Consider the following 266,541-nt stretch of genomic DNA (forward strand, 5'->3'; position numbering starts at 1 on the left):
GTGTTACCATGCAGATTCGAATTGAGAGACCTAATAAGCAGCTCATACACCAGCCTCTGGATATTCTTCTTTGTTTGGTCATTCATTTTGCGCATAGTGCTATTGATATGTGCCGCGAAGTCATCTATGTTGTCAGGCTGTTTTTGGAGGATTCATTCCGCCTGCTGCAGGAATATGTTTTCCGACTCCTTTGGGGAGGTGCGGAAGATGTTGGGGGGTTGGGGGGTTTTGAATGGTCAGTGGGCATGGGGATGATGTATCCACCTCGCTGTCTCAGATCAGACTGATGTCCGGAGTTGAGGACAAATCTGGTTCTTGGGTGGGAGTCTATATAAAGGAAAAAAGGAGAAAAAATATTATGTCATGTTTTAACCCATTTTTTACTAGTTTCCAAACACTATGATGAGTGGAAGAGCATCGCTGAAGAGTTTGAACAACGTTGGAATTTCCCTAACTGCAGAGGAGCCATCGATGGAAAACATATACGCATCAACCCACCTGCCAACACCGGATCATATTACTACAACTATAAAGGCTTCTTCAGCATCTTTCTCATGGCAGTGGTGAATGCCAACTACGAATTTTTGTTTGTGGATGTTGGCAAGAATGGCCGTGCTTCAGATTGGGTGGGTCCTTCAAACAGATGGCATTCTACCAGAGACTCACCAACAAAACCCTCAACTTGCCGTCACTGGACGAGACAAAGCACGGCCTAAATGACGTTTTCGTCACAGACGAGGTTTTAGCTTTACATGAACATGTGATGAAGCCATTTGCCAGAGGATCTACAACTATCGTCTATCCAGGGCACGGCGCATTGTGGAAAATGCGTTTGGAATACTGAGTAACCGGTTTCGCATTTTCCACACCACCATAAACCTACATGTGGACAAGATAGACTGGGTCGTGATGGCGTGCTGTGTACTGCATTACTTTTTGCAAAGAAAAACAACACAACGGGGACCAGTCACAGCTAGACCTGAAGATGCAGGACATCCGGAGGAGATTGCCCAGTTTAAACCAGTGTCTACACCACCAATTCAAACAACATCGACAGCACGTGCTAAAGAAGTCAGGGGGGAGTATATGGCCTATTTCAACAGACCAGGTGCGGTGCCATGGCAGGAGGACTGTCTGTGAGAATTATTGTAAAAGGTTTTGGTGTATGAACTGTGGGCCTGATTCAGACCCGCTCATTAAGATACATACTCTTGCTGCTGCCGATGGTATGCAGTGTGTATGCATTGTGCACATGCATACCTTAGCGAAAGTTCACAATGCATTCGCTCGCTACACATAGACAGCCCAGCAGAGTGAGTGACAGGTGAAGCCGTTTGTAGGTGGTAACAGGGCCTGGCCATTAAAACCGGGGAGTGGATTTGCAAACGCAGGCGTGCCTGAGCATCTCAACAGCGTTTTAGAGGTATGCATAATTATAAGACAGCATCAAAGTACACGTCACCTGGCTTATTTTTACACTAAAGTGCTCGCAGTGCTTGTGGCAGGGTATGGTCAACCTCAAGCGCTGCGATAGCATCCGATGTACCGATGGTTGCATACACTTTCTGGACATGACATGCACAAGTGGGCATCTTAAAACAGGCTGGTGGGTTTCTACATACACTATGTGATCGCTCTCTAAGAAATACTGGGCGTGCTAATGCATTGCTGTGTGATAGCACTGCCTATGCAATTTGCATACATATCGTGCGAGCAATTGCATCTAGCGAGTGGCTTTGAATCAGGCCCTGCGTCTCTACTTACCAAAATCTCCTCAGATGGTCCACTCACTTCTGCTGCCTCTTGTCCCTCTCACTCGTCCCAGATTGGCAAATCTGCTCTACAGCACGGTAGATCTGAAGATGCGATGTACGACCAGCGGGTACGCGCATCGGCATCATGAGTGGAAACTCACAATTTGGCCATATTTTACACGATTCATCTAAATAGTGTAAAAAATCGCCAAGTGTGTAGGCTCCTTTAGGGGTAGATGTAATAGCATGCAACTTGCAGGCTTCAATGAGTCTGTCTGATGTTTTAAAGGAGCAATCATTTAAAAGGCAAAATCAGGTTGATTAATACATTTACTCTTAAGTCTGCTCAGTAGGGATTGTCGAAGCTGGATAATTGGCTGAGACAAGATCAGTTTAAAATTGGATCGCAGCGAAGCCATCTTGCGACTGGCCACAAGAAGCCATCTTGGAAATGAGATTGCAAGACGCCATTTTGTGAATGGCCGCCTAAGCGCCATTTTAGATAAACTCACAGTTTAGTACATGTGGCGATATTACTATTAGCATCATGCGATTGCATCTTTCACCATTTCTCATACACACATTAATATGCACAATTGCGCTGTTAACTAGTCGCATATTAGCGAATGCATAAGATCCTGTATGAAAACGCTGAATATTAGCTTCATGCACACGCATCTGCCCCAAGTTAACTAGCGTCTTTACATCAAACCCCACATACTCACACATTACATATTCACATACAAGGTTCCATAAGCTTTAAGGTATAAGATTCAAGTATGCACATTTACTATAATTGTTAGGAAATAAAGATTATTTCTTAACTAAGGTTTTATACATGATAAGTAAGCCATGTTTGGTATTGTACTGATGCGTATACTCTCTCAACAGTATTCCGGTAATATCGATGGAGAGATCGCAACATGCATTCTCAACTTATGGACCGCAGAGACTTCAAGCAACAAAATGTACATTATGTGAACAACTGTTAGGATTTGCATGAGGCGGGAAACCAGAGACCACCAGTTATTAGAGGCTGGACTGTGTCTATTTGAACCAACCTGTTAAATGCCTTGTAACATATGCCCTCTCCTTTAGGACCAATGGTATTAGCAACAAACTTCTCTATTGTGTTGTTTATTTCTGGGGGGTATAAATATGTGTGTTCTGACCCTGGGTTCCTAGTCTTCGTGCTGAATGCTGATTGACGAGGGGTTTCTTGCTGATGCCTACATCTGGACCAGAGAGCGCTGCGTATGAATAACTGTACTTGGGTCTGTATAATTTCTTTGCGCTAAGATTATATGAGGATCATAGTGTGTAACTGCTGTACTTTTTACTTGAATAATACTTTGTGCTTTGGAACCACAGGTTCTAGGTCTGGAGTCTTTATTTACTGTATGACTGCGTACGCAAAATAGCATCATCCTTAGAGGTTTATAGGAAGGATATTAGAAGGTATAGGCAGGGGTATTCATAAGGTTCAAAGGCAGTATCTTTAGTTGGGGGCTCGTAGTGAAGTCACTTACCCACTCACACGGCACTTACGGTTATCGATTTCTCACCAAAGGGTGGAGTGGCCACATGCAGGGTTTACCTGCAACCGCTCGGTGCTGAGAGATCGCTACCCATTTTCATGTGAGCCAGGGACGCTGACTAGAATCCAGGGACAAGAGAGGAAAAAGTTTGTTTTCCTTTGTTGATAGAACCTAACATTTAAAGGGGTGCTGCAGTATTGAACACATGGCTGATTCGCAGTTTTGCGCACAGTAAAGACGCACTTTTGTGTACGCAGCTAAAGGTTGTCATACGGTTGTGTGGTAGTCGCATTATTGTGTATGCGACTGGTCGCACAATACCGTATACGTACTTCCGGTTGTGCTGCCACGTGTTTAAACAAAGTCGTTGAGGTTTACATTCTTTTCAATTGTTGTCAATATCTGGGTTAACATGTATTTTTCTGCGCAGGAAAAAAGTGTGTAACAGTGAGTATTTATTGGTAGGGGTAACTTGTTCCCTAAAGTTAGAGGTACCATATGACCTTTAAGGGCTAAGTGCTAGCCGCTCAGTAAGCAGCTTACCATTCTATACACACTAACAGGTGTACATGTTGTCTCTGTTGTAGAGAGGTGCATAGAAGTAGCCGACTTAAACTTCCATAGGTGTGGCAGTTGCCTTCTTAAATCTTATCCGGGTGTGTGGAGTAGCCTCCTTCAAACCTTCACAGGTGTGTGGGCGCTGCCGTTTAAATCGTCCACAGGTAAGTGAAAGTATCTTGACTATCTTTCACCAGTTTAAATCTTTATTGAAAAGCATAGGAGTTGTTTCAGAATGGGAGCCATGCAAACAATAGAGATGTTAGACAATGATGTAGCTGCTAATGGAAGCGCCGTTTGGATCGGCCCGTCGTATTATGCATACTAAGTATGGTACTTATGCAATAAGGTATTGTGATGTATGGTTTAAAATGACGATGAAGAGTGTTAGACCGTTTCCCAGAATTGGTAGTTTTGATAAAGATGTATTAGATAATGTCCGGGATCACATCAGTTTGATGCACTCCCGAGAGAAAAAGGTCAAATATTATGAATGTTTAAAGTTGTGGCAGCATGAAGGGGATGCGTGGCTTAAAAATGTGCAAGTGACGCAAACTAGCATTGCGAGCGCATTGCCAGAGAATACATCCGCGAACCTGAATTGCAATGCGGGCGAGCCGCATAATGGCGCGCACGTGCAGCAAGGTAGCGTTGCGGAAGGTATTGCAAGCAGTTCACGCGCACCACCCCCACCTTATGTGGATGGAGGTGCAAGCACAGTTATCAAAAATACCCATAAAAATGTAACAAGCAATTTGTACCCTCTCTTAAGCAACTATAAAGAAAATGTTCATGATGTGGATGATGAGCCTATTGTAATGTCTGCCATTTCCCATGCTGTACAAATGGTAGATGCTACGCCACGACAATCACGAGTGGTGCCGCCATCTCCATCAGTAACATCAAGGGAAGTGCTAACACCCTCTGCACCCGTAGAGGAAGTTGTTAATACCATACGTATCAGCAACAGATTAAACCCCCAGCCAGGTAACAAGGTCAAAGGTAGCAGCGCTACCGGTCTGCATCCCATTCGGACAATAACTTTTCCGAATGGAAATGCAGATACGAACGGTGTAGTGCCCACGAGGGAAGTGGTAATGCATTGTCCTTGGACAAGAGCAGAACTAAATTCCATCATAAATAAATGATTTCCCCGATCCCAAAAAGGAACTAGCCAAGTGTCAGAGATTTCTGAGGAATTTGGTTAGTTATCATGAGCCAACTAATAAAGATTGGTGTGTGGTGTTAAGGGCCTGTCTACCACGCAATACCGACATGACAAAATTTATCAAGGATTGTGTATTGGATGGTGACGTTCCCTTAATGGACCAAGTAAACCAAGGTAACATTTCCCGCATTGTAACTCAATTGGGTATATATTTTCCGGTAGTAGTTAACTGGAACAAAATTTTCACCATAAAGCAAAAGGAGAGTGAATCTGCAGAAGAGTATTGCGACCGAGCTCTGCAGGCTATCACCCAGTACACTGGGATAGAAGATATTAAAGATAGCACTCACCACAGGGGAATGATAGTCACGGTACCCATGGACGGTCTTAAGGAAAACTTAAAGACTCGGGTTCAGACCTCACAACCTGGCTGGAGGGGAGTCACAATAGATACATTCATAGAATCTACCATAGAACATGATAAGAACATCTCAAAGAAGAGAGAGACCCAGAGCGGAAAACTAATGGCTGTCAGTATTCAAGCTCTGGAAGGAATGACGGTAACATCACAGCCAACAGACACACTTGCATCTACACACACACCTACACCTGAACAGTTATATGTCCTCACTAATCCCATGCAACAGCAAACACAGCTCTATTCTACTAACCCTACACAACCACAGGTCCCACACTACTCACAAGCTTCATATCCCCCACAATACCGTTATCCTCCATGGACCTCATTCAGAGTCGGTCGAAGCGGCCGCACGGTCGTAAGGGAAAAGGGGCCGGATATTCAAATGATTCCCTCGCAAGTTGCGTCCCTAAGTTCGGATCGGTAGCTGGCCGACCAAGGGGAGGAAGCGGCCAGAATTCAAAAAAATACGCCCCCTTCTCGTACGCATTGCATGTCATCTCCGGGCATATAAGGATTTATCGAGACCATCCGGAACCATCGAAACTGGTCATAGAGCTTAAGGTTGACCATACCCTCTCTTAAGCTCTACGATCATGTCAGTGTAAAAACCTCCCATGTCACATGTGCCATGACGCTACTTTGTTAATTATGCACTCCCATAAACCGTATGCACTCCCATAAAACGCTGTTCGCATAATTAGGCACGCCTGCGTTCGGCTCTCCACTCCCCCGTTTTCAAGCACCTTCCCCTGTTACCACCCACAAACGCCTCATTCTGTCACTCAAACTACCAACCTGGCTGTGTTCAAGGAGAGAGAAATTTCTGATCGTAGCGGCTAGTTTGCGCACGCGCATTGCGAACTTTACGCATGCGCAGTATAGTGAACATCGGTGGCGTACAACCGTGCGGCCGATTCGACCGACTCCGAATGAGGTCCTATATCCCTACCCATATCCACCACCTTTTCCCCCAGCTCAAACCTCACAACAACCCGTGTCTTCATCCGATCCATGAATGTTTTAATTGTAACTTGCCAGGACATTTAAGTAGAACCTGCAGAGTAAAAAGGGTAGGACCCCCAAACCAGAGAGTACCTGGATATCCATAAGGGATATGCACAGAGACCAGAAATTTCCAGCAAGCACCAGCTCCAATTGTGGCCGTTAATGCTTTATTGGAGAATGGTAGCCAACGCTAGGGGTCAGGTCATACCTGTAGTCTACAGATAGTCAGGTTAACGGGAAGTACTACGGAAGAACCGGTCATGATGGTTGATGTAGCTGGTACTGAATATCCTTTTCTTGTAGACACAGGGGCGACCAGGTCAGTGATAAAATCTCCCGTTAATTTACAGGTGACCAACGAGACAGTACCAACAATGGGCGTAACAGGTAAAGTGCAACATTATCCTTTAACAAAGTCCACAGAGGTTACTATTGGGCCGTTGCATACCAGGCATTCTTTCCTTCTGGCCGCTGTGGCTCCTACTAACCTGCTGGGTAGAGATTTGTTATGTAAGATGGGATGTGTCATATATTGCACCCCTGATGGTGTATTTCTAGATATCCCAGAGAGAGTTATGCATGAGGTGCGGGATATGTTGGACACTCCCCAAAGGATAATGTATCACTCTACAAGTTTAAATGAAAATCCATCTCAGGTAGATCAAATTTTGTCCCAATTTCCAGATTCCCTTTGGACTAAGGATGGACAGGACACTGGATTAATGGCAAACCTAAGCCCCGTAATGGTAAATTTAAAAGGCGGTAGGCAAGCTCCAAAAATTCCCCAGTACCCACTAAAACAGGAGGTAGAATTAGGGTTTTTTCCAATAATTGAGCGATTATTGCAACAGGGAATTTTAATTCGTACAGCTAGTGTAGCCAACAGTCCCATATATCCAGTGAAGAAGAGTGGTGGGAGGGGTTACAGGCTGGTACAGGACCTTAGAGGTGTTAATAAGGTAGCAGAGAGCCAATTCCCCGTAGTGCCAAATCCAGCTGTCATTCTTATGCAGATCCCTCCAAACGCAACCCATTTCACTGTCATTGACCTCTGTTCTGCTTTCTTCTCTGTGCCTCTCCACCCTGACTTTCAGTATCTATTCGCATTTACATACAGAGGTGTGCAATATACATGGACACGGTTGCCACAAGGTTTCATAGACAGCCCCAGTATCTTTTCCCAGGCATTGCACAACTGTTTACAATCTTTTCAACCTGCAAATGAAGCTGTTCTGATTCAATATGTGGACAATTTATTGCTGTGTTCTGATTTGTTTATGTCATGTTTAAATGATACTAAACTTTTGTTGCTTCATCTCTCACATACAGGACACAAGGTGGCTAAGGACAAACTACAGCAGTGCCATCCAGAGTAAAATATTTGGGACACTGCCTAACCCAGGGGTTAAGACATCTCACAAATGATAGAATCCAGGCCATACAGAACATGACACTGCCGCAGAATCAACAGCAAATTCGTACCTTCTTGGGAATGTGTGAATACTGTAGAATGTGGATCCCAGGTTTTTCTATTTTGGTCTTGCCTTTACAGGACTTAATCTCGTCCTCAAAGCCCGATCGTGTCATACACACAGAGGAATCAGAGCAGGCTTTCCTTAATCTTAAGGATAGTCTGACCAAAGCACCTGCATTGGGAATACCTGATTATGAGAAACCTTTTGATTTGTATTGTACGGAAGCCGATGGTTGTGCTGCAGGTGTCCTTACACAAAAACATGGTGATGCCAGTAGGCCCGTAGCATACTACAGTGCCCAATTGGACACTGTGGCAAGATCACTCCCCACCTGTTTGAGAAGTGTAGCAGCTACCGCTTTATTGGTGAGTAAAAGTGAGGACATAGTATTGGGTCATGATATGATTGTATACACTCCCCATGTGGTATCTGCTCTGCTGAACTCTGCTCAAACCAGACACGTCTCTTCGGCTAGGTTTACCAAATGGGAACTAGCTCTAATCGCACCTGCGAACATCACTGTTAAACGTTGCAGCACGCTGAACCGAGCAACGTATTTACCATATGTACAACATGATGTACAAAGGGTGGAAGGAGGCGAGTTGCTGGCGGAGGGTGAGTTCAGCGGACATAATGATACACACGATTGTATGGAATATCTGAATCAGACCTTTACTGCTAGACCTGACATACACGACACACCTTTAGAGAATGTAGATGTGACTTTTTACACGGATGGGAGTTGTCATAGACAAACAGACACTGGTGAATTATGTACAGGTTATGCTGTTGTAAATGACATAGACATCATAGAAGCCAAACCTCTTGGTCCTCCTCACTCAGCCCAAGTGGCAGAGTTAGTGTCATGCTGGGAGGCGGTTTTCTGGAAGCTGCGGGAGGAAATGGAGGCGAGGGGCCTGAATGTACGACCTCCGCATCCACGGGTCTTGGTCGTTGGCGAGACCTAGTCAAAGGTGTGGAATCTAACCCACGAGATGGTGTTCGCCAGTGACCCCACCAATCGGGATATGGGCTTGAGCTGCACCTCCTAAGCAGGTCGCGGTCCTTTGACTAGGTGACCAAACCTACGGGAAAAAGGAGAGATGAACAGTCATGGCCCAAAGGGTCTGTGCCAGTAAGGGGCACGTAGGGACACTGTACTTGAGGTACAAGGAAGTGTGCACTGCGGACACACATTACCGGGTTGCTGGTTAGAAAGAGTGCACCATGGTGCAATACTGTAACATGTAGGTAGGGACCACAGAGTCCAGTAACGAGGTGGGTCGTGGTACTGGAGCCAGCCAGAGATTATGACGCTGGAGAGGTGGGTACGTATAACTACACTCAGGCTGTGATGGTAAAGCACTGGTGAAATGGATAGTATACTGCACACAGGCGGCGGTGGTAACGCACTGGTGGAATGGAGGTATACTGCACACAGGCGAGGTGGTAACGCACTGATGAGATGAATGATATAGCTGCACACAGGCTGAGGTGGTAAAGCACTGGTGAGATGAATGATATAGCTGTACACAGGCTGAGATAGTAGAGCACTGATGAGATGAAATATATAGCTGCTCACAGGCTGAGATGGTAAAGCACTGATGAGATGAATGGTATAGCTGCACACAGGCTGAGATGGTAGAGCACTGATGAGATGAATGATATAGCTGTACACAGGCTGAGATGGTAAAGCACTGATGAGATGAATGACATAGCTGCTCACAGGCTGAGATGTTAAAGCACTGATGAGATGAATGGTATACCTGCACACAGGAATAGATCACTGGAAGCAAGGGAACCTGGAACGAGAGACCACTAGTAACACTAGCAGCGACAATGGTTGTTCAGGCAACTACCTGATACACAGGAGCTGGATATATACCCCTGGAAGCCCACTGATTGGTCCACAGCGTCAGCTGACTGGCCAGACTGTCAGGGAAGGAAGGATAGTCAGAGAAGGAAGTGTCATTGCGGCGCCCATGACAGGAACTCCGATCCCCGCGCACCAGGCTGCCCGAGACACCAGCATCAGGGAGAATGCTCAGCACCTCCCACGTCGCCGCACCAGCCGCCCGACTGCCCGGGAAGTCAGAGGAAGCCAGCGGGACGGTAAGGGATGGTCGATCCCCGGCTGAACTCTGACAGTACCCCCCCCTTTCAGGGTGGACACCGGACACCCACCAGGTTTTCCAGGAAATCTAATATGGAAGGCTCGAACCATTTGAGGCGCGTGAACGTCTGTGGCTCTGATCCATGCCCTTTCTTCCGGACCGTACCCTTTCCAGTCAATGAGATATTGGAGGTTGTTAGATTTGGTAAATCGAGAGTCCAAAATCCTCCCTACCTCGAACTCTGTACCTTGAGAAGTTTGCACTTGAGGTAACTTGGGAGCAGAAGTTTGAAAACGATTCAGCACTAGACAACGCAGCAAAGAAATATGAAAGGTATTGGATATTCTTATTTGAGGAGGGAGTTCCAACTTATACGCGACTGGGTTGATGACCTTGCGAACACAGTAAGGACCAATGAAGCGTGGGGCTAGCTTCGTACTGGGTACTTTCAATCGGATGTTCCTGGAGGATACCCAGACTTTATCTCCAACTCTTAGCAGTGGAACAGCAACACATCGTCTATCCGCAAATTTTTTGTAGTTCTTGGACGACTGCTTCAGAGAGGAATGAACCCTCTTCCAAACGGTTGCAAAAGACTCCACCAATTCAGAAACTGCAGGGACCTCTACTGTAGGCAAATTTTGAAAATCTGGGACTCGAGGATGTCTCCCAAACACCGTAAAAAAAGGAGTGGCTTTGGAGGAAGTGTGATATTTGAAGTTGTGTGAAAATTCTGCCCAAGGTAATAGATCCAGCCAGTTATCTTGTGAGGAGGAAACGGAGAGTCTTATGAAAGTCTCCAGCTCTTGGTTAACTCTTTCGGTTTGCCCATTAGTTTGTGGATGGTAGGCTGAAGAAAATTTTAACTTGGTTCCACAAGTGCTACATAAGGCTCTCCAAAATTTAGCTACGAATTGAACTCCGCGGTCGGAAATTATCTCTTTAGGAAGTCCATGCAACCTGAATATTTCCTTAACAAAGACTCTTGCCAACTGAGGAGCAGAAGGGAGACCCATCAATGGAATAAACTGTGCCATCTTAGAAAAGCGATCCACCACTACCCATATGGTATTGTATCCTTGGGAGCATGGTAGTTCAGAGATGAAAGCCATGGATATATGGGTCCAAGGAGTATTAGGTATGGACAGGGGTCGCAGGAGACCTGCTGCCTTCTTGCGGGGAGTCTTATGCTGAGCGCATTTTACACATGAAAGAATAAATTCTCGAATATCCCCTTTCATTGTGGGCCACCAATAGGAACGCTGAAGGAACTTGTAAGTCTTGAGGATACCAGAATGGCCAGCAAACAGAGAGCCCAAGTTAGTAATTTTCCCTGTAGTTCTGGGGTCACAAAAATTTTCCCTGGGGGAGGAGTCACTCAACATTTGAGTAGAGGCGAAGACTACAGGATCTAAAATTGGTCGGGAAAGTTGATGATCCTCTTCCTGAGTGCTGGACAAGAAAGACCGTGAGAGGGCGTCAGCTTTTCTGTTTAGACTGCCAGGACGAAATTGAAGTTTTAAATTAAATCTTGAAAAGAACAAGGACCAACGGGCCTGTCTAGCATTTAGACGGTGAGCCGTTTGGAGGTAGATTAAGTTTTTATGATCTGTGATCACGGTAACTGGAAAGTTGGCTCCTTCCAACAAATGCCGCCATTCCATTAAAGCTAACCGCATTGCTAGTAGTTCCTGGTCACCAATTCCGTAGTTCTTTTCGGCAATGGAAAACTTACGAGAAAAAACCCCACAGGGATGGTACTTTCCATCACTTGAGATTTGAGACAGTACTGCCCCTACCCCTACTGAAGAAGCATCTACCTCAACTGTGAATGGTTTGTCCAATTGGGGTTGGCACAGGATAGGTGCAGTGGAGAAGGCTTCTTTTAATTTTTGGAAGGCTAGGATGACAGTATCTGGCCAGCGAATGGGATTGGCACCCTTCTTTGTGAGATTTGTGATAGGAGACACCAGTGTGGAGAAATTTGGTATAAACCGCCGGTAATAATTTGAAAAACCCAAGAAGCGTTGAGTAGCCTTCAAGGATTTTGGTAACGGCCAGTCAGAAATGGCTTTTAACTTCTCTGGATCCATCCGGAGGGTCTTTCCAGAAATTATGTGCCCTTGGAAGGGTACCGAGGTTTGTTCGAAAAGGCACTTGGATATTTTTCCATAAAGACGATGCTTCCGGAGGCGTGACAAGACTTCGCGGACATGCTGGCGATGATCTTGCAAATTTTTGGAAAAAATTAGAATATCATCCAAATAGACTATAACAAAACTGTAGAGGACATCCCGGAAGATCTCGTTCACATAACCCTGAAATATCACTGGGGCGTTGCAGAGTCCGAAGGGCATTACGAGATATTCGAAGTGGCCGTCACTGGTGTTAAAAGCGGTCTTCCACTCATCTCCAGCTTTAATACGTATTAAATTATACGCACCCCGCAGATCAAGTTTGGTGAACCGTGAACTTTATCAAAAAGCTCCGGAATCAGAGGCAGAGGATATCGATTCTTTACAGTAATCTGGTTGAGACCCCGGTAGTCAATACAAGGCCGAAGCCCGCCGTCCTTCTTGCTAACAAAACAAAACCCCGCCCCTGCTGGAGAAGTGGAGGGCCGGATAAACCCCTTAGCTAGATTCTCCTTTATATATGCCGCCATAGCGGCTGTTTCAGGAACTGATAATGGGTAGGTTCGACCCCGAGGAGGGTTCTTCCCTGGCAGGAGCTCAATACCACAGTCCCAGGAACGTTGAGGTGGAAGTTTATCCGCAGCCTGTTCGCAAAATACAACGGCAAAATCTTGATAAGCTGCTGGTAGACCGGGAACAGAGGAACACTTGGGCTTGTCAGACGGGGGGGAAGCTTATATTTCCTCTGGAGGACACCGCGTTAGTGCGGACAGGGAGTACTTGGATGAGACATCCATGGAAACAACTTGGACCCCACGATAAAATCTGCATACTGGACCACTCAAACGTAGGATTGTGCTTTTGTAGCCAGGGGAGGCCTAAAACTAGTTCATAGGCTGAGTCGGGAAGAACAAAAAATTCAAGAGTCTCCTGGTGCAGACATCCAATCCGGAGGAACACTGGCAGGGTTTTTGAGGTAATGGATCTCCCTAGCAAGGTCTTGCCATCTACACCAGAGAGCAGTAATCTGTTTGGCAATGGAACCACCGGAATGCCTAGGGTCTGAACCAGTGACTTAGAAATAAAACTGCCAGCAGCCCCAGAATCCACAAGGGCTTTAACCATCCTTGTCCTGGACTGGTAGGAGAGCGACATAGGCAATAAACTGCCATTTATTTGGGAGTAGTCAGAAATAACCCCCAATTGCATGCTCCCAACATCAATTAGGGTTTCGCGTTTCCCGTCAACACAGGACAATTCCTTAATGTGTGCTCCGGAGCAGCACAATACAAGCATAATTTATTTTGAAAACGCTGGTTCCGTTCGGCGGTACTTAACCGGGATCTGTTAATTTGCATCGGCTCCTCACTGCTAGAGAAGGAAGGAGAGGAATGACCTCCCAAGGATGGGCGATCTCGAGGACGATCTTCACGCCCCCTATTTCCCCACCGCTCTCTATGGCGAAGGTCACTTTTTATACAGAGGGATATAACATCCGAGAAGGTGGGAGGTAAATCCCTAGATGCCAATTCATCCTTCATCCTCTCAGATAAGCCATGTAGGAAGGCTGCCTTAAGTGCTTCCTCGTTCCATTTTAGTTCGGACGCCAGGGTTTGAAATTGTACTACATATTGCCCAACGGACCGGGTACCCTGACGGACACGAAGCAAATCTGAAGAAGCAGAGACAGATCTCCCGGGTTCATCGAAGATCCTTTTGAAAGCTGCCATGAACTCTTCATATCTAGATACGAGCGGATCTGCTCATTCCCACAAGGGGGAGACCCAATCCAGAGCTGCCCCGGTTAGTAATGAAATTACATAGGCCACCTTAGACCGGGAGGTAGGGAAATTCTGGGGTAGGCATTCGAACTGAATCTCACACTGGTTTATGAAACCACGACATCGTTGAGGAGTACCATCGAACCTCTCGGGAGTAGCCAAGTGCAAATGGGATTTTTGAGGAACGACCCCCGAAGGTAATACAGGAGAAACCGTAGGAGCGACAGAAGGTGGAACATGAGACATAGCTGCCAGAGTGTTCTGAATAGACAGGAGCTGACCAGATAATTCCTGTAGGTACTGGGCCACATGCTGCTGTGCCGCCTCTTGGTTATCCATGCGAGTCGTTAGCTCCTGGAGATTCCCAGTACCTGGGGAGACTGTAGCTTCCATTTGGGCCTGAACAAACTGTCACGCTGGGAGGCGGTTTTCTGGAAGCTGCGGGAGGAAGGCGAGGGGCCTGAATGTACGACCTCCGCATCCACGGGTCTTGGTCGTTGGCGAGACCTAGTCAAAGGTGCGGAATCTAACCCACGAGATGGTGTTCGCCAGTGACCGCACCAATCGGGATATGGGCTTGAGCTGCACCTCGTAAGCAGGTCGCGGTCCTTTGACTAGGTGACCAAAGCCTACGGGAAAAAGGAGAGATGAACACTCATGGCCCAAAGGGTCTGTGCCAGTAAGGGGCACGTAGGGACACTGTACTTGAGGTACAAGGAAGTGTGCACTGCGGACACACTCTACCAGGTTGCCGGTTAGAAAGAGTGCACCACGGTGCAATACTGTAACACGTAGGTAGGGACCACAGAGTCCAGTAACGAGGTGGGTCGTGGTACTGGAGCCAGCCAGAGATTATGACGCTGGAGAGGTGGGTACGTATAACTACACTCAGGCTGTGATGGTAAAGCACAGGTGAAATGGATAGTATACTGCACACAGGCGGCGGTGGTAACGCACTGGTGGAATGGAGGTATACTGCACACAGGCGAGGTGGTAACGCACTGATGAGATGAATGATATAGCTGCACACAGGCTGAGGTGGTAAAGCACTGGTGAGATGAATGATATAGCTGTACACAGGCTGAGATGGTAGAGCACTGATGAGATGAATGATATAGCTGCTCACAGGCTGAGATGGTAAAGCACTGATGAGATGAATGGTATAGCTGCACACAGGCTGAGATGGTAGAGCACTGATGAGATGAATGATATAGCTGTACACAGGCTGAGATGGTAAAGCACTGATGAGATGAATGATATAGCTGCTCACAGGCTGAGATGGTAAAGCACTGATGAGATGAATGGTATAGCTGCACACAGGAATAGATCACTGGAAGCAAGGGAACCTGGAATGAGAGACCACTAGTAACACTAGCAGCGACAATGGTTGTTCAGGCAACTACCTGATACACAGGAACCGGATATATACCCCTGGAAGCCCACTGATTGGTCCACAGCGTCAGCTGACTGGCCAGACTGTCAGGGAAGGAAAGATAGTCAGAGAAGGAAGTGTCATTGCGGCGCCCATGACAGGAACTCCGATCCCCGCGCACCAGGCTGCCCGAGACACCAGCATCAGGGAGAATGCTCAGCACCTCCCATGTCGCCGCACCAGCCGCCCGACTGCCCGGGAAGTCAGAGGAAGCCGGCGGGACGGTAAGGGACGGCCAAACCCCGGCTGAACTCTGACAGTTAGTAGCACTAACTAGAGCGTGTGAACTGGCAGCAGGCAAATCTGCTAACATTTACACTGACTCGAGGTACGCGTTCGGGGTGGTGCACGATTTTGGGGCTCTACGGCGTCTGAGAAATTTTATGACAGCAGCAGGCACACCAGTTGCACATTCCCGACAATAAAACATCTTTTAGAAGCAATCCAACTGCCCAAAGCGGAGGCAGTAATCAAGTGTAAAGCTCATACATGTGAAGATGACCCGGTGTCACTGGGCAACAACAGAGCCGATGAAGCTGCAAAATGGGCAGCAGGGTTAAAAATGTTTTCTCCCATTGAAAAAATTATGTCTTTCCAAACAATTGATATGCTGAAATTAATTGAGATGCAAAATGTGTGTTCAATTCAGGAAAAGTCCATTTGGAAGTCCAAGGGATGTGGGCAAGAGTTCTCCGGGCTATGGAGGGACGGACAAGGTAAGCCAGTAGCCCCCAAGGCATATTACTCCAGCCTGGCTGAGGCAGCACACGGTCTGACTCATCTGGGAAAGCAAAGTATGTGCAAGTTGGTGAGAGCATACTGGTGCGCACCAGGTTTTTCATCACAAGCAGAAAAGATAGCAATGTCCTGTCTGACCTGCTTGAGAAAGAACATAGGGAAAGCGATCCCTACCGAACCGTCCCACATACCACCGACTGATGGACCTTTCCAGTTGATACAAATTGATTTCATCCAATTACCACCCTGCAGTAATCTTAAGTATTTATTAGTGTGCACTGATGTATTTTCTAATTGGGTTGAGGCCTACCCAGCGGCCACTAATACTGCTGCATTTACTGCCAAGAAAATAGTTCAGGGATTTGTATGCAGATACGGTATCCCTAAAATCATCGAGAGTGACAGGGGTACTCATTTCACAGGTGATGTTTTTCAAAATATGTGTAAGCTGATGGGTATTAATAGTCGACTTCACACCCCCTACCAACCGAAAGCCAGTGCCAAGGTAGAGAAGATGAACGGGACTATTAAAAATAAGTTAAGTAAAATCATGGCAGAGACTGGACTAGGTTGGCCAGATGCATTACCGTTGGTCCTGCATAGTATAAGGACCACTCCCAGACCCCCTCTAAATCTGTCTCCCATTGAAATACTGTTTGGTAGACAACCTCATTTGATTATAAGTCCACAGGAAGACTTGAAAGGTAACAACGAGGTAACTGTAAAGTATCTTATATCAATGAGTAAGCAGTTAAAACAACAACAGCAGAAACTGAAATTGTTGTCCAATGATATGCCTGAAACTAACTATCATCATGTTGAACCAGGAGAATATGTTATGATCAGAAATTTCTTGCGTTCAGGTTGTTTGACTGATCGGCGGGTTGGTCCGTACCAGGTGCTGCTGACAAATACTACATCTTTGAAGGTGGCTGAGAGAGATACCTGGGTCCATTCCACTCACTGCAAAAAGGTCAACCAACCGGTGGAGAAACGAGTCGGAGACAAGGCTGATAGCGTGAACCTGTCGCTCGTGAGCTTGGTCCGGGAGGATTGAAAAGGTCGTAGTGAGATACCTGAACTAAAAGAAATCTGCAGGTCTTGTTGTCGCAATGGATGGGCCTGCTGTGTTCATTTTCATATTCTCTTTTAGAGTGTTCACCATCCTGGTCGGTTCAGAAATGTCCGGTTTCTGTGAAGGGGGACCGATTTTGGAGAGGGGAGTTGATGGCAGTGCTGATGGAGTGGAGTCAGAAGGAGTGCAATGCCAATCAGGGGAGTGTCTGACCAATCTTAGTACTGTTATTGTTAAGAAAGCTGTTATTCTGGATACTCTGGGACAGTGTGGAGGTTTATCGTCTGAAGATTCCTGTGTTTGTGAACTTTGTGGGTCCCTAGTTGATGAGAATTGTATCCAACGGTGCCAGCCTAAATATAACCCATACTGGGGTGGGTATCCTTTAGAGGATTATCATAGCATGGTAGGCAAAGTGTTAAATCAAACTGATTGCTGGGTGTGTTCACATGTGCCACAGGGACAGCATAATGTAGGGTTGGTGCCATTTCTGCTGAATATCACAGAAATTTTAGAATTACAGAAAGGGAAAACATTAGATGGAAAATTCCTCTCATCCAAACCACCTCATTTCAAACTCTATTAATTCCAAGTAGATAGATCACTTTTGTGTTTAAACATAACCAACCCCAATAAACCCAGGAGTTGGGAAGTGACAGGGAATAATCAGACGATGACCTTCTCACAAAGAGCTGATAATGAGTCCATAAACCATGATCTGTTACGCTCAATTAAATCTAGTGGGAGACATTTTAGGTACCGGTATGCATTGAGTTCCACCAAAGAAATTATTGGTAAGGTGCCAGATGGTTATTGTGCTAAAATAATACAGCAAGAAACTTGCATGTACCAGATGGAAGACCCAGAAATAGGATTGTTTGCAAGGGAAATGTGCTTAATGATAATGATGCATACCATTCCTTATGTTCTCCCTGATAATGTATATTTTATATGTGGAAGAAAAGCGTATAAGTGGCTCTCCCCGAGTTCCGAAGGTTTGTGTTACCTGGGAAGAGTAGTCCCTGAAGTTATGACCCTCACACATGTTGAAATGCTTGGTATACATAAAAACACACCGTCACCATATCTTCACACACAATATGAACACAGAGGCAAACAAAATATGATACCTGGTGACGTGTACAAAGCCACTCAGTTAATTAGTGAGACAACTGGCTTTCAAGTTTTAGTCGCATTGGATCCCACCAGGATCGCTCGGGGTACATTAAACTTTAGATATATTCAGGAACTTGCTAAATTGATAGATAATATCACCGAGATGTACGATGACACATTCAGGTATACAGGGAGAGAATTGCAAGCGTACAAGAAAGAACTGGTGCAACACAGGCTAGTGTTAAATTATTTAACTGCTGTTATTGGAGAGTATTGCATAACGTTGGCCACTCAATTTGGAGTAAAATGTTGCACCTATGTCACCAATGATACCAGCGACCCCAAGGAGGTGATAGACCGAAAGATGGATGAAATTCTGCAGCTAAAATGGGAATTTCGTAAGAACCATAATGCTTTAGTGGTGGAAGTAGGGGAGAAGATAGAAGGATGGGTTTCATGGCTGAACCCAGAGAAATGGTTCTCAGGTCTAGGGGAATGGGTCCAGGAAGTGATCACCAGCATAGGCAAATTCTTAATCCTTATACTGATGGTCATCATAATAATTGGTATATGTGTCCGGTGTGTTCCTATTGTGTTGAAGTGTGAAAAATGTAAAAACAGAGTAAAATGAAATTATGATGGTGGTCAGTATGAATACCGAGGTAAATACAGAACTGCATTACAACCCTGAACTAGGAAATACCATCATTTAATGTATTATATTTAGACCTGCATAGAATGTATTACTGAAATGTTATTTTAAAATACCTCAGATAATGTAAAGTCTCAAATTTCCACTTCAAGGCTGCCTTTATAGGACTGGTGTATCCCCACACCTTTCACATGATCTTCCAAGATCCGCGGTGTGCGTATAATAGTAGTTTTATGTCCCCACTCAGAGACACTTTATTGATGGATTAAGAATCACCTTGTGCCATCCCATAATAACACTAAATAGTATATAAATGTAAGCCTAAATTATATTTTAAAAATCAGATTGTGATAGCGTGTTGTTCGCTATCAAAGGGTGGACTGTCGAAGCTGGATAATTGGCTGAGACAAGATCAGTTTAAAATTGGATCACAGCGACGCCATCTTGCGACTGGCCACAAAACGCCATCTTGGAAATGAGATCGCAAGACGCCATTTTGCGAATGGCCGCCTAAGCACCATTTTAGATAAACTCACACTTTAGTACATGTGGCGATATTACTATCAACATAATGCGATTGCACCTTTCACCATTTCTCATACACACATTAATACGCACAATTGCGCTGTTAACTAGTCGCATATTAGCGAATGCATAAGATCCTGTATGAAAACGCTGAATATTAGCTTCATGCACACGCATTTGCCCCAAGTTAACTAGCGTCTTTACATCAAACCCCACATACTCACACATTACATATTCACATACAAGGTTCCATAAGCTTTAAGGTATAAGATTCACGTATGCACATTTACTATAATTGTTAGGAAATAAAGATTATTTCGTAACTAAGGTTTTATAAGTGATAAGTAAGCCATGTTTGGTATTGTACTGATGCGTATACTCTCTCAACAGTATTCCGGTAATATCGATGGAGAGATTGCAACATGCATTCTCAACTTATGGACCGCAGAGACTTCAAGCAACAAAATGTACATTATGTGAACAACTGTTAGGATTTGCATGAGGCGGGAAACCAGAGACCACCAGTTGTTAGAGGCTGGACTGTGTCTATTTGAACCAACCTGTTAAATACCTTGTAACATATGCCCTCTCCTTTAGGACCAATGGTATTAGCAACAAACTTCTCTATTGTGTTGTTTATTTCTGGGGGGTATAAATATGTGTGCTCTGATCCTGGGTTTCTAGTCTTCGTGCTGAATGCTGATTGACGAGGGGTTTCTTGCTGATGCCTACATCTGGACCAGAGAGCGCTGCGTATGTATAAACTGTACTTGGGTCTGTATAATATCTTTGCGCTAAGATTATACGAGGATCATAGCGTGTAACTGCTGTACTTTTTACTTGAATAATACTTTGTGCTTTGGAACCACAGGTTCTAGGTCTGGAGTCTTTATTTACTGTATGACTGCGTACGCAAAATAGCGTCATCCTTAGAGGTTTATAGGAAGGATATTAGAAGGTATAGGCAGGGGTATTCATAAGGTTCAAAGGCAGTATCGTTAGGATGGCCAATGGTCATTGATAGTTAGCAACTAATGATGATTTGCTACCGATGGTCAATGGTTTTGCAATAGATGGCAGATATATGATAGTTTGCCATCATTGATGTCGGAGGAAAGACGGTGACGTGGTAATTTTTTTTCCCCACAGCACGTCGCTTAGCCCTGCCATCCTTTTCTGGTTGGCCCACTGCTGTCACATGTCCCCATCCCATTGATGGTTTTCTGTAATTCCCCCCAAGCTGCTCCAACCCAACTCTGGGGCTGCTGTCTGGTGACGATTCTGCTCGCCTCCAGCCTCCACTGCCAGCAGCAGTAAGTGTGAGTACATACTTGGACGATATCGGCCCAACTTGGCCAAATCGGAAAAACTTGGGCATCTTGTGCAGTGTGTATGCCCAACTGCATGCCCCCGCAGATCCAATGCAATATCGTATGATTGGCCGTGCTGCACAGCCAATCACACGATATTGCATGCAGTGCAGTGCATATTAATGAAGGATGGAATGACACATAGTTCCGTTGTTCATTATATCTTCTTAATGTGTACCGGCAATCTTGCATGGTCCAGGTAATGGTAAATCACCCTTACCATCGGCAGTATTGCCGACCGTACAAATATCCGGCCTAAGGCCAGTTACACACCTATCGGTTTGGGCCGGCCGGCCACCCAAGAAACAGGTAGAAGCCGGACGGGTTTTTTCAGGCACTCAGTGCCTTTCACAAGCAGTGGCTTTGAGACGCTTTTAATGTGCTTGCACAAGCCGGGCGGTGTGCGTGTAAGGAAACATTGTTTCCTAAACACCACTGGCGTGCAGGGACGGCACGGGCACAGCACGGCAGCCGTCCTGCTCAGTGGATACTCCCGGCTGTTACACGGCAACCGTGCATTTCCCGGGCTATGTGAAAGGACCCACCTGCTTCCTTGCTTAACTATATTTCACACCGAGCAAAAAAACGGGCGGCTTTTTGACGCCCGGTCAAAACCGGAAAGTGTAAAACAGGCCTAAGGCAGGCAGAATGGAATTAACTATCTTGCCTGGTTACAATTATGCTAACCCAAAGCTTTTGTAGTTCCTATGCATCATTACTGAGGGTAATCCTAAGAGAAGCATCAAAATGAGAATGAAACTAATGTATAATGATGACATTTTCAGGTGACAGAAAAACATCAATCAAATCCAGTGACGGTTCTAGGTGCGGGCTAACAGGGCCGTCGCCCAGAGCGCCGACACCTAGAGGGCGCCACTGAGTCCCCCCCCCCCGAAAAAAAAACCTAGAAGGAAAAAAAGAAATACGTCGGTCCCAAAACTCCCCCCCAGCGGCGGCCGCATTTGCCGGGTGCCCGCTGGTATTTGTTATCAGCAGGCACCAGGCTCCCTCCCTGCAGCGGCAGCCGAAAGCCGGAGCTCACTCCTGAGCTCCGGCTTCCGGCAGAGAGAGTACTATGGGAGGGAGCACCAGCACTGGGGGCACGATTATAGGGGCATTACTACCGGGGGGCGTTACTACTGGAGGACGACTTTAGGGGGCATTACTACTAGTGGGCACAACTACAGGTGGGCACAACTACAGGGGGCATTATTTCTGGGGGCATTACTACAGTGGGTACTACTATAGGGGGCATTACTACTGGGGAGCATTACTAATGGGGGCACAATAGGGGGCATTATTTATGGGGGGATTACTACTGGGGAGCATTACTAATGGGGGGCATTACTACTGGGGGAACTACTATAAGGGACATTACTACTGTGGGCACTACTAATGGGGGCATTATTACTGTGGGGACTACTATAGGGGGCATTACTAATTGTGGGATTACTGGCATTACCACATGCAGTAATACATGGCATTACTGCATGTGGCATAATGTGTTATACAGGTTATTACTGCATATAGCATAATGTGTTATACAGGGCATTACTGCGTGTGGCATAATGTGTTATAAAGGGCATTACTGCATGTGGTATAATGTGTTATAAAGGCAGCGGCGGAATGGGTCACCGGGAGGCCGGGCCAGTTCCCGCTGGGCCAGTCCCCTTGCTGGCCAGTGGCCGCCCAGCCCACTCTTCATTGACTGGCCCCCGTCCTGCGGCCCGCATCCTTCGATCGGGCAGCTGCACAGCGCAGGAGCTTAGTGGCGGCGGCCCCCCCCAGCCCAACCCAATAGTCTAACCCCCCTCCCCGGGCCTCCGCTCCCCAGTCCCGCTGCCGCGATCGGAGCTTAACTTCGATCGGGCAGCTCAGTGCACAACTTAAAAAAAAAAAGGGCGACGGGGGAGCTGCTGGCTGCGCATGCTCAGCCGCTGCAGCTCCTTCCATAACCTTTTGCTGAGCACGGGGCCGTCAGTCAACACTGACGGCCCCGCCTCCAGCCCCTACGAGGCTTGCCTTCAGCCTCCTACACAGGCAGCGCAGCACAGCAGACGCAAACCAGAAGTTTCGGATCCATGATGTGCGGTGGCCCTTCCTTACCTCACCCTCCGTCGCCTGCCATCAGCCCCTCTTATTTTTTGTGCCATGCCGTCCTGTTCCCTGGGGCTGCAGGAGATGATGAAGTGGATTACGCAGGGGGTGAGGTGCAGCTGTGCCTCGGACGGAGAGGAGCGGGCACGGATGGCAGGCTCTCCCAACACACTGTGGCTGTCAGCGCTGAGAAAATGATGTCAGTGAGCTGAGGTGACCCTGGAGAGGAGGTATTTCATGTTCAGTTTCTTTCACTCCTGTCCAGCCCGCTTATTCCCACCACTACTCCTATCCTGCCCCTGCTTCCCACCATTACTCCTATCCTGCCCCTGCTTCCCACCATTACTCCTATCCTGCCCCTGCTTCCCACCACTACTCCTATCCTGCCCCTGCTTCCCACCATTACTCCTATCCTGCCCTTGCTTCCCACTATTACTCCTTATCCTGCCTCTGCTTCCCACCATTACTCCTTATCCTGCCTCTGCTTCCCACCATTACTCCTATCCTGCCCCTGCTTCCCACCACTACTCCTATCCTGCCCCTGCTTCCCACCATTACTCCTATCCTGCCCCTGCTTCCCACTATTACTCCTTATCCTGCCCCTGCTTCCCACTATTACTCCTTATCCTGCCCCTGCTTCCCACCATTACTCCTATCCTGCCCCTGCTTCCCACCATTACTCCTTATCCTGCCCCTGCTTCCCACCACTACTCCTATCCTGCCCCTGCTTCCCACCATTACTCCTTATCCTGCATCGAGCTTCCCACCACTACTCCTATCCTGCCCCTGCTTCCCACTATAACTCATATCCTGCCCCCGTTCTGAACTACTACTCCGCCTGCCCCACACCATTATTACTCCAAGCCTGCACCAGCTCTGCCATTACTACTACTCCCATCCTACCCTCAAATCCACACTACTACTCCCATTCAACCCCCTCCTTCCCACTACTACTATTTTCATCCTGCTCCTTGCTTCCCACTACTATTACTACTCCCATCCTGCTTCCCACTACTGCTACTCCCATCCCGACCCCAGCGGTGGTGGAGTTTGTGAAGTTTGTGCTCCAGCTGCTATTTCTGGTGGGGACGCACCCTATTTTTTTTTTCCTGCGGTGGCCAATGTGTTTTTTCTTCTTGTGGAGTCCAATGAGTTTGTATTTTTACCTGTGGAGGCCAATGTATTTGTTTGGGGCCGGTATGTTTTATTTTCTTCTAGTTGAAGATAATGTGTTTTTATTTTTTTCATGTGTGGACCAATGTGTTTTTTTTTTTTTTCCTGTGGTGGATAATATGTTTTTATTTTTTTCATGTGTGGACCAATGTGTTTTTTTTTTTTTTTCCCTGTGGGGGATGTTTTTTTTTTATTTTTCATGTGTGGACCAATGTGTTTTTATTTTTTTCATGTGTGGACCAATGTGTTTTTATTTTTTTCCTGTGGGGGATAATGTGTTTTATTTTTATCTTGTACGTTGTTTTTGTGTTGGGTGTTCCTAGGCGGTAACAGGGGTTTGGCTACAGAGACACTGAATTGCTCACACTGGAGGCCATACTTAGACGGATGATCTGCACCTAGCATAGGGCTGTTGAAAGTTCCAATGGTGCGACCGATGGTGGTGTCTAAAGTCTTCAGGGTCTATTCACTAATTCTTAGAGATATAAGTGGAGAAAAATAAGTCTCAACCAATCAGCAAGCAACTGTCATTTTTCAAACACAGCCTGTAAACTGAAAGGAGCTGATTGTCTGAGACTTATCTTTCTCTCTCTCCATGGATTAGCAAATAGACCCCTTAGACATTGAAAGTGGGCCTCTCAGTCCTTGCATATTTGCTTAAAGTCACAGACGAAACTGTAGCAAAAGAAGCACGGACGGCTGCAACTATGTCCACCTCAGAATCGGGCCCTATGAGAAGGGATCCCGCCCCCTAGACAAACCCCGCCCCCATGAGGGCTGCTTCCATAAATTTCCCGATGCTGGTTTTCCGTCCCAATCCGCCCCTGTATAAAGGGCATTACTGAGTGTGGTATAATGTGTTATAAAGGGCATTACTGTGTGTGGCATAATGTTATGTTATCTAGAAAAAAGTTGTTTTTTTTTGGGGGGGGGGTCGCAACTGGGAACTTTCGCTCTGAGCTCCACAATGTCTAGAACAGGCCCTGATCACAACCAGTATTCTCAGTGTGACATTAATGCAGAGGAAATGCGGCTACTCTCCCCCTGGCTATCTGGCGGCTGGCTGAGCGCTGCTGGGTGTACGGGTACAGACCGGCGAAGGGGAGTGGACAGATGCGACATTTGCATACAGGTGTCACAGGAATCACGTGACTGACAGGCGTTACCTGGAATCGGCTATCACGCCCCGCCCCCTCCGCTGCAGCCTGGAGGCGGGGATGCAACGCGTCACAGTGACGTCGGTGACCGTGTGCCACACAAGCTCCGCCCAGTCCCGTTTAACCTTTCCGTTGCCGTTTCTGTATCCCGTTCCCGGGATCTCTGTGTATGGGTCGGTGTAACCGCTCACAACACACCGACCGTCACCCGGGACAGGGAAAATAGTAATAAGGCAGTGAAGCACTACGCCCGCACCGCCGGCCCCAGGCGGGATACTCAGGCGCCCCTTCACCCGCCTCCCACATTGCCCCGTCTTAGTGACGTAGGGTGAACGGCGACCAATCAGCGCCGTGGCGGACTGGGGTTTGGCGGCGGCTGTGAGCTGTGTGAGGAAGGAGACGGTAGAGCCAGCAGGAGGCGGAGTGCGTACTGCTCCCCCCCACCCCACCGCTCACCCCTCGGGCACAGGCCGGTCGCCCTCACCCTCCCCGAATCCTGGAGGAGCTGCATGCAGGGGGCGGAGGAGGAAGCCTGACCCCCGTCACCGCTCTGCGCACCATGGTGTTCCTCAAGCTGCGGGAGCAGGTGAGAGAGGGGCGGCCCCAGTTACCCGCTGTGTGCCGTACTGACACCCGGGCCCTGCACTCTGCCTGCACTGTCACCCTGCAGTCCCGCCTTCCGCACACCTGTGTGTACATGTTTCTCATCCGGCTGTTACATACTGCCCACATGTGTGTGTAATATATGCGTACATCATCCGCCTGTCACATACTGTCCATACTTGTGCTGTATGTGTCTGTACATATATGTATATCATCTGGCTGTCACATGCTGTCCATACATGTACATCATCTGCCTGTTATATAGTGTCTTAATTGTGCTCTGTGTACATACATTATCATCTACCTGTCACATACTGTCCATACTTGTGCTGTATGTGTCTGTACATATATGTATATCATCTGGCTGTCACATGCTGTCCATACATGTACATCATCTGCCTGTTATATAGTGTCTTAATTGTGCTCTGTGTACATACATTATCATCTACCTGTCACATACTGTCCGTATGTATACATGTATGTTATCTGCCTGTCACATAATATCCACATGTGTACATGTATAATCTGCCTGTCACATCCTTTCCAAATGTGTTTCCTCTGCCTGTCACATACTATCCACATGTGTGTACATATATACATTATCACTCTCACATACTGTTGTGTATGTACATATATTTATCATCTGCCTATCACACTCCATACATGTGTTGTCTACATATATGTATCGGCCTCCTGCTACATATTGTACGTATGCATACATATATTAAAACCTCATCCCTATATCAATGTACATGTTCTAACCAAGTGTGCTTCGTGTGTCTAATTATAACATCATACTCATCTGTATAAGATCTGTTGCTGCTCATTTCTCTACGTATGTATAGAGATATATTCATCTGTCACTGCATGTACTTTGTGTACGCATGAAAACATGACCCGTTTGTTACATGTTATCAATATATATGTGTATATATACATGATCTGTCTGCCACTGCACATACTCAACCCGTGTGTGTGTGTGTACTTATGTAAATATTTAATCTATTCCTGCACATACTGTTATTGTGTGATATACAGTATATTATAACCTACTGTTCTCCATAGTCTCACTTAATTCTACATTTACAATATTACAATTGGTCAAATTGGTCTATTGAATTTATATTTATTGAAATGTCTGAGTTATAAGATATTACATGCTGTACAATATACACTATAACCAGAATTGGTAGTAAAGAGCTGCTACCTTTCTGAGAAATATTCTAATGGAGTGCAGTCACTCCATTCAGTTTTTTTTTTTTTTTTTTTTTTTTTTTTTTTAGGGTAGAGCTTATTTCCCCTTCATGCTAGGGACCAGGAAGTGATGTGAGTGAGGGCGGAAGTGCAGTTCTATGCACATTAAGGCCACCTAAAGAAGAAAGTTGGCCACTTGCGGTCTTGGTGTGCTAGCCTCATGATTATATTCCCCCTTCTATGCCCACTTGGATGGTAGGGAATGACACTGGACACTGACTGATGATGTCAGGGTCCTGTAAGTGAAGGGGATTTAGACATTACCCTTTTTTTAGTGGTTTCAGTCACCGCATATGTATGGTAGGTCTTGCTGATAAAATTTCACATTTATTTTACGATAGTAATTGAAAGTATGAAGCAATACATATTTATTTTCCCTCTGTTTGGATACATAATCATAACATGGAATGTATGCTGCTTGTGTGTATGAAACAATAGTTACTATTTATTTACAACTGTCAAACAAAATGGTGTGTACATATTTATATATCACTGCTACAGTTCTGTACATCTCATATCTACTTTTATTAAGGTTTCACAGAGTGCTTCATAATTATCTTATGTAATCCACCTTCTACGTATTGCCCTTGTAGTACCGGTTCCTACACATTTGGTTTGCTTGTGGCCTACAGGTGCCGTTTCCACTCTAGGACAACAGAGCACCTGAGTTCAGGCTACTGGCCTCGGTTTCAGACCTGCCTGACTGCTTTCATCTCCATTATTTACTAACTTGATCCATGCACATTACATTGGTTTATATTTAGCTTTCCTACAATCCAGTCAGCAGTACTCTCTCTAGTGGGAGCAGTTTCCGAATTTGTACACAGTCTAATGCTGTGTGTTGATACATATTACTTTTAATGCTTTGCTGACTTTTCTGGTAACGAGTCTATCAGAAAGTGGTTGCATCTGTACATGCCGGTGTAATTGTCATGCAGATATTTAGTATTTCTCTTTAATTTGTAGCTATTCAAATTGTGAAGTGGCAAAACATTTTTTGTTTTTGGAGTTGCTTATGTTTGTAGCCACTCATAGTGTTAAAAGTTGTTGTGTATGATAAACTTGTTGATAAATGGGACCCTTAATCCTCAAAAGAGATCTTAGACTACTGGACCCATTTTAACAGTATTCCCCAAACTCAGTACTCACAGCCCCCTTGCATTCACATTTTAAGGATATCCTTTGATGAGCACATATGGTTAAAGCATATGTGGTTATGGAACTAATTAAGTAATCTGTGCTCAAATATGGACATCCTTAACCACTTACATCAGGGCTTGACACATTTTTTGAAAATCTAGGAGCCAGGGTGGAAGTGTAGGAGCCAGACCACTGCCTCCCTCTCCCCCACCCCCCAGGATTAAGGAGCACATCTCTGTGTTATGCAGCTGTTACACACACTATACTAGTCCACAAAATGGCCACTGTTGTATCGATGTATTAAACGGGAGACCCCCCTCGCCCTACGCAGCTCCACCCTCCCCTCCAGATATAACAGACCATATTTGTACATAAACAATAGTTCCAGAAAGTACTACCCTTGCCAAACCCCGCGGGGCCACATCACTGATTACGTACCCCCTGGGCATCTAACTCCACAGCCACACCACTAAGTGGGTACCCCCAAGTAAACCACACCTCTGCAACCACATTGCTGTGCAGATACCCCCAGGCAAACAACCGCTTCCCCCACCCACCCACGTCCACATTATTCAGCAGCTAAGCCCCCCACCGGGCAACCAACCCCCACGGCCACACAACTAAGGGGGTACGCTCAGGCAAAACATCCCTCCGCACCATCCCCCCTTGGTCCACACCAATACCCCTTCAAAGCCACAATCCCCGGCCACGCATAGACCCTCTTACCGGAGAGCTCTGTGCAGCCGGAATTGGGTGACAGCAGCCGGCCGGAGCGGGCGGCAGGAGTCGGCGCCAGCCGGTACATCCAGGCACAGCAGTCACCACAGGTGACACTCAGCACATACACTCCAGTAGTGTTCACTCTAGCTCCGGCGGCAGGCAGGGCGCCGGAGCCAGAGAGGGCACCTTTGTGTGTGCGTCCGAAAAGGGGGCATGGCTATTGAAAAGGGGGCGTGTCTATAAGACGCGTCCCCTTTCCGTCACTCTTGGGGGCGTGCCCGGCACTTACGGACACGCCTGGCAGCCCCCAAGCGCTGCAGACAGGGAGAATAGATGCCGAGCGCATGCACCCGGTGTCTATTCTCCGGCAGTGACCAAGTCACCGCACATTTCTCCACCCGTGGGACACTGCGACCCGCGGGTGAAGACGGCACCCGCAGGCTGTGAGGGCAGGGTGCTTATTGCCCTCCAGAAGGAGGGCAGGGTGCGAGCCCTGCTAAAACAGCCTAGCGGCAACGCTACTCCAGTGCATGAAATGCCCGCCGCAATCTACAGGCATGCTCACAAATCTCCACTGGGGCTGACAAAGATCCACTTCCTCCCTTCCTGTAAAATCTGGTCGCCAGGCAGCAAAATTTGGTCGCCATGGCGACCTGGCCCCCGGGATTTGTCCAGCCCTAACTTACATAATGACTTTTTTATTTACAAAAAGGCCTCCAAATTGTCTTAAATTAAGAATATATTTTTTAAAATGTACAGTATTTAAATATTTTATTTAAAAAAAAAATTGCATACGAGGTGCCTCATATACCACTTCCTCTGCTTTCATGCCCATAGGACACTGTAACATTACCTCCTAATTCCCAATAGCAATAGATTTCCCCAATGGCATTACACCCCATTCCCCTACTAATAATATATCCCCAGTGGCATTAACCCCACACCCACCAGTGTCCATATTCACACAACATTCTGGTGGAGAAATCATCAGAGAACGCTTCATCACTGTCATGGGTACTGGATGAGAAGGAGAAATCATTTATTTGACTGTGTTTTAAAATCTGTCACGTAAACTGTGCTTATAGTAGCCATGCACCGTTTTATTTATTTTAAATAGCATATTCCTTTTTTAAGTAGATCTTAGCGTTTCTGCTTCACATCCTCTCAGCATGTCATGTGGTGGCAAAGCTGGGAGGATGTCACATTGCAGACGGAGCTCAAAGGAACATGCCAAAGCTTCTCTGCTCAATATATCATGCCATCCTGCTGCGATTAAATGTACAGATTTATCCCTCGTTAATAACAATCTTAAGAAACAAACCCAGGAACAAAGGTCATAGCCAGGCTTCTGCTGATAGCCTGCCACCGTGATTTAAGTTAAAAACAGACCAAAAATATTTTCATGGCATTGCCACTTTAATTTAATTTGAAGTGTTTTTCCTCCTCCAGATTAAAGTATTGTTTTGTACATGGCTACTGTAACATTACTGAATATATTGTTTTATGTTAGGGATTACCTAGCATTGTAGTTATGAAAATAGACTGAGGTTTTCCCTTGGTTGTGGCACAAATATTGCATCTAGATGTTATTTTTTTAATTCAATTAGAACAGCTGGCTATTCCTTTAGCCAAAGAAATGTCTCTGCCTTTAAAGACTCTTCTGGAGACATGTACATGTATTTAGCAGAAATTGCATGAGGGCACTTAAAACCTATTACGCCTTCATTGTGAGAGATGCAGTCAGGAAGCCGACTGTCGAAATGCTGACCGCCGACTTTCCGACTGTCTAATCCCGGCAGGGGTCTAACGGCAGGCACCAAAATCCCGACACCTGTCATTTTACCTATGTCGGGAGCCTGACGCCCGGCATACCGAGCGAAGGTAAGCCGGGGGGGGGACTTAGGCTAGGGTAAGGGGGAGGGGTTAGGCACCTTCGGGGTTGGGTTAGGCACAGCACCCCCACCCCCCTGGGAGACTTGGGTTTAAGCTGCGGGGAAGGTGGTTTAGGCACTTGGGGGGGGAGGTTAGGCACCCCTAAGGGAGGGTTGGGGGTAAGTTTAGTGAATACTTAAAATACTTACCTGTTGGGATCTACACTGCCAGTCTTCGTACCGATCCCCATTCAAAGGTGGACAACCTGCTTAAGTGAAAACTGAGAACTTATCCTCTGGTACTGTTTGGATCACCATTGACAGAGATATCGGAACCATTATATAATTTTGTTTGGTAGAGCATCAATAAAATTAGTATAACTTTTTTTTATCTTCGTTTTATATATTATGACTGTTTTCTGGACTAGGTAAATGGATATGTTTTTTTTTCATAGGGAATCTCTCAAGTGAAAATAACTAGTTGCTTATTGTTGGACTGTGCAAATTCCAGGAGGCAGGTAGCCTAAATGTTGGAAGTGGGGGAAAAACTGAAATGGTGTTAAATTATGCACCGTACATTGTTTACAAAAAAATATTATATGGGTTTAAAATCTTTAGGATAATTCAAAATAGAGTATACATCATGGCTATAATGATAAATCACAAAATGTCTTTTATTAAGATCGATTTCATTTTTTTTGCAGGGTAAAAGTTCATATTGTTGGATGTAAAAGTTGAGACACTGTTGCATAAACTGCTTGTAAAACCACAACCAACTGTAGTAGTTGTAAGAATGGGGAACATGAACGCTATATAAATCATCATTAATATATTAAAGACTTAAAATATAGGTGTACAGACACTATCAATATGAATAGTTCTTGGTTCCATGTGTTTAAAAAAACAACACTATTCATGAACGGCTGAGGCTGTGAGTGGGATAATGCCTTGAATAAAAGTGTGCCAAGTACAGTTTCACAAAAGTATAGTAACTATTTGTTAAAAGCATACAACATTCAGGAAGCAAATAAATAATTGCATTCAATTAGTAGTCCACCGGAATACTGCATAGTACATTTTTAAAGAAAATATTTTGGTATACTATACATGATAAAAAACACACTTTGGATACAATATTATTATATACCCATCAGCCATAACATAAAAACCTCCTGATGAACATGCATTTTGCATCTGGAACTCTCCTGTCCATGTCCTAAAAACTGTAGAGTAACTGGTAGTTAGATTTCAGTTTCTCAATGCTGGTCTGTTTTTTCAGGCATAAATATTACAAAATGAGCTATGGTATGCAGCCGGGAAGCCGGCGGACATAATCCCGACGGCCGGCTTCACAACTGCTTTATCCCGGGGAGGGATAAACAGGCGTCTAAATCTAGACGCCTGTCATTTTACCAGCGCCCAGCATCCCGATCGAAGTGATGCACTGGGTTGGAAGGTTAGAGTTAGGCACCCCTAAGGAGGGTTAGGCTTAGAGGGGAGGTTAGGTTAGTAAATACATGGGGAAGATCGGGATTTTCACCCATGTCGGGCAGCCGCTGTAATCATACAGATTCCTGAGCTGTAGTGTAACAGGTACTTCTAGAGGCTATTCTTTTTAGGAGTTGCATTGTCTACTTCATTTTAGGCATTATTGATGTCATGATCTGGTTTCCTCTCCTGTTCCTAAGGTAGGTACACACTGGCCGACATATCGGCTGTTCAATTGAACAGCTGATATATCGTGTATGCATCAGCGAGTCTGTACGAGCGATAGGTCTGGGAACGACGTTCAGACATATCGCTTTGGCTGTGTTGCACAGCCGATGCCCAGGCCGGCAGTGATTGACAGCTCAACTGGGCGGGAGCATGTAAATGCCCGCCCAGTTGTGTCCGTCAAGACGAATCGGGCAGTCTGTATGCAGAACATATGTTCTAAAGTAGAGAGACTGCAGATATATTGGTGAGGTGTGTACCCACATTTAGTTTGAAGTATGTATATATAAATAAGACATATGATGGGTTCTTCCTCTTGTGCTGTACAAAAATTGCACGTGTAGGTACATTCTTTGAACTTTGTCTTATATTTTCTTTTCTTGGAAAAGTCAGGCTTTTGTATATGGCATTACATAACATTTTCTATCTAGAAACTTGTAATTCTTGTCTGCTAACATATAACTTGACCTGCTATAATCCTAATCCAAACTATTGCATTCAGCATGGCCTTCTTTACATGTTTACTTTTGTAATTTCAAAGCAGTAATTACTGTATGGATGACTATTCCCTGTTCTATGCAGATTTTACTATTCCTTTACATATAAATCCTATGAACAGAACTACATTCAGTCCTTTTAAACTCATAATTATAGGGGTGGTGCTACGCAGTCTCTTTTCACACTGGCACTTTTCCAGCTCCCAAAGTGCTCATGCGTAACTTTTTTTAGATTGTTTTTGTGTATCTGAAAAAGTGCTGTGCTCTTAAATCTTGCAGCTTGTAGTGAATGCATGCTTAAAAAGCTCTGGTTGACCGAGTCAACTCAAATATAATGGATTTCAGTTATAGAACATCCTTACTGAACACTTTGGTCATTTGTTGTCAGAATTTTGAAAGTTGTTGGAGCAGGTCAAGCGCTAACGTGACATTCTTTGCACATTGAAAAAAAATGTATGTTTTCAGTTTGGCGCTATTACATGCTATGTTTTGTGAGGTGAAAATCGCCTGGGTGACGCTACCCTTTAATGTCTGTATTTATAGGTAGGTTTTAAAAGTAATTAATGTTTGTATTTAAATGCCTGTAATGTCCCTACCGTTTTCGTCTAAAATAAGGATTTTCCTTGTATAACACCTTTCTCAGATGGCGTCATAGAAGGGAAGTCTCTTGGATTTTTTTAGCATATTCCTGCAACCTGTATAGCAGAAAACTTTAAATGGCTTGCTCTCTACAGTACGAAATGTAGGATTCTGGGCTTTTTACGGAGAAGGTAATTGCGTTATCTTCTCCGTTAGTTCTTTCCCGCATAGCTGGGGTACTTAAATCATGCGTTTCCTCATTATTTCAGTACAATTTTGCTTGCTGAATAGACACCAGAGGAAAAAAAAAAAGACAAGTGGATGTGTCCATTGTAGAACAATGTCTGTTCACTATAAATCCATGAGGCAAGCGGACTTCACGAAACACCTGGTCACTCTTTGCTACTACTGGTCTGCAGTAAAACATATACAGGTTGAGTCTCCGATATCCAAAATGCTTAGGACCAGGGGTATTTTGGATAACTGAATATTCCGTATTTTGGAATATTTGCATACCATAATGAAATCTATTGGGAATGGACCCAAATATACACACAATGCATTTATGTGTTATATACACCTTATACACACAGCTTTATACAATATTTTCAATCATTTTGTGACTCAAACAAAGTTTGTGTACATACATAATATTCAGTTATTTTAATAATTTGTGCCTTAGACAAAGTTTGTGTACATTGAACCATCAAAAATCATAGGTTTCATTATCTCAGTCAAGCCAAAAAATTCCGTATTTCGGGAAATTCCCTATTTCAGAATATTTGGATATGGGAGACTCAACCTGTAGCTGTAAAAACGGAAATTAGCTCAATAGTTCCAGTCCAGAAAATGTCAGAATTTGTTCAATTGCACTCAATAAAAATAGAAAAACAAAATAACTTTTTTTTAATGGAAAAAACGTCCCACCGTGTGCTGCGATAGTGCTGATGTTAATTTGGACTATTTACAGAGTACCAGTCTTTAATGTTACAGATGGCCATCTGAATAGTATAAATCATCCCTGCCAGTTTAACATTATGAGCAGTGTCTGTAAATAATACCGAGTAGCGATGTATTTTAGAATCCCTTTAGAATGTAAGCTCTCACAAGCAGGGCCCTCCTCCCTCATTCTCCTTTCCTTACTCATAGGATTGTCTACTCCTAACACCCCACAAGGGCACCTAACTCTTGGTTGTTGATGCCTTGCTGCTTATTTGAGTGTTATGATCGCTACAAAAATGTTTATAAACTATGTACTTTTCCTGCATTGTTTTGAATGTCGCTGTTGTCCTGTTTGCTCATTTGTTTATGTACTTTGTAAGGCGCTGCAGAACCCTTGTGGCGCCATATAAATTAAAGTATGATAATAATGTATTTAATATGGCTCCTGCACTATAGGATCAACATCGTCACTGTCTACATAGGTAGTTGAATGCAGCAAGCTTTTATATTCTATTGGTCCTTTAGGATTACACAATAATCACTTTTCACCTGCGTTGCCAGTCACTTAACTAACTGTTGTTTAGGGACCTGTAGCCTTAGTTTCATTGCCTATATGCAAAAAATGTGCTTTGTTTTAGAATCTCTCTAATATATAAAGTTTGCAATAATAGATTATACAGTAATCTTCTATTGGCATGTATTTGTGACATTAATTGTTGACCTGTAATGATTGTAGACTGGCACGTGCTACTGTTAAGAATGTCAGGGGAGATTTATCAAGCCTTGAAGAGCGATAAAGAGGAGAGCAATAAAGTACCAACCAAAACAAACACACCGCCGGCAATTGTTATAGTGTAGTGTGGACCGCACTCAGGGCCTGATTCAGAGCCGGACGCTCTTTCAGAGCGCTCGCTCTGAATCAGTGCCCGCCTATTGTATTTTTAGAGCGGCCTCCTGGCCGCTCGCATAGCTGTGGGTGACCACCCACAGCTAGTGCGAGCGGCCAGGATGATGGTTGCGATGGTCAAGACCATCGCGACCATCGGACTTGCGACAAGACCCTTGTGGTAGGGTCTCGTTGCCGCAAGTCCCAGTGGACTTCTTGCTCTTACAGACTTGTGATGTCAGTGGGGCTGGCCCTAGACGGTAGGCGTTCCTATGGGAACGCCTCCGTCTGGGCAGCCACGCCCCGGCATGCCCGCCAAAGGGGGCAAGCTGTCACTCAACATCGACAGCACGCCCCCTTTGTAGCGAGACCCGGAGCGACGGCTTGCCCGTCGCTATCCGGGTCTTGCGCATGCGCACGACGGAGCCGCCTCCGTCGTGCGCATGCGCACTGGGCCAACATTGACCCGCTTGTGAGCGCTCAGCACTCCCGAGCGGGTCTGAATCGGGCCCTCACTGCAGTCCACACACTTAATGAAATGGACCTGGAGGGTGTGACATTAGGGTTTGCCTGCATACCATAGGTGGGCCACAGGTTGAAGACCCCTGCTTTATAGTATACCTTCACTAATCGGAGGCCCGTATTGAGTCTTGATTGTACAGGACCGTCATAATAAAAATAAAAATTCCCTACAACATCAATGTTAAAAATAATAAAACTGGAATATTTTGAATGGGACGTGTCATGATGTCTGTGTCACTGTCCAATGACTGTTGGCGTGGGAGTGGCTTTACAGCCCTTCTCTCGCCAGCTACTTCTGTTCCACAGCGCCGAAGCCCCCTGCGGACACCACTGGACCCTCCCACAGCCCTGCTGGACCCCCGCACTCTGCCATGGACGCTGCTGAACCCCCTCAACACAAGCCAGACCCCCATGCACCCCCGCCTACACTGCCGGACCCCCAGGTATTCATATTAAAATAATTCCATATCCGAATAAGCTCCATGTCCTGAGCATTTCGGATATGGGAAACTCTCTACCTGTATGTGTGTGTGTGTATGTAATATATATATATATATATATATATTATACACGCAAAAAAGTATTTGGACAGCCACCGATTGTGCAAGTTGTTGCATTTTAAAAGATGAGAGAGGGCTGTAATATCCATCATAGGTACACTGCAACTGTGAGAGACAGAATCAGAACAAAAAATTCCGGAAATGACATTTGTATGATTTTTAAACAATTTATTTGTATTTTCTTGCGGAAAAAAAATATTTGGACACCTACCAACCAGCAAGAATTCTGCCTTTCACAGACCTGTTACTTCTTCTTTAGGAAGCTTATCTACCCTCCACTCGTTACCTGTATTAATGGCACCTGTTTGAACTGGTTAACTGTATAAAAGACACCTGTTCACACACCCTCAAACAGTCAGACTGCAACCTCTCCACCATGGCCAAGACCAGAGAGCTGTCTAAGGACACCAGGGACAAAATTGTAGACCTGCACAAGGCTGGGATGAGCTATTCGACAATGGGCAAGCAGCTTGGTGAGAAGAGATCAACTGTTGGTGCAATTATTATGGAAGAAATACAAGATCACTGACAATCTTCCTCGACCAGGGGCTCCATGTAAGATCTCACCTCGTGGGGTATCAATGATCTTGAGAACGGTGAGGGATCAGCCCAGAACTACACGGGGGGACCTGGTCAATGACCTCAAGAGAGCTGGGACCACAGTCACAAAGGTAACGCACTACGTCGTCATGGATTCAAATCCTGCAGCGCTTGAAAGGTCCCTCTGCTTAAGCCAGCACATGTCCAGGCCCGTCTAAAGTTTGCCCGTGACCATCTGGATTATCCAGAGGAGGATTGGGAGAATGTCATGTGGTCAGATGAAACCAAAATAGAACTTTTTGGTATAAACTCCACATGCCGTGTTTGGAGGGAGAAGAATGATGAGTGGCATCCCAAAAACACCATACTCACTGTGAAGCATGGGGATGCTTTTCTGCAAAAGGGACAGGACGACTGATCCGTATTAGGGAGAGGATCAATGGGGCCATATATCGTGATATTTTGGGGAAAAATCTCCTTCCCTCAGTAAGAGCATTGAAGATGCAATGTGGCTGGGTCTTCCAGCATGACAATGACCCCAAACACACCACCCGGGCAACTAAGGAGTGGCTGCGTAAGAAGCATTTCAAGGTCCTGGATTGGCCTAGCCGGTCTCCAGACCTCAACCCAATAGAAAATCTGTGGAGGGAGTTGAAAGTCCGTGTTGCCCGGCGACAGTCCCAAAACATGACACATCTAGAGAAGATCTGCATTGAAAAGTGGGCCAAAATACCTGCTGCAGTGTGTGCAAACCTGGTCAAGAACTACAGGAAACGTTTGACCTCTGTAACTGCCAACTGAGGTTACTTTACAAAGTATTGAGTTAAACTTTTTGATTGTCCAAGTATTTATTTTCCGCAAGAAAATACAAATAAATTGTTTAAAAATCATACAATGTGATTTCCGGAATTTTTTGTTCTGATTCTGTCTCTCACAGATGAAGTGTACCTATGATGGAAATTACAGACCTCTCATCTTTTAAAGTGCAACAACTTGCACAGTCGGTGGCTTGCCAAATACTTTTTTGCCCCACTGTAGATGTGTGTGTGTGTATTGGCAAATGAAATGGAGAGTGCATTTGCATTCCTAGAAACTGTGTTCCCTGTGGCGAGGGAATCCTGGAGATTTAGCGGCAATACACTTGGAAAAAATATCTGGACACTTTGGGACTTCATGGCGCTGAAGTATACTCTCTATACACCTGAAAAAGAAAAAAGAAAAAAAAAAATATATATATATATATATAAAATAAACAAAAATCTGCGGTCCGACTCTCCTCTATCAAAGATCCAATGGCTCCGATGCCCTAAGCAAAATGTCAATTCAAAGTGTGGAAAAAGGCTGTGGCACTCAGAGACTGATATCAAATAAATATATTAAAGGTGCCCACACATATACCGATCTGCCCACGATCAGCCGATGTTTACGATTTGTGTACGGTTTCCCTTGAAACTCTCCCCAGCAGCTCAGCACACGATCTCCACACGATTTGGTGTCCAATCTTCAAATGATCTCTCCTGCATCCAGACTTTTTACAATGCATCGCCTCCTAGATTGTTAGATCTGCCCTGCTGCACGGCAGATCTGAAGATGCGATGTGCGACCAGCGGGGACACGCATCACATCGTGATCGTGAGTGGGGACTCATGATTTCCTCACGATTTGGCCATATTTTACACTATCTGTCATTCCAATGCGTCGGAATCGGCCAGATCGTGTAAAATATCGCTATGTGTGTGGGCACTTTAACAAGTGTCACAAAGAATACCAACTTTTCGGAGCTCTAAGCTCCTTTTTCAAGGTGTGAACAAATGAATGTGTGTGAAACCTACCTTTTTAAATAGTGAAGAGTGACCACCAGCGGTGCATGGAAACGAAACCAGCTTCTCCGTCTAGGTCCGTTCCCCGGGGCTTCCGGAGTCACAGACTGATCACGTCACGCGTCGCTGGGTTGCCTTGGCTACACCAGACGCCGTCAGACGCGGTGGAGCTGGTTCTGTGGAAATAAGAAAAGTGAATAAAGTATGTAAAAAAAGTGAAAATAGTCCACGTTTAATAAAATCCTCCACGAGGGTACAGGATAGAGGGTTAATTAAAGGATGGTAAAGAACGAGAATAAACAATGTATGCATGTCGTTTTGGTGTTGTGCTGGACTCTGTGGGGATTAATACTGATGGAAACGAGGAGGATCTCTATGTAGAAAAGTGGCCTGAACCTGAGGTGTGGACGTAATATACATTAAGTATAGGGAGAATGTAAGTACTGAAATGAGGATAGAAAAAAAGGTGTGACCTACATTTAACTGAACAGGTTGTGGTATGTGTAAAATACATCAATCATATACGTGAAATAGTGCACATTAGGTATGGTAAAGACCTTTTCAAAGAAAAGGTAAAAAGTGAGAAAATACAGAGTGAAGATGTTAGTGTTTGAAAATAATAGAATAAGTGAGACTAAAACAGCTAAAAAAAGAAAAAGGGAAAGAAAGACTGAAAAGAGAGAATGGGGACAAAAAAAAAAGGAACCTCCATAAGTGGAATGTGTTCGAGAAAAAATTTGTTTAAAGGTGTTCCAAGAAATCTTCTCATTCAATCCATGGGGTTGTATGGTGTTTAGTTTGTACATCCAACAGGCTTCCAGTTGTATTCATTTGTTTCCTCCTCTGATGGTAGATGGTATGTGATCTATTGCCATATATTTTAAAGACGTGAGCGGATTATTTTTTTTCAGCAAAATGTCTAGCCACAGGTTGGTCTGATGTTTTGCCTGCTAATGTTGCTTTGATCGCCAAACGGTGAAGAGCCATTAGTTCTTTCATGGTCCTGGTGGTTTTACCCAAATAATTCAAGCTGCAGGGACATGTGACGATATAGATGACATGATTGGGCATGCAGTTCAGAACGTGGTTGATACAGATAGTGCGTCCTGTGTGTGGATGATGAAAAGATGGTCCTGTAGACATATATATTGACATGTTACACATCCTAAACACTTATAGCACCCCACTGCTTTAGTGAGAAAATTGATGTTTGGTTTAGCTTCAAAATACCATGGTCACATTGGCGCGTACGATGGTATCTCTCTTATATTTTTGCTCTGGCCATGGGTCTTTTATTTTTGAAGCAGGGTAGCTCTTTATCGGTTGCTACTATGGGCTATAGCACTCTGGTTGCTCTTTGGATAACCGGACTGGATGTGTTTTTATATTTATTTTTCAAAGGAATGATTTGTTATTGGTCTCTCACCTTCGGTTGTAACAACGAGTCTCTCGAGAGGGACATGACTTCTTCTTTTGTGTTTTCAACTGTTTCGGATTATATCCCCATTGTAGAAATGTATTCACTATTTTTTCCTGTTCTGTACCTAAAGTGGAAGGATTACTGTTGATCCAAGCTACACGTATCATTTGGGATTTTGGGGGTCATTCAGACCCACTCGCGAGCGGCAGTACGCTCGCATGTGGGTCGATGGTCCCCACTGCGCATGCGCACGACGGAGGGAGCTCCGTCGTGCGTATGCGCGAGACCCGGCGAGCGAAGGACTTTCCATCGCTCCGGGTCTCGCACCAAAGGGGGCGTGCTGTCGATGTTGATTGACAGCACGCCCCCTTTGGTGGGCGTGCCTTCCAGATGGAGGCGTGGGGCCGTCTGGCAGTCAGTGTGGTCAGTGGGGCCGTCTGAAGCCGGCCCCACTGATATCACTAGTGATGTCAGTGGGAGTGATTTTGGCTCTGATAGAGCCAAAATCACTCCTGGCCTTGCGGTTGAGAAACCCGACCACAGGGTTTCACTCTCAAGTCCGATGGTCGCGTTGGTCAAGACCATCGCGACCATCTTGTTGCACGCTCGTATATGCTGTGGGTGTTGACCCACAGCTATACGAGCGTCCTGGAGGACGCTCCATATTAATGGAGGAGGGCCCTGATTCAGAGCGAGCGCTTTGGTCAGAGCGTCCGGCTCTGAATCAGGGCCTTTGTTAGGCCCTTGATTAAAGCTTTGGGATGATGGCTGTTAGCTCGCAGGCGAGTGTTCTTATCTGTTTTGGAATATGGCGCTGTATGTAATCTGTTATTTTTAAGTGAATCATGTACGTCAAGATAATTAATGGACTCCGCACTACATTGGTTGGTGAATTTAATGGATGATATAATTATTGCCCTTATAAACACACTGCCCGGTCACTGTGGCCAGCAGTGATTGGGACACATGGGGAGGCGGAGCTGAGGCCGAAAGGAGTGGGCTGGGTGCGCCGCTAGGCTGCCCGGCTACATATAGCAGCAGCTGTAGCTACTACTTCTAGTCAGTGATCACTGTTGCTCAGGAACCATAGCGGGAGGGTGTCCCGCTGGCGGCCTGGGTACATAGCAGCCATGGTTACTGCATCCTACTGAAGGGGTAGATGCCAGCTGCCCGATCACTGCTAGCCATGGCGACTGCTTCTATGGAAATCATGGTTGCCCTTGCAGCCGTGCTGGGAGGGGGGTGCCGCTGGGTGCCCGATCACTGTAGCCAGCAGTGATCAGGACATGCAGAAGGTGGGGTCGCGGTTGTAAAGGGACTTCTAGGCTGCTTCCCGCAACCACCTAGTGAGCATTTCTGAGTGGTCGTATCAGATGCGACCTTGTCAGGGAAGCCCAGCCTGGTGTGGTCGCGACCGTGCCAGGTAAGTGGTTAACAATGAAAATTGTAAAATAGTCTGATTCACCCAAAGGTCCGGTTGGCTTCTATGCGGCCTATGTTAAAAATTTCTCAGTTATTATTCCCCCACTTGCCCTCATTATTCCGTATGGTTCTTCAGCGATCTTTCTTATTCACGCAGCAATATTTTGATTGCTCTTTCTTTGTCTTAGTTAAAGATGAAAACTTGTAAATATAATTGGATAAAGCTCACTCTTAATTTAAACTATTTACCAGTAGACGTAATCTAACATTGCTAGATCTGAGTTTGTAAAAATAGATTTCCTGTGGGAATCTGGACTTGTAGTTTCAAATTACCAGTCTCCCAGGACATGGAATGTGATTATCCTACATCTAAGCATTTAGAAAAATACCTATTTTCTACTTTAATTGCAAAAAAGAGAAAAACTGGTTAAAACCATGTATGTTAAGACTAATGTTAGCGAAGCAGCTGTAAATATTAATACCAATAAGTTCTGATTTAGTAACTCTGCTGCTTTACTATGTCGAGTACTAGTATGCCCGTGGCTAGATCATATGTTAACACGACGGAATCGGGTAGTAAAAGAGGTGTGTGTGAAACATAATCGACTAAGCCATGCCCTTTTATGGTTTTTGGTAATTTTTTTTTTTTTTTTTTAACATTTCGCCAATTTCTAAGTGCGATGATATATTTGCCCATGGACTCCGAAGCAAAATGGACCGTTTCCAGGGGGTATTGCAAGTTGAGACTCTGTAGATGCAAATTAGAATGCACTGTCACTGCACCTCAGTCACCCAGCCTCCTGCAAATCAGCGGCTGCCGGCAGCTCTCTTGGAAAGCAGAGAAAAGAGGTGTTGTTTACGAGGCGCAAACCCGGTGCTGAATGGCTGGGAGTTGCGAGCGTGGAATGAACGTGTTTGAGAAAGTATATAAGGGAAGAGCGCCCCCCTACGGCAGCAGCCTCATGTGTTGTGCTGGCCGCGTGTCCTCCCTCATTATGTATTAGCGCAACGCAGCCAGTCGCCCAATCAGGAGCTGAACTGGGCAGAACGTAAACAGTGTCTGCACATGGCTAGGGCGCTGAGGTGGTCCATGTGAGAGCACAGACCAAAAGTAGAGTGTGTGTGTGATTTAATTTTTTTTTTTTCTTAGATTTATCTTTTAATGCGATAGCACTTCAATTTTAAATACTAAGGGGGAGATTGTAGCAAAGCTTTGGAAGAGGTAAAGTACCAACCAATCAGCTACTAACTATAATTTTTCTAGCACAGCCTGTAAAATCTCAGTTTTACACTGAGATGATGTTAGCACAATATGTCGTTTCTGGACGAATCGGAACATCTTATCAGCTGCATCGCTCGGTGTGTACAGCCAATATGCGCGCTCCTGCGGTTGCACATTGTATCGTTTGGTTGGCTGTGCTGCAAGTTCAACTGGACTATATAGCATGCGGGCCCATTGCAGGTAGTGAAGGACGGAACAAGGGATCGTTCCGTCGTTCATTACCTCGTTCTTATGTGTACCCATGACCCGATATGTCAGCCCGTTGGGCCAACATATCGGCTGGGTACACATTGCTCAGAGTGTACCCTGATAAGAGGCTGATTGGTTGATACTTTCTCTGATAAATCTGTTCCTAAGTGCTAAAGCGATCTTTTCATATTATGTTTGTGAACGTAATTGTTGGCCTGTAATGGTTACAGAGTGATGTGTGACTTTTTGAGATGCCCATATTTTTTTAGGCTTTTCTGTGCTCATTTGATTTAATAATAGAACATTTTTATATCCACCAGTAAAAATAGCAAGTGGGACTAAAATTGGGGTTTCCCTCCCTTTTGACAGCTGCCTCCTTCTCTAGTGGTTGTAGTCATGCGTGTACCCCCTTTTTTCTTTGCATATCATGGGATGAGAGAAATAAAAATTGCCTAACTTTAACATCCAAATGCCAACTACACTATTATGAGGTAGTTTAAATGTTTCCCTGTGGGTCCAATCCCCCACCATTCTCTATTCAGTCCCATTTTTTAAGACAACGCTACTTTTTTGAAGGGCGCAAACCCCTTCTCACTTCAATACAAGACCGCTGCTGGTAGGAAATGTATTGGGTTGACTATAATAGGGTGTATTTGAAATTATTGTTTAGGTCCCACTTAAATATAATAGGTTGCTTTATCTAGCTAAAAAAATTTTTTTAAAATTTCTGACTGTAAACTTAACCCCCTTTTATTGTTTTTTTTATATAAATCGCCACAACTGGTTTCATTTTTCGACCAACTATCATCTTCTGTTAATCATATGAAGACCACCCCAAACTTGGCATACTGCTGTCAGAATATGTTCTGGTCTTTTCCAAGGCTAGAAATATTTTTTAATGTTGTGGCTTTTTTTTTTAATATATGTTAGGATTACCAGGCAACTATGGTTCCTGATTCATAGGTTAACTACACAATTAAACAACATTTGGTAACATTTCCTGATTTATAATACACCTTTGATCAGGGTACTACTGCCTGGCAACTGCCACAGTGAAGTCAAAATGGATACTACGAGCATTAAAATTATTAATAAAAATATTATGAATATCATACTTTATATGGCCCCACAAGTGTTCCTCTGTGCCTTACATAGTATATAAATAAGTGAACAAGAAACCAGTGACGTACAGTACAATGCAGGACAAGGTTTATATACAGTGCTGCATTAGCGATCATAACACTCAAATAAGCAACAGGGCATAAGTAACCAAGTGACAGCTGCCCAAGTAAGGAGTAGATGCAGGTATAAGTAAGGAGAAGCACAAGAGTGTAGAGGGCCCTGCTCGTGAGATCTTACATTCTAATGGGGAGGAGCAGAAAAACAGGTGTGACACAGATGGGGTAGACTGGGAGGAAGGCACATGTAGCAGCAGGTTAGGATGACGACTGGAAGGCTTTGATAAAGTAGTGGGTCTTGAGAGCCCGTTTGAAGATTTGTAGAGAAGTGGAGAGTCTAATGGGGAGATGGAGAGAGCTTCAAAGGTAGTGATCAACGTGGAAAAATGGTGGAGGTGGCAGTGGGAGGAAGTAATCAGGCAGGAGAGGCGGTGTGCTTTTGGTGAGCAAGGAGAGTGAAGGGAGATGAGGTCAGAGATGTAAATGGGAGAGGGCTTTGTAAGTGAGTGTAAGAACCTCGATTTGGGTTCTGAAGGTCAAGGGGAGCCAGTGTAGGGCTTGTAAGAGAGAGGAGGCAAATGTAGAACAATGTTTGGAGAGGAAGATGAGCAGCAGCATTGAGGACAGATTGGAGTGGGGGAGAGATGGGAGGTTACAGTAGTCCAATCTGGAGATGAGTGAGTGGATGAGTGTTTTAGTAGCATCCAGGATGAGAGAGGGTCTGATCTTGGCAATATTTTGAGATTCAAATGGCAAAACTGTGAGAGGTGCTGAATGTGTGGTTTGAAGGAGAGGGAAGAGTCCAGGATAATTCCAAGACAGATCACTTTGGGGTTAGAGGAGATAGTTGTTCCGTCAATTGATAAAGAAATAGTGGGAAGTTGGGTTATTCGGGAGGGTGGGAAGATGATCAGCTTAGTCTTAAGGCCGGTACACACTAGACTAGGCCCGGCCAAAAGGTCGATCGCGATCTATCGGTTACTCGCGGATCTCCTACTGGTACATCACGACCATCTTAATCACAGCAACTTGGAATGCTGGCCTCTGAAGCGATGATCACTTCAAAGGCCAGTGTTCCCAGTGGTGCGTGGGTAATGTCATGATGTCACCCGTGATGTGAGGAGCCCGCGCGCCTACTGGATCCAGTTAGATCCAGCAGGCAGCGAGACTCTGGAGCCCTGACGGCGTGGAGCGGTGCCAGCATGAATACATGTTGTTTCTTCACAGGGGTGTGGGTGGGCTGTTCTGCACTGGGAGGGGGAGCAAGTACTGGGGGCATTGTATAAGGGGCACAACTACCGTGGGCATTGCATAAGGGGCACTGCTACTGGGGGCATTGCTTACGGGGCACTGCTACTGGGGGCGTTGCCTACGGGGCACTGCTACTGGGGGCGTTGCTTACGGGGCACTGCTACTGGGGGCGTTGCTTACGGGGCACTGCTACTGGGGGCGTTGCTTACGGGGCACTGCTACTGGGGGCGTTGCTTACGGGGCACTGCTACTGGGGGCGTTGCTTACGGGGCACTACTGTGTGTCGTAGTGTGAATAAGCTTGTGCTGCTGTGTGGCGTATTTTGAATTGGGGGTACTATGTGTGATTTCAGCAGGACAGACCCCACGTCCCCTTGCTGCGAGGTCACGCCCCTTTTTGTTCATACCACGCCCTACGCTTTCCGGGCCCTGTTTTTCGGGCTCCGTAGATCACAAAAGATTTTTTTATTTAAAAGTGGATCAGAGTCCAAAAGTTTGGCCACCCCTGCACTCGACTATGTCTAGTGTGCACCGACCTTGGTAACGACGGGACCCAGCGGGGTTCCGGTATTGGCAAGTGCGTACACACTTGCCGGGAGCGACGGCTGGAGCAGTGCTGCATTCAGCAGCATGGCCCACGCTTACAATATCGCCCTTAGGACTTGCATGTAGTCCGATGGGTGATGTTGCTGACTATGTACACTAGCCGATGCGCCCGATTTGTCATCCGCCGGATCGGACAACATATCGTCTAGTGTGTACCTGCCAATAGATATGTTAAGTTTGAGGAAGTGTTGGGACATCCAGGAAAATATAGCAAAGACACAGTTGGAGACATGAGTTAGGAGAGAGGTCAGGGGAGTAAAAGTAGATCTGACTATCATCAGCATAGAGATGATGATGATGGAGGTCAAAAGAGCGGAGTTCACCTAGAGAGGACTTAGGCTGCAGCATGAATTATCAAAAACCTTGTGCAGTCTGCATTTCTCATGCAGGTGATGTGGCAATCTGCTATATTGTATACCCTTGGATATATCGCTGCCTCTTGACACATTGTTGCCAACCTGTTGTCACATTTTCTAAACACCACAATGCCCAGCTTAGTGTTTGTGAAGTAAAAAGTTGTACTAAATGACAAAGAAAAAAAAAAAAAGACTAATTCCTTTCATTGGCTAACTGATAAGTTGCATGTCAAGACATGGGTCTCTTAATCAAATACGACCAAGTCCTTATAATGTACTAACTTTTTCCTGTTTCTTTCAATGGCTGACACTTCTATGCTACTAAATTTAATTTACAAAATGTGAGCGGAATACACTGTCAGCTGAAAGGATTTGCTTCATTCATTGCCCCGTATGACTTCACTTTACACAATATTGTTGCTGACGTGTTAATATACATTATATTTCCACTTTCTAAAAGCTGGTTCCGTTGTGTAAAAGAAGGCACAACAACTAATACTTCATATTTGTATCAATAAACACCATGCTTGTGTAATGTGTGCTTCTTGTTACTGCTGGGAATAAAGAAGTAGATGATGGGGGCGATTCAATCTTTCCGATGTATAACGACTGGAGGAAGCTCTCTGAGCTATTCAATTCACTGCTGTGTTTAACTTTTTCGGGAAGCAGTTAAGTCAGAGAATGCCGGTTTTCGCGACATAACCTGAGTGTTTAGTCGTGAGTACCGGCATTCTCCGACTGAAGTGCCGGCTGCGAGGCTGTTAGTGCCGCGCTAAGCCTGAAAACAGCCTTCTGGCCGGCACTTTAATCGGATTTCTCCTCGCACCATCAGAAGGGTGAAAAAAAATCCTTTAGTCAGACTAAACAGTGCACTGAATTGAATAGCTCTAGGAGCTCCCTTATGGGGCTATTCAGTATCACGCTGAATTGAATCGCCCCCTATGTGGTAGAAACCTATTGCTCAAAGCAGAGGTTCCAAAACTCTATATCCTCAAGGCACCTTAAAGCTGGACACACACTAGACCATCTTACATTCAACCAGCCAACTAGTTGATTGGTTGGAATGAAAATGTGGTAAGGTATGAAAGCAAATGACAGAAATTTTCTCACAAACGCCGGAAAATGGACAAAAACTGTTGTTTGAACAAATTGTTTAGATCAAACATTAAACAAACTTGTCTGACGACCATTTTCATCTGTTTTCTAGCATTTAGGAGCAAATTGCTGATCATCATTTACTCCCATTCCTTACCAGATTTTCACTCCAACCAATCAACTAGTTGGATGGTTGGATGAAAGTTGGTCTAGTGCAGGGGTTCCCAACCACGGTCCTCAAGGCACACTAACAGTCCAGGTTTTAAGGATAGCCATAGTTGAGCACAGGTGACTTAATTAGTACCTCAGTTATTTTGATTTAACCATCTGTGCTTTAGCATGGATATCACTAAAACCAGGACTGTTAGTGTGCCTTGAGGACTGAGGTTGGGAATCACTGGTCTAGTGTGTGGCCAGCTTAACACTCCAGGTTTTAAAGACATCCATGCTTGACCACAGGTGGATAATTATTACCTCAGTCAATTTGATTTAACCACCTGTGCTCAGCCATGGCTATCTCTAAAAACCTGAACTGTTGGGGTGCCTTGATGACCGTGTTTGGGAACCTCTGGCCCAAAGTATTCTCGTTACATAGACCATTCATTACACCGTTTCATGTATTGATAAACTATAATACAATTTTGTACAATGTTGTTTTACCTCTACCTCTTTAAATTTGAAGTTACTGTTTTTGTTTCTTCCTGGTTACTCTTCCTGCATTCTGGATGTGGTGGTGATGTTTCTTTTGCTCCTCCATTGTAATACAATGTCAACAACAGAGGAGAGGGACATCATTTCAGCTAGTATTAAGCTTTGCAAGCATTATTAGATGATGTACAATTAGTGTTTATATTGCACCTTGACTAGTTAATGCTGCCTTTGTTTGTAAAAAGGCATTGAAATACCTGAATAAACAGTTCAGATGACCATAAGTGCAAAAGTGACTTTCACAACAAAGCTCACGAACATAATGTAACTAGGTGAAAATGAACAGAGGATATGCAGTAGAAACATGCACAGTGTATATTGTTCAGAATCTTTGGATTCATTTGGTGCAAGGGTACCCTGTTATTGGCTCAGTGCATAAGGCTGGCCTTTCATGAACCATCCTCCTGCTGGACACTATTGGATTGATACATTTAACTTGTACAGAAAAAAGTACACCTGGTTAATACATTTTTACACTGGAGCATACAATCCAGTTCATGGAGTCTGTTTTTGCAAGCACATCTCCTATCCTATTTGCGTGTCAAGAGCAAATGAGTTTTTGAATGTCAAAGTTTAATTGTTATGAGTGTTGGTAGTTAATATGTAATCTTAGGGAGTGTGGGAATATTTTGGCATTTAGGACTCATTATCGACTATCCGTTATTAATGTATTTTTCAGTAACTCATTCCTGAAAAATAATTTGCTACCATTAAAAAACATTGTATTGGAAAAATCACTAAAGCATGTGCTTGCTTTTTTAAGTGATTTTGACTATTTAACAGAGGGTAGCTGCCCTGAAATTGGTGTAGTAGGTATTACCGCCGGCCGCATCCGACAGCGGTAGCCCGGCAAGGGTGAAAATCCCGATCGTCCCTAAGGTAAGTATCACTAACCTAATTCTAACCCCTAACCCTCCCTCTAAGTGCCTAAACTTAAAACACCCCTTCCCCGCTGCCTAAACCTAAGTCCCCCCCCGGGGGTTCCTAACCCTAACCTCCCGGGGGGTGCCTAACCCTAAGTCCCCCTGGGCAGCTCTAAACCTAAGCCTTCCCGCCCATCCCTGTCCGCGCCCAGCTTACCTTCGTTCGGTATGCCGGGCGTCGGTCTTCCGGTGTATGGTTAATGACAGGCGTCGAGTATTTGACGCATGTCATTAGTACCACGCCGGGATTACAAAGTCTGGAAGCCGGCGGTCGGCATTTAGACCGTCTGCTTCCAGACTATATCCCCCTGAAGTAGATACTTTGTAAAGTGGTTTGATCGATCTTTTATTTCTCCAGAAACAAAGCTATATATAATATATTCCTGCAAATTTAACATTTAAATGCATATATTTGGTATGTAAAATAGAACATTAGCATTAAAAAATGCAAGTATATACTAAAAATCACACTATTTGTAATATACAGTGACTGACCCTGTTTTTGTAACTGCTTGGTTATTCATTGTGTGCAGCCTCAGTGGGTCTATTGTGTTTGCATTATGTGTTTCGATGCATGTGGTATTCATAGCCCAAAGGTAAGTAAGAAATGACGTATTCAGTCTAAAATCAGTCAACATGAGTTTAACATCTTAGGTTGTCATTTATCCTATTGTCGAACAGTTTGAAATAATTATTGGAGAGCTGGGTAATAAGATGATCCTCCTTCATATACACTATTGCTCTGACCCTGAAAATCTAGATTTACATTTAAATGTATCCTTCAGAAGCATAGAGTTGATAGCCAATTGCTGTGATAAAGTTTTGCAAATGGTCTCCTATTAATGGTTTTATTATTGCCCCTATTAACTGTTTTTTGTTTATTTTCTGCAAGGTCATTAACCCCTAAACTGCTGAGGGTTTTCTCACTCTTGTGCTGAGGTTATATTTTCACATTTGCGCTCGTCACATTTCAATATCACTGATTTTATGTATGCTGTACCTACACAAATTATATCCTTATTTTTTTTTTTTTTTTCGAAACTTTGTATTTTCAGAAATTGCCATTTTTCTTTTTAATCATTGTAACACTTAGTTTTTTTTTTTAGCTCAAATGGCCAAAAAGTGATTCTTGTTGAAAGGGAACCAAGAGCAAACCTAATTTATTTTCTCGTCTTAGAAGCTTTGTGAATCTTGTTTTGCCTACAAGTAACCACAAAGCAATACGTACTAAGGGTCCCCAACATTTGAAAGGGGGGCCCACCCTTGTTGTAAAATGGCTGCCCCTTAATTATTTGTAACAAGTTTGAGGGAGATCTGAAACCCCCACCCAATTTGCATTATCTGCATTGCTTTTCTGTAATGCTGGAGGATAATGTTTGGTGATCAGTATCGTGACCAGTAATTGTTTATCTTGAGGATGATCCCCACTCGTCCTCTGCAGTGAAAGGGTAAAATAAGAACTTGCTGGCATGGCATTTGCAACAAATAAAGTGCAATACTATGCTGTAGTGCCTGTATCAGATTTGTTTGATTAACATGCAGTTCATTTGCGGTGGATATGCCCTTGATGTGTTTTCGTCAGACACACTGATATGAATCTCCATTCATTTTAATTACGTATGTGATTAAGGATTCCATCTCATATACTACATGTAGAGACACCAATTAATTAAATATATAAAATATGATTTATTCTATGTATAGATAGATATAGATATATGTTCGTTTCAAGAAAAAAAGCCGCACTCACTTCATCAATATTTGAATGCTTAGGTGCATTATCCCAGAGCCAACAAGGAAATTCAAGTTGCCACAATGTACAGTCTACAAAAGAGAGCACTCACCAGACTTGCATAGCGTAGAAAAAAAGTGGTTCTTCAATTCTTCACATCATAGTTGAACTATGATGTGAATAATTTAAGAACCGCATGTTTTCTATGCCATGCAAGTCTGGTGAGTGCTCTCTTTTATATATAACAGTTTAGCCTCTTAATGAAAAGAAGAAAAAACACTCCAGGTTTTCAGCAAAATGATTCAGTTTTAATGATTAGACCAATATAATTTGCCAATGTTTCGGTCCAACACGGACCTTTGTAAAGGCAAATAGCTTCTGAACATCAATAGGTTACTAAGGAGTACATATAAACAACGTAAGCATTCAGAGTCTGACAGGCCGCTCCAAAACACATAAGTTCAAATGCCGTGATCCATAATTTATGTGCAAACATGCCGGATGGAGCAGTAGCATAATATGTAAATCAGCCCAAATGTGAAAACTATCCACACTAGTAAGTATTAGTGCCAAACCTCAGTATCATAGTTGTCATTAGAGAAAAATGGTCTATATGTAGTCGTCATATAATAAGCAGAACTTGACCAAAAATATCATTGGTACACGGGTGTTATAAAGTTACCATGTATACGGGAGTCTCCTAGTGTGCCTGTAGCTCCAGTGTGTATATTAGGGCTATCATAGCCTCAGAGGGGAACAGGTCTCAGGTGTATGATCAACATATAGTGAGCAACACTGATAAAAATATCCTGTGCACAAGGGTATTATATATAAAGAATATAGAGTACAGTCCCCTAGTGTGTGTCACACCAGTGTGTATGTGGGGGCTGTTAAAGCCTAAGGTGGGAAACAAAGTTAAATGGGAAGGGGATGCTGTGTCTTACCTCAGCGCAGGTCAGTTGGGGAAATGGGCTGCTTCTGTGAAATAATCAGAGCTCAGGGTTTAAATGCCCCGCGACCGGAAGGGCGTCACCTCCGCTATATATATATATATATATATATATATATATATATATATGTATATATGTATATATATATATATTTCCACAAAACCGGCACTCAATTCCTTACAAATACAGCTCGCCCTGGTGCCATCCCTCCCGGGTGGTGTCACGAGTTCACAACACGGTAGTACAGAAAGGTATCATGGGCGGCACTCAAAGGACTTCAATGTGTAAGTAGTAAAACAGGAGACACTACTTCAAGCGTAGCTTTTAACTTTTCAGTTACTTTATCAACTTTCGTCAGAAACGTTAAAAGCTACGCATGGAGTAGTGTCTCCTGTTTTACTACTTACACATTGAAGTCCTTTGAGTGCTGCCCATGATACCTTTCTAATATATATATATATATATATATATATGTATATATATATATATATATATATATATATAATCACACTTCCTTAACCAACTCCAGTTCTAGACAGTCTAGGTTAATTTCAACTAAGGTGGCAGTTCTGTCATATTGGGAGCTTGTCAGCCAGCGAGGGTTAAAGCCTCTGGAAAACAGGGTTCCGACTTCACTCCAACTTTTTTAATAGTTCCTTTTTTGGAAAGCGATGGAGTTTTGTCTTTTTTACTTTTACTGATGTGATTATTGAGCCGTTTGAAATTCTTATGTGAACTTCATGTCTCTTTCAAGGGTATTTTTATGTCCTATTCTCAAGCTAGATTGTGGAATTGATGTGTTAGTGGCTCTGGCGCTAGAATTGTGTGGTAACGGAGGGAGACTCTGCTCCTGTACACACAATAAAAAGACAATCTCTTAAGACGCCCATTTCTTTATTACCAGCTTTAAATGGCGGTGGAGGGATGTGTGGTTGGTAGGGTCAATTGTAAGCGGCAATCTCTAGTGTAGCTTTGCAGATGTTCAATTGAAAACTCATATAAGCTTAATTGAAGTCCACATAAAGTAACCATGTGTGAATAATGCAACTCTTACTACTGCCACTTCAGAAAATATATTTTCTTCTAACTTAGTATTCTCTTTGGACAACGCCAAACCTGTCGCACACCCATATATGAAGCAGGCAGTCGTTAACATTTAGAGTTTAGACAAAGCAAAGTATGTAGGGGGATGCATCAAAAATTATGAACAGCACAAGTGGAGAATTTTCCTGTAGCTACCAATTGGCTTCTAGCTATCTTGTCTAGCGCATTCTATAAAATGATAGCGAGAAGCTGATTGGTTGTTATGGGCACTTTCTCCAGTAGGCCTTATTAGAAGATTTGACCCATCTGCCCCTTAATCCGCCATCTAAAGCTAGGTACACAATATTTGATTATCTTTCCAATCTGGCTGGTTGGAGCAAAAATCTGATAAATTATGGGAGCAAATGACATTCAATCATTCGTTCCCAAACGCCAGAAAGCGGACAAAAACCATTGTTCAAACCAATTGGTTAGATCAAACGGGTTTAACCAATTTGTCTGAACAACCATTTTTGTTTGTTTTCCAGTGTTTGGGAATAAATGTTCGATTGTTATTTGCTCACATAGATTACCAGATTTTCATTCCAACCAGCCATCTTGCACAGATAATTTAATAGTGTGTACCTAGCTATACTCTATTGTTTTATGACCAAATGGATTGAGGTTCTGGAGCTTTTCTAATCTAAATGATGCCCCACAGCTCCCACCTGCAATTAATTGCTGATTACTTGGAGGGGCAGCACCACTGTTTGTTTTGTGGAGGATACACCATATATTGTACATAAAGAGGTTTCTTTCCCCAGTCCATCTAAATGCACAGTAAAGAATGCCACCTTCACGCTTATGTTCTATTTTTCCCCAGTAGTCTGCAGAGCTAACTGCTTATTACATTTACAAGTTAACATTTTGTCATTGGGTGCTAGGAAAAATATTATCTGTACCAACCCTGGTATTGCATTCGAAAGATTGTCCTACCCCGTTGGCCTTCTATGTATGAGGTCTTGAAGTGCCCTGGCAGGAAGACTTCCTGTTAGGCAGGCTGTTTTGATAACATATTGCAGCTATAACCGAACCCTTTTCCTTTACTCATGAAAGGTCTTTGACTCCTATTGTTCTTGTCATGATACTGTTCAGTTTGTATTTGTTTCTAAACTAATTAATTCCTCATCTGCAAGTAAAAATGCTATAAATAGTTTGTCTTAATAGAAGTGCGAAGGTTATTCATGAGAGAAGCCTGTGGCAAGAATATTTGATGACATGACTTGGAGTAACCATATTCATTGCCATAAGATTAAATACAAACAACATATGCATGTATATGTGTAAGAACCGCAAAGTATTTTCCAGGTAGTAGTTATATTAAACAAAAACATAATTTTAGATCGCCTTCTTGCATTGTAGTTAAATAAACAAAACTATATATATATATATTTTTTTTTTATTTGGAGTGCGAAAGTGGTTAATGGAATTTAAACAATGTTAAATTAATCAATATTTATAGATAATTTCAATAACATGTGAAAAACGAAGGGTTGGATACTGGGTGTCAGAATACAGACAGCGGCATCCCGACAGTCAGAATCCCAACGCCCAAAGTTGAGTACCCCTACTCTACCCCTAACCCTCCCTTCCTGCAGCCTAACCCTAACTCTCCCCTCATACTTTCCCGTTGGGATTCTGGCGCCGGGATCACAACTTCATCTAAAAAAAGAAAAAAAAAAAAATCTGAAATACCAAATCAAAAAAGCTTTTTGGATGAGCCTTAAATAAGCTAGTAAACTTAAATAAAAGACAATGAAAATTTAAGTCGCAATCTAGTTCCATTAAAGCCCTCTGAATGTCCTGTTGTGCATCCAGAATATTTTCTTCTCTTAATGTGTGTTCTGTATAACTAATATCCACATTTTGGGAGGAGGGAGTATATTTAATATCAGCGATGATTATTTCAAATTGCTCATTGCTGTGATGGGAGATACTATTATTGGTAACTTTATTCATCATGTTACATCTTTGTTCTGAGAAACCTATTTTTGTAGTGAATTACAGGTGCATTGCAGCAAATAAATTGTATATTTCTATTTTAATAGAGGACAACATTTTTACATTTCCCATAGTAGTAGAATCCTAGTGGGCTGACCGTAGTGTAGAAAAATAGCAAAGGTACTGGGTACCACCACACATCAAACAGCCCAGGGGGGTGGGGCTACTCTCTGATTGTCCTGATGGTCAGTCTGATAAGACTTGGATCCAAATTATGTAGCCTTTTTCTTTTTTTGAAAATGATTAAAGGAACAGGATTTAGACTAGGTTCCAATATTGGACCTAGTATAAGAGGGGTGTGTGTGTCGGCACTCACATAATTCAAGTAGATGGTCCCTGGTGCCCCTCGTAGGTGATCTTGTAGTAAGATCCCAATATAAGATAACAATGTACGACGGTACTCAGGTGTATAAAAGAATCACGTCTGCAGGTTTAATGCCAACGTTTCGATGCTAATTTAATGCATCGTCTTCAGGGTATATAATACATTTACAAATGCACTAACCTTATAACTTCCACCAACACCACATGTAGCCACGACAAACGAGGCCGGAAGTCAAGCGCCAGGAAATTACGTCAGACCTACGACACGCTGCCATGGTTACCAACATAAATAAAACAAACATATATTTCTCTTTCATCCACTAGGGGACACTGGAGGTGCTTACACTGGGGTATAGAGGCATGGTTAACTGGAGCCGGAACTTTAAATAATTTAGAAGTGTGAAGCTCCTCCCCCTCTATGCCCCATCAGCCCTCAGTTTAGAAAATGTGCCTACTAGGAGCTGGTCACAATCCGTGTGCTCCAGCGACACATCTATTTTATTTATTTAGGTTTTTTATTTTATAGCATCTGTTTGACACTTTTTGGTACCCTTCGCCACCTCTCTAAAGGTGGGGTCCGGGTACCTGTCCTTTATAGAAGGCAGGAAGAAGTGCACAGAGCTTTATACTAAAAGCACTGACAGCTCCTTACCGCCACAGCACATTCTCAACAAGGAAGAAGAGAAGTGCTGACTGCAGAGATACTTCTATGGGGGACCACGCAGTGAGTAACCACCTGCGCATCCCCCGGCTCCCAGCCCCACCGCTGCCCAGCGTTGTTACAAACTTAGTGTGCTGGGCAGCTTATGCAGAGCGTTACAACAGCGTGGCTCCCTGCTGTCCCTCCACCCGCTGTTCAGCGCGGCTCCCTGCACTCCCTCCACCCGCTGTTCAGCGCGGCTCCCTGCTGTCCCTCCTGCCGCTGATTAGCACGTCACTCGGCTCTCCCTCTCCCTGCTGTTACAGTGGCGTGGGGCAGCTTATGCAGAGTGCTGCTCAGCGCGGCTCCCTCAATCCCTCTCCCCGCTGTTACAGTGGCGCGGGGCAGCAGGTTAGGTGCGCTACAAGCGCGGCCACCTGCTGTAATTCTGCCCGCTGTACACGCGGTGTGAGACGCGCGTGGGGGGAGGTTAATGGCCACAGAAGCCATCTTGTAAAGCCCTTTAGGGCATAAAGGAGGGGGCGGAGCTTAAAGGCAGCGCGGGTCTCTATGCGGCAAGCGGCTGTATAACAGCAGCTCATACTGCATCTCTATACAGGAGATTGCAGTGTAGAGACACAGAAGGCTGGATTCCTCTGCGGCCATTCCTGTGCTGCAGGACAAGTACATCCCCTGACTACATCCCTGGTAAAGAGGCTGTAAGTAACTGAGGTGTAAGTGCAGGGGAATCTGATCTGTGGGAGGGGGGTTTCTCCTCCTCTGTGTCCCACAGCCTTCTTGTTTTATCTTGTCTGTGACTATTCTGTTTTATGCTGTGTTTCTCTGGATGACTCTGTGTACCATGTCCAACAGAACCAAGGCTTCTCAATAGCTGTTTGACTGTTCCAAGTGTAACAACAAACAGACCAAGCCACATGCCACTCGGTCCACGTTATGTGATGCTTGTATAACAACGGATTCACAGATGGCGATTACTAGCTCTTATGCTCTGCCATGGGCCGCTGACATGGTAGGAGGTATGTCAGACTTATCATCGAAGTGCCCAAACCGAATGGTGCGGTCAGACCCAGCTTAAACCTCAAGTCCTTAAAACCTGTCTCTGAAGATGTTTCGTTTCAAAATGGAACATCTGCAGTCCGACATTGCGAGCTTGGAACCAGGGGGGTTCTTATTATCCCTGGATATCAAGGATGCTTATCTCCATGTTCCCATTGGGAACCACACCAAGCTTTTCTGCGTTTTGCCATATTGAAAGTTTCGGGCATTGCCGTTCGGGTTATCCTCGGCTCCCCCCATATTCACCAAAATCATGTCACTCATGATCGTTCTCCTTCGGTCATCAGGAGTGAAACTAATCCCTTATTTGGACAATCTGTTGCTCAAGGCTCCATCGGTATCTCTTCTATCAGATCATGTCTTACTGACCTATCACACTCTAACCCAACACGGTTGGATAATCAACTTCAAGAAGTCAAATCTCAATCCGTCCCAGAAGCTTCTATTTCTGGGCATGATATTGGATACAGAATCACAGAGAATTTTTCTTCCAACAGACAAGGCCAGGGATATCCGGTTGTTAGTTCAGCTGGTCCTCAGTCCAAAGAAGGTGTCAATGCTTCTTTGTCTGCGTCTCTTAGGAAAGAGGGTAGCTTCTTTCGAGGTACTACAGTTCGGCCGGTTTCACTCCAAGGTCTTTCAGCTGGACCTGTTAGCACAGGGGCAGGGTCTCATCTGCTTCTACATCGACAGATCTGTCTGAGCCCGATTACCAGAATGGCCCTTCTCTGGTGGACGCAATCCACAAATCTTTTAGCGGGCTGGCGATTCGGAGTGTGGGACTGGATCGTTGTAACAACGGATGCCAGCCTCCGAGGATGGGGAGCAGTAGTCCTCGATTACCACTTTCAGAGGGTCCCCTCTAGAACAGAAGTGGCCCATAAATGCGATTTACGATGCTCTGATAGAGGCAACAGAGTTTCTAATGGCTCATCCGGTAAGAGTTCATTCCGACAACGCGACGGCCGTTGCTTTCATCAACCACCAAGGAGGAACTCTGAGTCGCCTGGCTATGCGAGAAGTAACTCTGATCCTCTGGTGGGCCGAGAACCAGTTAGTAATCCTGTCGGCGGTGTTCATCCCGGGTGTGGACAACTGGGAAGCAATTTACCTAAGTAGACAGGATATCCATCCCGGGGAATGGAAGCTTCATCCAGACGTGTTCAACGTGCTGATACGTCGATGAGGATGTCCTCAGGTTGACCTCATGGCGTCACGGCTGAATTGTCAGCTACCAGTATACGTGTCACGAACTCGAGATCCGCAGGCAGAAGCAGTAGACGCTCTGACGAGTCCCTGGACCTACGACTTCGTTTACCTTTTTTTCCTCCGATTCCGCTTCTTCCATGTCTTCTAAAAAGGGATAAGACAAGCGACAGCCTCTGTAATTCTCGTGGCTCCGAACTGGCCTCGGAGAAGTTGGTTCTCGGACCTTCGATCCCTATTGTCAGACGATCCGTGGTCCCTTCCTCTGCGCCCGGATCTTCTACAGCAGGGCCCTTTCACACACCCCAACCTAGCGCAACTGATTTTACCGGGGTGGCTCTTGAAACCGATATCCTAAGACGCAGAGGCATCCCAGACGCGCCAGGAAGCCAGTTTCGGCTGCGCATTATCCCATCTGGCGTGCTTATATCTCACCCGGTTTCTGCTTTTCCTTCAGACAGGTCTGGCTTCTGGCCTTCGTCGGGGAACCTTAAGGGTGCAGGTCTCTGCCTTTTCCATTTTCTTTCAAAGGGAATTGGAAATTTGCCCTCATTCCTGAGGTGCTGACGTTTCTTCAAGGGGTCTTGCGCGTGCAGCCCACTTTTGTACCTCCAATAGCTCCCTGGGATCTAAACTTAGTGCTTCTGTTTCTTCAGTCGTTTGAATCTTTTGGAGGAGGTTGTTCTTAAGTACCTGTCTTGAAAGGCGGTCGTCTTCCTGGCTCTTGCTTCGGCTTGTAGAGTTTCAGAATTGGGTGCTCTGTCTTATAAGCCACCTTACCTTGTGTTTCATGCTGATAGGACGGAACTCCGGACGGCAGCCGCTTTCCTTGCCAGGGTTGTGTCGGCTTTTCATATCAATCAGCCTATTGTGGTACCGTTGTTGGTGAAGGACTCTGGTGTTTCTTCTACCTTGGATGTGGTTGGGGCTCTCCGCATCTATGTTGCCAGGACAGTGTCCCTCCGTAAGTCTGAGTCGTTTTTTGTCCTCTATGATGCTGTTCAGAGGGTTTGGCCATCGTCTAAGCAGACTTTGGCACGTTGAATTCGGCTGACTATTCGTCAGGCTTATGTTAGTGTCGACCGTCTGCCTCCTTCGTCCATTAGGCTCATTCCACACGTTGAGCCTCCACGTCACAATTGTGCCGTGCGTCCACTTGGTCTTCAGTTCACAGGTTTGTCAAGTTTTATAACTTTGATACGTTTGCTACTTCGGCATCCCGTTTTGGCCGCCTAGTTCTGCAGGTGCTGCAGAGCGCTCCCGCCCGTGGGGAAAACTTTGGGACGTCCCCAGCGTAAGCACCTCCAGTGTCCCCTAGTGGATGAAAGAGAAAATGGGATTTTGGTACCTACCGGTAAATCCTTTTCTCTGATTCCACAGGGGACACTGGACACCTACCTCTGCACTCTTAGCCTGCCTGTTCGGCTTGTTCTGTATGTTGTATGATATATTGTGTGTTCTTCTCTCCTTTTCTTGCTCCGCTTGTTCTCCATCTCCTCTCGGTCTTCATTTTCTAAACTGAGGGCTGATGGGGCATAGAGGGGGAGGAGCTTCACACTTCTAAATTATTTAAAGTGCCGGCTCCAGTTAACCACGCCTCTATACCCCAGAGTAAGCACCTCCAGTGTCCCCTTTGGAATCAGAGAAAAGGATTTACCGGTAGGTACCAAAATCCCATTTTCTACATATCACTGGTCAGAAACACAGATCTCACATAGATACTAATATAAAAAACATGAGAGCAATAATAAAGCATGCATCATTACCTCAGAATCATGGCAATATTTGTCAAAATGCATTTTAGTCAACAACTTGACGCCTTTTAGAAGATGCAAGATCAAATATTAAATATTTAAACATTAAATCTAAAGAAATGTTCAGAGTCATAAACAAGATAGCATAATATCCCCGATAGCAGTCGGTGGACACAATCACATCAAAACAAGAGCAAACCCAGCTTCAACCATATCTATAATGAAGACTAACTGGAAACTTCAAACAAAACAGCACAAATACAGTACCTTTTTTTTTTTTTCTAAATGTATTGAAGTTTTTTCTTAAGTAGTGACTCCATTCTGTCGATCACATTGAATCAGTAATATTACTGGTATGGCCACCTCTGTATTCTGTCAGAAGTTTGTCTGAGAATTACTTGTACACAAAGGACTCAGTGTGAGTTTACAGTCAGAAATGGTACTTGGTTACTTCTCATGCTCTGATTGCTGCCCAGTGCTCTGGCCTGGGGCACTGTCAGCGCAGCTCTGCCCGTTCTTTCCCTCTCATTTCCTTGCTTTTGTTCCATCTCCTGCCACAGACCACTATGGTGTCATGCAACCTATCCCCCTGCCAACCAGCACAGCCTAACTTTGGCAATTCACCAACACTTATTTGGCCCCTACTCAGAGCGAGGGCTCTGGTCCATCACGCCTCCACAATACAGGTTAGAGTCGTCGGGACTACAATGACCTTATGAATTTTTTTTTGCAGAGAAAGTGTTGTTAATGGCTGTGAATAATATAGCTTGTTTTGCATATAGTTTATGGGATATTTTCACCAGTGCATTAACTGCTTTAAGTAAAACGTTTTATAAGCTTCACAAGAAGCCGCTGTTTTATGTGAACTAGTTGTTGACTTTCACAGAAAACAGCATTGCTTGAACCTTGGGCTTCGGACTATACTAATCTTGTCTCTGTTTTCCTTTTGACATTAATCCCTCCTGTTAAGTGTTAAGACGATGTGCTTCCAAAACATGTCTTCCGGTGCTGCTTATTGCAGAAAGCCAGTGTTTGGATTCTGTGCAGCTATATGTAAACTGTGTTCTCCTTTAACTAAAAGTCCCATGACTGCAGCCATGGAAATTAAGTATGAGAAGTTTGACTTGTATATTTCCTGAATGCAGTTACGTAGAGTTCTTGTATTTTGTTCTCCAGTACAGCAATGCTGGTTGCAGCTGTTTGTATATCTGTTTTCCAGCCAGTCCTGATCTTGTGTTGTCTCCCAGCAACATTTGTTCTATCTTGGATTATAACCAAATTTTAACAAAACATACATACATTTGTTGCATTCTTCTGCCCCATTAAAATAACCCTATTAATATCATCCAAATAACCTCTTCTTTTGTACTAATTAATTGGCCTGTTGAATGAGTTAATCTTTTTTAGTTCACTAAATACACATGGTAATTCCAGTCTTCTCTATTTTAGTCTCTGATCTAAATAAAAGTTGATTTTACAGCTATGTGCATCATAGTAGAATGAGCTTTACTGTTCAAACTTACCAGAGACATGTCAGTTCGACTCCCTCCTGCCCCCTGATGGCATAATAAATGCCACAGGTCATTTCATCACATTATATGATATACTACCATAAGCTGGTGTACTCCTGCATGTGAGAATGTACCTGAGGTACAACAGTAATGTTTTACCTCAGGAGCATTAAGCTGCATTTATAATGGATGATGGACCCTGCTAGAAATTCTATAAACAATGTTAAATGCATCCTTTGTACACAGTTGAAGCTCTATGTACACCAACATATTTAAAACATACTGTATTCCAGAAGCACTCATTAGTGGACATGGATCATTACCAGTTCAGTCTAGCTGGTTAATGCGCACAGCCAGCCAGCAGACCACGCATGAATTACACAGGCTGTTTAACATGTCGCATGTGTTCATGGTACACAGCATGCATGTGAATAATTTGCATCTCACCACTACTGTATATGAAGATAACATGGCTGTTGTGAAACAGCTTTTTATGCTTACACGTTGAGTATTGTACATTTTTACCATTTCCCCTTTATAAAAGAAAAAAAAAAGACCGTTTTTGAAGCAGGATGAAATAACAAATCAATGTTTTGGAATCTGGACCTTTTGTGATCATTCAATGTAGATTTGTTTAGCAATATGTTTTAATAGGCAATGACGCAAGCGCCATGCACCTACTCATTAATGCAAGTGTTAAGAAAGTAACACTGACTCATCCATACACTGAGCTATATATATATATCTAACTGAGAGAAGCCTGTGCAGCTTCTGATCTGTCTCTAAAGAGGTTTTTTTTGTCCGTAGAGTCATCTTTCCAACTGAAGCCTGTGATATTTGAGTTAAGTATTAAATATGTCTAGTTGTTCCATCCTCCAAAAAACATAAAACCCAGTGGTGAGCGTACATCTCTGATGTTTGTGGGTCAGTGCAGGACCCGTTCTGCGTATGTGCTCGCTCGCAGATCCCACTTAGCTGCCGCATGATTGACATATTGCGGCGTTTGGGGGAGAGGAGCAGAGGCGACATAGACGTGCCAAGCCCAGGGTCTGTGACGAACACAGACTGTATGGACCCGGCTGTCCTTGTTCATCTGCCAGGCTGAGTAAACCTCAGCTTACGCAGCAGCCTGGCCGACCGCCGAAGAGCAACCATCGCGACTGATGTTTGCAATGGTGATCAGAGGCAGCATCTATGGACACTGCACTTGGATCGCAAATGCAAAAATGCAGAAGGTGTCTTATTTCCTATAGACACCTCCTGCTGCTTTTACATTTTGTTGGATGGTATTGCACAGCCACTTCCTTGTGGCTGTGCAATACCGTCTATCTCTGATTCAGGACCTTAGTGTTTAAGTATAGCTTATAATATAATAATACACTATATGGACAGAAGTATTTGGCCACACCCGTTCATTTTTGAATTGAGTTTCAATCAGACCCGTTTCCACAGGTGTATAAAATCAAGCACCTAGCCATGCAGTTTCCACTTGCAAACATTTGTGATATAAAATTGGTTCTGAAGAGCTCAGTGACTTCAAGCATGGTACTGTGATAGGATGCGCGGTTCTGTGATAGGATGCCACCTTTGCAATAAGACAGTTCATGAAATTTCATCCCTGCTGGATATTACTCGGTCAATTGTAAATGATATTATTAGAAAGTGGAAGCTTTTGGTAACAACAGCAACTCAGCCACAAAGCGGAAGACCAAGTGAAATCACAGAGCGGGGTCAACGACTGCTAAGGCGCATGGTGCGGAAATGTTGCCAATGCTCTGCTGTTTCCATAGATGAAGAGTTCCAAACTTCCACTGGCATTAATGTAAGCCCAGAAACTGCGCGACGGGAGCTTAATGGAATGGGTTTCCATGGCCGAGCAGGTGCATGCAAGCCTCCTATCACCAAGTCAAATACCAAGCATCGGATGGAGAGATGTAAGGCACACCGACACTGGACTGCTGGGCAGTGGAAACCTGTTCTGTGGAGTGAAAAATCACTTCTCTGGCAGTCAGTTGAGCGAGTCTGGGTTTGTCGGATGCCGGGAGAATGTTACCTGCCTGACTGCTTTGTGCCAACTGTGAAGTTTGGTGGAGGAGGGAGAATGGTATGGGGCTGTTTTTCAAGGTTTGGGCTAGGCCCCTTTATCTCCAGTGAAGGGCAATCTTAATGCTTCAGCATACCAAGACATTTTGGACAATTCTATGCTTCCAACTTTGTGGCAGAAGTTTGGGGAAGACCCTTTTTCTATTCCTACATGACTGTGACCCAGTGCACAAAGCAAGGACTATTAAAGCATGGTTTGATAAGTTCGGTGTGAAAGAATTTGACTGGTGCCTGCAATGGGCAGAACTGGACTATGGAGCAATGGAAGAAGTTGGCCTGGTCTAAAGTATCACATTTTCTTTTACATTATGTGAGCAGCCGACTGTGTGCATCGTTTATCTGGCGAAGAGATGGTACCAGGATACAGTAAGGGAAGAAGGCAAGCTGGTGGAAGCAGTGTAATGCTTTGGGCAATGTCCTGCTGGCAAAACTTGTGTTTTGGCGTTCATGTGTGTTACTTTGACAAGTATCCCCTACCTCAACATTGTTTCAGACAAAGTACATCCCTTCATGCAACAGGAATCCCTGATGGCAGTGGCTTCTTGCAGCAGTTTAATGTTCCCTGCCACATTGCAAATATTGTTCAGGAATGGTTTAAGGAACAATGAGTTCAAGGTGTTGACTTGGCCTCCAAATTTCCCAGGTCTCAATCCGATCGAGCATCAGTGGGATGTGCTGGAAAAACAAGTCCAAGCTATGGAGGCCCCACCTTGCAACTTAAAGGATCTGTTACTAACTTCTTGGTGCCAGATACCACAGGACATCCTCAGTGATCTTTTGGAATCCATGCCTCGAAGGGTAAGAGCTGTTTTGGTGGCACGAAGAGGACATACAAAATATTAGGTTTTAATGTTATGGCTGATGTGTGTTTGTATGTAATGAGTGATTATGCACATGTATATGGGTGAATGTGACTTATCTTATGTTACCAATGCCTCTAAAGCGCTTATTTATGGTTTATATTTCCAGGTTGCCTTGACAAGCAATTGGCTGTTTCCTCTTCATAAGCCCATTTACCTTTTATACACCATTTTAAAGAAAGTGAGTTGCACTTTGTGGAATGCGCTTCCCGGTGGTGGAACATATTGGTCATGTGACCACTGTTGCAGAAACTCTATAAAAGCACAATTTAGGTGCTGGATGGCAATTTCTGTATATATCCGGCTGGCACCATCTTGGATGCAGGTGCCAGGTAGCATCATTATAACTACAGAGTTTATTGCTGTTTAGGGTAAGCCTCTTATCCTTTTCATTCAAGTATGTGATCTGCCAAGATTATGGTCCTCAATAGAACAAAAACATCTGCACATTTGTGATATGGTATTTATAAATGAAAGATGTTTGTTTTGATTAGTGCAAATCAGTTTCTCCTATACTTACATACAATTTTATGCTGGAGATTTGGTCCTTTTTTTTTTTTTTTTTTTTTTCCCCCTGCTGCTACATTAGGAAATCCAAGTAGAAAAACTTGCATACTGTACATAGCCAAGGTGTTCAGTTGTTGTTCACACCAAATACCACAAGATTGAAGTTGCTTTGACCATGGAATGATTGGTGCGAGGTGGTATGGTTTAAGTATCTCAGAAACTGCTGACCTCCTGGGGCTTTTGCACAGAATAGTCTCTACAGTTTACAGAGAATGGTTATCAAAACTCTAAACCTCAGCGAGCACCAATACTCTGGGAGAAAATGCCTTATAAATGAGAGGTCAGAAACGTCACATTAAAACTGACCTATTACATTAAACTTTGTAGAGAGATCTGTTTCTTTGTAGATGGTTACTATGAGAACATACTTATGGATCCTAATCTGTACACTCCACCTAAGAAGTTTAATAGGCAGTGGTGAGAACTTGATGTGGTGAGCAGCAATCTTTTCTATACGCTTGATTGTGTTGTGGCATTTGTACATTGTACATCTTCATTGCTTTCTACCTGCCTTAGAGTGAGTGTGTGTATGTATATTTGTGTGTGTGTGTGTATATATATATATATATATATGTATATATATATATATATATATATATTATAATATATTTTTATTATGGCTTTGTAGAATAAAGTTGAGGCTGTGGGTTCAGGTGTATTGTGATTATATACTTACCATTGTGAGTTTGGTACATAACATAATGAGCTTTTGATCTAAGTTGCAATCCTCTAAAATATTGACACTTTTATTATTGGCACCAATAGAACGAGAGAATAGCAGTAATACTGTACTTTGGTGATTTAGCTATTTTCTATATTGTGGCAAAAATGCTAGGGGCATTAAATAATAAGAAGCGACTAAATAAACAAAATCTTATGTAGACGTAGGGGCGGATTCAATTAGCTGCGAAAAGCGCAATGATTTTGCCTCATTCGCCTGTTTGGACGTGATGTTTTCGCCATGTGCGTCCCTGCTTATCTCCGTATTCAATTTCAAAACAGGCGAAAATGCAGATGGATGAATATATTTAATAATGAAACTAGTGAAAAGGACAGCATATTTTGGGGAAATCAGTCTGTACCCCCCAAAAAAAGCCTCACTGACTTTGGAAATCAATATAGAAGAGTATTAATAGCCCTAATAAAAATATTTACTGATCTTAAAATGAGTCAAATGGCTGTTATATGCATATTTGCATAAGTGTGAAAAAATTATATAAAGCAATGTTATTTGAGAAAACTAAGTACCGCAGTTAAATTCGGGGTACATGTAAATGGGTACTAGTATATTTTGGTGTCTCTAAAGTGAAGATTTAAAAAATCTCAAAAATACACCTGCTGCAGCTTCCTGCAATCTTAAAAACCTCTGTCTCAACCTTATAGCCCCCAAAATACCTGGCCCCATACTTTTACCCATTTTCCCACACTTTTTACATTTTCACCCCATACATGACGAGTCTTTCTTGGGGTGAATTGAGATAATTAAAAAAAAAAAAAAAGTTGTATGCCTAATTAATTATTAGGGGGGGTGTCCTTTAGGGTTCTGAACAAAGTCCTCATATTTGTACCCTAAAATATAGATCTTGCACTTCCTTTCTCCTGACATTTGCTGGAGAAACTTTTTCGCCTGCGTTTGCCTATGGATGTGCGAAAACTCCTAGGAATTAAATATGGAGATACTTTGAAAACAGGCGAAAAGTGCAAATCGGTGAAAACTTTTCGCCGATGGCGGCTTTTCTCCCCTTAATTGTAGCTTCTTCTGACGGAGGGCCTGATTCAGAGATGGATGAAATTGGAGTGACGCACACAAGCAGCTCTGCAATTCTGTCCACCTTAATGCAAAAGCAGGAGGAGGTGTCAGACAGCTCTTTGCTGCATTTGCGAGCGCCATAACAAGTATCGCGACCGATGGCTACTCTTTTAGTCCAGCTGCGGGAGCTGACCGGGTGCTGGCCACTTCAGAAGCCAGGAATATGCGCCATCATCGTATGAACGTACATCTCTGGCTAAGGCCCTGAGTTACATAGTATGAGAGATAAAACTGCATATATTTTTTTTCTTCACTTTTATGTAACATGACAAATCCATGTCCTTCATGCATATTAGGTTTTAGTATTAAATATCTAACATACTTAAGATGTTAAAAGGAGTTTAAGTAGATAGAAAGTTAAATGCAAAAATAGATGTTTGTTTATCCTGTATTTTTTGGCGGGCTTTGTTTTTACTTTATAGTGGAGAAAAGGTTGAAGCTAAAATGTTGTTTTCCACAAGGTGGCAGCAGAAACCAAATTCTAAATGAATTAATTGTGATCTTTTGCATGGCGAATCACTTAAAAACAAGCATTCAGGGGCTGGTTGAGTTGAGAGCAAAGTAAAGAAGAAGCAGAAGCAGATTTGTACCTGGACAAAACCATGTTACTCTGCAGGTCTGGCAAATTTAAAAATAATAAATTTGTTTGCACCCCATGGCATGGCACCTGGGCAAACCATGTTGCAAAGTTGCACTTTTTTCTGATCCCAACTCTGAATCTATGTAATTTTATTTATTTATTTATTACCAGTTATTTATATAGCGCACACCTATTCCCGCAGCGCTTTACAGAGAATATTTGGCCATTCACATCAGTCCCTGCCCCAGTGGAGCTTACAATCTATGTTCCCTATCACATGCGCACACACATACACTCTAGGGTTAATTTTTGTTGGGAGCCAATTAACCTACTAGTATATTTATTTTGGGAATGTGGGAGGAAAATGGAGCACCCGGAGGAAACCCACGCAAGCACAGGGAGAATATACTTATGGTGCATACACACGGTCAGATATGGCAGATCAACGATTTGAACGATTTTTACCTGTATTAAAATTAATAGAATCGTCCAAATCTGACTGCAAACACATCAAATATCAGATATCGTTATCTGACAAACGGGAACGCGCATCGTTCATCTGACAAACATGTCAGATATGTCAGATTTTCCTTCAGATATTTATTAACAGTTTCTTATATAGCGCAGCATATTCCGTTGCGCCTTACAATTGGAAACATAAATAGAACAAGACTGGGTAGTAACACACAGATATATAGGTAGGAAGGCCCTGCTCGAAAGCTTACAATCTATGAACAATTTAATTATTTTTAAAATCGTTACTGTAAAAAATCTGACCATGTGTATGCCCCATTACTCCACACAGTTAAAGCCGTGGTGGGAATCGAACCCACGACCTCAGTGCTGTGAGGCAGTAATGCTAACCATTAGCTAATTTAGTTGTCTGTATGATCTCTCGTCTAGTTTTGGATTAAACGCAGAGCGTTCTCCTTACTGCCCTATCCCCCACAATGAAAAGAAGACTGAGCATGAGAGGATGTCAGCTGGGAACCATTAGCATCGCTTCCATGGGCTCCCATGAACACACTGCTTTTACTATGGAGAAAATCACACCCACATTTGTTTGAAGCCTTGGTTATGTGAAATCCATGCTTTCTTCATAGGAGTGTGGCTTATGCCTCAAAACACTGCTTAGGAACTCTAAATGCAGGGAACAATGATTGTTTTAATGTACTAGTTTGGCGTGGAAAATGTGATTTAATAGAAATGCTATGCTGGGTTACCATTAAGTAGAATTCAGCGGTATACTTAGGTTCACGTTTTTTTTATACATATATTTTTGTCCTAGGACATACTTGGTGTTCTTTAGGTTATAATATTAAAATAGCACTTTGTTTTATAAACCTGAATTTTGGAAGATTAGTAACATCACATTTAAATGCACTTTTCATTACTTATTCCTGTCTTTTTCCTTTTAAGTAATCACAGAAAAGGTTGCTCTGTTTCCTTACAGTGCTGTGGCCTTGTTTTAACTACTGATACACCAAACATGTAGACTGACATTATGCTTGGTAAAACCCACTAATTAGTTTTTTTTTATATGCTGTACCAGCTCCTGTGGTAGGGCTCCCACAAAATAATCTCTAATGGATCAAATGCAATATAGATCTGTTGCTAAAATAATTTAGTAATAATTCAATCTATACTGAGATCGCTTTTAACTTGCACCTTCTTTGGAAAAACCAACGCCTATGCCTACCGATCAGTATGAAGTATCTACTGACATTACCCCATCTATGTAATAATGGTATGCAGTCAGAATGCCAACCGCTGGGATTCTGGCGGTTAGATTGCCGATGCTGTTGTCCCGACTGCTGAAGGTAAGTACTGGGGTTAGGGGTAGGATTATGGTTAGGGTTAGGCTGTGGGGGGTGGTGGGGGTTAAGGTTTAGGGTGCGGGGAGGGTTAGGTAAAGGCACTAGGGGGGAAGTTAGGATTAAGCACCAGGCAGGGTTAGGGTTAGAGGTTAGGCTAGGCTTACTCACCTGGGCGGTGTCTGCATCCCGTATCCAACCCGTAATAATGTAGCAAGTACAAAGGAGGGCTGCTGGCTGTAGTATGACTTTCCTGAAAGTGAAAAATCCCATTGTGTGTCTTGATCTGTTTATTATTATTATTATTATTATTATTATTATTATTATTATTATTGCGCTTCAAAGGGCTGCTCACTTTTTAGTTTTCTTCCCTAATGGGTGATATTGTTGCTCTGTTTAACTTGGTCAAATCTTTTATATACGGTTTGTAGTTTGCAAAGTGAAATTAGTTCACTGTCCTAGGGGTTCTTGGCTAGCAAAAAGTTATTTGCAAGATTTTCAGGATCCAAGTGCCTCTGGAGAGTCTAGATTCATTGCACAAAAACTTTTTTTTTTTTTTGGAAACCTAAGAACCCTGGGCCTGATTCAGAGCCGGACGCTATTTGCGCTCGCTCGTTCAGAAAAAGGGGCCGGCTATTTAAATTGATGCCTCGCTCTTTGCGGTCTGTTGACGCCTCTATGTCTGAGCGAGCGAACGAAACATGCGCTCGCTATTTTGTAAAGACGCCCCGTGGCCACTCGCATCATACGTCATCTCCTCTATTTATTAGATTAATTGAGTACATCGAAAGGCGTCTGAACTGCTCGCAGTGCTTGTGGTTGGATTTTCCTACCGCAATCATGCGAGCAGTTCAGGCTAAGAGACAACCAAGTGACGTAGCCGATGACGCTGCTTTGTTAATTATGCACACCCTTAAAACGCCCCTTTTGACCGTTTGGCACGCCTGCGTACGGATCTCCACTCCCCGTTTTCAAGCACCTTCCCCTGTTACCACCCACAAACGCCTCATCCTGTCACTCAAATTAGCAGGCACTCGCAATTTTGCGAACACACGATTTCCGACCGCACTGACTGGTTGACGCGTGCACATTACGACCCATGCGCAGATGTGCGAACATCGCTCGGAGCGAACAATCGGCCGCTTACGAGCTGCTCTCAATCAGGCCCCCTGTGCACAGTAAACCACTAATTTTTTTTACATTTTCAAAGTCAAAGCAGATTCATGTAGTGTTATATTATATTCACTGCTTACTATAACCATTTACTGTATAAGTAAAGAATCCAATATATACGGAATGCCAGCAGTATTTAGTAAATACCAATTTAAACATGGTATAAACTAGATCCAAGTTTGCACTGTGTCCCACTATGGGCCGTATTCAATTAGCCGGCTAAAAACCCGTTATCGGCTATAATTTATCGCCGGTTACGTCATTTTCACCCGTTTCATTTATCCCCATATTCATTTACAAAGACTTTTCGCGGGTGTGAAAAAACGGGGATAAGTTTTCACCACTGTTTAGGTGGTGAAAAAAAGTGCAGAATTGGGGTTTAGGGGTGCAGGTTTAAAAAAATGGCCTGTAGCCCTGGGAGTGTCCCCTAAAATTAATTCTGTGTAAAAAAATAATAAAGAAATCCTCAGGACACCCCAAAAACTTGACTTTCCTTTTTGGGGTGAAAAAAAATAATGGGGAACAAAGTTTTAAACTAGCGAAATTGATTCGGGGGGGGGGGTTCCCATATATGCGGCAGGTGTTTTCTAGAAAGCGGCAGGTGCATTTTTGAAGAATTTAAAAAAATAATTTTAGGGACTTAAATATATGCTTGCACCCATTTTCATGTACCCCAAATTTGGTAGGCATAGTTGTTTAAAAAAAAAATAAATAAAAAAAAAATGTTTTTCACCCCTTCTTCACAGGCGCATTTATGCACCTTCCGCGGCTATTTAAAAACCCAACTTACCTTCCGCAGGCCAAAACAGGGGTACCCATAGTGATCCCACATGTCAGGACATCTTTAGGGGGGGTGCCAGGATGATTTTCTGAAAATTGACAGGACTTTTCGCTACTTATCTTTCCACCGGGTCCCGTTTTCGCTGGATCCTAATTGTATGCGGGGATAAGCAGGCACGCGCCCCATACTTTATACCTGCAAAAAACGGCTATGAGGGCGACAAGTCAGACCTTGGACTTTTAGCGCCATATTGAATACGCCTAAGTGTTCATGTTTACAAAGTGATACTTGATAAACATTTACTATCATTAGAAGAAAGTTTGTTTAAAAAGAAAAATAAATGGCTGAAAAAAGTCTTCTTTTGGGGATCTATTGTTTGAACTTTTCACCAGGGACCACACTTGTATAGCTGTGTGCAAGTCAGTCTAATCATTGAAGTGCTACGATGCAGTGGCCACCGCTTTTATTCACGCCAAATTCCATTGTAGTTTGTATGCAGACTCAGACATGTACAGGTATACAAGTGTCCCACATCAAATTAGTGCAGTCTCGTGAAGCATCTTGTCACATCCGATTGCGTCGAAGACTTATTTTCGTCAGAAAAAATGCTCGGTTTGAGCCAAGTCTCACTGGTCCAGGGCAGGGTTGCATGATTTAAATCAAACTATTTAAATCAAATGATGTAGCTGTAGATCTGGATCGTGCACAAAGACGAAACTGCATAATCAGTGATGTCGTACAAGTGTGGAGATGATCTTGAAGAAATTGGACACCACAGCAATGTAGTAAAGATGGCAAAGGCAAGAGCTAAAATTGCACTCATAGATGCCCACTTCCTGGCTAATCTACTTGATCCTAGGTACAGGGGAAAAAAAGCTTAGTCCTGCTGAAATTGAGATTGCTATAGAGTTTGCTCATGCCAATAATCGTCAAATTATGCCGGTCATTATCAACTTTCGTGCATCTATGAAACCATTTGTAATATACATGTTTGAAGTGGGATGCTAAGTATCTCCTTTAGCCTGATGGATGTCCTACGCAGCTCAACTTCAGTTAGACACTTCTGTAGTAAATCTTCTGAAGCAGATATTCACCGCAGTTTCATCAAGTGCAGGAATTGAAAGGATTTTTTCAACATACGGTTTTTTGCAATCCAGAACACGCAACAGATTGTAGAATGCAACCAGCTTAGCTGCTTTTTCATTTCCCAGAGTCTTTTCTGTTGAGGACAAATGTTAGGACCTGGACAAAGACATGTACATGTTTGACTCAGACTCAAACAACTGAGTGAAATTCAGAGCCTAATTGTACTTCTTGATGCAACTATTTAGTGTGTATTTATTCTATTACTGTGTTCATTTTGTTACTGTTCTCACTTCAAAGCTTGTTAATTTATTACTTAAACAAGGTTTAAACATCTAAAATTAAACAGTTTACTAAAAAAATATATAATATATTTTTAAATCCAAAAAATCTTATTTAAATCAAATAAATCCAATTTTTTTTAAATTTTTATTAAAAAAAAAATCAGAATTTTATGCAACCCTGGTCCAGGGGGGGGGTCACCAGCGACAGGTGTCCCACGCCGCTTTGTGTATTCAGTGTATGAAGACTGATCTGTAGTGCCCAAAATTCACATACCACACATTAGTGTCACCAATTCACTTGCTCCACACAGTAGTGCCCCTTATTCACATTATACCAAATAGTAGTGCCCACAATTCACATTATGCCACACAGTAGTTCCTACAATTCGTTATTCCACACAGTAGTGCCCCTTATTCACATGGTGTCACAGTAGTGCCCCTTATTCACATTATGCCACAGCAGTACATTCTTTATAAAAGAGAGCATTAGAATGGGAACTACAGTAATTGACACACTGTATCAGAGACTGTGACTGCCGACTTGATACTTCAAAACAGTGAGAGGATAAAGTGACCATTTACCAGTAGCACGAAGTATAAATAGGAGAGGGACCAGTAATTACATCGGGTCTTTTAGGAGAATGTTGCTATCAACACTGCATCCAACCAATGCTTTTCTCCACAAGTCCAGAGCTCACTAGTAAAATACATACTGCGAATAGCTGGGTCCCAGCAGGATGAGCTGGTCCCAGTCTCAATTGTGTAAATGGATCATGTGAAGCTGGACCTGACAAGGAGGGTACTCACTGGCGTCTCCTCTTATATCTGGAGACAGACAGGAGGGCTGGATTTGCCTCGGCGAGAAGGGGATTAGGTCAGAATGCCGACCGCTGGGATTCTGGCAGTCAGAATACAGACGCCAGAAACCTGACCATTGTCAGAATACCAGCGCCGGCATCCTGTCCTCCGGAATCCCGGAGGTAAGTACTGGGGTTAGGGTTAGGCACTAGGGGGAGAGGGTTAGGGTTGGGCTCCCGGGGGGTGAGGGGAGAGTTAGGATTACGCACTAAGGGAAAAGGTTAGGTTTAGGCACTGGGGAGGGGTTGGATTAGGCTTACTTACCTGGGGTCGTAGACATTTTAACATGGTCGGGATGCTGTCGTCGGGATTCTGACCGCCGGGATCCCGAGCGCCGGCATCCTGTATCCAACCCGCAAGAAGAGGCACACACAGCCCTTCTGTCTCTCACCAGATACTGCAGCATCCTATCGCAGGTGGAGTTTAACCAGAGGGGAGCAAGGCAGCCAGAAAGAGCAGAGCGGATATAGCAGGGTTGGAGTAGAAATGTTTACCGGGAAGTCAGCTCAGCGGGGCGCCGCCAGCCTGCTGAGTTCAGCAGGAAATTACTGAGGCGCCTCCATAAGGGTATGGCACATTTTACAACTATTAACTCAGTGTAGATAGGACACCCTGCAAATAAAGCCTAGCAGAACACTACCAGTAAGGGGGCTTACAATATCACTGTATAAAGATCAGGGGTGACATTTTTGAATCAGTATGTATGACCGGCAGCTGCATGTGAAGATCCCAACAGGGGATTTAGGTAAGTAAAACTAACCCTAACCTCTCCCCCCCAGTGCCTAAACCTAACCTCACCCCCCCCCCCTGTCCCTGCAGCTTAAACTGAAGTCTCCCGGGGGGATGCATAACCCTAAGTCCCCCCCCCAAAAGGGGAGCCCCGGACCTTCCCCTCCCTTCCCCCGATTGGTATGCCGGGCTCCCGGTGTAAGGATAATGATAGGCGTCAGGATTTCGACACCTATCGTTAGACCCCTTAGACACTCGGGAAGCCGGCAGTCGGCATTTCAACCGTCTGCTCCCTGACTGCATCCCGAAATTTCTAACCTGGGCAGCCACCAAGAGTAAAATGTCAACACAACATGGCTTAACAAGACCGAAAGTAGCCTTTTAGACTTGATTGTTACTGGCGTTAAATTCTGTTCTATGAAAATGATATTTATAGTTGCTTACAGTGCATTCACAGAAGCTAATTGTGGAGCATACATTAACATGTAAATGTAATGCAGAATACTTTGCCTGCTTTTCTGTAAATGTTGTTCACAGGGAAACCTTACTAAGTTAGGTTTTATTTCTAGACTTTTCCTGCCATTGTCTTGTGTCTCACTGATTGGTGGTCTTCATAAACAGGGATTGGAGTGTTCATTGCACAGTTAGTTTTCTGTGCCATATATACGATACTTAAAGGCACGTATAATTTTTGTAAATGTTGTAGTGTATGTTCTTATAAAGCAATTTTTCTACTGTGTTAATTGGAGTATCCTATTAATGCTGCCTACAAATGCCCCAAAAATGCAAAAGTGTATGATGATCTGTTTATTGGGCATGTTGATAAATGTGATTTGCTATTGACCTGTGTATGCAATTCTGTTGCGACCTCACATAAGTACCACTGAAACTGGATGCGATTCAGAGGCCTGGTCTATTTGCAGAATAATCAAATATTTCCATTCAGCTTTTGTCTTTGGCTAAGAAGCAGGATCAGCCAGTGTGTGGCTGGCATTAGGCTTGATCACTTGCTATATATGAGCAGGTTTTGCAGCTGTCATGTTTTTTCATAGACCATTGGATGTGTGGTGACTTGTGCCAGGAAGGAACAGTTTATGAGGAGGCAGAAATTCAAACAGGACTGTTGAGAGCTGGTCAATATAGGTCTTGTTTACAGTATATGGAATAGCGATTGAATTCCAGTGCTTCTCTGATCCTTGTGACTGGTAATGGTACCATTCATCAATGGACAATGGTGTGAAATTGTCCAATGCTTGATTACTACTGAATAAAGGTAAGTGCCATTACACATACAATAAATTTATCTTCACAATTGTACATAGTGTACATTATTTGTCTCTCTCTTCTGGGTACTCATGGAAGTACACTACTCAAGGTCATTGATGTCAGTCAGAAAAAGACTTTCATAAGGATAAGAAAAGCATAGCAATTCAATCCCTTCTCCATATTCTCATTAATAGCCCATACTAGTTGCAGTGATCTCTCTTCTGTTAAGGACACACTCACACGCACAACATACTTAAACCCATTGCTCCTGCAGAAGACTGTATCCCAAAGCTGGATGACGAAGACAGCGTTTTGGAAGGTGAGTAATTATGCTAATTGGAAGCTTCCAATTGTTTCATCATAAGGGGGGCCACAGGGACTCAGAGCATTTCTTTCCTAAAAATATGGATTTTAGGAAAAATCAGTCGTGCTCTGGGGCTGTGAGAAAATTAAACCTCCCGCCGCTCAATAAATGAAAACTCTGCACTTAATTGAATACCAAAAATTCTGCACCTGCTGGAAATACCCCACAGGTCCGTGATTTTTGCTATTCTCGAACCTAATTGATTGTTGACGTGTTCTTAATGGCAACATGTGACATGTCGGATTGCGCTTCAGAGTGAAGCTTAATAAAATTTACTACAGTGTATTAACCATTTGACTTTGACATGCAATATTTAGACAAGGCTTCTCTAAGTAAAATATAACAAATTTAATATACATCAAAATTTAGCTATTTTGACACATGAAATATAACAAATCTACCACATAATAAAACATACATGTATAAAATAGTGTCCCTTGGACATAAATCGGTCCTTGTATAAAACAATGTAAAATATGAAACCAGGTATAAATCCTCACTAATGAAATGCAATTAGTCACAGTCTCCTGTATAGTTTAGTTGCGTACATATAGTGTGCAATGCTCGTCTTGATAAAGCTCCCTGAAGGAAGCGAAATCGGTCGACAAAAGGATAATAGTGCCTTGAAACTGCATCCAGGCAATACAGATATACCTGCTCTGTCACGTTGTGTGGACCTGTACTATTTGATGGACTTTATTTTTACCAAGGTCCATGAGCGTGCATCCAATATCAAGTGGCTATTACCGGCTGTAACCAGAGGCAAATGATCCCCACGGGGAGGACTCTGTGTGATCAGTGCTGGGATACCACACCAGCCGCTATAAACACACACTGTGGTTCCCCAGACTCGGGAGGCGAGCCATACAGCGGAGACACACTGCCGCCATCCTCCACAAGTTATACGGGGAGGCAGACACTAATATTGAGTGAAAGCATTTCCTCTGAATCCCATACACTCAAGCTAAAGGAATCCCGATTTGTGCTTTTCAACTTGCTGGTGAGCATTGCACACTATATGTATGCAACTAAACTATACAGGAGACACTGACTAATTGCATTTCATTAGTGAGGATTTATACTCAAGTTACCTGATTTCATATTTTACAACATTTTATACAAGGACCGATCGAAGTCCAAGGGACACTATTTTATACATGTATGTTTTATTATGTGGCAGATTTGTTCTATCTCATATGTGTCAAAATTGCTAAATTTTGATTATGTATATTACATTTGTTATATTTTACTAAGAGAAGCCTTGTCTAAATATTTTGTCTCAAAGTCAAGTGGTTATTACGTTGTAGTAAATTTTATTAGGCTTCACTCTGAAGCGCAATCCAACAATCTTTTGGGTCTATTTGGTTTTGAGAACTAACTAGCCAGCTGGTACTGGCTGATTGGATTAGCAGCTGTGAGTGGGAAAACAAAATAATTTATTTACACTAGCGCAAGGATTTCAGCGGTCGGGAAACCGTCACGCTGTAATATAAACATGTGACATGTTGCCATACACAATGCTGAAATGGTCACTACTGTATATTGACATACACCATGCTGCAATGATCATTGCTGTATATTGATATACACCATGCTGACATGGTCATAATGTTGGCATCATGCATGTTGACTAACAATGTCAAACACATTTTAGTGCTAGATTGAAGGGTAGGGCTTAAATAGTGGGAAAAAAAATGCTATGTTGACATTGTGCAGCACACCCAGTGTTCCTTACTCCACTTACTTTGAACATAGTCTCCATGAGAAACTCTGTTTTAATACAATACTTTCAACAAACTCCAACATTATGCATTTTGATAACTTGTTGGGATCTCTGGCAAAGTAACCAAATTAATTTGCTATATTTGCTTAGTTTTGCCACAAGGAAATTAGATCTAAATATAAGAAGAAATAATAATTAAATTACTCAAAGGTAACATCCCCGGTGTGTATGCTTATCTGCAGTGGAGAAACATTTCTGCTGTAAGGTGGGGTTGTGGTGTGATGGGGGCGTGTAGGTGCACTTGCATCCAACGTGCATGTATGTTTGTTTGGATTTGAGGGCGGACATGGGGGATCCTGGTGGATGGGCATGCTCGCTTGGGGCCAGGGTTTTTGTATTGAAGGGGTGTATGTGCTCCCTGGGTTGGAATAGTGTGTATTCCAGCTCTGTTGGTGGTAGTATGCAGCTTCTAGACATGTCTTTACTATAGGAAAACTATAGAGAAGAGTATAATTGGAGCAACATGTTTACTTATATGTATATATTAAATTTCAAATGACAATAACAATAGTGTCACAGTTTTTGCTGCATTTGGCATTTTAGAAAGAGAGGGGTGTCCCAGATCACAGTAAACTTTTATGGCAATTCAATTGCTTTGGGCGCCCATAGCACTAAAGTGACGGGAGCTTGTCAGTTATTTGCGTATCGAATCCTATGCTAAGGCCCGGGTGCGCTGCGATTAAGGCACGCTCAGCACTCGCTCCCAGCTCCAAGACCCTACTTTTGACAGATTTCTGCACTCAACTCAGGAGGGCGTGATCAGAAATTTGCGGTAAGTGCAGCCTAGGGGCTGTGTCCCCAAAATAATTAAATTGATCCCGGTCACTTTAGATGGGACCTACGTGCGCCTAAAACAATGGAATCACCCTCTTTGAATTATATTCAGTCCAGCATAGGATGTGCCTTCAAACATTTTTTCTTTCATGTTCATGTAAAACAATCAATAAATAGTGGTGGTTAATGTTAGATTTGTTTAGCAACTGCCACTGAGAAATGCATAAAGGATACCACCTTTACTGAGAAACTACAAGGCAATAAATAATTTCGAAATACTATAATTTTTGTTGAAATAATTTGCAATTTTGCATTAAATTCTACAGGACATACTGAAATTAGGCTTAAACCATGTGTACTTTGTTGGCTTGGTTGCACATATTTATTCGTGGCTTGCTTTGTACATTTATATATTTTAGTTTTTTATATTAATCTTCCACGTGTACTGCTTTACCCACCGCTGTCCTGTCCAGTGCCTCTGCAAGGCTGCTGCTCAGAATGCTTATTTTCTAAGAATTCAGGCTACTGGAGAAATTTTCCATGATTTTTGAATCTTGACTTTTTAGTGCTAACATATTTTGCCTAAAACACCTCCTTGTAACTGAAATGGAACGTTTCACGCATGCCAATATTCTGCTAGAACGAGACATTTGTTTCTTTTAACAAAATCTGAAAGCTTTGCTCCTCCGCAGAAGTCTGAAAAACAGACCTGGATCTACATTTACTCTCAAATTTTATTTATTTTTTTGCTGTTTATTTTTTATTTTATTTTTTTTTATCTTTCAAATTAATAGTTTGTTTATTTTGATTTAACTTTAGAAGCCACTGGTACAATTTTACAATTTTTTGGAGAAATTCAAATAAGTATTTAAGATTCCAAAATGTATTGCATCTCCCCAAGCTTGCATTTTCAGAAAGAAGACATCTTACCGAATTGGAAACTAGAATCCATGTTTATCTACCTCACACTGCTATGCTGTTAGAATTTTTGGTGTTTTCTAAAAATTGTATGGACACATTATTTGCAGTTAAATACTTACCACGCACAAATGTTTCAAAAGTGTTCACTTTGTAAACAGTGTGGTTAGCTTTACATGCACGTGTACGTGCAAAACAACCACAACTGCAGCCAAGCAAAGTTGTGGAAATGAGAGAGGCTGTAGTCCAGGGGTATTCAATATGCAGCCCTCCAGTTGGACTACAGATCACAGCATGCCCTGCCGATTTTTCTATTAGGCCTTGCTAAAACTGGCTGGGCATGCCTGGGATGTGTAGTTCCACAATAGCTGTAATAATAATCCACAATAACAACAATAATAATAATCCACAATAACATTTTGGATACCTCTGCACTAGACTATGATGGTAATAGTCATTCTGTTTTGCGATTCCCTGACCCAGAATCACGAAGTCTATGCATGGTTTGGCACTAGTTTCCCAATGTGTAGCTGAAGAGAGGCAGCCAGCAGTGAATGCAGTTGACTGGTGCATTGTCAGTGGTGGAATTACCGTTGGTGCAGTTGTGGCCACTAATGGCTCCATATATGATGACTGTGCACTCACGAGGCTACTTTGACTGTGAGCCGTGTCTCTTCTGAGCGGTGCGTGTGCAGTGGACACACAAACTGGACACATGTTCAGAAGTGGGCCCCTCTGTGCTCTTAGCAGAGTAGGGTTCTTGGAGTCCACAATATTATTGCTGGTGCTTTACTTAAGTGTTGGCTTGTGGCCCGGGAATGCACTGCCCCATCCCCAGGCATAGTAGTTATGTGGGAATAAAAAACGGTTGCAAACAAGTTCAAACAGAGTTATTATATAGTGGAAGGAGCAGTTTGTGAACAGTAGTGCTGCAGGCTGCCTATTAAAATTTATTAGAATTGTAACCTAAAACTGTACCTCTGCGACATAGGTAATCCATCCAAGTCGTTACCTCCTATACCTATTTATAAATCGGACATTTAAAATCTTAGCTCTCCGTGTGTATATGTGTATAATGTATATACCCATTATGAGAGAGAATGTCTGTTTAGTCACCACAAGCTGTGGCTGATAGTCATGCAAATCTGTTTAAAGTGCAGGGATTTTACCATAACCCATTTTGTAAATTGCATTATCTTGTATAATTGTCTCCCCAATTGGGATTTTTTTCTATAATCTGTAAACCTCTAAGTTTTCCAGGTCATGCTGAAACATAATTGTACATGGACTGTACGACTTTTTTTTTTTTCTTCTTCTTGTGTCTTTGTGGTTAGGAAAGCCCAATGCTCATGAGTCATTGTCCTGGATTTCTGTAGTCAACGTCCACTGCCTGCCACCTCCCTTCCGCAGACTGAAAATGTTAATCATATAATATATCTGGGTTTCCCAGATGGAGCGTTGTATAAACTGACCAATCCTTTCCTCTATTTTCAAATTTTGAGCCTCCTTCTCTGAGACACTTTTAATACACATATTGGAATCCTCTGAATCTTGCACAATATTCAATTTCTTAATGTGAAATGTCTGAAGGAGAGATTTTTAATTTTGCTATATATGAAAAGATAGAACGAGTGAAAACAGTTGGAAGATTATAAACAGACCATAATTTATTGATATTTCCAAATACTGGACAATTCAAAACTAGTGTTAGTTTCTTAACCCCTCTTTTTTCATTTTTAAATTCTCTAATGGGTAGACTTTTTTTGTTTTTTTTAATTAAATCTTCCAATAATACTTTTCATACGGTCACAAGGTGGTAGGATCTGCTTACCCTCCCGTGTTATGTAAATATTTTGAGTGCAGGAACGTTCACAGAGATTTTCAGGGAACAAATTCTGACCCTCTACATAGGTGACATGGATTCCCCACTAACTGGCCTATTGAATGATCACACAACAATACGATTGTCCTTTCAGCTCCAAAAGTTAAACCAATTAATTCTGGGGCATTTAAAAGTCCTCTTACGGATGCGTGTCTCTGCAGCTCCTAGTTGTGGAAGGCTTGCAGCCCAGTTATCTATCCTCTAGAGTTGGCACATCATTCTACCCAGGCTCAAGAGATGTCTATTTTTCTCCTTTTTACCTTTTTTCTCTATTCTGTTTTGTTTCTGATCTGTTTTCTACCGCTATTTGTTGCTGTCCCTGTACTTGAACTTCTTTATTAAATTACATGTGTATTTTATTTGTGCCCCCCCTTCTTCTTGCCTGTGGCAGACTCCAAATCTGTTGTATTGATTAGCATCATTGATTCCTCCTGTGGATTTGACTGATCTTTTTTGTCATTCATCTGGTCTTTATACCTTCTGGGCCTTCTTTTGCCCCTGCCCATCGTACAGGCTCTCTCGTAGTGTCAATTGTTAAGCGACACAAATTTGCAACCCCTTGGGCCTGTTTTATGGTGACATGGACCTCTGTTCTTTTTGTTGCTTTGAAGTAATTACTTGTTTTCTTGCTTAATGTAGTTGATTTTCTGTTTTATTTTATTCCATGTGCGCAGTATTCCCACGCCCTTAAGTTTAGGCGAATTCCCCTCAATTGGGAACTTTACACAGATTTGTCTCTTGCTGTATCCACTCTCTTCTTGGAGTTTGATTAGCCTTCCCAAACATTGAGCTCCCAACGTTTGTCAGTCTTGGGATACTCTCATCCCCCCCCCATCTGGGCTTACCCTTAGTGGTCTGTCTCTAAAGCTAGTGTGACACAGTCAGGATAGGGGTCCCTCTCCTGGGGTAGATGGACTCCCTCTTTACACACACACAGCAGAAGGATTATCACCAAGTGTCTCTGAACAGGCTAGTCTGCTTGCTCTCCCAGGTGTGAGACACTCAGCCACAAGCAAACCATGCTTATATAAGCCATTTCCAACTGCAAGCCCTAATGAGCCTGATACCAGGCTGAAATGCCCAAAACCTGGAGTGGCCTGTGGATGGAGCCCTCGCTCTCCTCACATCCACACCCCCAGGACCCAAACCGGCTTTTTCAAAAGCTGACACTCTGGTCTGCGTACAAAACCCCCAGACTTCTCCTGAGTGTTTTTAGAACACATAGGCCAAAAACCTAGGACAAATGTACCTGCCAACCTAGGACAAATTATCTGCCATTGACCACTTTACCAGTGCTTCTATCACACTAGGTACAGACCTATACAATCGTCAGGCCGTTCTTTTGATTCCCGACTTGTTCATGTAATATGTTGAGTGTGTACACTCCTTCAATCATGTTTTGTTTGGAAGAATACAGGTTGCATCTGAAGATAAGGTTTTATGTGCAGTTTAAGTTTCATCAGTTTTTAAGGTGCAATATCGCAGGAAACCCTTTTCAGTTGCTGCAGATAATACATCAGTGTAGTAGTAAATGTGAGATTAATTATGTGTATTATTTTCCTTGCAAGTGTTTATTTCCTGTGTTCTACTTGTGTATCTTTAGTACGTGAGGTCACACTGGGCCCCACATTATGCTGTGGCTTGGATGTTAATGGTTGAATGAATAAAAACATGAGCCATAATCTGTATCCTTTTCTGTTGCATGAGAGATGGAAAGGGAGGAGTGACTTGAGGCCACACCCCCTCCCCCACAAGTTCACACCCTTTTTCTGGCACTTGTATGTGTGCTCTCCTTGATGATCAGCACGCTGCCCTAAAAAAAAAAAAAAAAAAAAATCCTAGCGTGAACATTATATATTATATTTCGGTCCACTGTGCCTTGAGTCCTTCGATTTTGACCATTTGCTACTGCACCCCTTTTTTCAGGCAATTCTTGTGGATTTGACTTCCTGTGGTTCTCGACATTTCTTGGGTTGGGAGGATAAATGATCACAATTAGCATTTTTCCAAGGCTGCTTTATTTCAAACACACCTGGTCGAGGTCTCTATACCTGTTTTTGGGTTGTTTTCAGAGTTTTTGTGGCTCATTTATATGGAATAGTAAGAAGCCTAGGAATCAAATATTTTGTCTTGCCAAATCTATTCATAATTGGGGCCTGGAACTCCTCTGTTATCGCGCCACCCAATTAAGTCCTATTTTCTTCTGACAAATGGCCCCAGGTATTAGAATGCGCTGTCCTTTGATCAGGGTGTTAGTTTCCTAGCCTGGCTTCCCAAGCATATTCATCCATCCTCTGCCATTCCTACCATTCATTTTTTCATTTGATATCTGGGACAATTTAAACAAACAAGTCTCACTTGCGCCATACCCATCCCCACTCATTTCACTGTGGAACCACCCATTTTCCCCGTAGGATGTTCAGTCTATTGAGCTAAACCTTGGACACTGGTGGGTGTCGAGAGATTCTTATACATTAAGGGCTTTTTGTTGCACTTTTATTTGTAGATATGCAAGACTAATATTTTCTTCCTTCAAAACTTCACATCTATTATATTCAACTGAAAAATACAAATGAAATGTAAGCTTAGACTGAGCTTTAACCCTATTTCTGAGTTAGTGTATATATAGTCCTGGGAGGCATGGTGCCATCTCATTGATTAAAAGCACTATTGTCTTCCCTTCGAAGATGGAGTTAAAATGTTTGGAGCAGACTTGGGACTGGACCTGGGAGTCTCACTGGATGGGATGGTTATTGATTTGTCAGAGGATTGTTAAACCATCAAGTAATGCAATGGTCAAAGTGATGATACATGTTTCCTAATAAATACAGTAGATGATACATGGTTCCTAATAAATTTCACAATATTTATCCACAGTCTTCTGATCTTTGGTTAATGAACTGTAGTCATAAAGAATTCTTTATGCATATATGGTGGGATTGTCCTATTTCCAGTTTTTGGGTTGTGGACCCCTAGTCTTTGTATATTGCCAATTCACAGAATCCTAGAGACCGGTTAACACTTCTTTTATCCCACCCTACTTGGTCAGGCTGATTTGTAATGTAGCTAGGCTGCAGATCGCGAGTGATTGGAAGAAGCCCTCACAACCCTCTATATACAGTTGTTTCCGGGGTATGACATGCTGCTGCCATGGAACATAATTTATAACAAGCTTCCTGCATGATACCGTGGCAAACAAACAAATATCTGTATCCTCTAGTGCGCTATATCAATGCAGCCTATACACCAAATCAACAGGAATATCACCACAATTCCAAAGTAGAAACAGTATGCCAAAAAAAGATGAGACCGGTATAATTGTGCTTTGAGAAAATACACAGTAATAATAAAAATGACTGATGATACCGTGGCAGCGTTACACAAGGTCTGGGACCCCTGGTACTTGTCTAATAGCAGCTCTCCCCCACGTACTTCTTTAATTTCACACAGTTCCTGGTTATACTTTGAGTTAGATCTCCCCTTCCTTTTTGGGTGTTTATTGGGATGCACTGTTTTGACTTTGCACTTACCAGCTACAACAACATTGCTCGGGTCTGAAGTGTACTGTTCAACCCCTGGGCATAGTCTGTTTATAGGACAGGAAATGGCTACAAACAAGTTGCCACGGATTTATATAGTGGAAGGAGTAGATTATACCAAGATTGTCTTTAATAATTTTTTGATTTTCTAGGAAAACAAATTCTCTTAATAAATACTTGGGAGAGATGTTTCTTGTAGTAGCTATCTGCATTTCTGCCTGTGCTTTTGTTTAATTTTCATTTTTATTTCCTGTTATGTCACATGCTAAAACCTAATGGACTCTACAGTAAACATTGTTTTTTTTTTTTCTAGTGCATCTGATGTGATTAGGAAAGCCCAATGCTCATGAGTCATTGACCTGGATAGTTATAGTTACGTCCACTGTCTGCTACCTCCCTTCTGCAGACCCAAAATCTTAATCATATTTCTCTGGTTTTCCCAGATGAAGAGTTGTGTAAACCGATGAGTTTTGTAATTTGCACTAGGGGCCGTATTCAATTATTCGCGATGTCAGTTTCTGCAGAAAAGTATCGCGAGTGACATTATTTCGCTATGCGAAAAGTTTCCTCCGTATTCAATTCCAAATTCTTTTCACTGGTGCGGAAACTCAATGCAATAGGACCTGCGAAAAAGATTCCCCTATGAATAGGTGTCGAAAAAAAATGCAGAATTGGGGTTTTGGAGTGCAAACCTGTGAGAACCACCCTGCACCCTTGGGACAGTCCCCCAAAGGTATTGTGTGTCAAAAAAAGTTTTAAAAAGTATTTAGATCACCCCCATAAAGTACTTTCGTTTTGGGGGTGAAAAAGTTAATAATTGGGAGACAAACTTAAAAACTACCGAAAATAGACTCCAGGAGGGTCCCTAAGTATATGCCCCAGGTGTTTTAAAGTTTGCACGTGCTTGCAGCAGGTGGATTTTTTATGAATTTTAAGAGTTCACTTAAGCAACTTAAAAATATGCTAGCACCCATTTTCATGTACCCCAATTTTGCTGGGACTACTTATTTTGAACACAATTCATTTTGTAAATGCTATTCTTCACCACTTCTGCAAAGACGCGAAATAGAAGCTATTGAGAGCATATAAGTACCCCAAATATTTTCAGTAGGGCTATTCGGGGGTATCTACAGTGATCCCCAATGTCAGACCATCTTTTGGAGGGTGTCTAGCTCATTTCCCCAAATCTGACAGTACTTTTTGCAAATTACAGTTTCACCGACTCCCGTTTTGATTTTGATTTCTAATTGAATATGGCAGAAAGCGGGCACGCGCGCGATACTTTTCCGCATTGAAAACTAGCGAAGTGGTCGAAAAGTACTGTATGTGAAAAGTACGCGATTTCTCGCCTGGAATTGAATATGGAAGTGGAAGTGAATATTTTAAATTGGTTATACTTTATTGCAATATCCGCACCATAGGATCAGAAGTGTTTTAAGTAGGTAAATTCTATGGTTCATTGTAAATCATTGTGTTTAATGTGCATGGTTGGAATGCCAATTGTGGGTGGGGCAACCTAATTTAGTAACTTTATGTCATCTGGCGAGATAGGAAAGTTATTCATTAGTGGAGTAGGGCAGATGAGAATTTATGTTGTAAAAACTGCAATTCCTTTATCTGAAATAATTTCAATAATTTTCAGTGCCGTAGTCCAGGGATGAATAAAGTGCAGCTAAAGTTTGAATACTTTGTTCGGGCAGGCCTAGATATGCAATTTGGAAAATTAGAATCTGGGGCTAAAAGTGCACCAACAAAAAATATTAAGGCTATTAAGTAATGTACATACATTGATGCTCAGTAATCCTGTATTATAGAATACTAGGGTTGGCTGGTTTAAACCAAATATTAAATAAAAAACAAAAAAAACCCCTTTTTTTTATTATGCTGTGGCTACAGGCTCGGCACAGTGACTTCTTAAAAAGAAAAAAAAAAACCCATTATGAGGGAATACCCCTGATATTATTTTACATTCTTGTTGCTTGTGGTCTTCATTTGAGTGAGCTGAACCAATACAGTAAATTCACACACAACAGAGAAACGGAGGGTGAACCAGATCAGACAGGTACTAAATCTACCTAGCATCAGCTAAGTGTCCACAAACTGCTCCCCTAACAATCCTATAGGACAGGAGGAAGCCACAACTAACATTCTCAATCTTTAAGGGTAAACAACTCTAACAGATTAAAGAGGCAATACACAGAGAAACACCTCATGGTTTAATCTCCTTCAGGTTTGTTTCAATTCAAAACCTTCAGTCCTACAGAGATGAATGGAAGGAAGAAAGACTCATTTGGGGGGTATACACTAGATGATATGTTGTCCGATTCCGCAGATAGGGCCTACATTTTGGGCACATTGTTTAGTGTGTACCCACTATGTGCGCCCCCATTGCCCGATACGACTGAGTGACCCAGCTGCTGATGCAGGCAAGTTCATTGGTGCTGGTGAACAACAGATTGGGCGGGCGGTCAACCGGATTGTACAGTGTGTACCAATATCTGGTTCATCGGCAGCATCGGACATCGCATTGGGGGGGTCACCTAATGTGTATTCTCCTTTAGTCTGGCTAGAAAAAATCCTATTAACTTTGGTTTGTTAATGTTAGAAATAATTAAAACATGGCTGATCAAGGTTTCTAATACATTTTCTTTTCCCCAACCCTGTATAATACACTTTAAAGTGACTATTCAATTGTTTTGGGCACCCAGCCCTGAAGCTGCACTTATCGCAGATTTTTGCTTGCACCCTGCTGAAGTGCAAGTAGAAATCCACCTAAAGTTGGCTTTGGAAACGGGCATGAGTGCTGGGCGTGCCTTAAATGCAGTGTACAGATTCATACATATGTACAAGTATTGCATATAAAATTAATCGGTGCAGACTTGTGAAGTGGTTTGTCGCACCTGCTTGAGACTAAGATACATTTTCGGGTGAAAACCGCTCAGCACAAGCAGAGTCCCGTGGGACCTGGTGCGCAGAGAGGGCTGTTGTCACAACTGCAGCAATAGTGTATGAGGATATATCTGTATATATACAATGTTGTACTTGGTGGCACATGTTGTGGACAGCGAACCAAATGTAGGTGATCTGGGAAGGCAAACCTAGGATTAAGACCTGGGCCACCAAGCAGGCAAAATGGCTTAATGGGTGTACAAGAAAGAGATCGGAATTGGTGCTGGCACATTTGATTCACACCCTTAAGCAGTTGAGCTTGTAACCCAACAATGCAATAAGCCCTGGCCCTTGGGTGTCCTGCAGCCATGTAGCTGGGAAGATAAGTGGTATGTAGGCCAGCATGTAACCACAGTGAGCCTGTCAATGAGTAGATGGGAAAGTAGGTATTTCAAAATATGAACACCATTATGTTGACAGGTACAATATTTAGACAACCAAAAATGTCGACATGAGCGCTATATGTCGATAATCAAAATGTCAACAGGGTCTTAGGCCCTGATTCAGAGCCGGTCGCTCTGACAGAGCGCTCGCTCTAAATCAGGGCCGGTCTTTTTTTTTTTTTTTTTTTTTTAGAACGGCCTCCTGGCCACTCGCATAGCTGTGGGTGACCACCCACAGCTATAGCGAGCGGCCAGGAAGATGGTCGCAATGGTCAAGACCATCGCGACCTTCGGGCTTGCGACGAAACCCTTATGGTAGGGTCTCGTTGCCGCAAGCCCCAGAGAGCTTTCGGCTCACACAGAGCCGAAAGCTCTCACTTGTGATGTCAGTCGGGCCGTCCCCCAGACGGTAGGCGTTCTCATGAGAACGCCTCCGTCTGGGCAGCCATCCCCCCGCCCACAAAAGGGGGCTTGCTGTCACTCAACATCGACAGCACGCCCCCTTTGGTGCGAGACCCGGAGCAACGGCTTGCCCGTCGCTATCTGGGTCTCGCGCATGCACACGACGGAGCCGGCTCTGTCATGCGCTGTGGGCCACCATCGACCCGAATGTGAGCGCTCATCGCTTGCGACCGGGTCTGAATCTTAATTGTAGACCAGAGGTTCCCAAAATCTGTCCTCAAAGCACCCTAACGGTCCAGATTTTAAGGATAACCATGCTTCAGCACAGGTGACTTAATTAGTATCTCAATCTTTATTTACCATCTGTGCTCAGCCATGCATATCCCTAAAACCTGAAATGTCAACAGGGTCAGAATGCTAAAAGCTGGCGTCTGACACCTGTGAGAGACAGCAGATTAGGTGCTGCTTGGATCAGCGAAATAGGCAGAGCGCTGGACCTAGAAAGGGGCATTCCTGCGCGCGCCCAAAAGGGGCGTGGCCATGATAAGTGTAGTGTCTTTATGCTGCGCCCCTTTTTCATCACTCTTAAGGGAATGCACGGCACATACGGACACGTCGGTCTGCCCTCAAGCATTCCTACAGATATGCCCATCTGCATCCTTATCCCGTAGCACAGAGTCTCGCGCCAAGCGTGGTGCGAGACGGACTCCCGCGATCGGAGGCGCGCATTCGCATCTCCATGGGACTGGACGGAAATGCACTTCCGCGAATGGGAACACGTCATGGCATACGGTGACGCGTGGAACGATGTGTGCGCAACCACAATGAACTTGGGTGCATCTGTATCTCAGTGAATAGATGCCGGCTATTTTCCCCTCCTGCGTGGCACTGCAGCCCGCGGGTGGGGATGGCACCCGCAGGCTGTTTTAGCTTGCCCCGCCAAGAGGGGCAGGGTGCATTCTGCCCTTAGAGATTGGGCAGGGTGCAGCGCCTCGCTAAAACAGCCTAGCGGGAACACTATATCTATACTTATAATAAAGTTGTAATGGTTGTGTCTGTACAAAGAACTTTTTTGGATGCATGTACTCCTTGGGACAGTGTATGAACTATATAGACAAGAAAAAATTCAGAATTTTTGTCTGACTGTTCATTTCGGAATGAATATATACTGTATATACAATAAATACATATATTGCACACCCTGAATGCAAACCGTAATATATATGTTTGCATATATGCACATATATAATATAAAATATATCTAAAGATCTATTTTGCAGGAAAATCCAGCAATATGTTAAGCATTAATTGGGCAGCTTATCTTGAAGTTGCAATATACTAGTCAATCCAGTAGATGGCACACCAAGACAAATACTACATATCATAGAGTGGCTGCTACATGCAATCTTTAAATGTTACTGTGGAGTAAGTAGTAATGGATTTAAGATCTACAAGATAGTGCAACTGGACTTCCAGCGCACAGCAATGCATTGAGAACTTGACTCCACCCAAGTTAGGCAACGGAAGCCAACTTAGTCACTGCTCTACAGAGGAACCTAATTGAAGCACAGATTCTAACAGATCTGGCACAGGTGAGACTGTGTTTATATCATGTATACCTCTTATCCCCAAGAATTTTCCTTTTAATTTCAAGCTCCTGCAGTTTCCTGTAAGTTTGTCTGCTTCGCTATGACGATCAACAAGTCGCAGGGACAACCACTCAGGGCTGCAGGTATAGATCTCAGGACCAGCTGCTTCTGCCATAGACAGCTTTACGTGGCTTGCTCACGAGTTAGTAGCCCCAAACATCTTTTTGTGTTAATCCCTGAAGGAAAAACTGCAAATATTGTTTGCAAAGACATTTTGTGATCAATGTCTACAATATAAAATATACATCACAATATTAGATGTTATTGCTCTGCTGAACTAATTTTACAGACATCCACGCGAGCGGTGTTGTGGGCACACTGTAGTATTTAATTCCCCAGTTTGGGCTAATCTCTTTAACCACTGAATGGATTTTGATGGGGATTTCACTATTCTGTACAGCATTGGTCGAGGAAGGTGTAGGTGTTTGAACCATTCATCTGTGAAATAAGGGAGCTGAGTAGTAACTATTTTAGTGAAACAGTCACCAAAAAAAAAATCTTGCACCAAACTGCTGTATAGGAGCTGGGCAGGGTGCTGAAATGGCAAGAGATAGTGAGAGCCAATCAGAGATAGCAATGTGCCCTGTTACTTAGCAGCAGCCTAGAGACGGGAGGTAGTCGGGGACTGAGCAGGGTCACTTCTGAGGCAGAAAGTGAGAGACTGCCTCCAACAAACCAATAAAGATGCCCTGATGCAAACACAGTAGCCAGGGGAGGCATAGCTATCAGGAATAAAAATAAATAAAAACCCATCCGAATGGAAATCATTTGATGGTGGCAAACATCGGACTCCCATCATCAAATGGTAAAAACGCTACCATCGGAACACAAACATTGATGGTTAGTAACCGTAGGATTCCAATGTCCATCCCTACGGTGAACCTGCAGACGGACTCCGGCCACCACTCCTCCACCGTGAAGTGCTCTCTCCAGCATGATATTCCCTCTGTGGACAGGAGGCACCTCACATGGAAGTCAGCACTGTTTGGAAGCCCAGGTAATACAGGGTACGTTGTGCAAAGAGGACATTGCTCATTGCCAGTTTGGCAGCTGGGGAGGGCAGTGCATGGAGACTGCGGAAATATGCACAGGTGACTCAGCCCTGGGGATATGCTGCTGATAATGCTTACAGTAGCTGTAATACAAATCTCTTATCCATGATCCTCCTGCCCTTTCCAGCACATCCCAGTGGCAGGTCCACAGCCAGCTGCAGGGTTGCAGCAGTGGGGATTGTGGTGACATTGGCGAGATGCAGGGGGGTCATTAGTGAGAAGCAGGGGGTTGTGGTGAGATGCAGGAATCTGGTGACATGGTGTAGATAGTTGAGATGTTAAAATGCTGCGGTCCTTGATAATTATGGACACTTGTGCTATTTAACCCTTACATTCTAGGTTAAGGGGCTGGAGAGCTGGACTATTTTCCACACAGTTGTGTACAGTATATGAAGTATATATAAAAATAATATAATATAATAGAAGCAGTAATGATCCGACACTCACTGTGTGAAGATACGCAATGCTTGCTCTGGTGCCCTCCTTACAGGGAACGGCGTCCCCACCACATGTAAGCATAAAGAGGCGGCACTCAGATCTTATAACGGGCTGGAAAAAATTGCAGTGATTTATTGCAAAATCATCAACGTTTTGGGGCATCATGCCCCTTCTTCAGGATGCCCCGAAACGTCGATGATGATCTTGCAATAAATCACTGCAATTTTTTTCCAGCTCGTTATAAGATCTCTGAGTGCCACCTCTTTCTGTGTGTGTATATATATATGTGTGTGTGTGTGTGTGTGTGTGTGTGTGTGTGTGTGTGTATGTATATATATATATATATATATATATATATATATATATAAAATATAATATAATTTTTCTTTGTAGACCATTAAATATTTAGTGAGTTTATTACATAACTTGTTTTTTGTTTTGTCACTATACCTTTCATATGAGCTAACTTAGACGAAAGTGCGATCTGTCATTTTAGACAGGTGCTCAGCACTGCCTTTCTTTCCTGCATAACCTCGGCGACCGTATACACCTGCTCTGGCCCCCTAAGAACAGACCTCAAAGCAGACCTGCATACAACACAATCAGCCCCATACAAAATACAACGCTCTAAGTGAGGTTGTCAAAAACAGAATAGTTAATTCCCTGTGTGTAGTCAAAGTAGCAAGACCTGAACTCTGTGTGATTGACAAGCCAGTGTGAGGAGCCATCATTTCAGTGCACAACTTTTGCATTCTTCAGCAGACACTTTCATTTTTGCTGGTGGGATATGAAAATCATGCAGCAATGGATTGGTGTAATTTATAGAAGAGTTAGTGCTTCCCAACACAAGGGCTTAAAGGGACATTACAAATAAAGTTAATGCCGGGGTTTTAGTCATTAGTTGTGTCAAGGAAAGTTATTCCCCCTCCCCCTCACCCCTGCTATTAAATCACCGCAAATGCTAAGTTTTTAATTGCATTACCTAGTATTTTAAAAACACTGCGGCTGGCACTGCATTACTGTAGGATAGTTTTTGTTTTCAACCACTGCTTACATTCTTTTTTTCCCAGATAAATAATTGTGCTGTTCAAAAGAATTATATGAAAGAAACTTTTTCATCCCTAAAAGTAATTACATTTTTCTTTAACAACTTTCATATGTGGCAGAAAAAAAGAATTTTCTTCCTAAAGCTGGAGTCAGTTATCCAAGCAACCAGCAAATGTACTATTTTCCATGTGGAAAAATGTTCAGTTCTACATGTGCCCTCTTCCTCCTAAAAGCAGATTAGTCAGCGCGTGAACCACCAGTGTTGTTGGTAACTGCTGCAGAATGGGTACTGAAACTCCTCCTCATTACAGGAAGTTACTGGTTCTCTCAGCGCAGCAGCTCAAACCTCTTGTTAACATGTGAGCATTACTAGGCATTTCAGTCTGCAGCTCTGCAGTGTGTTTGCTTCTTCCCATAACAGCTGGGATGGAATGCTACTGCTGGGGGAGTGAGATTGTCTGCTCGCTCTTACAATCGGCCTCTCAGCCTGGGGCTCTGCAGCTCTGCACAGCATCTCTTTAACAAAGGACTTATTTCGAAATTGTGAAAGGAAGCCTATTAAATAGTGTGTGATGCTTATGGGAACATCCAACTTGGCAGATCAGGAATTAAGATGTTTGCATGTTAAATTCTTGAGGGATGCCAGCTCGGGCTGAGAATTACAAAGGATGCTGTGGTTTATGGAACTACTTCCACACAAGATTCCCAACTCCTTGAAACTGAAGTGCTGGAAGAACCTTCTTGTGTTACATTGCTGTGAGATCTGAATATTAGGTGTATATTACATTGCTCCTGTGTGATTTACTTTTCGCTGCTGCTTGTTTTCCTCCTTATGAAGTCAACACATCCTGTGTAATTTCTGTGATGTGGGACGTTTGGGATATAGCCGGCTGTGTTTCACTGGGGATACACAGCTCCCTTCTGGTCTGAGTCATCACATGTTGAATGAGCTAAAGTCCAGCTCTCCTCTCAGGATCTCATTGTTGGTGGTTTTGTGGACTTTGCTGTATTTTTATGCTACATGTCAGAACTCCGTGCAGGATTAGAACACAGAAACAAAAGAATGAATGAAAACCATTTTCCAATTCGGATAACCTGGGAAATGCAGCATTGATTCAGCAGAATGCAGTTGTTTTCAGGCGCCAAACAGCTGACTAGTGTGTTTTTAGCAACCAACTGACCTTGCAGGATGCAGTGCTTATTTTTACTACTACATAAAGTACACTTTTATGGCCACGCATTCAAGTATATTAGTAAATGATTATCTGTCTTGAAGGAGAAATAACAAAGGTCTTTGGGATCTCAGTGGATTTCTTCCTGGCTCTGCATATTTTTTACATTGCAGATTATCTTAAAGATAAGGCAATGAATATTCTAGACATTGGCTATTTTTTTTTTGCTGATTGTATTTTTTATAATGTTGAATTTGTAGATCATTGAGGAATTCGAGTGGTACTAAATGTATTAGCATTGAACTTTTGGTAACACAGGGGAAAAGGAGTTATGAATGGACATTGTCCCACTTATTCACACACCCAGTAGTACTTGAAAGAGAGCTTTGGCTCAAAGCGAGAACGAATGAGCCGTGTGTGCATTGTGGTTTTGGAAGAGGGTGAAGATGATTCCCCAAATTTTCCTTCCAAGTTGCTTCGTGGAAATCATTATCGTCACCCGCCCACTGGATCTGTGACGGTAAGACTTTAGTGTTTTCTCACCATGGTAGTTTCCCAAAAATTCTAGGACTTTCTAATTTGGAACTTTCACAGTAATTTGTTAATTGGAGGTGTTCAAATCTTTGCTAAAGTTTCATTAAAAGTAATTTGTTTTCTGTATTAGAAAATAAGTCATGTTACTTTTTTATTATTCACTGTGTGCCACTTCTCAAAGGCTTTACTGAACCCTTGGGGGATAAAATGAGGAAGAAGCAGCGTGTTAGACTTGTACATCCATGGAAACCTGCTCATACTGTTAATTCTCGTGTATTTGTGATGTGGAAAAGTATTTTCCTTGAGGTCAGGGCGCTTCATAGCAAGCCACAATATAAGCCTTTGTTTCCTCTTCTCCTTATTACAAACTTTTCATTTACTATACTAATACACTTTATATCCTGACATTTAAATACAATGATATTGTAAATATACTTGGTTTCCATACATACTGCTTCATACATTAATAACTTAATTATAGTGTTCATTCTAGCAACCTGCTCCTATAACAACCTGTGCAGTTCCTCTTTCCTGTCTGGGGTGTCGCTCTCTGCTCTGGTGCTTCTAGCACACTCAGCTAATACAACAAACCATTGAGATAGACCGGAGCGCGCTAGAAGCACCAGAACGTGACACCCCAGACAGAAAAGAGGGAACTGTACGGGTTGTGAATGGTGCAGGGTGCTAGAATTAACACTATTACAAGTATATTCCTGGTAAGTATGAGCGTTACTATGTTTGATCATGTTCTTCGTACTTCTATTGTGCGTGGTGGTGTTACATTCTAGCCTATGGAGCTTTTCTAGATTGTCATTGACACTCTCCAGTATTTGCGTAAGGAGGCCAGGCTTCATACAATCTAATGGTAAAATATAACTAATTTTTAATCTGTTACCCACAGACTTTAAGAAACGTCAGTGATATCACGCTTGAAATTCCGTTTTTAAACTGCTTTCAATTCAGCGCTGATTGCAATGAACATCATACCTTGCCATGCTGCCGCCGAAGGCAGCCTCTAGGGCAAGTGGATATTAGGCAATTCGAACTAATGAAGTCCGTTCGTTTTTATTGGCTTAAATAAGAAACTAGTATAAGTATGCGTTTTAATTCCAGTTGTTGGCTGGCCTGATTGCTGTGAATCAGGATGGTTATGGAGCTTTACTGCATATATTTGTATGTATGTGATTGTTTTAAAAGGCCATAAATTGGAGTGGTTTGTTATTGTTTTGTATAAATGGAGTTGTAGCAACTATTTTATGCTTCCTTATCACACTTATCTTTTCTTTTTTTTTTTTTTTTTTAATAATAATGAATGAATGTGCATTGGTGTAAGTGAAGTTAATGAAATACTGAGGAGCACTGTAAATTGAAACTGGCCTCAGCAGCTATATGCTGTTATTCACCTAATGGTTAATTTACTAAGCTGCGTCTTCTAAATGCTTACGCTTCTCTGTGTATTTGAGCTCAAAATGTTAAAGGGCAATGCTTTTACTAACAAATCACCTGGTGTTTCGCTATTAAACACATTTCACTTTTAAATTTAGAACTTAAACACCATAGGATGTAGCTGCGTTGGTTTGTAAATAAACCACTTAATCATTAAAAGGTAAGAGCTGATGAAGAATATCTCCTAATTGTATAGGCCCTCTACATGTTCAATTCCATAAGGCGTCTTTACATTCTTCATCTCCCATATATTTGTAAAAGTTCCCATAACAGACCTTCAGATGCACAGCTGCACATTTTCCAGGATCCTGATAGCCAATGCCCTTTATTATTATTATTATTATTATTATTATTATTATCATCATCATCATCAAATTGCTATGGGCACCTAATTTTGTGCGTCATTTCTGTTTTAAATGTTTTTGTATCTTAGCTAAATTAAAGATTCTGTTGGTCGCTATTTTTGAAAATATGGCTTCTGACCCCTGTATTTATCCACCTCTGTTAATATTTCACTTTGTATGTATTCTTGCAATGTGGTAAAAGAGAAGCTATTAGCCAGTGTATAGCTACAACCTACAGCAAATATTGTACTATGGCCTCTCCACCCATCTTGTGCCAGTTTTCCCGGGGCTACTCCGTTCCACTTGCAACCCCAGCCATAAATCTGAGTTAAGAGCCCCTTGCCACATGATTATGCTTATGGTTGGTACCCAAAACTAGCCACCATTCTGCTGACATTTAAAAGTGGTGAGCTAAATTGAGTTGATGGTGAACTTGGTGGTTTTCCCTGCACTGTGACATACAAAACACACAGAATCCAGATGAGCAGGTGTTTGTGTAAATTGAACGTGATTTTCGTGTTTGGAGTGATATGGTTTTAAATTCCCAAATCCGTTTCCTATGAGGGGAATTCAATTAGCCTCTGTAATTAGCTAATTGATACCCCAGGGCTATTCAATTAGCTCTGATGGCAGCCTGCACTTGGGGGGATTCCAGGTTCTGAACAGGCCTGAAAAGAAATGCCTGATAAATAACCTGGTGATGGGTGAAAAGACCCTGTTAATGCATAGGTCCATGCCAATGTCCGTTAGCACGTTAATTTTATAGGCGTTAAAAAGGGCTTTCACCCTTTTTCACACATTTTAATGTCTCTTAAACAAGTAGGTAATCCCTATTTTGGGAATCCCACCATTAACAGGATACAGCTGGACTCCGAATTCAATTGATTTGGCTAATGGGGGAAAGAGAGCTCCAAGATCTGACAGAGTAGCTCTTGATATCTAGCATGGGCACGCCTCTCACATCTAACAGAACATTGGATACTTGCACTTATTACACCATCAATTTTCACATGTTGCTGGCTAGACTGTGCTGGTCAGCTGCATAATGAATATGAAGGCGATCTAAGCATATGAGCAATATGACATGCATTAATTTGAATATTTGAAGCACAAATATGTTGGGCAATCACAAGGAAATAATTCTATGGGAAAACACTAAGTGCCTTTTTTTACTGGACTTAAAGGGGGAATAGCCGGCATTTCTGCTCCCACCCTCCTGAGGTGGAGAGTAGAAATGTGCGATAAGTCCTGGTCTTGGTCGCCCTAACCAGGACTTTAGATTTGTTTAGCCGTTTTACGCAGATAATACCGGACTAATTAGGCGCAACAAGTTTGATAATCAGACGCCCAAAAACAATTGGATTGCAACATTGGACGCCCATTAATTTGTTCGCCTTAAAAAATGATTGAATGGCTCCCATAGCATTTTAGTTCAAGGTCTTTATTTTTATAGTTTTATTCAAAGATCCTGATAAACTTTCAATTATCTTACTCCATAACATGACTCCTAAATTAGGTTTAATGTAAAAAAAAAATTTTCTTTTCTTCTATACATTTTTTTCTATTAATATTTTTTTTTAGATTGCAAGCTTATTTGGGCAAGGCCATCTTGATTTCTGTTTTATATCTTTGTATATAATTTGTCATGTCATGATCCCCTCCATGTACCACACTGTGTAACATGCAAGCGCTTTATAAACCGAAAATATAAAATATCAATGGGACTTGAATTGATTATAAAATGTAATTTTATTTGTTTTTTATCTTCATTGTGCAGCCTCCCCTGGTCCAAGCAATTTTTAATGGTGATCCAGATGAAGTTCGAGCACTTATATTCAAGAAGGAAGATGTTAACTTTCAGGTAAGCATATTATACTATTTGTAATCTCCTAGCTATATTATTGTTTAAAACAATATAATGACACCAAAAATATGGTAACCCACCTGGTTTGTTTTCCCCTAATGGCTGAAACTTTGACATCTAAATTTACTTTGAAGAGTCATGAGTATTTCCTTGCTTTATGCATTTTAGGAAAATAGTCTGCCGACAGGTTAATCGCACTTTATTTTGGCAAGTAGATGAGGTTTGTGTTCATAAGCTTGTCCGACCTCTATAGCATTTCAGCTATTTAAAAAAAGAGAGCGCAAGGCAACTGCAAACCATTTCCCTAATGCGTCCTGACTGTAACTACAAGGTCACAGGTTTCGCCTGTTCTGTATGCTTACCATCATGTTGAGACACGTATATTGTGGTATTGTTACAATTTTTCGGTCATTTTGTCTCACTTCCTACTGCATTTTTGTTTTCTGAGATGCCAGAACGAAGTATGTAACCAGATTGGGTGACCAGACAGTAAATTTTTTTTTTTTTTTTATGGCGAGTACTGTTAAATAGGTGCAATTCCTCAGTTTAGTGAAATACTGATGTATCCCAATGTGGTAGAGTTAGTATCAATTTCAGGCTGGTTTAGCCTTGCTTGACCTTTCACGTCTACATAATTCTTTGGGCAGAGACTGGGTGAGCTGTAAAGGAAAGTTGGAAAGCAGATGGAAAATGTGTGCTCAAAAGAAAAGTCAGTGACAAATTGTGGAATCGCCTTGAAACTGACTCATTTTCTTCAACTGGGAAAAGTTTAACTGTATAAGACTTATTGTTTAAAGTAAAAAATAATTTTTACAGGAGACTGACAGCAGGAGTAGGAAGATAGAGTGGGCTTTGGTCTAGGTATTGTTTAGTGGTAGAAAACTTATTTAACAACAGATTAATCACCCAGCACCATATATACACTACATTGCTATAATTTCTAATCTTGTTTATGCAGATTTTGATAAAGTTGAAGTTTTAGTTTGTAACATGACGTTATGATAAAATATATTTCAGATATAATACTAGAATAATGACGTACCAATGAACCGCTCTATTCTACATTGTTCTGTGCATGACAGCTTGCTGATACATTTGTACAACAGCGAATACATCAGCACATGTTCACGCAATTGTATCTCCTGCAGGTAGTTGTCTGTTTTTAAAATTTGATTTGAGACCTTTTAGGCATGGTGTTCCAAATGACAGGAATACAGTAAGTCACAGACACTTTTGGATATCCACACCCATTAAAATACATTATTTACCAATTATATAGCGCACACATTCCGCAGCACTGTACAGAGAATATTTGTCCATTCACATCAGCCCCTGCCCCAGTGGAGCTTACAATTTAAATTCCATACCCCATGATTTCCTATGCTAGCATGCTCACTTACATTTTACTTGTGTTCAGTTTTGTCTTTTTTTTCTTACTAAAGCTACTTATTCCGTTCAGTATGTTTCCTGTAAGTTAAACTTTTGGAGGTCAGTGGAATATCTTCCAGTGACCTTCCAAGTATCTGGTTAACAGCCACATGTCTAACGTGTTTGCATTTGTCTCACATGTGGGTGTAGAAGATCACCAAAGCCTGTGGGACTGTCATACTTACTCACTTTACAAACTTGCAGTGCTCTTTGCCAGAGGAACTCATTGATAATTTCCAAGTGTCACAGTAGGTCTTAAACAAGTACAATTGTACTGCAACCAATTCAGTTATGAGTGCAAGTATTAATTATAAATAAATTAAATACATTTACTTTTTGGTTAGTAGTACGTTTTACAAACTCTCCCTTAGACCCCTCATATCTCTTGTTGCCATTCTTTTAACTCTTGATTGGCAGCCTCATGTTTCTCCTGTAGTCCCCATATATTCCACTCCACCTCCTCTACCCCACTAACCTTTTCACACGCCCTTCTGCTGCCGCTCCAATGCTACTCAGACAGCTGTGAGGCTATATGAGCTCCCTCCCTCTGAGGATCGCACTCTACGACATTTTGGCTGATGGGCTCTTCAGAGTCCTCTGACAATGCTCCAGGGATACAGTCCTACAGTTTTAATAGCTTCATGCATTTAAAAATGTATGAAGCTTAGAATGTAGACAGTTGATATATATATATATATATATATATATATATATTCATTCATTGGAAATTACAATCTTGACTAAATATATATTAAATCTCAGATACGTACTTTAAGGTTAGAAGATTACTAAATTATGAACACATACCTCTTCTATATGGAAGTAATAGGGCATGCATAGCGGCAGTTAATATACACCATTTGGTTAGATGGCTAGATGAGACTCCAATCATTAAACAGGAGTGCTCGTTTTTATATTTTTAAGAAATGTAGTAGAGTAATGTGGCTTATTTTTTGTCCGTATTTTTATTAAAAATGTCCTGCAGGCAGTTCTATAACGGGAAAGACCTTCTTTGAAAGAGGTGTTTACACTTCTAAGTTAGGCTTCCCCTACTGAGTGTTTGAGGGTAGGGACTACAGAGCCTTGATATAGCTTCTCCACCATTCCTTGCATTTTAACTGCTTACTTTGGGTGCGCATGCATGGACTTTGTGATGACAGATCATACACACCTATACAGTTGCAGTATTATATGAAAACCTGACAATCCTGGTGTGCAGTGATTAGTGGCTTTTCTTTTTTAAACTCCATAGCAGCCATAATGTGTGCGTTAACGCCTTAGTCAGCTGAGTATATAGACAGGGTGAAATGCTCCCAGAAGATATCTCCATATATGTATGTATGTGTGCGTGTGTGTGTGTGTATGTATGTATGTATATATATATATATATATATATATATATATATATATACATAATTAGTGTGTGTGTGTGACTCACAATTCCCTAGGTATCTTTTTCCTATATTTCAGCTGAGTAAAGCAGAAGGGTGTATGTGAGTGTAGTGTGTATTGTTATTTTATCTAAGGTAGCTTGTATGTTCTCGGGGGACCTAGGGATAGGTTGGGTATGGAATCTTGGCTGTCGGGATGCCGCTGTTCAGAATGCAGACAGCGGCATCCCGACAGCCAGGATCCCGACACCCATAGCAAGTGATGGTGAGTACTTTTGTAATCCCTACCCTAACCCACCCATCTTGGTGCCTAAGCCTAACCTTCCCCTCCCTGTACCCTAAACCTAATACCCCCCCCTAGTGCCTATACCTAACCACACCCTAATCCTAACACTCACTACCCGGTCCCTACCCCTCCCGCTAATGCCTAAAGCTAACCCCGCTACCTAACCCCATCCTAGCACCCCGATACTTATCTACTGGATGCCGGTTGTCGGGATACTGGTGCCGGGATCCCGACCTGTCGGGATTTCGGCATCAGTACTCAGATCATTGGCATCCCGCATGCCGCATGCCGGTATGCCGACAACATACACTAGGGATGCTTGGTGCAATATCCCCCTTTTCTGTGTAATGTGTCTTGTGCTGTGGTGGCACTGACACACGTGTGACATGTGCTTGGTCACCCTATGTAAAGAATGAGTTAGTTGTGTGCACAGTATTTGAAGCTGCTCTGCAGCTCGTTTACGGGGAATTGCGTGTGGCAGTCCTTGCTTCCGGAGACTCACCGGAAGCCGCTGCAGGGAAGCCGCTGCCTCGGTGGTCCGCGTCCTCACTAGTCCACCGAGGCCTTATCGTCAGACGCAGGGGATCGGCAGTAGACGCATCTACTGCCATGAGGCCACCGTACCTGGCCAGTTGATGCAGCCTCGGGGAGGTAGGCTATCCCCTGGCAGTCCCGACCCAGATCCTACAAAGTTTCCCGCGTCTGGGTTGCTCCTCCAACTCGCCTCGTGTATATGGGATGCTCACAGACCACCATTGGTGATCTGCTGAAGCTATTTTTTTCCCAAAAAGTTTGGGTTTGTCTCCCTGTATACCTTTCCCCTGGGTCAGGTATATAGGACCTCATTCAGAGGCGTTAGATGCAAGCGGTCGTACAGAATCAGGGCGGCCACTTGCGTCCTCAATGGCCGCCTCCTTATCGATAGTTAAGCTGTGGGTTACTACCCACAGCTTAACGACTGACCAGGTTGATGGTCGCGATGGTGATCACCATTGGGGCTTACGACCAGACCCTATGGCAGGATCTGGGCACTCGTAAGCCCCAGGGAGCTTTCTGCTCTGATGGAGCAGGAAGCTCCCCACTGACATCACTTCGTAAAGGAACGCCTCAGTTTTAGAAACCACACCCCCCCGGCCCACCTACCAAACGGGGGCAGCTGTCGATCAACATAGACAGCTGCCCCTTTGGTAACGAGCTCCGGAGCAACAGAGTTTCTCTGTCGCTCCAGGGCATGCGCAGTGCAGCCGCTGCGCGTGCGCAGGCCAAACCATCGAGTCGGTTACGAGCGCATCGGCGCTCGCGACCGACTCTGAATGAGGTGCATAGTGCTCTACATCCAACCAAGTGTTGGTCAGTTGATTCGGAGCCCATTGCTATTAAATTGCATGTGCATTGTATGTGACTTTTGCTAGCCACTGTATTGATACTGCCTTTTACTGTCAGTTAGAACTGTCACTGTTTCTCACCATCATCCATCTGTACAAGGTGTGTGGGGGCTTTCTGTGTACTTCACAAATACTGGTACTTGTGAAGACTCTCACTTTGCATTGCATTTATACCTTGTACCTTTTATACATTGATATGTCAAAGGTTAACGGAAACCAGGAGGTTGAGGCTCCTGTGCTGGTTTCATGTAAATCCTGTTTGGCGGGCCTGTCAGCTCAGGATTTCATGCAAGGTGGTTTGTGTGCTGGCTGTTTTAAAGAGCCACCTCTCCAGTCCGCTATACCAGCTCATGTACAAGAGCCACCCTGGGTGTCCTCTTGGTCTCAGATTATGTCTCATTTAGTGGACCGGGCAGCAGCTTCGGGACTGCCTCAGACTATGGGGTACCTGCAGCAGTTACATCCTGCTATTTATATGCCCCCCATGCATCCTTTCTGGATGGATGCCTATGCACGCTCAAGTCAGAGTATGATTAAACCCTCTACTGCAACTCATCAAGTGGTTTTCATTAAGCATGGGCATAAGAGAGTATCGCATCAGACACAGCCTGGAGATTCTAACACATCATCAGATGAGGATACAAATGGTTCCTTTTCTGGGTTTCTCTCGGCAGGGGAAGACCACCAATCCTCCGAGGATGTCCCCTCTCGGGTAAGAGCGGTTAGATAGAGGAAGAGGAGGCCCCGCCTAAATCTAAGACTCCAGTCTTTAGGCATCAGAAAGTGGTAAAGGATTACTTTCCTCAGTCTGAGCAGCTGACGGACCTCATGGCTGAAGCATGGAGCACTCCAGATAGACGTTTCCATGCTATAAGGAGGTTAACATCTCTGTACAGGTTGAGTCTCCCATATCCAAATATTCAGCAATACGGAATTTTTTTTAGCATGACTGAGATACTGAAACCTTTTCTTTTTGGGTTAAATGTAAACAAACTTCGTTTAAGGCACAAAATTATTAAAAATAAAGTATAAAATTACTTTCAGGTCTTGTCTATAAGGTATATATGAAACATAGATTAATTTCATGTATGTACACAAACTTTGTTTGAGCCACAAAATTATTGACAATATTGTATAAAATTACCTGAAGACTCTGTGTATAAGGTGTATATAAAACATAAATGCATTCTGTGTTTAGATTTGGGTCCCATTCCCAAGATCTCATTATGGTATGCAATTATTCCAAAATACGGAATATTCCGATATCCAAAATACCCCTGGTCCCGAGCATTTTGGATATGGGAGACTCAACCTGTACCCATTTTCACCTGGTGAATGTACTAAGTTGGAAGTCCCTCTGACTGTAGCTGCTCATGTGACATGGTTGATCAGGAGCTCTACATTACCTCTTCCATCCACATCCTCACTCAAGGATGTTACAGATAGAAAACTTGAATCATGTTTGAAATTAGTATTCTCATTATCTGCAGCGATTACCCGGCTGGCTATGGCCGTAGCCAAGGCTATAGAGGAATGGACAAAAGCACTGGAAGACAGTATGCCACAGGCTACCGAACAACTGTCCTATATTTCACAAATTCGAGAAGCGGCTGCTTATGTGGGAGAAGCGGTTATTGACGCAGGACTTCTGGCTTCTTGAGTGTCGGCAACTTCGGTTGTTGCTCGCAGAACACTTTGATTAAGGTCCTGGAAGGCAGATGCAGTATCCAAGAAAGCTCTCGAATCCTTGGCTTTTGCTGGAAAAATACTGTTTGGACCAGAATTGGATAACACAGTGGCTACTTTAACAGCATCAAAATCTGCCGGATTACCATTTGTGACTACCTCTAAATATAGGCAGCCTTTGTTTCGGACCTTTCGACCGCAAGGAAGGGCAAAGGGACGGTCTTTTTCCAGACAAGATAATTCCTGCAGGAAGTCCAAACTGCAAACCAAAAAATCATGGTTGGTCAGACGTCCAGCTTCCAAGCCGGTCGATGAGCCTTCTGCCTGATGAGGCGGGCCTCCCCATGCGGGCTCTCGGGGGTTGGGAAGGCATCCCATTCAAGTTTTTTTGTACAGCTCTCCCATCAGACCCGGGTCTTTGAGGATGGAGTGCGATGACAGGTCATCACACCTTTCAGGGAAGATGGACAGCTCAGGAAAGTCACCTGCTCATAAACATTTTGGAGCTTTGTGAAGTGCACAAGGTGCTCATTCTGGCACAGGGCCACTTTCAGGGCAGGCCTGTCCAGATTCAGTATGACAACGCGACCGCAGTGGCTTACATCAACAATCAGGGAGGCACCCGAAGTCCGGCAGCCATGGGGGAAGTGGGCAGGATGCCATCTTCCAGCAGTCTTGGCAATATTCATCCCAGAAGTCCTCAACTGGGAAGCGGACTTACTAAGTTGTCAGGACATTCACGCCGGAGAATGGGCTCTCCACCCGGACATCTTTCAGCTCCTGGTGGACAAGTGGGGACTACCGGACATAGTCCTCATGGCATCACATCACAACCAGAAGGTCCCCAGATACGACTCCAGGACAAGAGGCCCCTCAGCCGCCTTTGTGGACGCTCTAGCAGTGATGTAGGACTTCAGGTTGGCAAACCGGTTTCCTCCAATCTCCCTCCTACCAAGGGTCATCAGAAAATTCAAGCAAGAAGGTGGCAGGGTGATACTAATAGCTCCGGCTTGGCCCAGGCGACATTGGTTCACCGATCTGACATGTCTATCTATAGACAATCCACTTCTTCTACAGCCGGAATTGTTAGTGCAGGGTCTCTGCCTACATCCTGACCTACCTCGTCTGGCTTTGATGGCATGGCTCTTGAGTCTTCCATCCTAAAATCAAAATGTTTTTTTCTACCTCTGTGATCCAGACGAGGCTAAGGGCAAGAAAACCTTCCACTGCCCACATCCACAGGATTTGGCATTCTTTTTTTCAATGGTGTTCCCACGGAGAGTATGACCCTAAAGTTTGCAGGATCTCCCAAGTTCGTTCTTTTCGCCAGGCTGGATTAGACCTCTGTCTTCACCTGGCTACCTTGAGAGTTCAGGTTTCTGCATTGTCAGTTTGGTTGCAGCGCAGAATCACTCCCCTGCCGGATATTAGAACATTTTTGCTGGGTGTTCTCCACCTTCAACCACCGTTTGTTCCTCCGGTGGCACCGTGGGATTTATCCTTAGTTCTCATGATGCTGCAGGCTCCTCCCTTTGAGCCCGTGGACACAGTGGACCGGAAATGGTTGACAGCGAAGACACTTTTTCTCCTCGCTATCTCCTCAGCTCGCAGAGTTTCTGATTTGGCAGCGCTTTTGTGTCGCTCCCCATTTTTGATTTTTTTTTTTACCAGAATAGAGCTGTCCTCCGTACACGGGCAGGTTACCTTCCGAAGGTGGTATCCCATTTCCATATGAATTGAAAAATTGTAGTTCCGGCCCTTCAGTCTTCAGACCTTTCTGTAGGTGAAGCTTCCCTGAATGTGGTTCGGGCCTACGTAGATCGTTCCAACTCAATCAGATAAGCTTTTGTGTTAAATGGGTTTCACAAGCGAGGCTGGCCAGCTAACAAGCAGACTCTGGCTTGGTGGCTGCGTATGACTATATCTCAGGTTTATACACAAGCTGGTCTCCCTATTCATAACACGGTGACAGCACATTCAACTTGGTCTCTGGGACCATCATGGGCTTTTAGACATGGCGCCTCTGCGGGATAGTTGTGCAAGGCGGCCACTTGGTCTTCTGTCCACACTTTCATCAAATTTTATGCATTTGATACTTTTGCCTCCCAGGATGCTTCCTTTGGGTGGCGGATTCTCCTAAATGGCCAGGAGCGTCCCCACCCTTAAGGGAACTGCTTTAGGACATTCCCAAGGTAGTTTCTGTGGACCCCATGGAACTTGAATAAGAATTATACAATCCCCTTTCATGACACAAGTGACCTGTATTAATGTCACTACCGAGGAAAGTAATGGTGTAATCTGTTGCACAGCTGCTCCTTAGGGCTGATGATACAATGCAAATGTCAAAGCCCCTCCAAAATACTCAGATAAAGGCTCATTGCATGCTCTATAGCAGGGGTCTTCAAACTTGGCCCTCCAGCTGCTGTGGAACGAGACATCCCACCATGCACTGCCACCTTTTTGATATAACCGCAGGCAAAAACTATGTGCAGTGCATGCTGGGATGTGTAGTTCCACAGCATCTGGAGGGCCAAGTTTGAAGACCCCTGCTCTATAGACACGATGATCAGACTTGTTGCAAAGTACTTTTTGTTGTTTTTTCTTTTTTTTTAAGTGGGTTCAAGTTCCAAATGCAAAAATAAGAGTTATGATAGACTTGCCTTTGTTAACTTTGTTGCAACAGATTATACCATTATTTTCCTCGGTGGTGACATTAATACAGGTCATGAAAGGGGATTGTATAATATACAGTGATTGAATTTACTCTGGTCACGGACAGGTTTGAACCTACCTGGTCTTGTTGCCAGTGGCTCCCTGAGTTTGCTGATTGAGCCTGAATGGTCATCTAGTGGTGTTTCAGCAGAGGATAGGGGTGAGTCGAGGTCATTTACCTATAATGTTTTGTATGTCATACTTAAACCTATTAATAAAACAATGGCGATAGTCAATATCCCATGTTCCCTTTATCTCTGCAATCAGATTCACTATGTGGTTTGGACTTCACTTGCTAAATTTAAACTGTTTTACAATATTGTGTATATGAATAGAATCTTGGTTTCACTGATCTCTTTTCTCAATTCATTATTCCACATCGCTGTCATACCACTAACAATGTGAGCGCTGGGAATACCTTCACAATTCTAACATTAGTGGTTGGACTCCTCAGCACTTTGGGGCACTTTATAAATATGCTCATACACTCTTATGGTCATTCTTGCTACCAGAAAATCAAGGTATGTTACCAAAGACAGAACAGCTCAGGTCATGACTTTCCTACAAGATAATTGTTGCATCATCATATTCACAATACAGCAAAAAATCAACTTGTGTCTTCACAAAACTGCAGTTCTTTGAGGTGCAGAGAGACACAGAGTGAGAGAGTGCCTATGAAACAGCTAACATATCAACATCAGTCTCAACAAATGGTGGCTACAAGGGATTGCTTCAATCTCCTAGGAATGTACTCATTCTCTATAGGCATTCATTCTTGGCGTGGTGGTGTACACTGGACCTTTAGCTGGATCTATTCGCAGTTTGTAAGTTTGATGACTTGATCTAAAGACAAAGGTCAGAAGGAATTGCAGATTATCTTAGTCATTCTTAAATCCATCCAGGATAATTGGCCTTGCACAAAGTTTTTTCAACCACAGCTAATTTTCTGATACTCTCCACAAGTAAACTTGATGGCCACTTCTTCGAACACCATACTAGCTCTGTTCTATTGCAATCACAGGAACATGAGCATAGAGAAAACAGATGCTGTACCAGTGCTGATCTCAGATGGGTAAGGCTCAAATTCCAACAGGTGGTTGTGCTCATGCTTTACATGTTTTGCTGCGGAAAATTTGCAGCTTCCTCTGAAGCATATGCTTCTGAGAAAGCATCGAGTATTCTGCAGCAAAATGCACTTTGTGGGGCCCTGCTAGAACTTTGGGGATGCAATCAGGAAGCCGGCTGACATTATACCGACAGCCGGCTTCCCGACTGTCATATCCCCCAGAGGTTAGCATTAGGCTAGGGGGAGGGAGGGTTAGGGTTAAGCACCCCCGGGGGGAGGGTTAGGGGGGGTAGGCTAGGTTAGTTCATACTTACCTGGGGACGATCGGGATTTCCAGAGCTGTCGGGCTTCCGCTGCCGGGACCTGTTCCACTGTCGGCCTAACGCTGCCGGGAATCGAACAGCCGGCCATGCGGCGACCGGTATTACATACCGATTCCAAACTTTGAGCCCTACCCATCAAACACTAGCTATTTGTGCAACACTCTCCAGCCAGTTGGAGGGCCCTGTGGATTTTATAAATCTATGCAAAGACCGTTTATTATTAATTACCAGTTATTTATATTGTGTACACATATTCCGCAGCACTTTACAGAGAATGTTTTGGCCATTCACATCAGTCCCTGCCCCAGTAGAGCTTACAATCTATATTCCCTACCACGTGTGTGCACACATACACAGTAGGGTTATTTTTCTTGTTGGGAGCCAATTAACCTACCAATATATATTTGGATTGCCGGAGGAAACCAGAGTCCCTTGAAAAAACCCACGCAAGCACAGGGAGAATATACAAACTCCACACAGTTAGGACCGTAATGGGCATCAAACCCACAACCTCAGTGCTGTGAGGCAGTAATGCTAACCATTACATCGTCTGTTCTGCCCAGACCACATGGAGGACCCCATTTACATAGTCGCAAACTCTCTGAATTGTACTGGGTTTTAACTTTTCGATTATTATACTATATTTGCCTAAAAAGATTTAGAGAACATTACTACTAAAGCATGTCAGCTGGAAGCTCTGAAGCTCTGTGGTTTCCAATTGTCCTTGTTCTATAGATTTGTATTTCCAGCCATATATATTTGTATTTCCCTTTTCTTCTTTCTTGTATATCATATGGTTTTTAACATGTATTATTAAATATATATAAAACCTATCCTCAAGCAATTTTTGGAATTTTGTTACACCACTATAGTGCTGTTATCACCCCTTCTTATTGTCGTCTGCTCAAAAAGTAGTTGCGTTATGTCCTATAGTATAAGAAACCTTCTAAGAGCATCTATACATAGAGGGGTTTTGCAAACTAATCCTCTACCTAAGGAAGTTCCCACTTTTCCAATCCGTGCTTCATATTTCCATTTCTCTATACGCTACTAACCAATGACAAAGAGTGATTCCATACCCTTGATCTTGTTAGGAAAATGTAGATCTATCTTTCAAGAACAAAAACATTCCGTTTTTTGTCCTTCCTGTAGGACTTAGTCAAGAACATTGTCTGTAAAATTGTTTGGATTTTGAATTATGAATCAAGAAGGTAATTGTACAGGGCCTTCTAAGAAGTTTCACATGGAGTACAGGAAATCCTAGGGGTGCATTCTACAAAGATGGTTGCAACCTCCCGGCGCGCAGGGCTTCAGCTTCAGTAGGCAATCTATACATAGCAACAGGGTGTCACCTCTTCATAACTTTTATCAGACATCATCTCCTAGATATGTCTTCTGCTCAGTTTGGAAATAAATCCTTCATGCAGTTATTCAATAAAAATATTTTCTTTCATTTTCTATGCAAAATGACTGTTGATTATGCTTAATCCAACCATTTTCTTTATTATATTGCTTATGCACAACTCATAAATTATTGCTCTTGTGGAGTGAAAAGAGGTTCGTTCTTTTACCATTAATTCAGTTTTCTTTGAAAACTCTGTGGCAGCCCAATTTTCTTGCCAATGTTACTGGTTTATTGTTTCACTGCTTATGCTGGGCATACACGGCAAGATAAAATGTCTGTCAGACCGACAGACATTTTATCTGGCCGGCTGCCAGCCGCAGATGTCGCCGGCATACACTGTGAGAGAAATCTCACAGTGTATAGCCCGACATCTGCGCTCCGCCCCCGGGGGAGGAGACATTTCCCTGTTCCTTCCGTAGGAAAGAACACAGGAAATGTCTGTCTGTCGGCCGCGCTGGGCATACACTGCCCGATGCGGCCGACAGTTACCGGGTAAATATCGCATCGGACGGGCATGCTGGACAATTCAGCATGCCCGACCGAGCAATATTTAACCCTCGGTCGCCCCCCCCCCACGCTACCATTATTGTGACGATCCGCCGATATCGGGCGGATCGTCCCGATAATTGCAGCGTGTATGGCCAGCATTAGAAAGATTCTCAAAGACACTCTATATACCTTCAAGGGTTTTTGTTTTTTTTTTTGCCTGTGTCCAATCCACATGCTATGGCTGCTGTTGAGTATTTTCAAGAAAACCAAATGTTGTTACTTTTTCCATTTCTTAAAACATAATGGGTGAAAGTTGCTTTTCAGAGTTTGGCACTGCATGTAGTGGGTCAAATCCCACTGCCATCTACAGGCAAGGGTTAAACTTAATTAAATAGATTTAAAAATAAAAATAAAAAAAAATCAGTAGTCTTCCATACTTAAAAAAAAATATTTATAGCAGTTACAGTTCATTGAATTCATTGCTTACATGTATTGGATCCCTCAAAAGTGTGTTAAGGTTAGCTGATTCATTTATAGATTTACTTAAGTCTGAGATGTAGCAACATTTCTTCAATGGAGTGTTTTTTTGTTTGAGCATCTCTACTGTGCATTTACAGTACAATGCTCTGTAACAGAGCTGCCCTTGTACTTGTCATGCTCTGGGTCTGCTATTGCTCATGTCCAGTTGCTTATGGTAGAAATCATGCTGTTCTAATTTGGGATCATTAACAACTTAGTACTGTATGTGTTGAATGAACGTCATGTACTGATGGGGAACTCTCTTCGTGCAGCATGTTTGTAAGTTTATTCAATGGATAAAATGGCCTAACTTTGGGAGTGAGTGTCTTTTCATCCATGCTACTTGATACTTAACCTCCTCATGTGTTATGTAAGTAGTAAGAGGGCCTAGGACCCCCCCCCCCCCCCCCCCCAAAAAAAAAAAGGTTGCTGTTAAGTTCTGTTTAAAAACAAAATTAATATCGAATGCTCATTTATAGCATGTCCTTTCACTATTGGAGCAGGTTTTCTCATTACTATCTTTTCCAACTTTGCAATGTATTTAACAGAAAAGTCAGTCTTTTGACATTACAATTAATATTCTTATGGCCCAAGAATCAATAGTGTATTTTCTTATCATCACTGCCTTTCACCGGATGTGTCTTGCTTTTGCTGGCTGTGTCTCACCCTCTCTATCTGCTAAGGCTGGGTACACACGTAAAGATTTTCTGTCCAACCATCCAACTAGTTGATTGGTTGGAATGAAAATCTGGTAACGTATGGGAGTAACTGATGATCAGCAATTTGCTCCTAAATGCCAGAAAATAGATGAAAATGGTCGTTAGACAAGTTTGTTAAATGTTTGATCTAAACAATTTGTTCAAACAGCAGTTTTTGTCCATTTTCCGGCATTAGGGAGCAAATTGCAGATTGTCATTTGCTTTCATACCTTACCAGATTTTTATTCCAACCAATCAACTAGTTGGATGGTTGGAAAGAAAATCTTTACGTGTGTACCCAGCCTTAATGTAGCGGATTCTGGGTTTGATGCAGGTTTTTATTTTTTTTTTATTCTGTTTTCAAGATTGATTGCAAAACATCTGCTGATGGAGCACATAATAAAATGTAACATATGTGTTTGTGTCAGTGTTCAGTCACTGCATTGTATACATATTTGCATAGTGTGCAATATTGCTTGCTCACTGGCTTCCAAACATACTAGGCTGTCTTGAAAATTTCTGGTTAATGCATCATTCATGTAAAAATTATAGTGTTTGATTTGACAAAATGTGTAGAATACAGTAGATGGACATTAGGAGCCAGTGAACGTATGCACCCTTTGAGATCTTTAGGTACGTACTTTCATGTCATGTGCCGGCAGTAAATGTTTAGGTGTCATAGCTCCCTGGCTCATGGATTTACCCAATTGCTGGAATTGTTTTTTCATGTTGTACTTTATATATTTAAAGAGTGTTTTAGCTCTTCCTCTTCTACCCCTTACCAGGCAGATGTTCCTACTTCTTGACTTCATAATTTTGTTATTTGAGGGGTTAATCCTTGCTATATCTTCGTATGCATAGATAGTATATTATAACTCCTACTCCTGGCAGTCAGAAATGTGTAATTAAATCACACTATAATATAAATATATACAAAGCTAATATAGAGACAGTGGTAAACCTAGCAACTGCACATAACATTTACATTTCTGGAGGATGTTACTTTGAATTTTGTACTAGACCAGATCACATATGAAGGGAAAAGTAAAATGAGGCAAAATGCTTTCAAATGTTATTGAGATTAGAATACTGTATATGTTGGGTCATTGTATGTATAAGCTATAAGTAACTTTTGGTATGGTTAAAAAAAAGTGTATACTTTAAATTTTCTGCAGCAAAATTTCACACAATAATAGAAGTAAAGGCTACTCGTCTATTTACAAATCTATGCAAGAATAAGAATTGAAACCTGGGTAGTGTCCTCTTGCTAACAGTGGGAAGTACTGCTATTGTACGCTTCCACTCGGTTTACTAGTCAATTCTGGCCAGGAATCATGCAGTGATGCACACAATGACTTTGTCTCTATTGAAATATATTGAGGAAAGAAAGTCCTGTAGTGGTTCCTCTTCCTAAACTGCAATATGCTGGACAGAAGTCTTCCTACAGAAGAAATTTTGCAGCTGTAACACCCAAGGCTGGTATTGGTATACCTCCTGTGTCCACAGCACTGGTAGGCCCTTGGTTTATAATATCACTACATCTATGTTTTTTTTTTTGCTTGCCCAAACAGCATAAGGTAAGCTATTTTGAGCTTCTGTCTTTGACTGGTTTCTTGCGCAAGACTGCTGCAATTGTATTGGTTCAAGAACGGTTTAAAGTTGGCGAGTGTAAATCAATGAATTTTGATTATGGTGACCAACAGACTATGTAAAAGGGGTTATAGGAAACCTATATGTAAGACCATCTACATGGTTTGTTTTCTTAGGCAGTGCATATAAAAAGTGTAAAACCGTTTTGGGATCAAGAACAATAAGTCATATTTTAATATGTGAAGCCTCATAAGCACTGTTAGTTTGCTTTTTAATGCAATTTGTAATTAATGGCAAGAAGAGTAATTCACAAAACCATTTCAGGCAACTACAGACAAGGGGGTATCCAACTAGTAATTGAGGTCCAGACCAAGTTGGCAAAGGGTGAATGAACAGATTAAGTAGACATTGACCGAAAGACCATGTTGAGGGATTAAAAGGCTGATAAGGCAGATGCAGTGCTAGGGAACTTTGCAGGTGAGATGTATAGTTGTCAAACTCAATGAATCTCAGCCAGTCTTACAAAGTCGCAATGAATTCCAAGCTTTTGTCTGAGGCAGAAGAAATAAGATTCTCCATAGTTGTGTAGAGATTAAACCTGAACCACTTAGATAGGGTTGGCAAAGACCAGGGTTAACAACTCCAACTGCATTCATAAGGTGTCTCACAAATTACGTATTTAATTGCGCGAGAGTTCATGAAAAGCCAAAATTCAGGAGGAAGAGCCCTGTGATGTCCTGTATCTTGTGCCAGAAAACTGACAATAGGGAACACTGCTACCACATGTGGGGAGACCCAATGGCCTGAGTGCTTCTCCTACAGAAGTCAGAGATGCTATGAAAAGTCTTTTTGAGGACTGTTACCACCTGGTAAGGATTTTATATAGTGTCTGTAGAACCTGCTTGTAGGAGGAGCTAGCAATAGGTGAATTTAAAAATCCAGTGCAATTGTCTACACTGTTAACTAATTCTCTGTTCCAAGCCAGCACAAAGAAGGGGTGAGGGTAAGAGTGGACACCTAGACACAATTTATAAATATGTGAAATTGTTTCAGGGGGGTTGTCTCGTGGAATTCAATGGAGTGGAGTGTCTGTGGAGCATGCAGGGATTGTGGAGTGATAGAAAAAAGTGTCACAGTTGGAAATAGGGCCAGGACAAACTAACTGGAAGGGTAAAGCTGCCATTTTGAGTCCACAAATTGAAGAAGTGTGGCAATTAAGCCTAGGTTCAAATGTGGAGTGCGTGAGCTGGAGACGGCATAGTTTGCTCCTCAATGAAAACCCATTGTTTGGGGGCGAAGCTGGAAGAGACATTTCTGCAATGCGTGCTAAATGAGGTGTGTTGTAGTAACTAAGAAAGTGGGGTAGTTGGAGGCCACCGCTTGACTTACTCCTGACCAGAATCTACTGCTTGTGTTCTACCCCACCGACATGAATTCTGTGAATGGAATGGTTAGCTCTGATCGCTCACGCCAGTGTCTCCATGCACAGGACAAAGATAGGAGAGAGGAGCCACCCCTGTCTAGTTCCATTATGAAATGGGTCAGAGAGGGCACCAATTTTGGGAATCCTGGCTGGGTGGGCATAGAGTGCAAGGATTCTGTGGAAATATAGAGGTCCCAATCCCAGATGCGCCAACACACCTGCCATGAACTTCCAGTCCGTCCTGTCAAGTGTCTTCTATATATCTGTAAAACAGAGTATTGGGACTGGCACTGACTTACATGTTAAACTACCGCAATGAATGATTTAATTTATCTGTTGCGTTCCTATTTTAAACAAACCCTAACTAGTTGAATGCCCTTCTTTCGAGACTAGCAACTTGGCAAATACCTTAAGATCCATATCTAGCAAGGGCATTGTCCGGTAGCTTCAGCACAGTGATTGGTCCTTTACTCTCTTTGGGAATAATGGTGATGCTTAAAAGCTGGCTGCTTTTGTTTGTTTTGGCAAGTCAGGGAGTAACTGGAGACTTCCTAAGAAGGGAACCTTTTTATTAACTAAACCTTAGTGCTTGCAGTATTTTAGTTTGGCGCTTCTACACATTTAGTGTAATGCCTTCTCAGAGCAACATACAGTAATAAAATCTTCTTAGGGGTAGATTAAATTAAGCATGGAAGCTATGGAGATGTGAGCAGAATCTGCCTACACTAACTGCCAGATAAATGCGTAGCACAAGCTGCCTACAGCGCCTCACGTTGAATTTTGTCTCCCCTTTGTCACATTTACTGAACATAATTATCAACTTCTTTATATTTTAGATACAAGTCTTCAATAAATATTAAGTTCTAATGCAAATGGAGTAAAGATTTGATGACAATAGTGGAATTGTACTGTTAGATGTGTCCTCCTACATCTAGCAACAATACGCCACGCAGCGCCTGCTTGTCTGGCGTGAGTAAGCCATCCCATGCTACTCTGCTAGCGCTGAGCGTCTTTTTTTTTTGCCAAAAATGCGTCTAAGATGCAATGCAACTTTGACACACCAGCACACTCTGCTGATTAATTTGATATGGAACACTTGTGCGCCTGAGTCTGTATATGAAGCACAACAGAAGTTTGTATGAAAACAGCTGCGGCTGCTACATTGTTGCACTTCTGATACAGATTCAGAGACTCAAGGCCCCTACACACTAGACGATATCTTTAATGATTTGGCTAATTCCTACGCATCAGAACGACAAATCGTTCATATCGTCCAGTGTGTACACTCTATCACGATCCCGATGCGTTTTCCCGTGGGTCATTGGTCGCATCTTCAGATCTTCTGTACATGCAGGAAGATTTGTCAATCTCGTTAATGATTCCCCTCTTATCATGCAGTGTGTACGCACTACCGAACGACAAACGATATGTCATTCAGACCTGCACGATGCTGCTGTCACTTGATAGGCATTCCCTCTCCCATACCTGCTTCAGACACAGATGCATGCACAGATTAGTGAGATCCGTGCATGTATTTGTGTAAGCTTGTAAAGTGTAAGATAAATTTTAAAAATGACATGGTGCCCCCCCCCCCCCCCTCTAAAAAGCACAACCAGCCCAGGACTTTTTATAGTCAGTCCTGGTTGTGTAAATACGGGGGACAAAAGACGTAGGGGGTCCCCTGTACATTTAACACAATCAGCACTCATTTTGTCCCCTGTATTTCCAAAACCATCTCACCGAGCCAGTGAGCTGGTTTTGGAAATACAGGGGACAAAATGAGTAGGGGTCCCCTGTATTTTCCATAACCAGCACTGGAATCTTTTTCTAGCGGGGGTGTATTGCCACAGCCAGGGGAACACTTTCACCGGGTCCCCCGGCCAAAGCATTACGTGTGACCACTAGTCAGCCCAGGCCGGGGATCCGTGGGGAGGTGTTGGAGATATGCGGGCTATCCCCAGCACCCCTGGCCGGTGGGTGCCGAGTTGATTCGTGTAATGTGTGGTGTAAAAGATAGATGAACTAATATTGTCTTTTGCTGGAGAACCACAAATACCAGCATGCGGAGCATTAAGGACCCGCTGGTACACAACACACACACCATGACAGTATAATTTTAATAAAACATACACGTGCACTCACATTCACGCATACTCGCCTAGAAATCCAGTAGCCAATCACGTTCCCTTGTTGGTGGAGACTCTCCTCTTTCAGCCAATGAATGATCGGCCCAGGCATTTCTATAGAGAAATGCCGCTGCTGAGCTCTCATTTGGGAAGTACCGTCCATTATCTGTAAAGCGATGCGTCATATAAATAACTAAAATAAGTCTTCCCAGCAATAGACCATCTTCCAGCACTCGGCGGTCATGCTTCATTTTATATTTCCTTTGTGACACATAAACGTTACAATGTGTAAAAATGGCGAGAAGGCGTCCATTTTATCCGTTGGTAGCCCTGACGTTAGGCTAATCGTAGCTGTGTGGTTCACTGGTTCTTGCCTCTCATAACCTCTATTCACTTTTCTCAACTCGCAATGTCTTGTACTTGCTAAAACAGTAGGTAACAGTGAGAAATTGCGTTTTAAACCGTTTCGCAAAAAAATGTAATGTAAATTTTCACTTAAGCCTGGTTTACAATTCCACGTTCATGTATACAGTGATGGCGATTTGTTTTATATTGGAGAAAACAAATGACCCCAGATCGTCAATTATATTTGTTTGGTAAAGTTATTTTGTACAGCTGAAACGAAGTATGCCTTCCTACTGTTTTACTTCTTTTTATTTAATGATGCATAATTAAGCGGTTTCTAAATAAAAATGTGTTTTTATAGAAATAATATGCCTGAGTGGTTGTGATTACACATTTTAATCTCAATTGTTGGTTAAGGCCAGGTCCATCAGCTAATTTTATATATACAATATTTATATATTTTTGCATTTAGCTAAAGTTAATACCTCACTTTTAAGTTTTTGAGTGAGAATTAGAGGTATATTGTGCATGAAGTTTACTTGTGTGGTGTTTCTAAAATAATCCACAATAGTAATAGAAATGTAATTTCTTGGTTTATGTAATGTTATTTCTTGTAATTATCCAGCACTACGTTGGCTGGGTCAGCCGCTATGAAGGCAGCATGCAGCTCTTTTCTAGAATTACAGTACATCTACTGTATATTTTGTGTACAGTATCTCTTCCAACCCCCTTTTGTAATTTTCAGACCTGAAACTTGACAGTAAGAGTGAGCATGTCAGACATGGTTTTTATTTTTTCATAATTGTTCCAGATACAACATGGTGGTTATACTTCCCTTTGTGTCCTTACATTGTTATTATTGACTGATAATTGTTCAGATTTTCTAGTGTCATGGAATAGTGTGCCATCAACAGTCATATGTCACATGATGTATTGAGCAGAGAGGTTTTGGAATAGTATTCTGTGTGTTTTTCACTGCAAAATCTTTCCCTTTCTACTCCCCATCTACCTTCAGAGTACATGAGACCCTATCTGTCTAGAAGACCAAGAATTTCAGTTTTTAGCAGCTTAAATGTTTCTTTTTAGTCTGCCCTGTGCACTGATCGCTATAATCACCTCTTTCTTTTCCCTCTGCCATTACATCACTTGCTGAGATCTGTGAGCCTCTATCTATTACGTAGCAAACTAACTGTGTCTGACAGCCAGACATTGGGGATGATGCTGAGTTGGAAATAAATTGGGCCTATATCACTGGCTCCAGTAGCTGAATGGAGATGGAATTCCAGTAGAAGTCTCTTGTTGGCATGATGACACTAAATTGCACCTCCTTGTAATTTTCCACACCTTAAGTCATTCTTACCCGGCAAGCTATAGAAGGGAGACTTCCGTACAGGACAAACACGTTTTATGAAGTTTGCATAGTAAACCAACAATCAAAAGAGATAGATAGTATCCACATTATAATAACGATATAATTATGTATGTTGATGGTGCTCCCTGGAATCAAAATACATCGAATAGATATGGGGGATTTCACAGCAAGAAAATAGAGGGGGAAAAAAAACATGCGATTCCTTTGTGGGAGCACTCTTCAGGTAATTACTTTGACAGTGCCCCCACAAAGGGATCGCCTGCTTTTTTTTCCTCTATTTTCTTGCTGAGAAATCGCCCATTTCTGTCATTCTGAACTGCTTTATAATTGTGGCAAGTTTATGTGGGAGGCTAAGCACAGAGCTGATGTAAAAAGTACAGCTATCTCCAAATAATATGAAGTGCAGTCACTGATATTTATAAAAATGTGGAGATTAAAAAAAATATTGCTTCAATTTTACAATAAAATATTACTGGTGAAAGCTGCCTAAAACACCCAGTTTGATAGTCTCCTATGTGCTCAGTAATATTCTAGCGGATTTCCTTCTGATTATTGAACGTCAAGCTCTTTTTGGGGCTGCACAGTTAGCCTAATGCTTTCCACAAAGCTGCAATGCAGGGCAAAACAAAAGTTTAGTATTACTAAATTCTAAAATTACTAATGACAGATAATGCTTAATATACCAAATTATATATAGGCAGTTCATTTAAAAGCAATGCTAGCATTGTGCTGTCAGAACGATGTGGAATGTTCAGATCACCGGCACATTGTAGCACAATGTAGCTCACTCGAGCTTGTGCACAGGAAAATGAGCAGTGTTGCTCTTCTGCAGATATCCGTGAGGTGCGCAGCTGCTGCACATCGTGGATAATTGAATTACCTACATGATGTTATATATGTTTTTATCGGTATCAGGTCGACAATAAACAGGTCAACATTCTGAATGTCGACATGGTCAATAGGTCGACCACCAATATGTAGACATGTATTTTTTTTTTGTTTTGTTTTTTGTTAGGGTTAGGCTAAAATAACAAAAACCATACATCAACATGTTAACCTTTTGAATGTGTCGATTATTTAACCATGTTGGCCTAAATATATGTCTACATATTGGTGGTCGACCTAATGACCTCCTGACTCGACATTCAGAACCTGTCGACCAGTCATACCAAACCCATTTTTTCCTATGTTGATATTGCGGATAATATATAGGTGACTTGTACACTTTAATGCTGTTTACCAGGAGTATGCATCTGACCGTTCTGCAGGATCTTACTTATATTGTTCGCCTAATTGCTATATAGTATCATTTTGTATAATTATTTTAAACCATTCCTTCTGTACAACACCAACTTGTAGGGAAATGTGGTGTTCTCCTGCACTAAATCAGTATAATGGCAAATTGTAATTTTGCAATTGAAGGTCCCTTAAAAAGTCTCTATCTGGTTTTAAAATTTATTTTATATTGAAATAGTCTTCATATTTTAGCAAGATACTATTGCATTGATTTTGTGTTTTACTTTAAGTGCATTTTTTTTTTCTTCTTTTTTTACAGGACAATGAAAAGAGAACACCACTTCATGCAGCTGCCTATCTGGGAGATGCTGAAATTATAGAGCTGCTCATTTTATCTGGTATGTTCTATGATTCGTGTACATCACTGCATCTGTAAAACTTGCATCAGGAACCCCCACTTCTCCTACTTTTGTGCACCAGATCCATGGTTTGTATCGGCCTCATGATCATTGTCTGATAAACCATTACTGTCTTACATAGAGCTTCATTGAATTAATTTTGGCTGATGGAGCTTTGCTTCCATCCTACAGGGAACTCCATCATCTAGGCATGCAGCTGATTGTAGCCCTGCCTGGACCCATTTAGCATCAATATTTTCACCAGAGGCAAGAGACAAATGGGGTGATTAGAATAAAATACTACATCATCCAGGGATGCAGCTGATTGTAGCCCTGGACCTATTTAGCATCAATTTTTTCACCAGGTGCAAGAGAAAGATGGGGTGAATAGAATAAAACACAGTTTGACAGGATGGGGTCTGAATGGATGAGAGGTCAGATGGAAAAGGTCTGCATGATACACAGGAGTCCCCTTAATTAAGTTGTTGCAAGGCACAGGGGTCACCATAATGGACCCCGTAGAGTAAATTTATACAATATGCCCTCTAAACTGTATACCCCTTTGAAGTGTAAACACAACACCTATTCTGTAGGCCATCTTATCTGTGTGTGTGTGTGTGTGTGTGTATGTGTGCGCGTATGTATGAATTTGTATATATATATGTGTGTGTGTGTGTGTATGTGTATATATATATATACACACACACACACACACACACACACACACACACACACACACACACGGGAACGGCAGGCACTCAGCAGGACCAAATGACTAAACAATAATAGAGCCACACGGAGCCGGTGTATAGGTCAACGTTTCAGCAGTCAAGCTGCTTTTATCAGGACATACATAATAACAAGACAATACATACATATATAGACTCACCCAGTGTCCATCACCACCACGGAAGCCCCAGCGCCGCGCGATGACGTCACCACCTGGGAGACACCAGCGCTCGTGCATGCTGAGGGGGCGTGGTCAAACACCCGTGCCGTCACCATGGGTACAAGGATCAAAGTACATACATTGAAACAGAGAGTGTGCATAATCACACAAAGATACAAAAGTAGGCAAAGACATACAGAGTAAATGCACATGCTATAAACCAGAAAGTGCATAATAGCACCGTTACATCTAGGTAGAAAATACATCATACATCGATGGCAGATCTAATAGTGTCAACTAGGGATACATCGATGTGTATACCATCAAGTCAAAGGGTCATGTAAGCTAGAGTCATGCAGCACCACTAAAAGATGAAATGATGTAAAAACACTAAATAACAGAGGGCCAGAACTATACTAAAGATAACAGGTGAGAGATAAATTCTCATTGAGACCCATGGGATGTACAGTCTGCAGTGTATATATCCATCTGGCTTCCCTCTGCAAAAGGGTGCGACCTCTATCCCCTCCTCTAATACTAGGTGGTATCCAGTCAATCATCTTATATTTTATACTAGACAGATTATGTTGCTGTTCGCAAAACTAACGAGGATATCATTATATGACATTGATTAGAGCCAGAGATCGTGCATTGGCGGTGAGTCGCAAGGATGCACTTTCACCAGTTCCCCTCAAGACATGTGAGAATCGAGTGGTCTGGACACAAACATTTTCAATGGGCAGTTATGATCTGATGCATACCGCTAAGGCGATGTGGCCTATAGTTTCCACCGACTAAACAAATTCCAGCTCTGGTAGGATCTTCTATTTTGACATCCTACAAACGGGGGAGAAATATCAGGGACATTACAGTCCACAATGACATCAGTCACTTCTCTGAAAACAAACCTTGTCATTTCTTGACACGTAAGCCAGGCAACTTCAAATGTACAGGATGTACTACCTGTAGCTTTCTTGAAACAGGGGACTCTTTTTTTTACATCCACGATCAGGGAAAAAGTTTCCCATTAAATATCCACTGACCTGTTCAAGTAGATATGTAGTCTACTACATTAGATGTCCATGTAGTATGCTTTACATTGGCAAAACTACTCGCCAGTTTAAGGAGCGGATGGCGTTGCACCGGTCCAGTATTAGGGCTGCACTGGAGGGCAAAGGTTGTGACCAACCAGTTGCACGCCATTTTCGCGAACAGCAACATAATCTGTCTAGCATAAAATATAAGATGATTGACTGGATACCACCTAGTATTAGAGGAGGGGATAGAGGTCGCACCCTTTTGCAGAGGGAAGCCAGATGGATATATACACTGCAGACTGTACATCCCATGGGTCTCAATGAGAATTTATCTCTCACCTGTTATCTTTAATATAGTTCTGGTCCTCTGTTACTTAGTGTTTTTACATCATTTCATTTTTTAGTGGTGCTGCATGGCTCTAGCTTACATGACCCTTTGACTTGATGGTATACACATCGATGTATCCCTAGTTGACACTATTAGATCTGCCATCGATGTATGATGTATTTTCTACCTAGATGTAACGGTGCTATTATGCACTTTCTGGTTTATAGCATGTGCATTTACTCTGTATGCCTTTGCCTACTTTTGTATCTTTGTGTGATTATACACACTCTCTGTTTCAATGTATGTACTTTGATCCTTGTAGCCATGGTGATGGCACGGGTGTTTGACCACGCCCCCTCAGCATGCACGAGCGCTGGTGTGTCCCAGGTGTTGACGTCATCGCGCGGCGCAGCGGCTGGGGCTTCCGTGGTGGTGATTGACACTGGGTGAGTCTATATATGTATGTATTGTCTTGTTATTATGTATGTCTTGATAAAAGCAGCTTGACTGATGAAACGTTGACCTATACACCGGCTCCGTGTGGCTCTATTATTGTTTAGTTATTTGGTCCTGCTGAGTGCCTGCCATTCCCCTCTGTGTGTATCACCCCTCTGGCTGTGCACCCAGGCAAGCTGCATTATCTACATTGCTGAGTGCCGGACTACAATCAGTGATTATATATATATATATATATATATATATATATATATATATATATATATAAGCATGCAGCCCTTGTCAAGGGACCCCACATTACTGCAAGTCCGTACTCTATTGGTCAGAATTGTAACATGGAAATGGCTATCACATTAGTATATACAGGTTGAGTCTCCCATATCCAAAATGCTTGGGACCAGGGATATTTTGGATAACGGAATATTCCGTATTTTGGAATATTTGCATATCATAATGAAATATCTTGGGGTGGGACCCAAATATACACACAGAATGCATTTATGTGTCATATACACCTTATACATACAGCCTGAAGGTAATTGTATACAATATTTTCAATAATTTTGTGGCTCAAGCAAAGTTTGTGTACATACATGAAATTTATTTATGTTTCATATACACCTTATACACAAAGCCTGAAGGTAATTTTATACAATATTTTTAATTTGTGCCTTAAACAAAGTTTGTGTACATTGAACCATCAAAAATCAAAGGTTTCATTATCTCAGTCATGCCAAAATAATTCCATATTTCTGAATATTCCATATTTCGGAATATTTGGATATGGGAGACTCAACCTGTATATCCATAATTAGAACAAAGTGAAGCTCATAGTTGGATTCACATATACCTATCCTGAAACTGCACCAAATAGCCCTGCTTGGTGCGCCATGGACTTTGCTATTTGGGTGTGCCATATGACTTTGCTATTTAGGTGTGCCATATGACTTTTTTTTTTTTTAGTTCTAATCTTAATTCACTTCTTTCTTCAATTTTTTTTTGCTACAAAATGCTAATACATAGTACTTTAGGGCCTGATTCAGCTTGGATCACAGTTGCTAATACACGCGCAATCAGCCGATTGTTACTTTCTGCGCGATTGCATTCCCAGTTCAGTCTGCAATCGGGACTGCAGTGACTACGCAGACTCATCATAGAGTGATTGACAGGAAGTGCCATTTGTGGGTGGTGACGTGGGTGGTCGGCGAAACGCATGCTTACCAGGGCATTTGAACGCCATTGCATGGGTGTGCATAAATTATCAACTGCGATGCCCTACGCAGCCTGAGACCTGTTAGCATACGCTGAAGTTAGCAATTTCTAAGTAAGAAAGACGTTGGTCAAATGTGCGTGAGGCTGTGATGGTACTCGATTGTACCAATGTTTTTGCAGTCTTGCTAAACATTACGGATGTGTGTAATGTAATGTGGGCGTCCTTGTGTAGTGCTGTGGCGGCATAGAGATTGCAATGAATTAGCATACTATCGCAGTTGATCTGAATGTGTAATCGCAGCTGGGATCGCAATAGAGATCCAAGATGAATCAGGCCCTTAGTGCTATTAGCGAGGTAAGATGCAAAATTCAGAAAAAAAGGAATGTAAAAAGACAGAGGTCCTATACCAGTGACTTGTGTCATGTATGTTTATGCTTAATCTGCTACTGTATACTAGAGATGTGCTGGTTTTGGCTCTGATCTTCCCACCAAGTTTGGATCTCAGAACCATAAAAACTTCCTCTTTCACGGACAAAATATCTTTGTCCGTGAAAAATTATATTTTTCTTCCTGAGGTTCTGAGATCCAAACTTGGCAGACAGATACAAGCCAAAACCAAATCGGCTCATCTTTACATTATACTAATTATTTTGCAACAAAAAATAGTAAAGCTGGGTACATCCTTGTCCAGTCCTCCTGACCAGCCTGTTGATACAATCCTACTGGAGACTTACTGGGATATATTACTTAAGTGCGGGTTTTTAGAAGTGGAGTTGTTGCCCATAGTAACCAATCAGATTCTAGCTATCAACACTTTTAAAAACCCACACTTTAGTAAATATACCCTTACTGTCACTCCTCAATGTTTGTCTTTGTCAAGGCAGTGGGGAAGGTGAATTGATCGGATATTTAAAATCCTTTCGTCCAATCAGACTAGTCCTTTGTTCAATGGTAGCTCATAATCCAAAATACTATAAAAACTCCACATGCAGCTCTTTGTCTAACATATGTCCTGCTTGTTTATATACAAAGAAATTTATATTTAAGTATAATGCCTAACAAGCATTGCCACGCATCCCCGGTAATAGGAATGTGTTTACTTAATAACACCCCTATACCCTAGTTAAACATTGTCTGATGTAAATGGTGTCCCAATGAAAGTAGGGACATGGCTGATATGAGGATGCTTCATCTTAAAAATTCAGTGTTGATGGGGGATATTGTGAGAGAGTAGTGCACATACACATGCAGTACTTTGCTCCCTGATGTTTGACCTGTATTAACTGCTGTTAACCCCTGCTGTCTCCGCTGTGTATATACTGTGCACCGCTGTTACCATTGTGTTAGCAGGCTGTTACCATTAAGTTAACTCCTGCATCACCCCCTGTTACTCTGTTACCTGCTGTTTACCAATAAACCCAGCATCCTGGTTAAGTACACTGTTTGGCCTAAAAGTCACTTTCACATCTGCTGCCGCCCTATGGTGATCACCCCAAGGTACTACCCCAATATGCTTTATCAATAGATATATGCTCTGCTCCTCACCACACCCTAAACTTGTAAAGGCACTCTCTTCACACCTTGAATCTCATGTCAATATCGTTTCTCAAAACAGTCTTGTTTTTGCTTGTAGACTTAAAATGAAGCACATAAGTTCACCCAAAGGCCATACTTCCAGCGTTTTTAAACATGTAAACCCCCACACTCTCTTACCCCTAGTAAGTTTGCAATACTCCGTCTCAGACACTAGCAGTATCCTTTTCGACAGGCACCAACACCTCCAATCATCAGGAATAGACCACAGAGTGGCTGCTGCAGCTCGCCTTCCTCCTCGGTGCAGCTCCTGACCGATCAGTGATGACCGTATCCCATGCAGTCAGTTGGGCAGAGTGGTCCTAAAGGGGCCTATCTATTAGCAGATAAATTTGAACAATTTATCATTCAGTCGTTCAATTCATGTGCTAATGGATAGGCTCTGAACGATGAAAATGCGCACTCACGCGGCCGACAAATTGTCTTTTGTCTCTCCAACATGTTGGTCTATTATCGTTTATCGCTGACAGATATTAGAAATATCTGCCGCGGTAAACGACGAACGATATTTTTAATGAAAATTAATAGAAACTTAAAAAAAAAAATCCACTCCCTGAATGATGTCATGCAATATCGCTCGTCGTTTGCAAAAATCTGTTGTGTACATGACAATATCTGTCACCGCAGCCCCAGGAGTTTTCAAGGGGTAATCTTTTGTCTTTCAGAAAGATCTGCTAATGGATAGGCCCCTTAAGATAGTTAAATAGTGGGAGTGTCTCTAGATCAAGTCTGATGAGCCTGTTAATGTGAACATCTGTAACTGATAACAAATAGCCTTTCACGGTGCAATGTAACAACAAAACTGCGGTTATCCTTTCTGGTTAGTCTGCACTACACTATACTGAGCTCAGGGTTAGACATGCATTCGTAGTCATGACTTTGCAGCACAGTGCAGGTGCCATATGTCAGAAAGCATAATGATGTATTCTTAAAATGCAGTGTCTTAAAAAAACATATATAGAAATTGTGTGGGCGCTGTATTAAAAAAAATAGCGATGTTGAAATGATCCTATTGTAATACTTTTGCTAGTGTTCGATGGTGACTTTAACCACCTTGCTGCTGGTGACCAGCACAAATGTCAAAAAATGTACTTGGCAAATGACTGCGAACACCTTCAGCAGCAAGGTGGTTAAAGTCACCTTCAAACACTAGCAAAAGTATTACAATAGGATACAGCAGTCTTCCTGATGATTAAGAAGGCTGCAAACAGTCCTGCTGTGAGGAAGGAAATGTTATAGAGCCAGACTTATATGCTGAGTAACCTGGTGAAAGATTGTCAGACTTCCCAATTTGCGGGGTTTTTTTTTCTGAATCACTCTGTTTAATGTCATGGTACATATCTATGCTTGTTGCTGTGGTTACGTGTTAGTATGGTTCCTGCTATGAAATGTGAGTCATCTTTTGTGCCTCCCGTTCAAGTGACTTTATGCAGATGAAATCAAGATTACTGCAACATTGTGGTTTGATGTATTTTATAAATATTTCTTTTTCTATACAGTGCTGATTTGCTGCAAGTAACTAATACTTTACTGTAGGTACAAACAGGGCTTAGAGTTGCAACTCTGCCAACCCAGAGATTTCATTACCTGTCTCGGCCACCAACTCGTACCATTCCCCAATTCTACTAATGTAATTGTACTAACATATTTTTTATTTTCAAATAAAAAGGACATCCTTTTTGTTAAGTGTAGATAAGTGTGTTGGTCTCCCTCTCTTTGTAAGTGTAGATAAGTGTGTTGGTCTCTCTCTCTTTGTAAGTGTAGATAAGTGTGTTGGTCTCTCTCTCTCTCTCTCTCTCTCTCTCTCTCTCTCTGTGTATATATATATATATATATATATATATATATATATATAGTAGCAAAAGGCGGTACTCACGGCGACTAATGAAATAGCCAAAATCCTGTTGGCTATTTCATTAGTCGCCGTGAGTGCCGCCTTTTGCTACTATATCATTTGTGTTCACCGGTTCACGGTGTTTCATACGGAGGGCACCAGGCGCAAGTACCGTTTTTTAGCACGGGAGTGCCAGCATCAGCTACATTTTATATATATATATATATATATATATATATATATATATATATATATATATATATATATATAAATAAATATACATTTTTCAGCAATTTAAAATTACAGAGCTTGCAATCTGTAGTTATGTAGCTCAATATGTGGATCTAATTTTATTGCATTTCTGTGGTGTTTTAATAGTGCTAAATTAACATTGGCTCTACATCTGTGTATTGCAGGAGCTAGAGTAAATGCCAAAGACAGCAAATGGTTGACTCCTCTACACAGAGCTGTTGCATCCTGCAGTGAGGTAAATATAAAAGCTTTCATAAGTACTGTCCCTGCATACTATATTTACACTTCACAGTGGGTGTTAAGACATCAGATATACAAGCAAAGGACATGTAACCTATATATAATATTAGTTTATAATGTAGTCTCTAGTGGGGGAACTTGGTGTATCTTGGATGGAGTCAATTAATTTCCCACAGCACAAGACCAAAAATAGCCTGAAGTTCTGTGTGAGGTCTGAGCTATGTGAATGTGCTTTCAGTACTACAAATAGTAAGTGTTAGTGTATCCCCTACTCCTCAGCAGTTACATTGGAATGTCATCTGTGCCTTTAACAGTGATATCCCTCATTGATTTCCACTTTTTGCTTGTTCCCGCAAAGTGGGTGTGCTATACATAAAAGAAGAGAAACTAAAGGTGCCCATACACGGGGCGATTTGTATCAGATCCGATCTCTCATACGATTACCTTGAAAATTCTTCCCTTGACATTCTGTACGATTTGTATTTAGAAAAGGTACGATTGTACAAATGACCATACGATCCGATGTATTAAGATGTGTCGCATCGTACTGATCTGTCGAAATCCTTCTGCAAAACCATCTGATCTACGATGCTAATACACGACTGCTTGGACGCGCATCGTAATCGCCTAGAAAATGCAATTTTTTTCACGATTTGGTCGTTGCGATCAGTCGACAACGGCCATATCGTGCGAAAAATTGCCCCGTTTATAGGGGACTTAAGTATGGTGCATTACCCTTTTAAAAATGTTTTGTATAGTACCATGAGATACAGTTCAATAAAATAGTATGGATGTACTGGTATTATTAAAACGTAAATACAGATGTGTCCTCCCTTGTCTTTGCTGCAGTTACGCCTAGTGCCGTGAGACTTTGCTAGCGTCGGGCGTCTAGTTTGTGTCTTTTTTTTTTTTTTATTGAAAATGCGTCTGTCACAATGGTATGCAACTAGGACACATCAGGAGATGCTGCTGATTAATTTGACATGTGACACTTGTATATATGTGTATGACTGAGTCTCTGAATCTGCATGCAAAGTGCTATGATGCAACAGCCACAGCTTTTTTCCACACTACGTTCCCTTTACAGAAGTCGCACACAGTTATACAAGTGTTGCATATCAAATGAATCGGCACAGTCTTCTGCTGCATCCTAGTCGCGTCCCATTGAGACTTTGATGCTTTTTTTGGCAAAAAAGATGCCCAACGCTAGCAGAGTTGCACGGGACCTGGCAGCTCACTCACACCAGGCATATCGCGCTGTACTGCGTATTGAGGCTAGATGAGCAACAACGTTTATATGTTAAAAATGTATATGATGGATGTAATCGTCCCGGAATGCAGCATAAAATCAGTGTTGTAAATGAGAATGTGTCCCTGGATCATTTCCCTGAATAAGAGTTGGTTGCAACTCAAAATGCGTTGGAGCTTCTTTGTATTTTTGTGAACTATACACTACACAACTACTGCTCTATTTACTCGTCTGCCGGTATTCTTCAACATCCTGACAGCATCCTACAGCAGTGTTAAGTGAGCGGAGAATCCTACAGCAGTGTTAAGTGAGCGGAGAATCCTACAGCAGTGTTAAGTGAGCGGAGAATCCAGATCCACCACCTCATGTGCAATGCTGATGTTATGGTGCTGGATACTCCGCTCGCTTAGCTCTGCAGTAGGATGCTGTCAGGATGTTGAGCATGCAAATAATTGGGCAACGGTCACGCCGGGAGAGCTGGGATGATCCTATGCTCTGTGTCTCTCCTTCTTTTCTAATCATTTCTAGACGAAACTGCTACATGTACATTTTTAATTTGTGGTTACGTATTTCTAGAAAACTGTGTGTGTGTAAAGAGGACTTATTAAAATATAAATGTAACCTTTAGGATTTTGTTTGGGGATTAATTTTTATGTCCAGTGAAATCACCTTTAAGTAACATCCTTAATCTCTGTTCATGTTCTCAGGATGCTGTTCAGGTGTTATTAAAACATTCAGCAGATGTCAATGCTCGTGACAAAAACTGGCAGACCCCTTTGCACATAGCTGCAGCAAACAAAGCTGTGAAGTGTGCGGAAGCACTGGTGCCTCTTCTTAGCAATGTTAATGTATCGGACAGGGCAGGGAGAACAGCATTACACCATGCAGCCTTCAGCGGTCATGTTGAGGTATGGAGCAGAAGTATTACAAATATGTCTTATTTATATGCAATCCTGACCTGCTGTCAAGTTGTGTTGTCTGTATAAGAAAACCTTATTGCATTAGTACTTGTTGTTTGAGCAGTTATTTTGTTATGCTGCTGGGTGACTTGTATATCTAAGCAGCAGTAATATTCCAGCACAGCAATGTTCTTTAGAGACATCTGCTGTCCAAATTTAGAAGCACTGCTTGAATGTACTCAAGCTATTCAGATCGCCCCTACTTGTGACATAGGTTTTGCTATAAGTGGCATGTCCCCTGTGGCACCAAATAGAAACAAGAATCCTGCTTTTCTGTTTAATTTTAAATCTAAATTGTGCTAGTTTATGCCTTGATATTTTAACCCTCTATGGTTGCCTCCTAATTTTTTTTGTAATTGTAGCTTGTACTTTTGCTGCATACATTTGCTTTTTTAGTCAAGGCACTCACTGTGTTGTGTACCATGGAGATTATTGTACAGTGTTTTGATGCTGTGCAAGTGTAAGCACCCTACAGTATTTACCCAGTTATATCCAAATGTTATACAGGTTAGTGCTACGGTTGCAACCATTGTATTATGTCCGTTGCTCTTGTTCCCACATTGAATATATAGAGTACAGAATGTTTGTGCGTGTCCTTTTTTTTTTTGCTGGAAACGTGATGTTTTTTCTTATCTTGAAATAAATGTGGTGTACAACAGCTGCTTCTAACTTATTCAGGGTTTCCTTCCATTTATGTTGCAGATGGTCAGTTTACTTTTATCACGAGGTGCCAACATTAACGCATTTGATAAGAAAGACAGACGAGCAATACACTGGGCAGCATACATGGGTACGTTTGTCTAATCCTGTAAGAGTGATACTGATCATAATCATGCTATTGAGAAATTATTTGGACCTAGTGGATGAAAGAAAATTAGTTTTATATCAGTATGGCAAGCATTTCCATATAGAGGGATGCACTTTTATAATGAGTATGTTGGCATGCTAAATATTAGTTACAAAACGTCATCCAACTGTCTAGATCACAGGTTCTCAAACTATGTCCTAAGGACCCGGAACAGTGCATGTTTTCCAGGTCTCCCCACAGAATCACAAGTGAAATAATTAGCTCTACCTGTGGATCTTTTAAGATGTGTCAGTGAGTAATGAATACACCTGTGCACCTGCTGGGTGACCTGGAAAACTTGACCTGTGTGGGGTCCTGAGGACAGAGTTGGAGAAACACAGGTCTAGAGCTTTCAGGAAGGTTAATGACACGCAAATACTTGAGGGCCACTATTTGGACAACCCTGATCGGCATGTTGAATTGGAGTTGTGGGTGATATCACTTACAAGTCCAAATGCCTACATTCTGTAAATGAAGCAGGTACTGTTTAAATCGTAATTTGTCATTTGGCTCTCTGATTCACATGTCTTGTTTTGTTTTATTGGTATGTCAGGTCACATTGAAGTGGTTAAATTACTTGTGACTCATGGAGCAGAAGTAATGTGCAAAGACAAGAAATCCTACACACCTCTGCATGCCGCAGCCTCTAGTGGGATGATCAGTGTGGTCAAGTATCTTTTGGACTTGGGAGTTGATGTAAGTTAAAGTTTGAACTTGTCCACAACTATTAGCAGACAAGAGTGTGTATTGATTCTTCGCTTTATTATGATGTCTATTTTTAAATAAAATAAAATGGGAGAGATTACTACATTGTAAACCGAATGATCTTTTAAAATACCAGCATTAATTCTGTAATGCAGTACTGTATACATTTTATTTGTGCTCATTTAGGGGGCTCAGGCAAGTTTCCTCCGCACTGAGGGCCTGATTCAGAGCCGGACGCTCTGACCAGAGTGCTCGCTCTGAATCAGGGCCCTCCTACATGAAAATGGAGCGACCTCTTGGACGCTCGCATAGCTGTGGGTGACCACCCACAGCTATAGCGAGCGTCCATGATGATGGTCGCGATGGTCAAGACCATCGCGACCATCGGGCTTGCGACGGAGACCCTGCGGTAGGGTCTCGCTGCCGCAAGCCCTGGAGTGATTTTGGCTCTATCAGAGCCAAAATCACTCCCACTGACAAAACTAGTGATTTCAGTGGGGCTGGCTTCAGACGGTAGGCGTTCCTATGGGAACGCCTCCGTCTGGCAGGCACGCCCACCAAAGGGGGCGTGCTGTCAATCAACATCGACAGCACGCCCCCTTTGGTGCGGGACCCGGAGCGACGGCTATCCCGTCGCTGTCCAGGTCTCGCGCATGCGCACGACGGAGCCCCCTCCGTCGTGCGCATGCGCAGTAGGGCACCATCGGCCTGCGGTCGCGAGCGGGTCTGAATGACCCCCTGAGTGTGTTCTGTAGCCGAGACATAACTGGGCAGTAATAGGGTGGTCGCACATAAGCGAAGTATAGTGAGAATGCGATACTGACATGCGGATTATGCTGAGTGTAGCGTATGCAAAGATCAGTTTGATTGTAGACCAATTTCTTTCCCCTTGTATAGGGCTTTTACAAGTGCCCACTGATAATGACTGCGATGAAACCAAGCATATGGCTAGGTTCAGTGCAGTGGTGCGTGTGTGTATGTATATGTGTATGTATATATATATATGTATGTATATGTATATATATATATATATATATATATATATATATAATATACCCTGCATAAGGTACAGTATCTGTACTTAGTCACATGCTGGCGGTTGCACGCACCTCTGATACAACCCCTTAATCACCATAGTATACATTCACTCGTGTATGTGTGTGTGTATATATATATATATATACATGTAAGCCTCAAAGTAAACTATTATTGTGTGTAGCACATTGTATTGGACATTGTTGGGCTGAATCCATCTGTGTTTAAGTTTAGTAACAGTTGGCATTACTTGTAATTCTTGCTTCTTGTAAATCAGATGAATGAATCAAACGCTTACGGAAACACCCCTCTTCATGTGGCCTGCTACAATGGACAAGACGTAGTGGTGAATGAACTTTTAGATTGTGGTGCTAATGTCAACCAAGTTAATGAGCGGGGTTTTTCTCCTCTGCACTTTGCTGCTGCGTCTACACATGGAGCACTCTGCCTAGAACTCCTGGTCTGTAATGGTGCAGATGTGAATATCAAGGTAAGAAACAAATTCAATGATAAATGTTTCTTACACTTGTGACAAAACTCAACGTAAGGGAGGGTACTGAGTAGTTAGAGAGTCCGTGCAAGACTGTATGGTTATATAACTATTCATACCAACACACTTTTCTTTCATCACATTTCTCTTCTTGAACACGAATCAATGCTTATGAATACAGTTTTCCTCTGCCAGTAAACACAAGGTGCTGTGTGTATTAGTTGTTATTTTGAATTCATCGGTCATGTAATATCATTTGTGTTTTTAAATGAGGCCACTTGTGAGGCTGAACAGGTCTTGTTACAATAGCATTTTTTGTTAAACAACTGCTGTAGAAATGCTCTAAGAACATGAGGGAACACTTTCCCAGATCACTAATCAGTAAATCCAGAATAAGTACAGCGTAGAGCACCGTGTCTAAAATATATAATATATAATTATCACTTTAAGATGTAACACCCAACCTTGCCTCTGGACACTCCCGTTGGTTTTTGTTGCCCTTATCAAACTCTTTAACTTAATACTTTAATTACGAATACTGACACTAGACCTAATACTCGCTGTCCAATGCTGACTGCTAGACCAATAGTACATTTGGAGAACTGAGAGAGACACAGAATGTTCTTCTCTTTAGTAGGGTATTATACACTTTAGAGAGTGACTATCTGATGGATAGGTTTGCAATTAAAGCTTTTATTATTCCTATTCTACTATAATATTTTATAGTTGATGCTTATGGTTATATTATGTTACATTCATCAATTTAATATTTGTAAAAGTGCAGGATTGCTTTTCATAATTTATAAGGGGGATGCAATCGGGAAACCGGCTGATGTGATCCCGACAGCCGGCTTCCCTACAGCGTGGGTTAAATGACAGGCATCTATATCTAGACGCTTGTCATGTTCCCGACGCCGGGAGACAGGCGCCCGGCATCCTGATTAAAGGGATGCCGGGCTCTGCGAGCGGACAGCCGCGCGGGGGGAGGGTTAGGTTTAGCGCACCCGGAGGGTACTTAGGGTTAGGCACCCCCCCTGGAGGGTTAGGGTTAGGCTAGGGGGAGGGTTAGGGTTAGGCACCCCCCCGGGGGAGTTGGGGTTAGGCACCCCCCCGGGGGACTTGGGGTTAGGCAGCGAGGAAGGGAGGGTTAGGCACTTACAGGGGGGAGAGATAGGCACCCCCTAAGGAGGGTTAGGGGGGGTTAGGTTAGTTATTACTTACCTGAGGACGATCAGGATTTCCAGCGCTGTCGGGCTGCCGCTGCCGGGATATGTTCATCTGTCGGGCTGCCGGGAATCGGCCGGCGGTATTTGTTACCGATTCCATTACAAGGTACAGAGGGCTGACATGACTATAATACTGGGATCACCGTTCTCTAACTCTTGTCCCTCTGCTTTTCATCCAGCCTTATCCAAAATTGGAGTCTGCTCCACTAACCGAGACTGTACTTTTTTTTGAGGCTTTTATACAGAATTCTCCCTCTTATACTCACTTGTTATGTGGTGAAAGCACACCAGCTACTGCCTCTTAGGGCTACTGCTTGGCAGTTTTAATGCTTTGGTGTGGATCTCAACTATGCTGAATATTATATGGAATGAGGAAATCTGTAGAGTAAACCTCATAATTTTGTACAGACCCATATTTTGGGGTTGTCTCCCAGACTGATGGACAGCATATACGCCCTTCTCGAAGGTGGCAAGTATCCCCTGTTTACTGGATTACCATGGATTCATTTGGAACAACACAGATTATGGACCACTCTTTGGTATCCTTGCTCAGACTATAGGTTAGTCTGTCAAACACTTCTTTTTGCTCACTCACTAATACCCCTTTCAGGCATACGACCCGGGAAATTTCCTGCTCAGACCCGGGAATTTCTCCTGTGCAAATTCCCAGGTATTTGGTCGAGACCCCCCCTTTCACACTACACCGTCTACCCGGGAAATTCCCAGGTAGATCCCTTTCAGACATAAGCCAGGTGTTTTAGTTTTTAATATTACCTGCCTCTCCTCTGCCCTTCCTAGCCTATCCCCTCTCCGGCTGCCACTGATGATGTCATCATCATGCCGCAGCTAGCCAACTAAACACTGCAGGCATTTTATTATTATTATTATTATTAAATTATTTATGTTCTTACGTTTCTGCCCTTGTGGTCCAGCGGGAGTGTGGGCGGCTCGCTGTGGCAGGGACCCGCCGGCGATCTCTAGCACTGGCGCGTCTCCCCGGCATCCAGCAGGGGTTCTCTGTGCAGCAGCAGCGTTGAGCATCCTTTAGGACGCTCTGTGCTGCCAACTCAAGGCTGGAGAGCTGAGCCCGCGCTGAGCATCTTATAGGACGCTCTGCGCTGCCAACTCAAAGCAGCTTGGTGCAGCTCAGGAGTAAATTCCTGGCTACACCATTCAGACATAAGCAGGGTAATTCTCTGGTCAATGTGATGGGTCGGCTACCCGGGAATGTGTTCCAAGGTTGGTACCTTTCAGACATACGCCGCAACCCGGGAATTTGGTTGAGGTAGGCCAAATTCCCAGGATTCTCGGTATGTCTGAAAGGGGTATTAGAATGACGATATTAAAATGAACCTCTATATACCCCTGCCTGTACCTTCTAAAATCCTTCCTTTAAACTAGGGATGTGCAGGCTCGGATAGGTTCGAGTTTGCACGTGGAGTTCGGATTTTTCCCTCCAAAAAAACGGAACTCACAACGAGGCAAAACGTCATCTTACATGGACGAACATCATCATTCCTGGTCTTTTGTCCAGGAATGATGATGTTCGTCCATGTAAGATGACGTTTTGCCTCGTTCTGAGTTCCGTTTTTTTGGAGGGAAAAATCCGAACTCCACGTGCAAACTCGAACCTATCCGAGCCTGCACATCCCTACTTTAAACCTCTAAGGATGACGCTAATTTGCGTACGCAGTCGTACAATAAAGAGAGACTCCAGACTCAGAACATGTGGTTCCGAAGCACAAAGTAGTATTCAAGTAAAAGTACAGACAGTTACACGCTATGATCTGTGTACAATTTAGTGCAAAGGAATTATACAGACCCAAGTACAGTATACATACGCAGCGCCTCTGGACCAGATCCCGGCCTTCAGAAAGAAAACCTCCGTCAGTCAGCATTCAGCAAGAAGACTAAAGACCCAGTGTTTGAGCACACATGTTTATACCCCCCCAGAATAGACAGGACAATAGAGAAGTTTCTTGCTTATGAAATTGGTTCCCAGGGGAGAAGCATATGTTACAGTGCATTTAACAGGCTGGTTCAAATAGACTCGCCCAGCCTCTAACAACTGAGGGTCTTTTCCCTCCCGCCTCCCCATGCTGCATCCTAACAGTTGTTCATAAAATATACATTTTGTTGCTTGTAGTTTCTGCGGTCCATAAGTTGGGAATGCATGATGCGATCTCCACACCGATAGTACCGGAATTCTGTTAAAAGAGTACGCATCAGTTCGAAACCAAACACTGCTGTCTTAACATGTATAGAACCTTAGTTATCAAATATCTTTATTTCTCAGCATTTAAACTAACTGAACCAACTTAAATCATATACTTTAAAGCTTATTAAACCTTATGTGTGAATATGTAATGTGTGAGTATTCGGGGTTTGATTTAAAGACGTATTAATGTGTGTATGAGGAAGGGTGCACTTAACTCTCACTAAGTGAACTTCTTAGCAGTGTGACATACTGAGCCAGATAGTTCCACATGCCCACTCTGTCAGCAGTCCTCCCCCACCTGTCCCAGGCTTCAAAAGAAAAAACTCTTTATTCTCCTAGTCTCTTGTGTGAAATGCAAATAGCCCAGAGACATACCTAAGATGACACTCTAGTCTTTGAAATCATGTCATTGCAGGAAGCCTGCTAATGTAAGGTGTGTATTCGAGCCAGACCACCTGTAGTGAGAGCAGAAACTGTCCAGGAAGCTTATCTACACAAGCTAGTTGTCACGTAGCCATTTGCTTTATTCAGCTAATGCAATCAATTTTGGCATACTGTAAAGCCATTTCTGAAATATATCCTTTATAATACGTAAAGTAATGAAATAGGCTTCTGGTGAATCGCCGTAACGTATGGCGATGGTCACAGATGCATTCGCATGATGCTAATAGTATTATCGCCACATGTACTAAAGTGTGAGAGTTTATCTAAAATGGCGCTTTGGCTGCCATTTCGCAAAATGGTGTCTTGCTGCCAGTCGCAAGATGGTGTCGCTGCGATTGAATTTTAAACTGATCTTGTCTCAGCCAATCTAGTTTCGACAAGAATCTAGGATTTCTGCAACGTAAAATAATTCCAATATATTTGCTATTTTAACAACCCGTTGTCAAGTTATTATTGCCTTCAGTTCTTATGTTTTGCATATAGATTTGGTTCTGAAGTCCCTCATAGGAAATGTTTGTATACTTTTTAAAATTAAAAAAATTAAATAAATCAATAAAGGAAAATTCTACAATTTGTTCCAAGACTAAAAAATAGTACACCAACTTAAGTCATTTGTGGTGGTTACAAGTTTTATAAATTACATCCAGAAGTAAAGATTAATCATGTGCTTGCCCAGGAGGTCAACCTGTCTGTCCCTCTCCAAGATTTAGTGGTATTCACATATTTTTGGAAGCTGTCAGCAGCAAGGTGTCTATTAATGTTCAAGTAAGTGAAACCTCATATAAACTAGTTTTCCACTGGAGTATGACGTTAGAATGTTAAATTGCTGCCTTCCTTTTTGCTGTGTTCTAAAGACTCTGATGCTGTGGTTTCTCAATTCCATATATTAAGGAGCTGGCTATTAGCCAGTGTTTTCTGTCAGAGTACTCTCAATTTTATTTGGCATTTTGTTTTGTTTTTTAACACATGCACAGCTCATTTTAGTGCCCCTATGTGGAATATGTTGAAGACCTAAAACAAATTTGGCACTCTCCTTTTCTCGGCAATTAAGTGGAGTAAAATACTTTTCCGTAACTGTCCCCTTACTTTTTAAAAGTAATAATTAAAAAAAAAAACATCAACCACCAGTTTCTGATTGAGTTCAACAAATGTATGTATTTATTTTTACATCTGAACCTTCTTCTTTTGTGTGAGAATAATATTTTCAGTAACAGAATAGTAGGAAGAAAAGTTTTCTGATTAATAGCTGGGGAAGTGGATATCCAGAGATGGATGTATTGTTTTTTTTATTTGTTTTTAGTAAGTATTTGAGTTCAAACTATTTTTAGAAAGCAATTTGTTTGGACATGTAAACTGCATTGCTAATCCAATTTAGCCATGGAAAAGAAGAATAAATAAAAAATAAAAAAAAATTTTTGCTCAGAAAAATTTGAATAAATGCATCACGAAAATCATGCAAGAAAGATTTGTATTGGCATGTCTGGACATAGTTGGCAATAATCTAGTGCTCAGAAAGTTCTAAAACTTGATCATTCTAATTTAATGGTAAATAATCCATAACAGATATTCCTCTGTTTATCTGACCAAAGAATAAGCCTGTGTGTGAATGTCATAAAGACAAAAATAAGTGTCCTCCGTAAACCAACTTCAGCAGTTAATTGAAGTTTTCTGTATGTTTCAGTTTGTTACTTTGGTATTGAGGTCCTTTTTGGCTCCCATTCCTCCCTACAAGGGCATTTTATGCCGGGCTCTCAAATGATCCCACCACCACATCCCAGTGGAGCTGATATCTATCTGGATGTTGATTTGGCCATTCTAAAACTTTGATTGTCTTCTTTTTGAGTCCTTCAGTTGTAAATTTGCAGATGTATTTAGGATTATTTTCCTATTTCACAATCCTATTTCTGACAAATTTCAGTTTTAGAAGACATGAAGGTAGAGTTACTAAAACACAGAAGTGGTGGTGTTGCCAATAGTAACCAAACAGATTCGGTATATCATTTTCTTGAATGCAATAGAGAAATGATTGCTAGACTCTGGTTGCCATGGTTAACACTTACACTTTTAATTTTTAGAAGCTTTAGTAAATCTTCCCTGTGGCTTTACGTTTTCACCTAGAAATATGGGTTGGTGGTGTTTTAACTTATTGCAAGACGTCCATGTTCTGCGGCTGCAAATCCTCACCCCTGCATCACTGTTTTGCCAGTTGGTATGCACTGTTTGGTTTAACCAAAAATTGTGCATTAAGATCAAACCAAACTCCACTGTCCAATAACATTTGTTCTAGAAGCCTTGTTTCATTCAGATTAAACTTTACAAACCTCTCTCACTGTGATGTTTCTTGGCTCTTTGGGGAACTTCTTTTCTATTTGGAGACGAGGTGTTTTCTTCTTTCTACCCTTTCATAAAAGCCATATGTGTTCAATCTTTTTTTGTTTGTATGAAGTCGGGAACTATACATTTACCTAGTTGGCAGCGGCCGGTCTATCCCAGACTATATAGCTTTTGGGTTCTTCACAATTATGCATTTTGAACTTTAGGTGAATTACTTGTAGTGCTCGCTCCCGGAAAGATTGGCATCTGCCTTAATGATGTAGATGCTCAATATTCTACATTTGTATATAACCTTTCTCACTATATAATCAGACGCCAGAACAGTATATGCAAATATGCAGATTGAACTGTGCCTATATCACCTTGATTGGACCTGATACTGATAGTACAAAGCTGATTTTCATACATGGCATACCTAAATAAGGCAAAAACTTGCACTTGTATAAACCTCTTATACCTGATTATGTAAAAATATTCTTTTTCATAGTTCTCTGTATTCCTTTGCAATTCTACAAACTGTTTTTCTTTCAAATTAATATTTCTTTGCAATAAACTTGTCACTGCAAGGAAATATATAAATGTAATGGTCAATTTCAGCTTGTGGTAATGGTTCCATTCAAATGACATCTACAACTGATTGTTAATACAATTGTGTGTCGTTCAACAATGTCTACGTTTTATTACTGGTGTTCAATTGCTGGTGTTCACAAGCTTTACTACTGCTATCCTAATAACCTGCATTACGTTGAGCTAGGCTGCCATATATGTTGAAGTGTAAAAGTGCTACCTGCAGGGAAAGCTGTTCATAGTAGTGTTACCAGTAATTGTCATTTCATATGCTGCACTCTACTCATCAATTCCTCTTTAAGGGCAGAATTCAATTAGGAGCAGAAAGTTGCGTTTGTAGAAAAGCGTTCGCTCATGCGAACTTATCGCGCTATCCAATTGCCAGACTTTTCGCATGTACAAAAACACCATATGCAGGAACCGGCGAAAGCTTTTCACCATCTCAGAGCATGGCGATAAAATGTGCATAATCTCTGTTTTTGTCTAAAAATGTGGGGCTTGGTTCAGAACCTTTTGAACACCCCATAATAATGACTAATTAGGCAAAAAAATAAAAATTAGCTTAAATCCCCCCAATATGTCATTCTTTGGGGTGAAAATTTAAAAAGTGTTGGAAAATGGGTTTAAAGTACTGGGGGAGGTATTTTGGGGGGCTGTATGGATGGGACAGGTGTTTTTAGGATTGCAGGTGTATTTTTAACATATTTTAAAAGTGCACTTTATAGACACAAAAATATACTTGCACCCATTTTAACGTGCTCCCAATTTAACTACAGCAATTATTTTTTCAAAAGAAGTTGCTTTATATCATTTTTCCACACTTAAGCAAATATACATATAACAACCATTTTGACTCCATTTAAGAACCCAAAATACTTTTTATTAGGGCTATTCATACACTTCTATAAATATTTCCAGTGTCAGTTAGACTGTTTATGGGGTACAGACTGACTGAACTTTTCGCTTGTTTTGCCATGCGCAATTATCGCACACATGCGTTTTTGCGTGTGTTGCAATTGGATAGGGCGAAAAGCGGGAGTGCGCATTGACAAAGTACGCAAAAAGATTGCATCAATACTGGCGAATGCTGCGATAACTTCGCCATGCGAACGCTTTTCGCCAGATGCGACTTTCGCACCTAATTTAATTCGGCCCTAAGTCTGACAAAGCAATAAAGTAATACAGTTTTCTGGTTGATCCATGTGTTACAAATCGGCAATTGTCCAGATAAATCAATGTACTCCCTTTTAGCAATAATACGGCTCTTGAAATGAACAGACTGCATGAGATCAGTGAAGCATTTCTGGATGAACGGCACAGGGCTTATGTGCATTTTAGAGAAACATATAATCAGGCCGAAGTTGACCTACTTTCTTGACATCCTGCATGGCTGACTTAAATATGCATTGGGATAGTGCGTGAAACATACATCACATTTATTTTGGTTGAACAAGCTTCCTTGAGATGCCGAAAATATTTTTGAGGTTTGCGCTTAGCCATTAGGAGAGCTGATCCATATTGGGGAAATAGCATGTGCATGTTTTCTTTCCTAGATCACTTTTGATGATTTAAAATAAAAATGAAATAAGGAATTCACATTAAACTGCAAAGATCTGATGTAGCAGAATGAATAGCTAATCCAGTTATAATGTAACAATCTAACACTAACCTACATTTGGGTCATGTTACCATCTTTTTGTTGTATGTTTCCAATCCACAATTAAACCAAAGAAAAATAAAGCCACCAGTTAACATTGTTCTTTATGGTGAAGCTTCCTTTAGCATATAAAGTAGCTTCAATTGTCTGTGAATGAGGAAGAAAATGTTCCCTGGGGCTGCCTTCATTTTAATAGTAGTTTGTTTTTGTACAACACGATGCAGTCAAGCACACATCCGTTCTGGCTTTCACACATAGGAGCCAATTCAACTTTACACTCAAGCCCGTTCTGCAATTTTTAGTACTGCATGTACTCCATGGGAAAGTGCACACATCCACATGTGATTTAGAGTATGAGCATCCTAGTTGCAACCCCACTTGTGGCTCAGTGGGCGTAAGACCTGCAATGGGTGGATTGCATGTAGACTGTTTAGTGAGGGCGTGTAGTTGAAATTGCTTTGCGTAGTTGTGACGTACGCAGAGATCCATCTGATTTCAAACATTTATTGCAACAAGGATAGGGCCTGGGCAAATCTACGCTATTAATGATTATGGCTATTTAAAAAGGTGAATGGATAGGTGCTTACCCCACACATGAATGGTCTCAGGATGCCTTACTGTTGACATGATACAGGACGATGATTTTTGGAGGATGGCCAAGAAGGGCAGCAAAGAAGCCACTTCTCTCCAAGAAAAACATCAGGAACAGACTGATATTTTGTAAAGCGTACAGGGATTGGACTGCTGAGGACTGGGGTAAAGTTATTTTCTCTGATGAATCCCTTTTTAGATTGTTTGGGGCATCTGGAAAAACGCTTGTCCGGAGAATGAAAGGTGAGCGCTACCATCAGTCCTGTGTCATGCCAACAGTAAAGCATCCTGAGACCATTCATTTGTGGGGTTGCTTCTCAGCCAAGGGAGTGGGCTCACTCACAATTTTGCCTAAGAACACAGCCATGAATAAAAAATGGTACTAAAGCATCCTCCAAGAGCAACTTCTCCCAACCATCCAAGAACAGTTTGGTGACGAACAATGCCTTTTTCAGCATGATGGGCGCACCTTTCCATGAGGCAAAAGTGATAACTAAGTGGCACGGGGAACAAAACATCAAAATTTTGGGTCCATGGCCAGGAAACTCCCCAAACCTTATTTCTATTGAGAACTTGTGGTCAATCCTCAAGAGGCGGGTGGACAAACAAAAACCCACAAATCTGACAAACTCCAAGCATTGATTAGGCAAGAATGGGCGGCCATCAGTCAGTATGTGGCACAGAATTTGATTGACAGCATGCTGGGGGCAATTTCAGAGGTATTGAAAAAGAAGGGTCAACACTGCATATATTGACTCTTTGAATAAACTTAATGTAATTGTCGATAAAAGCCTTTGACACTTATGAAATGCTTAGTTTACTTCAGTATACCATAGTTACATCTGACAAAAAGGTCTAAAAACACTGAAACAGATAACTTTGTGAAAACCAATACTTGTCATTCTCAAAACTTTTGCCGATGGTTGTAGACCCATCTTCCAGTTTTATTGAATGTTGTTGTTCACAAGTGTTCCGCAGCACCTTACAAAGTACATTGATAAATAAGTGAACAAGCAACAAGTGACTTACAGTACAATACAATGCAGGACAAGGAGAAGGTTTATATATTTTGCTGCATTAGTGATCATAACACTCAGTTAAGCAACCAGGTGTTAGGCGCCCGAGTGAGGAGTAGATGAGCGTAAGGAGTAGCACAAGAGGGTAGAGGGCCCTGCTCGTGAAAGTTTACATTCTAAAGGGGCAGGTTCAGACAAACAGGAGGGACACAGATGGGCTAGACAGGGAGGAAGGAGCAAGTATTAACGGGTTAGGATGAGGGCTTGAAGGCTTTAATGAAGTAGTGGGTCTTGAGAGCCCGTTTGAAGATTCGTAGAGAGGTGGAGAGTCTGATAGGAAGTGGGAGAGAGTTCCAGAGGTAGGGAGCAGCACGGGCAAGATCTTGGAGGTAGGAGTGGTAGCAATCAGTTGGCAGGAGAGACGACGTGCATCTTTTGAGCGAAGAAGGCAGATGGGAGAGTGAAGGGAGATGTAAATGGGAGAGGATTGGGTGAGGGCTTTGTAATAGAGTGTAAGAACCTTGAATTGGGCTCTGAAGGGGAAAGGGAGGCAGATGTAGAATGTTTGGAGAGGAAGGTGAGCTGAGCAGCAGCATAGAGGACAGGTTGGATTAGAGAGAAGTGGGAAGCAGGTAGGTCAGATAGGAGGTGGTTACAGAAGTCCAATCTGGAGATGACCAGAGAGTGGAAGAGGGTCTTAGTAGAATCCAGGGTGAGAGAGGGTTCGATCTTGGAAATATTTTTGAAATGGAAACGGCGGCAGGATAGTTCTAGTGCTTTCTCTTCCTATGTAGGATCTTTTCTTCCTGTACCCTGTTAAAACCATTGATTTATTTGAAAGCTCCTTGTATCACCTCCAAGGCATAGGTCACCAGTACAGGAGCTACGGTGCATATACAGGTTGAATGTTGTACACCTGTTGGTTAATGCAATGCACTTTGATTTGTTAGCATATTTAAAAATATGTATACAGTATATATTGGGAAACTAAATTTTTCAAGATTATTTTTACAAAATACAAATACTCTACACCAAAGAAACTGGTGCATAAAGTTACGTTTCAGTGATGCAGATGGCACGTTCCCCAATCTGACTGTAAAGTTACAGGAGAAGTGCAGATATAACTGAATACCCTTTTTTGGAATGGTTAAGATAGAAACGTATTTATACACCTCATGCATGTACTGCTAGTAATCCAGATAATTTTATTTGTTTGCTTCATTATATCAGTTGGAGAAATAGTCATTTCAGGTTTTCATAAACCATAGGATCCTCAAGGCACCCCAACAGTACAGGTTTTGGAGACATCCATGTTTGAGCACAGGTGGTTAAATCAATTGGACTGAGGTACTAATGAAGTCGCCTGTGGTTAAGCATGGATATCCTTAAAACCTGGACTGTTAGAGTGCCTTGAGGACCGAGTTTGGGAATCTGTGGCCTTTACAGTTTCTATCAAAATACCTGAATAAGTTATAATAAATATCTCACTCTATGGCTGTAGGTTTATACATACAGGTAGGCATGTACGTATTTACACTCGTGAAAAACGAAAGTAAATCCCCTTTCAAAACTGTGGTTTTACACATAAAGACACTACTAACAATAGTATAGTTTTCGCCAAGCCCTGACATTTGGTAAATCTAATGTCATGTAACCCATAACACATTTTACTGTCCTAATTTATTCAGTATGAAGTATCCATGTGTGGAAAAGTTATTACACCCCCTTTAGTGACATGTAAAACCATCTTTAACAGCAAGAACAGTTTCAGCTTATTGATATGAGGGCATTCATTAATGCACAGCTCTCTAGAGATCCCACCACATCCTCTTAATGGAATTGCAGTCTGGACCTTAACTTGGCTATCCCAAAACAATATCAATTTTCTTTTTAAATCAATTAGTTGTATATTCACCAGTAGATCATACAACCGTTATCATTGACCTGCTGCATGATTCAATTTCTGCCAAGCTTCAGTTGTCTGACAAATGGCTTTACATTTTTCAATAGAATATTGTGGTATGTAATTGCATGGCACCCAAGTCCTGTGGCAGCAGAGCTACCCAAAATCGCTGCAGTTCTTGACAGTTGGAAATAGGTTCTAGTCATAAGACTGTGCATGATTTTCACCAAACATGGCGCATTATGCATTAGACAACTCCCCTATGGTCTTATGCTCAGAGGACAAAGTTCCTGTATTTCTGTTTCCTTCAGGTGCAACTTTTTAAAACCTGGATGTTGCTTTTAATAATAATAGTTATTTAAATAGCACTTTTCTCCTAATAGGTCTCAAAATACTTTTGTTTCTTTGTTGTTTTGCAGAGCATCATACACTCCATTCATTTAGTTAATTTGCTGGGATAACCACTCCTAAGAATATTTAAGAAAAAAAAAAAATATTATTTGTTAATAAATTTTTCTGTAGAATGATGGACTTCAAATTGTTTGGAAATGGATTTATAATCCTTTCCAGACTGATGAGCAGAAACCGTTGCTTATGTATTTGAAAGAAGGGTGTTCTTTTTGTTGTGTCTGTGTGTGTGTATAAGAAGTTTAATTTAAGTAATTTAATTTAAGTATCTCATGCAGACTAGGATCTTAGCCGCCTATTTTTTCTTAAAGAATTTGTAAGCAGTCTTGCTGAAATACTAAGTATGGCATACAGAGCATTTGTCTTATTTAAACAATTTTGTTTTTCAGAGTAAAGACGGGAAGACACCTCTACATATGACGGCTATTCATGGTCGTTTTTCCAGGTCCCAAACAATCATCCAAAATGGTATATTACCTTTATGATTGCCTATGCACTTTACATGGAAAGCACAACTTTGTAAAATGAGCATTTAATACGAAGTATATTGTATTGTATTTCTATCGGGGTGTAGTAATAATACCGACTGCCAGGTTGCCGTGTGTTCAAATCCCAACCTGGGACTAAACAACGAAGGTAAGCGTGGCGCCCTTAGCTGTAAGCCGGGGAGGGTTAGGTTTAGGCACCACGGGGGAAGGTTAAGGTTAGTCCCCACAGGGGGTTGGGGGGATTAGGGTTAGGCACCACTGGATGGGTTAGGCAGTAAGGGGGGAGGGTTATGTTTAGGCACTAACGGGGAGGTTTAAGGTGTGGGGTAGGGAGGCTTAGGTTTAGGCACCAAGAAGGGTGGGTTAGGGGGAGAAGGGAAGAGGGTTAGTGTACTTACCCTACCCCTGTTGGGATACCGAGGATCGGGATACTGCTGCCGGCATTTTGACAGAAGGCATCCCGGCTGCTGGTATTTCATACCCAACCCTTTCTATCCCTTGTCATCTAACACGTGTTTATTCTAATATAGACCCCCTCCACCGACAGCTTTGTTTTTTTGTTTTTTAAGTTACAAGTACAAATAGATGCCTATAACAACTTAAGCGTTAAACCATTACTTGTTGTCAGGTATACATTTATACACCCCCTCATCACCATTAAAATGGAGTTAGCCCTTGTTTCTTTGTAGTTTGTTTTCCTCCTGTAAAACTGCACTTATATTACCTCTCCCAGAGCATGCTAGTGTGTTAGATTTAGGAGATGCAATAGATAAATCTTTGCCTTTTTTATTGCTTTGCCCTTTTCCTATTCGACCAGCTTTTGCTCTTCCTTTTATTCTCTGCTGTTGGTATGACATAAATAATTCAGCCTTTCCTCTCCCCGCTGACCTCTGGAAATATATGGTATGACTTCTCTGAAAGATAAATTGCAGCAAGAGTGTTTCCTTTATTCTCACTGATCTAAACATTTTGGCACTGCAATACAATGACACTCGGGTGCATATGTGAATCTAGTTCTTTAACATTTGTACCAAACCATAATCATCATTGTGGATTGTTATATCATTTTAGATTCTATATATACAGTATATAACAGATCATTTGTCAATGTTATTTGGTCGACCGTATATTCAGGTAGATGTGTTTAGGAAGTAAGGCTTTAAAGGTTAGGCCAGTGATTCCCAACCTCGGTCCTCAAGGCAAACCAACAGTCCTGGTTTTAGTGATATCCATGCTTAAGCACAGAGGGTTAAATCAAAATAACTGAGGTACTAACTAAGTCACCTGTGCTCAAGTATGGCTGTCCTTAAAACCTGGACTGTTAGTGTGCCTTGAGGACCGTGGTTGGGAACCCCTGGGTTAGGCTATACAACTGACTTTTTGTTTCACTGATTTCATTGAATGAACTTGACATATTAAGAGACCTATGTTACAACCGCTACATAGAATGTTTTCTTAGTTGGTCGATTTTCATTTAATGTGAATTATATATAAACATCATATACATGTGTCGTGTTTTTTTTTTAATCATATTGAACTTTGCCATGTCTAATCATTCTTTGATCATGTCTTTATCTGTCCCTGAAATACATTATTTCTATTATACACTACTCGCTATAGTTTGTGTAGTCATACTGAAGAGCTTAGTGAATTTCTTCATATTATGCCACCATTCCATTGAGTCATTTTGTCAAATCTCTGTCCTACAAGCGCTGCCCCACTGCTGTAAGCACTGCTACTGAAGTGGCAACTTCTAGGAGCAACGAAAGCTCATCTGGGTCATTCCATGGTAATTCGCGTCACAGATTGACGTACAGTGCCTTGCAAAATTATTCACCCCCCCAATCTTAAAGTCTGACCACAGATTCTCAATTGGATTGAGATATGTGCTTTGACTTGGCTATTCCAACACATTTAAATGTTTCCCCTTAAACCAATCGAGTGTTGCTTTAGCAGTATGCTTCGGGTCATTGTCCTGCTGGAAGGTGAACCTCCGTCCCAGTCTCAAATCACAGGCAGACTGAAACAGGTTTTGCTCAAGAATATTCCTGTATTTAGCATCATCCATCTTTTCCCTCGACTCAAATCAGTTTCCCAGTCCCTGCTGCTGAAAAACATCCCCACAGCATGATGCTGCCACCACCATGTTTCACTGTGGGGATGGTGTTCTTGGGGTGATGGGATGTGTTGGGTTTGCGCCAGATACAGCGTTTTCCTTGGTGGCCGAAAAGTTAAATTTTAGTCTCATCTGACCAGAGCACCTTCCTCCATACATTTGGGCAGTCGCCCACATGCCTTTAGGCAAACTCAAATCGTGTCTTCTTATTTTTATCACTAAGTAATGGCTTTTTTCTGGCCACTCTTCCATAACGCCCAGCTCTATGGAGTGTACGGCTTATTGTGGTCACATGGTCTCTGTGCTGCCTCTCTGATTAATGCCCTCCTTGCCCGGTCTGTGAGTTTTGGTGGGTGGCCCTCTCTTGGCAGGTTTGTTGTGGTACCATGTTCTTTCCATTTGATGATGATGATGGATTTGATGGTGCCCCGGGGGATCTTCAAAGATTTGGATATTTTTTTATAACCCAACCCAGAATTGTACTTCTCAACAACTTTGTCCCTGACTTGTTTGGAGAGCTCCTTGGTCTTCATGGTATGATGCCTCTTGCTTAGTGGTGTTGCAGCCTCTGGGGCCTTTCAGAAAAGGTGTGTTTATACTGACAGATCATGTGACACTTAGATTTCACACAGGTGGACTTCACTAATTATGTGACTTCTGAAGGTAATTGGTTGCACCTTTTGAGGGGCTTCATAGCAAAGGGGGTGATTACATATGCACTTGCCAGTTTTCCGAATTTTATTTATAAAGATTCTTTTTTTATATATATTTTTCTCATTTCACTTCACCATATTAGACTATTTTATGCAGATCCATCACATAAAATTCAGATAAGAAAAATAATAAAAATTACAGGTTGTAATATAACAAAAGTAAAAGCCAAGGGGGGTGAATACTTTTGCAAGGCACTGTAGTAAATAATTAGCAATTCCTGTATACTGATTTTTAAAGCGTGACCTGTCTTACTATTTTCTCAGTAAATAAAATTTCACGTAACTACTTTTTGATTTTGATAGCATTGAAATTACTTGATATGTCACTTTGTAACGTGAGTTACTGTGGAATGACCCAGGTGCAAATTGGTAGGCCACACATACTCAAAGAACAGGGCCACCGAGGGCTGAAGTGTGTAACACACAATAATTGCCTGTCCTATGTTGTAAAACTCACTACAGAGTTATAAACTGCCTCAGGAAGCAGCGCCCACAAAAGCTGGTCATCATGAGCTTCATGGATTAAGTTTCCATGGCTGAGGAGCCGCACACCAGCAACAGATCACAAAGCCAAACCTCAGATGACCATGAGCCACTCCCACTATCAGTCTGACAGACAAAACACAGTTTGACAGATGCCCATAAAACGCTGCTGCCCAAATACATGCTTCCAACTGTATAGTTCGGTGGAGGAGGAATAATGATCTTAGGCTGTTTGGTTACAGCATACAGTGGCACTCTTGTAAATTGTGTGCTTCCAATTATGTGGTAACAGTTTAGGGGGCACCCTTTCCTATTTCGGCATGGCAATACCCACATTCACAAACTAGGTCCATAAAAAAAAAAGTTTGTTGTAGAATAACTTGACTAGCCTGCAGAGAGCCCTCATCTTAACCTCAATTGAACACCTTAGGGATCAATTGTAACAACAGGTTGTTGCCCAATATCCGTGCCAGACCACACTAGTGCTCTTGTAGCTGAAACGATGCAAATCCCAAGCCATGTTCCAAAATATAGTAGAAAGCCTTACCAGGAGAACTAACAATACTGCCTTTGAACCGCTATACACCCCTGCCTATACCTTCTGATATCCTGCCTATAAACCTCTAAGGATGATGCTATTTTGCGTTTGCAGTTATACAGTAAACAAAGACTCCAGACCTAGAACCTGTGGTTCCAAAGCACACAGTAGTATTCAAGTAAAAGTACAGTCAGTTACATGCTAGTTATAAGTACAATTTAGCGCAAAGGAATTATACAAACCCAAGTACAGTTATACATACGCAGCGCTCTGGACCAGATGTAGGCATTAGCAAGAAACCCCTCGTCAATCAGCATTCAGCACGAAGACTAGAAACCCAGGGTCAGAGCGCACATATTTATACCCCCTCAGAGATAGACAACACAATAGAGAAGTTTGTTGCTAATACCATTGGTCCTAAAGGAGAGGGAATATGTTACAAGGCATCTAACAGGTTGGTTCAAATAGACACAGTCCAGCCTCTAACAACTGGTGGTCTCTGGTTTCCCTCCTCATGCAAATCCTAACAGTTGGTCATATAATGTACATTTTGTTGATTGAAGTCTCTGCGTCCATAAGTTAAGAATGCATGTTGCGATTTCTACATCGATGTTACCGGAATACTGTTGAGAGAGTACGCATCAGTACAATACCAAACATAGCTTATTTATCACGTATTCCTTAGTTACAAAATAATCCTTATTTCATAGCAATTATAATAAATGTGCATACTTGAATCTTATACCTTAAAGCTTATGGAACCTTGTATGTGAATATGTCATGTGTGAGTATGTGGGGTTTGATGTAAAGACGCTAGTTAACTTGGGGCAGATGCGTGTGCATGAAGCTAATATTCGGTGTTTTCATACAAGATCTTATGCATTTGCTAATATGCGACTAGTTAACTGCGCAATTGTGCGTATTAATGTGTGTATGAGAAATGGTGTAAGATGCAATCGCATGATGCTAATAGTAATATCGCCACATGTACTAAAGTGTGAGTTTATCTAAAATGGCGCTTGGGCGGCCATTCGCAAAATGGCGTCTTGGGATTTCATTTCCAAGATGGTGTCTTGCGGCCAGTCGCAAGATGGCGTCGCTGCGGTTCAATTTTAAACTGATCTGGTCTCAGCCAATAATCCAGCTTCGACAGAACGGAGGCTGGTATAGCGGTAAAGATATTTCTGCCCGTGGTTTTGGAATGATCTGTGTGGTGATTAAATGGCCGTGTGGTATATGACCAACTAGCTCAGCTCTTGGCATGTATCGTAGCGTCCTCTTGCATTCCTCAATTTTAAAACTGTTACTCATAAGTAGGCAAGAATGACTCCTTATTGGGGAGGGGCTATGAGGCCAACATACAATAAAACTGACAAATCATCTGACCAGTAATTTCCTCCTCCCCTATTGTGTGTTATAGGAGCTGAGATAGATTGTGAAGATAAGAATGGAAACACCCCATTGCACATAGCAGCCAGATACGGCCACGAGCTCCTCATCAACACTTTAATTACCAATGGTGCAGATACAGCAAAGTAAGTTGCTAAGAATTACCAATGTGATTGTGACGTGAGCATATTTGACTTGGTTTATTGAAATATTGAAAGGCATTTGTACTATATTTTTATTTTTGATGTTGCTTTATCATTGTTGAACTATTTTGAGATTAATGTAGAACATGCTGATTACTTTACCAATCATTTACAAAGTTGTCACTGATGCTGCTTGCAAAGCTCACGTTATGTTCAAAGCACCATTTTTCTTTTATCTCCTATGTCTCCTCAGACTTCTGTGACGTGTAGAAAAGGACTAGAACTTCAGCTTTAAGCCTTTATATGGTTACCAAAATTTTCAGGGACTTATACCTTGTGGTGTTTGTTATCTCATGTACAGATGTGGCCCCATACATCTATCCTCCGTGCGCTACAAGTCGCGTTACACATAATGAGGGAGCTCCGCGTGACTCACTAGCACAGAAATGTGAATAGATGGCACAAGCAGCTTCTGCTGATTAAAATATGTGGCATGCCTATGTTCTTTGTGCGACTGAGTGTGTTTCTACTTCAGGGTCCATAGGGTATTCACAGGATACCTTGGGGTATAGGTGTGACGTCAGTCGCAGGGCACCAAAGAGTTAAGCTTTCAGCCTCCCAGGATGCACTAGGTCCCCCTCCTATACTCCGCCCCCGGGCCAAGGCACCTCAGTTTAGTTTGGTGCCCGGCCGGCGTCGGGTGCACCTGTCGGAGTGGGGGCTAGAAGAGCCCCTGAAGCTTTCTTCAGTGCAGCTGTGGCTGCACATCTGGATGTACAGCATGGACAGTCAGTCCTGACGTCCATGCTGTCTTCCCTACACCCCCGCCGGTACCAGAACGCCGGTACCGATCCGGGGATGCTGGTGAGCATCTGGGGTCACAGCTAGCGGTGACCCCAGATGTTCCGGACCATGGCCGGATCCAAGGGGGACAAAGGTAAGCAGCGGGGTCCCGCGGTGGGTCCCTGCTGGTCACATGGTCCTAAGTCCCCAGGCAGGGGGCTCCCTGGGGACTGGCTGCAGCGTGGAGCCAGGTACTGAACCTGCGCTTTCCACTACCCCCTGGGACAGCGGACCGCAGCAGAGCGGCAGCGCTGCGGCGTCCCAGGGGTTAAATGCATGCCAGGGGAGCGCGCCTTCCCTGTCTCACAGCCAGCGCCTCCCCCGCTGCACACAGCCCTCTCTGCACTGTGCTGACTGGCCCTGTGTCAGCGCTCCTCCCCCAGGCCAGCTTCTCTCTGCTCCTCGGCGGCCATCTTCTCTGCAACGCATGGTGAACGCTGCTGGAAGTCTGGAAGGAAGCATCGTGGTCTGGGTCCCCCCGCATACCTCTCCTCCGCTGTGGCTCAGGTCTGTGTATGCAGCGCTGTGTCCTACCAGGCCCTGTGTCTGTGTAGTTGAGTGATCAGCGCTGTTAGTGCAGGAATTGTTATTTCTCTGCATTGTATGTGACTGTGCTAGCGCTGCCTGTAACTTTTCTTCTCTAAACTGTCAGCTTTATTACTGTCCCTGTTCTTTCTGCTAAAGCCCTTGCGGTGCGGTGCTGCAGGGTGGTCTCTCGCCTATTTAATACTTAATTCGTGAGAGAGGTCACATACGTGGTGCCATCATGTCTGAAAGTGATTTTCCCCTCCGGCTACAGTGTACCACGTGCAAAGTACCGTTAGCGGAGGGGGAGGGTAGCGCGGAGGGCCTTTGCCGGCAGTGTTTGTCCATGGCGCGGCCTATTACGGTTACAGCACCGGTACAGGAGCCACCCTGGGCTTGTTTCGCTCAGGCGTTAACAGCTTTAGTGGGCCAGTTAGCTCCGCAGCCCGCGTTTACTCCGATGGGTTTGTCCCAGCAGTCTGTGGTGTCGTCACCCATGCAGGGGTTCCCACGACAATTGGTGGTACCCCACAGTCTCCCTATTTCCCCGCTCCCGGGTTCTCAGGAGCCAGCGTGGGTTAACTCCCTGACGAGTTCTGTACAGCACTTATCGGATGTGTTGCAAGGGGAGTCTGTGATGCGGCCTCATAAAAGGCCGGTGGCGTCTCTGTCCGCTCCTTATGAGGATGACGAAGGGACGTCTGATGATGGGGAGATTCTGGATCCTTACGATCAGGAACCTCTCCATACTAAGGACGCTGATGCTAAGTCCAAAGTATATATTCCTGGACTTATTCGGGCGGTCCGCACAGCCTTGGTGATTGAGGACGAAGTTCCCCCAGTGGCTAAATCTAAGTATGCCTTTTTCAAAGATGTGAAGGGCGATGCCACAGTCTTTCCTCTTTAGGGTCAGTTGGTGGACCATTTAGAGGAGGCGTGGAAACAACCTGGTAAAAGATACCAGCCGCAGAGACGCCTGGCGGTGGCTTATCCGTTCGCGGATAATTATTTTGCTAAGTGGGAATCCCCTCCACAGGTGGATTCTCACGTGACCCGTCTTGTCCGTAGTGCCACATTGCCGATGCCATCCATGTCCTCCCTTAAGGATGCTACGGACCGCAAGGTAGAAATCTGCCTGAAGTCCGCTTATTCCCTTGCAGGGGGGGCAGCACGGCCGGCTATGGCCATTTGCTGGGTTGCCAGAGCGATGGAGCGCTGGGCGGATTCATTAGAGGCTTCTTTTGAATCCGACTGTCCGGCCGAACAGGCGGAGTTGATTGGCAATCTCCGTGATTCGGCCACCTACATCAATGAGGCGGCTCTAGACATTAGTACTCTGGTGTCTAGAATTTCTTCAGCAGCGGTAGCTGCTCGTCGCACCTTGTGGCTGCGATCCTGGAAGGCGGACGCAGATTCCAAGAAAGGTCTGGAAGCGTTGCCGTTTACCGGAGAAGTTCTCTTCGGTCCGGATCTGGATAAGATTGTGGCCACGCTGGCGGCAGCCAAATCTGCTTGTCTTCCGTCGGCCGCTGCTCCTTCTGGTTCTGGACCATCGTCCTTTCGGTCATCTAGGGCCCAGGGCAGGCCCAAACCACAGTCGTTTCCTCGACAGGCTGGCCCTAAGAAATCGGTCAAGCCCCGGAAACAGGCATGGAGTACCAGACGTCCGGCCCCCAAGCCAGATGACAAGCCTGCGGCCTGACGGTCCGGGTCTCCCCTTGGGGGATTCCAGGGTGGGAGGCCGCCTGCTGCAGTTCTCCCGGTGTTGGTCGTTTACTACGACAGACACTTGGGTTCTGGAGGTGGTCTCCCACGGGTACGCCCTCTCCTTCCGGCACAGACCCCCGGCTCGATTCTTCACCACGGGTCTACCATCAGACCGGAACAAGGCTACGGAGCTGCGGAAGGTATTGCACACTATGCTCCAGGCTGGAGTTATAGTGTCTGTTCCATTCTCCCAGAGGGGCCAGGGTTTCTATTCAAATCTATTTTTGGTACCGAAACCCAATGGGTCATATCGTCCGATTCTCAACCTCAAAGCACTCAACAAGTCTTTGCGGGTCCCGAAGTTTCGGATGGAGACCCTACGGTCCATCATTCTGGCGCTGGAACCTGGGGACTACATGGTGTCATTGGACATACAGGACGCTTACCTGCATGTCCCTATTCTTTTGCGCCATCAAGAGTTCCTTCGGTTTGCAATCCGCAGCGACCACTTCCAGTTTCGGGCGTTACCTTTTGGCCTGGCAACAGCACCACGTGTTTTCACCAAGGTGATGGCGGTCATGGCGGCTTCTCTGCGGCTGCAGGGAGTCCGCATGTTGCCGTACTTGGACGACCTGTTATTGGTGGCAGGATCTCCAGAGCTCCTGTTACACCACTTGGACCTGACCATTGCACTGCTGCAACGGCACGGCTGGCTAATCAACTGGCAGAAGTCCACTCTAATCCCGTCTCGGAGGATTCTGCATCTTGGAGCCTTATTGGACTCGGGACAGCAAAGGATCTTCGTGACGGAGGACAAGATCTCTGCTTTACAGTCAAGGGTGCGCAGTTGTCTGCACAGCCGCCGGGTGTCCTTACACTCGGCGATGAGGTTACTGGGCTCCATGGTGTCGGTGTTCGACATGGTGGAATACGCCCAGTTTCACTCCAGACCTCTGCAGCACCTGTCCAAGTGGAACGGGCTGCCTCAGTCTCTGAAGTTCCAGACGATTGTGCTCACCCCGGAGGTTCGCCTGTCCCTTGCGTGGTGGTTAAAGACGACCCACCTCAACAAGGGACGTCCGTTCTGGGTTCCAAATTGGGTCCTGTTGACAACGGACGCCAGTCTTCGGGGCTGGGGAGCAGTTTTGGGTCCACACTTGTTCCAGGGCAGGTGGACGCCGACAGAAGCGGAGCTTCCAATAAATATCTTGGAACTCCGTGCGGTCTTCAATGCTCTCCTGCAGGCACAGCGGTTTCTCCAGGGTCACCCGGTGCAGGTCCAGTCGGACAACGCTACCACCGTGGCCTACATAAACAGGCAAGGAGGAACTCGCAGTCGGGCGGCTCTCGTAGAGGTCTCTCGGATCCTGGTTTGGGCGGAGCGCAATCTTCCGGCCATATCAGCGGTCTTCATCCCGGGAGTGCTAAATTGGGAGGCGGACTTTCTAAGTCGCCAGGACGTTCATCCGGGGGAATGGTCCCTGCACCCGGACGTTTTTCAACTACTGGTGGACAGGTGGGGTCTTCCAGAAATCGACCCCATGGCGTCCCGGCACGACAACAAGTTGCCGGTGTACGGGTCTCGCACAAGAGGCGAAGGGGCGTCTCTGGTGGATGCTCTGTCCGTCCGGTGGACGTTCAGGTTCGCATACCTGTTCCCTCCGGTCTCCCTTCTTCCACGGGTAATCCGGAAATTCAAACAGGAAGGAGGGACTCTCCTGTTGATAGCTCCCGCGTGGCCCAGACGGCACTGGTTCTCAGACCTTCAGGGTCTGTCCGTGGACAGTCCTCTGCGGTTGCCGCTACGACCGGACCTTCTGTCTCAGGGTCCTTGTCTTCACCCGGACCTGACTCGGCTGTCTTTGACGGCGTGGCTGTTGAGACGGCCATGCTGAGGTCCCGGGGGTTTTCCAGCTCTGTGGTGCGTACCATGTTACGAGCTCGGAAACCGTCTTCCGCGAGGATATACCATCGCGTGTGGCATACGTTCTTCCAGTGGTGTCGACCGAGAGGTTATGCACCGCGGGAGTTTCGTCTGTCTCGTATTCTCGCCTTCCTGCAAGCGGGACTAGATCATGGGCTTCGCCTCGCTTCTTTGAAGGTACAGGTTTCGGCCCTATCTGTCTGGTTTCACCGTAGAATTGCTACAATCCCGGATGTACGCACCTTTATGCAAGGTGTTCTCCGTATTCAGCCGCCCTTTGTTCCACCTGTGGCGCCTTGGGATTTGGCTGTGGTCCTGAGGGCTCTCCAAGGACCGCCGTTTGAACCACTGGGATCAGTGGATCTTAAATGGCTAACAGCTAAGACTGTTTTCCTTCTGGCCATTGCTTCGGCCAGACGTGTTTCTGAGTTAGGGGCTCTTTCTTGTAGACCCCCTTTCTTGGTTTTTCATGGGAACAGGGCAGTGCTCCGCACTCGGCCCGAGTTTCTTCCCAAAGTTGTTTCCCAGTTTCATGTTAACGAGGAAATAGTTGTTCCGGCCTTTAACTCACCGGGTCTTTCCGTGGGTGAGGCCTCTTTGGATGTTGTGCGGGCCTTAAGGACTTATGTTGACCGCACTTCTTCGTTTAGGAAGTCGGACGCTTTGTTTGTCCTCTATGGCTTCCGTAAAAAGGGTTGGCCTGCTTCAAAGCAAACTTTGGCAGCCTGGATCCGTATGGCTATTTCTGAAGCTTATCTTCATGAAGGCCTACCGGTCCCTCCTTCTCTGAAGGCTCATTCCACTAGGTCTGTGGGTCCTTCGTGGGCAGCTCGACGTGGTGCCTCGGCAGTTCAGATCTGCAAGGCTGCTACGTGGTCTTCTGTCCATACCTTCGTGAGGTATTACAGGTTTGACACCTTCGCCTCTCAGGATGCTTCCTTCGGGCGGCGGATTCTCCTTTCTGCACCGGAGCGTCCCCACCCTTAAAGGATACTGCTTTGGGACATCCCCAAGGTATCCTGTGGATACCCTATGGACCCTGAAGTAGAAAATATGAGATATGGTAAGAACTTACCCTTGTTATCTCTATTTCTACGAAGTCCATAGGGTTCCACAGGACTCCCGCCCTGTCGCACCTGTGCTGCAGATGGGCTTTGCTCTGGTCACCGGTTTTCCGTCTCCCTCTGGTGAGAATGTGATTCTTGTATGTGTCCAGATCTTTGTTCTCTCTCTTCCTTCTCCTCCTCCGGCCTATGGCTTGGTAACTAACTGAGGTGCCTTGGCCCGGGGGCGGGGTATAGGAGGGGGACCTAGTGCATCCTGGGAGGCTGAAAGCTTAATTCTATGGTGCCCTGCGACTGACGTCACACCTATACCCCAAGGTATCCTGTGGAACCCTATGGACTTCGTAGAAATAGAGATAACAAGGGTAAGTTCTTACCATATCTCATATTATCTGCATGCAAAATGCTACGTTACAGTGTCACAGCCGCTGATACTGTAACGTAGCATTTTGCATGCAGGTACACCAGCAGTCACTCTCAGAACATCTGTAAAATAGAAATGTAAGGTATGCTGCTTTTTAGGACTCATTTGTATTACAAATAAAAATGATTGGCCAAGTTGCTCCTCCTACACTGTTATATTATTTTTGATGATTTCTAATTTTCACCTGTGACCTTTGCTTTTATTTGTACATTTGCTGCTTTGCACCTGGTAATGGCACTTTTTGTTCAGCACATTAAACTGGCAGCATGCATTTACAGTACGGCCATATGCAGTGTCTGCACACGTCCAATCCGCCCTGTAAAAATAGGAGGTTTTTTTTTTACATCCGCACATAATTTTGTCATGTGAACACAACAGATACCTTTTATGCTTGTTCTGTTTTTCTATTTGGGGACATTTCGGCAAATGCAGTTGTTACTAATGTTAAAAGAACATATTAGAGAACCTGATACACCATTTGTAAGTACCTCTAATAGCTTAAATCAGTGCACATGCTGATGTGTGAGCACCTTGGGGGATAACAAATGGTGTCCAGGTGTGATAATAAATTGGTGATTACTTCCCTTCCTATTTATCTGTGGAACAGGGTTAAAAGTCAGGGATTTTGTTTCTTTAAATATGCTAGAATTTACACCTGCAACAGTAGGTTTCCCCAACTTTCCACATATTTTGGATGCCGCTCATAAGCTGCGATAAAATGTAATTTGCTAGTTTATCCGAACAATCATGTAACAATAAAACCTGATCTCTTCCAGACGAGGTATCCATGGAATGTTTCCTCTCCACTTGGCTGCATTGAGCGGTTTCTCAGATTGTTGCAGAAAGCTCCTATCTTCAGGTTAGTCTTGTTGTCTGTATTTGAAGTGTATTTTCTTAAATAAGGAAGATATGCAGTATAATTCAGTAGAAGTAAAGGCATTAAAACTGGCCTCAGCTAAACAATATGTATGCACCATATCTACTAACAAATATGTAGACAACACACGGGTGATTTGGAGCACCCAATAGAAGGAGCACATGGTTATTTGAAGTATGTATAATGCTTAATGTGGGCAAAAATACATTTGCTTGCTGGCTGCATTGTACAGGTTGAGTCTCCCATATCCAAATATTCCGAAATACGGAATATTCCGAATTACGGAATAATTTCGGCATGACTGAGATAATAAAACCTTTGATTTTTGATGGTTCAATTTACAAAAACTTTGTCTAAGGCACAAATTATTAAAAATATGGTATAAAATTACCTTCAGGTTGTGTGTATAGGGTGTAAATGCAACATAAGTTTATTTCATGTATGTACACAAACTTTGCTTGAGCCACAAAATTATTGAAAATATTGTATAAAATGAGCTGCAGGCTGTGTGTATAAGGTGCATATAACACATATATGCATTCTGTGTGTATATTAGGGTGAAAAAAAACATTGGGGATAATCGGCGCTTAAATATTTTTTCTCAGACCGTCTTGATATGTAGAACTGGTCAATCTCTTGCTCCGTCAACCTTGTATGTCTTCATTTGTTCAAGCCTCTTCTATCAAGTCCATTTATTTTAATGTTGAACAACAGAAATAGCTTTAATTGCTCTAGAAAGTAATGATACTAAATGAGGGGTTTACACTCATAGGTTTTGGAAAACCTACCTGGCCTACTGCAGGGAATAGAGTTCTGTTTCTCGTTTGCTGCTTTTCTTAAATAGGTACCTGAAAATGGCTCTGGCTCCAAGTTCTTTCATGGTACATTTCCAAAGTGGCAAAAGTGTAGAAGAAAATATATATATATATAATATATATATATATATATATATATAATGAACAGGTCAAAAAAATCTGTGGATGCTACGTGTGTGTTGAATTAGGCCATGAAAAGAATAAAGTTCCATTAGTGCCGGGGAAACACTAGAGTTAGCTTTATTTTTAGATAACATAGTATTTGGTCTCAATCGATGATTGTCTTTTCCATAAGCTTTGTTTAATTTTTTTTCGTAGGTTTTGATATAGATACCCCAGATGACTTTGGCAGGACCTGCCTGCATGCAGCTGCAGCTGGGGGGTAAATTCCACTTACTATATTACATGTGCTTATTTAAGATATTCATATAATTTATAATACTGTTTTCCATATATAATGAAAAGCTAAAGATTTAATTCAAGTACATGTGAGCTCTGCTAATGTATGCTTGTAGAGTTTGTAGATAGGATTTCAGGCAAAGTCTTTGTAAAAATACTCAAAATGTGTTTCTTAAAATAGAATCGACTGTTCTAATATATTGTCCACATGGTTATAGAGTAAAATGTATTAAACTACATATACATGACTCCAAAATAATGGCTCTCAGAATTTGGGTATAGTTTTCAAATAGAGGTTTTCCTCTATTCTTTAAACAGGATGCAATGTTTTGTTTTAATTTCATAGAAGATCAATAACCCTATATGAAGCTTTATTGTTAGATCAACAGACAGTGATATTCTGATTACATCATCACCGCATCTGTTCAGTAGAGGTGAGCATAAATTTGCATAATAAATACATTTCCGCAGGCAATACTGAGCGGAGGTAAATATTAGTCTCAATATTTGAAATTTTGCTAATCTCTACTGTCCAGACAGATTCTATCTGCAGTTATTTACCATGGAGTGACCGCCTCATTAATTATTCCTGGGGTAAGGGCAATTGCGGGGCTGGGCGCTCTCCTTTTACAATCTGACCTATACATGGCTGCTGGTGAAAACAAGTACCTAGATAATTATGCACAAAGGCTTATGCTTGCTTTTTACATATTGTGCTTCATTGGAGAACATGAACTAGCTGTGGGCTTTTTGTACTGATGTTGCATTTCTTTTTCAGGAACCTGGAGTGCTTAAACTTGTTGCTCAACACGGGTGCAGATTTTAACAAAAAAGACAAGTTTGGGAGGTAAGAGCTTGGTATTGTATAATGTGGGGTCACACCCTACTTTATTGTATTAAGAGTATTATCACAAATGAATATTAGTGGCTGTAGTTTTACAGAGAGAATAGCATTCTTATTAACGAGCAGAGCAAGCAGACTTAAGGGTCTATTTATTACTATGCCTCTGAAAAGATGATTTTATATGTTGCTTATCATTGCAGTGATAGAAAATCTTCTTTACTGCAACAATTTATAAAAAAAAAAGTGTCCAGGGGCAACCGAGTTATGCTTGGCTTCTCTGAGGCACTGGCCAGCAGTGGTAAGAGTAGTATTACTGCTTGCCAATCTAGTTAGCTGTCAAAGGGCTCGATTCTATTCTATCCGGGGATGAGAGAAGAAATCCGACAAAAGTCCCGGCGCGAGGCTTTTTTCTGCCCTTAGCGCCGGGGAAAACAGCCTCGCGCCGAGAAGTTAGGTCGGGGAATGCCCGTTATCGCACCTAAAAACCCTGTTTAAGGTGCGATAACGAGCCTTCCCCGACCTAACAGCGCGATGAATTGAATAGCTCCTGGAGCTATCTCCCGGCGCTATTTATATTGCGCTGAATTGAATCGTGCCCAAAGAGCATGTGCGAGCAGGTTTATCATCTCCTGCATGTGCACAATAGTTCCAGCTGTGGCACTTTTCCATGATGAATTAGCTCCTCTCCCCATATATCCTGTAAAGAAGACCAAGGCAAGATTCCTGAACTAGTGATAAGTACCAGCACACTCAGACACCGGATACTGTGGGACGCAGCAATCCGGGTATCTAATCTGAATTAAGATTTATACCAACTATCTTCATTATTGACTATGGATAATTTTATGACACATGTATAAGGAAGCAATTTATACAAATCACCGTATCAAGACTATTTATTTATTGAAGGTGCAACTGCTTACTAATGTCCGCTTGAGCAAAACTCTTCAAAATCGAGTCAATTCGTATAACTTCTCTCCCACATCAGTGGGTACACTTGACATTGCTTTAAACTTAACATTTATTATTCATCATTTGTTTATGCTTATTAGTTATTATTGTATCGTTTTATTACTGCATCACACATTACGATACGTTACAGTAAAGTGAATCTTGTATTCAAGACATACGTTTTAATTTTTCTGATAAACATCTAATTGGGCAAGTACATAAGAGTTGAGCTCAATCAACCCAGGTAATTCTGGGATACCCTGTTCTTTGCATTTATAGTTACAGAGGGGGACAAACCTCTGAGATTTGAAGCTCACCCGCACATGACCTCAGTGAGCAAGTGTCAATATATAGTTCATGTGAATCTGCTATAGCCTGCACCAATTAAATTGTAAAATTCAGGACTATGAACCTTTGATTAATAGACCCTTGTAAGTGGACCTGACCCCTAAACACAATAATTGTAGATATTTTGTGGGCCAAGCTGATATTCATAAGAATCAACTTATTCATTTAATAGTTTTTAAAAGCCTAAAAAGACTAAATATGAAGGGACAATATAAATTAACACACTAAGCAAGTGTTTTCTTCTTCAGGGTCCATAGGGGATCCACAGGGATACCATGGGATGTGTGTGGTTGGAGTGATCTGGGCACCAAACAGTTAACGCTTTAGCTCCCAGGATACCCCGGCCTCCTCCAAATATGTCCCACCCCCAGCCATAGACAGACAGTTTTTCTTTTGGTGCTGGACAGATCGCACCTTTAGAACAGGCGGACTGCTGAGGCAGCCCCAAGCTTTTTTTTTGTTATGAGCAAGCAGCAAGGCGCCCTAGCTGCTGGCCGGCCGCAACACCAGTGAGTGGTCCGGTGATTGTGGTGGGCACCAGCGCTCTGCTAGGCGCTCCACTGGGGGACCCAGGATTGCAGCCAGGCAGATGAAGAGGTGCAGGTAAGTCGATTCCCACTGTTGATTCACATGTGGCAAGCTTAGTCTGTGCTGCCTTTACCGTCTACAATCCTCGCTTAAGGATGCCACGGATAGAAAAATGGAAACCTGTCTCAATTCAGTCTCCTCGGTTTCCTGCACTATCACTAGGCCAGCTATAGCTACGGCCTTGATGGCTAAGGCTATCGAAGGATGGGCAGAGGCACTGGAATAGAGCTTGCCATCAGACGCTACCAGGGAACAACTGGCCTACGTCTCCCATATTGAGTAAGCGGCCTCTTATTTGGCAGAAACTGCGTTGGATACTGGACTCCTTGCCTCTAAGACATCTGCGACCTCGGTAGTCGCCCGCCGGGTCCTTTGGCTACGGTCCTGGAAGGCGGACACGGAATCAAAGAAGGCACTCTAATCCTTACCCTTTTCTGGAGACAGACTGTAGACGGCACAGAGTTGGACAAGATTCTGGCTATCGTGGCAGCCTCAAAATCTGCCTTTCTGCCATCAGCAGCTGCCCGTAAGCCTAGGCTGTCCTGTTTTCGGTCCTTTCACCCCCAGGGTAAGGCAAGAGGACAGTCCTTTCCTAGGCAGTCTAGTTCGCACGAGAGCACCAAGCCACGAGTCATGCAGTTTTGGTCGGCCAGACGTCCTTCGTCTGTTGGTGCGGGCCTCCTGTTGGAAGATCCCAGGGTGGGGGGCTGACTTCTTTGACTTGCCGACTCTTGGCGTCAGACGCTTGTGTCCAAGAAGTGGTCTCTCAGGGGTACGCTCTCACCAGCAATATTTTTGTACAGGTCCCCCATCAGACCCTATCAAGGCCTTGGCCCTCTAGGAGGCCATTCCCTCCCTGCTGCGTTCAGGTGTGATAATACTGGTTCCTTTGCTCAGAGAGGAACTGGTTTTTATTCCACGACCTCTTAATCTTGGCACTCTCACCAGTTGTGTTAGAACGCCATCTCCAGCTGACAGTGGTGTGCCAGCAAACACACGGCTGGATCATCAATTGGAAGAAGACCTCCCTATCTCCGACACAGCAGATGATACATCTGGGGGCGCTACTAGATTCTTGAATACAGAGGGTTTTTCTGCCAGCAGACTAGATTTTGACACTACACTTGCGGGTGCGCAGCTTGCTCCACAATCGGAGGGTATCCATTCACTCTGTGTGCTTTAACTGCAGACTTTCAGATTTAATTTGAGGGTAATTACATCCAAATCAGGTGAACGGTGTAGGAATTACAACGGTTTCTATATGTGCCTCTCACTTTTTAAGGGGCCAAAAGTAATGGGACTATCAACTCAAAAGCTGTTTCATGGACAGGTGTGGGCTATTCCCTCGTTATTTCATTATCAATTAAGCAGGTAAAAGGTCTCGAGTTGATTCTAGGGGTGACATTTGCATTTGGAATCAGTTGCTGTCGACTCTCAGTATGAGATCCAAAGAGCTGTCACTATCAGTGAAGCAAGCCATCATTAGGCTGAAAAATCAAAACAAACCCATCAGAGAGATAGCAAAAACATTAGGTGTGGCCAAATCAACTGTTTGGAACTTTCTTAAAAAGAAAGAACGCACTGGAGAGCTCAGCAACACCAAAAGACCCGGAAGACCACGGAAAACAACTGTGGTGGATGACAGAAGAATGAATTTCCCTGGTGAAGAAAAACCCCTTCACAACAGTTGGCCAAATCAAGAACACTCTCCAGGAGTTAGGTGTATATGTGTCAAAGTCAACAATCAAGAGAAGACTTCACAAGAGTGAATATAGAGGGTTCACCACAAGATGTAAACCATTGGTGAGTCTCAGAAACAGGAAGACCAGATTAGAGTTTGCCAAACAACATCTAAAAAAGCCATTACAGTTCTGGAACAACATCCTATGGACAGATGAGACAAAGATCAACTTGTACCAGAGTGATGGGAAGAGAAGAGAAGGAAAGGACTGCTCATGATCCAAAACATACCACCTCATCAGTGAAGCATGGTGGTGGTAGTGTCATGGCATGCCAATGGAACTGGTTCCCTTGTATTTATTTTTGATGTGACTGCTGACAAAAGCAGCAGAATGAATTCTGAAGTGTTTCAGGCAATATTATATGCTCGTATTCAGTCAAATGCTTCAGAACTCATTGGACGGCTCTTCACAGTGCAGATGGACAATGACCCGAAGCATACTGCAAAAGCAACCAAAGAGTTTTTTAAGGCTAAAAAGTGGAATGTTATGCAATGGCCAAGTCAATCCCCTGACCTGAATCCGATTGAGCATGCATTTCACTTGATAAAGACAAAACTGAAGGGAAAATGCCCCAAGAACAAGCAGGAACTGAAGACATTTGCAGTAGAGGCCTGGCAGAGCATCACCAGGGATGAAACCCAGCGTCTGGTGATGTCTATGCGTTCCAGACTAAAGGTTGTAATTGCCTGCAAAGGATTTGCAACAAAGTATTAAAAAGTGAAAGTTAGATTTAGGATTGTTTAGTTTGTCCCATTACTTTTGGCCCCTTAAAAAGTGGGAGGCACATATAGAAACCATTGTACTTCTTACACCGTTCACCTGATTTGGATGTAATTACCCTCAAATTAAATCTGAAAGTCTGCAGTTAAATCACATCTTGTTTGTTTCATTTGAAAGCCATTGTGGTGGTGAATAGAGGCCAAAATATGCAAATTCTGTGTCTGTCCCAATATTTATGCACCTGACTGTACATGGCGGAGAGTGGGCTCTCCACCCGGATGTTTTATCTCCTGGTGGACAAATGGGGCCTGCCAGACTTAGATCTCATGGCCTCACGTCACAACCACAGATCCGCAGGTACATGTCCAGGACCAGAGACCCCTCAGCTGCATTCGTGGATGCTCTGGCATTGAGGTGGGACTTCCTTCTTGCATACCTCTTTCCTCCTATCTCCCTCCTCCCGAGGTTTCTCCGAAAGTTCAAGTAAGAAGGCGGCATGGTGATACTAATAACTCCCACTTGGCCCTGGCGACATTAGTTCACCGACCTACAGAGTCTCTTCATAGACACTCCTTTTCCACTTCCTCTACGGCAGGATCTACTAGCACAGGGTCCTTGCCTGGACCTACCTAGTCTGTCTTTGACTGTGTGGTTCTTGAACCATCCCTCTTAAAGGCCAAGGGTTTCTCTCGCTCTGTGGTCCAGATGATGCTCAGGGCACGTAAGCCTTCTTCAGCCCGCATCTATTACAGAGTTTGGCACTCTTCCAATGGTAATCCCAGAGGCGCTGACCCTACAGTTTTTAGGGTCTCCCAGGTGCTTGCATTTCTCCAGGCTGGGTTAGACCTCGGCCTCTGCCTGGCATCCCTTAGAGTTCAGGTTTCTGCTATGTCAGTCTGGTTCCAGCAAAGGACTGCTCCCCTGCCTGATGTCAGGACATTCTTTCAGGGTGTCCTCCAGTGGCTCCGTAGGATTTGTCCTTGGTTCTCTGGGCTCTACAGGCTTCCCCATTTAAACCTCTGGACTCAGTAGACCTCCAGTGGCAGACAGCGAATACGCTCTATCTCCTCGGCCCGCAGGGTATCTGATTTGGCAGCGCTCTCCTGTCACTCCCCGTTTTTGATCTTTCTTCCAGACGGATTTGGCCTCCGTACCCGAGCTGGGTACCTCATTACAGTGGTGTCCCGGTTCCATTTGATGAGATTGTGGTTCCGGCCTTCCAATCTTCGGAAGCTTCTCTTCAGATCTACGTGGATCGTACAAATTCCTTGAGGAAATCAGATTCTCTCTTTGTGTTGTTTGGCTTTCACAAGCAATGGCTGGCCAGCTAATAGACAGACTCTGGCTCGATGGCTCCGCATGACAATCTATCAGGCCTACACGCAAGCTAATCTTCCTGTTCCAAACAGGGTTACAGCACATTCTACTCAGGTTGTGGGACCCTCGTGGGTGATTCGATGTGGAGCTTCTGCTGAACAGTTGTGCAAGGCGGCCACATGGTCTTCCGTCCGCACCTTTTTCAGGTTCTATGCCCTTGATACTTTTTGCCTCTCAGGATGCTTCTTTTGGGCGTTGGATTATCCTTCCTGCTCAGGAGCGTCCCCAACCTTAGGGGAAACTGCTATGGGACATTCCCATGGTATCCCTGTGGACCCTGAAGAAGAAATTAAGAGTTATGGTAGGCTGACCTTTATTAACTCTCTATTTCTTCGAAGTCTATAGAATCCACAGGGCCCCCACCCTGACACACCTGGCCTCATTGGGTATATTATCTCTTGATCACGGATTCCTTCATTTTCTAGGAGAGTGTTTTTTGAGGGTAATGTTCTTCCTTCTCCTCTTTCCTGCTCCTACCTTGCTTGTTTACAAAACTGTCTGCTTATAACTGGGGGCGGGGTATATGTGGGAGGACATCCTGGGAGCTAAAGCTTCAACTGTTTGGTGCCCGGATCACTCCAAACACACACACCCCATGGTATCCCTGTGTATCCTATGGACTTCGAAGATATAGAAGAACATGTTTGTTTTTTATGTGCATTTGCAGTTTCTTGTTTTTGTTTCTTTGTAGCAATTCCTGATAATGGGTCAGTTTGTCAGATGTTTCTATTTTTTCAGTGTTAACTGAATTTTTTCTATCTTTTTTGTTAAATGTAGAACTCCACTTCACTACGCTGCAGCCAACTGTAATTACCAGTGTCTGTTCGCACTTGTGGGATCTGGGGCCAGCGTAAATGATCTTGATGAGAGGGGTTGTTCCCCACTGCACTATGCAGCAACATCAGACACCGATGGCAAGTAAGTTGTGTTCATGTCAATGCCTGCATTTGCCCTTTCCATTGTGTCACTGCTGAATTGGTGGCTTCAAGAAGGTTGCGTGTATTGAAAAGCATAGCATTTGTCTTTTATGCTGATTACAGATGATGTGGCCTTGGCTTGTTCCCTAGACCGATGCTGACTGTCACACAGCATGCTAGTATCACAAAGAATCACTTGTTTTAGCTCCATAAGCCGTCCTTTTTCCACAAGTCATTTTCAGCAACACTGCGAATATAAGATTAAAAGGGTAGCGCCATTCACATTTCATAAAAAATATTTACAGGTCTTTACAATGTGCCTTTTATTTAGTTTTATCCTTTAGGGGAGGAGTTGTACAATAAAAGCAGCATTTCATTATCCATTCTCAGAGACCTAAAGTGCCAGCAGCTGCTTCTTATAAAGATAGAAAGAAATCTATTCCAATGTCTCTTGCCAAAGAGATTCCAACATATTGGGCCAAATGTAATAGGGTGAGAGTTTAGAAAATGTGAGAGTTTAGCAGTAAACTCTCACATTGGTTGAGTTTTATCTTCAAAATGGGAAAACATCTGAAAGAGATTTTAAATCGTGAGAGTTTTCTAAGTATAAAAAAAACATGCAAGTTCGCTCTGTTACTTTGTTTTTGGACTCTATTACATTGGCAAAGTTTAAAAAGTGTCAGAAACTCTCACTTTTCTAAACTCTCACCCTATTACATTTGGCCCATTGCATCTGTTGACTAAAAAATTTAAATATAACGAAAGTTAACATATCATCGGTGTGTAAATTATTTAGTAATGAAAGTTGATTTTAAACTCAAACTCCTCTATTACAGTCCAGGTTTTAAGGATATCGATGCTTGAGTCCAGATGATTAAATCACATTGACTGAGGTACTAATTAAGTCACCTGTGCTCAAGCATGGATATTGTGACCGGATGACCTCACTTGCCGGCAGATCACTGGATCTTGGGGTGTCAGGGATTCCCTCTTACAGTCAGTAACCACCTGTTACTGACTCCACCCACTGCACCGTGGGCGTGTAATGTTGCTGCCACCAGCAAACTCCTTCAATCGGCGTTAGAACCGCTTACTGCTGCGGCCAAACCACCTGATTGGTGTCGGCTAATACCCACTAATCCCTCACAATGGACCAGGCTCTGCACGGTAGCTGGCAGGGGGTTTGAGCTTGAAGACACCTGGGCTCAGTCCAAAAGAGCTGGGCAACGGAATAGCGTTTGGCGCAATTCTGTTATCGAAGGATGCAGATTCAGTTGTCTTAAAGGCAAAGATGTTTATTGCTCAATAGTCTTAAAAAAGACACTTCCCTCAGCTTTAAGGGGGTCAGCATACAAAAATGTTACAGTAGTTCAATCATTGATGTTCAAGAAGATACACCCAAATCAGGCTCGCAGGCCCTGTGTATATTTAGTCAGAAAACTTAATGGAGCATGGTGAAATCCTTCCACAGTTGGTCTTGTATACAAATCAAACCATCTATCCCAAATGTCATTACAACTCGCATCCCACAGGAACTGGTAATGTACTTTAATCCTTCAAAATCGAGTCAAAATCTATGTACATTAACCAGCAATAAATTGTATTAACTTTCGTCTTCCTCCAATGTGCAGTAAATCATGGAGAAAACTTTCTTTTTAGCCAAAAGCTCAGACACACAGGTGACAATATTAGAGCCATTTGACACTCTTCACACCTTTCCACAGGAAGCTTCAATCCAGGCCTCACCTGGAGTGCATGGATCACAACAGATCTTTCTATTCATCAGACCTCCTGCTAGGAAATGACAATTTGCATCCACAGAAGCTGTTCATTATTTATACAGGCATATACAGTGCATCCGGAAAGTATTCACAGCGCTTCACTTTTACCATATTTTATTATGTTACAGCCTTATTCCAAAATGGAATAAATTCATTTTAGTCCTCAAAATTCTACACACAATACCCCATAATGACAACGTGTAAAAAGTTTATTTGAGATTTTTGCAAATGTAATTAAAAAAAAAACCTAAGAAATCACATGTACATAAGTATTCACAGCCTTTGCCATGAAGCTCAAAATTGAGCTCAGGTGCATCCTGTTTCCACTGATCATTCTTGAGCTTAATTGGTGTCTACCTGTGGTAAATTCAGTTGTTTGGACATGATTTTGAAAGGCATACACCTGTCTATATAAGGTCCCACACTTGACAGTGCATGTCAAAGCACAAACCAAGCATGAAGTCCAAGGAATTGTCTGTAGACCTCCGAGACAGGATTGTCTCGAGGCACAAATCTGGGGAAGGGTACAGAAAAATATCTGCTGCTTTGAAGGTCCCAATGAGCACAGTGGCCACCATCATCCATAAATGGAAGAAGTTCAGAATCACCAGGACTCTTCCTAGAGTTGGCCGGCCGTCTAAACTGAGTGATCGTGGGAGAAGGGCCCTAGTAAGGGAGGTGGCCAAGAACCTGATGGTCACTCTGTTAGAGTTACAGCATTCCTCTGTGGAGAGAGGAGAACCTTCCAGAAGGACAACCATTTGTGCAGCAATCCACCAATCAGGCCTGAGTGGTAGAGTGGCCAGACTGAAGCCACTCCTTGGTAAAAAAAAGCACATGGCAGCCCGCCTGGAGTTTGCCAAAATGCACTTGAAGGACTCTCGGAACATGAGAAACAAAATTCTCTGGTCTGATGAGACAAAGATTGAACTCTTTGGTGTCTATGCCAGGCATTCTGTTTGGAGGAAACCAGGCACCGCTCATCACCAGGCCAATACCATCCCTACAATGAAGCATGGTGGTGGCAGCATCATGGTGTGGGGATGTTTTTCAGCGGCAGGAACTGGGAGACTAGTCGGGATAGAGGGAAAGATGAATGCAGCAATGTACAGAGACATTTTGGATGAAAACCTGCTCCAGAGCGCTCTTTACCTCAGACTCGGGTGACTGTTCATCTTTCAGCAGGACAACGACCCAAGCACACAGCCAAGATATCAAAGGAATGGCTTCAGGACAACTCTGTGAATGTCCTTGAGTGGCCCAGCCAGAGCCCAGACTTGAATCCGATTGAACATCTCTGGAGAGATCTGAAAATGGCTGTGCACCGACGCTTCCCATCCAACCTGATTGAGCTTGAGAGGTGCTGCAAAGGGGAATGGGCATAATATTCAAAAAGACTTGAGGCTGTAATTGCTGCCAAAGGTGTATCAACAAAGTGTTGAGCAAAGGCTGTGAATACTTATGTACATGTGATTTCTTAGTTGTTGGTTTTTTCAATTAAATTTGCAAAAATCTCAAAAAAAAACTTTTTACACGTTGTCATTATGGGGTATTGTGTGTAGAATTTTGAGGACAAAAATGAATTTATTCCATTTTGGAATAAGGCTGTAGCATAACAAAATGTGGACAAAATGAAGCGCTGGGAATACTTTCCGAATGCACTGTACAAGTGCATTTAAACACATAATGAATACAAATACATTCATACATGTTATAGACTATTAAATATATTCTGTTTTATACACCAATGCATTGCAGAGCAGATCAATATATATATATATATATATATATATAATACTGTTTATTAAAAGCCATGTGCAGTGTTTTTGCTTTTAAACTGTGTCCACACTGGGACTTTAACTCTTTCAGCGCCGGTGGTACTGGGAGCGGCTCTCCCAGTCTCCCAGCACTCTGCAGTACATGCAGGGCTTCCCTTGCCTTGCAGTCTGGAACTGCTGGGGCTCTCCTAATTACCCGGTCACATAGCTGGGGTCCGGAGAGCTGGCTCTCCCTGTCCCCCAGCGTGCAGCCGCACTCTCCAGGTGCAGCGGGTCCAGGCCGCGGCATATAGAGCATTAAAAGCACACTTATTAACACACTGTGCCTAGCGCAGAGTACACATTTACAATGGGTGCCTAGTATCTATACATTTCAAATATGGCGCTGCAGCACGAGGTTAAACCCTTCAGTGCCGTGGCCGCATTTTAAAACGTGGACTGTGATAGCAGAGTTTGGGAACCTCTGCTCTAGAAGATGAACGCAACAGTGTGATCAGCGAAGTTCCAATAATCACAGGCGTCTTAAACATTTATGGCAGAGGTTTCTAAACTTGATCATCAAGGCATCCTAACAGTCCAGGTTTTAAGGATATCTGTGCTTGACCACAGGTGACCTAATTAGTACTTCAGTCAATTTGATTTAACCACCTGTGTTCAACCATGGATATCTACTGTAATGCCTTGAAGACCGCGTTTGGGAACTTCTGATCTACGGTCTGTCTGGTGGTTGCAGTTACAGTAATTGCTGTGTGGGTTTAGCACCAGCCCTGTATTTCATACCCTCCCCCTAATACATTTTCTTTTACATCAAAAGATGAGGTAAAAGTAAAACTCTATACATTTTTTTATTCATATCTCCTAATTTACAAAATGCTGATAAAGTCCCTTCTAAAAGTGTGATTTATTTCACTGAGCATTACTGTGAAAGAGATTGTCCTGATAACATAAGAAAGTATATCCTCATTGAAGAGTATAGTTATCACAGTAGTGGCATATTTGTAAGGAAGGTAGATTACTGCGCAAACAAGTAGACTGGTATATAAAATGGTTATATAACAACATTTTCTTTCTTGTGTAAACATAACAGCACATTTGTGCCACCTAGTGACTAAACATAATGTGAATTTAAAAAATAAATCATGTGCCATATTTGCTGGGTGTTAGCTGCCTGGTCTATTTGAATTATTATTATTAATTGTCCTTTAATTGGCCACAGTGAGTTCAGGACTCTAATCAGTCTTTTTTTTTTTTTGAATTGTGTAATTTACACTTCTGCAAACTGTGTTCCTCATGTTTTGTATGTGCCATTTAGGTGCCTGGAATACTTACTTAGAAATGATGCAAACCCAGGGATTAGAGACAAACATGGCTATAATGCCGTTCATTATGCAGCAGCCTATGGACACCGTTTATGTCTAGAACTGGTAAGTAGTATGAAATATTATGGGTGTTATACACTGCCTTGCAAAAGTATTCGCCCCCCTTTACTTTTTTCATGTTTTGTTGCGTCACAACCTGGAATTAAAATGGATTGTTTGAATGTCTGCATCATTTCATTCACAGAACATGCCTACAACTGTGAAGTTATGGTTTTTTTATATTGTGAATCAAACAACATTTAGAACAACATAACAGAAAACTTCAGCGTGCATAAATATTCACCCCCCTAAAGTCAGTACTTTGTTGAGACACCTTTTGCGGCAATTACAGCTGCAAGTTGCTTCGGATAAGTCTCTATGAGCTCGCCACATCTTGCCTCCTGGATTTTTGCCCATTCCTCAAGGCAAAACTGCTCCAGCTCCTTCATGTTGGATGGTTTCCACTTGTGAACAGCAATCTTCAAGTCTGACCACAGATTCTCAATTGGAATGAGATCTGGGCTTTGACTAGGCCATTCCAACACATTTAAATGTTTCCCCTTAAACCACTCGAATGTTGCTTTAGCAGTATGCTTCTGGTCATTGTCCTGCTGGAAGGTGAACCTCCGTCCCAGTCTCAAATCACAGGCAGACTGAAACTGGTTTTGCTCAAGAATATCCCTGTATTTAGCATACCATCGATCTTTCCCTCGACTCAAATCAGTTTCCCAGTCCCTGCTGCTGAAAAACATCCCCACAGCATGATGCTGCCACCACCATGTTTTACTGTGGGGATGGTGTCCTTGGGGTGATGGGATGTGTTGGGTTTGCGCCAGACATAACGTTTTCCTTGGTGGCCAAAAAGTTAAATTTTAGTCTCATCTGACCAGAGCACCTTCCTCCATACGTTTGGGGAGTCGCCCACATGCCTTTAGGCAAACTCAAATCGTGTCTTCTTATTTTTATCACTAAGTAATGGTTTTTTTTCTGGCCACTCTTCCATAACGCCCAGCTGTATGGAGTGGACGGCTTATTGTGGTCACATGCACAGATACACCAGTATCTGCTGAGGAACTCTGCAGCTCCTTCATTGTTACCTTTTGGTCTCTATGCTGCCTCTCTGATTAATGCCCTCCTTGCCTGGTCTGTGAGTTTTGGTGGGCAGCCCCCTCTCAGCAGGTTTGTTGTACCATGTTCTTTCCATTTGTTGATGATGGATATGATGGTGCCCCGGGGATCATCAAAGATTTGGATATTTTTTTATAACCCAACCCAGAATTGTACATCTCAACAATTTTGTCCCTGACTTGTTTGGAGAGCTCCTTGGTCTTCATGGTGTGATGCCTCTTGCTTAGTGGTGTTGCAGTCTCTGGGGCCTTTCCGAAAAGGTGTGTTTATCCTGACAGATCATGTGTCACTTAGATTTCACACAGGTGGACTTCATTTCACTAATTATGTGACTTCTGAAGGTAATTGGTTGCACCAGAACTTTTGAGGGGCTTCATAGCAAAGGGGGTGATTACATATGCACATGCCAATTTTCAGAATTTTATTTATAAAGATTCTTTTTTATATGTATTTTTCTCATTTCACTTCACCAAATCAGACTTTTGTGCAGATCCATCACATAAAATTCAGATTAAAATAAATAAATAATAGGTTGTAATGTAACAAAAAAGATAAAAAGTCAAGGGGGGTGAATACCTTTGCAAAGCACTATATGTATTTTTTGTTACAGCTTGTGCTGTATTGTGCTTAGTTTTGAACCATTGTCTTTTTTACACGTATATGCCTCCCCACCAGCAGTGACATGTATTTTTCATTCTTTCCATGTAATCGATTTATAGAAGCATCTCAACAATTTCATATGTACAGATGTCTGCGCATACACCTGTTCTTAAATTCGCCAAATAGCCCCCTTTGTCGTGCCACCGACTGTGTCAGCACACTAATACTAAGTGCCTAGTAAAAAATCTGGTGACGTATGGGAGTAACTGACGATCAGCAATTTGCTCCTAAATGCCAGAAAACAGATGAAAATGGTCGTCAGACAAGTTTGTTAAATGTTTGATCTAAACAATTTGTTCAAACAGTTTTTGTCCATTTTCCGGCGTTTGGGAGCAAATTGCTGATTGTCATTTGCTTTCATACCTTACCAGATTTTCATTCCAACCATCTATTTGGATGGTTGGACAGTAAATCTTTACGTGTGTACCCAGCTTAAGGCGCAAAATGGAGGAAAGTAGCAAAGGAAAAACTACACAAGGCAAGTCTGAGCGACCCTCGTCATGCGTCATTATTCTTAATATGTGACTTTATAGCAATTCCTTTACGACAAAAGACCTAGTACACCAGGTGTATTCAAAGTGTGGTCCGCCAGCTGCTGTAGAACTACACATCCCAGCATGTCCTGTCACAGTTTTAGCAAGCCTTAATAGGAAAACTGTGGCAAGGCGTGTCGGAATGTGTAGTTCCAGAGCAGCTGGAGAGCCACATGTTGAATACATCTGCAGTACACTATTTGCGAACAAGATTGAGGAAAAAGTAGCATAACAATGAAAAAAGTGTCAGGAAAAAGATGCAAAATTGAGGAAAGTGTATGCAGCCCAGGAATTGTGCCCGGCTATGTGCACCACTTGGTAGAAAAGGGATAGTAGTGTGAGGACACATTTGTATAGGACAGTCTTTGGGGTACTTGGAGATGCCATGTATTGGGCATTTGCCTGTTATGCTATGTATATCGGGCATGATCTATTTGTATTTTAAGCATGTAATATATGTAATGGTTATTATCTCCCATTTCAAAAATAATTATATTGTCAGTCATTTGTCAGTAAGACTGGTTATTTTGGATTTTAAACATGAAACGGAGCTTGAGCCAAACTACACAAAGCAGCGCTGGTTGCAGAGCTCTCCAGTGTGTTCATTGGGCAGGGCTTGTATGTATGTCATGCGCTGCTTTTTGTTGCACACTTGATTTATCCATAGGTGCTTTAAAAAGACATTTTAAAATAAATGCTTCTTTTGACGATAAAATAACCCCAGTAGAAGATAAACTGAGTGAGAGTGAAGCACCTGTTTTATTAGTTAGTTCAAAAAATTAATCTGTATAGTTTTGTTGTATTGCTTAGTTTAGGATCATGTTTTAAACTGTGTTTTTTATCTCTCATTTTTTTTACAGATTGCCAGAGAAACACCTCTAGACGTTGTAAGTACACCTTTTCCAAAACTGTAAGACTCTCATGGGCAAATCAGCAATAGTTGATGGATACAGAGTTGTATTCATATTAGTTTATGTAGAATATGTTGTAGTTTTCGATGCAGCAAATAGATTGTATGCCCATTTGTACTTGTTAATTATAGTAATATACATTGGCTAGTAATACACTTGCTGATTTCCCAGCATGCATGGTATTTATTGCATACTACTTGGGCTTCAGTACCAAGGCCTGATTCAGAAATGGACGCTAAGGGGATTACGCACGCAATGGAGCGATTGTTTGCCTTTGCGCATAAGCCTCGCTGCGCGTGTGCAGCAACTGCATTGCGAATATGGACCGCATACAGGAATCCATCGCTGAGTGAGGGACAGCTTGTCAGCGTTTGGGGGTGGCGACGGGGGGGGGGGGGGTCTGAGTAAAGCAGGCGTCTGTCCATTTGAATGCAGTTACATGGGCGTGCACAAATTAGCCACTGCGAGTGCATACACAGCTCTGCGTGTCAGAAGGGCTCCTAAGGCTTAGGCGGGTCAGACCTTCCGCAAGGGTAAGATGGCGACCACAGTGCGTTGATGATGCTGATATTTACGCAGGTATGTGTCATTGCACGAAGGTAAAGGTGCCTACACACTTGGCAATGTGCACACGATCCAACATCGTGTCCGATTTCCCCTTGAACTCTCCCCAGCAGCTCCCCGGCAGTCGTGGGCACGATTTGGTGTTAAAAACTGTCCAATGTGACAAACGATCTATCGTGCCTCCTAACTATTCCAGTGTGTCCTGACTGAGATTGTCAGATCTGCCCTACAGCACGGCAGATCTGAAGATGCGATGTACTTTACCTGTGGGGACGTGCATCGGCATCGTGAGTGGACACTCACGATTTGGGCATATTTGACACAATTTGTAGACACGATGCGTTGGAATCGGGCAAATAGTTTAAAATATCGCTAAGTGTGTAGGCAGCTTAAGAAGGCAGCAGTGGGTGTCTTTATGCTCAGGTGATCTATGCAAACATTAGCATATTATTGTAGCTGCGTTGCATACGAAATCGCAGCTGCGATCGCATTAGCGTCCATCTCTGCATCAGGCACCAAGTGCAGAAATATCCCTTCAGAATAAGTTTAGTTGTTAATATGTACCTTTTTCAATTAGCTTATGGAGACTTCAGGTACGGACATGCTGAATGATGCAGACACCCGGGCACCAATAAGTCCGCTGCACTTGGCTGTAAGTACTTTTTGAGATGAATATATTTTGCATATACAGGAAATACAAAATATCTAATCTATTGGGTGTTGTCACCTTATTACACTGCTGACACAGGTTCCATTTCAAGGGTGGGCTTGGTGGGGGTCAGGATAGCATATGAACCCCTCCCCCCCCCCATATTTCTCAGGGATAAGCCTCTCCCTCCTAATTAGTTTTGCACTTCCCCAAATTAAATAAACCAGCCTCAGTTTTCTGCGCTAATAAAAATACGCTCTTGGCACGCATTTTGTGCAGATTAGACGTATTTCACCTGCTACCATTACTAGGCACAAGCCTGCTTAATATTTTGTCATTTTAACGGAGGAGCACATCCATCGTAGGCTAATATTTTATTCATATGTCTCCTGGTGTCCCCAAAGTAGCATACTTTGAAGAGAAAAAAAACAACCTTTTGTTCATGAGCCAAACTAAACTTGTTTCATTTAGTCGTCTTTTCAGTATCAACATTTTCATTCTTTACTTAAAACATTTCATGGTAGATGTGGGGCGATGGGGAAAAAAGAGCTTCGTAAGGGAAATGTAGAGTAAGTTGGAAATGATGGATATACTGCTGTGATAGGTAATTATTGCGAAATAATACACACAATTCACAGAGGTGCTCCAATGAGAGTAGGTGGAGTATATGGAGATAAAAGAGGAGACAGTACTCTCCTTGGTGGGGCACTAATCCATAAGAAAGATGTAAATCGTGAATATATTACGTAATGAAGACTTAACTTTTATTGTTAATATATAAAAATGAGAGAATACTCACATATAGAATACAACAAAATAATCACACACAAAAGTGACGGGACTTGAATAGTGTCTCGTCCTGAGAAGATGTTCTAGGTACCACAGTGTTGAAATAATACACTTTAAATTGGACCTCTCAGATATAGGTTTTTTGAAAAATAATGCATAAGATAATTATCATGAAAATATGATCAAAAACAATAGGCAAGCATAGAATAAATATAAAACATGTAGTATAATCAGCAGATAGTAGTGCAGTAATTCACCACCATCCCCTGGCAAGAACAAAATAGTGTATAATTTTATATAATTCAGTAGGAACAGATCTTAGATAAAAATAAACAGCCGTCACCCCGGCAAGATCTTAGCAAATCAACAATGAATCTGGAATTTTATGCAAATTGTCATCCTCACGATAAGGTTACTAGTACAATTTATTGTGTAATTATATTACAGTATACTCTTATAGCACTGTTTATGCTGAGTACAGAAACATGGTCTGAGCAGTAGATAATCAAAAAGATATCTTCATATGTACATAGTCATTCTAAAGGAACAACTGACAGTTGCATACACCCGACAACCAAGTGCCAACATCCGTGTAAAAATCTAACAATGAGAGATTGATACTTTAGATGCAATTCAATAAGAAATTAACACTGCAAATAACAAGATATGGGTATAATCTAATTTGTCACTGTTGTGATGTTTCCCATGTGCATGATATAACCTATGTCCAGATAGAGAGCAGTATGATCAAATGCTGTATAGAAGGGATAAAGATGTAGCTTACCCCTGTTACCCTCACATATTCAGGTGGCGGCTGCACATCATATGTATGTACATTGAATGGTGTGTGAGTGGACCTGTAATGCGTGTAGCACAGTGAACACAGTGTCTAGAAGACAGCAATGCTACTTTCTCTTGAATCACCATTTTCAAATCTTGCTATTTTGCTTGACTTATTCACGGACTCCAGCCAGGCAGTGGGCAATTTGAAAACAGTGGAACAGTGAAAAGAGGAAGAAGCGATGCTACTGAGCTACACTAGTGACAAATTAAATACCTTTAAATAAAAATGTGCTGTTCCAGTGCCCTCCGGTGTGTGCAATGTATAAATGAAGGAGGCCCATGGTAATTGGGGGCTTGAAACTTATATATTATTGTAGTAGTTCCATTAACATTCTGATGTTTCAGGGCACTGTTACCTTGACAAAAGCACGTTTGTGCCCTGAAACGTCGGAATGTTAATGGAACTACAATAATAATGTTTCAAGCCTCCAAGTGCCACCGCCTCCATTATTTATAGATTAATGCTTCTGTACTGGTGACACCATCTGAGAATGTTTTTCCCAGAATAGTGCATACCACCATGATGCTTTCCCCAATGTGGTTATGATCAGTGGTATCCTTATTAGGGATGCCACCTTTTCATTTTCAGCTTCCTGGACAGGGAGCGTGACGAGGTACGTGGCCAGAACAGTAGTATGGCTACAACCATTTTGTTTCCCATGCCCCCTTATATGCTGCAGAGCCCCCTCATTTGCTTTAGAGCCCTTTCATGCCCTAAGGCGGCAATGGTATTACTTCAACCCCCTTTACATGCGAAGTGTTCCAAGAGCTTTTTGGTTTGGGGCAGAACTTCTGGCTGTTAAAATGAGACACACAATTACAAAAGGTATTGAGGCTGGGAAATTAGGAAGTGAAAATTGTGTTTATATGCTAACAATACGCCTTTATTCTGAAATGACCCCAGATATAATCATTAGACAGAGCTTAGCGTTGATTAACACTAAACATCAATTGGGACATATTTTGCTTTCCCATAGATGTATTTCTTCTGATATCCTCACTGCCCTTTGATTTGTTCACACTCCGTTAATCATCTTGGGATATTGATAACTGGACATTATGAAGATTATGTTAAACTATACATTGCAGGAGTATTCTCTGAAATAAGATCGGAGAAAAATGCCTGGAGATTATTACCAATGAATCTTCCTGTGAAAATGGGTACTATTAAAATGTTTTATTTCATTAATATCATACCCAGGACAGCATGCAGAATGTAATATCTTCAGGTGCATTTGTAAGTTGTAATCTCGCACTATGCATTTCATTTATATGAGCTACCTCCATAGGAGGCAGGTCTGGAAGGAGGCAGGCGCAGCTGAGAGGGCACACTGGCAGTTTTGTTTTCATTAAAAGATCAAAAGCCCTCCGGGCAGATCTTCTGATTTCCAGACTTTCTGGAGGAATCCCTTATGGGTGATTACACTAAACCTTAGTAGTATTTTGGGTAAAGGGAAAACAATCCTTTTCACATGTGCAAAGCCTGAAACAACTTTCTAAGCCTGAGCCTCTACTCATGGGCCATTGCTTTGTGCTTGCTCTCTAGCCCAGTGGTTCCCAAACTTTTTTGAATCACGGCACCCTAGAGTATCAGCATTGTTTTCATGGCACCCCTAAGTTTAAGTTTGTTGTTGAGAAATCCAGAAAAAAATTAAGTAAACTGTGCTAACCTCAGTTATGTGGTGATGGACAGATTTACACTTCTGTTTGCCCAACTATTTACATTACATTGACAATAAATAATTTGATTTGGTGCTGGACCAACAACCTAAGGCACCCCTGCAAGTGTCCCGAGGCACCCCAGGGTGCCGCTGCGCCCAGTTTGGGAACCACTGCTCTAGCCTAAAGTTTGCCTTCCAAACCCTGTTCCATTTTACTACACAGCATTTTTCCAAGAACTAGGGCTAGGTTTCCCACCTGTAATAAATCACTGATACACATGGAAGTAACTGATGGCAAGAGACAGACATGACCATTATCTGGCACTTTATATGGGCAAAATCAAGTGTTATGTATAGTGAGACAATTTATCTGTGGATACAACTACAGTAAACAAACCATTTTGCAGATGCCTTAGTCATCTTTGTAGTTTTTCTTTCTTCATAACGCTGGCTAGTCATTTTGTACTTTCCAGCATTATCACTAATGGTAGTGTTGTTTATATAGTGAACGTTAATTGGCCTAATACTCACAAAACAAGAAAAAGAGTGTGCTCATAATGGTGCATAGAAAGTCAATTTTATAGAAATAAAATCACAATCCTTATTTGATACTAATTAAAACCAAGTTCTAGTCTGGGTGAATCTTCTAACAACTTGTGCTATTGTCAGTGGGGCGACCGCAATGGTGTCCCAACCTGCGACCTTGGTTGCAGTGCTGGTATTGCAAATGCAGCAGTGGTTGTCAGACACCTCTTGCTCTATTTGCATATTTGCAAGGACGGTATTGCAAAGCTGCTTGCATGCAGCTTTGCAATTCTGTCCATTACTAAATCACCCCCAGTGTTCTGTGAAAAAGTAAATTAAATAGTTGCTTTGTGTACAGTTTATTAAAAGATATTAGTGTATTCACATTTGTCAATATTATTACAACGTAATGCTGGGGGGATTAGTATTGTCCTTCCAATATTGTCCTTCTAATATTGTATTTCTAGTAGCTTTCTTCCATAGTAATGAGTTTAGATTCTGATTATTGTGAGGCTATGTATGTATAAAGCTGGGTACACACTGAGCGATGTGCACCCAGCCGATATGTCGGGCTGACATATCGGATCCTGGATACACATCAGAACGAGGTAATGAAGGATGGAACAAGTCCTCAAATTTTTTTTATTTCAGGCCAGAACGATAACTCGAAATGTATTTTATTTCAGCACTTCAAATGTGTTGGCAAGAAAGTTACACACAGTAGAATATTATCACTATCAATGTATTTGCTCTTTCATTTGATACTAGGTATATAGTATACAGACCTACCTAATAAGTGTGTTACATATTCCTCTGGGAGACATAACTTTATCCACACACTACAGTACACTGAATGGTGTAATCAGACAAACCTTTCCAATGTCTCCCATGTGAGAAAGTTATTTTTACAGGCAGGAGCGACTTCCCTGAAACTGGAGGGATGGGGGAACCGGGTTCCTCTGTAAATTCATGCTGGACATAATTATTTAACTGCCCATGGGGTTTGCACTGCCATTACCTACTAGATAGATTTTACTAACCACTTTCACCCATTGTCCTGGGGCTGCTCCATGCAGCTGGACTGGCTGGGACTTCTCTGATTCTGTAATACAGATCTGGCGAGCCAGTTTCTTTCATCATGGGGAGTAGAGCAGTAAGACCTCTTGCACCCATCCCCGACCTCCATAGCATTACCCAGCCCTAGATTTCATTCAGGGCTATGGGAAGAACCAGAGGAGCCTTGGAAAAAACTGCTGCATGGAGCTTCAGCTTGGCTAAGGAATTAGGCAAGTACATAGATATAGATTAAGTGATAGTGCTGCTTTCAATCCACTATATCTGTTGTAGAAGCTTCAAACCTGGTGTCTGTTTGGCTAGTGGTTTATCAGAAAGTAACCCAATCTGATATTTGTGAACAAATGTTGGGCTTTTTTCTATTACTATTTAATTTAGGTTTGTATCAAATGTTCTGCTGTCCTTAATGCCATTCTTGCATTAGGGATGTCTGAAGTTGTGTGTCTTTGGGGGTCAAAGCACTGAAAACAGAGACTACTGCCACTATAGTTTTGTAAACTTCAATAATTCCTTCAATGTTTAGTTAGGTATTGTATTGTACACTGCTTTCCTCATATAGCTGTTACGTATTCCATCATAAAGCTTTGTGATATAGTTAAACAACTGAAATTTACATCTTTGCAACTCATTTGTGGACCAATCGTTTCTACTGGCCTCTGAATGTTTTATACTTTTCTTTGACCTGCCATAAAATGCTAAGTAATTGCTCTTTTGTCTCAGGCTTACCATGGGCACCATCAAGCCCTTGAGGTTCTTGTGCAGTCTTTACTTGACCTCGATGTACGGAACAGCAACGGCAGGACTCCACTGGACCTCGCTGCTTTCAAAGGACATGTTGAATGTGTAGATGTTCTCATCAACCAAGGAGCATCAATATTGGTAAAGGACTATGTAGTCAAAAGGACGCCCATTCATTCAGCAGGTATGCCAAACACTGCTAGGTGTGGCAGAAATTTTGGTTTTACAGCATATTTATGTACATCCAGCAGAGACATTCTGTCTTATGTGTACAAAGCCAGTTCACCTTAATGTTTGACTTATTTTGTGTTCATTATTTTATTTTATTATTTATTACCAGTCATTTATATACTACACACATTCCACAGTGCTTTTACAGAGAATTTAATTTTGGAGTGTGAGATAAAACCGGAGTACCCGCAGGAAACCCATGCAAACACGGGTTAGAGCCATGGTGGAAATCTAACCGTCAGTGCTGTCGATAAATGACCCGCATAGATTTGGAACATGAGAAATTTTCACTGTTGTTTTTTATACTGTTTGATTTCGCCCTAATTTATTTTCTTAGTATTTTATATATATATATATATATATATATGCTAAAATTTGCAACTAATATTTATTTTGTTAAATAGCTATAGCTTCCTCTGAAGTAACAGTTGTCCAAATTTCTCTTCTTTCCGGCCTCCAACTCGCTCCAGAGTAGAGATAACTTAATTGAAACAGTGGCTGATGGTTTGCAAAATTTCAGTGTATTTATTAAATCACAATTAAGAATAAAAATTGATCAGACATATAAAATATATTTGCATATAATGTTTATCATAAAACGATCCAATAGTTATAGGTGGACATATTAAAGTATACTTTTGGATATATGTATTTGAAAGTAAATTGATACTGCACACTGTATTAGGGTGAGTGTGTGACCCTAACAGTTAGTATACATAAAGAGAGTATTAATAACATCTACTAACAGTCCTGAGGAGTACAATTTGATACTTTCCTGACTGTGACTGACCTACAATTTAATACCTACTATTCCTGCTGCTTTATTTACTACTATTGTTTAACAGCTGCATTTACAAATTTAAGCCAAAGACCGTAACAAATTCCTTTTTAAATGGTTATATCCAAATACAATTAGAATTAATTCAAAACCATTACTGTGGATTGAAATGATGCAACATTTTGTACCCACCTTAAATCTTATTAACTCTCATTTCTTCTGCTGATTATCCATTCCGAATATTGACGGATATATTTCTGCGTTACAGATGCACATAGGCCTATAAACCCTACGGCGCCTTTTAAAACATTCAGCATGTTCTTTAAAAAAAAAATGTTCTTATGCATAGTTTAACAAATCTTTCATGTTTGTTCTTAGCAATAAATGGACATTCAGAGTGTTTGAGACTTCTCATAGGAAATGCTGACATTCAGGCAGCAGTGGATATTCATGATGGAAACGGACAGTAAGTCCAAGCTGATATAACTATGGGTTCATTGTACATCCCTCTAGTGAGGAAGTTCATTGAAAGTGTAATTTCAGAAACTATGTTCTCCCCCGCCCAATCCTTATTTTGTAAATCAAGTATTGCCCCATATATTACATTTTCCATTTATTTAACACTTGGTAATAACCTACTAGCAATCTAGCAACTTTCTCTAATAGCTTGCTCATCTACTAATTATGGCAATGCCCTGTCATTTAGAGGTGCATATATACATCGATAAGGATAACCTAAGCTCACATTGTACTGAGCTGTTACAGCTAAGCTAGAGAAATACATTTTGTACTTCGTGTACAATTTCCTATTTGGGGGGGGGGGGTGTCAATTAGCCGCTGTAATTTACTGCATGCTAATTGACACCCCGCCCCCCCCCCCCGGACTATCCAGTTAGCCCCATTAGGGACCTCAGCAGGCTCTGAAAAAAATTCCCGATAATTATCTCGTTTTCGTGGATCGGGCAGTGAAAATACACAGGTCCGTGAACTTATCACAGATTCTATGTTGTCGAAAGAAAACCAATAATTTTTTAGCCACAAAAAAAGGCGCTAATTGAATTGCCTGATGGTAAAAATTTTTTAAAAAGTCCCAGTTTTTTGCACCTGATAAATTATCAGGGCAGATTGAATACCCCCTGAAGTCTACTTTGCAACCGTTTAGTCACATATATATGCTATACTGATGCATCTGTGAGGGGTCTATTATTCTCAAAGATTATTTTTTTTCAATAATCTGTTGCACCATGCCAAAACTTTGCTATATCACGATTAAACCGCCTCCTGTCTTCCCCTCACAGTCCTGGGGTTTCCAACTTTTCTAAACTGTTTAGACCCTCGTACTAAATACAAAGAAACAGTGATCATGTATAAAGTAATTTTACTGGACAGCAGTGTTTTGTTTTTTGCTTCGTGTTTTTCCCCTCATTCTGTATTTTGTAACCTTGATAATAGATCCTATACCTCTTTATTGGGCTGCAGATATATTTGAATAGTGTGAACCTAATTCCAGTCTTTGCCACTTGTTGGGGGAGGGAGGAAATTAGTGGGTTTCTGTGGACCTGTCTGGCTGTACATTCGGCGTTCGATCTGCATTGCACTTTCATTTTGTGTTTAAGTGCACATCTGGATGACAGCCATAAGGGAATTGTGCTGCTGACTGGTGCAGTTTCTGGTAAAAACGATCTCACTCTCTCTCTCTGCTTTGTGCTTTGTATTGCTCAGGACTCCATTGATGCTCTCTGTCCTGAACGGGCATACAGAATGTGTATATTCATTGCTGAACAAAGGAGCCAATGTGGATGCCAAAGATAAATGGGGAAGGACAGCGCTGCACCGAGGGGTAAGGCTTTCATCTTTATATTTTCCTTTTTTTTCAAGTGTCTCTTTCTACAACATCACCATATCATTGTAATAATGTGTGTTAATCTGCGTAGTGACACTCCTGCTAATTCAGTATTTAAAATGAAATTTGGCTTGCACTCTGTGAGTGGCTATTTGAATAAATCTATGGTTTGATTGCTATGATACAAGTGGATATTTCTTACACTGTTGTATTAATGATGTCTGGGTACATGGATCTCTAGGGTAATATTTATTCTCCAGCTATTGGGGTGGAGGTATAGACACATTAAGGTATTGGTCCTCTCTGAGGCAAGCGGGCATCATCTCTATATAGTATTTATTCCTCCGCACGCCATACTCCTGCTGCTGGCAGGGGCTGAATGGTTGCAGAGTCAGAATTATTTATCAAATATATTTATTTCACTGGGATTATTTTAGTTATCCTGAAGGTAGGATTCAGGATAACTTTTTTTTTTCTGTTTCTTTTTTTTGTTTTTTTTTTAGGAACATTTTTTATTTTATTAAAATGTAATCTGTAGGTGTGCATACACATGGTAATTTCTTTAGTGAATTTGGTTGCTTTTTGACAATAGTGGCTGGATATAATTGCATGTAAGCTTAGAACCATCCCGGGGCTCAGTCAGACATAATGTGTATCAGGCTGGGCAGTAATTTTCTACAGCCAATGACCACATTGGTCTCTCTGCTGTCATCGATTATGTTGGAAACATTATACTTTTTGCATCTTATTGTTTGACATGCCGACTGTGCAAAAGCAGCAAGTATGCATTCCATAATACAGATTCCAGTCATATGTAAGACTAGGCAGGATCTTTCTAGCAGAAGACAGACAAATCTTAACAGCCAGCTATCTGGACACTCATACTGTAACTTTATATAAACCATGTCACACAGCAGATGCTGAGAAAAATGTCACTATACATGTTAACTTTCATAAATTGCTTTGCTGCTCGCACGATTATCACTTGTTGCCTGGGGTTTGTATAGATGGATTGGAACGAATGTGTGCAAGATTTCTATTGCCTATGGTGAAATTGCTTCCTATGCGAGAAAGAATTAGTACATCTCTCTGTTTCCCAGCTGATTGATGTCCAATAGTGTAATGGGCCAATTCATTCTCACAAGCAACGCAATCTAATAAAAGGCTAAAGAAACTAGGTCTGTTTCATTATTCTACTTTAAAATGCCCTTATGCATGGTCACAAACATATTATTATTTTTATTAATATAACTATGCACAATCCCTAAGTATAATCTAAAATGTGAAGATTGATGTGGCACAAATGGGTGAAACACACTTGGCACGGAAGTGAGACTTGTGCCGAGGCTTACACAGGCCAGAATAGATGTTGTCACATGACTGACCCAACCCCTGTGTATAAAATCCTCCCAATGCAAGTCTGCAAGCCAGTCGTTCTCCTATCATGGTAACCTGCTGCAGTGGAGTGAGAGAAAGAGAGAGATAGTGGACATATTTGGTTAAGGAAAGCAGTTTTTTCAGCCAAGTTATTTCAGGTATATTTTTTAACACGTTTATATATTGATGTGGACTAATGCTCTTCCTTTTGCAGTAATATTACATGTCATTTGTCTGTAATTGAGAAGGTCGTATATGGTGTACGTAGTTGTATATGTCTTTACAAAGATTATATTCAGACGTGACTATAAAGTTTATAAAATGTCTGCATTGTGCACTTTATATTTTAGACTAGTCATTATGGGAACATCATGTACTCTGTATTAGGGCTGCCTTTTAATCACTGCATGACTATTACATTCTAGATATTGCATGGTAATTTATAGTTCTGATATAACTTCTAAATGCATGCAGCTGCAGTCCTTTTTGTTTTACAATTGTTATTTCTTTTTTGTTTTACTACCGGGGTTTTTTGTATGCCTCGTGCAAGGTGTAATGAGGTGCTGCAGCAGTTTACAGCTGTCATTGTTTCAGTTAGGTGGGTAATAGCTACTGTATGTTTTCAGGTTATCTCTGTAATAGGTAGTAATGCAATATGCGTTTAAGATGACAAAGCTTTGAATGTGAGCAGCTGAAGGCTAGCAGAGTACAGAGGTGCTGTGCATGTGCAGCCGTTTCCAAAAGCTTTAAGCTAGAGATCTATACTATGTAGACAAGAATAGCGTACACATTTTCATCAGCCAAAACTAATGGCTTGTGTCCATTGTGCTTTAATTCTAAGTATAAAATTATAGGTACAGATGTGTCCTGCTACAAACGTGCACACGCATCGCGCCATGCAATACCCGCAGCAGAATAGGCTACGGTACGCTATGGCGCGCAGTGCGATCGCACCATGCAGTCCTATGGAGGCGCGGGTGCGAACGCAGTGTGCGTATCCACTCATGGGCGCACGCCTCACGCTATGTGTGGCGCGATTTGCTGCGTACGCAGCAAAGATGTAGCAGGACACATCTGTAGGTCTTTTATGCTTTTTTTTTTTGTATATTGATGTCTGGTAATTGTATGTCATTTTCTCCATTGTTGTGTGTTTTAGGCAGTGACCGGGCATGAGGAGTGTGTAGAGGCGTTGCTGCAACACAGCGCTAATTTCTTGCTGCGGGACTGCAGGGGGCGTACTCCAATTCACTTGGCAGCAGCATGTGGTCATATAGGCGTCCTGGGCGCTCTTCTCCAGACAGCCGTCTCTGTAGAAGTTGTTCCAGCAATAGTAGACAATCATGGGTACACATCTCTTCATTGGGCTTGTTACAATGGTATGCTATTCAGCTTTCTCAGCTTATTAATAGGGCATGTATGTAACATTTAATTTACATTTAGAGCTACAGCTCTTTGCACTTTAGAATTGCATACAGACGTGTCCTCATACACCTAGCCTCAATACGCCAGGCGGCACGGGATGCCTGGTTTTAGTGAGCTGCACCAAGAGATTTACCAAATTTATGGCATAATTGTTTTTGTGTGTCTTAATCGCATGCAACAAAACCTCTTTATAAACCTTCCCTGATTCATTTGATATGCGACACTTCTATATCTGTGTGCGAATCTGAATGTGCTAAACGGAACTTAGAATGAGAAGTTGCGGCCGCTGCATTGTAGCACTTCGCACATAGAATATACAAGTTTTGCATATCAAATTAAACAGTGCAGCCTCGTGAAGTGGATTTGCCGCATGTTGTTGCGACTAATCCGAACATTAGAGCGAAAAAGACGCTCAGCGCAAGCAGTCATGCAGGACCTAGTACGCCGAGAGGGACTGTTTGGCGCAACTGCGACATTAGTGTATGAGGACACATCGCTATTAAATCATTTAACATTATGGTTAGAAAACCTTTCCACACCTTTATTGCACAGGTAAGGTTTTTTACAGCTTTTATAATAGTCTTGCTGTGGGGGCTTGTGTGTTTTCCATATGTCCAATCAGTTGGTAGCAAGTGGTGCTCAGCTTATCCTTCAGTAACGCATTCTCCATATCATCACTAATTCTCCTGTACAGGTCATGATGCTTGTGTAGAGCTGCTGCTGGAGCAAGAAGTGTTTCAGAAAATGGAAGGAAACTCGTTCAGTCCCTTGCATTGTGCTGTGTAAGTCACTCACACATACCAAGGACAGTGATATTTCTTTGCTGCACAATGTCCCTATGTTCAATAATATTTCTCTCTTGTCCTCAGCATAAATGATAATGAAGGCGCTGCAGAAATGTTAATAGACACATTAGGTACAAGCATAGTGAATTCAGTGGACTCAAAAGGAAGGTAAGGATAAAGTGTATGGTCTGTGGAAACTGTCACTATAAATACCTAGTCATTTTGCCATAAAGCAAATTTTGTAACCCACACAGACTGATAATTAAGCATGTTGTGGTAATACCGAAATGAAATCCTGTCGCCCTGCCAGGAAATTCAGATCAGCGTAGTCTAACATTTGAGCTTAAAAATGACTTTGTTCTGGTACAGACTCCATAGCGTTTTACAATTGCTAACAAGCGTAGTGATGAAACAAGATTGGGTATTAACAGATGGGCGTAAGAGGACCATGCTCATACATTTACAATCTGTAGGATAATGGGTTTGCTAAATGAGGATAAGTACCACATATTGTATATTCTTCCAGCAAGATTTAAAGGGGGAAAAGTGCAATGTGATCCATTTAAACAGCAAGTTGCTTTAGTGCACCAGAGTAATTTGATTTGTAGTGGAGCATGTATAGTTTGCTAACTAGTGCCAGCTTTCCTGTAACCATCACAGCTTGTAAATTTGTCAGATTGTTATTATTTTGCAGATGTTATTGTAGAACATTGAAAAATGGGTAATGCGGGACAATTATCTACAGCCTTGATTTTCCATTTTGCCAATCCGCAATCTGCTGATGAATAAAAACAGCATGTTGAAAATCCCCAACTTGCCGATGCTGATAATTTTTTGGCCGGGATTGGTGAATCGTGGTTTTCCAACATATTGGATTTCCCCTATTCCCTGACCGCTGCATTGGTCAGACACTGATGAGTGATGATTGGCAGGTGTTCGTATCAGATGTTATTTGAATTGAAAAATTGCTTTGAAGTTGACAAGAGCACTAGCTTACACCAAATATCAGTCCTAGGTCATTAGTCATGAACTAATGGGACTCTAATGTTCGACAATTACTGGAAACTTCATTCTTTGAGCCTCACTAAATGCCATGTGGGTTTTGTATTGATTTTATTCTCCATCCTCATTAGTTTCTTATTTTTGTGTGTAGGACGCCCCTTCATGCTGCAGCCTTTACAGACCATGTTGAATGTTTGCAGCTTTTGCTCAGCCATAATGCTCAAGTAAATGCTGTGGATTCTTCTGGGAAGACCCCATTAATGATGGCTGCTGAGAATGGGCAAACAAATGCAGTAGGTAAGTTGGTCCTCATGTACACTCCTGAACAGCTATGACTGCTGTCAGTTACAAGGTGCTGCTTAGGCTGGGTATACACTAGACGATAAATTGGGACGATTTTACGATTTCAAACAAATTGGAACAACAAATCGTCCATATCGTCTAGTGCAGGGGTTTTCAACCACGGTCATCAAGGCACACTAACAGTCCAGGTTTTAAGGATAGCCATAGTTGAGCACATGTGACTTAATTAGTACCTTAGTTATTTTGATGTAACCATCTGTGCTTAGTCATGGTTATCACTAAAACCAGGACTGTTAATGTGCCTTGAGGTCCGAGGTCGGGAATCACTGGTTTAGTGTGTATGCACTATTGCGCGTTCCTGTGCGTTGTTCATTACATCTTCAGATCTGCTGTACATGCACAGCAGATCAAGAGATATCTTTAGTGATCTTGTTAAAATCAGGTAGTTGTATGCTTAACCCAATGTGTACGCCCATATATCGTTAACGATGAAATGACCAAATGATGCAAGTTATATCTTTGGGTCGTTTGAAGGATTGCACAGTGTGTACGCACTATATACTTTGTTCTGGAGATGAAGGGAAATCAGGACTATCATTGCGTCGTTTGCACATAGCCTAATGTGTACCTTGCCTAAAAACAAGGTGAACAATCTATACTTTGGCAGTGTTATATAACTGGTAAGGATTGTTACCTGTAGATGTCTGATCCCTGTAAAATGAAAATATTGGCGTTTAACAGGCAAAAAATGTAAGCGTATTTGCTATGTACAGCTATGTATATTGCTTGAATATGTAAGCGTGTTTGCAATGTACACTATGTATATTGTTTGAATATTTGCTGTCTTTGTTCTGCACAGCATTAATTGCCTGGCACTGCTACACTATATATTAATATAGGTTTTGGAGTTTGAATAGTTAAGATATATAAAATTATTTGTTGCTTGAGAACTTAATTACAAAGGACCATTTTAAAAAGGGTTTCACTCTAATTAAATTGGAACCGAAGTTGCATTGCAAAAGCTGTTGGTTATGATATAATTTCTGTAAACAAATATTATTATTTTGGTCCAGTAGAAAATATTGATATTCAACACATACAGATGTGGTCTGCTCATTATTTTATCAGTATTAAATGTGTTCATGTATTTTAATAAAAACATCTTTTCTCTTTCAGAGGTATTGGTTAGCAGTGCTAAAGCTGATCTAACATTGCAAGACAACAGCAAAAATACGGCATTACATTTGGCATGCAGTAAGGTACGTTGCTATGAAGTCTAAAATATATCTAAATACGTCCTTTGGCTATTCAGAACCGTTATTTTAGTGTGTAATGCATATGTTGTAATATAAATTGTTTATGAAATGTCCCCTAACAAAGTGAAGTTACAGTAAGTCTCTGCAAAAGAGGACATGCTGTGGCCGAATTGTGTAACACTATTGAAGAGTATAGCAGACAGTCATACTGTATATACATTTGTTTCATAAATGGAAGATACTGTATTTACAGTTTAGTGCTAATCTAAGATTACAGTGCATTTATTTTTTCACTAGGGTCATGAAACCAGTGCCTTGTTAATTCTAGAGCAAATTACGGACCGAAACCTCATCAATGCAACAAATTCCGCTTTGCAAACGTAAGTACTTTGTTGTTGTTGCATGGAAATATGAAATGATTCCAGTCTTAGCACAATGAGTCATAATCGTAAGATACATGAATGCCAATGCAGATAATTGAGGGATTGAGCTGCAGTGACCCAGCAGATCCTTACTGGTGTGCCTGAGGATACTTCTGGGAGTGAAATAACATAATTACCCTTCTGGAGAGTTAGGGGTATCTGTTAGCTAAGTTTTAATTCGAAATACAGAGATGGAGTATTTTATCGGTAATACTTGTTAGTTAATTATTTTCTATTATTTGATAATATCAAGGACCATATCCTAAAATTTACATGGGCTTTCCACAAGCTAAAGCCAGAAATTAAAATGTCCAAATATGGACCATGAAAGTAAATAATATTCAGCACTAGCCTGACAGTCCACTGCAACTATTGCAACTGTTGTTTCTGGTCGTCATTTGAGTAAGCTGAACCAATACAGTAAATTCTCACACACAAAAAAAAAAAATAGGGGGAGTGAACCAGATCAGAGAGGTGCTAAATCTGCATAGCATAAATGAAGACTCCATAAACTCCTCCCCTAACAATCCTATAGGACAGGAAAAACCCATAACGAACATTCTCAATCTTAAAGGGTAATCAACTCCAACACATTAAAGAGGCAATACAAAGAGAAATATCTCACTGTTTAATATCCTTCATGTTTATTTCAATTCAAAACCTTCAGTCCGACTGAGATGAGTGGAAGAAAGAAGACTTATGCTGGGTACACACTGACTGACTGATATATCGACCGTTCAATTGACCATTCAGCATGACTCCTGGCATTGGCAAGTGTGTATGCACTTGCCGATGCCGGGTCCCGTCGTGAACGAGTTTGTGCTGGGTACACAGAGTTTAGTATGTACCCTGCATAAGGTGTGATGGCAGCTAAAAGAGGCTATTGGGAGAATAAGGTTCTCCAGTTTTTGTTTTGTTTTTGTACCCATGCCCTTTAGGGGTGGAAATATAATTCATATGGTCTTGGTCCCCTTATATGATCGTAATAAAATCCCTTTGTTCCTGAGTACTGTAAATAGCTCATTTATATAAATAAATAAAATGTAAGATGGATCAGGCATGCTCATACTACATGAAATTGCTTTATTCGACAATCCATGTGTTGAAAAGACATTACATGATATGACCTTGGGAACGATATGCTGAGAGATCTCAGAAGCCTTGCTTTAACATAATAAACTGAGGATTTGCTCCTAGTTTATCTTAATAATATTAGAAATAATTATAACCACATAAAAGAGAAACCATTGATAATCAGACCCAGTTCAATATGTGTTAGGTCAACATATGAATAGTCTCTGCTTTGATTACAATTTTATAAAAAGAAAAAAAAAAAATTATATATATATATAATATATTTTCACACTTGAATGCTCACCACTTTCCAATGCACTATACTGTGGCAAAGAATATCCGGCTCTGTTTCCTCCAGTGTAGGATTTAAGCTCTCAGTATCATATCCAGTGATTAGTCTAATGTGCAACCAGCATTGGATAAGTACTTGTAGTGCCCCGGTTCTCCCCATGCTTGTGGGACATTAGTGTAACGCTGGGTGTAGGAGAGCTCATCCACCTGCAGTGGGAACTCGGCGGCAATAGGGTAACGGCTCACTACCACTCACAAATCTTTGATGTGGAGCCGAGTGCAGGAGAGCCAGTCTGTTGGTATTGAAGACGGAGTGGCAGCTAGGCCAGGCGGCGGGCACTCGGCTGGCGCTGCGGTCTGATGTCAGTCACAGCTCTATCGTCCCTATCGAGCGTACCATACCACCCTTTATCTCCTCTCTGTTGGTCTTACTGTGAGCCAAGTGGTCTTATCTCACAATAATATCTCCTTGCACAAATGTCAGTAGTAGCGGTGAGCAGTAGTATCGAGCTTAGATCCCGAAGCTCACTAATACTACTGCTCACCGCTACTACTGACAAGTGTGTATATATAAGAAAATTCAAATCAAAGCAGAGAGAACTGGGTCTGATTATCAACTGTTAGATCCACTATTAGGATTTTGTAGCAGTGTTCCTGATGTATTGATATCTATTTAAGATACATTTAACATTGTCTCTTATTTTATTGTCTGTTTCAATAAATGTATATTTGTGCTTCAGAGAAGCCTATTTATTTTGATCAATTAAGCACATTTAGTATATTTTGTAGCAGCATTAGCGTGGTTTCTCTTATGTGGATTCTTTGTCTTTTTTGAAGTGTCAGACCAGCAACTGACACTTGAGTCCTGTACCACTGTTGATTTTAAAGGAGATTGTTTATTTAGTGTTTACAGTTTTTTTTATTTTAATTATTTACACACTTGTATCTATTTGTATATTTTCTTTATACCAGTTTTATTGTGTTTCTCAAGCGCCAGGTGTAGACTGAGGTTATCAGTACAATTGATGAATCTCACTTTATATTTTTTATATAGCAATAATTATAGTCCGTAAATAATTATGCATCTTTTGCAGACCTCTACATGTAGCTGCACGAAATGGATTAACGGTTGTTGTCCAGGAGCTTCTGGGGAAAGGAGCAAGTGTTCTAGCTGTGGATGAAAATGGTAAGGGTTATATTTCCAGGTACGCAGTAACTGCGCGTGCATCAATTGTTGTGACACAATAACCAGCACCATTTCTGTACATTTGTAAGAGCATAACAGGTTTGGTATGATATTCATTATTGTGATTATATTCATTATGTTGAGACTATCTAGTTGCCATGTTCTGATTGTGAACAACTTGACATGATGAATTTTGACAATGTCGACCGATGACATGTTGAAATTGTCACTGTCGACAGTCACGAAGTCCCCATTTTGAACATGTCGACATTCTGCCTGTGTCTACATTGTGGCTGTTGACATTCTAAACATATCGATATCATGAATGTCAGCATCCAGAACATGTTAATATTTATGGTTTTGACATTGACTGCCGACATTCTGACTGGAACCCTCTAACTTAATGAAGGATTGCATTTTAAGATGTGATTGGGATAAATATTCCTACAGGGTTGTCACTGTGTAGATCATCTCAATTGGGCACAATGTTCTGTCACTGAGCTACAGATTGAATGTTCAGGGTCTTAGTATAACACACTTATTCCACTTATAGAGTTATTGCCTGAGTTACATAGACAAGGAGTGTGGTTTAGTCTGAGCATATGTTAAAACAGTTGTTCCTATTGTCTTTATTTTTTTGCATACCCCTCTTCTTCACCATTTTATAATGCCCCAACACTTTATACATGATGTAAAACACACTCTGTGCTAACATTGCTGCTCCCTTCCAACTGTAGCATAAGGATGTAACAATATGGAAACAAATCCTTAATCATAGCCTATATATCTTACTACATTTATAACATGAACAGGATAACCTTATTTCTGCAGCCTTTTGTTTTTAATTCACAGTACAACATATATTTGTATCTAGAGTCCTACCTTATATCTGCAAGGTTCTAAAATGGATATGCACTCATACGCTTCCTTAAAGGTGAAGACCATACACTACTATCTTCAACTTTAAAGGAACGCAAGCGTGCATATGTAAATATTAACAGGGACTGTAGATACTAATTTCTCTTAAAACTAATTCTTATTCTATAAGGTTTTATTTTGTAGATCTACAAGAAATGTTTTTGCTGTTTTGCATGTACCTCATGGCTGATTGAAAAAGATTGGTTGATTCCTGCCTGTCTAGTGCTTTACGTGACCTGGGATTCCAACAGTAGGTTTACTTGCAATTTGCCTTGTTTCATTGCAGGCTACACACCAGCATTGGCATGTGCTCCAAATAAGGATGTTGCTGACTGCCTGGCTCTTATCTTAGCTACAATGATGCCAGTTTCATCAGGCAGCACAATGCCATCTCTGACTTTAAACCACTACACCAATCCCTCAAAGACTGTCACTTTTGACTCTTTGCCGCTCGTGAGAAGCGAGCACAGTTCATACTGCAGCTTCAACAATATCGGCAGGGAAGACGGATATCCGTACACAGAAGAAGATGAACTCAATGACTCAGACTCGGAGACCTACTGAGCTTTCTGCAAGAACCCAAATTTTAAGTAGTTTCAAATTGTGCAGCTTGAAACCGTTCTCATGCCTGGCCTGCCACAGTGGGCGGAAATTTAAGGGTTAACTTATCGAGTAAAAAAAAAAAAATGGTTTTGTTCTTTTTAAAGTATTCACTGATTCAATTACTGAATTTGCAAACGTTTTAATCTGACGCATTTTCGTTGAATAAGAAACCTTTGTACACCTAAATTAAAGTCCTCTAGAGGTGTGAAACCTGTGATGTGAATTGTTCACAGGAACAAGAGCCTGGGACCTGTGAGACCCTTCAAGCAGTCATTTTCTGTTTTATTTAATATTTTATTGTCTGTGTCGAGAGAAACTTTTATATCGCAGGGCATAGCAGTCCAATCAACGGATGACTTCTACTATTGTACAGGAAACGCTATAGTGAACATTGTATAAATAAAATTAAAACATTTTGATGGCAATAAATTTGGTACATCTGGCATTGTGTATACATCAGTTTGCCAAAGGACCAAATGTTTTTTCTTTTTTTCTTTTCTTATATTCTAATGGTTTTTGGATGTTAAACGACTGGAATCCGTTAATATAGAACTGTGCATCAAATCTCCATTTCCTAGCCTTGTTTCTTTCTGTCCATGCCGAGATAATGTCCAGTAGAGGCTTTTTTTTTTTTTTTTTCCTTCAGTTTTTCTTCCTTGGACAGCAGAGCAAGAGTTTTTTCCACTTCACTTTCTGTTTTCTGTCAAGATGTTGAATGAATAATACTGTAATGGGAATCAATAATTGTTGCACAGTTGTGTTATTTTGTTATGGCTTTTAAGTGACACCAGTGATATTTACCCTGTAAATGAACATAAGTGGCAGGATTCCTCATGTTCATTCTCGTCTTATATTAAATTGTAAAAACTAATGACTTGAATATTGAGAATGAAAATATAAGTTGTAGATTAAATGACCAGACAACGATTTTATTGTAATGTGAAATTTTTCTTCAAGGCTAGTGACCATTGCAAACCAGCATAATGTTATTTCATGCATACCCTTGTCCGTCTGAGTTTTCCACCATCAGATGACTGTCTTTTACTTGCCCTCCGGCAACTATTTCTGAGCATATTCCTTTATCTTTTTATGCTTCACCTTTTATAGCTTTTCTTTTTTCACTATATATTTATATCATTAGACAGACTTGTTTCTTTATCTATATACCCCTGTACAAACAAAAAATTATTAATCTCAGTGTCAAACCCCTTTAAAAGGAAGAGTAATATGGGCTCAGTCTCTCCTGTTATGAAGCTCTCTGTGCTTTGATGGTTTAGTTGTTTTCATTGGGGATGTGTTATAGACTGGAACCACTAAATTCCACTTACGGAACAACAGAGTTTTCACTAGGAGGCGCTAAATTCCTGTCATACCGCCAAACAAGGGCTGCAGGAATACTGCAGTCAGTGGCTCTACAATATAAGTGCTGGTATGACATGTATGCAGGGTCTCCCAGCAAATTCTCTGTGCCAGTAACGATCTTCTGATTCCTATGTGTTATAAGCCAGGCCATGCAGGTACACAAAATACTACAGTGACACCAGCCTTTTACAAAAATGTATTTTAGTAACTTAACCCTTAAAGTGCAACGGTCAGCTACACACAGCAGAGGCAGCCATTTTGAACTATTACTGTGTGAGTATCTTTCCTCAATTCTCCTGTGAAAGAACAGACTGGAGATTAGATGGAAATAAGTTACATGTTCATGACCTACTTAAATAGTAAAAGGTTATTCTTGCCTTTAAACATAATGCTCATCAGTAAATATAAGTATTCTGTGCCCACATTTTTTTAAGCCATTAAATTCCAGGTAAGATTTGTAGATCACTAGTAATCGCATCATTGGGTTCGAAATACAGAAAGTACAAGGTTTAGTTTAGGATATGAATCATGCTGTTTTTGCATATTCACAAATTCATTGTGACTGACTGAGTTTTCTATACTTAATAAAAGGCATAACGGAAATTAGTACACAACTGTGTGGAGTGTATAAGGGGGGTGGGAGCACAGTAGGACATTGGGAAAACACAGGAGTTGTCCAGTAAATCTAGATTATTTGGAGCTAATTTGGCTGCTGCCATCCATTAATTTATTGTATATTTATTTATGTTCCCAGACGAAGAAACTTGTAATTCTCTTGCATTTGAGACTTGTAAAAGATGCAGAGACATTCAGTTTTGTTCTATTTATACACAGTTTTGTAAGTTGAAAGCATTTGAAATATACATATTTTATTAGGGGGGGGGGGATGAAACACGTTGCATAAGTAGTATATTTAAGCCTTTCTAAGTTCTGTTCTTAGTAAGCCTTTCACTCTTGAGGTTATACATAACCATTGTTCCAGGCCAGCAAGGTGATATAAAATAAAGTCTGTTTGTCTTTCATACAAGTGCTGGGTTGTGGCTGTTATTTCTCAGCTGCTCTGCTTTTCACACTCGGGGGTATGTTTACTAAAGTGAGTTTTTAGAAGTGGAGATGTTGCCCATAGCAACCAATCAGATTCTAGCTAATATCTTCTAGAAGGTTCTAGTTAAATGTTAAGAAGAATCTGCTTGGTTGCTATGGGCAACATCTCCATTTCTAAAAACTCTCACTTTAGTAAATATACCCCTAGATATTTTTTCTTTTTCAGATTAAAAATATGTTCTATAATTTTTTATTTTGTATTGTGAAACTGGAAAACTTTTAACTTGTAAATGGACTGCTGGTTTTATTTACGGTGTGTGTGAAAAACGGGACAGTATTTTGATCTATTCAATAATTCCTTGTGAAGTTTTTTGAAGGTTTTTCACCTTTATTTTTTTTCTTTTGGCTTTGTGTTTTTTTTAAGACATTATCGGCATGTACATAGAAATAGTGGCTGCTTGGATACTGTATTTACCTGCACTCTTTCAGTACATTTGAAATTCCTGTATATTTTATGGAGTATAATAAAATGTGAGTTATGTTTCATGGTTTTCATGTTGATATGTTCAGCACAACTACTAAAATATAGAGCAGTGATGAGCAACAGGCGTGGCTACATGCGGGACCTTAAATGACTATCACCAAGTCCTCCAGACTACACTTGTGCTTCTTAAGCTGGGTACACACTGGGACGATCACTTGTTCCATCCTTTATTACACTGCATGGCGCTGCATGTGATATTGTCAGGTTTGATGTGCAGCACATTGCATGCGACCACGGGAGCGTGCACATCCTGCATACACACTGCATGTCATGCACAATTTGTTGTTTGGATTTGGCCATCGTTCTGATGTGTACCCAGGAGCTGATATATCACTCAGTATGTACCCAGCCTAAGTATTTATGTAGTCAGAGTGAGCACAGTGTATATGCATGTGTGCCATACCACCAATCCACTGAAACTGCCTAAATCCCGCGAAAACCTGGCCAGAATGTGGTTAAACACCCACTTTGGCTCAAACTCTGCCTGTTTTGCAGCCCGTTAGTCAGGACTGCATGAAATGTATGGTATATATAGTAAATATGTCCATGAGTGGATGGATGATGAGGTCTTCTCTCAGGATTGACCAGACAAACGTTGGAGAACATGCTGCTTGGTTGGGTGGCTTGACCAGTCCCATGCTGGTGTTTTACACAACTGTAATGAGCACTTCATGAACTCATCACCTACCAGCAAGATAATATGTAACCCCCTACTAGGGACCACCTCACAGGTCCCGAAAAATAGCACAAAGTAGCATTTTTATCCCCACTGAAATATGCTTTAGTGTCTGATTTATTTAGTAGAATTTTAACATGGTAAAAACACATTTCATTACACTTATCGAATCTACAGTTATTGGGAAAACTATGTAACTACTAGAGTGCATGCTGACAATTTTAGCATTATTTGTATTAAATAAAAAAACAAACTCGGCAACAATGCCACACATCTCAGTAGGATGACGTTCTTTAGGAATAAATTACAACTTATGCAGACGGAATCTCTTTAGTAAGGAACATTTCTGGAGAAGCTGTGTTGACCATAGCAACCAATCAGAAATTTGCTTCAAAACATCAATGCAAATATTACAGGTAAAATCTGGCTGCTATGGGTGACTACTCCACCTACCCCTTGCAGCAGGTTTTATAAATTGTGTCCATCACTTGAGACAAAACTTGCGTAGTACTTCAGTTCTAGAAATCGCAGTTTCATCGCACAATAGACTTTTTATAGGCTAGCCTCCAGTTTAGTGTTAAAAATAAAAAAGGTGAAAAACATCAGTTTTTTCCACCTGAAAAAATAGTCTATTTGAATTCGCCCCATAGTCTTTTAAGTTATATCATTTTCATTATTTGTTTTGATTTATTTATTTTTTTAACTCCCAATTCAATTAGTTCCCGTTATCCACTTGGAAAAAAAAATTCAAGAACACACAGGTCGATGTGTTAACGCAGATCTTATGTATTTTTCCCGGCCCCCAGACGGGATAATGGGGCTGGTTATCGAGCTTTTGTTTTTCACCTGCCTTTCAAGGCAGCTGAAATAAAATGCCTGATAAGTGCTGGCTTCCTCTCAGCAGCTCAGCACATGCTGCTATGTGCTAGACTGCAGTGGGACCAGGGAGAGTGTTGCAGCTACTCTGCGGTGGTGTGATCACACTGATCGCAGCCCCCCTTGGATTTGCCCCTGGCTGAGGGGCTCACAGCAAAACCTCTCGCGTGCAGTGTAGTTTTTTTTCTTTTCCAAAGGGGGCTTGGCCACGCCTCCCGCAATTAGGCCATGCCTCCCGATAAGTTCCAACTTTATTACAAGCTAATTAGCCCCAAAGTACCGTTGCTAATTGAGTTCCCCCCCCCCCCCCCCCTAAATGTTGGTGTTGTTTTTTTGGCTGTAAAAGTATTTTTTCTTCCCCTGAAGTATTTTTTTGAGGGGAGGGGGGGGGGGTTAACCCTTTTGTTTTTTGATGTGGCAATGTTACTGTATAAGTTGGCAATGGCAATGTTATACAGTAACATTGCCACATCAAAAAACAAAAGGGTTAACCCCCCCCCCCCCCTACCCTCAAAAAAATACTTCAGGGGAAGAAAAAATACTTTTACAACCAAAAAAAATAATAATAAAATTGTGCTACCTCTCCATTGTAAGGAGCATGCTGAACGATGTCTGTGATGTCCTATAGCAATGCTTGTTCATTACATCAGGCTTGGACAGATTCCAGGTGCCAGCTTGTGTTTAAAACAATAACTGCCGACTTCTAATTATTGGAAGTCTTTTATTCACCTTCTTTTCTTCACCTTACATTTGACTGCTTGGCTCCTGAATTTGACATTATTTTGTCCAAAACCTGCTTTACATTATACCACATGGACGGTCTGGTACCTTTTTCTGGTGCACTACCTGAGCTGGGCCAGTAATGGTATGCCGTCATAATGTCGACACAGGATTTTAGTGTTCGTGTTAGGTTTACATTGAAAATTGCATTGTAATTTGTTGACATTCACGTGAAATGTCGATATGTTAAATGTCAACATTCAGACCATGAATGACATACTATACCTCACCCCCAGTAACTAACATAATTTAAACCTTACTCTGTGGTATTATACTAGTATGGAGACATCAGCAAAATATCTAGTTGAACGCATGTTTGTTTTTGTTTTTTTTTTACTATTGAGGCATCTGTTTTTGGACATGAACCATTGAGGGACAGAGGCTAACTAGACCAAAACAAAATCGAGGGGCTTAGGGCAGTGCTGGGGTCAGGATAACATCTGGGGTACCACTGGGGGTAGAGAGGGGGCAAGTGTCGATAGTAGCTGGGGTAGTATGGGAGGCAGATAGCAGCTGGTGCACTACTGGGGTGCAAGGAGGGGGTTAGGTCCAAGCAGTACTTGGGGTAGGGAGGGGGCAAGAGTAGATAGCAGCTGGGGGCAGTATTGCAGGCAAAACAGAGGTTAGGGACAGGCAGTGCTGGGTGTAGGAAGGGGGCAAGGGTAGATGGCTATTACAGCACTGGGGCGCAAGGAGGGGGTTAGGTGCAGGCAATACTGGAGGTAGGGAGGGGGTCAGGATAGCTGCTGGGGAAGTACTGAGGGTAGAGTGGGGGGTAAGGGTAGACAGCACTTGGGGTAGTGGGTTACCACCTTGCTTTCGCTAGGAGCCCCGGCCGGGTCACTGTTGCAGCTCCTGTGCAGTGTCCACCACCCTGCCTCCTGCATGCAGGGAGCTCAGCTGGCTGAAGCAGCGCAGGCTGCCAGAAGGGCACACCACCACCGACAACACTGCTGCAGCCAAGGAAGAGATGGACGATGCAGTGCAGACTGTGACAGACTCGGCACGGCAGAGTGTGCTGGTGGGCAAGGAGGGAAAGAGGAGGTATCAGGACGTGCTGCCGGGCCGCGATTGGCTGGGGACAGGCTGCCGGGCACCGTTTGGCAGCTGCAGCTCTCACAGCGGAGCTTGTCCTGTGGGACTCTCTCTATTTTAAAAAACCCGGGGCGGGATGTATCCATACTCGCCGCAGTCTAGGCTCTGAATTTGCAGCGGTGACTTGATCAGGTATTTTTAATTAAAGTTATCGTGACAAAAAATAATTTTGAAGAGAGTCATTGAGCTCCCGTGATGCTACAGTAGTGTTTACATACACAGCAGATGGGACAAGTGGGTGCACGTATGTAACAAGTGAGGCAATGGGAGTGCGGAAGTACATACATTAGTACATTACGGCGGATGAAATGACTGGGGGGGAGCAAACAACATTAACACTGCAATAAGGTCTCGTTTATCTAACGAATAATAGTACATCCCACCCCGGGTAACCAAATGCACACTATAGCGTGTATTTTGCGAACCCTGTTGTAGCAGAATGAAGACATTGCCCTTAGTAGCTGCAAAGGCTGAGGAGTTCATCCAGAACCCAAGATGCGTGAGAACCCATGGATACTCCCACCTGGATGGTGCAGGACTAATCGGACACCCCCTTCTGTGGATTTGGCAAATAAAATCAGTACAGTTCACTCATGTTGCTTTGGAGATTTGTATCACTTTTCCCAGGAAAATCATGCTGGCAGTAAACACTACTGTCTTGCAGCAACAGGAAAAGTTCCATGATCCCACTTCCTGATATGGTGTACTTCCATAACCCTTCAGACTATAGGGAAGGAAAGACTTCTTAAACTTATTGTCCACTTTGGGAATGGTACTTTAGCTGCATACATTTATTTTCTTTCCTAACCAGAACGAAAATCTGGTAATGTATGGGAACCAACAACAATCTGCTGTTTACTCCCAAATGCCAGAAAATGATAATTAAGACAAGTTGGTTAAATGAAACTGATTTAACTTTTCTAAACAACCATTTTAATCTCTTTTTCCCAGCGTTTGGAAGCAAACAGCTAATTTTCATTGTCACATACATTACCAGATTTCCATTCCAACCAGCCAACTAGTTGGCTGGTTAGAAAGATAATCTATAGATTTGTGGCCAGCTTTAGGTACCGTAGAGCCAGAGCTTCAGCTAATGCATGGGTGTCATCCATTGTAACTCATGTTACAAAGTGACATAGCAAGTTATTTGCATGGCTATCAACAGCATAAAGGAATTTATTTGAAATTAATATTATTTACTGAGAAAATAACAGGTTATGCTTTATAGGAATTACTAATTGTTTGCTATGTCAATTTGTGATGTGAGTTACCATGGAATGACCCAGGGCTGACTCATAGATTGCCCGGCTGACCATCTTTGTGCTCTCTCTTGTTTGATGTACACTTTGGTCCTGAGCTTGAGAAAAGTATCATGACACCAGTAGCGATGAGTACTTCTATCTCCAGGACAAACTTAAGCAGCCCAATATCTTCCAGGCCTCAGATTAGTTGCTCTGGAACATCTGAAGTAGTCCTGGGCCCTCAAGTAAGGTGGAATCTAACTCCACAAATACTGGCAAGTCTTTCTTATTGCTTGGAGAGCCCCAAGGATAGTGGGGGCCCATCTGCTATGGTTTTGGCAACTGCTTGTTCCACAGTATGTTCAAACCCTAGTTTTCAACCACTCAGCGTGCAGCTAAGAAAAAAAAAATCATAACCCTAACAGGTTTGACTGTTCTCATGTTTCCAGAGACCAGTACCATTGAATCGAAAAACCTTTTGAAGGTCTGAATGTTAAATAATTTTTTCAAAAGCTCTTTCTGGTTCCTACGAGGACTAATCCTGGACTTAAAAAAAACCCTCAAGTTTATCTTGGGCATGATTCAAGTTGGAGTTGTTCTGGCCAATCATACAGAGGCCATCTGTGACAGCATTCCTGGACATTGAAAAAAATAGAATGAGTATAGCTACTGTATGTATATGGCCGAGTGGATATGTGAGGGGGATAGATTGAGTGGGTGGCATAAGGGGTTATGTGGGGAGAGTTGGAGGAAAAATATGGGGATAAGGAGGGTTGGAAGTACAGTAGGAAAGAGAATTGAACAATAGACTAGAGCAGTGGTTTCCCAACCTCGGTCTCAAGGCACACTAACAGTCCTGGTTTTATTGATAGCCATACTTGAGCACAGGTGACTTAATTAGTACCCCAGTAATTTTGATTTAACCATCTGTGATCAAGCATGGTTATCCTTAAACCTGGACTGTTAGTGTGCCTTGAGGACAGAGGTTGTAAAACATTGGACTAGAGTGTAGAGCAGGGGTTAGGAACCTCTTTACTTCCGAGGGCCATTTTGATATAAATATATATATATATATATATATATATATATAAATATATATATATATATACATATACATATACAGTCAGGTCCATAAATATTGGGACATTGAAAGAATTTTCAGATTTTGGCCTCTATTCACCACCACAATGGCTTTGAAATGAAACAAACAAGATGTGATTTAACTGCAGACTTTCAGATTTAATTTGAGGGTAATTACATCCAAATCAGGTGAACGGTGTAGGAATTACAACAGTTTCTATATGTGCCTCCCATTTTTTAAGGGGCCAAAAATAATGGGACAAACTAAACCATCCTAAATCTAACATTCACTTTTTAATACTTTTTTTGCAAATCCTTTGCAGGCAATTACAGCCTGAAGTCTGGAACGCATAGACATCACCAGACGCTGGGTTTCATCCCTGGTGATGCTCTGTCAGGCCTCTACTGCAAATGTCTTCAGTTCCTGCTTGTTCTTGGGGCATTTTCCCTTCAGTTTTGTCTTCATCAAGTGAAATAAATGCATCGGATTCAGGTCAGGGGATTGACTTGGCCATTGCATAACATTCCACTTTTTAGCCTTAAAAAACTCTTTGGTTGCTTTTGCAGTATGCTTCGGGTCATTGTCCATCTGCACTGTGAAGCACCGTCCAATGAGTTCTAAAGCATTTGAGCATATAATATTGCCCGAAACACTTCAGAATTCATTCTGCTGCTTTTGTCAGCAGTCACATCATCAATAAATACAAGGGAACCAGTTCCATTGGCAGCCATACATGCCCACGCCATGACACTACCACCACCATACTTCACTGATGAGGTGGTATGTTTTGGATCATGAGCAGTTCCTTTCCTTCTCTTCTCTTCCCATCACTCTGGTACAAGTTGATCTTTGTCTCATCTGTCCATAGGATGTTGTTCCAGAACTGTAATGGCTTTTTTAGATGTTGTTTGGCAAACTCTAATCTGGTCTTCCTGTTTTTGTGGCTCACCAATGGTTTGCATCTTGTGGTGAACCCTCTATATTCACTCTTGTGAAGTCTTCTCTTGATTGTTGACTTTGACACATATACATCTACCTCCTGGAGAGTGTTCTTGATTTGGCCAACTGTCGTGAAGGGGTTTTTCTTCACCAGATAAATAATTACTTTGTCATCCACCACAGTTGTTTTCCATGGTCTTCCGGGTCTTTTGGTGTTGCTGAGCTCTCCGCTGCGTTCTTTCTTTTTAAGAATGTTCCAAACAGTTGATTTGGCCACACCTAATGTTTTTGCTATCTCTCTGATGGGTTTGTTTTGATTTTTCAGCCTAATGATGGCTTGCTTCACTGACAGTGACAGCTCTTTGGATCTCATATTGAGAGTCGACAGCAACTGATTCCAAATGCAAATGTCACACCTAGAATCAACTCCAGACCTTTTACCTGCCTAATTGATAATGAAATAACGAGGGAATAGCCCACACCTGTCCATGAAATAGCTTTTGAGTTGATAGTCCCATTACTTTTGGCCCCTTAAAAAGTGGGAGGCACATATTGAAACTGTTGTAATTCCTACACCGTTCACCCGATTTGGATGTAATTACCCTCAAATTAAATCTGAAAGTCTGCAGTTAAAGCACATCTTGTTTGTTTCATTTCAAAACCATTGTGGTGGTGAATAGAGGCCAAAATTTGAAAATTCTGTCAATGTCCCAATATTTATGGACCTGACTGTATATATTTATTTATATCATTATTTGTGGGCCTGGTTTAGGCCATGCCCCCTCCGTGTGATGTCACATGGGGGCGGGGCCACAAACTCCAGTGATCACAGCAATGCCCGGAGCATCCTGAGGATGTTTTGGGGGAGCTGTAAGGGCACCGGTGTGACCGTCTGAAGCGTCCTAAGGATGCTCCAGGTAGCACTGCTGCATAGATTCTGGCTGCAGGGTGCCATTCTAGGAACCCTGCTAGCCAAATGAGGCTAGCAGAAAAAAGCTCTGAGGGCCAGATCAAATGATACCGAGGGCCTTATAAGGCCCCCGGGCAGGAGGTTCCCCATCTCTGGTGTAGAGGAACAGTAATATAGGAACAAATAGTTACAATTGTAATACATACAAACAAAGTAAATATACAATAGAAATATTCTTTAAGATTAGTAGAAGTTAGGGTGATAGATGCTGCGGTTAGTATATACATTGTGTCAGAAATAGTGTAAGTCTACAGTAGCTGTATAAGAGTGATTACACATACTAGAACTGATAAAGAACTGAATGGTTTAAAAAGGTAATCTAGAATAAAGAATAATAGTCATAAAAGGGAAGGAATAGTAATAAATGAATGTATAGCAATTAATGGTAAAAAATTTAATTATAAAAGTATTAAAATAAAGAAATACTACTTTATTTTAATACATTGATACTTTCATTTTTAGATAGGGAATAAACAATGTAAAGTTTTGAAAATAAATTTTCTTTTTTGTCAACCACCTAGAAGCCGTGCTTAATGGCTACAGACATCTACTAGTATATTTTTATGTCTAGGTTTACTGGGTGGTGGAGCCCAAGTTTGCTGCACATACTGTGACTTGATTGCTGTTAGGCATTTAGCCTGTTGGCCAATCCTAGCTGTGTTTAGCATTGTACTGTGTTGTGTTAAATATGTATGTTATGGCCATTGTACAATTCTTAAATGTCATCAGGTGGCTGGCAAATTTTATCCTGGGAGTAATTCTATTGCACTGCCTCGTGATAGAGATTCAAGCAGACACAGGACTAAGGTGTCACTGTCTTTGATGGTGCTGATGCCAGTTTATGGTTCCTGTTGCATGGGTTGCTTAGTGGTGAAGGTTTGACCACTAGCGGATCAAGATGTTTATTTTGCTAGTATGTGTTACCAACAGCTGGAAGAAATGAAGCTCAGTCCCTAACATGCAAGTAGAGGAGTGAAGATCCGCTCAGCAACCGGGATTGTGTATCAAAGTAACTGAGACAGAAGCTGGTGAGGTATAGGTGCATGTAATTTGCAGTGTAGTGATGAAACCCCAGCGTATGTTTACATTTTTGCAAATGTGCTATATTTTTGTGTTGTGGCTCTCATGTGCAGAATGGGTCCTGAGATCTCACTTACAGACCCCTCCAAGCCGCACCATGATTGACCAGCTGTGGCGTTTGGGGGGCGGAGCTGGTCACCATTCCCGGAAACTGGCATGTTGCCCCATTTTCTGGGAAGGATGAGGCCAGGATCTGCGTTGGTGGACGCAGATTTACTGGCCTTTCAGCTGCTTTCTCCTGCAGACTGGCCAAAGGAGCAACCATCGCAACCAACTTTCAAAATGGTGATATGCCATCCTGGTTGAATTCTTGATTTCTCAGCCTCGCTGCTGCCCATTTGGACTCCAGATGGGAACCATTTTTGAAGGTGGAATTCTGCAGTTGACCTTATTTAAACCCTTAAAACCATGGGGAAAAAAAAGGCTTTTTTTTTTTCACCATTTTTTTTTTAACCAATGATCAGGGCTGCTGTGCGGGGAAGAGGGGGTGGGGCTGAGGCTGATCATGGGAGGTAGGTGATTTTGGTGCTCCAACCAATCAGCATCTGTCACTTTACAGGCTGTGTTTGAAAGATGACATTTAGGAGCTGATTGGTTGGAGCACCAATCAAGATTAGTGACCATTGATAACAAGCATATCACACTTTATTAAATGGTGCCCTAAATTCTTTAATTTGATATGCTTGTGATGTTTTTATACACTCTAAATTTTAATAATATGAGGTGCTACCATGCAGAGACTTGTAGTACAATGCAGGAAAAAGAAAATTCACGCTCTAAGCACTAAGTATACTGATCAAAACAATTATACTAAAATCTAATAACATGAAGTATAAATAATAAGGTTCTTGGCACATATTTGGGCAAAAATGTATGCCCACCTGTACGGGCCGCCCAATATATTGTGCTGTCGCATCTGCCATTGCTGGGTACACACCATCTATTCTGTATCCAGCACCCGAATGATGTACAAAAGGAGCGATAGTCGTTCCAATTTCCCTTTATCGCAGAACACACAATATAGAGCATAAACACTATGCAGTCTTCCAAACGACAGCACGATGTATCCAATTAATCTTTTCTCCTGTACACACTATGCAATCATCTGTAGATCACCGGCAGTTCAGGTGATGTTTCAGAGCAAAGATTGGACCAATGCATCTTGTGGTCTTTTGGTTGAACGTACACACTGCACAATGTGCACCACATAGTTCATGTCGCCTTCCCATGTGACATGCTGCACATCAGATGTGAAGATACGATGGCCGATGCGCGATTGAGCGGACACACTATGCAATGCCAAAGATATGTTGTCCTAATTTTCCTCAAAACGACATATTGTCCAATATATAGCCTAATGTGTACATGGCCTTAGAAGCTGCTTGATTGCTATGAGGAACTTTTCTACTTTATCTCTACTTGATAAATCTCCCATAGAATCTGTTTGAGGCTCATTGCATGTATTTTCCTAAGCTGTTGTGGTTTTGGGACTCTGCATTGGGGATATACTGTCACCGTGTGGCGGCTATGTGATATTACACTTTATGATATCTGACTATTTCAACCATCAAGTTATTTCTTCCTGTTGAACCTGCTTTAATGGAGTATTGGCCATCATCGAACAGCAGGCTTCTAATACTTTTCATGTGTGATATTTGCTCACTGATCTAATCTTCAGAAATATGCCCTGACAACCTTGTGACCCAAAAGACCTAGTCAGAAGCAAAATGTAAACTTTGCAATTAACTGTTTCTTTAACCATTTTCTATATTTTTTTAAATAATTGGATGGCACATGTCACAATCAGGCCCGCCAAGAGCCGCGCCGGGCCCAGGTAATGGGGCGTGGCCTAATTGCGGGAGGTGTGGCCATGCCCCCTTCCCCCCCAAAAAAGCTTTGCAGCGCCATGCGCTGGGGAGGGGGGGCGCTCTGAGCGCCCTCAGCCCTGCTCAAAGCCAGGGGGGGGTGCGATCAGTGTGATCGCACCCCCCTGCGTTTGTGCTGGGCTGCGGTGAGGGAGGGGGGGGGGGCGGCGTTGGGCCCCTCAGGAAGCCTGGGCCCGGGTAAACCTGTACCCGCTCCCCCCCCCCCTCTCGGCGCCCCTGGTCACAATACAATACAATACAAAGTCACCTACAAGCTATAGGAGCAACTTCTCCCAACCATCAAAATACAGTTTGGTGACGAACAATGCCATTTCCAGCATGATGGAGCACCTTGCCATAAGGCAAAAGTGATAACTAAGTGGCTCAGGGACCAAAACATCGAAATTTTGGGTCCATGGCCAGGAAACTCCCCAGAGAACTTGTGGTCAATCCTCAAGAGGTTGGTGGACAAACAAAAACCCACAAATTCTGACAAACTCCAAGCATTGAATAGGCAAGAATGGGCGACCATCAGTTAGTATGTGGCCCAGAAGTTGATTGACAGCATGCCAGGGCGAATTGCAGAGGTCTTGAAAAAGAAGGGTCGACACTGCAAATATTGACTCTCTGCCTAAACTTAATTAAATTCTCAATAAAAGCCTTTGACACTTATGAAATGCTTGTACTTTTACTTCAGTATACCATAGTAACATCTGACAAAAATGTGTCAAAACATTGAAGCAGCAAACTTTGTGAAAACCAATACTGGTGTCATTCTCAAAACTTTTGGCCATGGCTGTACAGCAAAAATTTCAAAAGTACTTTGGATGGAATATAAATACAGATATCTGTCCACAATGCTACTACAGTCTTCTGTTTCCCCTTAGACTAACTGCTTACTGAGGATTTGCAAATGGCCCTTGCTAAAGTTTCATCAAGCCTGTGGCCTACGTGACCAAATGGTGGCTGGAAGATGATGGTACCTCAAGTGCAGGAGACGTGACACTTGATCATTCTAAACCTATTAATTTGCCTCTCAACTAGCCGCTGATGCCTGAGGAAGCAAAAGGCATAAATCCTGGACCTATTGCAACAAGGGGGGTTAATACCATCTACACCTGAATTACACTAATTCAATGCCAAGTAAACAACCTGGAGAATTGTACATGATTCTGAGAGGAGTTATTGATGTTACTCTCTTGCTCTGCAACTATACTGTCGTGTATATGATGGACAATTGCTTTGCCTTCTTTACTCTATTCCAATACACAGTAAAGGTTTTCTTCAGCAATAGACATTGATGTACTATTTCCTCCCATTGACCTCAAATCCTATTGCTTAATTTATTTATTTGAAGAAAAAAAGAATCCAGTTATTTTAATATTTTCTTTCATGTACCTAGTTTGTTTCCCATATGTAATCCTTTAACAAAATGAATCACCCATATTTATTTTTGCTATACAAATGTTCTTTATTGATTTGTCAGATAATTTATTTTTTTTATAATGTCACAAGTTTTTTCTTCTTTAAATTCAAAATGATATTTTGAAATGATATATGTCTTAAGAGAGCCATAGTCTCCCTGGGTTTACTGGTTCTCCATGCCTCAATCTGCAGCAAGCCTCAATGCATGCCACAATGGCCGGTCTTTCTGCACTGGAAATGCTGGTAAGAAAACTGTAAAACCACTTTCATGGGTTAATTTAATCAATTTGCCCCATTACTGTACTTATGCACCTTTGGTGAACAAGGTTGTAGACCATTGTGTGTCATTTACCCTACGCTTTGAGAAGTGATAGTCAACAGGGGGCCTTGCGATCAAGAGGAATAGAGAACGTCCTTACATCCTGGTGTTGAGGGCAAAGCTGGATTTAAGAGGGGGGGGGGAGAGAAGGAATAAGTACTCCCGGGCCCCCCGGCCAGAACTGCTCCGACCCAGCTCTGGCTGCTGCTGTCCCCCCGCCTGTGATGCGGCCCAGTCCAGTGATTTGTGAGTGGGTCCTGTCTGATATCAAGACGTCCACATGCTGAAGAACAGGCAGAGAACTAGTAAGAAGCCTGCTGCCGCTACATCCATGAGGAGAAAGGAGAAAATCCAGGTTAGTGAGGTTGCTGCAGAGACACAGGGGGACAGTGGCTGAGGCTATAGAGAGACACGGGGGAGGGCTGGCGCTGCTGCTGAGAAACTGAGTTAGCTGAGGTTATGAAAAGGTTGGGTGGGGTGAGTGTTGGAGAGACAGTGTGTGGAAGGGGCTGGACGTTTTTTTCTCAACTTTCAAAATTAGAAGGAAAAGACTGGGGAAAAATAATCTTCATTAAGACACCAATTCTAAAAAAAAGAAACATATTACTTATGTTAGATGATGATGACATTGGTTATATTCCTTTGTAAACAGAGGTCTGACTATATGATTGCCTGCATGAATAGTGTACACCAGTTATCGTCTACTTAGTGAAGATACATTTCTTCAGAGGTTTCTTGTTGCAGAGAGCCTACCAGACAGGTAAGTAAAGACTTAAGCTGACAGGTCTATACATAGCGGGGAGGCTCAAGAAAATTTAATGCACCAGGCCCAAAGGTTTCTGTTGCTGGCCCGGCTGCTGTCCAGGGAAAATTCTGCTGGTCTCCAGCCTCCCTCACCAGCAGCAGCTAGGTACCGGGGGGAGGGGGGGGGGGGGCGTGCTTGCAAGAGGGGGACCGCTCCCTTTTTATTGAGTGCACTGAATAATTGATCCAGCCCTGCCCTGCTCTCACTAAATCTCCTATCTATACCTTCCAGGTTCACTGCACAGCTCCAGCCTTACCCCATTCTCATTGTCAGTGGTGTAAGTTCATTCTAGACGCCCGGAGGCAAGTTATTATTTGGTGCCCCCCCCCGTCACAGCCGCTGACACTGTAATGTAGCAATTCTCATGCAGTCAGGCTATAGATAGACTAAGGCAGCAGCTAATAGTCTGACACGGAACTCTCCACTAGTGTATGGTGGCTTCTCAGGTACCGGGAAGGGCCATTATGGTATACTCCAAGTACATAGTTACAGCCCTAAGTGGGGTGAATATGTTGTGGATAATGGAGGAGGTGTCCCCTTCAGATCTGGAGCCCGGCGGCAGATGTCTCCATTGTCTCCCATAGTTCTGCCCCTGCTCATTGTATCTCTGCTACAGTCTGCATTCCAACCCCATCTGTGTTCGATGTATCGCTCCCGTCTGTCATTTCCTTTAAATTCCTGTCTCTAATTTTGCTCTGTGCCCTTATGTGTCTGTGCATCTGTCTCCTCTTTCTGTGTCTTTGTCCCTATAGTTCTCCATTTGTTTGCCTCTAATTTTGTATGTTAACATTTTCCTCGCTTTACCCTTCAATCTTTGCATTGTGTGTCTGTCCTTTCTTTTTTCCCTTTGTTAGAGGTTCCCAAACGCAGTCCTCAAGACTCTCCAACAGTTCAGGTTTCAGAGATATCCATGGTTGAGCACAGGTGTTAATTAGTACCCCAGTCAATTTAATTTAAGTCACCTGTGCTCACCCAGGGATATCTCTAAAAACCTGAACTGTTTGGGAGCCTTGAGGACTGCATTTGGGAATCTCTGCTTTATCTCTGTCTCCCTTTTCCTGTCTAATATTTATCCCTGAACTTTTCTGTACAATTTGCCCCCAACACTCACTTTTCCTTTGTGTCCCAGACAAACTGCCACATTCTCTTCTCTCTCTGTCCGGCATATATGGACGTGCCCCTCAGTAGTCCCACAAGTGTGTGAGCCTGTGAGACTCCAATATACACTGTGCCTATATATATATATATATATATATATATATATATATATATATATATATATATATATATATATAGTGATGACTTGGGGTATTTAGCTCGGCAGAGGGTGGATGGGTGCAGTGTTTAGGTGCTTATTGAGGGTCCCCACACGGCTTTCAAGTAAACAAATGATGCTTTTGCTTCCAGCTTGTGAATTCAGGATACAGTAAATAACAAACAGAAAATAACAAAACAACCTAGCCCCTGTTTAGGGCATCTAGCTTACTTCTTGAGCCCTCTCTATAAGGGTGCAGCTAGTCTGCCAACACAGTCTCTGTAAATGGGGGTCCTTCCTGCCACGTGCAGAACTGGACCCTGGCCTCCTGGCCTAATATAGCTTCCTTAGCCTGCAGCCTCGCTGCTGTATAGTACCACAGTCTGAGAGTTTGATGGTCCCCCCTTGCCTCTTGCAAGATCCGGACTCAGGCCTCCTGGCCCCCAATGGCTCGCTTAGCTTCACTGGGCTCTCCTGGCTGCTAGTGTCTCACCTAGACTGTCCCCAGCAGCCTGACTGCTGGGCCTTCTCATTAGCTCACACCTGAGCTCTCTCCTCCTGACAGGTGTATCACCACTCAGTATTTCAACCCTGTGTGGGTCTCATACAGAATCTGCTGCTCAAAAACGCCATCTCACTGAAATACCCGGATTTAAATCTTCAAGTTGTAAATCTTATTATGTGATGATGTCCAAACCTAGTGGAAGGCCCAGAACAGGCTCACTGGGTAAAAGTTCTGCCCAGCGTACACCAACGGGAGGTCCAACCGGGACCTCAACCCCCTAGTATGGCTTCCAGGACCCAATGTTACCACCCTGTGAAGTTTTCAGCCAAATCCATCAAGTGGAAGGCTCAGAACAGGCTCCCCGGGTCAAAGTTCTGCCTGGTGTACACCCATGGGAGGTGTGATGAGGTCCCTAACTCATCTAAATCCTGGCCAGGATCCAAATGGACCACCTCACGTTGGTTTCATCCCAATCGGTGCAGGAGTTTCCGACTGTATAACCAGAAAGACACACAAACAAAGCAATGAATTTTATATATACTGTGTGTATGTATATGTAAATAGATATATATTACACACTATGGACAAAAGTATTGGCCATACCTGTTAATTATTGAATTGGGGTGATCAATCAGACCCGTTGCCACAGGTGTATAAAATCAAGCACCTAGCCTGGCGCTCGAATCCAAATGGCACAACTTATGCCCTTCCCAACAACAAGACGTTAAAGAACTCTCTAGACTTCGTGACGAGATGGAGACACTCAAAGAAAGACAGGAAGACCAAGAGAATCGTTCTCGCCGTAACAACTTACGTATCCGTTACATAGCAGAATCGGTCCTTGGCTCTTCCTTATCATTTCTAAAAGACATTTTTCAACACACAGTTCCAGCCCTCACAGATGAAGATTGTTTATGTGATAGAGCCCAGAGGGCGCTCCGTTCGAAGCCCTCTCCTCAACCACCTAGAGACGTCATTGTCCGTTTGCACTATTTTCATTCAAAGGAACAGATCCTGTCAGCTATTCGAGGCTCTCCAGTGATTCCCTTCCAAGATATGCAGTTGCAAGTTTTTCAGGCCCCCTCCACTATTCAAAAACAGTGACACCTTCAGCCGGTTACTAAGATTCTGCGACAGCATCAAATCTGTTATCGCTGGGGATTCCCCTTTATGCTTCAGGTTTCAAGACCCTTACTCAAGGTCCAGAATTATTAACCAAGCTTAGTCTCCTCCCAACGCCAACTTCTGCTCCGGGGACTACTACACTTTCTCCCAAACCACAACGCTCCCAACCTCCGTTACCGGACTGGACGAGGGTATCCCGACGCCAATCTGAGGACTGTGACCCCACTTGAACAGTCCTCTTCTTTTTTTTTTTTTTTTTTGGTTCTTTGTGACATATTATTTTGATGTATACTCTGAGGTTTACATGCTGTTTTCTCTTTCCCCTGCCTTTCTGCCATTGCCTATCGCTTCCCTCTTCCTTCTCCCCACGTTTTTCCCAATTATTTTCTTTTTTATTGACACAGGTTTACGATCCCTGTAATTATAGGGATTTTTGTTTGATTTGGCTATTCCTGATTCTATACGTAAGGTTCCAGCCCTGACTATGTTAGACAGCTCTTCCACTACCCCCATGCTCCCTTCAATATTTCTAATAAATGTTATGCTGACTAATTCTGTTGCGGTCCTTACTTGGGGCCCAATTTGCCTGGGTTCTCTGTTTATTTTTATTTTTTCTGTGGCTCTCCCATGTTTCTTCCCCCATATTTCTTTTTTTTTCTGTCTCCATGGGTGGCTCTATTTAGGCCTAATTTCTATTATTATTAATACCAGTTATTTATATAGCGCACACATATTCCACAGCGCTTTACAGAGCATATTTGGCCTCTTTGAGACAACTATTTCCTCTGATCCTCAGCATTTTCTCCTTCCCTTGTATCTGCCCACCCTATCCCGGCAGCAGAATAAGTTGTTCCGACATATCGTATCTGCTATGACCTGCCAAATAGCAGCAGATTGGAAAAATCCCAATCCTTCTCCTATGCAGGTAATAATATTTTGTATTTGGTATGTCTACAAGATGGAATACATGATCGCTATATTGTGTAACACCTCCAAAATCTTTTGATAAAATATGGTCCCCTTGGTTGACATACCAAAACATTCCCTCCCCATTCAACATTCAATTTTCTCTCTACCACGCTTAGGACCTGATTCAGACCCGCTCGCTAGGATGCGATCGCTCATAGCTGGCCGATATTTGCATTCTGCGCATGCATCACATTGTGCGTGCATGAACCGCTGCGACAGAGCGGGAAGCGCTCGCTCGCTCAGCATAGACAGCCCAGTTGAATGAGTGACAGGAGAGGCTGTTTGTGGGTGGTAACAGGGGCAGGTCAATAGAAATGGGGGAGTGGAAGCACGAACGCAGGCGTGCCTGTGTTTCAACGCAGTTTCATAGGCATGCATACTTAACAGGCAGCGTCATTGTACACGTCACCTGGTTGTATTTCAGACACAAGGAATCGCAGTGCTTGCGGCAAGGTATAATGACCCTCAAGCGCTGCGAGCACATCCGATGGTGCACGATGTACCAATGTTTTCATGCACTTCCAGGAGACGACGTGCGCAAGTGGGAGTTTTATGAATGGCTGGTGGGCCTCTGCATACACAATGTGATCGCTCACCAAGAAATAGTGGGTGTGCTAATGCCTTGCCGAGCAATCGCCTGCCTTGCTGGGCGTGCACTGGATTTGCATATGCTGGGAGCGAGCGTTTGCAACTAGCGAGCAACTCTGAATCAGGTCCTTAGACTGAGGGAATTTTTTCTACTTAGAATATGTCCACCCTTCTATCCTCCTTCCCCCTTTTTTTGTTCTCTTTTCTCTTATTCCTTGACGGTTGATAAATATTGAGATATTTTTCTGGCGCTTATAATTTTTTTTCTTCTTTTACTGAAAAAATGAATCACTAAATTGTTGTTTGAATTATTTCAGCTTTTCTATCATAAGTATGTTATGTGCTGTATATTATTTCTGAATATTTGTCTGTACTATTTTGTGATTTTCTCAATAAAGAGTTAAAAAAACTAAATAAAATCAAGCACCTAGCCATGCAGTCTCCATCTGCAAACATTTGTGATACAAAATGGGTCCTTCTGAAGAGCTCAATGACTTCAAGTGTGGCTCTGTGATAGGAAGTGTGGCTCTGTGATAGGATGCCACCTTTTCAATAAGACGATGCATTAAATTTCATCCCTGCTGGATATTCCACGGTCAACTGTAAGTGATATTATTAGAAAGTGCAAGCGTTTAGGAACAACAGCAACTCAGCCTCAAAGCAGAAGACCACGACTGCTAGGGCGCATTGTTCGTAAAAGTCACCACCACTCTGCTGATTTCATAGCTCAAGGGTTCCAAACTTCCACTAGCATTAATGTAAGCACAAAAACTGGAGCGGGAGCTTAGTGCAATGGGTTTCCATGGCTGAGCAGCTGCATGCAAGCCTCATACCAACAAGTCCAATGCCAAGTGTCGGATGGAGTGATGTATAGCACACTGACACTGTACTGTGGAGCGGTGGAAACTTGTAATGTGGAGTGAAGAATCACACTTCTCTGTTTGTCTGGCCAGATCGTCAGTTCAAGCTACCTGAATCAATTCTGTTCCTGGCTACAAGTTCAGCTCTTGGGTTGTTCAGAGTGTACAGTCCATTACAGCTTCACAGTGCCCCACAGGCCAGTCTGCACCATTGTAATCCATGTTCCTACAGAGCCTGTACTGCACATGTTAAGAAGTATTTCCTGACTGGTTCTAGGAAAAGATACCATAATACATGCCTAATTATTTAGATTAATACGGTACGCATTACTTTTTAAATAGCGTGGTGATATTTTTTTTCATATAACTTATTACACTGTAAGGCGCTTGTTCTCACCGCTTCTACTTTCATATATATACAGTGTTCGAAGTGTGCCGGTATGCAACGGTATGGCATGCTGACACTTCAAACACTAAACCTTTTTTTTTTTTTCACTAACTTGCACGGAGGGCAGAAGCGTGACTCCAGCACTGAGAGGGGTGCCTCTCCGCCCGCTATACTGACACTGCTCACAGGCTGTCAGTGTCAGTGGAGGACAGCCGCACCCCTAGTAAATGCTGTGGATTTGGCACCGGCAAGTGTGTGCCAAGCGGGCTTCTGCGCCCCAGCCCAGTACAACTTTTAGCACTTTGGGCCAGCCCGACTTCATTTGCTGGGGCCGCGCACCACGTTGCTGCTTTACGGCTGGGAGACTGGTAGAAGGAGCTGCCCAGCCGCTGTCACTGTATTAGTCAGAGTGTGCAGTCTGCGCAGAGTCCTTATGTGCACAGTGTCTTCCTGCAGTTGGTCACAGTTGCGGAGGGGGAGGGACGGGCACCGGAGGACGGGGGAACATTGTTTTGGGACTTTTTTCAACTATTTGCATCAGCACTACACACATTCTGCATGGATGTGCATCCCATTGTGCTCTCCTCCAATCCTTTCCAAAGCATGTGGCTCCACCTCCTCCACAAGCCTGTGATGCCATGCTCCTCCTTCCTCATGCAAGGATTAAAGGAAAAGGTGAGTATCTTCCTGTTCCTATTTTATTCATTATTCTCCCCTTTCTGTTTCTGTATGTCAGCCTCTCTGCCCTTTTCTCATCTATGCCAGTATTCTGCCTTCAGCTTCTCTTCCCTTCTTCTGTCTGTGCCCGCCTCTCTGCCCATCTTTCAGTGCCAGTCCTTCTGCCTATCCTGTCAGCGCCAGCTTCTCTGTCCATATTCAGTCTACCTCCTTAGCTTCTGTTTGTGCCAACCTACCTGCCCATCCTCTGTGCCAGCAGTTCTGCCCATCCTCTGTCGCACCAGCCTCTCTTCTCTTTCTCTGCACCACCTTCCTGACCATCGTCTATCTGTGCCACCTTCCTGCCCATCGTCTATCGGTATGTAAATGTGTAGAGAAAGAAAAGAAGACTCTATGTTGGGGGCACTCAATTGTTGTATCAGTAGTAAAACTAGTGATACTAAAACTTAACTTTTAATGTGACTAAATATAAAACAGTAGATAATCAACAGTACATGACATACAACATACAACACAAAAGAATATATAATATAATATATTTCGTCCACAATATCGCTCAGATAGGTGGAACAGATTGTGCATATAGCACTATTAAATGATGTGAAAATGAGCTAAGCTGAAATAAGCTTAACTTCAGGCGAATAATAGTAAGGTACTAGAAATTCAATCGACTAAATTGTCAAATATAGGTATGTAACTAGGAAGAGATCTCCTGATGTCACATACAGCTGTATGTGACATCAGGAGATCTCTTCCTAGTTACATACCTATATTTGACAATTTAGTCGATTGAATTTCTAGTACCTTACTATTATTCGCCTGAAGTTAAGCTTATTTCAGCTTAGCTCATTTTCACATCATTTAATAGTGCTATATGCACAATCTGTTCCACCTATCTGAGCGATATTGTGGACGAAATATATTATATTATATATTCTTTTGTGTTGTATGTTGTATGTCATGTACTGTTGATTATCTACTGTTTTATATTTAGTCACATTAAAAGTTAAGTTTTAGTATCACTAGTTTTACTACTGATACAACAATTGAGTGCCCCCAACATAGAGTCTTCTTTTCTTTCTCTACACATTTACATACTTTGTATCTTTCTGACTCAGGGGAGCACCGCCAACTCAAAAATCGAAATTCTCTTTATCATTGAATACTATTATTACTATATAAGTTGGTCCAAAGAGGTATATACCACCCATCCTACGTGTGTAGTTTGTATACACCCAGGAGGTCTACAATATTACCCTTTTTCTTTTTTTTCCTGTGCGGGCTCTAAAGATATTTTGTCCTGCATCGTCTATCGGTGTCAGACTACCTCCCCATCCCCTGGCTGCGCCAGCCTCTCTGCCCATCCTCTACCTGCGCCAGCCTCTCTCCCCATCCTCAGCCTGCGCCAACCTCTCCGCCCATCATCTGCCTGTCAGCCTCTCTGCCTATCCTCTGCCTGCGCCAACCTCTCTGCCCATCATCTGCCTATCAGCCTCTCTGCCCATCCTCTACCTGTGTCAGCCTCTCTGCCCATCCTCTGCCTGCGAGAACCTCTCTGCCAATCATCTGCCTGTATCAGCATCTTTGCCCATCCTCTGCCTGCAACATCCCCTCTTCCCTTCTTCTTTGCTGGCCTTTCTGCCCATCTGCTGTTTGTACCAGCCTCTTTTCCCTTCATTTTTCCTCCCTGCTATTGTGTGTTTGCCCCTTTTTTCTCCCCCTTTGTACGTCTGTCTTTCTGTCTCCATTTACTCATCTTATTATATCTGCCCTCCCCGCCAGCTTCTGCATTTGCACAATCACACATTTTTACCCTTATGCCCCTAACACTTTTCCTCTTGCCCAACCCTTCTTTCACTTCTCCCCTCTTAAGTGTTGACACATCATTCTGGAGACATCATGATGGCCAATCAGAAATGAAATGGATGGAGTGAGACACAACTGTGCACCACACCATATAACTGAATATAAGGGTGGCAGGAAAGTGCAAACCTGCTTTTAATATTTTTTTCCAAGCAACTGAATACTACATTTTTTATACAAATGAGTCTGTTCATCAAACGTGAAACCTCATTTGCCCAAACGTTAATGAGATTTTAGACACTGACCTGATACCTAATTGAACAATGTTTTGAGACCTGGGGGCATTATGTGCTATGAGGGAGGGATAAAATACATATTTGGGGTATTATTTTTAATTTGTCAAATTTGGAGTACAATTTTTAATGTAGAAGAGGAGACAGAATTTGGGTATGTTATATTTAATGGAAGTGATTTCAATCTGGGGTACTTTTTTCAATGAGGTAGGTGTGTGTGTATGTATATATATATATATATATAATATATATATGGAAAATGTGTAGGGACAGCGCACAGTAATCGTTTTATCTCCTCAAACTTCAAGTTAGATATTGTGATGGTGTATTGGTGAATATGCTGTTTAAGTCACTGATCCTTAATTAAAAGGTGGCAGCAGTCTTCTTGGGGTCTGTTTGGCTTACAGATGGAGTAGTTCTGAAAAAGAAGTGTAAGAAGACATGCGCCTAATAGTGTAGTATTTAAAAATGGTGATAATTTGTGCTCATAGAAGTGATTGTGCGTACCAAAAAGAAAAACTTTTGAGCTTATCTGTAGATCCAGAAGGTGGGTGGTCTATATAAGGCAGGTTGAGTGGGATGTCATCTGCTTGATCACCTTCTCAGAAGCTAAAATGGGCTCATAGGAGAAAGAATGTATATAGTGTAGTATTTCCTTTCAATTAGTAGTAGTATAATTACATATAGAGGCTGCGTACCAGAAAATGCTAATTAGCCTGTAGTTTGTCATCCACCACGTAACTTTTAGTGCCCTCTTTCCTTCCCTCTATGGAGTGTATATGTTCAATATATGAGAGCTAAATATAAATAATCCCTCATCAGTATATTTGAACATAGGGTTATTTTATTCAGTTACAAGGTATGGGGAGACATCACATGAAACAAACAAAAAATAAATAAATAAACAAAAAATAAAAAATAAAGGGCCTGATTCAGACCCACTCGCAAGCGGCTGTCCGCTCGCAAGTGGGTTGATGTTGTGCTCTGCGCATGCGCACGACGGCGGGAGCTCCGTCGTGCGCATGCGCCAGACGCGACGAGCGAAGGACTTTCCTTCGCTCGTTGTGTCTGATCAAAGGGGGCGTGCTGTCGATGTTGATTGACAGCACGCCCCCTTTGGTGGGCGTGCCTCCCTGACGGGGGTTGTTCCTAAGGGAACGCCTCCCGTCAGAAGCTGGCCCACTGACATCACTAGTGATGTCAGTGGGAGTGATTTTGGCTCTGATAGAGCCATTATCACTCCGGGCCTTGCGGTTGAAAACCTCAACCGCAGGCTCTGGCACGCAGTTTCGATGGTCGCGATGGTCAAGACCATCGCGCCCATCAAACTGCACGCTCGTATAGGCTGTGGGTGGTGACCCACAGCTATACGAGCGTCCAGGAGGACGCTCCATTTTTATGGAGGGCGGTCCTCATTCAGAGCCGTGCGCTCTGCTCAGAGCGTACGGCTCTGAATGAGGGCCAAAGTTTTTGTGCTTATCTTTAAAAGGGGGTACCCAGTCCTCATGGATATGTATCCAAAAAACACCAGAGAGCCTGGGTCAAACGGCCTCAACGCGTTTCATCCCTTTGGGACTTCTTCAGGAGTGGAGATGGATCTATGGAGTGCCTTCTATTTATACCCTAAGAAGGGGGATGGTTTGTTGCTGCAATTGGCGCCAAAAAAAAAATGTGTTTTTTTCTTTTTTCTTTTTACCCCTTCTCTTTCCTTTTTTCCCTTTTCCTTTCCCTTTTTCTCTCCTGACAAAATCGCTAGTCTGGCTATGTCAGGACAAAGCCTGCATTTAGAAAACGGGGCTCAGGGATCTATAAACATATGGCGGCGCCCATTTTATTGGTGGGACCAAAAAGTGTACCCATTAGGTGGTGGCCATTTTATTGGTTGGATAAACATATGGTTGCAGCCATTTTGTTGGTGGGACCAAGAGGTGCACTAACAAAATGGCCGCTACCTTGCTAATACTAAATAGCATTCTTTCAATGTAGAAAAAGGCCACCGTTTGGTGACCAGTAATTATCAACCAATAAAATGGCCGCCACCTAGTGGGTACATCTTTCGGTTCCATCAACAAAATGGCCCCCGCTATATGTTCATTCAAACAATAAAATGGCCGCCGCCTAATGGGTGCACCTCTTGGTCCCACCAACAAAATGGCCACCGCCATATGTTTATCCAACCAATAAAATGGCTGCCGCCTAATGGGTACACTTTTTGGTCCCACCAATAAAATGGCCGCCGCCATATGTATATAGATCCCTGAGCCCCGTTTTCTAAATGCAGGCTTTGTCCTGACATAGCCAGACTAGCGATCTTGTCAGGAGAGAAAAAGGAAAAGGGGAAAAAGGAAAGAGAAGGGGAAAAAATACAAAATAAATAAATAAAATAAATATATTTTTAAAAAATTTTGGGGCGCCAATTGCAGCAACAAACCATCCCCCTTCTTAGGGTATAAATAGAAGGCACTCCATAGATCCATCTCCACTCCTGAAGAAGTCCCAAAGGGATGAAACGCGTTAAGGCCGTTTGACCCAGACTCTCTGGTGTTTTTTGGATACATATCCATGAGGACTGGGTACCCCCTTTTAAAGATAAGCACAAAAACTGTATTTTTTATTTTTTGTTTATTTATTTATTTTTTGTTTGTTTCATGTGATGTCTCCCCATACCTTGTAACTGAATAAAATAACCCTATGTTCAAATATACTGACGAGGGATTATTTATATTTAGCTCTCATATATTGAACATATACGCTCCATAGAGGGAAGGAAAGAGGGCACTAAAAGTTACGTGGTGGATGACAAACTACAGGCTATCTAATTAGCATTTTCTGGTACGCAGCCTCTATATGTAATTATACTACTACTAATTGAAAGGAAATACTACACTATATACATTCTTTCTCCTATGAGCCCATTTTAGCTTCTGAGAAGGTGATCAAGCAGATGACATCCCACTCAACCTGCCTTATATAGACCACCCACCTTCTGGATCTACAGATAAGCTCAAAAGTTTTTCTTTTTGGTACGCACAATCACTTCTATGAGCATGAATTATCACCATTTTTAAATACTACACTATTAGGCGCATGTCTTCTTACACTTCTTTTTCATATATATATATATATATATAAAACGTGTGTGTGGAGATTAAGTACGATTTTTAATAAAGTAGGTGGGAGTCGGTGAATTCTGGGGTCTAATTTAAAAAAGGGGGGGCAGATCTGGCATCTGATTTTTAATGAGCAAGAAGAGATAGAGCTTTGCTTTGTCAGATAGGAATGGTAGGTTATGTATTTGTTTAACATTGACATAAGAAATTTCTATGTTATTTAAACCACACCCACATTAGATACACCACTCCTCTGAGAAATTTATTATGCTATTTTTTCCATTGCAGTTATTTGGTAGAAGATGCAGGGCCACATGCTTGTGTTTGCCCCCCAGGTTTAAAGTTGCCAACCAGCCCCTGCCCACAAGGAAGGCATCTGTTAGCTGCAGTACATGTGGGAAGCTGCACCGGCACTCAACTGCTAGTTATAAAGGGGGTCCGCTCTGACCATTGTTGGGCTTCTAAGGTGGCATTTAGAGTGTGAAGTTGTGCACAGCGTGGGGAGCAGTGTCCAGGGGTCTGTCTTCCTATTGGCCCAGATGGCCCTCGCCATTTAGTAAATGATCTCCTGTCTCCTGCTATAGTAAAATATGGATTACATTGGTAATACATGATAGGATTACTGGGAAATAGTGAGCAGAATGTCGCTGTGAGAAAAAATACAGGTGTGGTTATACACCTATGTAATTTACAGACACAATCCGAAAGTGAGACCTGACCCACACAAGGCAGCACACACGCACCTAATAGGGACAACAGCTGCTCTAATTAACGGTAATACTATCAGCTATAAACGGAAATCGCCATCACTAAACATACCTGTTGAAATCCATTTCCTGATGAAGCCACTGAGTTGTAGGAAAGGCAGAGAAACGCGTTGATTGATTAGAGGATCAAGCGCCAGAGTGTACTCTGTTGTTAGTTGTTGTCACACTACCCTTGAGACCTTCTGTGCGGGAATCAGCTTCTACTATTTTCAAGTGGATTACCTGCATGCAAGCTCCCAGGAGGAGGAGCATGAACCACATAGAAGCCACACGCTGTATCGAAGGTCGGGTAGGGTAAGCCCCAAGGGACAGAGGTTTACAAAGAGGACTATTTTTTGCATGCATGCTTTTCATGTAAGCCCAGTTCTCCCCCTATACAACTATATGCAAAAGATTGCTTTTTATGTTACAAAGTAACTCTCTGGCAGATGTAAAATTGATTTGCTACTGTGTATACATTTGGATAGAACTTGTTGCTAGCAAATTTATTGCAATTATACCAGGTTCGGTACCTTGGAAACTGTACAATTACACTATCAAAAGACCTATCAATGACTCACGGATGACTTGTATTATACAGTGGAATCATAGGATTGAAATACTTACCCAATGATTAATTAAGGACCTCATATTAATTATTATGGTGTGAAAACATCACAGAGGCATAAAACCTTTTATATTATGTCTCAATTACATAAATACTGGCTGCTTACTATTTTCAGTCCACGTATATTGGTATATTACCTTTTTTATATTTTTTATGTTATATGTTAGGTTTATTATATGTTGTAATTGTGATTCATTATTTGATTGTCATTTGTAAGTATTTGCACTCACATTTTTGCCCCAATTATATGTTATTTCTACACAATTTTTTAATACAATATATTTTTAATAAAAAATTTAACTGACTAGTGACCCACTTTTTATGTATATATTTTTCTAATTGTTATTGGGGTGTCTGGTTCTCATTTGTGTGGTGGCAGCTGTCAGTTAATTAGTGTGCTAGAATTAGATTGCTCAACAGGTTAGCGCCTGTTTTCTTTTGTGGTTTTACTGTCTATTCTATACTGGTAATAGGCAGCTTTTCCAGCAGATCATGTTGTCACTTAAATGTTTAAAAGAGAGGTTGGAGAGAAGGAGTGCATATCTTAAAGGCACAATGCCATCTTCACATTCAGGGAGGGATGATGATAATCTAGATATGCAGAGATTATTTAATAAAATGTATGTATTGCGGAAACGAGACACTGGTGGGACCAAGTGACTCTGCAATAATATATAGATGCAGACATAATTCCAAGAGGTCTCAGAATCTTAAAAACGTCTACGTTTAAAGAAGATGATAAATTTACAGGAGAGTGGAACATAATTTTAGATAATTGTTCCAAAAACCTCATGCGATTATTAATAAAACACAGAGAAAAAAAGGTACAGGAAATTCAACGTGAAATAGAAAAAACAACTGATCTTCTAAAAACGTTTTCAGAGGATAAAGGTTACTTTGGAAGGGACCATAAGGTTAATAAAAAAGTGGAGGAATATGAACAATCTCTAATTCAATTAAAAGAAGATAAACTCAATAGGGATCAGATGGATTATGCACGAGGAAGGAACAGAACCTTTAATAGGTCTCGGAGAGAAATATCTGGACCAGGGTATAGGAATAGGCCCACAGACATAACTTACAGGGGACAAATATATCAAAGAAAAAATTAACAAAGATATGAACCCAAACATTCTGGGAGTAACCGCTATAGAAAAAGTAGCAATACTTATTATCTAGAAAGAAATAACCCATGGTCACAAAAAGAGAATGTAGATAAGTTCACACATAGAAATAAATTTGAACCCTTAAGAACCGATGAAGGTGATTCTAATTGGTGCTATACACCAGAATGGGGAAGTAAATATAGAAACACAAATTATCCCACTAACCTCAGCTCACAAGCACAAAGACGTTTTTTTTGGGGACAGCCACAGATTTTGGGACCACCCCAAGAGGAATACAGGGCCCAATTGGATAACAAAAAGAAGAAGGGAAAGAGAAGGAGAGGAGTCAGAGGATGGAAACTCAAATCCAAACAAAAACAAATGGCTATAATAGGTAATAAGGGTGTTTTTAATTTGTCCTCCAAAGAGTTGAGTATTACGGAACTTAAACTTCTAAGTAGAGGGATGAACTTTACCCCCTCATCAAAACCCAATATGTTTAACCTCTTTGTTGATCTAAATCGATATATCAGGAGTCTAAGTAGAAAAAGATACTTTACATTAAAAAATGTGAAAAAACAGGAATTTGAATGGTCACCAATTATATTGGATAAGAATGATACTGAGGTTGTTTGAAATTCTGGAATCCCTCAGTGCAGAATCCCATGACCCGGATGAAATTCCTGAGCATGTACAAATACTTGATATAAATGGTGAACATAATAATTCCCGCAAAAAATTTCAACAGAAATCTGATTTCTATCCTCTGCACCAGAGAGGTCCTTATATTGAAAGATTCTATCAATCCACATTAGAGGATATTCGAATATTATGTGAGAAAGCAGAGAAAGATAAAATTAGGGACAATCTTTCTAGGAGTGAAAGGAGCCCTAAAAAAACTTAAATCGAATTCAGAAATCATAATAAAACCAGCAGACAAGGACGGGGGGATCGTCATACTCAACACGTCTGATTACATCAAGGAGGCCCAGAGGCAATTAAACAGTACTACACACTACAGAGTGTTGGATGGCGATCCCACCGCCCTATTTCAAAAGGAATTAAGGATGATACTTACAGTAGCCTTAGAGGAAGGTTCGATAGATAAGGACACATTTAAGTTTTTACTCACTGAACACCCTTTAGTTCCCACTTTTTATTTTTTACCTAAAATACACAAGACTATTCAAGCACCACCAGGGAGACCTATAATTTCGGTTGTTGGGTCACTAATTAATAATTTGTCTTATTTTGTTGACACATTTCTGCAGGGACATGTAAAAACATTGCGGTCACATTTTAAAGATACAACAGACTTCTTAAGTTTAATTAAAGAGAGTAAGTGGAAAAGAAGCTATTTATTTGCCGCGTGTGACATAGAATCATTGTATTCTAGATTACCACACAAAGAAGGCATAAAAACAATACAATACTTCTTGAAACAAGATGAAAGAATGTCCGCAGAACTACAGAAAATTGTCCTGACATCAATTAATTTTATTTTAAAACACAATTACTTCACGTTTGACACACAATATTTTTTACAAACACTTGGGACTGCCATGGGGACCAGGTTTGCCCCGAGCTTCGCCATTCTATACATGGGTAGGTTTGAGGATCTGCATGTGTGGAGCAGTGGGCTTGGGGCGAACCTGATCCTTTATGGCAGATTTATAGACTATTTGTTTTTCATTTGGGATGGGGATTTTTGTTCACTTCAGTTATTTCTAGACAGTTTCAATCACAATGAGTTTGGTTTACATTTCACTTTTAATATTAGTCCTAACTCTATCAACTATCTTGACATAGCACTGTCGGTGGAGGAAGAAAATAGCAACATAATTACACAGACATATATAAAAGAGGTAGATCAAAACCGTTATCTCAATTACAAGAGCAACCATCTAAAGGCTTGGAAGGAAAACATTCCTTAGACTCAAAAGGAACTGCTCATGACAGGAGGACTTTGAGGAACAGGCAGTCACCTTATATGCATCTTTTTTGGAACAGGGGTATCCTGAACATGTACTGAGAGAGGCCTGTACAGAAATAGCAGCACTAGATAGAAACCAGTTATTGGTGAATAATAAAGACAAAATTAAAGATAAAGATAGAACATTAGCCTTTGTAACAACATATAACTCATATGCTTATGATATAAAATGAATTATTAAGAAAAACATTCCATTATTAAAACTAGATGCATACATAGGTCCCTCTATAATAGCAGAAAGAGCAACAATCTTCAGATGAGCGGAAAATCTGAAATTAAAATTAGTTCCTAGTCATTTCAAAAGACCAGCCATAAAATCAGAGACCTGTCACAATTGGCTCCCTCCAAAACCATTAGGATTCTTTAAATGTGGGAAAAACAATTGCAAAACCTGTGAACATACTGAGAGGAGAACTAATAATTTTAAATCATATGTATCGGATGAATGTTTTGATATAAAAGAGTTTCTTAACTGTAGAACATCATTTGTCATATACGTACTCGTATGTGGGTGCGGTACTCAATATGTAGGCCGCACAACCAGACCTTTACATGTGAGATTCATGGAACACCAGTGACACTGGATGAAAAAACTAAGAACTAATACACTGTACAGACACATCTCAGACTCTAATGAAGAACATAATAAAATTACAATAGTGGCAATAGACCATGTGAAACCAACTAAGAGGGGAGGTGATAGATTTAATGCACTCTGCAGACGTGAAGCATACTGGATTTTTCGCCTAAGAACCATGATCCCACAAGGTCTTAATGACACAGTGGAACCTAATAATATCTAAATACTGGGAGAAATAAATAATAACTTCATAACCAGTGCGCACGACATCTGTTAAGTGATTATAATATCTTTGGTCATGCTCTGCGGCCGTATGTTAGAACTGCATATGTACTCACTGCCGGAGGAAGAATTTCCTACTAATATCTTTTGAAATAAGGGTGGATTTTATATACCCACTGAGATAGGAAGGAATCTGTTACATTTGAGATTATGACACCATGACACCTTTGAGGGATATACTGTGCAGTTGACTCTTATTTTAGGTCATAGTTGAATTATATTTATTATATATCCAAATCTAAATATATGTATTTTCTCTGTGTGAGCGGCTCCTAACAATATTTCCCCAAGACGATATGGGATGTCTTGGGATGTGAAGTACTATACTTACCATACTAGAGTCCTTTGATAAAGTAACATCATTATGGAGATATAGTATGTGGTTGACTTTTATGTTAAATTATGACATCAACTTTAGTAACAATCTGCACTTTACTTTGGAGAAATTTGTGAGATTAAAATAGGGTTTAGAGTATATGATTTCATTATCTGTACTATATGTTGTATTGGAGTATAAGTTCTTCCACACTCTCCTTTCTAAAAAGAAAGAGCTGGTACATATGGTACAAATTTTCTATAGATTAAGGTTGTTAACACACATTTTTTTGTATACTGTATATATATGTATATTTACATGTATTTATGCATTTTTTTCTCGAAATGGAACCTGTGGACCTGTCTATGGTAGATAAAAATAACAGTATTGGATTTTTTTTATCTTAAATGTATAAATATATATATGTTTATTCAAGTATAAACGTTTTGGCATCATATATATAATATATATGTGTGTGTGTGTATACACATTTGCACAAACACGTGCACATGTATGTTTATGTATTTTCACTCCTTTAAATGTAATTCCCTCTCTTTTTGGGGGGGTAGAGGAGAAAGAAAAAAATGTGCCTCTCTCTCTCTCTCTCTCTATATATATATATATATAAAATTATATATATATATAGATATATATATATATCACAAGTAGTCCTGCACTCTCAATCGTCAAATAACAACATCGGGGTGCTTCCAAGGACCCCAAGGTCCCAAACAATAGACGTAGATTTCCTGGAAGGAAGGATGCACTCTCCATTCAATATAACATCTCAAACTTTATTCATCACACAGCTTGATCAGAAGAATATGATTTCTGTGATATGATTGTACTGAGGTCTTGAAAAAGGTCCAGATGTGTACCGAAACGTCGACCATAATCATATTCTTCTGATCAAGCTGTGTGATGAATAAAGTTTGAGATGTTATATTGAACGGCGAGTGCATCCTTCCTTCCAGGAAATCTACGTCTATATATATATATAATATATATATATATATATGTATATATATATGTATATGTATATATATATATATATATATATATATATATATATATATAGTGTTACTCTTATACATGTAAGGATATATCTCTCTTGCTGTCTGTATTTTCAAAAACAATATCTAGTATATGGATATCTAATATATGGTGATCTTTACCTCTATATGTTGTTTTTTATATATCTTCTTATGCTTACTGACATTATCTATTATTAGCAAATATGGCTATCACTTTAGATGTTAAATTAAATATTAAGGTTAAAGTAAAACATAATAGAATAAAATAGAGTAGTTAGAACTGTAGAGTGATGTCAGCATAATCATAGGAAGGGTTAATTGAGTTATTTCACTTTGACAACATGATCAGTGGTTGGGCGATCACATAGCACTAAAATAAATAGATATATTTGAATCTATTTTTAAATTAAGAGTGCATAGTACCCCAGTAGGGCTTGACACATTTTCTGATTATATATATATTTTTTAATATATATTTATTTTTTATTATTTAGTATTTTTTTATTTATTGTTTAATATGTATGAGACATTGTAAGAGGCGGCTATAGTAAAATATGGATTACATTGGTAATACATGATAGGATTACTGGGAAATAGTGAGCAGAATGTCACTGTGAGAAAAAATACAGGTGTGGTTTTACACCTATGTAATTTACAGACACAATTCGAAAGTGAGACCTGATCCACACAAGGCTGCACACATGCACCTAATAGGGACAACAGCTGCTCTAATTAACGGTAATACTATCAGCTATAAACGGAAATCACCATCACTAAACATACCTGTTGAAATCCATTTCCTGATGAAGCCACTGAGTTGTAGGAAAGGCGGAGAAACGCGTTGAGTGATTAGAGGATCAAGCGCCAGAGTGTACTCTGTTGTTGGTGCCGGTTATCACACTACCCTTGAGACCTTTCATATCCCCGTGCGGGAATCAGCTTCTACTATTTCAAGTGGATTACCTACATGCAAGCTCCCAGGAGGAGCAGCATGAACCACATAGAAGCCACACGCTGTATCGAAGGTCGGGTAGGGGAAGCCCCAAGGGACAGATTTACAAAGAGGGCTATTTTTTTGCATGCATGCTTTCATATAAGCCCAGTTCTCTCCCTATACAACTATATGCAACAGATTGCTTTTTATGTTACAAAGTAACTCTCTGGCAGATGTATAATTGATTTGCTACTGTGTATACATTTGGATAGAACTTGTTGCTAGCAAATTTATTGCAATCGTACCAGGTTCGGTACCTTGGAAACTGTACAATTACACTATCAAAAGACCTATCAATGACTCACGGATGACTTGTATTATACAGTGGAATCATAGGAATTAAATACTTACCCAATGATTGCTTAAGGACTTCATATTAATTATTATGGTGTGAAAACATCACAGAGGCAAAAAACCTTTTATATATTGTCTCAATAGAATTACATAAATACTGGTTGCTTACTATTTCAGTCCACGTATATTTGTATATTACCTTTTTTATATTTTTTTATTATTTTTTATGTTATATGTTAGGTTTATTATAAGTTGTAATTGTGATTCATTATTTGATTGTCATTTGTAAGTATTTGCACTCACATGCCCAGGCTTCCTTCCCAAGTTGGTTTCTCACTTCCACCTGAATGAGGAAATTGTGGTTCTGGCCTTTAAATCACCATACCTCTTGGCAGATGAGGCCTCTTTGGATGTGGTCCATGCTCTGAAGATCTACGTGGACCGTTCTACTTCCATCAGGAAATCGGACTCCATCTTTGTCCTATTTGGATTCTACAAAAAGGGATGGCCAGCTAACAAACAGACTCTGGCCAGATGGATTCGCATGACTATCTCATAGGCTTATACGCAGACTGGCCTTCCAGTGCCAACTACAGTATCTGCTCATTCTACTCGCTCTGTGGGTCCCTTGTGGGCAGCCCAGCATGGCGCCTCACATGAACAGCTATGGAAGGCGGCCACCTGGTCTTTTTTTCACACCTTTCTTAGGTATTATACCTTTCATACATTTGCCTCTCAGGATGCTTCCTTTGGGTGTAAGGATCTCCTGTCAGCTCAGGAGCGTTCCAGCCCTTGAACAGCTGCTTTGGGACATCCCCATTATCTCCCTGTGGAGCCATATGGACCCTGAAGATGAAGACGAGAGTTATGGTAAAACTTACCTTGGTTAACTCTCTTTCTTTGAAGTCTATAGGGTTCACAGAGCACCCGCCTTAATGCTCCTAGCTTCTATGGGTTTCTTCTACTGGTCAGTTGTTTCCTTCTCTGTGTGAGAGTGTGATTCCGCAGTGTACCAGTCTTCCTTCTCTCCTATCCTGCTCCTGCCTAGGGCTTGTTAACAAAAATGAAGTGCCCTCAAGCTGTGGGCAGGGTATAGGGGGAAGGACCAGAGCATCCTGGGATTGAAAAGCTTTGCTATTGGTGTCCAGTCCTCCAGATCCCACCTACACCCCATTGTCTCTCTGTGGACCCTATGGACTTTGAAGAAGGAGAGTTAACCAAGGTAGGTTTTACAATAACTCTAGTTTTTCACACCACATTTACACTATCAACCCAGCACCCACCAGCCAGGGGTGCCGGGGATAGCCCTGGGCTATAAGCCCAGGCCTGTGGAGCCCTGGAGAGGGGGACCCCTTTAATGGGGGGGTCACCCAGCTCCCCAGGGATTCTTGGCTTGGGCTGGCTAGTGGTCAGGTTTAATGCTTTGGCCAGGGGATACAGTGAATGGGCTCCCCTGGCTGTGGCATTTCTCTCTCACTAGAAATAGTCCGGTGCTGGTTATGGAAATTACAGGGGACCCCTACTCATTTTGTCCCCTCTATTTTCACAACCAGGGCCGGCTCAGCAAAGCCCTGTGCTTGTACTTAACATACAGGGGACCACTATGCAATTTGTCCCCTGTATTTTTAGAACCAGGACAAGCTTTAGATAGCCCGGTGCTGGTTTTTAAAACACAGGACCCCCCTACGCATTTTGTCCCCGGTATTTTAAAAATCAGCACAGACTGTACACAGCCCAGGGCTGGTTATGCTTCTGGGGTAGGGGGCATGTAATTTAAAAAAAAAAAATGTGAGTGTCACTTCTTTTTTTTAACAGACAGAAGCCTTCACTGATCTGTGAAGGCTTCTATATAAGTCGCACTTTTTAATGCTAGTCACATTAAAAGGTGTGAGTTTACATAGGGAAATACTCACACAGATTTGCAAAGTGTAGTAGCCTCGAGCTCAAAAGTTCGCAGGCTATTACATTTGCGAGTCCCAGCACCAACTTGCACCTTTAAAAAATGTGAGAAGTTATAAGTTGGATGTTATCTAAAACTCGAACTCTATTACATTTGGCCCCAAGTCTTAATTCGTCCTCTACCTTGAGTTATTCCTTCCCAAGAATCCCCCATAGACTCATGGTGCATACACACGGTCAGATTTTTCTTCAGATCTGAACGATAACGATTTAAAAAATCGTTCAATCGTTCATATCGGAAGGAAAATCTGACATCTGACATATCTGTCAGAATGACGATTTGAACGATGCGCGTTCCCGATGGTCAGATTACGATATCTGACATCTGATGTGTTTGCAGTCAGACTTGGACGATTCCAATCATTTTAATGCAGTCAAAAATCGTTCAAATCGTTCAAATCTTTGGTAAAATCGTTCAATAGATCATCTGACAGATCTGACAAATCTAACCGCGTGTATGCTCCATAAATCAGGAAAGTGGTCCTAACTGAAAGTGTCAGAAAAAACTGACAGTTGGAACTTTAGATTACTCCAAAATCCTCATTTTTAATTTTTTTTCCTGACATTTGGCATGCAGCAATGAGCGACAGTTCTACCCTTCCATGCCAAATTTCAGCTCAATATGTCCAATAGCTTTTGAGGTGTAGCCCCTTAAACACCATGCCCACCCCCTCAGGAATTCTCTATGGGAGAATTCGGGTTTTGTTTCGAGTCAGCCTTAATATAAGTGCTTTGTAGGTGCTGGATTAGGTCACACAGGGGAGAATTGTGTAAATATCATTAAGTGAGACTGGAAGAGCAGTTTTCTCCTGACTTTGCAGAAGTTTTGCAGGCTCAGTCTAGTCCCTTGTGAGTATATATACTAAAGTGCGTATTTTTTAAAATGGATATGTTGACCATAGTAACAGTCAGATTGTACTTGTTATCTTCTAGAAGGTGCTAGATAAATGATAAGTAGAATGTAATTGGTTACTATAGGCAACATCTCCAATTAAAAAAAAATCAACTTCGTAAATAACCCCTTTAGTATCTCACAGACGTGATATTAGTTGCATCAAACAACACCAGCTACTCGGGTACGTCAGCAGGCACTCCAGCAACAATCCTGAATTAAGATGACGACAACAGCATCATTTTGAAGATTTTAATAACAGGATACAGCTAATTATCATTTGTGAAGAATTTTCTTTAGTTTGTTAAGATGTCGAAAGCTGTCAAAATAAAAACAAATGAAACATTAAAAAACTATTTTCTTGAATTATGTATTATTGCAATATATCTGAATAAAAGTAGTGGAACAGGTTTTTTAAAAAATGTTTTCATTATTATTATTTTGTTTTGTGGGGTGGGAGTTTGCTACACCATGCATTTGTGCATAAACTTTGCATTGGTGGGATACCTGTCTGTTTTGCTTTTTCAATGTCGTCTTGAGAAGACTAAATGGTCCAACAATTGCCTCCCTCCTGGTATAAATTATTTAAAATATAACGTGTTTTTAAAGAATAGTTATCATAAATTGTCATTCTAATACTTTTTAGGAATTTTAATTGCTAAAACTTTAACAAATTTTACACAACCCTTCTAAACCGGATGCAGTCAATTTGCCCGAGATGCCAGAATCCAGACCTGGTATGAGTTGCCATCGCCTGAATCCCGACAGCTGGCATTCTCAACGGTGTTACAGCGTGAAAGTATAGTTTTATGCCACGGGGGGGGAGGAAATTAGATTTAGGCACCGTGAGGGAGTTAGGGTTAGGTACTGGGGGGAGGGTTAGTTTTACACACTAAGGGGGGATAATTAGGTTTAGGCACTAATGGGAAGGGTTAGGGGGTGAAGGGGGGCGGGTTAGTGTACTTTCAGAGCCCCCCTCATCATGCTGATGATTGGGATGCTGTTGTCTGTCTTTTGACTGTGGCATGTCGTCTCACACCCCCTACACATACACTGGAAAACAGACAAGAAAATAGAACAATAATACAAACACACGCAAGCATTCTTCACAATGTACTTGCCGTCTGCTCTGCACCAGTACTGCTCTATGCCGGCCTACCGTGTTCTTTCTCATAGACCGGACCACTTAAATACCGCCGTTAGGCTGGAACGCAAACTCCTGGCTGTCCTGCAACAGAAACAATAGAAATTTAGACCTACAAACATATTCAACTCACCACAAACTCCCAGGCCCTAGCTCCATTGCATTTGGTCCCTATTTCTTTATGCGCATTACTGAATACCACCAACAACCAAAATGTATTTAAAAACTAATAAATTCAGTACAAAATACTTAAAAAAAAATATAATACAGGCGGAAATCCCTGATGCTCTCGGCCTCCACACTGAGCTGCAACAGCACAGTGTGCCGGGCCACTCCCCATAACCTCCCTGATGGCCTGGACCGACACCAGGACGGTGGGCATCGCCATGTTACCCCAGCCCAGGGTCAGATAGTGGCCTCCCTGCACCTGTCACTTCCTGGTAATGGGAAAACTCTGGCTCCATGGTGCCCCTTTTTCAGTAACTTACACTGTATGGGGGCCTTTGTCACTGACCTATACACTGTATGGGAGCTTCTCTGTCACTTACCTACACAGTATGGAGCCCCCTCTGTCACTGACCTACACTCTATGGGGGCCCCTCTGTCACTAACCTACACTGCAGGGGGGCCCCTTTGTGACTGACGTAGGATCAGTACTGAGCATGTACTGATCTGTGTCTGTGACGGCGGTCACAGTGAACCCCAAGCCGCAGCATGTCAATCATGTTGAGGGCGGGGAAAGTGCAGTGACTGCCAGCATTCCAGAAAATGGGAGTGTGTGGTTCTTGTTTTCTGGGTGTGCAGAGCAGTGGCGTAACTAGGGGGGGTCGGGCAGGGTGCATGCCCTGGGCTCCGTGGGACCAGCGGCGCGGGGTTGCGCCGCCGGCCACGGTCCGGCCTGCCCTAGCTAGCCACCAGTGTAGCGCCGACCGCAGTGAGTGCGGTCAGCGCTACACATTTACACAGGACCGGCGCTAGGCTTCCAGTGCCGGTCCTGTGCTGCACAGCTGAGCCCGTTCCCTCCCCCTGAGCGCTTGCCCAATAGCGCCAGGAGGCGGGCTCAGGCTGTGCATAACACACGCATCGCCACCAGCGCTGGCGGCGATGCGTGTGTTAAACAGCAGCCAATGAGAGTCAGATAGACTCTCATTGACTGCTGCAGCACCCAATGCAAGAGCTGGACTTCCGTCCGGCTCCTGCAGTGGGTAATGGGACAGACGTCATGACATCATGACGTCTCTTCCATTATGCTGAGCGCGCCAGCCCGAGAGGACTGGCGGGCGGCGGCGGCGGGAGCGGTGTCGCGGTCCGGAGCAGCAGCATGGATTCAGGTAAGTATGTTTTTATATATTTTTTTTTAAAACCTGTCAGCACTACTGAGGGCACAACGGGGGAGGGGGGTGGCTACTACTGGGGGGACCTCTACTGGGGTGGGGGCACAATGGGGGGGTGGCTACTACTGGGGGCACACTTATTGGGAGAACCTCTACTGGGGGGGGCTATTACTGGGGGCACCATTATTGGGAGGACCTCTACTGGGGGGGCTATTACTGGGGGCACTTAATCGGGAGGGGGAACCTCAACTGGGGACCACTACTTGGGGGGGGAACTACTATGGGCATTATAAAAGGGGCCTACTACTAGGGGCACTGCACTGGGGGGACCACAACTGGGGGCAATAACAGGAAGGACCACTACAGGGACCACTGGATAGGGGGGGCCACTACTGGGGGCCTGCATCAGGGGGACCACTACTGGGGGCACTGCATGGGAGGGGGGGACTACTGCTGGGGGCACTATATAAGGGGCTTACTGCTAGGGGCACTGCAGGGACCACTACAGGGGGCACTAGATAGAGGGGGATCACTACTGGGTGCCTGCATAAGGGGGGCCACTACTGGGAAAACTGCATGGGGGGGACTACTGCTGGGGGCACTATATAAAGGGCACTGCATAGGGGGGGGACTACTACTGGGGGCACTATATAAAGGGCACTGCACAAAGGGATACCACTACTGGGCGCACTGCATTGTGGGGACTGCTACTGGGGGCACTGCATAAGGGGGAACACTACATAGGGCACTGCATTTGGGGGGACCACTACTGGGGGCACTGAGTAAGGGGAACTAATTGGGGGCTGTATAAGGGGGACCACTACTGGGGATACTGTATAAGGGGCACTACTATGGGCCTGCATAAGAGGGACCACAACTGCATACTAGGGATACTGTATAAGGGGTACTACTGGGGTTAAGGTGCATATGGATAGGAATGTTCAGCGTGAAAATAAAGGGGTGTGTCATTTTTAAGTGACCACGCCCATTTTTTTTCGGCGCACGCACATATCCGGTTGTTAGGGGGGGTTCCTTTTCAAATTCGCCCTGGGCTCCAAATACCCTAGTTACGCCACTGGTGCAGAGGCCAGTGTCTGCATCTTCCTAAGCAGCTTCATTGTACCCGAACCGTAAATTTCACGGCCATCGATGAATGGACAATTCCATCATCAGAACTTTGCATTTTCCTGATCACTGCTGCTCTGAGCAGCCGCAAGGTATATGCTGTGGGGCTGAGAGCTGCATCATTTACATTTCCCCGGTGGCTGCTCTGCTCCTCCCTTCAGCCGCCGGCTAGGGGGTCCTGCTTTGCTGCCTGATCAGCAGCACGACGTACATTGCAGAAGGGTGCAGGGAGGCAGAGGGACTGAGAGGTCCCTCTACCAATGGTGGCTTATTGGGAGAACCTCTACTGGGGGGGGGCTATTACTGGGGGCACCATTATTGGGAGGACCTCTACTGGGGGGGGCTATTACTGGGGGCACTTAATTGGGAGGGGGAACCTCAACTGGGGACCACTACTTGGGGGGAACTACTATGGGCATTATAAAAGGGGCCTACTACTAGGGGCACTGCACTGGGGGGACCACAACTGGGGGCAATAACAGGAAGGACCACTACAGGGACCACTGGATAGGGGGGGCCACTACTGGGGGCCTGCATCAGGGGGACCACTACTGGGGGCACTGCATGGGAGGGGGGGACTACTGCTGGGGGCACTATATAAGGGGCTTACTGCTAGGGGCACTGCAGGGACCACTACAGGGGGCACTAGATAGGGGGGATCACTACTGGGTGCCTGCATAAGGGGGGCCACTACTGGGAAAACTGCATGGGGGGACTACTGCTGGGGGCACTATATAAAGGGCACTGCATAGGGGGGGACTACTACTGGGGGCACTATATAAAGGGGACTGCACAAGGGGATACCACTACTGGGCGCAGTGCATTGTGGGGACTGCTACTGGGGGCACTGCATAAGGGGGAACACTACATAGGGCACTGCATTTGGGGGGACCACTACTGGGGGCACTGAGTAAGGGGAACTAATTGGGGGCTATATAAGGGGGACCACTACTGGGGATACTGTATAAGGGGCACTACTATGGGCCTGCATAAGAGGGACCACAACTGCATACTGGGGATACTGTATAAGGGGTACTACTGGGGTTAAGGTGCATATGGATAGGAATGTTCAGCGTGAAAATAAAGGGGTGTGTCAATACTATTGAAAGATTATCTTCCGGCAGCCACCCAGTGTGGGTTGCTGACTGGTGTTGTCGCAAATGATGAGACCAAGCTAGGCAAGTGGTTAAAGGAAGGGGAATACCAGGGGAGTGACTGAGCAGCACATTATGTTGGCATTTGAAGCAGTGGCCCACAGGGCATGACCCACATGTGAGTGAGAGTCCCTGGGGAGTTATGCTAAGAGTCAGAGGAGGCAGCCAGATTGACGGCAGTCTGGAGTATGCTTAATCACAAGTTCACTTGTGCAGTCAGCTGGGTCGTCCCATCTGATGTGCTGCACGTCAAATGGACTGACCACGTTGTCGATGGCATGCAAGTGAATGTGGGATGGAAGCGTATATATTGCACAGTTGTATACCAGATCGTGCAGTGTGTATGGCCACCCGATATATCCTTCCATTGGGTGTCAGGTCGGCTGAGATACACATCGTTCTGACTATTATGTAACATAAATCCGATATGCTATACTGTATGTCAGATGGGGGTATGATAGATGCCCGTCTTCTGGTTATATTTATCAGTCACATAATTGTGAATAAACTCTATGGGTGGAATGTAATTATTGGGCCAATTTATTACCTGCCAGATGTACTAAAGGCAAAACCCGTGATTACATTCAGTGCTGGCAATCTCCCCGGCCAAAGCCATTTGCTGGCAGTTTCTTCTCTGAAATTAGTCTCTCATACCAGTTGGAAATCACTGCACACTGACAGCAAATTGCACTTTAACGGGCTTATGTGAGAGTGCCTGAGTTTTCAATTGCAGCCCGGCTAGGGATTTAAAGTGGCAATAAAGGCAGGTTGTGCTCTGGAAATTCACACTGCTTGCAGTTTACGCTCACTGCAGGCTCCAATTAGTATTTCATGTTATATTTACTATGATCTAAATATTATTTCCCATCCGTCTTCCTTGTGTTGTCTGCGATTCTCCACTGATATTCACCAGGGTAGTGTAACATGTTTTGTGAGATACTACAGGGTATATTTACTAAAGAGCAGGTCTTCAGAAGTGGAGATGTTGCCCATAGAAATTAATCCGATTCTACTTAACTTTGAGCACCTTTTAGTAGATAATAGCTATAAACTGATTGGTTGCTATGAGCAACATCTCCAACTCCACTTCTAAAAACCTGCACTTTAGTAAATATATCCCCTAGGTCTGATTACTACTTATGTATGAATGTCACAATAAAATAATATAAGTTTACAGTTATATGTACCATGGAAAGATCTGATTGAACCAACAAAAGTAATATATTGTAGTTATAGAGATTTGAGGATGATATAACTGATAGTGAAGAAGTGAAATCCTGTTACCAGAGTCTTGTATGAATGACAGACTTATAGCAGTTCTAACCAAACATGGCAGCTACTCTTTCATTGGTCAGAGCATGGGAAAAGCCGCTTTGATTGGTTAGAACTAGAAGTGGTAAAACATGTGGGGTGCAGAGTGACAGGCGTTCCTGGGCAGCGACTTGGAGGCGGGCTAAAGTGAATGTAAAAAAGTCTGTCTCGCAGGCTAAACATATCCTTCCTTGAGTGGTGCCTAACTCTAACCTCCTCTCCCCACAGCGTAACCTAGCCCTCCCTGGTCAGTTTCTAACTATAACCCACCCCAGGAGGTCCCCCCCATCCCTGGCCTAATCCTAACCCACCTACTTACCTTCAGGATGCCGGCGTTCAGAATGTCGACGTCGGTATCTTGAACTCTTCAAAATAGCGGCGTCAGCAATCTGACGGGCGTCAGGATTCCAGCATCTGTATATTGATGTTTGGGATCCCATCCGCCGGCATCCTGACTGCATCCCATACATTCCAATGGAATCATTAGTATCATTTCTCTGCATAGGTTATAAGGCACAATGATCCCTATGGGTACATGCATTTTCTGAAAAGTATCAGTGTGTTTTCATCAACACATAGATCTTACTAACTGCTTTGGGGCTCATTTACATCTGGATGTAAGTCAGCTTTATGACATGCCCCTCAGATGTAGCAGTACACGCCCACTTTACCGCAATGCTCATAGGTGCTGCTTCCACACTCTGCCTGAAATGTTTTTTCAAAAGTAGGCAGGTATGCCTAAGATTAACATGGTTGCTCCCTGTCTGAGAGAAAAAGCTAATCTATCTAAATTATATTCTCCAAAGTGCTAGTATCCTCAGCTCATCGGTATTAGAAGTGTAGTCAGATGATGTAAATGTGGTATTCCTATTGTAGTTTGTAGATTTAGACCCAACAGTATAATGGCATACACACAGAGGGGCAGCTGGTCGCTCATATTCCCGGTGTGCTCAGGTACCACAGGTCTGTCTTCAGAAAAGGAGAAATTACTGATCTTAGTTTTTTTATCATGTGAATATTATACTCATTTGCAGGTATTACAAATTTGCTGTTATATTCGTATCTTTTGTATGTTTTATTGCATATCATATACCATATATTTATATACTATACCCCCCTTCTTTCTAACCCCCAACTCCTTTAAACACATGACAGAGTATATAGGGGGGTTGTACTTTTATTCCTATTATTTTACTTGCAATTATAAAACTTGCAAAAAACCTTCACTGTGTCTTACCTTCGCTTGTTGGCAAGTCCGTGTATCATGGCAGTGGGCGGTTCCTAATGTATGAAGTTTTTCAGAGCAGTAATATGCCTCGCTAGTGCCTCGGGATCTGCGGATGCGGTCGTAGCTTTTGCTGCTTGGCATAGCATTGCCTTTAGAAGGTGTCTGTCAGCTAGGGTACGATAAATGGCCTGTATGTGATCACTGTCCCTACACTCGCTTCCCTCTTCCAGTATGATGGCCTTGCAGCCAAAATGGGTCAAGAACAGGCAGACCACGGTGGCCGTTACCACGTCTGAGTTAGTACTGTGCAGATTTACCATCAGTGACAGACAATGCTCCTTAACTAGTCTGGGGATGGGACTAAATGGAAATACTCTGCAGCGCTGAACTAGCTCCCCAAACAGCTTAGTTGCATGGCATTGGAGCACGTGGTTTGCATTATTTAGATGTCTTGCAGTGTAGCGGAGGATTTTATTATATTTGCACCAAGTTTTCTCTCCATGCATTTGAACAATGGTCAACAAAGTTTTTAGGATGATGGGAAGCGAGGCCGGATCTTCTTTCTTCATCTTCCGCAGAAGTGTCTTCATTAATGCATTCCAGAATTTCATAGCCATGTTTGGTAAGGCCTCTGTGAAATGTTCAATGCACTCTATGACCTTGAGGTGAGTATTGTTATCGAGTTCATCCATCATGGGCAATATGTTGTTAACAAATGCATTAGGTAGGTCGCCAGAGACACAATCAGGATATGCCATAAGAGCCGCACAAATTCTAACACTGGCAACTTTAGTTTGTAAATTACGTGATCTATATAGTGGCCTAAGACCCAGAATCTCCCTCCAGTCTCCGGTCTGGGCAATAGTATTAACAAAGTTGTCAGCATTGTTGTATTCATTACATGTCCCCTGTCAGATACAACGGTCTTATATATCACTTCAGGGCCAAAAGTTGTTAGTGGTTTTGGTGTTACCTCCTGGTTTGTGCTGCTCACATGACTTCTGCAGGGTGTAAAGCGCTGTGATGGCCGGGCCAGCAAGGAATTCACTTGGTGTATGGTGGTACTGATGATCCTTTTATCCTCAGTGCTGTTCCCCTTTTGTATTTTCCAGCTGGTGAGTATATCGCAGGCCTTTGTAAATAACAGCTTAATATTCGGCTCTTGTATAGCAGGATTCCCAAAGGCCACAGCAGCATTAGTAATGAAGATGGAAAGAACGATTCGGGCGCGGGGATCAGTTACAGTCTCTATATGTGGACATATCAGAGATAATAGATACACTTTCTGAGTGAAGGGCACGGTGGTGTAAGACATTATAGCTGGTAAGTGCAGACAGTGGAGGGGAGCACCCACATACCTGAATAGTAGTCACCAGCTCCACAATGGTGGTCTCCATGTAGTCCCTGGCCAGGTAGAATAGCACTGTGCTTGCTGGTAGCCACATGCGCTCAGTGTCACAGCGCTCTGACTCTGTCATTGCTTTTGTAATAACAGGGATCATATTTTTAAATAAGCCACTTACATCCCTCCTCACCTCCAAGACATGGCACAGAAAATCAAAGATCATATTCACCTCAGTAATGGGCAGGTGCTCCTTGCTGTGGACATCATTTATCATGGCGGTTCTGCTGGGTTGGCCTGGGGGGTCCCGTGCCCTGTATTTGTTCCATAGGAGTGTTAGGACCTGTCTGATAGAGGTCACCTGGATGCGGTGGGCAGGCCCATAATTATGGCTATTATTATGCTAAGAACCTCTTTGATGCAATTTAGCAGTATTATTATTAGGTTTAGCATGGTAGAGTGTGCACTTGCATCTGTCTATTTTTCTGCTTGCAGCACTACAAGTCTCAGCAGATAGCACCTCACATTGGACCTCATTCAGAATCAGTCGTAAGCGGCCGCTCGGTCATATGCATCCGATGTTTCCAAACCACGCATGCGTACGGTTAGTTGTGCACACGTGCGTACGAGACCTTGCGATCCAAAATGCTGTCGATCGTACGGCTTACGAACAGGAAGTGGCTTCTGAGAGTTGATTGACATGAAAGGCCGTTTGTGGGTGGTGACGGGGGTGGTGGTCTAAAAACGCAGGAGTTCCTCACCGTTTTCAGGGCGTTTCAGTGGCGTACATAAATTTCCTGCTACGACCGACATAGAAGGCCGGAAGTAGTAAAACGTCACTCTGCGAGCAGGTTAGAGGCCTGGCTGATCGTACAGCTTGAGGTTGGGTATGTGCTCTCTCAAGCCCCAGAGTACAATCGATACTATCAAATGTGACTGATGTTATGTCTGATGTTTCTATTTTGTGCCACACAATGCAAGCAATTAATAGTTTGTTGTTGCTAATAACACTGCTAATTGGCTTGTCATTGATTCAGTTGCGTTTGCATCAGCGAATAATAAGAATAAATAAATTTCATGGGGATGGCTTATTCTATGCGTTTTTTTGATAATTTTTGGTGTAATTTGCACACAACACAAGCGGCCGCAACCATCAGAAAAAAATTAACATACAGCGACTGACAACTATCGACTCGATCGCTAACTGCTATCACTCGTTAGCTAGAGGAGGTGCTTTGTTCATGTATGGGCGTCACTTTGGTTACGATCGCCTGGCCGTGCGATTGTTTTTTTTTTTTTCTGTTCTCGATCGTTAGGCGTACGACCGAGCGGCCGCTTACGACCGACTCTGAATGAGGGCCATTGTGCTTAGGGTGTGCAATCTAGGGCCCCTCCCCCCTATGTATTCTGTACTTGTGAGGTGGTTTGGCCTATGTTGGTGAACAATATTGTGTGAGGTGGTCAAAATTGACTGGAAACGAGTGGAAATTAATGTTATTGAGGTTAATAATACTGTAGGAACAAACAACAGCCCAAATCATGTGATTTTAGCTGTTTTTAGAATTTTTTGATAAAAAATACAGATCCAAAAACAAGGGGCGGTTTTGCAAAACCAAATACAGATCCAAAACCAAAACACAGGGGTATAGCCTGGCGTACGGCAGCCAGGCTATAGCCAGACCCTAAAATATCACCTCATTCTAAAGATACAATACTGAAACTAAAAAAGGTGGAAGACTCAATTCAAGGTGCTCAAACTAATTTCAATAAATATGACAGAAGATGCATTACTTCTCCTGTGACAGATGTGAACAATCACTTGTAGTCCTCTTGTTAATATCGTTCAGATTTCTTGATGTCCTTTGATTCTCTCCATCAAGGATGCATGTGCAACAAATAAACACATACCTCCCAACTGTCCCGCATCCAGCAAGATAGTCCCGTTTTTCTGGGCCTGTCCCGGTGCCCCATCCGCGGGTCGCTGAGTCCCACGGTGGTGGGGAAGCTGGGGGGAGCACAAACCGCTGCTCTGCATAGCAGCAGGTGTGCAGGAGGAGAACTGATGGTGTGCGCATTTTCACGGCATTTGTTCACTTGTGTACGGAGAGCCTGGGGGCTGCCCAGACTCACGGAGAGTGCTGGGCACCCCCCCAAAGTGATGTAAAAGGGGAAAGCAGTGAGGTTCCACCCTGTTTTCCATAGGCTCCACCTCCTTTTACAGAAACCTGCCCCCTTTTTTGCTGCGCGACCTGTCCCTCCCCAGGATTCCTAAATGTTGGGAGGTATGTAAGTATGCTATGTGTATGTATGGTGTCTGTATGTGTGTGTATTGTACATATGCTGCGTGTACAGTATGTATGCTGTGCATATCTCCCATATACGTGTGTGTAAATGTGTGTGTGTGTGTGTATAACTGTATATATATATAAATGCATGAACCTAACTCCCCCTTAATGCCTAACCCCAACCCCAGATACTTGCCTTCAGCATGCCGGCTGTCAGCATACTGGAGCCGGGTTCCAGACGCTGGTATTTTGACTGTCGGCATCCCACATGCTGAAATGTTGACTACCTCCTGTTTCATTCATGAATTCAACAAAAGAAAATAAATTAAATCTGTTCCTCTCTGTGCACAGAAAGGATAACAAGTGTACCCTGCTCACACTAGGTCACAGTGGTTGTTATTTTTATATATATAATTGTATATAAGGTTTTTTTGCTGCTCTAGCTGGCACGTCAATCAGGATGGCGTACCACATTCACTCTTTATGGGGTCTATTTACTAAGCAGTGTTAGGAGACAGAGTGAAAAGAGATAAGGTGCCAGCCAATCAGCTCCCAACTGTCATTTTTCAAACACAGCCTGTGAGATGACAGTTGAGAGCTGATTGGCTGGCACCTTATCACTTTTCACTCTGTCTCCTAACACTGCTTAGTAAATAGACCACTATATCTGTGATGTAATACACAAAAGTGTTTCTTTAAACTCCCCATTAAGAACGCAGTGCTAGGTATACCCCAACCCACGGAATAGAGGCAAGTAAGATTCCTATAAAAGTATCTTTAACTTCACATCCACAACCATTCACATACGTCTTCTTTGGAAAATGTGCAAAACCCAACTCACAGTGTCTGAGTGGATGGAACTATTAAAGTATACTGTGCTAATACACAGGGATGCCAAGAGCTGCCCACAGGCCTGGGTAATTATGGGAGTGTGTCCACGCCCCCTAAGGGAAAAAAAAATACTATTTGCAGGGAGAGAAGTGCTGTGAGCCCTTTAGCATGGTGCAAATCCAGGGGAGGTGGGAGATCATTGTGATCGCTCCACTGACAGGTAGAGGAAAGTGTCTCCCCTGGTATTTGGTACCTGCCCCCCACCCCCTCTTGGCGCCCCTGCTAATACAGTATGTAGCCATCCGAAGACAAGTGAACTTTGATCTTTGTCAACTTGCCCAGTCCTCTGCTAGAGAAAAGCACAGTACCATATGGTTTAACATCTTACAGCAATCAGACTTAGAAGACCAGGTAAATTACGTAGCTACTGCATTCAGTAACAATACACATCCACTGTGAATGGTTCATCATTAGACACACAGTGTTACCCACATATGTACAGTAATAGCAGTGGCATCACTAGGGGGGGTGCTGCTCTGCTATTTTGGTGTCACCAAGCAGCGGTCACGGGTGAGTGCATCAGCCACACTGTGTCAAGTGAGACATACGCAGTCACGCCCCCAATCGTCATTCAACAGGGCGTGGCCATGTCCATTTCGCAAGCACACGCAATGAGGCCATTACAAGAGGGTGGCAATGTGGGTTACACCAAAAGCACTGTCCCTTTGTAGAAAACTGGAAGGGCGCAAATTTAATAGTTTGCAGGAGGGTGCCAAACACCCTAGCACCGGCCCTGACAGTACATCTCAGGTGAGGGCGGCCAGCTGCTCTTTGTACTGTACTGTAGCAGTGTGTAAGTGTATGGGGGGAGAGGGACAGCCTTTAGATATAAGACCCACAGCAAGATGTTCGATAGTTCTCATAAACTGGGATCATTACCCCTGTAGGAGACTACCCTGCTCAGCTGCACCTGTCCTGAACACAATGTAAATGTGAATGCCTTATAGAGCAGGTGTTAGTGAGCTGTGATTCTGCAGCAGAGCAGGAACCACAAGTCCCAGCACTCCCAGCCAGCTTCTTTATCCCATGACATGCATGGATTGTACTTAGGGAAGAATGCTCCCAGAGTGATAAGAAACGGGTGGCGTGTCATGTTGACATGCCCGTTTAGAGTGGCCACGCCCCTTGTGCTACCCATTTGTTGCTGCACCTTCGGCGCGCACTCATTCCATTCTGACCACTTCTAAATATCCCATACCCCCACTTCAAAATTCCCACTTCGACCACTGTATATATATATATATATATATATATACACACACATACATATACACACACGGTGCCATCTATATTATATATATATATAATATAGATGGCACCGGCCGCACTACCCTAGCTACGGCCAGTGGCGTAACTTCATCCCAGGTGCCCGGAGGAAAGATAAATGTTGGTGCCCCCCACAAGTTAAAATATACTACACCCCCAGCACCTATGCCAGCCCCAGCTGCCGGCGCCCCCTGTGCAGTTCCTTTTATACAATGCCCTCAGTAGAGGTCCCCCTATGCAGTGCCCACCTATGTAGTGCCCCCCAGTAATGGTCCCACTATGCAGTGCCTCCAGTAGTGGTCGCCCTATGCAGTGCCCCCAATAGTAAGGCCCCTATAGTGCCCCCTGTAGTAATGCTGCTGTAGTGCCCCCATATGATGCCCCCAGTAGTAAGCCCCCTGTAATAAGCCCCCTGTAGTGCCCCCCTGGATTGCCACCAGTAGTAAGCCCCCTGTAGTGCCCTCCCCTATGCATGTGCACACACATACAAAAAAAAAATTCTTCCCTTTTAACCCCGCTCCAGTGCCTCCTGCTGTCCATCCCCGGCGCCCGCTACTCGGACCTATGGGAGTGACGTCACTCCCATAGTGCACTGCGGGACCTGGAAGCCAGAGCTCAGGAGTGAGCTCCGTCCTCCGGCTACCACCAGGGGGAGAGAAGGAGCCGTCCGCCGGGAAATGGAGGGTGCAGCGACTGCACCCTCTGTAGTTACGCAACTGGAGGGGGAGCTCCGATCAGCGACACTCCTTCTCCATGCAGCTCTTGGTGACAATGACTCCATTGTCTCCAGGAGTTCCGCCACTGGCTACAGCCCTGATATATACACAGCGGGTAAAATAAGTATTCTATATATGCTCCAAAGGATCATATATCAGGCGCACTTTAACAAAATTAATTAAAAACAGCTGATTCAGCAGCTCTCAAGAAGGAGCATTTGGGAACACTCCACAAACAGAAATAACAAGCAATATCACTATAAAGTAATATGAATGAAAGCGCTACAATATAATCAATATTTATTAAAGCATTTGTTACTCTAAACAGCAATTAGCAATAATAAAAACAATAAAGTGCATATAGCCTATAAGGCTCAATCATATAAAAATATCAAGAGATATATGATCTATACCAGCTATACAAAAAAGAAAAAAAAGAGTCTTTTTAAAGGAAAAAATCATCCATAATCAGTTCAATGAAAAATTATATTCCCAGTTAAGTGGCACAGTGATGATTTATTTGTAAATCCAGGTATCCAGCGATTTTAATTAGGAATCCTGAAAATTAAGTTCTGCTGACTGCCGCCCGCTCGCCGACTGGGCAGAGAAACAGGCTAAATGCAAATCACGATGACAGTGCCTCCAGGGCATGTATTGCAGGAGATTCCACTTATCAGCACTCACTTGCTGGCGTACTCACAGTCTCTGCCCGGTTTTAGTGTATAGGATCACCCGTCTCAAGCTCCCAGGTTCAGCTGTGAGATGCAGTGCCACTCGTGCTGCGGTCTCAATATTTGATGTCGATGCAAATGGAGTCAGCCTTAAAGTTCATCAACTGATGCACAGGGAAAATAATAGCTAGTATATCCGAGTCCTTAACTCGTTTCTCTGTTCTTGAAATTATAACGGTTTCATCAGAAGGTAAATCTCACTGTGTCAAGAATGGGTATTTAAACCCTAATTCAACCAATCGCCAGTTTAGTAGAACACTTAATAGCACTTAATAATCAGCACAATTAAATATAAATCAGCTGTATAATCATTAATCAATACAAATAAACATAAAATATATATAATTTAACATTAAAAAATACACATATAAATTAATGATGGCATCGCCGATGTATATAGGTTATTTCATATGTATCGCCAAACAAACTCAATTCGATCTAAATAATCTTTGTCTGGCTGAGATATAATTAATTGGTTAGTCAGCAGTCTAATATAGGCAGTAAACGATCGTCTAATGACAGTTTTGTCCATATTTGTTTTTATTTTCGCCTACTGTATTTCTTATTAATTAATTGTGCTCTATCAATAATAATGTATTTATGCTAATACGATAACGTTATATCACTTGCTCAAGAGTAACAGTTTCACAATATAATGTTTGTTGTGATTCATGTGCACATCTTTTCTTTGCATTAAGCGAGATATTAGTACTCTGTACCTTGCATTTGGTCCACCAATTAAATCAATATCGGGTGGCATGACAATAGCCATTGCTCATTTGTGCATTTATATGTTTATTGCTTTTTCCTGATATTCAGGATCTTTTTCAATTGCACCAGCACTTTTGATATTTTTCGCTGCTCACTTTGCATGTTAAACACACATTTTTTGTCTGATTATATTCGACCATCAACGTATTAATCAACTGCTCAGCATTGCTTTATTTATTGTTCATATTTGTGCACACACAAATTACTGATTGTGTTTTTTTGATAAATTTCAACTGCACTAGCACTTTGATTCTCCCTGCTGCTAACGTATATATTTTGTATGTGACTATCTGTTTTGTCAATTTATTAACTAATCATCAACTTTATGTCACTATAGCTAGTTAATGATTAGGATATATTATTATTTGATGGCACTAAGCACTTTGATGTCTCCTATTGCTGACTATATATATTAGACATTGTTATACTTCTTTGATTGAGTTCAATCACTAATATGATGTATCTGAGTTTTATTATTATTTTTTAATAATTTTTGAAATAAAAGTTAATTTTTATTAATATTGTGACACAGTGTGCCCCAAACCAAGGAGTTTTCTTTCTCTTTCCCTTCTGTGAACATAGACCTATTACTCCGTGGGAGCACCTGTGTTAGACATCATGTGATATCTCACTTTCATATTGTATTGTTATATATTTGGAGAATTATTTTGTGACCTGTGCTGCGTTCTTCCCTCTTCCCATTTTTCCCACAAACAATTAGTCAGCAGTCTCCCAAGACTGAATCACTTATAAATGTTAGAAGCAAGTAAATACCTCTTGATTTACCAACAGACCAAGTGGTCTAGTGGTCTAATGCACAAGACAGTCCCCACAGAGACCCAGGTTAGAATCCACCTCCAGACACATTAACCATTCCAGTACAAAAAAACAATTAATTAAATATAAAAAGGAGTTTCATTTAAAATTATTCTTTTGTATACATATTTGTGTGAACATCCCATTGTTTCTCTATTACTACACTTCAGTAAGGATTAGTGGCCTATCCAGATACATAGGATCATAGAAAGAACACCTCAACCATAATGAACCTAAGCCAACAATTATTATATAAGTATAATGAAAATAACATTAACAAATTACAGATATAATTAAATATAAAAAAAAAAATGTAAAACCATGCTGTCTCAAATGAAACAAAATAAATTCAATATTTTATCAAATATTAACCAATAATCATTATGGCTAGAATACTTCAGAGACTACAAATGCCAGGTAGGAACCCAAACCTAATCACCTATATTATTAAGCTCAATATTGTCATTAAGACCATCTGGATATAAGGTGCCCAAGGAAAAGATCCAGAATGCTTCTCTCTTACAAAGATGATTAAAACGATCTTGAGGACTTTGACATCTCCTGCATGTTTGTACTTAACATGAGATGACAAACTGTGAGTTTTCATACCTCTTAGGACATTTCTTCTATGTTCCATGAATCTTGTGTGGAGCAAACGAGTGGTTCTTCCCACATATTGAACTCCACAGATACATGAGATAACATAAATGACATAGGAAGTCCTACAATTAATACTGCCCAGAACATCAAAGGTTTGACCATTAGAAAATGATGTGATAGATCTACTTTTGTCACACATAAAACTGCAGGTGATACAGCCTAACTGTCTGCATCTATAGTTACCCTTAATCGGCGGATGATTATCCAACCAGGTCATCATGCTTTCTTTTTTCGTTTTCAAATTTGTTACAAAATGACTCGGAGCCAATTGTCTCTGAAGATTCCTAGCCTTTTTAAAAATAACACGAGGCTTAGCCCCAATGCATGTGGATAGTATCCCATCCATTCTCAAAATTGGGAAATTTTTGTTAATCACTCTTTTTTATCTTACCAGAGAGACTATTAAACTTAGAGATGAACTTAAGATCACATGTATCACTCAAATCATTTTCCCTATTTTTTGAAACTTTCAATTTAAGAAGTGTGTCTCTATCTTTATCAGAAGCCAATCCCTGTTCTATAAAAGAGGTAGCAAGATCTACTGCCTGAGTGTAAAACTAACTCTGAACAATTACTCCTCAATCTCAGGTATTGACTTTTGGGAATATTAGCCAACCAAGGACGAAAATGACAACTCCAAAAATTCAAATAGCTTTTGCAATCCACCTCCTTTTTGAAAGTGGATGTAGTAATAGAAAATTCCTTAATTTCAAGGGCGATATCCAAGAAAGTAAGTGAAGTTTTATTAATAGATCCAGTGAAATTTAATCCATAATCATTAGTGTTCAAGTGCTCAACAAATGCATGTGGAGAACGTGAATCACCATTAATGACTAAAAATAAATCGCCTATGTACCGCCCGTAGAGCACCAGGTCCACACTGAATGGACCATCCCAGATAAGATGTTGTTCCAGGTGTCCCATAGAGATTGGCGAAACTCGGTGTGAACCTGGTGCCCAACGCAGTATCAAGCACCTGTAAATAATATTTACTATCAAAATTGAAATAATTACGTGTTAAAATAAACTTAACTGAATCCAAAATAAATTGCCGTCTTACATCACTCAAAGAGTCATCACCCTTCAAATAATATTCCAATACACTAAGACCTTTCTCATGTGGAATATTAGAATATAAAGATTCAACATCACAAGTGATGAAGATGTATTCATCCTTCCACTCAACAGCCTTTAACATATTCAAAAAATTTGTAGAATCCCTAATGTAAGATTTCAACTTAATCACATGTGCTTGTAAAAAATAATCAACAAAAGCCGATAAATTAGTGGTTAAAGAACCAACACCAGAAATAATAGGGCGCCCAGGGGGTGAATTAGGTGTTTTGTGAATTTTGGGCAAATGATAACAAGTGGGTGTAACAGGGTGTAAATGTAATAAAAAAGTGAATTCAGTCTTAAGATACATTTATCTAAGACATTTATTTGCCCAAAATTTTTTTCTACATAGATCACGAGTGAATCTATTAAGCTCGACAAAAGTTCAAATAGATTGGGTTTTTTTGAGGGAGCAAATTTCAACCCCTTTCTCAAAAGTGCTTTCTCACTCTCTCAGTCAAGATTTTTGATGATAGATTAAAGATACCTTTATTTCTCAGAGCCTTCTTGCATTTTTGGATGCGTCTCCTTCTTCCTCCTCTATTTCCTCTGAATCTAGACCTTTTCTTTTGGGGGACTGTTGTGAAAGAGCACCGTATCTGTTCGTGTTCTTCCAAAGGGGATAGACTTCCTGCCCTAAAAAAGATGTTTGTGGACCCATTGACTCTTTCTCTCACCACTGTGTCTTAGGTCTCGCACCCTTCCTAAGAGCTTCACCATCAGCAAAGCTCCTGGAAAAAACAGGTGTATCATTTGATCTATTGTGGTTACGTCTGTCTAATGTATCAGATCCAAATCTACCCCTATGTCTAATTGATCTACCCTTTTTAGAATTAAATTGGGCCGCTAATCCTTATTGATGTGTAGTACTACTCATCATGTCAACCTTGGGCTGATATCTTGATAATCTATATAGATAATAGTTTAGTGTTGGTTTCTTAATTGTTGGAAGCAAGTAGCACCCTAATACACAAACAATGGGATGTTCACACAAATATGTATACAAAAGAATAATTTTAAATGATACTCCTTTTTATATTTAATTAATTGGTTTTTTGCATTGGAATGGTTAATGTGTCTGGAGTAGGATTTGAACCTGGGTCTCTGTGGGGACTGACCTGTGCATTAGACCACTAGACCATTTGGCCTGTTGGTAAATTGAGATGTATTTACTTGCCTATAACATTTATAATTGATTCAGTCTTGGGAGACTGCTGATTAACCAATTAATTATATCTGAGCCAGACAAAGATTATTTAGATCGAATTGAGTTTGTTTGGAGATACATATGAAATCACCTATATACATCGGCGATGCCATCATTAATTTATGTGTATTTTTTTAATGTTAAATTATATATATTTTATGTTTATTTGTATTGATTAATGATTATACAGCTGATTTATATTTAATTATGCTGATTATTAAGTGCTATTAAGTGTTCTACTAAACTGGCGATTGGTTGAATTAGGGTTTAAATACCCATTCTTAACACAGTAAGATTTACCTTCTGATGAAACCGTTATAATTACAAGAACGGAGAAACGAGTTAAGAACTCGGATATACTTTCATGACATTGCGGAGTTAAAACAGCAAGTGTCCTCGCTTACTACCACACAGCAACAGTTGCTCTCCAAGGTCAACGATCTTGAAAATAGGTTGAGACATAATAATCTTCGTCTGATAGGCCTGAGCGAATCTATCAGAGGCCCGGTTATTGCAAAATTTCTGCTATCAGACCTTCCTGAGCTCCTTGGCATTTCAGAAGAATTACAGCAAATGGAGATTGAACGAGCACATCAGTTGGGCCCTTTTCGTGACTCTCATAACACCAAGCCATGGGCAGTCATCTTTAAGTGTCTCAATTTTCGCCATAAAGAACTCATTTGGTCTGCAGCCAAAAAGAAGGGCACTCTTGTCTGGGATGGCAAGCGTATCTTTATTTTTCAGGGCTACTCCGCAGAGGTTTCTAGAGCTTGCAGAGAGATGTCACCGGTTTGTTCTCAACTTATTCAAGCTGGTAAACGATTTGCTCTTCTATATCCGGCTCGGCTACGAGTATTTACTTCACAAGGTCCTAGAGACTTCACCAATGTAGCTGATGCGCAGGCTTATCTTCGGGAAGTGGATAGCGCCACACCATCCTCAGATATGGATCAAGATACTTGAGTATATTGTTATATAAGTTATATGCCTTGCTTTTATAGCCAATATTTAAATGGTTGATCGGCATTCGATCCCTCATATATTTGGATGACATTTTTCTTTGTATAGTCCACAATCGAGAGTTTTTGGCGCACTGTACTTAGATTGCCTTCACAGATAAGTCTGTCCACGTATAGGTATATGTTTACATATATACTTCTACTTATCAGCATTACATCTTTTATACTATACGAATCTAACATATTGATTTTGATTATAGTATTGATTGTCACTTTTATCTTCTTCTGAAGTGTAGTCTCTCATAATTTTGCTGTTCTGATTCAATATTGGTCTATTGGTTCTCAATATTTGTCATGTTCTATAGATATGACCACTGGATGTTGATGATGTTTCTATTTTTCAAATACATGTTTACTATTTATTTGGTTTTTATTTTCTTTTTTTCCTTTTTTGTCTGTTTTTAATTTTTTTAGTTTTTTTATTTCCCAATTTTTTTTATGTTTTTGTTGTGGGCCCTGGTGCAGCGCATGGTCTATTGTTGTTTACTATTAGATGTGAACTATATACATTTTTTCAGATTTATATCCTATCCAATTTGAAATATGTTGGAACTTAAATTGTGTTCCTGGAATGTGGGGGGGGATTAACTCTCCTGTGAAATGGAAGAAAATACTATTGTAGCATTACTACAGGAGACGCATCTGACAGATAGTGAGGTTGTTAAATTGCCTTCCCTGGGTTTTACATTGGTGGCGCATGCGTCTTACAACTGCAAGGCCAGAGGGGTAGCGATACTGGTCAGGAAAGATTTATATCCCCAGGTGCAATCTAATATAGTCGACCCTGAAGGCCGATATGTTATTAGCAATGTATCTATTTGGTCAGAGACTCTGGTGCTTTGTAACATTTATGCTCCCACAGCTTATCCTAAAGTTTTCTTCCAGAGATTGTTAGCAAAGTTATACCCATTCACTGATTTGCAATTATTGGTGGGCGGGGATTTTAATTTAACGGTATTACCTGCTATGGATAAATCTCATAACCCTAGACGGATTCCCACCCCTCCGAAATTAGGTTTACAATTTTTTATTTCTCAACTGGGTTTAGTGGATAGTTGGAGAATGCATCATCCTACTGATAAGGATTTCACGTGTATGTCAGCAGCACATGGTATCTTGTCCCGTATCAACTATATTTTGCCGACCAAATTTTTATTTTCTAAAGTAGTAGATACAGGGATTGCACCTATATATTTATCTGATCAAGCACTTATATGGTGCACTATTGCAACGTCAGTAGCTGTGGGATCTTGTCGTCAGTGGCGCTTTCCATCGTACCTCTCTTCCTCTATTAAATTCAGGAATATGATAGAAGCGAAGTGGCAGGATTATGTTCATGATAACCGGGAACATGTTTCTGACCCTTTATTGTTTTGGCAGACGGCAAAGTCTGTTTTGCGTGGAGAAATTATTTCTTATGTTTCCAAATTTAGGAAAGATATTTCAGCTTTATATCTGCAATCCCAGGAGAGATTAACTGCTGCTCATATAACTTTTAAATCCTCTCCATCCCCTAATAATAAAGACGCTTACATACAGGCGAAGACTCAGTTTGAGGTGGTGTTGGCACAACAGTCGACTCGACATACTTTCTCTACTAATTTTCAATTTTATAAGCATGGGAACAAATCGGGTAGACTTTTGTCTAATTTAGTGAGGACTACACGCTCTTCCACTATAGTCTCTGCTTTGAAAAAGCCGGATGGTACTCTAATTCATACAGGGAAAGACATAAATGAAGATTTTAGAGACTTCTATGCCTCTCTTTACTCACAAGGTCCCATTGATGAACTCCAAAAAGCTACTTTTTGGACAGATATTTCCACTCCCCATATTTCAGAAGAACAGGCTGAGTCCTTGCTAGCTCCTGTTACTAAGGAAGAAATCCTTAAGACTATTGGGGGATTGAAGCCTCTTAAGGCCCCGGGGCCAGATGGTTTTTCCGGGGAATTCTACAAACTATTAGCTAATAGAGTAAGTGACACATTGTGTTTAGTCTTCAATTCCATCTTGAAAGAACGTAGATTACCATTATATTTTAACTCGGCAGTTGTAAGAGTTTTGCCCAAACCCAATCAAGATCCAGAGGATCCGGGATCATATCGTCCAATATCACTGCTGGATGTCGACTACAAATTATTAACTAAAATCTTGTTGGATCGTTTCAAATACATTTTACCTACTATTGTTTCCGACGATCAGACAGGATTTATCATGGGTCGCCATTCAGTAGTTAATATTCGGAAAGTGCTGGCAGCCATACAAGCTCTGGGTTTCTCAGGTGGTCCTGGGTCTCAGGCTATAATTTCTATGGATGCCGAAAAGGCTTTTGACCTTGTCACTTGGGACCACCTGTTTGAAACATTGAAGAGATATGGATTCCCTGATGAGTTTGTGTTGATATTACAAACTTTGTATCGTGACCCACTTACGCAGGTTTCCACAAACGGGTCTACCCGTTTTGAAGTTCAGAAAGGTACTCGACAAGGTTGTCCTCTCCCACCCCTGTTATTTGCACTAGCCCTGGAGCCTCTTGCGATAGCCCTTTGTAAGCATGCGAGATTTAGAGGGATTTCTATTGGAAAAGTAATGTTGAAGGTGTGTCTCTTCGCGGATGACATGCTTTTGTTTGTGTCAGATCTCATAAACTCTGTTCCAGCTATTTTGGAATTACTATCTCAGTTTGGTTCTTTTGCTGGGTATCCTATATATGCATGATTCAGGGTCCTCGCCTTTGTCTCTTTCTGATATATGTTTGGATCAGTTTCGATTGGCTCAGCAAGCTATAAAATATCTTGGAATCTATATCCCGGCTAATATCTCTAAGTTGTATAAGGTTAACTTCACCCCAGTGATAGCTGACATAACTAAACTATTGGACATTTGGCGACACCTTCCATTATCTCTCCTGGGAAGAGTTGCATTGCTGAAATCTATCATATTTCCTAAACTGGCCTATCCTATACAAATGTTGCCAATACGATTAACCCGTTTCGATATTACTCAAATTACTCGGCTATTTTTTAAGTTTTTGTGGAGGGGTGGGAAGTCGCGTATATCTAGAGCCAAGATGGATTTGGGGAGATCTGATGGTGGATTAGCTGTTCCGCATGTCTCTGCATTCACAAATGCAGTATTTTTTCGATATATACGTGATTGGTTGACGGGTTGTGAAACATATACCCATAAATCCCTGGAGGAAGAAATAGCTTCTCCCTATTCTCTGTCTGCTCTGCTTCATACTCCCAAATCATATCTCCCACCATTGATGAGAAATAATATTCTATTTTTTGATACTTACCTAGTCTGGTTACAAATAAACCGAAAGCTTCACAGACGCCACACTGTATCTCAGTATAATACGTTTTGGGGTAATCCTATGTTTATTCCTGGCCTAGAATACGCTGAATATCTGGTCTGGAAGGTGAAGGGTATCATTGCCATTCGTGATGTGTTTGATCCAGGGGGCCAAATGTACTCCTTTCAAGATTTGAAATCTAATTTTTTTCTTACTAATAGAGATTTTTTTATGTTTTTGCAACTTCGTCACTTTATACAAGCTTTACCCTCTCCTATGCTGAAGGAGGGAGATGATGATATTTTACGTCCCATATTTAATTTGTCCAATACTGGGTATTACAAGACACGATTGTTATACCCCTATCTGCTTCCCGCGACAGTTGAGGCTCTGTGGGAGAGTTGCATCCAACATTGGTCCTCAGAAATACCACAAGTAGACTCCCCTACTGTTCTATTAAAGCATACTGAGAAGACTTTAAGAATTCTCCATTCAGCTATTTGGCAGGAAGTGCATATTAGGACCATTCATAGGGCATATATGTCTCAGAGTCAGAGGAAACATATTGTGGAGAAGGAGTCGGGCTGCTGCCCGAAGTGTAAGTTCTCACGAGCCACTTTCTTTCATAATAGGTGGGAATGCGGGAAAATTAGAAAATTTTGGGATAAGATTATGGTATTTCTAAATAAGATATGTGCATTACATCTTGTGAAAGACCCATTGGCTATGTTATGCGCTAATTTTATAAATTGGGACCTGCAAGGTCATAAGATGGAATTATTGCCCTTTCTTGCGGTGGTGGTAACTGTGGCGAAGAAAGTTATCCTCCGTAATTGGACAGTTTCCACATCACCATCTCTTCAAGCAGGTAAAAATATATTACTACAAATACTTTATTTTGATAGAAGAGCAACTATACCTGATGTTGAGAAGGGGTGGTTCGCTTTTATGCTAAATGGGGTATATATATTGACTCCTTGGATTCCGATGCTAGAACTCATATAATGAGATTATTTGAGACTACGAACTGGTCTCTACTTCGTAACTTGGAGTGATGTTGTATATTTAGTTTTTAAATCCTATATTTACGGGCCAGGGGATTAGATTTTTTAGTTTTTTTGTCTCCGATAGAAGAACAATGCTATTTCCTCCAGTGTAGGAGTATCCAATCAATGGAAGGGGAACAAGCTGCACCAGGGTCCGGGGGGTGTATGTGTTTATTTTATATTATACGTTTATAATTTGTTTTTCTGTTATTATGGTTTGATTAGAATCATATATTTAGTCTCTGTGCTTATGTTTAACAGTCATTTTTGACTAGCTATATCCTATAGATATAATGTATTTGTTTGACATTGTATTTGAAATGTGTTTGTTTGCACAGATTGCAGCTCTGTATATATGTGTATATGGATCTATGTAATATATCTGTATGTTTGTATAGATAATCATATACATGTATGTTTGCACTTATTAGCATATAAAATAAAAATAAAAAATTGTTTTGGAAAAAAAAAAGAACTCGGATATACTAGCTATTATTTTCCCTGTGCATCAGTTGATGAACTTTAAGGCTGACTCCATTTGCATCGACATCAAATATTGAGACCGCAGCACGAGTGGCACTGCATCTCACAGCTGAACCTGGGAGCTTGAGACGGGTGATCCTATACACTAAAACCGGGCAGAGACTGTGAGTACGCCGGCAAGTGAGTGCTGATAAGCGGAATCTCCTGCAATACATGCCCTGGAGGCACTGTCATAGTGAGTTGCATTTAGCCTGTTTCTCTGCCCAGTCGGCGAGCGGGCGGCAGTCAGCAGAACTTAATTTTCAGGATTCCTAATTAAATCGCTGGATACCTGGATTTACAAATAAATCATCACTGTGCCACTTAACTGGGAATATAATTGTTCATTTAACTGATTATGGATGATTTTTTCCTTTAAAAAGACTTTTTTCTTTTTTGTATAGCTCGTATAGATCATATATCTCTTGATCTGTTGATATTTTTATATGATTGAACCTTAGAGGCTATATGCACTTTATTGTTTTTATTATTGCTAATTGCTGTTTAGAGTAAAAATGCTTTAATAAATATTGATTATATTGTAGCACTTTCATTCATATTACTTTATTGTAAGTATTAAGTATTGAATCAACATTTTTCTCAGTAAATATATTTGTAATGGGGTTATTGTAATGAAATTTTCACCAGATGTCAGCAACAACCCATGCAATCCACATATGCAAAGAAATCAAACCATAGATGTCCATAAATAAAGTTGTGTAATAATGTAAAATGACACAGGAAAAAAGTATTGGAACACGCTTACTGAAATGTATTTAATTCTTCGTACAAAAGCCTTTGTTTGTAATGACAGCTTCAAGACACCTCCTGTATGGAGAAACTAGTTGCATGCATTGCTCGTGCAATTTTTGGCCCATTCTTCCACACAGTCTTCAAATCTTGACGGTTCCGTGGGCCTCTCCTATGAACTCTGATCTTTAGTTATTTCCATAGATTTGCAATTGGATTCAAGTCAGGTGATTGGCTGGGCCATGCTAGCATCTTTATTTTCTTTCTCTGAAACCAATTGAGAGTGTCCTTGGCTCTGTGTTTGGGATCATTGTATTACTGAAATGTCAACCCTCGTTTCGTCTTCAACATCCTGGTAGATGGTCTATGTACATTTTTCCATTCATCCTTCCTTCAAGTACATTTGGTATGCCAGTACTGTATGCTGAAAAACAGCCCCACACCATGATGAACCCACATCCAAACTTTACTGTTAGTATGGTGTTTTTTGGGTGATGTGTAGTGCCATTTCATCTCCAAACATGGTGTGTATTATGGCATCCAAAGAATTAAATGTTGGTGTCATCTGACCACAGGTTCTCAAACTCGGTACTCAGGACCCCAAACAGTGCATGTTTTCCAGGTCTCCTCACAGAATCATAAGTGAAATCATTAGCTCCACCAGTGAAACTTTTAAAATGTGTCAGTGAGTAAAGACTACAACTGTGCTCCTGCTGGGTGACCTGGAAAACGTGACCTGTGTGGGGTCCTGATGACCGAGTTTGAGAACCTATGGACTAGACTATACTCTCCCAGTATTTCACAGGCTTGTCCAAATGTTGTAAACAGAAGATATATATAAAAACAAAAACTATGTGCGCTGTCAAATTATCAGCTAGTTAGAGGTTGTCAGCCTCTTGAGGTATAAACACATGTATCTAAGAAACCAGCGCTCAGAATAAAAATATATAAATATTAACTGAGAAATGGATTTATATAAATCATATATATCACATTTATTGCATAAAAGATATGTATACCAATACTTAAAATAACATGTAGGAGCTCATTCAATTGTTTAAAACTTATCCACTGCTAAGGGGACTCCTTAATAGTTGTTATGACACTGGCTGTTTTAAGGACTTTCTTTCAAGAGTCTTTTTTTCAAAGTTCTGAAGAACCTGGACCCTATTTATCCAATGAAACTGGTCTAGTATTTCTTATGTTCAGCTTGCTGCATGAGTTTTGGATGGGACTCCTGCTGAATACAGACACCGGATTATAGATCTGTTCGGACATCATCTTGCGAGGAGTTCATGGCCGGTTTATGGTGAAATTATGTTCTTTCCACTTCCAGATTATGGCCCCAACAGTGCACACTGGAACATTCAGAAGTTTAGAAATCCTTCTGTAACCAATGTCATCAGTATGTTTTGCAACAATAAGGTTGTGAAGGTCTTGAGAGAGCTCTTTGCTTTTACCCATCATGAGATGTTTTTTGTGTGACAACTTGGTAATGAGACACCTTTTTATAGGCCATCAGTTGGGACTGAACCAGCTTATATTAATTTGCACTGACAAGGGGCAGGATTGCTGTCTAATTACTGATAGATTTCAGCTGGTGCCTTGGCTTTCCATTGCTTTTTGCATCTCCCTTTCTATATGTGTTCAATACTTTTTCCCTGTTTCATTTCACATAACTTAATTTATGGACATCTATGGTTTGATTACTTTGCATGTGTGGATTGCATGGGTTGCAGCTGACATTTGGTGAAAATTTCATTACAATATATACTGTGTGTGTGTATATATATATATATATATAGAGAGAGAGAGAGAGAGAGAGAGAGAAATCACAGGGGCTCTGCACTTACCATAATAACTAATAATAATAATAAACATAATAAACAGTGGGGTTTTGGTTCATGAATTGATCAATGCATTTAAGCTTGCAGCCCATCGTCACGGGACCCCACTTTACTGCAAGTCCCTACTCTATTGCTCAGAATTATAACATGGACATAACCATCACATTAGTGTTAAACTCAGGGTATGCTATCAAGGTTTAAAGCTCACAGCAACTTTGCTTTTAAATGTGAGACAGTTACCAAGCACACCTGTTGCAAAGCACCTAGGACAACAGCTGACACAAGTTAGATAACTAGTTAATAGGGGTGCATGAGAAAATGTGATCACAAAAATGATTAATTATAAAAATTAATCATAATAAACAAAAAGCACTAATCCACGGCACATGTGGTCACATACCATGTTGCACCCCAAATCTAGGAATGGTGAGTGCCGTGGATTAGTGCTTTATATATATATATATAAAAACTCTAAAACAAATATACTGATGGGACACTCTAATCAGAAAACCACTTTATAAAAATCAATATCACATAAACATCCTTATCATTTCTTTATAAAGGACCATTCCTTCAGAGGCTTTATGGTTCTGGCTTTTATCTCGAATTATCTTGAATAAATGTTTTCTTATGAGGCTTTCTCTTTTCTCCAGATTCTGAAGTATTAGTCCTTGAAATGTTTACTGTGCTTGTAAATATTACTCCTTGGGGTCCTAAAAAGACACCCTCATACCAAAGAACACCCAAAATATCAGGCCCAAGGCCAACATTAATAGATTTTAAATACATAAAATACTCCAAAATTAGAAGAATTTGCTTACATAATATCCAATATATATATTGAGTAGTTGTCCACTATTCGTGAATTTTCACCCCATAAGAAAACATTTATTCGAGATACAAGCTGGAACCATAAAGCCTCTGAAGGAATGGTCCTTTATAAAAATCAATACCACATAAACATCCTTATAATTTCTTTCTAAAGTGGTTTTCTAATTAGAGCACCCCATCAGTATATTTGTTTTAGAGTTATTTATTCAGTCCTACTAACAGATGGCTTACTGAGGGGAGCGGCTTGAAGGATAGTTAAAAGTGCAGGATAAGGGATAAAAGTTTGTGGTATGTATGTATGTATGTGTATATATATATATATCTATCAAATCACAGTGTGCTACATTGGTGCGCTACAACGCTTAGCAGGAGTGTGGATGGCTGTCTTACGTTCCCCCAGCCCCCATAAGGCTATATCTGGCCTTGGCTTAGTGTCACCAACTGGGGAAGAACAGGAGACTGGCTTCACCCTGATACCCAGAACACATTACAATGGGGAAAATGGGCAGGAAGAGCAGCATACCAGGAACCAAGAGTCTTGTTAGACAGAGCTGGTATAGTATTACAGTTTCTGTTGGTCTGTCAGAGCAATAAGCATTAAGAAGAATTGCAAAGCTGAAAGGGACTTTGGTGTTGATGCATCATTCAGTGAAAAGAGTGGAGAAGTGGACCAGTGAAAAAGTTTTCAATAGCAACCAACTTTCTAGTGGGGGGGTGGGGTGGGGGATAGTTGCCTTTAGATCTCAAAATTATGTTTGGTGAGAATGGTAAAGTCATGATCATGTGTCAGTTTATACTCAGACCAGAGTGTCCAGCTGAGGCATAGAAAAGGTAACTGCAATGGCAGTTGAGCTTGATGGGTCCAGCGGTTGAACAGAAATTCTCAAAATAACCTTGTTTTTGGCATAATTTAACACTGTTTTCACGTTTCAGGGAAATTCAATTAGCCTCTGTACTTTACCGCTGCTAATTGATTCCCTGGGCTAATTCAATTAGCCACGAAGACTCAGGACTTATCTGGGGTGTGGCCTAATTGCTAGAGGTGTAGCCACACTCCCCCATAGTAAAAAAAAGAAGAAAAAATGGGCGCACTGAGGAAAGAGGCTCTATGAGCTCCTCAGCCAGAGGCAGGTCCAGGGGGGCCGCGATCAGTGTGATCGCAGCCTCCCAGAGGAGTGTGCTGGACTGCTGACTGGAAGCCGGCACCATCGGGGAATTTATTTCACCTGGCCAAAGGCAGGTGAAACAAAACCCCCGATAAGTGACAAATTTGGATCTGGGAACTTATCCCATGTCCTCTGTTTTCGGCCAAAGCAGGGGAATTTTCGTGGGTTAATTGAATTGCCCGGAAAAAAAAGTTGGGGTAAAGTCCAGTTTTTACCACACAAAAAATTATAGTGGGGAATTAAATTCTCTCCTTCGTCTGTTACCTGTTTATATTTCACTGTGTATGTGCTGGGAAACAGAGATGTGTCCATCACTTACACTAGATTTCTATTTCTATTTGCACCATTATAATAAAGTTTATCTTTCGCTTACAGCAGAGTGGAGGCAGCAATTTCACGCACTAATCAGATATTCAGCTTATCAAAATGGAAGGGCTCATAGTGAATTAATAGACTATCTTCACTGGGTGAAGGCAAAAAGTGTTTCTGCAATAATTTACTGTATATGCATTACAATTTGTAACGATTTCAATATTTGGGAAATGCTTGCACCATCCTCCAAACTTTAAGCACCTTAATGTCCAGTTGGTAGTAGTACAGCCCTGTTCTTCCATCCCCAAAACAACATGCTGGAAGCTCCTGATACATTCACTCATTACATATGTCCAGTTTCTCTCTGCAGGGTTTAGTCACAGCCTGGAATTGGGCAATCCGCCTGCATCTGGAGGTGGTTATACGGAGGCTGATAGACGTTTGCCAAATACATCTAAATACATCGTAAATTAGATGATCAGCGTGTGGAGCAAGCTCCTTGAGTCATTTTTTTGGAGCGTGCATCAGATGTTAGTCAGGTATCACAAGATATATATCTGAGGGCAGAAGAACTTTTCAAAATGTTGCACCCCAGGCGATCACAGTAGTCAGGAAAATAAATAACTGTATTTATATGACTGGGATATTTTTTATTTCAGTTAATATTTGCAATTCTCAGTTTCAGCATAAAGAAGCATAAATGATTAGAGTATGTGCTGTTATTATGCTATAGAATATAAATGGTTATTGAATGGGAGTGATGTGTACGTATGTGTACACGTATGTACAGTAGTCTCCATTAGGAGCAGAAATAGATGATATAACATTTAGGGATTGATTCAGATGTGGATGCAGTTGCAGCCGAGACCTTTTTTCAGTGGCGGTATTACGTCACAGCCCGTACTAAGACACACCATCGGTCGCACATTGAAGAACGCACCTACCTATGACTGGAGCAATTTTGCCGTCTGCATATGGCCGCTGCTGTCCATACAACTGCGTCTTTGGACATGCACGCGTCTGGATAGCCACCCCCGTTACCTCCCTGGAACGCCCACCGAAATTGCAGCGCTCTGCGTGCGATTTTGATCTGACGTCTTAGAGCGGCAACTCTCAGGACACATGCGCAGTGCAACTTGTCCTCATATGCAGACTGAAAACATTGGCCGCTTGCGTGCATCATTGATATTACGTGCAGATCTGAATCAATCCCTACTCAACTAATTATACATAGTAACATCAGAACAGGTCAGATCAAGCCAGCACCAATACAGATATCATTTTAGATTAACCTTATCAGGAGGACTAAAACATCCATCAATGGCATCAATATTCTAGCGAGGTAGATATTTGGGGGTAGATTTTACTAAAGCTTCTAAAAACAGACAAATGGTGGTGTTGCCCAAAAGCAACCAATCAGATTATGGGCATCAATTCTTTATCGCATTCTAGAAAATTATAGACAATCCTATTGGTTGCTATGGGCAACATCAACACTTGTGTGTTTTGGAAGCTATAGTAATCTATCCCTTGCTTTCTTCCAAGATACACTGATCATATCCAGGGTCTCAGTTTTAGTACTGTCAGTGCAAATAAGTTTGGAAGGGACAAGGTACCCCCAAGTCTGATTGTAAACTACCCAATTTACAATGGGAACATTCTCCTCTTCTCCAGGGATGTGGTTAGTGTGCCTAGGTGCAGGTGCTCAGTTTGCTCAGGCCCCATGTGGGTGGACTGATGGGAAACCAGGAACTCATTGGCTCTCGCAATATGTTTGGTCTGGACTTTCTGGAACTTTGTTACCGGTAGTGTCTTCAGGAGATAGTGATGCTTTAGATGTGTTTAGTTCGAAGTAAGCCCAGCACGCCCATTTTGTTATACGTTCCCTATCGCCGCTCCCACACTACCCCCTAAATTAGGGATGGGCAATAAGCGGCCCCCCAGCTGTTGTAGAACTATGCATCCCAGCATACCCTGCTACAGTTTTGCTATTTGGCCATGCTAAAACTGTTGCAAGGCATGCTGGGATTTGTAGTTCAACAACAGCTGGAGGGCCACTTATTGCCCACCCCTACCCTAAAGGCTGCAGCCTGTGAATCAGGCTGCGCCGTCCAGAGCACTGTTAACCATGTCACAGAACGAGATCGGCATATGCGCATGCCCACAACCCACTTTTTTTTTTGGAGACATTCTATACATGTTGGCATTTCTTCAGTGTCGACATGAATGTCTACATTGTCATTGTTGACAGGCTAAACATGTCAACTTGCTGCATGTCGA

At 42.2% G+C, this 266,541-nt stretch overlaps 1 protein-coding gene across 2 annotated transcripts; it reads left to right on the forward strand.

Moving 5' to 3' along the window:
- Window positions 1-25,390: 25,390 nt before the first annotated feature.
- ANKRD28 (ankyrin repeat domain 28) lies at window positions 25,391-198,825 on the forward strand. 2 transcript variants are annotated; one of them, XM_088445445.1, is made up of 28 exons: window positions 25,391-25,870; window positions 98,000-98,083; window positions 119,886-119,964; window positions 127,731-127,801; window positions 129,763-129,963; window positions 130,717-130,804; window positions 131,415-131,557; window positions 132,879-133,091; window positions 145,845-145,923; window positions 151,214-151,328; window positions 158,589-158,671; window positions 159,823-159,886; window positions 160,682-160,750; window positions 167,251-167,391; window positions 172,262-172,373; window positions 175,489-175,515; window positions 176,681-176,755; window positions 182,365-182,566; window positions 183,770-183,857; window positions 185,114-185,231; window positions 187,768-187,987; window positions 188,728-188,815; window positions 188,903-188,986; window positions 189,972-190,117; window positions 191,300-191,382; window positions 191,677-191,759; window positions 194,261-194,352; window positions 195,557-198,825. In XM_088445445.1, the coding sequence occupies exons 1-28, from the start codon at window positions 25,844-25,846 to the stop codon at window positions 195,832-195,834; spliced, it is 3,153 nt and encodes a 1,050-aa protein (XP_088301571.1). In that variant the 5' UTR covers window positions 25,391-25,843; the 3' UTR covers window positions 195,835-198,825. The 2 variants fall into 2 exon arrangements, with proteins under 2 accessions (XP_088301571.1, XP_088301570.1); XM_088445444.1 differs by lacking the exon at window positions 25,391-25,870 and adding an exon at window positions 94,305-94,418.
- Window positions 198,826-266,541: the final 67,716 nt, after the last annotated feature.

Source organism: Taudactylus pleione, unplaced genomic scaffold, assembly GCF_031769625.1.
Source record: "Taudactylus pleione unplaced genomic scaffold, aTauple2 ptg000380l, whole genome shotgun sequence".
Classification (NCBI taxonomy): domain Eukaryota; kingdom Metazoa; phylum Chordata; class Amphibia; order Anura; family Myobatrachidae; genus Taudactylus; species Taudactylus pleione.

Coding starts and splice junctions, on each gene's coding strand:
- ANKRD28 (XM_088445444.1), top strand. CDS start 94,305: ATGAGCCGTGTGTGCATTGTGGTTTTGGAAGAGGGTGAAGATGATTCC. Junction 119,965..127,730: donor AGAGCTGCTCATTTTATCTG/GTATGTTCTATG, acceptor TGTGTATTGCAG/GAGCTAGAGTAAATGCCAAA. Junction 194,353..195,556: donor TCTAGCTGTGGATGAAAATG/GTAAGGGTTATA, acceptor GTTTCATTGCAG/GCTACACACCAGCATTGGCA.